We start from the raw sequence: 288,358 nt of genomic DNA on the forward strand, positions 1-288,358 counted from the left end.
AAAAAAAAAAAAAAAAAACCCCCACTGCCAGTGCAGCCAGAAGCAGCGACGTTTTGGCAGAACAAAAAAAAACAAAAAAAAAAAAACTGCTCAACATCTGTAAATGTGTCTGAACGCTAGGCGTGTTTAGCCCTTCGGTGTGAATTCATTTCAGTGGCTAGAATAAATTATTATTCTGGCCAATTAAATAACTTAACATCCAAGCACTTGATGCGCCTAAATGCGTAACACTTTTACAAACGTCAAGTTTTTTTTTTTTTCTGTAAAAAACACTGCTTCCAGGAAGAAAGGCTTCTAGGAGAGGTGGAAAAACCTTCTGTGTACACGAGGCCTAGGAAGTAGTACTAGCTTCCCCACCCACCCCCTCCCAAAAGAGTCACTTAAAGGTTGTAAGCTGATCCGGGTGGGTTACATCATCCAGTGGTTTACTATATTTAATCAGCAACACTCAATTGTAAAATCTCCCTGCAAGTACATTCTTCATGAAAATTCCAAGAGAGTGAGATTCGCTCATAACTGTAGCAGCTGGGCGGAGTTTGGAACAAATATGCAGTCTTCCCCACTGGTGTCCCCAAGCTTTGAGTAAGACCATTTTGAAATCAAATCTAAATGGGAAAAAAACGCTTTTAAAGTGCTTGTCTGACCTATCAAGAAAAAGACCCCTCCCCTTTCCTCCTCTAAATAAACCATCCGTATTGGACTAATTTTTATCTCATTACATATCATGTTGTGTCATGGTTTATTTTCTTTGCCCTGCATGCCTGAATTTTGTTGAATGATATTTAGAAAAAATAATATACTAAATCTAGGTTCCAAAACAGACAATTTCAAACACTTAAAGAACAAAACAAAAAGCACACAACAACAAAATGTTTTTCATCATTAAAACCATTTAAGACCATGAAAGATCTAGCGTGACTCTTCTATGGCTTAGAAAACGTATAATGAACTTTGATGACATGTGAAGCCAAACAAACATTTAATCATAGGTGATGGATATTCCAGCATTATCCATTGGTGTTTAGTAATAACACGAAGAAAGGAGAATTCAGTGGTTTAACCCAAAGCAATCCACTTTCATTACTCAGACTTCAAAAGCTCATTTCCTATCAGCTGTAAAAGGTTACAACACTACATTACCCTTCACACAATGTTATTAAATCAAAACCAAATATTTTTAAAGTGCTTAGATTAACATAATGGTAGATGAGTTTTTTTGGTCACTAAATTATAGTCCAAGATGCGACACACCAGATACTAGAGTTTTTATTTCTCACGCCATTTTCTGCAGTTTTCAAAAGCTGGCCATAGGCAGCTCAAATTGTAACCGATTCCTCCTGAATAGCTGTGGGTGGCCCTATCTACACCATCAGGGTTGACAAAAGTAGATTTAAAAATCAAAATGAGCCAGGTGTAAAATTAAAAAAAAAAAAGAAAAATACGGTCCGACAGTGACTGCCTCCTATCAGAAGCAGTCACTGTTCAGGTGTTCAGACAGCTGCAAGTGCCTGAATTACAACAGCCTGCAGTGGAGATTCCTCCATCCATGCCATTTAGACTGAATGTGGGAATCTATGAATTTCTGCTTGTTCAGCCCATGGGCTGAATCCCAAAGATCTAGCCATGTATGGCTAGTATTAGCAGAAGGGCCCAAAACCAAGGAGTAACTGCTACTATGTAAATGCCTGCTAGGGGCTGCAGGGAATATTCCTTCTAGTGCAAACCAAACTTCACCATGTGCTTGTGTGTATTGAGACAGACATTCAGTGTAGTAGGCCTTTTCTGCCTTGGCATTTTGGAAGTGTTTGGGAGGGGGAGATAAGTTATTGGCATCCCATTTCCATGCCTGCATTTTGGGCTTTAAAGGAAAAATAAAAACATTTACTACAATCTGATAGTTTCCAGTGTAAAGACAAAACACCAAAGTACAAACATCTTATGACAGACTACATTCACGTGATTAAAGTTCAATTTGTTTGTGTTCTCATCAGTAGAAAAAGACTTGTTCAAAAAGGGAACCACCAGATCTGTGTAACAGCTAGTTAAACAGAGACCCTCACAGGTCATGGTTACAGCCCGACATACTAAAATGATAGAAGTGCCAGAATTCATAGCAGCCAAACCAACATTTAATTTGAACATCTTGATCTACACAAAATGTGACAAAAGAAAACTTTATATCTTCCAGATGGTAATGCCAGCACATGCAGTACAAATTGCTCGACAAAACAGTACTGACAGTAGAAAGCATCTGAGGATGTTGACCAATACAACCAATCACATTTACCTTCTGATTTTTTACGATTTGTGAATGGTAAGGGTATACTGACTGGTTGTTAGGTGCTAAAAAAGTTTCTCCTGATCTCACATATGCACCTTTCCCCTTCCTGAGATTCTGGTCATTTTTGGGTGAAAGCATCCTGAGTGATACCCAACAGTCCCATGAAATCCCAGATCATCTGCACATGTTTTGTAAAGGTTTCTCATGTTTTTGGCAAGTAACAAGTGAAACATTGAGGTTATAGCCTTACATAAAGGGCTTTATGCAATGGGATACTCCCAAGCTCATATCCAGGGAGAGAAAATATTGGAGGAAGTGCACCATTTAGGTTTTGTCTTTCATCCTTCTCCTGTCTTCGTTCATCCCAACATCGCATGAGACATGGAACATTTTTCTGTATGCATAACGGTTTCGGTCTGTGTTATACAACTGTACCCTACATTTCTGATCCAAATATTTGCCATTTGCCAAAAGTCATCACAGAAGAAAGGTAGGTTGAAAGATGCCTACATGTCCATAGTCTTACCAGGTTTACATATGTCTTGCCTTCAGTTGCTGGTATCCCACAGTAATCCACTTTCAAAACCAATGCTGCGATTTGAAAGTGTAGTGGCGAATATATAGTACATTCATGCAGGCAGACACTGAACTGGAAAAATTACCCATAATGCCCTTTGTACAGAGGCCGTCAGAATTCCAGTGTGAAGTATTATCTAAAAGACTTCTAGTGCCTGGACACCTCATCCCCTGACAGGATTTATGTGTCTGATGAGTATTATAGTGTAACGGAACCAAGTTCAAGGAGCAGACAGTCCCTCTTTACTCCATTGCCAAAATCTAAACAGACAGGAACTTACAATTTAAACCAATCCCAACAAGGACATTCACAACTTCTTCAGATGGCAAGTTTACCCAGCCGAGCTGCCATGACCGTATCAATTCAATGTTTAACAACATTACAGACATGCATTTATCTTTGGTAAGTGCCCATCGAGAAAAAGAAAAAAGTAAATTTTTTTTCAAATAAACAATGCTTTTCCCCAGGTTTTATAGGTCTATCACATATAATATATTAAACAAGGAAAACTGTAGCAGATTTTTAAACATTTAAATATGTGCCTTACTGAGGAGACGTTTCTCCATAGCATTGGCACTGCTGGTATTTTTGTTTACTCTCAGCAGTGGAGTCCCTTATCACGCAGGGAATTCTGTTACACTGTTTTGGCTGGGTAGTTCTTCCAGCTTGCCAAGAGAAAGCCAACACAGCGCTTGCAGCAACAAGGCAAAGACACTGCAGCCTCAGGCATTCTCTGCTGGAACAAGGACACCGCGCATCTTCTAGAAGTGGGGAATCTCAAGGCCAAGATTAAGTCCATCCAAATCTAGAAAGCTGCAAGGGGAAGCACATGTTGGCTGCAGTTACCTCTCCTGGACTCCACAGTTAGGCTGTAAGCCTTTTATAGTTCTAGGACACTCCGATACTGAGGTTTCGTCATAGCAGTGCATGTTCCACAAGTCCAGAATGAAGGTGTGAATCCTTTGAAGGTACAGGAACCATCTATTTATATACTGTACGTTACGTAACATTTTCTCTTTAGTTTTGTAATGTTCAAGGCAGGCAAGTGGAAACAGAAATTTTGATGGTGGAATCTTATTAATTTAGTTCCTGGGAGATAAAAGAAGCCAACATATGATGTAACAAGCCAGCAGCAATTCACAACTAAAATATCAGCTTTGAGTAAAGTTGGCCTTTAACATTAGGTGGAAATGGAGCAGTTGCTGGTTTCTGGGGACTCGCATAGCTTTAGGTGTCCCTGCCCACACACATTCACCCAATAATTATTCACACTATGGATGACATAACTTTACCCCTTAATTGGATACTATGAGACCAAGTATACATCTTAGCCATAAAATCACTTTCAATATGTGGCATACTGCTCTGGGACAGTGACATAAGTGCTTCTCCTTTAGGTCCAAAAATCATGAAACGGTCACTTATAGAAATGCTTTGTCACAAAATGCCTTCTCTTAATAAAAGCTACAGTTTTCCATTATAGGGTCAGTACAATCAAAACCAACATGGATGTCAGCAGGCTGAACCCATTTCTGTCCCTGCCATTCCTTCCTCTGGTTTTTGCCACAGGCAATGTAAATTCAAGCAAGGGGTATCCAGTTTAAGACTTTCCATATGAAGTGAAATAAAAGAAAAATACGGATGACTTGTTGGTCAACACAGAATGCCAGGTCAACGTCAGAGAGTCAGAGTGATTTAACCCATCAACATCCACCCAAAACTGAAACATTAGCTTTGAGTTGCCTGACCCTTTAATTAGCTGCCCTACTAAAAGTCATGGTCCATGTGCAAAATGCTTATTATGCCCATTTGTTCTTTACAGTGGAAAAGAGAAAAATAATCATTTACCCATTTACATGACTACAAATGCTGAGGTGTGGCTTTATGGATTCAAGGCAATATTTGCCAACCATGGTCCTTCTAGAAAGCTCAGGGAATACATTTTCTGGAAAACAGTCGATCAGCATGTACCTGTCATGCTTTGTTGCAAATCAATTCTTGCCTATCAGCTGACTAGAATCTAGTGATTAGTCCCTAGCAGGTTGATAGCCTGCATGTTTATGAACCAGTGCTCAGCTGCCTCTTCCGTATGCAGGTGACCAGTAACATATTAAGGCCAAATCCAGTGTATTACACAGTCCTAAAATGGAATTCTGTTATCTTCCCATTGAAAACAAAATCCTCCATATTTCTGGAAACATGTCTCCATCCTGAGATTGAGTTTAGCGCTTGAGTGCAGGACTTCTGTTCTCCATATCACGATTATCTTTCTGCAGTGCTGACAGAATCTGGAACACAAGACATGGCCAGTTTAATTGCTTAATGAATGTGATTGATGGCAAGATGTAAACTCTGCAGTTACAGAGAACTTGTTTCACACCTAGAAGGTTTTAGGTTACAGGTGTGTATAAGAACATCAGGAGAATGCCATCAGGGAGAGCAGAGACATGAACCACCAGATTCATTTTTGCTTTCTGATGGCATTGCCTGGAATTACAATATGCTTTTCACAGTAGTTTGGTGGCCAACAGCTAATACACAGATAAAACAGATACATTAAATATTTAAAAGGGAGTGGTGTTAACCACCAAAATATTTCTGTCCATTAGACTTCTGTCCATCATTTCAGACACTAACACAAAATGAAGAACTCGTGGAGTGGGGTAGGGGAGGTGCCCAGGGGATGTGTCCTCTAAAGCTTTGCCAGTGTCCAAGCTCATGTATGAATACGCTGCTTGTGTCCTGTACTGTACAAGATATATACATATACACACATACACACACACATATACATACATACATACACACACACACATACATATACACACTTTTTTAAATCTTCTATCCTGAAGCATCCTCTCACCCTCAAGCTCACTCACTGTACACTGAAAGGGCAGCCAGAGACCATTAAGCAGTGCCTGGTGTGATGAATGTGGTGCCCGACCCCTGTCCTTCTCACCAACTCATGACAAATGACCAGCCAATCTCACACCTAGTATGTGGAATTGTTACATTGTGGAACAGACGTTTTATGGCACGCTCTGCATTCCGTCATGTGTGACAGCTTGACTGAGTTATTATTGTTTTACGATAGGGCAGAGGAAAGTGTTTTCCATGTCTGTGGAAACAGACATCCTGCCAAGACTAATTAGCTGTTTATAGCCTGGCCAGCTCTGTGTTTTAATTAAGATAAGAGGTTCTTTTGAAGTTTGCTAAAAGTTACAGCTACAAATTTCATAGCTTTCAAAAGGAGGGAGGGGAGGAAGATCATTGCCCATGAAAAACAAAAATGGCTGTTACGTACAGGTTCCACATCTCTTTTGCGCACAATAGTTACACTGGGATATCGATTTGTCCAGCATCCAGGATATGCATGCTGAACTGCTGCCTCCTTCCCTAATGAGAACACATGGTACAGAATGGATGTACAGCCCTGTTCTCCAACATTTTGCTGCCCATGGTTGGCATGTAATGTGCATTGCCCATGTGTGACTAATCTCTTACTTTATAACAGTTTGATGGTGGTTACACATATGTATTTTGTAGGATTATGGTGCAACAGCAGCAGCTGTCAGATTAGATATTAAGCCGTGGCCAGCCAATGATCTAGAATGCATGTGTGGTGAGGGGAGTGCGACTTGCTGCATGGCCACCCTCTCCTTCACATAACAGTGCTTCCCTGCCTGCACCTCCTTCGCAGTTCTACTCATGAGGTCAAGAGTGAGCTCACTTGGCTTTCTCATTTTATCAGCATACGCCTTGCTATTACATTAGCATGCAGTAAACCTGAAAAGTTCCCAGTACTGCCTCTTCCTCAGCCAATCTGAGTGCACCTGCATAGTTATTTCCACAGACTGATATTTTTATGATCTTTACATTTGCATGAAGTTCAGGTTTAAATGTGATGATCAAGAGAAAGCCCAAAAATACATTTCCTCCATTAAAGTAAACTTTTCCTAATGAAGCTGTCACTGTTGACCTCCTAAAAATGCTAGTTGCCTGGCTGTTAAGTTCTGGGTGCAATAGTCTAAGTCACAGACCTAGAAAACGAATGCAAAAAAGGACTTCTGTTAAGCTGAAAATTCTGAGGTGCTATGCCTTCTAATATGTAAACCAAATAAATAAAGTGCAGAAGAACCCAATGTGCAAACGTATGCATAATAAGAATAATAATGTAAACGTGCAATATTCATAAAGTGAATGTCCATCAAATCCATGTGATAAAACAGTTCCCATACACCACTCCGTGATTCTGTATAATCCTGGTATTCCTCAATGTGTAACAAGCCACCTTCACCAGAAAAATTGGCTGCTCAACTTTAAAAATTGACCCAAGCCAACAGGTAGTCATATGCGCTTTTAAGGCTATATAGAAGCTCCTACTAAGCTACCTACTGAGGAAGTCCTGCCTTTGAATGATACGCATGTAGCAGGGTGGAGCCACGTATATGACATCATCCCGCGGCCATCTTACCTTATTGTGGTAACGCTAATTATTGGGCTTGTAAACCCGCATGGTGGAGTGCTTTTTATCGTAAGTGTATTCCCATTTCTTTTATTAAATTGTTAAAAATTAAATATGGAGAACACTATGGGCTCTCTTTCTTCTATTGTATAATAGATGATTACTAGGAGTGTACTGGAACGTTGAGAAACTAAACCTGGAGCTTCCATATTCCCTTAAAGGAAAAAGCACATGCGACTACCTGTTGGCTCAAAGGTCAATTTTTAGAGGTGAGTGGCCAATTTTTCTGATGAAGGTGGCTTGTTACACACTGAGGAATATCAGGATTATACAGAATCACGGAGTAGTGTATGGGAACTGTTTTTATCACAGATTTGATGGACATTCACTTTACGAACATTGCACGTTTACATTATTATATATACATAAAGATTATATATGCATAAATATTCGCACATTGGGCTGAGCTGCACTTTATTTGGTTTATGTATTGAGTTATGTGAAAAACCTACAGGTGGTGTTCAGCTTTTGCATCCTTTATATACATCAGATTGAGTTTTTGTTTTTGGATGACAGCGGAGATTGACACTTTTATAGTTATTGCCTTTCAATATGTGTCCCTGTCTAATCTTTCCAGCAAATTAGCTTTAATGTTCATGTGTAAATGGAGTCTAAGGTACGTCGTCAACAATGCCTAGGACAGAAAAGGCATACAGAATACACAGACCTGTGCAAGTGTACTAATCTGTTATTTGGTCCAGCAAATGCTCATGAACTCCTACCACATCATGTAAGAGTCTTACCTGTGACCATTTCTTGTTGCGGCTCTGCATCTGAATTGAGGCGATAGAGGAGAACAGGTCATCAGGGGACAAGTCCTCTGGGAGTTTGGTTAGAAACTGGGCAATATGAATGAAGTCCATTTTTGTCAAAATGTCTTCAGATAGTTTCAATATTCCCAATGCAGTCCTGAACAGAAACTCTTCTCCGTCCCGGCAGAAAACATCCCACACTCGGCATGCTAAATCCAGTGGTAGAGACTTGCTGTACAAGGTAAAAATCCTGCAAGACAGAAGAAGATTTTTACAGATTCCATTAATATCAGTAATATTGCCTAGATGTCTAAAAAAACAATACTGATGAAACAAAATTGGTTCTACAATAAAGTAGTAACTTTACAGCCATTTACACTGCATGTGACTCTGCTAGCAGAGAAGATAAGCTTTTTAATATTTCACCACCATTATTGGGGATGAGTGGAGTGATTTCACTATGAAATTACTCATTTGGCCTTTGGGAAACTGAAATTTTGAGGCTAATTTTAAATAAATTTCAGTAAAGTGTGCATTAGAAGCTGCAGAAAATCATATAAAGCCTACCTCATTTACTGACTGGAGGACATCAAGCATCATCTAGCACTTTCATTCCCAGCCTGACAGCCCTAGTCTGCCCATTCAGTCACGGAGGCTCAGAATCACATGAACCCTACCTAAAGCAGTCGATGTACATCCTTCCTAGGAATGGCCATTCCTCCATATAGACTATCACCCATCAAGACATTCTGATATTTATATTCCTCTTCTCATGAGCCAGCCTTCTGCTTGAATCGAGGCTGATGGCTGTTGAGAGGAGTAATGTGGCAGGGTGCTGTGATGTTTTCAGTATGCTACAAACAGCACATTGCTGGCCCCTCACACCAGCCATGATCTGCCTGCATTGCATAGTAAAGCACAAAGGGCCCCCAAAAAGGATGCCACTGGGACTAAAATAAAAGTATATAATGAAAATGGAAAAGTTTTATTTAAAAAATGAATTAAAAAAAAAAGTAGGTTGGTAAGGGAGGAAATGAGGAACAAAAGAAAGCATATTGCTTCACAATGAAACCAAACTGTTAAAAAAAAAAAAAAAAAAAAGCTGTCGGACTTTTTAGCATGCTTCTCTGAGCCTATGTGGACTCTGGAGGAGCAGCCAGAGCTGAAGGGGGAGAGCCAGAGAAGCTAATTGGCACGGCAGGGAGGCTCTTTTCTGGTGGGAAAGCATTGCATTGAGACCTCCTGATTCTCTCTGCCATTCGGCTACTGCCCAAGACAGTTCTTACCGTGTTAGAACCTGTACTTCACTCTGAAGTGTAGTGAATACAGTCTTACTTCCTCCATCTGCGACAGCAGCAATCCTGTACACAGGTATTCACCCAGCTACCCCTGCTTGTAGCTGCATGGTCTTTCTTACCCAGGGTGGCAGTGATTACTCCCAGTCTTCCACAGCAGGTGCCAGTCAGCTACCACATCCTCCTCCCCGACAGCAGCAACTGGGGTTCATTCACACTTGGTGTGCTCGGACTGCGTTTGGGCACCTATTCTAGTGCAGTCCCACAGCACAACAAGGCAAAATGCCTAGTCTCCATTTTTGCCTGGTTCACATCATTATGTTGTGGTTGTGTGCCCTGAAAAAAGTACTTTTTATTTCAGTGCAACATGAGGCAATCTACTAATTGACACATCGCCACTGTGGTGACCCTGCTGAACGGCATTGTAACGCAGTGGCTGGTGTGAATTAGCCATCAGTCTTTTTCCCCCATGGATGGCAGCGATTCATCCCAGCCTGCCACTGTACATACAGAAGTTGGTCAGTTACTATTGGTTTGGCCCTGCACAATAGTCCCAGACTTCTTATGCGGCCCCTTGGGAAAAAAATGCCCGCTCTTTAGAATGTACATTCTGAGCATTCTCCGTGTACATTCTTCAGCACACCTTGGTGCTGGAATGAATAAACTCCTGTGTGCAAGAGTTATGTCATTCCACTCCAGCCAATCAACATGAATGAAGATCCTTAACCTGGAAGAAGACTGGGTAAAGGTGTCAGCAGTGAGGGGCGGTGTGATAAATTCTGCTTAAGTTGTCATCCTCCAACTGCCAGCAGGTGTCAGTCCTGTCCTACTGCAGTACACAGACATGTTAAATTCATACTCTCTCTCTTCTGTATTACAGGGTTTCCCCCGATTTGTAGATCTTGTTAAGGGGACAGCAGCTGAGAAGCAGAATACCAAAATACCTATTATGTGTAGTCAGCGTACACTAATATTATTCTATGCTAGAATTTTGCAAATGTAAAAGGGAGATATAATCATGCAAACAAATTAATTATTTACCTGCAAAGCACAAAAATTTTTTTAGATGATCTAAGGCTTTGTTCACAAGTGCTTTAGCTTGTATAACATTGGGCTTTATTTACTAAAGATGGTTCACACATTATCTTGTGCATGTCTGCATAGAAACCAATCAGCTTACAGGTTTTATTGCTAAAGCCTAATTGAACAAGCTGAGGTTAGAAGCCGATTGGCTACCATGCACAGGTGCACCAGATTCTGGGTGAACCAGGTTTAGCAAATGAACCCTAGTGTGCTGCAAATTCCAAAACTTTGAGCAATCTTCGAGTATCTTTGAGAAGCCTATAAAACAACCTGTAAAGCAACTTCTAGTTTGACAATGGTAAGCACAGATCTTAGGCCAAGTTTAGTTGTGCGGTTGGGGGGCAAGAAAGAAGCTCAACAACCCCACAACCTCCCAACCTCCCTCCCACTTATGCTTCGATAGGCAATGAACCAGGGTGTGTTTACATTGCTTCCTCATCGCCTGTCAGTAGCCTCTGAAGAGTGATCCGAACACGGCGTGGGCTTGAGAGCAAAGGGAGGTTTGCAAGCACATCTAAATCTACCCTAAATGTAAAATGTATCACTTCTAGATTATGTTTTTCCTGAAACAATAGATCAATAAATACACATTCAGCTCCTATATTTAAGAAATGTATCCAAACCAAATGGAATTTAATGTTAATAAGTATAAAATATACCTTTACATGGCTGTTTTTTTAAACAAGCTGCTAGCAGCTTCAATTGAGTTCTCAGTAGCAATGAGCTTACTGATTGATAGCACTTCATGTGTCCAAATCTAGTGCTTCTTTGAAGAGCGATTTAAGCTCGGATCATTTTTCTGAGGCGATAGGGAGGAGACGATATGATGGCTCCTCACCACCTATTTTAACCTCATTGTTGCTGACAAATATGCTGCAACTGTGTATTGCACATGGTTGTGGGGCATTTGTTGCGCTTCCTTATTTGCCCACATTAGTTCAGTGGGCTTTCTGCCCACCAGTCACATCATGTTGAGTAGTTTTTGCTGTGTGCGTGAAGTTAACAGTGAACCATGGCAAACCACCCCCCTCCACTGCGGTTTGAAGCTTAAGGGGGGGGGGGGAAAGAGGAAGGGGGAGGAGGAATTGAGCGCTAAAAATGCAGCTTAACCATGGATTTTCACCACCCTAATTGCACAACTAAATGAGGCCTCAAAATACCATTCAGCTCCAGTTTGTAAATGTTGAACACAGACCCCAACGAGTGCTGATTGTCACTTTACACAAGCTACTAGCAGATTTCAGCAGCCTTTCAACAAGCTATAAGTCGTGCTGAAGGCTGCTAGCAGCTTGCTTAAAAGTGACAAATCAGTAATTACATTAGGGTCTGAGTTCAATATTTACAAATGGAGGCTGAATGGTACTTTAACATCTTTAACAAAACTTGCTGAATGCTTTGTAAAAGCTTGCTGTTCACACTGTTCCTATACAAGCTAAATCCAGTATCAAACAGGCCTTAAATCTTCACAAAGCCTGAAGCGAACCAAAAGCTTTCCAAATGTGTTCTAAAAGCTTTATGGACGCACTGCTCTTGTACAGACTGAAATCAGTGTGAACAAAGTACTGAGGCATCCCATTGCAATCAATTGGTAATAAATCTCCTAATTATTTTATTATTATTATTTATTTCAGGTACTTATATAGCGCTGTCAATTTACGCAGCGCTTTACATATATATTGTACATTCACATCAGTCCCTAACCCTCAAGGGGTGTACAATCTAAGGTCCCTAACTCACATTCATACATACACATACTAGGGCCAATTTAGACAGGAATCAATTCACCTACCAGCATGTCTTTGGAGTGTGGGAGGAAACCGGAGAACCCGGAGGAAACCCACGCAGGCACAGGGAGATCATGCAAACTCCAGGCAGGTGGTGCCGTGGTTGGGATTCGAACCAACGACCCTAGTACTGCCAGGCGGAAGTGCTAACCATTTAGCCCAGCCTTTGTGTATTTCAGCCCATCATAGGTTTTGAGAGGTTACTGGCAGCAGGACTGGAAGCTGAACCTGTGTCTTCCAGTTCATAAAAGTGACAGAATTTGATGGACAGGGGTTAAACATCCAGTGAGCATGAGAGTTTTAATAAGGCAACGTTGAAGCCCAACTCACTGTACTCTTAATGGCTGTTTTGTATTGTCATCCTATAAGCCCTATTCCATAGCAGCCATGGTTTCCATACCAAACAATGAGCTTGTAATAGTAATATTGAATTTGGATAAATGGGTTTACGTTTAGGCCTTGACTGGCTGAACTGCTGGAATGCACACAGCACACATTGGAGGAAAAACCAACATAGATTCTCTTATACAGGATCATCTGTGAAAGCCCCAGGAAATACCACTTCCTGTTCAATTCAGGCCTTTTTTATTCTTAATCTCAGATATGGTATTACTAATACGGTATTTCCAACTATCGTTTGCACAAGGTTTTCTTTATGGATATCTAATGGATATGGTGGCTCACTTCATGGGATTTAACCTACACCCCAGGCACATATAAAAAACACAAAAGAGTGCACATCTGTATTCATTAATACAGGATTAAATGTTTTTTAAATGCAAGCATTTCAAGTACCTGAATATGACTCGGTATCAACTATGCAAATAGAATTCAGACAGGAGAAGCTGCACAAGTGGGGGGAGATCACCTCCCTGCCAAATAAATATATATGCACTTCAGCTGTGTATTTACCTGCATTTCTGCTTTAAGGAATCAATGCTCAACACTATGAATCAGAGGATTCACAAGTAGACATAAGGGGTAAAAAGGAATAATTTGAGTATATGCGTCCATTAACCTAAATTTATGTTTGTATGCTATAAACTCATTGGTGTAAATTAATACTGTTTAAATTAACCCAAAAACATTGATAGACGCTTACCAGTCTATTAGGTAGATATCTGGCGTCAGATTGTTTTTCTTGAAGTGCGCAAATAACCTAGGCAAATTTTCTTCAAAAAATACTTCAAATGCTGCAAAGTAAGTCAACATCTAGAAAAATAAACAGTGAAAGGGCATGTTTAAAAACTGCACTATTACCATAAGCAAAGCATATGTACAGGTAAGAGAAATACTATAAACAAAACTGACTGAATTCCTAAAGTATTAAACCCAAAAGCAAACATTATATTACAGCTTACCAATCATTAGATGTGGTGGCTGCATAGATGTGGTGGCTGCATTGGTTTTCCTTTTTAGGCTCTCCCCCCTTATTTTCACCTGGCGATCTCACCAGTGAGTGTTATTTTTCAAAAGAAAAAGCAGACTTTCAGATGTAGCAGTTAGAGGGCTAGACAAACCATTTACCACTGTCAGGGGTGCTAACAACGGTCAGCTTTTATTTATTTTTTTTTTTTCAGGTAAAACGTTTACCCAAAAGGAAAAAAAAACAAAAACTTTTTTTGTAACTGCTTATGAAGTGTTAGCTAGAGTTCAGCTTCAATTTGTTAGTGTAGGTAAATCTGCGAGTACATCTAACACTCCTCTCCCCCCAGCCAGACAAGCCTGCTTTTCAAAGGTGCCCCCTGTGCTCCTTCATCCAGAGTGAGCACACTCTAATACAGGTGTGTTACTGGCCAGATCACCAGGTGAAAACAGAGGGAAAAAGTCTTAAATGTTTTAGGTTTAATACAGCTTTAATTTTCACAGCACATAGCTTTCTAGACAGTTGGGTCAACTCATAACTTTCCATCTATGTTAATATTTTGTATGTAAAGAACGATTTACAAAGATTATTGCACATCTTTTTACTCCATAAAGCAATCTTCTGCTGGGAATTAACTGTGAGGAAAGCAGACACTAGGCCTTTGTAGCAGAGGATAAAAACCCATTCCTGATATAAAATGTTGATTTATGAGAAATTAAAGTGCTAGTAAACCACCACTTAAAATGTATATGAATAAAAACAAAAAAAACTGGGCCCTGCAGGTTTAAGTCATAATGTACCTGCAGGCACTGCATACTAGCACATTATGACAGACTTACCTAGACAGAGCCCTCCAGCGCAGGGCTCCCAGTTGCATCCACCTTCATCTGGTGTTCCTACCAGGTTATTGGACTCCAGCTGCATGAATGACCGGAGCCGTGATCACTCCCTCACATGCATATGGCAGCCCCAGCACAGAGCTCCAAAGCTCTGTGCGGGTATGCCGTCACATCAGAGTACATGCTTCAGTGATGTCCCCGGCTGCATGGTGTGTAAATATCTCCTAAACAGTGCAAGTTTAGGAAATCTTCACTGTACCTAGAGGTAAGCCATATTATAGACTTACCAGTAGGTACAAGATAATGGTGGACTTTACTTCCACTTTAAGGATTTCAGGAGTTAGAGCGTAACTAAAAACTCAATGTTCTCTAGTTTTAATCCTTCGCTGCTTGGCCTAAATTTTTTTACTATTTATTTTTACACATTTCATTAGTTGCTTCCTGGTTTATAGCACAGACCAAAATTATGTCATACACACCAGGAGTCTTCATGGGCAATTTTGTTTAGTCTGGAAGAGGGCTTTTCTCAGCTAAGCATACTCCTGTCTGCTTTCCTGAGCTTTGGATTCCAAGAAGTAAATGCTACATGAATCATCTATCCTTGCTCAAGATCATTACGGCTAGAAATGCTAGAGGCAAGGAGGATATTGTAATTCAATGTAATTTCTTAAAAAAAATAAAGCATAGAGCCATGGATGGATGGCTGGCTGAGTATGCATTGAATACTAAAAATGAACTAAATAGCTTTTTTTTAAGTTTGTGGTGCTCTGATACACTTTAAATAAAAATAAGTCATGTTAAAAAAAAAAAATCACACTGATATTTTGTATGCATATTGAAGGTTTATGACAACATCATGTAATGAAATAACAAATGCATTTACAACAAAAAAGTCATGCAACTAAATGAAATAACCCAAATGTCAATTAAATAGCAATACTTACAAGGCCATGGTCCACTCTGAAAAATGCCATCTGACAGGGTTTGTTTAGGAGGTTTGCAAAAGCGATAAAGGCATCAGCAGTATCTAGGTTCAGGATCAAAACAGCAGCTATAAAAGACATGCCCTGTACCTGGAACACAAGGGGGCAATGGAAGATATCAGTGAACAGGAAAACAGCATGTTCTGTACACACACTGCAATCTGGGACACGTATTCTGTATTGTGGGGACTGCTGACTGCATCTGTTATCCTCATGCAATACACAAATGGGGTCATCATACCATGGTTTTCTATACATGCATACGTTCATAAGTATTCTTTATACAGCAAACTTACATAACCGACATCGGGTCTGTAACAAGTGTAGGCTCCTAAAATACTGTGCAGCATGTCATGGTAAGGACCACCCTGAAATGAGAAAAAACATAAAACAGAAAACATCAACACAATCTAGTAACTGGGCAATATTCTACAAACAGCCTCTTTAATCCCTTTCAGTTGGCAAGGTGATCTTAGGAGTTTCCTAGACTTCCTGATCGAGTGATCACTGTGATTGGTGGTCAACAGTGGTCAGGTGATTGGTAACCAGGGGCAGACTGACCATTTGGAAACTCGGGCACTGCCCGGGGTCAGTAATGGGCCCCATGAGATGCCCCTGGTACCTTTCATAGGCTTTTTTTGGTGTGGTTTGAGTGTGGGCGAGGACACAGGGGCCCCATGACCCCCTATTGCCCGGGGGCCCCATGAGTTGTTAGTCTGCCCCTGTTGGTAACCCATCCTATTAGTTCCCCATTGTAACAGTGACTGGGAGCGGTGACAGTGCAGTCACAGTGCTGGGGACACACAATTGTGACCACAACAACGCCAGCTGGGCACATATATGTAGCAATTAAATCCCACTGCCATGCTGCCACATATCAGTGTGCAGCTGCCGGGAAGGAGGTTAAAGCAGAATGACGCCTACTTCATAAAAAAAAAAATGCAAGCAGAATTACGTTTTGGGTAGAAGACTGTTTTGTCCTTTATGCAAAATAGACATACAGTTTATTTTTTTTATTTATCCATGACTAAGTAATGTGTGCATGAGTAGGAGTTACTCTCAGCGGCCAAACAATAGCTGAAGAAAGAAGACGTTGAACTCAGACAACATAAATGTGCAAATACATTGTGCATACCTGCACATCATGGCAATTACTCCTGGGCACCATGCTGATTCAGTTCTGTTTTAAAGTGACCCTATGCTATGTGTAAGGCAAAGCTACAGATTCACTTTAAAGCCAGCTAGCCTGTAATTGCCAACTCCAACTTGACCCTAGTCAGAGCCAACTGCCAAACACCACCCCTGTCATGTGTGAGGAGTTTAGCGAGTTAAATGCTGAAAGTACTGGGTATTTCTCCTCACTTCATGTAGAAATGAACAGCAGCAGGGAATAAAAGGAAGGAAGCAATTACCAGTTGTAGAGGCCGCCATTAAAGTGAACAAGTTGGTTTTATTTGCATGGGCACAAATTTTTACTTTAATGCACAACTATTTTTTTTTCAGTTATCTTGCAGGAGTCTTTAAACCCTAGACACAGAGTGTATGAAAATTTGCATACCATTTGAAAATACATATGTGCTGAGAGCGCGCACCCTGCACACTCTCAGCACATATGTCCGTGACTCATGGAAAGGTCCCAATCTCCCCTTGCGATCGGGACCTTTTCCGATCATGTGACCACCGTGACAGCGAATCACTGCGGTCACATGCCTAACACCCAGCCCCGCCTCCCTACTTCTGAAACTCTTAAAGGGCCGGGAGGCGCCGGCATAAAGGGGTTAAAGTGGTTGTAAAGGCTCAAGGTTTTTTACCTTCATGCATTCTATGTATAAAGGTAAAAAACCTGTGTGCGGCAGCCTCCCCAGCCCCCCCCCCCTCCAAAACCTACCTGAGCCCCCTCTCTAACCAGAGACGTGCACAAGAGCCTTAGCCCTCCAGAGAATCTTGCTCCTCATTGCCTGAGACAGCAGCAGGAGCCATTGGCCCCTGATGCTGTCAATCACAGCCAATGAGGAGAGAGAGGGGTGGAGCAGAGCCTCCGGAGCAAGCCTGCTTGGGTGCCCCTATAGCAAGCTGCTTGCTCTGGGGGCACTCAGCATGAGGAGGGGGACACGAGAAGGAGGATTGGTGTTGCTCTGTGCAAAACCACTGCACAGAGCAGGTAAGTATAAGATATTTGTTATTTGAAAAAAAAAAATGCCTTCAATTTCACCTAACATCGTTTTACTGCACAATCAACTTTCTCTAAGCCTATGAATTGACTATTCAGCGGAGAATGATTAGAATAAAGCTGGGAAACAATCTTTCTAGACACAATGCAACCTCTGTTGATACCCGCTGGCTGAACAATCTTAGCAGGAGAATACAACAGTGAAAGATTTTTTACAAAGTATTTAAGTTTATCACGTTGGTTAATGGCTGCTGAACAGGGCGTGTGACAAAGAGGACGTATGTAGATATTACATTCAGTGAGAACCATAAGCCAAAATGACCAGTAGATGAATATAGAAATCTTTACTTTTCCTGATTTTTATATATTCCTGAACATGTGTTTGAACTAGGAAAAATGTTCTTAGATTCAGAATGCAAAAGATAAATGTCCAAGACGATAACATTTAGCAAATATTTTAATATTGACACATACCTTCTGGAAAATACATAGATTTGGGAACGTCCGAGAAATATCCAGTTTTATGAGCTCCAAGCTGGCTTCACGGTCAGCTGCAGACAAACCTGAGTCTATATAAACAAAAATTAACAAAATGAATAAATTCTCACATCACTGGTAAAAGTATTTCAGATAGAAAAATATTCTCTTAACATTAGAAGGCTAAATTAGTTTCTGTATATAGAGAGCAGCAGAAAGCCATGTGAAAGCGGAAGCCTGTTAAACAATCATGGACTGATTAGGTACAGAAAACGTTGGTTACCTTCATTTTCCACTTCAGAGCCGCCCATGCTCAAGAATTTCCATCTGTCTTTGGCCCGGGACAAGCAAATGTCATATAGCTCTGGAAAATGCACATGAATACATCATCATTGCTTTTCACAAGGCTCTGCAATACTTTGCACTATTGTAAAGAATAGGAGCTTTCAACAAAGAACTTTCCATCTAAATGACAATCTTTCATCCTCCATTATTATGTCAAAGGGACATTTTTAAATGCACTTTTAGGACTAATGCACACAGGACGTTAATATAAAAAAAAACAAAACAAAACAAAAACAAAAAAAACACCACACCTCTCCTAAAAGCCTTTCTCCTGGCAACAGCTTTTGCAAAAAAAAAAAAAACCAACAAAAAAAACGGCTGAAGCTTGTGAAAGTATCTAACGCTTTTACAAGCGGTTAGAAGCATCAATCGCTTGGGCATGAGTTCATTTAATTTGCCAGAATAATAATTTATTCTGGCCATTGAAATTAACGCTCATGCACTAAACACCCCCTGGCTTTTTTTTTTTTCCTGCGGGTAAATGCTACTGCTACTAAAAGCTTCTAAAAGTCTATGTGTGCATGGACACATAGGATAATGTGGAGGACCATTTAGAAGCAGTAAAAAAAAAACAAAACAAAACAAAAAACCCCCGGACGCCCCTAAAAGTGGCTGCAAAAACACCGTGTGCATGAGGCCTTAAAGTGGACCCAAGGAAACTTGTACCGAGAAAAAAATTGAGCTTTTTTGGCTAATGATGATTTTCTCGCTTTAATATATTCAAGACAATAACTCCAGACAAATCCGCAGATAAGGTTTAAGTTGATGCATGCTTGATCTCTGAGCATACTGAAGCCAGGGGCAGCCAGGCAACTATTCAGAAGGGCATTACCATTCTGCACACTGCCTACACATCTCTCTCAGTAAGGTTTCCTTTAACTGAAAGCAATGTTATAGGTCTTGCTTAAAGAGTAAGAAAAAAGCTGAAATACGTTTTTCTGGACAAAATGCTGCTTTGCTGGGGAAGAGGGAAAAAAAAAAAAAAAAAAAAAAAAAAGGGTTTCGGGTGTCTTGTTTAAATTTAGGTAAAGTGTTATGAAACCCAAAATGAAAAATGTTATATATTGCAGCTTATCAGTCCATTGATGACATTCCCATTATTTTCACCTGGTAGTCCTGCAAATCACATGCTTCCTGTCCCTGGGTGGTTACATTCATATATATATATATATATATATATATATGATGGAGCCAATCAGAAGATTATATATATGATGGAGCCAATCAGAAGAAGAATACAAGGTTTCTTTGAATTGTTGAGAAACACTCATTAAGACTTGGTTTTGATCGGCAGCAGATGGAGAGTCTCCTCAGATGCTGCCAGAACATACAGCTGCTACAGTATGATACAACGTTGTCCGAGGTCACGTCACTTAGCTTGTCTGGGCCAGCTTGGACCAAATGAACTATTTCAAGGCTTTATTACTACAATTATTTGCAAAACATTATAGTAAAACAATTGTATAACAGCAGTTCAAAAACTATAAAACAAAGAAAATGAACCCCAAATCATTATGGTTTCCCTCCAAGTGATGGAGGATGGATTTGCAGGATTTAGACTTACCATGGGTAATGTTTAACTCATTGCCAATTGCCAGACTCCAGACTTTCCCTCTCACACTGGGTGGTATTCCCTGCCACCACATTTCTCGAACTCTCCGGGAAGAGCACCTAGTGGAATAAACAAGAGTGAAGGATATTTGCCACACACATTTAGGCAATATTTACCTTTCATTGTTATAATAAAGTGTAGAACAAGTTTTCCAACACTGCGATTGCTCTCTATGAGAGATGACTTTAGCTTGCTATGTAGTGCCTCCTGCCTGCTGTCCCTGGATTGAAAAATCGAAGGAGCCAGGTAGAAAATTGTCAGCCAAACAGCATCATTTCAGATGTAGGCACTGTTAAAGTAGTTTGACAGCTGGCGAACAAGCCGTCAAAATACATTAGCTGAAGCAGATTTGTCCATCCAAGCTGTATAGCGGGGATGGAGGAATCTGCTCGATATATCGCCGATTAAGCAAATGCACTTTGGCACTTCTCTAAAATGCCTTTATTAGACTACAGATTCCCTTTAATCACACTAGCCCCCCCCCCTTCCCCTAAGTCTGAAAAAAGCCATATTTCTCACATGGTTTCCCAGTTGGGTAGAATCTCAGTGTTCCATGTTAGAGCTGCATTTCCAATACTCTCTTCCAGCTTGCATCGCTCTTCCAGTTGTTTCTTCCTCCTCTGGGCCTCTTTAAATTCTGAAAACACAAAGGATAATTAAAAATGCAGTACGCATGTAACAGTACTCTGCAGGCCTAGCGTAACCCAGCTTGAAAGGAAACCTAGAAACTGGAAGGATGTTAAATAGCTCAGATGAAAGCGTACTTGTTCGGCTCTATGGGGAAAGCAGAATTCCTCTGTGACTGGCTCATTATAAATCAGAAATCTGGCAGATATAAGGCACATTTTGGAACAGAGACAAATATCTCTTCATACAGAGCAAGAAGTACAACACAATATGAACAAGGACAGCCAGAGATACCGCTAGGCAATATTCTAATCTGGTCAGAAGTCAATGGATTTACAGTATTACCGAGACTGCTATTAAAGGAAACCTGTACTGGCAGAAACCAGGATGCTGCCACTGCTTACCTCTTTCTGAAAATGTCAGTTGCCTAGCTTTATATGGATTCAGTGGCTAAAATACTTTGACCTAAAACTAGTATGCAGCTGAGTTCTTCCTTCATTGGTGGCATGCTTGTTATTGGTTTATATAACTGGCAATCATCTGAATAGACATGCAGCCATGCAACTAGTATTTCAGGCAGATGGTCAGCAATAGCAGCCTTGACTTTTTTTTTTTTCAAGTGGATACACAACACATTAAAGTACATGTTATTCCAATAACTAAACTCTCATATAAGCTTTAACATATTTTAAAAACAAAATGTTTAAATCTGCAATGTTCACTAAAGTAATACTTGATTCTGTCATAAGGCTCCTTGCTCAGATACTCATTGTTATAAGATGACAATGCTCTGTCTCTGTGCTCCTGCGTGGTCACCCTGTCACAGGGGGCTTCAAATGGAGACCACAAGTAGCAATTTCAACACACATTACTCAATCATAGTCTGATGTTGTCACCATCAGGAAACCCTTCCTGAAAAATGCTATCACTAGAGTGGGGAAATGAATACATGTAGATGGGAAGTGGCTGCATAGAGGCTTTAGGAGACTAGCAGCACTGAGATGTACGATAATAGACAGAAAATGTGAAAAGTATTTTAATAAAAGAAATAGCAACTGTTTGTAATACATTGTACTTTAAAATGCTACAGTTCATCCATTTAGGGTTTCATATTTGCTTTAAACAGATTTTCTATTTTACCAGTATATTTGTATAGCTTAATACTTAAAGACAGCTTCTATATCTTACAGAATGCAGGAGGTTACGCTATATCCATACTGCAACTGAGCCCTCCTACAAGTATTAAGCTTTCCCTCTGTTTTGGTGGGCATTTGACTCAAGCAGAGCACTTCTCTCCTGCATTACGAGAGTTAAGCAGCTGAAAATCCTCACTAAATGTTCTTTTCCATGCCCCAGTAATAAATCATTATTTCTGAAGTGAAAATGACATCCATTTTTTTGGAAGACTAATGTCAAGGTATGGAGCGAACGGTTTGAAGGTGAGAAATGGGTCCAGGTGTATAATTCAACATGTCTCCTTAAACATCTGTTTTTCAGAGATTTCTTCCAGTTTCAACAAAACGTTTCTATCATTTCCTATGAAGGAGCAGTTTAGATATCTTAAAGTGACCCCAAAAGGTTTATTTTTTTTTCCTAAAGTACTAGAGATGTTATACTTACCTGCTCTGTGTAATGGTTTTGCACAGAGTGGCCCCAATTCTCCTATTTTGGGGTCCTCTCGCTGGTGCTCTTGACTCCTCCTCCCTTCACAGTGCTCCCATAGCAAACCATTTATTTTTAGGTAGAGCAGTGTTTTTCAACCTTTTTTGTGCAAAGGCACACTTTTTTCATGAAAAAAATCACGAGGCACATCACCATTAGAAAATGTTAAAAAAATTTATTGAAAAACTTTTTGACTTGAGGGCCGCAATGGGTTCATATATTGGACCCGGGGGCCGGACCAAGAGTAGATGAATGATGTGTATGTGTCATCCATAGTAAGTATAGTAATATTCCCCCATAGTAAGCATAGTAATTCATCCCCCATATAGTAATTCATCCCCCATATAGTAATTCATCCCCCCTATAGTAATTCATCCCCCCTATAGTAATTCATCCCCCCTATAGGAATTCATCCCCCCTGTAGTAATTCATCCCCCATGTAGTAATTCATCCCCCACGTAGTAATTCATCCCCCACGTAGTAATTCATCCCCCACGTAGTAATTCATCCCCCATGTAGTAATTCATCCCCCATGTAGTAATTCATCCCCCATGTAGTAATTCATCCCCCATGTAGTAATTCATCCCCCATATTAAGTCCCCAAGCCCCCCTGTGTCAATTCACTTACCTTTGCTCCGCGCGTTCCTCTCGCCGTTCCGGTGTAGCATGAAAATCTGTCTCCTATGAGGATCTGTCCCCTTCGACGTATCTGCGCATGTGCCAGTTTCAGGCATTAGCAGCCGATCGGCGATCTCCGGCACATGCGCAGATACGTCGAGGGGGACAGATCATCCTGACAGTATCACGCTCCGCGGGCCGGATTAAAAGGTCCGCCGGGCCGTATACGGCCCGCGGGCCGTAGTTTGCCCATTGCTGTTCGAATGATTGGTCTATTTGTGAGCCGAGGCCACATGTTACGGATGAAATTGCAATTTTTCCCACGGCACACCAGACAATATCTCACGGCACACTAGTGTGCCGCGGCACAGTGGTTGAAAAACGCTGAGGTAGAGAGTACAAAGGAAGGAGGCAAAGATTAGAAATTACATTTCTGGGATTAAAGCAGGCTGAAATGAATAAACAAAGCATATCCTACTATAGTGTGTAATTGCCTCTACCCAAAGCAGAGTGTGATTTCGGTCTCCTCTCCCATTCCTCTGCTATCTGCATGAGTCACTTCTGAAAGTTTAGGCCAGGGGTAGGCAACCTGTGGCTCTTTAGCTGTTGTGGAACTACATTTCCCATGAGGCATTGCAACATTACAAAACTGACAGTTACAGCTATGATGTGCAATGGTATGATGGAAGTTGTAGTCCTGCAACACCTGGAGAGACACAGGTTGCCTACCCCTGGTTTAGGCGGACACCAAGCAATCCCTGGAGACAATTTAAAGCGGACCTCCATTCTCTATTGAAAACAAAGTCAGCAGCTACAAAAACTGTAGCTGCTGACTTTTAAAAAACAGCCACTCACCTGTCCCTCGATCCAGCACTGTCCTCACCGCAGCCGGGTTCACTGGTCGACCTGTGTCCCTGATGCCAGCATCTTAAACGTGGGCATCTGACTGTAACGGCTTCCAGCTTCACAGCCGGGTGCCCACTGCACATGTATTGTGAATGGTCCCATAGTCCTCTGTGACCTGTCACGTGGTAAAAGTGGGAGCCGGTACCTGTCAAAATTGGTTACACCCCTACGGTCCCCAAAGGTTCCAGGGAATGAAGTCTTAAAAAGCGGAACTTCCTGTTATGGATGGAGCTCCCGCTTTAAACTAATGTGTGCTTGAAAATGCCATAATATACCTTTAGCTTTTAGTGGAAAATGCACTTCCTACTGTCCCGCTCCAGTGCTCTAAACTGACAGAGAAGTAATGGCCACACCCCTTATCACAAGTGTGCTCACACAGATTCGTATTGCTGAGGGAGAGAGAGAGAGAGAGAGAGAGAGAGAGAGAGAGAGGGGGGAGAGAGCGGAGAGGGGGAGAGCGGAGAGAGCGGAGAGGGAGGGAGAGGGGGAGAGCGGAGAGGGAGGGAGAGGGGGAGAGCGGAGAGGGAGGGAGAGGGGGAGAGCGGAGAGGGAGGGAGAGGGGGAGAGCGGAGAGAGCGGAGAGGGAGGGAGAGGGGGAGAGCGGAGAGAGCGGAGAGGGGGGGAGAGCGGAGAGAGCGGAGAGGGAGGGAGAGGGGGAGAGCGGAGAGGGAGGGAGAGGGGGAGAGCGGAGAGGGAGGGAGAGGGGGAGAGCGGAGAGGGAGGGAGAGGGGGAGAGCGGAGAGAGCGGAGAGGGAGGGAGAGGGGGAGAGCGGAGAGGGAGGGAGAGGGGGAGAGGGGGAGAGCGGAGAGGGAGGGAGAGGGGGAGAGCGGAGAGAGCGGAGAGGGAGGGAGAGGGGGAGAGCAGAGAGAGCGGAGAGGGAGGGAGAGGGGGAGAGCGGAGAGAGCGGAGAGGGAGGGAGAGGGGGAGAGCGGAGAGAGGGAGAGGGGGAGAGCGGAGAGAGGGAGAGGGGGAGAGCGGAGAGAGCGGAGAGGGAGGGAGAGGGGGAGAGCGGAGAGAGCGGAGAGGGAGGGAGAGGGGGAGAGCGGAGAGAGCGGAGAGGGAGGGAGAGGGGGAGAGCGGGGAGGGAGAGGGGGAGAGCGGAGAGGGAGAGGGGGAGAGCGGAGAGGGAGAGGGGGAGAGCGGAGAGGGAGAGGGGGAGAGCGGAGAGGGAGAGGGGGAGAGCGGAGAGGGAGAGGGGGAGAGCGGAGAGCGAGAGGGGGAGAGCGGAGAGCGAGAGGGAGAGGGGGAAAGGGCGCGGGGGAAAGGGCGCGGGGGAAAGGGAGAGAGGGAGCGGGGGAAAGAGAGAGGGAGCGGGGGAAAGGGAGAAGAGAGGGAGAGGGGGGAGAGAGGGAGAGGGGGGAGAGAGGGAGAGGGGGGAGAGAGGGAGAGGGGGGAGAGAGGGAGAGGGGGGAGAGAGGGAGAGGGGGGGAGAGAGGGAGAGGGGGGAAGAGAGGGAGAGGGGGGAAGAGAGGGAGAGGGGGGAAGAGAGGGAGAGGGGGGAAGAGAGGGAGAGGGGGGAAGAGAGGGAGAGGGGGGAAGAGAGGGAGAGCGGGGAGAGAGGGAGAGGGGGGAGAGAGGGAGAGGGGGGAGGGGGAGAGAGGGAGAGGGGGGGAGAGGAGAGAGAGGGGAGAGGGAGAGAGAGGGAGCGAGAGAGAGAGAGTGAGAGTGTGCGTCAGTCTGGCAAGGTCTATCAGATTGAAGAATTCACTGGGCAGCATGGTCAAACTATGATGCTTTTTGTACTGTTGTCTTAAGACGCACACTGGGAAACTGCAACAAGAAACAAGATGGCCGATTATGAAAATGGAGGTTGTTAATAAAAGGGCTGTGTGACTCAAAATCTATTTCTGTGAATTAAATTAAGGTTTCAGCTAATTACATTCTCATTGACAAACTGTAAAAAGATATATCAGATTAGCCATTAGGAAAGGTCTTCTTTTAACCAGCATTTGTGTTGGAGTCTTTAATGAAATGAGAGCACTGACCTCTCTCCTCTTTGTGGGTATGAATGATGACAATGTCAGGAAGCATTGATAATTGTGTTGTATATCATTTAGAACAAGGAAGCAGTCAATGACAAGCAGCACTAATAAATATCTACATTACACCAACATTCAATCTGCCGTGTCCACACATTAAAGAAATTAGTGCTTTCACTTATCAGTAGAAGCATATAGCACACAGGAAGTGTCCTCTGCTAGACTTCCTATAGATATGAATAAAACATGTAGCCACAAAAAAAAAATCCACAGGGCTTCATACTGGAACTGGAAGGCTCAGTGAATCCATTGTGTGTGAACAGGAATCGCACATAACTTCCTTTCTCCAGCGGTTGCTAGGAGCTCTGTGAGCAATCCACAGTTTCTGACCCCTACGAGTTGTGCCACAGGATCACGTGGCTTCCTCAGGGGGATATATAGCATATTCCCTTGAGGAAGCCACGTGACCCTGTGGCGCAATGCCTAGGGGAGGGGCTAGATGACATCACAACGCTTACTACGCATACCGATTCACTGTCACAGCAGATGAGTGGAAGAGTTTATATCTATGCATGTGGTTACAATGTTGTTTTTATATGTGCATTATATATGGTACGATTAGCACCTAAAGAATGTGAGTGGCCACTGTTTAAGTTTTTAATAAAATAGTTTTATTTTAAAAGGATAAAGCACTATTGTGTTTCCCATCTTTTATATCATCTATGTAGAGTGGAGGAGGAGAGATTTAGAGAGTGGTGATCTCTGGAGGAAGAACCTGCACTCTGGATACTTATACCCATACATGTCTGCTTCTTGGGACACATGCACTATATATTTATTTAATTTTCATGCACATGTTAGGAGTATGTGGCTGGTGTGAGCTGCTTTCATGAGTTATAGGTGATTGATTTAAATATTGATATTTTTCAGCTTTTAAGTACTCCTCTCCTTCCATATTTGGCATGCAATTTTTTTTTTTTGAGGGGGGAAGAGTGGGTACCTAGTTTTGACTGGTACCCGCTCCCACTTCTAGCTCAGTTTGCCACAGCAAACTGAACCAGAAGTTTGGCCCCTCTCCTTAACCCCCCCCCCCCCCCCGCTGTCTTTTAGGACATTTCACAGGTTCCAGAAGACTGCCAGACCATTCAGGTTTGACCCACACATGCGCAGTGGGCACCCAGCTGTGAAGCTGCACGCTGACCAGTGCCAGTAGAGAAAAGGGATGGCTCGGGTGAGCAGGTTGCTCGATCCTGGGACAGGTGAGTGTGTTTAATAAAAGTTAGCAGCTACAGTTTTTGTAACTGCTGACTTTTGATAAAAAGTTGAGTCCCATGAAATGAACTGCAGCATGTATTCACATCAAAAGGACTGTCCAAATCGTCAAACCACATTAGCCATACAAAGGTCTTTATGCAAAAGTTTAGATGAGCGTAGGGTATACACATTTGCAAAATTATAGCATTGTTAACCCTTAACAAAATGTTAAACAGACCCCATCAGGATTGAAATGCTTACATGCTTTTTAGGGGTAAGTGCTAGTAGGATGGCCATACTTATGTGCGACACCTAATGAGTTGTGCACTCACAACAAGTATGTAGCTAGAGAGATTGGAACATGAGTAAGATGGTACTGCAACCTGCACCTAAAAGGGTCCATGCACACTGTACTTTTATTTTAAAAATAAATAACTCCAGTTACCTTGCCGTAAAACGCTGTAGAAAAAAAAAACATTCATATTTAGCATTTTTTGTGCCAGAGTTTAGCTGCGTTTAGGGTTTTTTTCTGCCAGAAAAATGCTCAAAAACGTAAACCAAAAAGGTTTTTTGTTTTCTGCAGATAACCACGAAGCTTAAAAAAATGTCTCTAGATAGGCCCTACCTAATGTGCATGGACATATAGGATACTGAAAGTCAGATGTTCTAATTCTTACTCACAGGGCCGGAGCTAGACTATTTTGCACCCTAGACAAGACCAGCTACTTTTGCCCCCCCCCCCAAAAAAAAGTTGAAAATACAAAATCAACAAACATGAAGCTGCTAGACTTTTAATTTGCAAAAGTGCCATAAGATGCCACCAGCACCAAATGTTAAAGACAAAATATATATTACCCAAATATAAATTAACTGTATTAACCAACCAGAGAGAAAAAAAGGCAGAGTTACAAAACTCCACAGTGATCAGCAGCCACCAGCTGGATTGCAGTATGTGACAGAGTCTGAGAGGAACACTGGAAGGAGCGGGAACTCAGCTGCTACACTGGCCCCAGACACCCAGCATCTTTAATTCCTCCCCCTCTGCCGCCTCTCACCTCAGCTAAAAGATCATTCATGATGCGGCGGCGTCTCACATTATCAATCAGCATCCGCTCCCCTCACCCCGACCATTGCCCACCCCCTCCTGTCATCTCCATGACCCGCCATCCTCCTAGGCTCGGCTCACCTATGACAGCTCCTGCCAGGGTGCGGAGTCCAGGCTGTGGCTCTCAGTGAGAACAAGTGGACTCCCAGCACTACATCGCTTCCTTCTCATACACATCGGGCCCTGATAATCCTACTCACATAGGGTTGTCTCTGCAACCAGAGCACACCCCTGCCTAATGATTGGCTCCAGCTGTGAAGAAAAAGGCGGCGCCAGCGCTGGACATGCCCCACTTGGTCACTAGCTGGCTCCCTGTTACAGCTGGAGGATTGTGTGTGCCAGCGTATGTACTGCAGATGTACAGACCGGTCCTCTGATCAGAGGCTGCTGACCACCCGGGGTTCTGGGCTAATGTCATCTCTTCCCATCCTGGGGAGAGCCGACACTTCACTGCTACATGGAATACTGTTGTGTGTATATATGTACTAAATGGTCATGTGTGTAGACAGGCTGTGAGACAATTGTGCAGAGATCATTCCCTCATCATTCCCTGTCTATGAGGAGAGGGGGATTAAGAATTCATACAAGAGGTCCATAGGTCACAGTGTGCTGGCCTGTGTTGCACCCAGGCACCCCTAGGTGGCAGCGTACCCTAAGCGGCTGCCTTGTTTGCCTAGTGGAAGCACAGACCCTGCTTCCTCACTTTACTAAAATGTGTTTTCCTCAGTCTCCCATCACTTCCTGTCCTGACTGGAAGTGAGGGAAAATATCCAAAATAGGTACAAATACAGTAATAAAAATGTATCAGATGCTTTAAACCTTTTCCACTTTATCCATGACAAAATGAAGTTTTTGCTCGAGTTGAGCTTTAATAAGAGTGATACCTTCACCAGTGAGTACCCTGGCCGACCATTCTGCAAGCTCCAATTCAAAACCATTTACATCTTACATTTACATGCAACTATGAGGATTTAGCAAACACGGTAGTCAGAAGCACTGAAGATGAATGCCAGGGTAAAATTAGAATCTGAATTCTGAAAAGGCAATAACAGCACCACACCAATGATCATAGAGTATAAGCTGATTTTTAATCATTTGATATCAATATAAAGGCACTCCTACTTCGTGTTAAAACACACAAAGAACACAGGAACTGTACCATGTGGTCTGAAGTAGGATGAGTGCCCAAACCCCCAAAATGCACTGAAATTAATCATAAATTATTATTAATAATAATGCATTAAAATAATTAAGGAAGAACTTCATCCTCGCCCACTATTTTTTTCCTCTTGTTACTTGATGCTGTGTTCTGCACAGTAAAGATATTCACCCATAAAGTGGAACCAGCGTTGTCCAGCTAAGATCCTCTCTTCTGCTGCCACTGCTCAGGTTCCACACCACCATCTTCTCCTGGAATGTCATCAGGAGGCTTCCCAATGATGAACCGCTAGACTTGCGCCCCCCCCCCCTCCTGGAATGACAACTGTAATGCTCCCGATTCCTCCTGGGATATGCATATCACAGGAAGCAACAGGGGCACTGATGTCATTTGCCTTCGAGATTTGGGAGAACAAGGGATGGGACTGAAACTGCTAAATAAATAAGATGTGATATTTGTGTAGGAGGGAGGGGTTGTAGAGGAGCAAACACTTTAAGGGTGAAGATCCGCTTTAAAAAATCAACATCACGACCATTTGTGTGGAGCATGCATTGCCTCTTCAATTCATGGTCTTGGATTCTACCCAGGGTGCCCCCTTATAAATGTCTTGTTTTGGTAAGGCCAAGCTTACCAGAGCCAGTGGGCTCTAAAAAAAGTCACTCTTAACCATGGAGGACGTTACTATCTCAAAGATCCAGTGCCTAACAGGTCTTTGTTTGGCTAGGATTGTATCTTTAGGATTAGCTGTTGTGTGTATACCTGAACAAGGTCCACTGTAAATGAGCTTAGGAGCTCTGCTGCTCATGTTGTTTGTAAAGCATTCTTGACAGATGTGGAATGCAGTGTTTGAATTTCGAATTAATACAGCACTTGTTTTATAGTTGCTTTTATTCCCCCAGACAAGTCAATGTAAATGGATTCCAATTATGTGCTTCACTCATCTCAAATTGATCTCAGACTGACATCAAACACTAGGCCTTTATTTGCATCTGACTTGCATCCATAAGGCATGTGCACTTGGTCTCATGCAGCTCTCCCCTATGAGGGGTACCGTACATTCGGTGCAATTCTAACAGGTAATAAGATCAGCAGAATAGGGCAGACCGGCTTTGTCTTTGCCTGTCATTTTCTTGGCAAATTACCTCGTCTTTTGGCTTGGGCCACCATCTCCTCATACTCTTGTCGATGCTTTTGGGCTTCCTCTGCTGGTTTGGCTGGAAGGTTTCTGTAAAAGTCATAATGATGCTTGGTTAGCCTAGGTATGTCTCAACATACTGACCTGCAATTATGTTCATACCTACCCAATAATGATTCTCAACAGCTAGTATATACAGTAAGTAACCATATTAGAGTGACAGAACTGCCAAATAGTAAATGCTAGGAACCCAAAACCTTTCATACAGGACATAAAACTCAGCTGGCCAAAGACTAACTACTAAAACAAAATACAACAAATAATTATACCATGTTACTGTAATATTTATAGGACGTTGAAGTTAGAAGTAATAAAGGATTAATAGCACTACATTAAGACAAAGGTTAATCAAAACTGCAATTTACAGGGCAAGCCAACATTCTAAACAAAGCTGTCTGCTCAGGTACTGAATTTTTCCTCATCATAAAACCCAGTCACATACACGAATACATCCCAGAAAGCCAATCTATGTCTAGTTCATAAATCCATCAAAAATTCACAACATCATATCCTTCAGCGGTAATGTAAATTCCAGTTTGTAGAGCTGTAGTCAGTGATGGAAGACTAACGCTGTAAAGCAAAGTCCTGTTCAGAGACCAAGGCAGCCATGTACAAATGTACCTCATACAGTATACAATTTTTCTGTGCTGTAGCAATGTGTGCCTCATTTATCCGAATTTTTGAAGAACGCACTTGCAATCTGTGTTGCTGATAGCAACTACATTTCCCCTCCTTCCTCCATACCACAGTGGGAAAATCAAATTGGCTGCAATTGGTAATGTAGAAAGTCAATTCTTATCATACAAATCGTGATAAATGAAGCCAATTGTATCATAACTCCATGCGATGAAAAATATGGTTGACAAATAAATGTAACTATGTGGCACCAAATGTATAACGTATGCAGGGTTATTCAATAACACACACAGCACTATGAAAACTGCAGTGATCCATAGCAACCAGTAAGAACTCTTTTCAGTGTTTTGAATGGATAATATGAGGATCTATGCGATCTGCTGCTGCAATAGTCTTCTGGCCAGACTTTGCTTCTTTTGCACATATGAAGAACAGTCTCTACGCAATCCAATGTTGAGGCCGTTATATCTTGAAATGCCAAAGCGATAGTTTTTCCATAGAAATGAATGGAGATTCACATGTGCAGGAAAGAATAAGCCCAGTAGGGAGACTTCTGAAGTAGTACATAAAAAGTACAGCTATCCTGGCCTCATGTACACTGCACATTCTTACAGCTTCTGTTTTGGGTGTCAGGCGTTTTTTTTCCTACAGCCAGTAAACTCCCCGACACATTATTCTTTGTGTTCATGCACACATAGGCTTTTAGCAGCGTTTTTGCGGGGGCATTTTTAGGCTGGAAAAGAGGAGATTTTCAGTTGTAAAAATGCTCTAACGCTGCAAAAACATGGCTATTTGGTGTTTATGAGCCTCAAGCTTTTGTGGGAGTATAATTTTGCTAAAAAACACAAAAAGCTGAAAAAAACCCTAAAAAAAAAAAAAAAAAAAAAAAGAAGTGACAAAACTCGTGTTTTTAATGTGTCAATCTATAGCGAACGCTACTGGTGTTTTTAGAACGTCTGGTGTGCATGAGGCGTTTCCCCAGGTTTCCTTTAATTAAAAACATTGCTAGTACAGACAATTACCTGCTGATTTGAGCTTTCCCAGCAAAATAGTGCTTTTGCCTTGACCCCTAATACTATCTGTACACAGTGCAGGGAAAAGGCGGTTATGTGAAGCAGTTTTGGGGGCATGCCTATGTTAATAGGAACTGAGCTCCCAGTACATGCCCCTACAAGAATTTTACAAGCCTGGGTATAATGTTGCAGGGAGTAATAAAGTAATTTCTCACTACAGGTAAACAAAAAAAAAAATAATGCTCTAGAAAGGGGGAAGGTGAGAGGGAAGTCTGGGGGAAAATACGGGTAAAATCGGGACAAAAACAAACTATAACTAAAGGCAAAACCTTCTTATTTTTAGGTTTGGATGGAGTGGAGATGGATTACAATGTCTGTTAGTTCTTATTGCTGTCTGTGCCACCGTTAGGGAGATTCACCTTTTCTATTTGTTCTTTTTACCATCATTGAAAGTGAAGAAAATCCCAAATTTTGGGTTGTCCCCAGAAAAGTAATAGAGGGGAAATCTTCCAATGGGGACACTAGTTTTGGTGCTCTGGGGGCCCCAAGGGATTCCCTGAATTTGCAGGGATTTCCTCTCACTTCCTGTTTGGCTATGGGACAGGAAGTGAAGGGAAATCTCCAAAAACGGTACACCGATGACGGGGAAAAAAAAAAAAAAAAAAAAACTGGCAGAGGTTAAAACCCTCCCTTGCTCCCTCCAAAATGGAAAAAAAACCAATTCTGCCTATAGTTCTACTTTAAGTTGTTGGAAGTGATAAGGAAGCAAAAGGTGCATATGATCACACATTTTTTAGAACACGATTAAAAGAGCCAAGAACACAGTCTACCTTCCCCAACTTCCATCTTCAGAGTATAAGATTTACCAACATATTATTGCAGTCAGCTCCCAAACTTACGACTAGAATATTATTTGAAAAGAATACATCTCCAGATCTAAAATTCACCTAACACGCTAAAAAAGGAAAAAAAAAGGCCTAATGCCATACTGGACATATTTTCAAAAAAAGACACCTTAACCACTCACATACCCTCACACCCTTTGAGACCTTATGTTCCTCACTAGATCCAACCGCCCACTTGACAGCAATAGTATGTATGTTGCTATGACCCAAATAACATCTCCCAAAGATCTCTCCTACTCCTGGGAACAGGAAGGTGACCTTGATCAAAACTTTATACCCGAAGAATGGGCAAATCAACAACATATCTTTTAAATGCTCCATTAGTGTCAACATCCAGGAAACCAATGAGCTCAAGTCCCATTGGCACCGAACCACCACAGTGCTAAATCATCTGCGGATATCCCAAATATGTGATGGAGATGTCAAACTGAAGGGCACCGTCATCCACATATTGTTTCTTGCTGATCAAGCCATTTTGGAATGAAGAACACTGCATCATCACCACAATAACTGACATCTCATTGTCCTTTTACCTACAGTGAAGGGAATAAGTATTTGATCCCCTGCTGATTTTGAATGTTTGCCCATTCATAAAGAAATGATCAGTCCAAAAATTTGAATGGTAGGTGTATTGTAACAGACAGAATAGCAACAAAATATTCAAAAGAAATGCATGTCTAACAAATTATGCACGGATTTGCATGTTCATGAGGGAAATAAGTATTTGATCCTCTATCATTCAGCAGGATTTCTGGCTACCAGGTGTCTTTCATACAGGTAACAAGCGGAGATTAGAAGCAGTCTCTTAAAGGGAGTGCTGCTAATTTCATTTTGTTACCTGTATAAAAGACACCTGTCCACAGGAGCAATCAAACAATCAGATTCCACTCTCCACCATGGCAAAGACCAAAGAGCTGTCAAAGGATGTCAGGGACAAGATTGCAGACCTACACAAGGCTGGACTGGGCTACCAAACTATCGCCAAGCAGCTTGGTGAGAAGGTGACAACAGTTGGTGCAATCATTCGCAAATTGAAGAAACACCAAACAACTGTCAGTCTCCCTAGGTCTGGTGCACCATGCAAGATCTCACCTCGTGGAGTGAGGAATCATCCCAGAACTACACGTGAGGATCTTGTCGATCTCCAGGCAGCTGGGACCACAGTCACCAAGAAAACAATTGGTAACACACTACTCCGACAAGGATTGAAATCCTGCAGTGCCCGCAAGGTCCCTCTGCTCAAGAAAGCACATGTCCAGGCCCGTCTGAAGTTTGCCACTGAACATCTGAATGATGCAGAGGAGGACTGGTTGAAAGTGTTGTGGTCAGATCAAATCAAGCTCTTTGGCATCAACTCAACCCGGAGTTGATGCCAAAGGAGGAATGCTGTCTATGACTTCAAAAGCACCATCCCAACTGTCAAACATGGTGGAGGAAACATTCTGCTTTGGGGGTGTTTTTCTGCCAAGGTAACAGGACAACTGCACCGCATCAAAGGGATGATGGACGGGGCAAAATCTTGGGTGAGAACCTTCTTCCCTCACCCAGGGCATTGAAATGAGTCGTGGATGGGTGTTCCAGAATGACAATGACCCAAAACACACAGCCAAGGCAGCAAAGGAGTGGCTCAAGAAGAAGCACCTTAAGGTCCTGGAGTGGCCTAGCCAGTCTCCAGACCTTAATCCAATTAAAAATCTGTGGAGGGAGCTGAAAGTTCGATTTGCCAAACATCAGCCACCAAACCCTAACCACCTCCCGCCCGCCATATAGTAATATGACGGATGCAAGGTGGTTCTCTCGTTCTGGGAGGACGTCCTCCCATTCTCACCACGCATGCGTGGCTCAGGGAGCGCGGCAATTGGCGGTGCGCTGTGTCCCTCGGACACAGCGGATCACTGATCATGGAAAGAGCCGAAGATGTCGGCTCGGTCATGTGATCAGCTGTGTCCAATCACAGCTGATCACATGTAAACAGGGAAATGCCGGTTATCGGCATTTCTCTCCTCTCGAGCTGTCACGCTGACAGCTCGAGAGGAGAGCCGGTAATCGGCTTTCCGCGGAGGGGACATGTACACTGATCATCAGGGCACTGATGATCAGTGTGCCCCGATGATCAGTGTAGCCCCAGCAGTGCCACCTGACAGTGTCCATCAGTGCCTTGTGTCAATGCTCATCAGTGCCTCGTGCCAGTGCCCATCAGTGCCACATATCAGTGCCTACCAGTGCACATCAATGCCACATATCAGTGACCATCTGAGCTGCCCATCAGTGCCATGTATCAGTGCTGCCTTTCAATGCCCATCAGTGATGCCTGTCAATGCCCATCAGTGCCACCTACCATTGCCTCCTTATCAGTGCCCATCAGTGCCACCTATCAGTGCCCATCATCGCAGCCTCTTTAGCGCATATTAGTGAAGGAGAAAAATCACTTATTTACAAAATTTACAGAAACTAAGAAAAAATGTTTTTTTTTTTAAAAACAATTCAGTGGTTTTTGGTTTAAGAAAAAATAAAAAACCCAGAGGTGATTAAATACCACCAAAATAAAGCTCTGTCACAAAAAAATGATAAAAATTTCATATGGGTACAGTGTTGCATGACCGCACAATTGTCAAAGTGCGACAGCGCTGAAAGCTGAAAATTGGCCTGGGCAGGAAGGGGGTATAAGTGTGGTTAATGACTTGGAGAGGATCTGCCAAGAGGAGTGGGCCAAAATCTTTTCTGAGATGTGTGCAAACCTGGTGGCCAACTACAGGAAACGTCTGACCTCCCTTGGCAAGGAATTTGCCACCAAGTACTAAGTCATGTTTTGTGAAGGGGATCAAATACTTATTTCCCTCATGAACATGCAAATCAGTGCATAATTTGTTAGACGTGCATATCTTTTGAATTTGTTGTTGCTATTCTGTCTCTCAGTGTTGCAATACATCTACCATTCGATTTTTAGACTGATCATTTCTTCGTGAGTGGGCAAACATATAAATCAGCAGGGGATCAAATACTTATTTCCTTCACTGTAGCCCCATTCCTATTACACTACACCACCTAGAGACACTATAAACGTTCACCAATACCACACTTACGTAATGCAGCCAAATACCTAATTCACCAGCAGTGTAAGTCACAACACCCACCTACCTCTCGCAAGTGGCTATCCTGGATAAATTCAATCTACACCAAGATAATCACATAAGTCAAGATAACAGTATGCTTCCTCCAGACTTGAACCAGGTGGCATCTTCAGATTTAGAATAGTTTATTAATACCAAAGGGACGTTGTTAAATATACACTTCTACAGATAATGTTCCTGCCTCTAACCTTCGAAACCAGACCTACCACAAGCTTTTGCTTGGCAGAGGCCAATATACTTCTTACCCGACACTTGAGGTAGAATGTCACACAACCTTTGCACAGATTCTTACAGGCGTACTTGATGGGATGCACTGAACTCCACCACCTTCCCTGGAGCCTCTCCCATATACTCTGACCCACTCAATGACTACTCCGCCATCCCTCCCTCTAAAATTACCACAACTACATACCCTGAATTCCCAATACAGCCATCCGCATCATTAGAATTCCCCACCACCCCCTCCTTTTCCCACATACCCCAATATCTATGTCCCCCAGATGTCAAACCCCCTTATCTACATAGATAACCAGATTTTCCCCAGCAGACTGACACTCAACTTAAACTGTAAGCTCCCTTTGTTGGGCCTCAACTAAAGAGCCTGGTGTGGTGGGAGTAAGGGAACTTGTTACGTCTGACTCCATGGAACAGATTTTACCTTTCTTCCAAGTCTTCCTACAATTACCAAATGTAACATCTGGGATAAAAACTGTACTGTTGCAAAAAGAGAGAAAAAAAAAAAGAAAAAAAGAAGACTTACGCTGGCCGGTCTTCCAGTATTAGAGCTGTGGTGGACAGTGGCTCAAACACCAAGCTTTTCCTCACATTCTGCTTTGGAGAAGGAGACTTCGAAGCTCGTCCTACTCTCTCTTCATATTCCTGGTAAGCAGATAAACAAAAGTGATTGCAGTCACTCTTTGATGGGAGTATGTACCTTTTTCACTCAGCAACAGAAATCACACACCCATAGTATGCTGTATGATCATACTTACAACAGTGTGGAACTAAAGGTTTGCTAGAATATTGCAAACATAGCATCTCAGGGCAAAATGAAAACAATCTATATGGTACATCTCTGGAATACATGCATTTCCCTCCATGATTTATTCCTTTAAAAAGACCCTGAAAGTACAGAAAACCATCTATTGGTCTGCCAGCAATGCATTCAGGTACTATTGTGGGTTGACAACACATAGCATTTTTGTGACCTGAAGGGTGTCACCCGTCAACCCCGCCTAGTTCTTTTGTTGCTAAACATGGTGCTAATTAGGTTCCTTGAGGTAACAGTAAGGAAGAGAAGACAGGGCAGTTCTGAATTTCTGATATAACAGATTTGGGTTTTTTTTGCATTTATCAAAGCCATATAACAAAACACTTCCAATTGTATATCTAACAAAAAAAAGGATACATTAAAAAACAGAAAGAATTATACAGTAGCAAATCGAAGTTCATTGATGGGGTCCACATACACTGAGTTATAGCTTAAAAAAAATATAAAATAAAAAAATAAAACAAGGCTTCTTCTGTAATAGAAGCTTCTTACTTTATTGCTCACAAGTTTCTTATAGAATATATAAATTAGCAAGAACAGCTCTGTGTACAGTTGCAAGAAAAAGTATGTGAACCCCTTGGGATTACGTGGAGTTTTGCATGAATTGGGCATAAAATGTGCTCTGAACGTCATCTAAATCACAACAATAGAAGAACACCGTCTGCTGAACATAATACTACACAAACATTAGATGTTGCCATGGTTTAATTGCACATAACATGTAAACATTCACAGTGCAGGGAGGAAAAAGTATGTGAACCTTTGGACTTAACTGGTTGACCCTCCTTTGGCAGCAATAACCTCAACCAAATGTTTCCTGTAGTTGCAGATCAGACCTGCACAACGATCTGGAGTAATTTTAGACCACTCCTCTTCACAAAACTGTTTCAGTGTAGCAATATTCTTGGGATGTCTGGTGTGAATCGCTCTCTGAAGGTCATGCCACAGCATTTCAATCGGGTTGAGGTCCGGACTCTGACTGGGCCACTCCAGAAGGCGTATTCTGTGCTGTTGCAGCCATTGTTTTGTTGAATTACTTGTATGTTTTGGGTCATTGTCCTGTTGCATCACCCATCCTCTGCGGAGCTTCAGTTGGCGGACAGATGGTCGTACGTTTTCCTGCAAAATGTCTTGATAAACTCTGGAATTCATTTTCCCATCAATGACAACAATCCGTCCAGGCCCTGAGGCAGCAAAGCAGCCCCAAACCATGATGCTCCCTCCGCCATGTTTTACAGTGGGGATGAGGTTTTGATGTTGGTGTGCTGTGCCTTTTATTCTCCACACATAGTGTTGTGTGTTCTTCCCAAACAACTCAATCTTGGTTTCATCTGTCCACAGTATATTTTGCCAGTAGTGCTGTGGAACATCCAGGTGCTCTTTTGCAAACTTCAAACATGCTGCAATATTCTTTTTGGACAGCAATGGCTTCCTCCGTGGTGTCCTCCCATGTACTCCATTCTTGTTTCATGTTTTCCTTATTGTAGATGTGTCAACAAAAATGTTAGCATGTGCCAGAGATTTCTGTAGGTCTTTAGCTGACACTCTGGGATTCTTCTTTACCTCATGCAGCATTCTGCGCTGTGCTCTTGCAGTCATTTTTACAGGATGACCACGCCTAGGGAGAGTAGCAGCAGTGCTAAACTTTCTCCATTTGTAGACAGTCTGTCTTACCGTGGACACATGAACATCAAGGCTTTTGGAGATACTTTTGTAACCCTTTCCAGCTTCATGCAAGTCAACAATTCTTGATCGTAGGTCTTCTGAGAGCTCTTTTCTTCGAGGCATGGTTCACATCAGACAGTGCTTCTTGAAACCAGTAAACCCAAAACAGGTGTGTGTTTTTTAATGGCAGGACAGCTGTCAGCAACACATCCAATATCCTCACACTGATTGGAGTCAAGGTTGGCTCACTCCTGGCTCCAATTAGCTCTGGGAGAAGTCATTAAGCTAGGGCCTCACATATTTTTTCCTCCCTGCACTGTGAATGTTTACATGTTATGTGCAATTAAACCATGGCAACATCTAATGTTTGTGTAGTATTATGTTCAGCAGACTGTGTTCTTCTATTGTTGTGACTTAGATGACATTCAGAGCACATTTTATGCCCAATTCATGCAAAACTCCACGTAATCCCAAGGGGTTCACATACTTTTTCTTGCAACTGTACATTCTTGGCATGCTTTTGTGCTGGGATGAATAGACTCTCAAGCGCATGCTCAGGAGTTAAGTCATTTACAGGCTGGTCATTCTAGATGGCTGTTGCCCACCCCAGATGAAGATTGGGTAAAGATAGCATCAGCAAGGGAGCTTCTGGAAGAGTTCTTCTGGTCAGCATGAGGAACATTTTGGGCTTTATCCATAAACCATGTCTGAGGGAAAATCATTTGCAACTTTGGTTGGCATTAATTGATGCAGCTGATTTTAATACACTATTGTTTCTAGATTTAAAATATGTTGGCAAATAAAACAAATTGCCTTTATTTTAAATCAAAAAAGGGAACTACACAGAAGAGGAACCTTTTGTTTACAGCATGGCATGTATATCCTCCATCACAGTGCTACACATTACTCTCTGGGTTTTTCTCACAGGTTTATGGCTTACTACAAGGCTGGATACAGTGAAGGAACTAAGTATTTGATCCCCTCCTGATTTTCAACGTTTGCCCACTGACAAAAAAATTATCAGTCTAAAAATCGAATGGTAGATGTAACAATGAGAGACAGAATAGCAACAACAAATTCGAAAGAAATGCATGTCTAACAAATTATACACAGATTTGCATGTTCATGAGGGAAATAAGTATTTGATCCTCTTCACAAAACAGGACTTGGCAAATCCTGTGTTGGCAATCACAGAGGTCAGACGTTTCCTGTAGTTGGCAACCAGGTTTGCAAACATCTCAGGAGGGATTTTGGCCCACTCCTCTTGGCAGATCCTCACCAAGTCATTAAGGTTTGGTGGCTGACGTTTGGCAACTCAAACTTTGAGCTCCCTTCACAGATTTTCAAATCGGATTAAGGTCTGGAGACTGGCTAGGCCGCTCCAGGACCTTAATGTGCTTCTTCTTGAGCCACTCTGTTTCCTTGTCCGTGTGTTTTGGGTCATTGTCATGCTGGAACACCCATCCACGACCCACTTTCAATGCCCTGGTTAACGGAAAAAGGTGCTCACCAAAGATTTGATGGTACATTGCCCCGTCCATCGTCCCTTTGATGCGGTGCAGTTGTCCTCTCCCCTTAGCATAAAAAAAACCCCAAAGCAGAATGTTTCCACCACCATGTTTGACAGTTGGGATGGTGTTCTTGGGGTCATAGGCAGTATTCCTCCTCCTCCAAACATGGCGAGTTGATGCCAAAGAGCTCGATTTTGGTCTCATCTGACCACAACACTTTCAACCAGACCTCCTCTGCATCATTCAGATGTTCAGTGGCAAACTTCAGACGGGCCTGGACATGTGCTTTCTTGAGCAAAGGGACCTTGCGGGCACTGCAGGATTTCAATCCTTGTCTGCGTAGTGTGTCACCAATTTTCTTGGCGATTGTGATCCCAGCTGCCTGGAGCTCATTGACAAGATCCTCACGTGTAGTTCCGGTATGATTCCTCACTGTTCTCATGATCATGGACACTCCACGAGGTGAGATCTTGCATGGTGCACCAGACCTAGGGAGACTGACAGTTGTTTTGGGTTTCTTCCATTTGCGAATGATTGCACAGACTGTTTTCACCATCTCACCAAGCTGTTTGGCGATAGTTTGGTAGCCCAATCCAGCCTTGTGTAGGTCTACAATCTTGTCCCCGGCATCCTTGGACAGCTCTTTGCCATGGTGTTACAATACACCTACCATTCAATTTTTAGACTGATCATTTCTATGGGAGTGGGTAAACATTCATAATCAGCAGGGGATCAAATACTTAGTTCCTTCACTGTATGCTAGTTTAATATGACAGGGTTAACCTACACCCATCTTCTTACTTTCCTTTTCTTCCACTTTCCTTGAATGCCAGGTCTACAATCAACTGAGCGACCATCTTACTGAGAACAACCTTGTTGACCTCCTTCAAATTGCTCTCCCTAAAAACACACAAACCATCTAACAGCTAAAACCAATGGACATTATTCTGTACTCCTACTCCTGGACCACTCTGCTGCCTTTGACACAGTGGACAACCCCCTTCTCAAACAAAACCCAAAAAAACAAAACAAAAAAAAAAACAAAACCTCTAGTTCTTCACGACTGTACTCTTTGCTGGTTTCCATCCTACATATCCCACCACATCTTCAGTGTCACTTACAGTTCTACTTCCTCTTCCTTTCTCTATTGGGGTTCCCCAAGGTTCTGTTCTTTGGCCTCTTCCATTTTTGATCTACACCACCTACCTGGGTCAGTTGATTGCCTCCCATGGCTTTAAATACCATTTCTATGCTGATGACACCCAAATCATCTCTCTACCCCTCAGCTGGTCTCAAAATACCAATCAAATCGATATCTTTATTCCTCCCAAGATCTCCTGCTCTCTAGCATCTTTGTCACCTCCTCCCATGCTCGCCTCCAGGACTTCTCCTTTCCCATCTTCTGGAACTCCCTAGCCCAATGTGTCCAGCTATCTCTTACACGGTCCACTTTTAAGCGATCCCTGAAAACTCATCTCTTCAGGGAGGCCTATCCTGCCCCGACCTAACAACTGTACATATATTTTTTCCATCAGCCCATCCCCATATCTGGCCCTTGGGGCATTATTCCACCAATGACGTAGCACCAATCCCCCTACTTACACCATCAATGGTCCCTGTTAACGGGGAGCTTTTCCTCCCATTAAAAGCAATGATGGCACTGATGCCGTGGCATATTCTACTCCCACTGGCCACAGCCCGACCCCCCTAAAGCCTGAAGCACAGTAAACTGGCCCTTTGCTTAGAAAGTTTGGAGACCCCTGCCCTAGAAGTTATTGTATCTCTTGTACTGAAGTCAACAGGTTTGAGATGGCTGCATGCAATATGCATGAATGGCTCAATTATTAAAGTAAATGTTAAAACAATGAATCTCTCTCATCAGCCCCCCTTTGGTCTGTTTAACCAATTCACTTCCGGAATGTTTTACCCCCTTCATGACCGGGTCATTTTATTTCAACATTGTGCTACTTTATTTGACAATTACCCAGTCATCCAACGCTGTACCCAAATTAAATTTATATCATTTTTTTCATACAGAGTTCTCCCTTGGTGGTATTTTTTTCATCACATGGGGGACACAAAGTCGCTGTTACTGGGGGGTGTGGAAGCAAACTAGTGGCAGCACAGTCACCCGGCTGCTTCCACCTAACAGAAGTCTGCCTGTCAGTTTTATACACAGTTCCGGTGGTTATGTGATCCTGTGTGGTCGTGTACTGTGTTCAGTCAGCAATCGTTTAGTATACAATTAAAAATATTTTTGTTAAATCTTTAATAAGTGCAAAACATATCTGTTGAGCCTTCCAAAATATCTTCCTATGTTCTTTGCATGTGTTGTACTGTTATCAGTAAGCATTGTTCCCAGTTATCTGTGTACTACAGAACACCTCTCCCTATCTTATGGAGAGGAAAAGGAGGAGGAAAGGGGCGGGAATCATACTATAGGGCGACAACTGTAATACTGTTCTGTAAATACAGTGCAGTGAGCGAGTACTGTCAACTTGGAACAGGAGGTGTGTGCTACTCACAGGATTACCATGTGAAAGTAAAATGAAGCCTTAAGAAAGTCATTACAGGCACCACATTTGAGGATTAGTAAGCTGCAATATATAACAGTTTTGTGCTTACACTTTAATGAGTATTATATGTAGGCACAAATCTATTTTTCACGTTTAAGAAATTCCTGGAAAAACTTTATCCAAAAGGATATATTTAATTGTGTGGTCGCTGGCGCTCAAATTCCAATGCCTTTTACACCAATCAGCAATAACGTTATGACCACTCACCTAATACTGAGTAGGTCCCCATTTTGCCCCACTTTTGATACCAAAACAGCCGTGACCTGTCAAGGTATGAAGTCTACTAGACCTCTGAAGGTATGCTGTGGTATATGGCACCAATCCATCAGTAGCAGATCCTGTAAGTTGCAAGGTGGGGAAAAAACATGTTTGATCCATGAAGAATTTGGAGGTCAAGTCAACACCTTAACCACTTGCCTACCGGGCACTTATACCCCCTTCCTGCTCAGGCCAATTTTCATATTTCAGCGCTGTCGCACTTTGAATGACGATTGCGCGGTCATGCATCACTGTACCCATATGAAAATGTTATCATTTTTCTGAGACAGATAGAGCTTTCTTTTGGTGGCATTTAATCACCTCTGGGTTTTTTATTTTTTGCTAAACAAACCAAAAACTGAAAATTTAGAGAAAAAAAAAAAAAAACTTTCTTCGTTTGTTATAAAAATGTGTAAAATAAGCAAGTTTTCTCCTTCATTGATGTGCGCTAATGAGGCTGCAGTGATGGGCACTGAGGAGGCACTGGTAGGTGGCACTGCTGGGCATTGACAGGCATCACTGCTGGGCACTGAAAGGCAGCACTCCTATGGCACTGATAGGTGGCACCGATAAGCAGCATTGATGCGCACTGACTGTCACTGAACGGCAGCTCAGATGGGCACTGATATGTGGCATTGATGTGCACTGGTAGGCACTGATATATGGCATTGATGTGGCACTGCTGGGCAATGACAGGTGGCACTGCTGGGGCTACACTGATCATCAGGGCACACTGATGATCCATGTACATGTCCCCTCTGGGTAATGCCGATTACAGTCTCTCCTCTCGAGCTTTCAGTGTGACAGCCCGTGAGGAGAGAAATGTAAATAACCGGCATTTCCTTATTTACATGCGATCAGCTGTGATTGGACACAGCTGATCACATGATAGAGCTGACGTCTTCGGATCTTTCCGTTGATCCGCTGTGTCCCAGGGACACAGCTCACCACCAATCGCTGTGTTGCGTGCTCCCAGGGGGCATGCATGCGTGGTTAGAGTCGGAGGATGTCATATGACATCCTCCCAGAAACCAGAGAACCTCCTTGCGCCCGTCATTTCCTTATATGGCGGGCAGGAGGCGGTTAAAAACATTGCTGTGTTCCTCAAAGTATTCTTGAACCATTTTTTGCAGTGTGGCAGGGTGAATTATGCTGATGAAAGAGGCCTTTCCATCAGAAAATACAACCAACCCACTACCACCAAGACCGAACAAATCAAGTATGTGATGCACTGTGTGTTCTAACACCTTTCTATCAGAAACCGCATTAACGTGTTTTCAGCAATTTTAGCTACAGTAGCTCTTCTACCGGATTGGACTACACTGGCCAGCCTTTGCTCCCCATGTGCATCAATGAGCTTCGGCCAGCCAAGACTGTCATCGGTTTACCCGTTTTCCTTCCTTGGATCAGTTTCGGTAGGTTCAGTCCACTGCAGACCCAGAAAATCCCATAAGAGCTGCTGTTATGGAGTTGCTCTGACCCAGTCATCTACCCATTACAATTTCACCCTTATCAAAGTCCATCAAATCCTTATGCTTGCCTATTTTTTTTCTGCTTTAAAACACATCAACTTCAGGAACAACATGTTCACTTGCTGCCCAATATATCCCACTCACTTTCAGACGCCAATGTAGTGAGATACACAATGTTATTCACTTTACCTGGCAGTGGTCATTATGTTATGGCTGATGGGTGTATGTCTCAAAGCCTCCATTGGCAAGGTATCCCCACCACAACTTGCGGCTTCATTCAATTGCTGAGGATATGACACAGCCAAATGATGCAGTTTGCTTCCTTTCATTGCTTCTCCATAATATTATAGAATATAAGGATTCCAGCAATGAGAGGATTCACCAACATCATGACCCTTTGGGAGGGGCAGGAACACAAACTACTGCAGGGACATCTTGCCATTGCAATCTTTTACAGAGGACAAAAGCCATCTCTTTAAGATTACCCACAGGTGCCCACCCAAAACTTTAATGTCATTTCTAAGTGGATTACTTGCAACTCAATTCAAAATCAGCAGAAAAGGCACCACTTTGGGAGGCTAAAAAACCCTAAAAATGTTTTTCAAAACTTTCTCTTGCTTCCGTCTAGAGAACACACGGGGCTGACAGTCAGTCGCAAATACGTGCATAATTGTCAGGTTATATATAGAACATATTTATATAATAAGCATGAAGATTGTATTGGTGTGCCTTTTTTTTTTTTTTTTTTTGTTAGCTTAATTAGCAAGAAACAAGTTTCCAATGATTCAGCTTTGTAAGGCAGCCCATAAAACACCCAGAGAACAAAAATATGCATTATTTTTATGCGTCACTTGGCTAACTACAGAAAACGCAACAAATGAGTAACACACCCAGAAAAAAAAAAATATGCAAGCAACATATTCAAATCTCATGGAAAACACACTAAACCGCATATGAATAATACAACTGTATGTTTAAAAGAAGAGTTCATCAGATCTAAACTAAAGCATTCGCAGAATCAATGTTGAGATTTTTCATAATTAATCTCATCTCATACAGTCTTACATACTGTAAACAAAAAGATAAACAAAAAGATATCCAACATAAAACAAAGTAATTCTTGTAAGTTGAATCCACAGGAAAAATACATGCAATATTTAAATATAGTGAAATATTAGACGATAGTAAAAGTAATGTATGCAATAAACACACCCATGCATAGAGCAAGGATGGGAGATGTATGGGAGAAGTGTATGGAGATCGTATGCATTTACATCCCACAAGGTCACCAGGAATAATGGGATCCTACACTTGGCAAGGCTACTACATGCACTGTCCTATGGCAAGGGTTCTTCCTAGCAAGTATTATGGAAAGCAAGGCATTCCGGTGATGCTGCACATTTGGTACTCACCATGAAAGCTGCAATTCCTCAGAGACACAGAATCTGCTGCCCCATCCTGACTTGCATCACACATCAGGGCCCTGTGGCTGCAGAGTACCAGCCTGCAGCTTCCATACAGCAGGGAAGCCCAGCCTGCTAGCACAACATGCCTGGATGATGCCGGGTTTCCCTCAGAGGGCCATCACGTGCATCTCTGCTGTCAGCTCCTTTCTTCAAGGAGCACCGAGGGCTGGGACATGGCAGGGCTGGCTGCAACAGCCATTTCAATCAGCTGCAGATGGAATACACCCAATCAACACAATCCAGCCTCCGCTCTCATGCCTTGCTACAGCATGTAATGAGAGCAGCATCAATAGCAGCCTGTGTCTCTCTGGGCTCAGGTTTCCTCCTGGATGCTCATTACCCCTCCCAAGTCTCTGCATAACTTTTACCAGCATTGCCTGATAAAGCACTGAAAATGGAAAATACCTTGTGGGAATTTAATAAAAAAAAACTGGAGCAGCTGTGCATGGCAACCAATCAGCTTCTAGCTTATATATTTAAAGCTCAATTGAACAAACTGAAGATAGAAACTGACTGGTTGGCATGCACAGCTGCTCAATAGTCTGTCCCAGTTCTGATAAATGCTCTTCATTGTAGTTTATAATATTCCAGCATGTAACCAACGCTGAGGATACAAGATCCCATATTAAGCCATTCATTTAGAAACAAAGTAAACAATTCTACAATAAGGTTTTTTTCCCCTCTGTGTCCTGTTGATGTTTTCCTTCATCTTTTGAATTGGACATAACAGAGAGGAAATCTCTCCAAAAGCAGACAACCCCCCTCTCTGACAGTTGCCACTGAAACAGCATCCCCATTGGAAGAGTCCCCCCCACTCCCATTCCAGTGACAATTCAAATATTGAATTTTCCATTACTTTCTGTTCTGGTGATAAATAGTGATCTCCCTAGTTGGGTCACTGACAGCAATAAAAAAAAAAAACAAAAAAAAAACTTTTAAAATAATTAGAGACAGTCCATTTTACTGTAACTACTGTTTCTTGAAAATTAAAAAAAAAATGTATGTAAAAAATAATGAAATGGTATCATACTATATGCACTTATTGTATTGGTGATATCTGCCTGATGCGAGATGTAATTTGAAGGATGTGAGCTACTTTCCAGATTAGATGCCTGTGGTTGGATTTATACATGAGACCTCCCTAACATTTGGATGTCCTAAATTCTGGTGAGTTTTATTCCATAGGTGGTAGGCATGGCATTGTGTGACAAAACTGGAAGGATTTTGAAGAGCGGTGTCAACAATTTATTCATTTATATCACAAGGCACTGGGAGTTTGGGCTTTTCAAACCATTTTCGACTTTAATTTTCTCCACATTCTCTGGGCTTTTCAAACCATTTTCGACTTTAATTTTCTCCACATTCTCTCGTCTTGACTACTGCAACTCCCTCCTCACTGGCTTACCTTTGTATAGGCTATCCCCCCTCCAGTCTATCATGAATATTGCTGCCAGACTCATCTACTTTAACAGGCGTTCAGTGTCTGCTACCCCTCTCTGCCCATCCCTCCACTGGCTCCCACTCACCCAACAAATAAAATTCAAGATACTTACAGCAACTTACAAAGCCATCCACAACTCAGTCCCTAGCTACATCGCTAACCTAGTCTCAAAATACCAACCAAATCGTTCTCTTCATTCCTCCCAAGTCCTTCTGCTCTCTAGCTCCCTTGTCACCGCCTCCAGGATTTCTCCAGAGCAGCTCCCATCCTCTGGAACTCCCTTCCCCAATGTGTCAGTCTATCTCCATCTCTGTTCACTTTTAAACGATCCCTGAAAACTCATCTTTTCAGAGAGGCTTATCCTGCCCCCACCTAACAACTGTACATGTATTTTGTCCATCAGCCCATCCCCCCAGTTATCACCTTTTGTATCTCTCGACCCTCCCTCTTAGATTGTAAGCTCTAAAAGGAGCAGGGCCCTCTGAATCCTCCTGTATTCAATTTGTATTGTACCATCTGCACCCTTGCATTGTAAAGCGATGCATAAACTGTTGGCACTATATAAATCCTGTATAACAACATATATACATTTTACATTAAAATGAGTATTATTTAGATTTGTAGATGGTCACTACAAGGCTCCATGCACACTAGTTTTTTTTTACGCTCCTAGAAGCTGTTATTAGCATTTTCTTTTCTGCTCCTAGATGCTAAATGGTGTTAACCTATGTGTCCATGCACACTACTTTAGGCTATTAGCATTTTTGAGCTTCAGTGTCTAGGAGCAGAAAAAAAAAAAAAAAAAAAAAAATTTGTAGAGATTTTTTAAATGCTCCTAAACACTCCTAACTGCTACTAAAACACTCCTAATAGTTTTTTTTTCATCTTTACATGTTCTGTAAAAACGCTGATAAAAAACGGCTAAATGCACCTAAATGCTTCTGAACGCTACTAAAAAAACTGCTACCATCAGCAGTTTTTATACAGCATTTTTTGAGCTTAACATAAAAAAAACAAAAAAAAAAAAGCTAGTGTGCACAGAGCCTTTGGGCTTTTGTTTGAGCTGCTAACTGCACATCTGAGAGATATATAGGGACTGATGAATGCAAGTAAAAGTCCAGATGTGTGGTTATCGTAATATAGCTGCAACTTGCCATTGATTTGTACAGGAGACTGTATTCAACATCTACTGTTTGACTTCCAGGCACAGAAACATTTGTATTTTTTCACAGGATGTATGGTCATCTACACTCAAGTGAATTAACCCTGTATGACGGACCCATTAAGATGAAACATACTTACCTCTAATGCCCGCACCACCAATCCTGAGGAATCCTCCGCTGAAATCTTCTGAGGGAACTAACACTTCTAGAAGTGTCAATCACCTGGTTCTTGCTGTTGATCACAAGGTTATTACCATGACCCATATTGACATGGAGGTCAACGGGAGGTAAGAATGAGCAGTTTACGAGTGTGGGGGCCAGTCTATGAAGGTCTTTTTTAATTTTAATCTTATGTATGTTTATATTCAGGAACAAAATAACATGCTAAGAGTACATGCAACAGTCATCTTTTATCCAGTGTTCTATGTTATCACAACTCCATATGCTGAGGCTTTTGCTGGACTGCTTGGTGAGAAAAATATAAAAGGCATGTAAAAATATAATTTAAAATATGTACTATAATTCTAGTTATTAACCACAATATCATTTTTCCAGTATTGTGTGACATTTACACAGAGCCAAAAATTACATCTGTCTGAAGACTAAAAAGGTGAATAACCTATAAAAGGCCCAGTGACAGCCCTATCTCAGTCAATTTGAGACCCTGTGGTCCCATTTGAAAATGTATCAAAGTTTCATGATCGGGGAAAAAACAAAAACAAAAACAAAAAAAAAACCTTAATTTTGTAAAGCACTACACAAACTGTTGGCGCTATATAAATCCTGTATAATAATAATAATAATAATATTAATAATAAATAATAATGTGAAGAACAGCATCTCAATAAACAATAGTTCAAATACATTTGTTTAGCTCAAGATTAAACAGAAGCCAAAATTCTCTTTATACATAAAAGCTACAAAGTATGAGAGAAGGCTTTCAGATTAATTAAATTGCTTCCAAGCATTAAAAATCAGCATTCTAATGCCATTCAGGGAAACTTCAACTAAAATACAAAAATTGGAAAGTCAGCTCCATTTGTGTTTTTTTTAAATCAACTGTGGTTTTGATGAGCTTCCATGTGTTGGGTGGTGTAGACCCCTTGTTGCCACATGATTCTTTGTTGTGCAACTTCCCTCTAAGACAGCAAAGTACACAGTCTGCACATTCAACTGACTCAGCAGTTTTCGATCCCAGAGTACCACGATATTAGAAACAAAGTCATGTCAAACCAGGGTATGCAAAAATAATTTCAAGGTTTGTGCAACTTACATTGACATAAAGCATCAGCAAGTCACAATAAAGTCGCACTGAACAGTCAGCTTTGAAGTTGCACTGATTTAGTAGCATGATTTCAAAGCTGCACTTTTTTTTTTCCCTCTTTCTTACTTTGATGCATTCCCTGCATTAAAGTAAAAAACATTTTGACACTTTCTGTGCACACTCCCAGCCCACCCAATAAAAAAACAAAAAAACAAAAAACAAACTTCCCTGAACTCTGTATCAATCCAGCGCTGTATGCATCTGTAGAAGTTCTCCCCTGGCTTTGCCCTCTCACAGGAGGATCGGGTAGCAGCGAGAGCAATTGGATCTTGCTGCTGTTAATCAAATCCTGTGAGCAGGGAGCACGGCTTTGGAGCAAGCCTGCAGGTCTTCCCCCATAGAAAAGGGCTTGTTAAGGGAGCAGACACAGAGGAGGAGAAGACAGTGCCAGACGGGGATCCCCAGAAGGAGAAGTTCGGAGCAGCTCTGTGCAATACCATTGCACAGAGCAGGTGAGTATAACAGGTTTGTTTTTTTTAATAAAAAGAAAAAAAAATGTCTGTAGAACTGCTTTAATGTATTCTGCTTGGTGCTGCCACCCTGGATATAATGTCAGCAGCTGCAGTGGATCGGTCACTGACGTAACATTCTTGTATTCCCATTTGCTGCATAAGAGGTTATGTAGGGTATGCGGATTGCACTCTCATATCTCACCCTGTGCAAAGATGTTCCTGCTCTGGGACTACAATCAAAGCACCAGCAGACTAACAGTGTTATTGGATCAAGTTACTTCAACAATTAACCCCTTACATTCAGTTGCACCACTCCAGCATATGCTGTTGCAATGTTTTCAGAGACCAAGGATTTCCTTGGATTAGAGATGAGGGTTAAAAACCCATGAAAATGGCTGTCCAAATTGCATCATTATCGCATGTACATATGATTTATGTACATTTCCATTGAAGTCTATGGGGCCAAAAATCACACCAAAGTAGTACAGGAAACTTTACCAAAATCATTCTCTGCTCCATTGAAAACCATATGATTTCCATTGCCATGCGACTCTTTGTGAATCAAGTCGCATCTGAAATTGCACCAGTGTGAACCAGGTTCAACTAGCGCGGATAGAGAAATCTTTCCTGCCAGCTATAGCAGTTGTCTGAACACCTGAACAACAGTCACTGCATCACATAGGATGCAGTCATGATATGCAAACAAATTTTCAAATCAGCTCTCTAGATTTTTTAACGTTTGCCCCACAGTAGCATTCAGAGCCCAACAGGAATTGGCCAAAATTTGCACTGTGTATTGGCAGCTCTCTGTTACAATAGGGACAGAGCCGACAATAAAAGCTGACTTGGGTTCTTGCCTCTATTTAGGAAATATAAAATATAATATATATAAAAATGTTGTGGGGAATTTTTCCTTACTGGTTATCTGATGAAACATTGTTGCTTAGATAGTAACAGGGGTGGACTAACAACTCATGGGGCCCCCAGGCAATAAGGGATCATGGGGCCCCTGTGTCCTTGCCCACACCCAAAAAAGCCTATGAAAAAGCCAATGAAAGGTACCAGGGGCATCTCATGGGGCCCCCTACTGACCCCAGGCCCTCAGGCATTTCCCGAGGGCTCGAATGGTCAGTCCGCCCCTGTTAAGTAATCTCTCTCACACCCCGATCACATCAAAGCAGATTTTGAAATTGTGCGACTTACAGTGAAATTGCACAAATTTCAAAATTGGATGACCTGCCGATTTCCAAGACATCCGACACAGATGTCTGTGCAAATCGCAACAAAAAGTAGTGCATGTACTACTTCTGAAATCAGTGGTGCTCAGACCACGTTGGAACCGCACTATTAGCAGACAATAGGGTGTGACTTGGCATACGATTTGCAAGTCACCTGGCATGCAAATCGCATGCCGAATCGCACCTGATGTGACTGGGGGCTAATGGAACCCTTGATAGACTTTAAAACCTGACAGGGTCTCTAATTCTTCAAACTCTATTCAATGCTAAAAATAAAACAAATTGCTGGGCATACACTTTAAATTTTCAGTTTGGAGAGCAGTGTGCAAATGATGAACATTTGATGCTTTAAGAATCACCTACTAAAATGAGCAGTACACAATGTATTAACCTCCCTGGTGGTATTCCTGAGTGTAGCTCGGGGTAAAGTTTCAGTACCACAAGCGGTAACCCCGAGCTACACTCGGGCTTATCATGCGGCACTGCTCCGGGATCTGTTCTTCTCTTACCTTGTCCTGCGCTCCCGCGATGTCCCTCCTGCAGTGTCCCCTGTATTGACCTCCGGCCGATGGCGGCATCTGTCTTCTGGGATCTCACTTGATTATTTTGGGTTGGTCCCGTCGGGGGACAGGTATCGTCACGTATGAAGGTCCCAAATCGGACCATCATTTTTTGCACTATTTACCTCCAGATAGATCCCGTCAGATCTAAGATTAATAAGGTATCTTGCTATTGTGTATATATATTTGTTAAGATGGTCATTATCCTATTTTCTGTGTAGGATTATAATATAGCGCTACGCCATTTGTTTGATTACAATGTATTAATAGCCCCATTACCTGGAGAGTACAGAATTATCGAAGGATCGTCATCCGTCTGCAGGCATTGGTTAATACAGAACAGTTAGTTTGGTTTCTTCATATCTTGTTTAACCAGCTCTGCACCTTCTGCCGTTCTATTTTTAAAGCAATCATCAGAGGGCTCTTTCAGCTTACATCTGCTGATGCTGACTCAAATATTGTCCGTGCATTAAATTATTAACCTATATGATGCATTGCACTGTACACAGATTATGGAAAAGCTTTTATTACAGGGATGACAAAGGCCAAATCACAGGCCACTAGCTCATCAAGAAGGGTGGAAAGTTTATAAAACTGATTGGGAGAAAATGTTCAAACAACAAAATCAGTTCCTAGGCTGATATTCCATACGTGCAAAAATAAGCCCATATCAATCAAGTGTTAAACTAGTCTATGGCAATGCAAGACACACACACACACTAAGTGACCCCTCCATCGTTTGCAGTGCCTTGAATCCTGAGCCACTATAGCATGCCAGTTAGGACTCGTTCACACTTGACTAATTTCTAACGCTTGCCAAACGCCCCTATAGCATTTGACAGGCGTTATACAGGCATTTGGGAAGCGGTTTTAACACTCCTCAAACACCCCCAATACGCCCTAGGCGTTTGCCGAGCATTAAAACCGCACCACAAATGCCTATAATGAGGTTTAAATGGTATTAACGCTCCGCAAATGCCCCGCAAACACCTGCCAAGCGTTTGAGGAGCATCACCATAGACTTGAATGGGAGGCTTCAACTCCTCCCGACTCAACATGAGGTGTCAATTTTGACGCGACACGATGCTAACGCTTCAGTGTGAACAGCACTGTATGCTGCTATGTACAGAATTTTCACAGGCGTTGGATGAGCGTTAAAAACGCTTCCCAAACACCTGTCTAATGTCTAATAACAAAGTTAGTGTGAACTTAGCCTTACAGTGGAAGTTTTGACAGCTGCCCCTAGACTTGCCATGTGTTCTTATTAATCCATCACTATGATAAGAAGGCCTACTGGCCAACATAACATACAATCAAATGGAGGGGATAGGCCAGATGTCAAAAGCACAAGAAAAAAAAAAAACATGCATGTTAATATGTTAGAAATCTGGATTTATCTAAATTGTCCCAGGCATCACCAGTTATCTGCACTGAAATTAAACTCACATGAAACTATTATTATTCAGGATTTATATAGTGCCAACGGTTTGCTCAGCGCTTTACATTATAGTGGGAGACAATACAGCAACAATACAGTTCAATACAAGAGGGATTTGAGGGCCCTGCTCCTTGGAGCTTACAATCTAGGAGGGAGGGGTGAATGGTACAATAGGTAGTAACTGTGGGGGATGGAGTGGTTGGAAGAGTAGAGGATTCCAGTGTTAGAGGGCGGGATAGGCTTCCCTGAAGAGATAGGTTTTCAGTGATCGCCTAAAGGTAAGTAGAGTAGGCGATAGTCTGATAGATTGGGGTAGGGAGTTCCAGAGGATGGGGGACGCCCTGGAGAAGTCTTGGAGACGAGCATGGGAGGAGGAGATAAGGGAGCTAGAGAGTAAGAGGTCTTGCGAGGAGCAGAGTGTACAGTTTGGGTGATATTTAGAGATAAGATCGGTTATGTAAATTGGGGCAGTGTTGTGGATGGCTTTATATGTCATTGTTAGCGTTTTGAATTTTATCCGTTGGGCACCTGGGTGCCAGTGGAGGGATTGGCAGAGAGGGGTGGCAGATACAGAACGGTTAGTAAGGTGGATGAGTCTGGCAGCAGCTTTCATGATAGACTGGAGGGGGGATAGCCTGCGATGAGGTAGGCCAATGAGGAGGGAGTTACAGTAGTCGAGTGATATGACAAGGGAGTGAATAAGTGACGATTTACACATGGACACCATGTATCAAGTAATAGAGTAAGCAGAAATCACAAAACAAAATATAAACAAACACAACAGAAGGTAAGAAAGTCACTGCAACACAGAAGCTTACAATCTAACATGAGCTTCGCTGTTAAAGAGCTGACTGTCTGAAACGAGAACAGAGAAGTATTTAATTTGAGGACATTTCCTTAAAATGCCTATGTAGGCTGTGTATAGATACAATAATTATGAAGAATCACGAGGATACCAGAAAGCATCACAGTAACAAAGCCACCATGCATCAGGTCCAACAAACAATAGTAGTTTTCATTAGCAATACAAACTGGTAATAGAAGAGAGTCGGAGAGAATATGACTGACACATAGAATGTCTGTATTTCACACATAGCCTAGCTGTACCCTTTAGGCAGTGATGTTGGGAGGAGCTAACCTTTTTATGTTCAATAGATCCCCAGGTTATGACGCACATTTATGTTCAAAGGAATGCAAGATCCTGGAACATGTACAGCTCATTTATATTTAAAGTGTTACTAAACCCACAACAGTAAAATCCGTCTAGATATGCAGGAAAGCATGCTCCTTATACTCACCGTGGAAACTAAGGGGTTAATCTTCATTGTGTAAAAAAGCTGTTCTGATCCTGTCTTCCCTGATCCTCCTTCTGTCCCCAATCCATCTGCAGATAGTACATAGCCCTAGGAAGAACTCTGCACATGCTCAGTTTGGTGTGTATTGCTAGAGAGGTTTTTTGTTTTGGATCAGCACAGAGCCGATCAGCACTGGCCAGACAGAAGGTCAGGGGTAATGCAGCCTCATAGGTCAGTCAGAGGAGAATGAAAACTCCTACAAGCTTTAACCAGTGCTCGGGCAGACACTGACAGAAGTCACAAGACTGCTATATGCTGCCGATCAGAAAAGGTATTTAGCAGTTTATATTTACTAAAATAATTGCATTTCCATGTTGTGTGTACTGTGGGAGACCAGATTGAGTGAATGCAGGGTCCTGGGTTTAGAAGAAACTCTAAACAGGACTACAAACATATTCAAAGAGATCCAGTTGGCAGAAGTGACGAAATCTAACATCCATTCATCTAAAGCTAAACAAAACTATCACCTAGACGTATGCTGGCCGCACATGGTTAGAAAATTGTTTGATAGATCTTTCATAAATCTGACCATTTTTTTTCAAACGTGCATGCAATAACACCATCATTGTATCGATATCTGTCCCCCAGTTATTGATATATCGATAGATAATAAAAGGGTACATTTTTTGTCAATTACACTTAAGAGGTTACTTCTTAGCATGCGCATGCACTGTAGACTTTTTTTTTTAACTGGTTTTGATAGATTCCACTATTAATGTTTAGAAATCGTTAAGGATCAAAAAAATCCGACAAGACTGTTCACCATTTGTCAAAAAACCTTGCCTTTCGATAATCAAAATTAGCTCACTAACGTTTTGAAAGCCGAACACTTTTTCAAACAATTTTCTACCAGTGTATGGCCGGTATAAAAAGTGATATTAAATATTCAATTTTTCAGCAGCTGATTTAAATCGCTTATTGAATATGCAGCTTTTTTTAATCTTTTAGGCCCCATGCACACTGGATTTAACCCCTTACATGGAGCTCTGGTGTTAAGGCCCCATGCACATGGGACACTTTTGAACAATGGAAACTGACTGCTGGAAAACGTAGGTTAAAAGTCTGTGTAGCTGTGTTTGCATAACGCGTTTACGTTTAGAAGCGTTTAACTATAAAAATACAGTAGAATCTCCCAAATGCTCAGAATGCACTGAAAAGTGGTAAATTATTAACCATTTCAGACTGTTTCAGATAAATACAGAGAGTAGAAGCAGGGACAGCAGTATGTGTTGATATAATTAGGTGTGAGTTGCTCATTAACATTTCTTTTGTTTCCAAGGGTGGGAAAGGTGTCTGGTGGAGGGAGTCATTAAGGCCACCTGGTAGGGGGTCTTCAGGAGGAATTCAAGGTGTGAATGGTCATTAACATATCTTTTGTTTCCAAGGGTGGGAGAGGTCTGAGGTGTGAATTGGTCATTACAATGTGTGACAAGCTTGGTAGTTCCTACCAAGCTTGCTCCATCCTGTGTTCAGGGTTTTGTCCATTTGAGTACCTTGAAAACGCTTTGCTTGCATTTTTCATTATGAAAAAGGGCTCTGAACAGCATTGGGAACTGGAAGAGTTAAAGAAAAAAAAAAATTTCAAATGCAAACGCTTATAAATGCGATTTGCCGCGTTTACAAGCATTTTGCGTTTGAAACGCTGATAAAATTGACTGCTGAACGCAAGATTTCTGCGTTCAAAAACACAACTAAACTCAAATGTCTGTAAACGAAGATGTGTACATGGACACATAGGAAAAAACATTAGGGTGAGTTCAGGGGCTGCCGAAAAAAATGCTGAACAGCTCCTAAACGTGAGTTTATCAGCTGCAATGTACATGAGTCCTAAGCTGCAGGCAGATGCAAAGGTGTCATGTTCAGCAGCTTGTCAAAACACTATGAGAGTCTGAAAGCGGCTATGGCTGGACAGTGCACTTAGCTGTACGAATGTTGAGGGGAAGTATGCACCCAGGGATGAATGGCCAGAAATCAGATTTATCTGCTAAATGCCCGTTGTGGATGGGGCCTTAATCCTTGCCTATGTTCCATTTTAAAACTGATGAAATAACCATTGCCCCACATTTCAGGGTGGCTCATTTCTCTTGTAGTGTTTTATGGAGCCACCCTTTCATGCAAGAACTAAAAGGTATGTCTCCCTGCAATGTGTACATCAATAGAAACACACAGCCCCATAGTCTAGGATGGCAAGAAACTGCCCTGCTCCTCGCGCCTCCAAGCCAACACCGTTAACTCTTTCCTGTGAAGACTGGAAGTTCAGGGATGCAAAACAGACAGCAGGAGCCAGCAGCATTGATAATTGTAAACTGCAAGTGCTGGGGTAAGAAGTACAGTTTGCTGGGACTAGTGCGGAGGGTTCATTACTATTTTAATAGCAGATAGCTAGAAGTCTATTCTATTACGTCCCATGATGCAAATATGCAAGTGTTCTATTATGCAAATACTAATCAGTATGCCACCTCCATGAACTATTGCTTGCTAAATGCGACAAACAGCATTACTGACCTATAGTAAGAATCAGGAGAAGATAGTAGGAAACAAAAAAGCACAAGAGACTCTAGTTGGCGTTTGCGGTTCTGAAGAAAACTAAAATGGTTTGGGGTCATTTTTATTAAGTTTAAACATGTTAAGCTGATGTTACTATACATATAATCTTTGTTTTAAAAATGTACACTTAGGCTACTTTCACACTGATTTGCCGCAAAAACGTATAGGCGTTTTTAGCGCACTTTTTGAGCGTTTTTAAAAGGACACGTGACATAAAAACTGCACCAAAAAGGCACTTTCCATTGATTTTAATGGGAAGAGGCTTTTTTTAACTCACCAAACATGCCGCAAGCAGGATTTTATACCGCACGTGCAACGTCTCAGTGTGAAAACATACATATCTACATTCACATACATAGGAAAGAGTTTTTCTTGAGCTTTTCGGACGTGCTTTTTAAAACGCAAAAAACGCTTCAAAAACTCCTGTGTGAAAGTACCCTTAATATATAATCATGAATATGAATTCCAAAAGCATGATAGCTTAGCTCAAGAGTTTTAAACTAACTTTTAAATCTGAGGACCCAAATTTGAAAAAAAAAAAAAAAAAAAAAAGCTATACAAAAGACAAATAACAATCACCTTATATTAAAGCTGGCCACAGATTGTTCGAATTTCGGATGGTTCACCAGAGACCGGCCAAGATTCAAACCATTTATGGGACGGCTGACTGTACCAAAGTCGTACAACAATCTACTTTGGTACAACCAGCCTGTCGGACTTTTCATGTGATTATTGCCAGTGGCTATAGCCACTAGCAATGATCACTGTGTACAACAGCTCCGCGGGAGGGATTCCCCCATTAACACTGAATATGCTGATGGGGTAAATCAAGCAATTTTCTGGATGGAAGGTGACTATTGAAAAAAAATTAGTTTTGTCATTTTACTTTTAATGGGATATTGCAACTAAACCCTCTGTTTTTAACGTGCATGGTTAGACCGTCACCATCTAGCCTGCTAAAAAAAAAAAAAAAAAAAAAAAAAAAAAGTAAGTGTGAATGAATTAATATAGGTGGTGCCAGAACAATAATAGTGATCATTATTACAGTCAAAATTGTATATCAATAATACCAGCTGCAAAATCTACCCTGTAATAAGGTGCATAGAAGTACAAAAATACATAGACTGCGCTAGTAAAAAAATAAAAAAATATTAAAATAAAAAACCGTGACAAAAATATATTAAAAAATAAATCATGTAAAACTCACAAAAAACAAAAATATCAAAACAAAATCATATCAAACAGAGCAATGATCTGTAAACAGTTGAGACAGAAGCTTGTCTGGGAAAAAATGATCTCCACTACCCCTGGAAAATACTCTGAATGAAGTGGATCTACAGAGTCACAGAATCTCCTGCAGAGTATTGCTCCAGGGGTAGTGGAGATCATTTTTTCCAAGACAAGCTTCTGTCTCAACTGTCTATAGATCATTGCTCCCAGAGCAGAAAAGTGTTTATGCTGGTTTATAATATGATCAGCATATTGCTCTGGTGAGTTTATGCATTTTATTTGGTGGTGGACACACTTGGTGAATTTCGTTTGAATTTTTTCATTACTATTATATATTTTTGGGACTTTATATGTTTGATATGATTTTGTTTTGATATTTTTGTTTTTTGGGAGTTTTACATGATTTATTATATTTTAATATATTTTTGTCACGGTTTTTTATTTTAACATTTTTTTAATATTTTATTACTAGCGCAGTCTATGTATTTTTGTACTTAGATGGTAAGTGTGCTGGGAAATTTTTGACCGTGATTAACCAATATATTCTTCCCGGAGGTTTAAAAGGAAATAAATATTTCATTGAAAATGCAATACATCTTGTAACAAGAAAGTACTGCGCATACTGCCAGCTTGCTCAAAGGCACAAACAGATTAGCAGATCATGTACAGCCAGTGTTCAGAAATACATTCACATATTCAAATCTAATTTATTATTAATAGGTCAATGTAGCATTCAGTTTTGTCACAGTGCTCAACCTGTTCAGCTACATTTAAATGACTCAACAAAGCCCCGCAGTAACTGAAGTAAATAGACTGGAATTTTTTGTTATATTCTTACATTTCTAATGCAATCTGCTTACATTACTTTCACTCAAAAATAAAAATACCACAGGCATTTAGCCAAAATGTAGATACCTTGCATTCTCAGAACCTTAAACTTGCAGTTGATCTGGAGAAATGCAAAAACCCCATAGTTCAATTTTCTGTGTACAGTGCATAGGCAGCCAAATATTCCTACAGGTCTAACAGGATTCAGACATTTTAAACACACAGGAGGGCCAAAGACATCACAAAGATATATTTCAGAAAATTATTAAAGTAGTTTGGGCTTTAGAAAAAAAAAAAAAAAAAAAAAAAAAAAAAAAAAAATGTACACACACACACACACACACACACACACACACACACACACACACACACACACACACACACACACACACACACACACACACACACACACACACACACACACACACACACACACACACACACACCTCGCCTAGGTGGAGCATTGATCCAACACTGAATTTGTTCCCCACCGGCTCTGCGATCAAACACGGCGATCACTCTGAGCAGAGAGCAGTGACTGTGTCACCAACTCTCTTTTCTGCCCCTCTAGCACTCACTGGAGCGCAGGGTTGTGGAGGATCAGGAGGGGCTGGCTTAGATTGTAGTCTTTAAAAAGAGCAATGATATTCAAAATTCAAGAAAAAATATATATACAAAGACCAATTTACTGTGCAGCTATTTATTTATTTCAGGTACTTGTATAGCGCCGTCAATTTACGCAGCACTTTACATATATATTGTACATTCACATCAGTCCCTAACCCTTAAGGGGTGTATAATCTAAGGTCCCTAACTCACCTTCATACATACACATACTAGGGACAATTTAGACAGGAGCCGATTCACCTACCAGCATGTCTTTGGAGGAAGTACCCGGAGAAAACCCATGCAGGCACAGGGAGAACATGCAAACTCCAGGCAGGTGGTGCCGTAGTTAGGATTCGAAACAATGACCCTAGTACTGCCAGTACTAAGTGTGTGATAATCATTTAGCCACTGTGCTGCCATTATTATTAACACAGTATGTCTATCAAACATTTGTAAAAGCAGTTTGCACCAAGAATATTAGTTCTTCAGAGTCTTCCAGCAATTAGGATGCTTAGTCCAGTGTATATGGGCAACATCAGAATATGTACCAATAAATAAATAATTTGCGCTAGTAAATGTGTATAAATATATAAATATATATAAAGAAATCATCAAATCATAAGTCCAGAAAAAAAAATATATATATGCCAATACCACAAAAAAAATTTAAAAAAACTTTTGTGCAAAAAAAGTGTCTAAATATGAAAAATTTCACCAAAAAACCTTGATAATATAATGGCAGATCATCCATAAATATATCTTCAGAAACGGAAACTCTGCAACACACCGATCCTCATCGATCGAAATAACAGGATGAAAAACTTTGTAGTTAATCGAAAATCCACTTCTCCAATAGATAAAGGACCACCTTCAAACGTATCCATGGGGGGAAATGCCAAGCACTCGAGAGAAACAGAAAGACTTCATGGTGCAATATTATAAAAACCAATTCCTTTATTAGGTACTCATTGCACTTACTCAAGAGGTGTCCCAGCCGACACCAGCATCAACAGCATAACAGCAATCACATAAACGAGCCTGGCTACTCAGCACATGCGCAGTAGCTGGCAGCCAAAAACGTAATGACGTCACATCAATCAAGCTCCTCCCTACGCGTTTCGTCATCGACGTCCTCACGGACGCAGGTCATTATAGTTTATTCATAAAACACTGTGAAATGTTTACTAATCATCATCTTAAAAATGTACATGAGCAATCCCCAGAACTACAAATGGCCCAAAGTATTTAGGTCTATGCACTAAGCAGCAAAAAAGGAGAACTTTATTTATAGCAGACAACAGTACTACTATGGGCCCAACTAAAAGCTGGCCCGGCACTGGCTACTACATAAATCAATAATTGTTTTAATAAAATATTTACAGTATATCAGACAAATTATTGCTTGCATGTTTATGTTGATATAACACACTCCCATAGCTTTCCGATCATTGTAAAAATGGGAACCAAGGATTACAAACAAGCTATGCAAGTTTTTCTGTAGGCTGTTCTGGAGTTGCAGGCACCCTACAGACATAAAATGCCATGAACACGGACATGTAGTACCTACTGTATTTTTCGCTCCATAAGACGCACTTTTTTCCCCCAAAAAAAGGGGGGAAAATGTCAGTGCGTCCTATGGAGCGGCTGGTCCGGTATTTCCATCGCTGCCGTGTCAGAATACCGGGCCGGCCGCTCAGCTCTGCAGCGGGACCTTACCTGTTCCTCTATCCAGCGGCGCGCTGTCTTCCCGGCTTCTGTGGTGTGGGCGCTCGGCTTGACGGCCGGGTGCCAAGTGCGCATGCGCAAGAAGCAGTGCGCTTTGTGAATGGTAAGGCGGCACCTGGGACATATGACAGGTCCCAGAAGCCGCCGGACCAATCACAAAGCACAGCGCTTCTCGCTCATGTGCACTGGGCTCCCGGCTGTCAAGTCGAGCGCCCACACTACAGAAGCCGGGAAGACAGCGCGCCGCTGGATAGAGGAACAGGTAAGGTCCCGCTGCAGAGCGGACACTAACCAAAGAACAACTCCGCGGAAGTAAGAGCGGGTACCTGCTCCCCCCCCCCTCCCCAAAGGTTAGCGGTCATCTCCTGTGCTGTGTCCGCAGTCTGTGGTCATCTCCTCTGCTGTGTCCGCAGTCTGTGGTCATCTCCTCTGCTGTGTCCGCAGTCTGTGGTCATCTCCTCTGCTGTGTCCGCAGTCTCTGGTCATCTCCTCTGCTGTGTCCGCAGTCTGTGGTCATCTCCTCTGCTGTGTCCGCAGTCTCTGGTCATCTCCTCTGCTGTGTCCGCAGTCTCTGGTCATCTCCTCTGCTGTGTCCGCAGTCTCTGGTCATCTCCTGTACTGTGTCTGCAGTCCATTGGCTCAGAATATTTTTTTTCCTGTTTTCTGCCTCTAAAACCTAGGTGCGTCTTATGGTCAGGTGCGTCTTATGGAGCGAAAAATATGGTAAGTAGAACCCTTGGTCGTAACATTAATATAAAAAGAGCTCAATTAGATCAGTGCATATGGAGTATAGATAAGCTAGTTTGACATTTAGTAAATAGCAAAGTAAGTGTGCTGGAGAAAGGAATGTCACCTAAAACAGCTCATTATATACCAGCAATGCAGCTTTTAGGCGTGTCCACTATAATAATTAAGCTGCTAATGCTAGCCTCACCTAAGGGGAACTTTCCAGCAACCCCTCCAGGACTGGCCAGGTGTGCCTGCTGAGTTCACATTGTATGCCAACGAAGGGATCATGACCCAAGCCATGATTTATAGTTCGACTAGAATGATCAAACGCCGCTAAACATATCTAAAAAAAAAATAAATTCTAACATTTAAAAAAAAAAAGGCATTTGGAAAATAAAAATGCACCCACATTGAGAAGATTAAAAAAAATGTACTTTTGTTCAGATTTTGCACTGAAGCCTTCAGAGCATTGCAACTGCAATCAGTGCATTACGGGTGCAAAGCAGAGCCTCCTTCAGGCTGTACCCTAGCTCCAGGGTACAGCCACGGCATTAAGGGGCTGGAGGAAATAACCAATGGATTACAAGTTCGATTATATCACTGCACTTGTGCTCTTTTGAGATCTTAGAGTCTCTCTGTCACAGTGGAAGATGGGACTTGTAGTAGTCTTTCATTCACAGAACCCTGTGAATAGACCTGTAAATGGCTGATGTGATCTGCAGACAGGGGCCACGCACAGACTTTCCAAACTCCATAGAAAAAAAAATATGGACATGCGGACTTAAATTTTCACCAAAATCCTGGCCAACAGATTACTCTCATTGTTGCAATTGATTATTCATTTAGACCAAGTGGCCTTCATGCCTGGCAGAAAAGCAAAAGACAATACTATTAAAAAGAATTCTAAATGCCATACAGCTAGTCCATACATATGCAGTCAGCATGAGTCTTCTTTAAACCCATGAGGAAAAAGCACTCAACTGGCATTTCCTGAAAGCTACCTTTCACCATACTGGGTTGGGGAAAGTGTGTCAATGATTTGAAGCCATCTACTAAACACCTACTGCAGCTGTGGGGTCAGTGAGGCTATCTTCCCCTTTTTTTGTTACTGCACCTTCCCAAATTTATTACGAAATTTAACATGCATTATATTGCCAAAAAGTATTGGAACACCCCTCAAAATCATTGGATTCAGGTTCCAATCACCTCCATGGCCACATGTGTATAAAATCAAGCACCTAGGCATGCAGACTGCTTCTACAAACATTTGAGAATGGGTCGCTCTTAGCAGCTCAGTGAATTCAAGCATGGTACCGTGATAGGTTGCCACCTGTGCAATAAGTCCATCCGTGACATTTCCTGGCTACTAAATATTCCACGGTCAACTGTTAGAGGTATTATAACAAAGTGGAAGCAACTGGGAAAACCAGCAACTCAGCCACCAAGTGGTAGGCCACGTAAAATGACAGAAAGGGGTCAGCGCATGCTGAAGCACACAGTGCGCAGAAGTCGCCAACTGTCTGCAGAGTCAATAGATAAAGACCTCCAAACTTCATGTGGCCTTCAGATTAGCATAACCGTACATAGAGAGCTTCAAGGAATGGGTTTCCATGGCCGAGCAGCTGCCTCCAAGCTGTACATCACCAAGTGCAATACAAAGTGTCAGATGTAGTGGTGCAGAGCACGTAGCCACTGGGCTCTAGAACAGTGAAGACGTGTTCTCTGGAGTGACAAATCACACTTCTCTGTCTGGCAATCCAATGGACGTGTCTGGGTTTGGTAGTTGCCAGGAGAAGGGTACTTGCCTGACTGCTTTGTGCCAAGTGAAAAGTTTGGTGGAGGGTGGATTATGGTGTGGGGTTACTCTTCAGGCATTGGGCTTGGCTCCTTAGTTCCAGTGAGGAGAACTCTTAAGGTGTCAGCATACCAAAGACATTTTGGACAATTTCATGTCCTCAACTTTGTGGGAACAGTTTGGTGATGGACCCTTCCTGTTCCAACATGACTGTGCACCAGTGCACAAAGCAGGGTCTATAAAGACATGGATGAGTGAGTTTGGGGTGGAGGAACTTGATTGGCCTGCACAGAGTCCTGACCTCAACCTGATAGAACACCTTCAAGATAAATTAGAGCGGAAACTGTGAGCCAGGCCTTCTCATCCTACATCAGTACCTGACCTCACAAATGCGCTTCTGGAAGAACGGTCAAACCTTCCCATAGACACCCTCCTAAACCTTGTGGACAGCCTTCCAGGAAGAGTTGAAGCTTTTGTAGCTGCAAAGAGTGGGCCAGCTTAATAATGAACCCTACGAACTAAGACGGGGATGCCATTAAAGTTCATGTGCTTGTAAAGGCAGGCCGACCAATACTTTGGCAATATAGTGTATATGGAACCTCCCTGTATAATGTCAACTATCATAAGAGGCCCTCAACATCACACTTCATCCCACTTGCTTAGCAACTATCTCTCTACATTTTGTCAACTGCTCATCTAACTCCACTTTGTATCTAGGGACAAAAATGATTGACAAGATGTTCACAACAAACTTTCCGTCTATCCTATAAGAAAATAAGCAGGATCTCGGATACTTGGGAGTAAATCCTCTTACTTTGGTAGAAATGCGATTTTGAAAATGAATATCAGTTACTCTACACCTTTCATTCCCAAGATATCTTTGTCAGGAATTTTTAAAGTGTTACTAAACCCAGAACAGAAAAATCAACCTGTAAATGCAGTAAAGCATGCTGGTTTTACTCACCGTGGAAACCAGATTAAACTGATCCTCCCCTTCTACTATCCCCAATCCATCTGCTGATAGAACAGAGCCTTGGGGGCAAGCTACACACGCTCAATTTGGTATGCATTGCTAGAGAGTTTTTTTTCTTGGGAGGGTGTATGTGATCTGCCCAGGGCCGATCAGCACTGGCAAGACAGAGGGTCAGAGGTTATGCAGCCTCATATGACAATCAGGAGAGAATGAAAACTCCTACAAGCTTTAACCGGTGCTCTGCTGAATACTGATAGAAGTCACAAGACTGTTATACACTGCTGATGAGAAAAGGTATTTAGCAGCTTATGAAATTACTAAAATTACTGCATTTACATGGTCTGTGTTCTGTGGGAGACCAGATAGAGTGAATGCAGGGTCCTGGGTTTAGTAACACTAAGTTTCCTTTTGTCTAAATCCCCTTTTAATTTTCTTCTTCTCCGTAAAGTACACTGGGCCATGGATTTCCCAATCCATTAAAATATTACCAAGCAACGCATCCAGTCATGATCTTGGAATGGTGCAGGAAATTGACCCACAAACCGTGAATAACATTAGAATAAGTATGTCCCCTTGTCTTGCCTTTGGTGGCTTGGGCTGAAGAAAAATCAATCACCACTCCAAATCCATTATTGGCCTCTCTTTTAAGGGCTTGTTCACACATGACTAAATTTCTAACTCTCACCAAACGTTCCTATAGCTTTATTATAGGCGTTAATGAGCTTTAGTATGGGGTATTAGACAGGAGTTAATGAGCTTTAGTAGGAGCATTAGACTGACTTTTTACAAGCGTGAAAAACTCTCCCCAAAATGCCCTATGTGCAGTTTTGAAGAGTTTTATAAGCACTTAAAAAGTGTTAAAACCAGACCACAAACAAAATAAACTGTAATGTTATTAATGCTCCGCAACTGCACCACAAATGCCTGCCAGTGTGTTTGAGAAGCGTTACCATACACTTGAATGGGAGGTGTTGAAAGGCTTCAAACTCCTCCTGACTCAACATGAGGCTTCAATTTCGAAGTGACGCTAATGCTTCATGTTTTCATAAAGCGAACAGCACTGTTTGGTGCACATAGTATCATCTGCATAGGCGCTTGAGGAGCATTACAAAATGAGCCTCAAATGCCTGCTTTCAAATTATAGAACTATAGCTTGAATATGTTTTGGTAAATACCTGAAAAAATAAAAAATAAAAGTGGAAGCGTGTGTGTGTAAGTGTGTGTGTGTGTGTAAGTGTGTGTAAGTGTGTGTAAGTGTGTGTAAGTGTGTGTAAGTGTGTGTGTGTTGTGGGGGTAGCTCAGGTGGGGGATCTCCTTCCCTGGGAAAAAGGTAGGCCGCACAGCCGGCTTTCTTCAAAATCTGACTGGTTGTCAGTTTTTATTTAAAAGGTTTGCAAAATATCAAAACAAACAAAAACATCAAAATAAACCTTCGCCATCCAGGCACTAAATGAACATAGAACTTTTCCTCTCTCACTGGTGAAGGGCTTCTCCCTGTCACCAACCAAAACAAAACCATAAGCAAACCTTTTCTCTTGTTTGTACAACAATCACTTTCATGCACAGCTCTCTCAGAAATGGCTCTCTGAGTCCCAGGCCATGATGGACTCCTTGCTCCAGCCCTGCCTTATTTATACCACCTGTTGGTGGTCCTAAGTGGAGCATAAAATCATGTCCGGAACCAACTCTGCCCATGTGGCCCTGAAAACCCGAAATGGACTCCACCTTAAATTTCAAAGTATGATCGCCTGCGAGGTGACACATAGCGTCCATCAATCACCTCGCCGTTCATACTGTCAATATATATATATATATATATATATATTTATTTTACACATACATACACACACTGCTTTGAAAAAGTATTCATACCCCTTAAAATTTTTCATATTTTGTCATGTTACATGGCTTTCTTTCTTGCCACTCTTCCATAAAGGCCAGATTTGTGGAGTGCACAACTAATTGTTGTCCTGTGGGCAGATTCTCCCACCTGAGCTGTGGATGTCTGCAGCTCCTTCAGAGTTACCATGGGCCTCTTGGCTGCTTCTCTGATTAATGCTCTCCTTGTTCGGCCTGTCAGTTTAGGTGGACGGCCATGTCTTGGTAGGTTTGCAGTTGTGCCATAATCTTTCCATTTTCAGATAATGGATTGAGCAGTGCTCTATGACATGTTCAAAGGTTGGGATATTTTTTTTTTTTTTTTTTTTATAACCTAACCCTGTTTTAAACTTCTCCAAAAGTTTATCCCTGACCTGTCTGGTGTGTTCCTTGGCCTTCATGATGCTGTTTGTTCTCTAACAAACCTCTGAGGGCTTCACAAAACAGCTGTATTTATACTGAGATTAAATTACACACAGGTGGACTCTATTTACTAATTAGGCGATTTCTGGTCAATTGGTTCCACTAGATTTTAATTTAGGTGTATCAGAGTAAAAGGGCGTTGGATACAAATGCATGTCACACTTCTCAGATATTTATTTGTAAAAAAATGTTGAAAACTATTTATATCATTTTCCTTCCACTTCACAATTATGTGCCACTGTGTTGGTCGATCACATAAAATCCCAATAAAATACAATACATTTACATTTTTGGTTGTAACATGACAAAATGTGGAAAAGTTTTCAAGGCACTGTGTGTGTGTGTGTGTGTATATATATATATATATATATATATATATATATATATATATATATACAGTCATGGCCGAAATTGTTGGCACCCTTGATATTTCTCCAGGAAATCATGTATTTCTCACGAAACGTATTGCATTAACACATGTTTTGCTATACACATGTTTATTCCCTTTGTGTGTATTGGGACAAAACAAAAAAAGGGAGGAAAGAAAGCAAATTCGACATAATGTCACACAAACCTCCAAAAATGGGCTGGACAAAAGTATTGGCACCCTTTCACAACTGCGGATAAATAAGAATGTTACAAGCATGTGATGCTCCTGTAAACTCACCTGGGGCAAGTAACAGGTGTGGGCAATATAGAAATCACACCTGAAAGCAGATAAAAAGGAGAGACGTTCACTTAACCTTTGCATTGTGTGTCTGTCTGTGCCACACTAAGCATGGACAACAGAAAGAGGAGACGAGAACTGTCTGAGGACCTGAGAACCAAAATTGTGGCAAAATATCAACAATCTCAAGGTTACAAGTCCATCTCCAGAGAACTAGATTTGCCTTTGTCCACAGTGCGCAACATTATCAAGAAGTTTGCAACCCATGGCACTGTAGCTAATCTCCCTGGTCGTGGACGGATGAGGAAAATTGATGAAAGATTGCAACGCAGAATAGTCCGGATGGTGGATAAGCAGCCCCAAACATGTTCCAAAGACATTCAAGCTGTCCTGCAGGCTCAGGGAGCATCAGTGTCAGCGCGAACTATCCGTCGACATTTAAATGAAATGAAACGCTATGGCAGAAGACCCAGGAGGACCCCACTGCTGACACAGAGACATAAAAAAGCAAGACTACAGTTTGCCAAAATGTACTTGAGTAAGCCAAAAGCCTTCTGGGAAAACGTCTTGTGGACAGATGAGACCAAGATAGAGCTTTTCGGTAAAGCACATCATTCTACTGTTTACCGAAAACGGAATGAGGCCTACAAAGAACAAAACACAGTACCTACGGTAAAATATGGTGGAGGTTCAATGATGTTTTGGGGTTGTTTTGCTGCCTCTGGCACTGGGTGCCTTGACTGTGTGCAAGGCATCATGAAATCTGAGGATTACCAAAGGATTTTGGGTCGCACTGTAGGGCCCAGTGTCAGAAAGCTGGGTTTGTGTCCAAGATCCTGGGTCTTCCAGCAGGACAATGACCCCAAACATACGTCAAAAAGCACTCAGAAATGGATGGCAAAGAAGCGCTGGAGAGTTCTGAAGTGGCCAGCAATGAGCCCAGATCTAAATCCCATTGAACACCTGTGGAGAGATCTTAAAATTGCTGTTGGGAAAAGGTGTCCTTCCAATAAGAGAGACCTGGAGCTGTTTGCAAAGGAAGAGTGGTCCAAAATTCCGGGTGAGAGGTGTCAGAAGCTTATTGATGGTTATAGGAAGCGACTGATTTCAGTTATGTTTTCCAAAGGGTGTGCAACCAAATATTAAGTTAAGGGTGCCAATACTTTTGTCCAGCCCATTTTTGGGGTTTTGTGTGACATTATGTCATATTTGCTTTTCTGCCTCTGTTTTATATTTGTTCCAATACATACAAAGGGAATAAACATGTGTATAGCAAAACATGTGTTAATGCAATACCTTTTTTGTGTGAAATACTTGATTTTCAGGAAAAATATCAAGGGTGCCAACAATTTCGGCCATGACTGTATATAATAAAAACACAAACACACATCACTATTTTTCTCTGTAAATATATTTTTAAAAGGTGCTATTGACATTACACGTTCACCACATGTTGGTGACAACCCATGCAATCCATACATACAAAGAAACCAAAACAAATAAATTCAGAATATAAGTTATGTGTAATAAAATGGAATGACACAGGGAAAAAGTATTGAACACATGAAAGAAAGGGAAGTGCAAAAAAAGGCATGGAAACCCAAGGCACCAGCTGAAATCTATCAGTAATCAGAAAGCAATCCTGCCTCTTGTCAGTGCAAATTAATATCAGCTGGTTCAGTCTCAACTGTGACCTATAAAAAGGCGTCTCATTACCAGGGTGTCACACGAAATGTTTCATGATGGGTAAAAGCAAAGAGCTCTCTGAAGATCCTGGCAACCTTGTTGTAAAACATACTGATGGCACTGGTTACAGAAGGATTTCTAAACTTCTGAATGTTCCAGTGAGCACTGTTGGGACCATAATCCGAAAGTAGAAAGATCATTTCACCATTATCCGGCCATGACCAGGTGCTCCTCGCAAGATTTCTGACAGAGGAATGAAAAGAATGATCAGAAGAGTTGTCCAAGAGCCAAGGTCCACTTGTGGAGAGCTTCAGAAATACCTGGACTTATCAGGTACAATTGTTTCAAAGAAAAAGTAATGCACTCAACCACCATGGCCTTTATGCATGATCACCACACAAGACTCCATTGCTGAAGAAAAAGCATGTTGAAACTTGTTTAAAGTTTGCTGCACAACATTTAGACAAGCCTGTGAAATACTGGGAGAATATAGTCTGGTCAGAGGAGACCAAAATTGAACTCTTTGTATGCCATAATACACACCATGTTTGGAGGTCAAATAGCACTGCACATCACCCCAAAAACACCATACCAACAGTGAAGGAGGTGGAAACATCATGGTGTGGGGCTGTTTTTCAGCATATGGTTCTGGCAAACGTATAATTGAAGGATGGGTGAATGGAAAAATGTACCAATATATTCTTGATAAAAATCTTCTGCCATCTACCAGGATGCTGAAGATGAAACAAGGGTGGACATTTCAACAATGATCCCAAAACACAAAGCCAAGGAAACTCGCTTTGTTTTCAAAGAAAGAAAATAAGGCTGCTAGAATGGCCCAGCCAATCACCTGACATGAATCCAATAGAAAATCTATGGAAAGAACGTAAGATCAGAGTTCATAGAAGAGGCCCATGGAACCTTGAAGATTTGAAGACTGTGTGGAAGAATGGGCCAAAAATCACATCTGAGCAACGAAAGCAACTAGTTTCTCCATACAGGAGGCGTCTTTACCAACAAAGGATTTTGTATGAAGTATTAAATACATTTCAGTTAGAGTGTTTAATACTTTCTCCCTGTGTCATTCCATTTTATTACACAACTTATTTTCTGAACTTATTTGTTTTGGTTTTGTATGTATTGCATGGGTGGTTACCGACGTGGTGAAAATATCATGTCAATAGCACCTTTAGATATATATTTACAGAGAAAAATGGTGACATGTTCAATACTTTTTTTACCTGCTGTATGTAGATCTATCTCATATATATATATTTATATTTTTTTTTTTTACACAATCTAAGAAGTATTCAGATGCTAAGTGGACAAGCTCATTTTTTTTCTACCTCATGTGGCATTGAATGTCCTGTCAAAGTCGACAGCACTTAAACAAAACAAGCTAGGAGCCAAAATAGAAAAAGTGATTACATGAAAACACAGATTATATCTTCTTAGATTAGACAAAGCACCAAAACTAAAAGTCTGCAGAGTTAAGTCCCACTACTTAATTTTTGCATGGACCTGAGGTTAGAACTTAAGCTGCACATAGACAGACAGATCAAATATGGTTTTGCAGTTCTTCGGAAAAGATTTCCAGCCTATTCACAGGAGAAAGAAAAAAATATTGTATGATGAAGTTAAACATATGCTATAATTTCCTGAACGCGACACCTATGTGTTCTGTAAAATATGTTGCACAGGTAAATGCCGATGCAGATCATATAAAGTAGGAGATGGGAAGCAGCCTGGGAGGGACCCACCACTCTTCATATGGTGCAACAAACATCAGTCCCATTGAGTGGACAAAAAGCGTTATTAGCCTGTTACATGCTACTCTGGAGGTGAGCGCACATCTTATACTCACTAAGGAAGTCACCTGGAATTGATTTGATTCACTGGGAAAAGTCACATATATTTTTTTCATTGAAGACTGATTAATTTTTATATATTTTTTATATTATATATTTTTTGTATGATGAACACGGGATGACATTTTGATTTCACATGATTGTTAATATGGATTTTTTTATATATTTATTGGAAATATGTATTGATTTAATATTCAAAGAAGGAACGCAACATACTGTTTTTATGTTTTTAAAATCCAGAAAATACCTTTTGTACTTTCCGTGGATTGCTCTGCTGGGTGTCAGGAGGAGGGACTTTTCCAAAAATCTTCCAGCCAAGGTCATTTGGTTTTTCTGCTTGGATGCTTTTTTTTCTGGCAAATATATTTCTGGGAGAGAAAAAAACACAAACAAAAACACATTAAAAGTAGCCAAATGAGTAATAAAAAAAAAAAAAAAAAAAAAAAAGCAGTTTTCTGGTTCATGTGTCATATCTTACCAAAAATAAAAATAAAACACACAACACACACCTAAATATTTACACTTCATTTTAAAAAGGGATATTAAAAACTTTTTTTTTTTTAAATATGAAACATGGTATACTTACCTGCTCTCTGGAAGCATTTTCCACAGAGCAGCTCCGATCCTCCTCGTTGGGTCCCCCGCTGGCGCTGTGGACTGCTTTCCTGCCGAGTGCAGCTGCTATGGGGGCACTCCTGCATACACCCTCCTGAGACCCGCTCTCTCTGCGAATAGGACTCACAGAACAAGGCTCGGCCCCGCCCCTGCTCCCTCCTCACTGGCTGTGATGCAGTGAGCCAATGGCTCCCACTGTTGTCTCTGAGCCTATGAGGGGATAGAGAGCCGGGACAGCTGCCACTTTTGTGCACATTGCTGGATCGGACTCTGGTAGATACTGGGGGGGCTACAGGAGGAGTTGCATTCTGAAGGTTTTTTTTATTTACCTTCATGCATAGAATGCATGAAGATAAAAACCTTCAGGCTTTACAACTACTTTAATCTACCAAAGTGAAAGTCACAGAGTAGTCAACACGTTTTGGGGGCTCGAGAAAAGACGGAGGTTAGCCATACATGTGTAAAGTTATCTTGTATGGGCAGCACAGTGGCTAAATGGTTAACACCACCTGGCTGGAGTTTGCATGTTCTCCCTGTGCCTGCGTAGGTTTCCTCCGGGTACTCCGGTTTCCTGCCACACTCCAAAGACATGGTAGGTTAATTGGATCCTGTCTAAATTGGCCCTAGTATGTGTATATATGAATGTAAGTTAGGTACCTTAGATTGTACACCCCTTGAGGGTTAGGGACTGATGTGAATGTACTATATATATGTAAAGTGCTATATAAGTATCTGAAATAAATAAATAAAAATAAATCTTGTTCAGCCTACTTCTATTGTGGATGGAGGATTCTCTCCTGTAGCTGTTGTATTCAGACAGTGGCAGCAGCCAAAATAACCGAACACTGATGGATTCTGATAGGAGCCAGTCACTGTTCTGCCAATCATTTTCCAACTGGCTCAGTTATCTTTTAAATCACCTTTTGTCAAGCTGGGTGGTGCACACAGGAATACCTACAGTTCGAACTTCAGATGCAGTGGGAATCTGACAAAATGTTAGCCGCATACAAGTTTAAGTGGCACAATGAATCTGGGTGAAATTAATAAAATAAAAAAAAAGGGAAGATCTTTGTTAGAACAGGAATATATTCTGAATGTAAATAGAGAGCCCAGGGAAGTACAGACCTACCAAGTAAAAGATGGTATTTTCAGAGCATGGCAACTCTAAATGCTTAAAACAAAAACACAGCCTATTAGCACATATAATTGACATCACTGCTTTTTAAACTACAGCAACATGTTCTCTGCACAGGAAAAAGGAATGAATGCCATCGGCAACAAACGAGTTCTTCCACCAGAGAGGATGATAAAGGTCAGTAATACTGTGAATCCACCACAGGCATTGCACATACTGTACATGACGACAGTTGAGGGTAATACATCTCTAAAGAGGTAGTAATCATTACATAAAAGGGGAAATCATATCTCAGATGAGCATGTAGGAGTTTCCATAATAAATATAGAACACCTATTGCCCGAGGATTTTTGATTACAGCAAGAGAAAAACTGGTCCATCAAGAACTGTAAAAGTCAGTCAAAAACAAAAACTAGCACTGACAAAACTGTGAAATGGATTATAAAGAATGTCAACATTATTATTATTTAGTTTATCTGTATCCAATTCCACACTCTTACATAATAGTACATATAATAGTAGTTATGACATGTTCTGGACAGGGTGCCAGTGTTCTGAAAACAATGAACCTCTGTCTTACAGCAACAAGATATTATGTATGTGATTCCATCCAATGCTGAGTGCAACAAAATATACTCATACCTGCAAAAAGCTCATTATTGCAAAGATATTAAACATTTCAAGTGGACTTCACTATGTACTCCTAGATACAAGAGGAGTCATTTATCTTGATAATAAACCCAGGGCATACTTTCTAACCAGCCAAATCAATGTTCTCTTTCAAAAAGCAGCTGAACAGCCAATTTGTGGTCTGGGTGAAGCCCTCCATGCGAACCAACCAGCTGTTAATAAGGGCCAAGTGGTACTCAGATGAAGTACATTAGAAAATCTGTTCCGTTTGCCTATTTTGACCCTCAGCACCTCTCATTTTCTCCTGCTGTCTTCTATCACATAAATATAGAGCATACAGTTCTTCATCATGGGCCCAACAGCCAATCCCATTACATAAACATGGTCAGATTGTGTTCATCCATTTTTTAGATCTGTGAGCTTCCTAAGGCAAAGACAGAGCTTAAAAAGGAGAGTACAGCCAACGCTCCGTGGTTGTTCTGCATGCCTGTGATCCATTTTCAGCTGAAACCCCAGAGCCTGGAGCAGTACCTGCTCAGCTAGCCACTGGGAGCCTGAGCCAGCCACTTCCTCTCCCTCCACAGCCCAGTGCTCCAGTGAGCGCTGGAAGGGAGGGGGGGCAGACAGAGCAGACAGCAGTGGCTGACAGTCACCGCATTCTGCTCACAGCGGCAGTGAACTCTGGGATCATCGGTCATGTGATCGCTGAGTTCTCACACTTCGAGCTGGCGGGGGACAGATGGAGCATCGGACCAATGCTGCATGCACCCAAGTATGTATAATTTGGGAACCTCCCTTCTCTTTTAAAGCAGAACTTCAGTTCAACATTCAATCCACATGACATGTAAAATAACATTGCTTCCTAAGGTGCCTGTTCACATATGTCTGATGCACTGGATTCAGTGCGGTCTGAGAAAGTCATGTATGATTTCAGAGCAGTGCCTTCACGTTGGGATTACAGGTTATCGACTTCTATGGGAACTGATATGAACCTCTGGAAAATGACTGTCAACTGTGAAACAAGAGCTTCAATCCGCACCGCACGTGTGAATTAGTTCTCACTCTTTCAATGAACATTGACCATTTTCAAACCTTATGCTGCTACCATTGGTAAATGGATAAGAAAGTATATCATGGTTACTGGGGATGCGGCAATACCATTTTTTGGAGAGTATAAGTACCAATACTTTCTGTCAAGTACTTGCCAATACCGAGTACCGATACATAGTGGCACGACTTGTGTCTATACAAACTGCATGGACGCAAAGTGCACCTCAAAGAATAGCATGCAATTTCCAATTCTCTTCCACAGGAAACCTCCGTGCACCACTCTATGTGAACTCAGCCCTGGATTCACGAAGGAACAGTGGGGAAACCACATGCAGTTTGGACAGGAATCGTATTCCTGCTCAAATTGCATGCTATTCTTTGAGGTGCAATTTGCATCCATACAATTTGTATGGGCGCAAATTGCAACACAAAGTATTGGCTTCTGGTACTGGAATCTTTTTCACGAGTACAATTACTCGCAAAAAAATACTCAGAATCGGCACTGATACCAATACCAGTATCGGTGCATCCCTAATATTTAATTGTTTTAAACTTTGTTTTTATTTCTTCATTTCCTTCCTGGTGTCCATGCCTAGGCCAAATAATGTCATACATCCCAGGAGTCTTCAGTAGGGGAGATGGAAACAAGGGGCTCTCTCACCTAAGCACACCCTTTCCTGCTTGCATGCCCTAGCTAAAGGCAGGTGGATTCCAGGAAGTAAATGCTACATGAATCAGCTGCCCTTACTCAAGATGGCCACGGCCAAAAATACTGGGGGGGGGGGCGCCCAATTCAAAGCAATTTCTCAACAAAATAAAGCACGAAGACATAGATGGATGGGAGAGTTTGCTTTGAATATTAAAAATGAATTAAATAGCATTTTTGGTTTGTGGTGCTCAGATGAAGTGTAGTTCTACTTTAACTACACTTTACAAGATGTCTCCAACTTACAAGCCAACCTCAATGCACTGTTTAATTGGGCAACTATGTGGCAAATGAGGTTTAATATTGATAAATGTAAGGTTATGTACTTGGGGGCTAAGAATATGCATGCATCATACATACTAGGGGGGTACAACTGGGGGAATCAATGGTGGAGAAGGATCTGGGGGTTCTGGTAGATCACAAGCTTAATAATGGCATGCAATGCCAAGCTGCGGTTTCTAAAGCGAGCAAAATCCTCTCTTGTATTAAAAGAGGTATAGACTCCAGAGAGAGAGATATCATATTACCCCGGTACAAATCATTAGTAAGACCTCATCTGGAATATGAAGTTCAGTTTTGGGCACCAATTCACAAAAAGAACATTGGGGAACTGGAGAAAGTACAGAGAAGGGAAACCAAACTGATAAGAGGCATGGAGGAGCTCAGCTATGAGGAAAGATTAGAGGAACTAAATGTATTCTCTCTTGAGAAGAGGAGATTAAGGGGGGATATGATCAACATGTATAAATACATCAGTGGTTCATATAGTGAACTCGGTGTAGAGCTATTCACCCTGAGGTCATCACAGAGGACAAGGGGGCACTCTTTACATCTGGAGGAAAAGAAATTTAATCTCCAAACACGGAAAGGTTTCTTCACAGTGAGAGCTGTGAAAATGTGGAATAGATTCCCTCAAGAGTTGGTTCTGGCCAGATCAATGGATTGCTTTAAAAAAGGCCTGGATTCTTTCTTAGATACACAGAATATAACTGAATACTAACATTTATAGGTAAAGTTGATCCAGGGAATATCCGATTGCCTTTCGGGGGATCAGGAAGGAATTTTTTCCCCTGCAGGAGCAAACTGGATCATGCTTTGCTGGGTGTTTTTGTCTTCAACTGTGGGTGTAGGAGTATAACTTTTTTTTTTTTTATGACTGAACTGGATAGACTTTTGTCTTTTTTCAGCCAGACTATGTAACTAAAAACGGTATATAGCCACTATAAATAGCAACTATATATATTATAATTGCAGCACAGAGGAGGAAGAGAAAACAAACAAACAAACAGTACTGTATCCATGAACAAATACCAGCTTTCCATGCTATGCATTAGAAGGCAGTCAGAAAGAAAATGGCATGGACATGCACACAGAACGCTGAACTCAAAGTCCTCAATCAATCTTGCCATCCCGCCTATGCAATATCTTACAGGAAGCATGCAGATTACAGGAAACAAAAAAAAAAAAAAAAAAAAAAAAAAACACACAACAACATCCCAACCTTCAGCCTATATTACCAATGTGTATATATAGGCCCGTTAAAGTAAATGTGGACCTTTAGCTTCTAAAACGACTCAGTTTAAAGTTGAAATGAAAAGGCAAAAGTGTAAATGTATTTTATATATACACACACATATATATATATATATATATATATATATATATATATATATATATATATATATATATACATACATACATACATACATACACACACACACACACACACTATATAAACACTGTAAATACACAGTAAAATGTAGAGACAGAAATGCACTGGGGTTCATTTACTAAAGCTGGTTCATGCAGAATTTGGTGCAGCTGTACATGGCAGCCAATCAGCTTCTAACCCCTGCTTGTTCAACTAGGCTTTAGTAATAAAACCTGGAAGCTGATTGGTTTATATGCAAAGTGCACGAGATTCTGAGTGAACCAGCTTCAGTAGATAAACTCCATTGTGACAAGCTGGGCAGTGGGACGTGAGAGCAGAATGAAGAGAAACAGCAGTACTCTGATCTTCATAGTGAAGAGCTGTGCGGGATGGATGGGTGTCACAAACATCTGGCCACTGGAGTAGGCTGGCAGGCTGTGCTTCCGAGCAAAATGCAAACGAAGAAAACTGACAAAGACACTAGGATGGATGTGCTTCCATTGCCTAGTGTGGTCACTTTGAAATAGAAAAGCAGAGGGACTGGAAGGCTCACCTGGCATTTCACACAAAGGAAGCAATACAAAAAGAGAACAGGATACGTTTTCATATATGCACATAACACAAATGGATATATGAAACATGAACCGTTAGGATAACACACACTTTAAAGGTCTGGTTCCCACGGACGTGATTTCAGATGCAACATGGGTCACCCTGAATGACATGACAATGAAAAACCTTTACTTCCAATGTAATTGACACTGTTCACATGCATGTAGTACAGCTGTGGTGTTATTTGCCAAAAGGCCCTGTGCTGCTTTTAAAGCACAATTTGGCCCCATAGAATATGCAAAACACACCCAAAAAGGCAACCAAAGTCGCTCTACATAAGTGCCCTGCAAATCCTATCTAAATTAGTTCACAATAGTGTAAACTGAGCCTAAAGGGCAAATCTCTTTAGCTAGGATGAGTCAACATGGTATATCTATGACAAGGTTTCCCGTAGACATGATCATAAAACTATTCTCTAAATCCTCTACCTATAAATTCCATCCCTTAGTACACTTTCCCTTGTAGTTAAACAATGGATCCCTCCTAATTCTGATGACATTTTCTGTCCTGAAACATCAGAGTTCAGTCTGTTTACCCTTCCCTTTGTGTCTGAATGAAAAAAGAAAATTCTGTGTAGTTCTACCCAGAGGCTGTCACCATCTGTGGCGGTTAGGTGGAGATCTGACAAAACATAGATGGGAAATGTCTGTTCTAATAATCTGCCAAATAAAAGCATTGCATTTCACTTGTACAGCAGTCCATTCACAATGCGGTAGGGACGTGGATCCTTCACGTAGAACGTGTCAAGAGTGTTTCCTAAACGTGGAAAGGTGTTCTGCCCTACAGAAGGAATTGTAAACAGGGTGAACAGTCACTGAGGCCAAGTCACTTACCCAAGGTGAACAATGACTCTATAATCTCCCGCAGCTAAAGACAAAGTAGTCTAGCAAACAAATGGGGAGTCCAAACAAAATGTGTTTATGGAAACATACGGAATGCTTCACTGCTATTGTTTCCTTGTACATTCCCACATAAGAACAGGGAGCATCAAAAGGCTGACCTGAAATATACACACTCTATAAAAATGACCCCTTCACACTTAATCTAAAATCCTGTGTATTTGCAGTAATTAGTATTTACTTTTTAGAATTTAGCATACCTACTAACAGTGAAGAGCTCCATAATATAAATTACTAAATGTAGACTAAATGTGCACAAAATTACACAATCACCACAAATCATGTGCAGAAGAGTAAAAAAAAAAAAAAAAAAAAAGTACATGAAAACAATCCCATATATCACTGAATTAAGTTGTAAGTAAAAAAAAAAAAAAACATGAGAATGCCCCCATATATCATCCACATAGATCGCAAGTGTCCAGGGAAAAAAAAAAAATGTGAAAAAATCCCATATATCATCCAAATTATGTTGTAAATAAAAAAAGTGGTAACAGTCCCATATGTCATCCAATTAGATTATGTGTCCAAAAAAACAAAAACACCACCACCACAGTTCAATGGCACAAGTAAAAGGCAATTGTTCCACAGTATCACAAATCTTCCATCACAGACTGCTACCAAAGAGTGTCACCCATGTGCCCAATTGGGTATCTCCACACCTGATGTGGTAGACCCCTTAAAATAATCAAGGTGGTCAAAAGCGCTTAAATCGCATAGGGAACAGGTCAGCCGCACCCAGGTCACATCTCCTTAATTTACAACTCTTGCATAAAAACAAAAAAAAAAAAAAAACTCAGATATGAAAAGATCCAATAGTGTACTATTGCTAGTGACTTTTTAGTAAAAGAATAAAACCCACAATGCGCAGAGACAGATACAAGTGTCTATTCACAACATGCATACACACACTCGTCCGACATCAGTGCCTGACCTCACAAATGCCCTTCTGGAAGAATGGTCAAACCTTCCCATAGACACTCCTAAACCTTGTGGACAGCCTTCCCAGAAGAGTTGAAGCTGTTATAGCTGCACAGGGTGGGCCAACTCAATATTGAACCCTACGGACTAAGACTGGGATGTCATTAACGTTCATGTAAAGGCAGGCATCCCAATACTTTACATACACATATACCTCATTTTATAATATCATTGGCCTGGTCTGGTCAGCATGCATACATTTATAAAACCGTACAGCAGTTTAAACCATTTACACTGAACTGTTGTCTGTGTTCCAGACAAGAAATTTTTCTTCACTTTCTATTTACTGACAACCGTGAGCAAGAACAGGTCTCAAGTAAAGAAAATCTTCCCCTAGTTGTCACTGGAACAAGTCTCCCCATTGGAAGATTTTTCTTCCATTCCTGTTCCAGGGACAACTCAAAATTAAAAGTGATTGTAAAGGCTAAAATGTTTTATACTTGCATGCTCTGTGCAATGGTTTTGCCCCAGTCTTCCTCTTCTTGGGTCCCTTGCCACCATTTTTGGCTCCTCCTCTTTTCAGTGCCACCCATCCTAGGAAGTCATTTTTTAGTGTGGTACACCTGCAGACTCGATTCCAAGCCGTGCTGCCTGTGTCCATAGACACTGACAGCAAGGCTTGGCCCTGCCCCTGCCTCTCTGTCCAGTGTGGAAAAAGAGCGAAGACAGCTCTCGTGTACGTCGCTGGATCCAGATAGGGCTCAGGTAAGTATTTGGGGGGGGGGGGGGGGTTAGCAAAACATGAAAAGGTTTTTCACCTTAATGCAGAGGATGCATTAAAGTAAAAATAAAGATTTTCCCTCACTTTCAGCCTTGTTGAATGAGGTCCAATAGAAAAGGTGAATCTCTCCAGCAGAAACAGAGCAATAAGAATTTGACAAGAATTTCTAACCCTTCTATACACTTTTCAAAATGGAAGAAAAAATAATTTGGCTTTAGATACACTTTAATGTGTTCCAGAAAAGTCTGCCAACAATAGTATAAACAGTGTCATGTATTTGTTCTTGTATTTAATAACAAGATGAAAGTTTAATTACTGCTTGGCAGGCAAACGTGGATCACACAAATGTTTCTGGGACAATTGGGTAACAATAGGACAGTGCAAGGAGTAGAACAGCAGATCACATCCACACTACAGAAATATGCCATCCTCTGAACAGTATATATGCAGACTTTTTGTAACAAAAAAAAAATAAAAAATGAACAAACTGATCAATTTGTCTTAAAGTGCATCCTAATTCCACATGCACACTGGACGTTTTTACAGCTGTTGTCTTTGGCTTTTGACATTTTTTTTCAAACAGCCAGTAAACTCCCCAGCATGTTATCCTGTGTGTCCATTCACACATAGGCTTTAATCAGCGTTTTTTGGTAGGGGAGTTTTTGGCTGGAAAAAAACAAAGAACTAGTGGGTTTCTAGGAGGAGTTTTTTAGCCGTAAAAACACTCTAATTCTCAAAAACACTAATAAACATGCGCTAATTACCGCAAACGCAGCAAAACGCTAATGCAAAAACTCTAAAAAACCACTGAAGTAAGTGAGTGGACATACTTCTCTTGTAGGCTCCATGCACACTGGGTGTTTTAGTAACACTGGTAGCGCTAGCTGTATCGTGTTAAAAACGTGACACCGCTAACGCTACCAGCGTTATTAATACACCCAGTGTGCATGGAGCCTAAAAGATGTCCACTCACTTACTTTTGCTGTCCTGTGACCCAGACTCTGGAAGGATCCCAACAATATTGTCAGGATCCACCTGGCTGCCTTATTGACAGTTATCTCTACCTCTCAGTGTGTGGCTGAGAGCGGGGGCCAACTGTGTCCACCCCCTCTACTGCCCTGTGCTCCTTTGCATACTGAAGGAGCAGGGAGTGGTGACTGATGGTCACTGCTCTCCGCTCTGAGCAGACCAGAATCTAAGCAACCATGTGATCACTCTGTTCTCAGTCTTCAAGCCAATGTTAGACAGCAGCAGCATTACAATGATGCAGTATAGATGGGAGTATGAAACTTCTCTTTTGGATAGAGTGGTGGGGGGTTAGAGCCCATCAGGTATTTAATGTGGTCTGTGTACATGCTGGAGAGATTCACACTCTTCTTGATGCTTGATGACCACTCTGATAGGGACTGAAAAAAAAAAAAAAAAAAAAAAGTTGCAAAATTTTGAGTTGTCACCAGAACAGATACAGGAGAAATCTTCCAATAGGGGCACTTATTTGGTGACAACTGTCTAAGAGGATTACCCTTAAAGTGTTACTAAACCCACAACAGTAAAATCTGTCTGTATAGGCAGTAAAGAATGCTTACTATACATACTGTGGAACCTAAGGGGTTAATCTCCCATGCATAGAAAGGCTGTTTGATCCTGTCTTCTCTGATCCTCCCCTTCTTCCAGAGTCTCCAATCCATCTGCTGATAGTACAGAGCTCTCGGAGTCACTCTGCACATGCTCAGTTTAGTGTGTATTGCTAAAGAGGTTTTTTTTTTTCCCCTTTGGAAGAGTGCATGTGATCAGCCCAGGGTCAATCAGCACTGTCCAGACAGAGGGTCAGGGGTTATGCATCCTCATTGCACAGTCAAAGCAGAATGAAAACTCCTCCTACAAGCTATAAAAAAGTGCTCTGCTGAACGCTGATAGAAGTCACAAGACTGTTCTAACTGCTAATGAGAAAAGATATTTAGCAGTTTAGATTTACTAAAATGATTGCATTTGCATGTTCTGTGTACTGTGGGAGACCACATATAGTGAATGCAGGGTCCTGGGTTTAGTAACACTTTAATTTGGAGAGATTTCCTCTTACCACCTGATTTTAACTACAGGAAACGAAGTTAAAAGGAAAATCTCGCCAATAAAAATAACATGCATACTTTTTTTGCTTCACATATACTTAAGATTTGCACAGCTGTTCCATGTCTGCATCCCTTTAAGTGGAATGTAAGCGATAGAAGAAATTCATGTAGTCGGAGATTAGTAAACCCAATTAGAAAACCACTGGGTAGTATAGAAAAGCATCCAGTGTGAATTGTAAATTAAAACCAACAGGACATAGTCCTTTGTCCACGGTCAATACTACATTCAAACATCAGTAGTGCTAGCCACTTAGGCCAGATTCATATCTCTACCGCACTTCAGAAAAAACAAATTATATATCTCATTCATTTGCTCAGTTATAGAAGCTCTCACATGGCGACTTCATACATGAAGTACATGAAGAAACGAAGCCATCATCCCCCTAAATTTACAGTCACAGCCAAATGGAATACTGACCCCAATGTGAATAACTTTTACTCAGTACATGACCAACTATTGCCAAATGTCCATATTTCCTAATGCCGTGTGGCAGAAAAACTGGTGACCCCCATCAAATTGTTGCTTTATACGGTATACCCAAAACCCTCCTTGTGCCTACTAGGCTTCCTGGGACATATACATGGTGTGAGGGTGATCTACTACAGGAATAAAAAGGTGCCCATAACCTCATAGCAAGGCCAGACATGAAGGCACATGGACAAAGATCATCGTAGATCAGATCATCTTTGTCCAATGAATATATAAACACAAACCCTCATTAGTGACCAAGGTACTCCTGTTTAGGACTATGGAAGACACCAACAGTGCTGGCTTATCTACAAGGAACCATAAAAACTAAATAAGATTTTTAGGCATAGTAATGTATCCCACCACAGAAAAGCCATCATGTGGGGTCTGTATGTTCTGTTGACATTACACTGCTGCCTGATCCGGTTTGCAGTAACATCAGATGCATCTGTCAGGGACTTGGCCCACTATTTGATTTATTGGGTGCCCTTCTGATCCAATGCTACAGCTTTTGTGAGCACCTACTGCATGTAAACAGAACTAGGTACAGGTATAACCTCCTCCCCACGTGGCAAAGCAAGGACAAGCCGCAGTTTTCTTAGGCATGGAGCACTGCATTGTGGGAGGACTGGCATGTATGTCAGGGCTGTGGAATTTTTTTAAAAGCCACTTGTTCATAGGGACTAAATTGGGGTCCCAATCTACTTGTTCCTCACGACAATCTATTTGTCCTGAAAAAAAAATAAAATGTAACCAGAACTCTACAGCACCGCACCTGGGGACTAACGAGGGGAGAGACCATGCAGTGTGACGACCACCAATTTGGTGCTCGTCAGGAAAGGGGAGTGTTGGGCTCTCCTAATGCTCAGCAAGTAAATTAAGTGCCGCCCCCCCTTTAGGTTACCTTTCTACACGGAAGCACTTGGGTGCTCAGTACAAGTACATGCTGAGCAGCCAAATCAAGCTCCGGTGTCCACTCTGTGAAGCTCCATTCAGAGCTGGCATCGCTGCGATTCTGCCTCTGATCCTAAAAACGCACTACAATTGCAAAACGCAGTGTGCTTTTGTCACAATTTTGTGGCAAATTTCATCACTTGTTGCCCAAAAGTAGGTTTTGCTTTTTTTTTGGTGACAAGCTTCGTGTGATGCAGTTTGTTGGGCGATACATCTTTCGACAACAAAACCGCACCGCGTTTTAGGTGCAATTGAAAATAATGGCACCTGAACCTGTATTTCGCAACTGTAGTGCGTATTGAGATCGGAGGCAGAATCTCAGTGATTCTGCAGTTATCACAAAACACCCTAGTGTGAAAGGAGATTTAGTCCTGGTTCACGCTGATGTAGATCAGATGCGATCTGAAAGGCATAGATTCGCATTCCATTTGAAATATACATTGTTTTCTACAGTATGAAAGATGTTCACATCTTAAAAAAAAAAAAAAAAAAAGTCCTGTATTTGGAGGGATGCATTCTAAACTCACACAGCATAAAAGTATAGTGGCATAGGAAGGTAACTGAGGATGTGATTCATAGCTGGTTTTGCATAGAAATGGCTGGAAGGCAGATTACATAGAAGTGGTTAAAATTACTGGTGCACAGAAATGAAAATTCTGGTGCCGAAACAGAGAATTCAAAATGCACTTGGCTGAAAACCAAAACCGAAATGCACAGTTTTTAAAAATGAATATATATTTTTTGGAAAAAAATATATACTCCAATTGTTTTGTAAAATATGAAAGAGGATGTTATGACAAGTAAATAGATACCAAACATGTCATGCTTTAAAATTGTGCACGCTCGTGGAATGGCATGAAACTGCGGTACTTAATCTCCATGGCTGATGCTTTAAAAATTTCTGCAGGTTAGCAGTGTAAAGTTACAGAGGTGGTCTAGTGTGAGAATTATTGCTCTTGCTCAGACGTTCATGGCAATACCTCACATTTGTGGTTTGAACACCATTTACATATACGGGCATGGCCTACTTATGCGTTCACCACTATGTACGAGCACGGGGGGACGGGTGCACTTTGAATTTTTTTTTAAAAATGTATTTACTGGGGGGGGGGGGGGGGGGGGGGGGGGTTGTGTTTTTTTTTTGCACTGTTCCTTTTAAAAAAATTGTAATCACTTTTATTCCTATCACAAGGAATGCATGCATCCCTTGTGATAGACATAATCCGTGACAGGTCCTCTTTATGGAGAGATATGTGGTCAATAAGACCCCACATCTCTCCACTGCAATGTAAAGCATTAGATAAAAAAAAAAAAATGAAAAAAAAAAAAATGGCTGGAACCAAAAAGTGACATCGCTCCAGTCCTCCAAGGATATAGAGATGTGTGGCGGCCATCTTTCCTTCACTCCTCTCTATGCCCAGCGCCGGCATCAATGGTTTCACAGATAAGACTGAACTACCGAGCGACAGACGGGCAGCGACGGAGGCGAGGGGCGGTTGAAGGGCGGGGTTTTTTCACCACCTGTATTGGTGCTTTTTTTCACTTCGTCCGACAGTCGAAAGGGGTGTTTAAGGCTGAAACGTTTTGGCCACCAGAATTTCGGTATATCCCTAGTTAGAATACAGATTAGAATCGGTACCAGAACCGCTGAACAACTACCTTTGACAATCACACTGAAAACTGGACATGAAAATCACACCGCATAAAAGTAAACCCTGCAGCAGGGCTAAATGTGAACCCACCCCCCCCCCCCCAAAAAAAAAAAAAAACCTGCCTGACGCCCGGAACAGCATGTCCCAGGCATCAGGCAATATGATTTGCACATTCCTGTATGTCATGTTCCACATGACTGTCATATGCCTTTAAGTGTTTTCTATATCTGGTCTCTGCTCCTCCCTTTCCTGTAGTTTAGTTAATGCTGTATAGATATCCCACCCCTTTTCCCAGTAAGGCATTGCAGCAAGCCTCATGGCATGGAGCAGATCACATTATGATCTTTTGACCTATCGAATGTTCATTGTTGTAAGATTCTCTCAGTTTATGGAATAAACTTCACAAGATCTGCAAAATTTTATTCTGATTGAGTCACTGACTGTGGTATCCAACTAAGGTTGAAGTTATCGCTATCTCATCACAACTGTAAGTTACAGAGATCACACTATCAATGCTTAGATTGGAGAGACAGAACACTATGTGTACAGACTTCAGGACTAGAGTGACAGATTGTGAAACAGTCTATTAAAGAGGCTGTAAACCTCAGACATGAAATATGAACAAAACATATCCCTCTATAGTGTGTATAGAGCTCTCCTCATTGATGTAACTTCAGCTCCCCTCCTGCTTTTCAGAGCCGAGAGGTCCTGTGTAAATTCTGCACTTTGAATGGATGGAGAAAGATGGCTACAGATAAACAGGTACAACTTATGTAGGATTGGTATCACCTGTGGCCAATCACGTCACTGGGTGTATATATAAGGGTTTACAACCCCTTTAAAATCTTTGTTGCAATTGTCTATGTAAATACCATAGTCCACTTTAAAGCGCACCTCTTCTGTGCAATAAAAGCAAACCGAAGTTCACATCACACATTGAGTATTGGACCTATGTCACATTAGGAGATCGATCACCGGAGGCAACATGCAGGAATTGCAAAAACTTGGCCTACCTTCTGCTAAAGCACTGCCCTATCACCGTCCAAAGAAGCAAGGCTTGACTGCACCCTCGCTAGTGATTGATGATCTGTAGTGTTACAGCAAATGAAGGAGCACCTTTCATCAGGGAAAATACCAGCTGCATTTTTAATTCCATCTCCGGTTAACTACTCCTCCCTCAAATGAACCCCTCAACCTCTTGCCTTGAGCAAAGCAGGCACTCCCAAAATCAATTTTCTCCATCATAAATATAGACCAACAATTGGGGTTAGTGACGTTACTAAAACCTTTTATGAACATTAAAATACAGCATACCTACTGGCTAACTAGATTATCTACAAGAAGCAGAAGAATATGGACCTAGGTAAGATGCAGACAAAAAACAAGGTTTAAGTGACATCCAGGAGCACAACTCGCTGACCTTTCCACTGTAGACAACAAAGATGAAGTTTGTCCTCTGCAGGCAACAGCAACACTCGGTATAATGCTGAACAATAACCAGAAGTATTAATGATTTATCTTTTCATCAAAAGTTACAGGTTAATAAGTTAGGTGTCAAAACTAAATTATTTCAGTGAGCTATTATGGGGATTTTTTTTTAGTGTGTACAGGGCTGGTAGATTTTTTTTAGTGTGTACAGGGCTAGTAGATTTTTTTAGTGTGTACAGGGCTGGTAGATTTTTTTTAGTGTGTACAGGGCTAGTTGATTTTTTTAGTGTGTACAGGGCTGGTAGAATTTGACTGGAAATAAACTTTAATCCTTGGGTTTATATCTAATTTCAATTAATAACAAAAAGGTAAATAAGTGAAGACATAATTAAGGAGCCATTCAGCGTAAACAGAAGGTGTTATTACATTTTCAGACCCCACCATTAAAAGACCAAAATGTGATTTATTATACACTATGCCGCACTGTGCAGAGATTTCCCTGCTACAACAATGCAAGTACTAGCAGACTGACTGATCATCACTGAGGCAGCCCAATTATGCAGTTATCCCTTTACACAGACACTGTAGCCTCCACACCAAATCCCCACTACTGGAAACTCACCATTATCACAGCATCTGTTGTTGCAGATCTCAAAAAAAAAAAAAAAAAAAAAAAAAAAAAAAAAAACTGTCTGCATCACTCACTGCCACGCACAAACAGGAATGTACCAGTTTACACTTCAGTTCCTCCCCTACAGTGGCAAGAGTTCTTTGCATTTCTAATTAGAACATTCAGATTCAGCGTGATTTTAAATATTGTTTTAATAAAGAGAAAAATTGGTGCAGGAAATATTTACAGGAAAGATATTACAAGAGAGAAAGTTAACAACAGTAAAGCAAAAGGAATTAAAAGTGAAAAATATTTAGAGTGATTGCAAACCTTTTTTAAATAAACATCTCATATTTACAACCATCTGCACAGAGCAGCCCTGATCCTCCTCTTTTGGGGTCCCCCACCTGCACTCCTAGTTCTATGCATTGATGGACCAAAACGGGCAATAATGCAGTCCGTGTTCAGGGCCAAACACAATTAAATAAGTACATTTGAGATTCCACTGCTCATGAGAGCCCACTGCCAAGCAATATACATTTCTACTGAAAGTAACAGAAAATACACTACTTCTACCATGGAGCATGTCAAATCTATTTTAGAGGAACTAAATTGTATCTGAGCACCACAAACTGAAAATGCCATTTAAAATTTTTAATATTCAAAGCAATCTCACCCATCCATGTTTTCCATGATTTTTGTTGAGAAATCGATTTGAAAAAACAAACCCCCCCCCCCCTCAGCAGAAGTTTAAATCAAGTAAATATACCTTATTTACTAAGGTATTAACCCCTCTCCACAGTCCTCTAACCACTTCGGCATTAAGCCTTTTTTATCATAAAATTATATAATTTTTTCAAAGCAAAGGACCTGTAGAATAAAAAAAAAAAAAAGATATCTGTAATTTTTTATGTTGCAGGTTATTTGCAATTTTTTGTCACGATATTTGCACAACTGTTTATCAAATGCATGTTTTCATATTAAAAAAAATACTAAAATTAATTTTAGTGTACACAAAACACAATAGAATACCCAATTTATTGGTAAAATATAAAAAAAGAGGAGGCTGTGTCAAATAAATAGATACCAAACATGCCAAGTCTTAAAACTGCGATATCGCAAAAAACTACAGTACCCAAAAATCTCCATAGACAACGCTTTAAAAACCTTTACAGGTCATCTGTTTAGAGAGTTAACCATGAGCTCTGGTGTTAAATTTATTACCTTCACTCTGATGTTTGTGGCAGATACCTCACATGTGTGGTAAGATCCCTGTTTACTTACAACTATGCACTTTCGCATTTGTGGGTGTTTGAGGCAAATGTGGTTACATTAAAAAAAAATAAAAAAAATGTATGAATACATGCAGCCATCAAACCGCTTTCACTTTCAAGCCTTGACCTGGCTGAAGAAAACTGGCACAAGCTGATGGAAGCTATTTCAGCCATCAGCTAGTGCTTAACCCTTCACCCTTTGGACGTACATAGCATGTCCAAAAGAGCTAAAGTAGGTAAGTGGGCTTTAGTGCAGGGAGGCGGAGTGGCTTCCCAATCATGTGACTGGCTCACAGTGGTCCCATGATCAGGAATCTGTCCTGCTGGCCCCTGATCAGCAGCCACAACTGAGAGCTGTGAACAAGCACCTTAGAGAATAATGCGATTTCCATTGTCATGCATTGCAGCGACACAGGAGAAAATCCGTGTGAACAGGGCTTTACTGAATATCATTTCATAAAGCACTGTGTTACCTTCTTTCTCTAATATTTTTCTTTACCTTTTTTCATCCTTTTGCTGCATCGGAGTGCAGCTGACTATCTGCAGCCACTTCCTGCTTTCACTCCAGCAATGGCTGCATGACATTTCAAGCATACAAGTTTCCTGATCGCAACAACTGTGGATCACGCTTGTTTTAACAGCCACTTGTAGTCTCCAGTGAACGTGGATAATGAGTGTGACAATGAAGGAGCAAGGTAATATTTTAAGAACGGATTCACATTTAGAAAAACTGAAAATGTAGAAAGTTCTTTAAAAATGTTTAAATCTATGTAGCATAGACCTAGTAATTGGTCCCGCTTCACTTTTTACTTTAAATAAATAAAATCCAGCTCCCTTATGCACCAATATACCATTAATGTACCTCAGTTGAAAAAATATTCAACTCGCTTTGATCTGGAGAGCAAGGCCTTACCTTAGCCTTTGGTAAATTTTCTTAGAAAGCTTTTGCAATTCCTAGAATGTAGACAGAGGAGCCAGTAGGACCCCGGAAGCAGATTACCAGCTGACCTCATTAGCACACACATCCTGCACTGACCGCATTAGTACACACCCTTCACTCATCAGCTATATTTTCACAGCATCCCCTGGGATCTCTCCCCACATGCATTTGCCTGGCTGGCCTAGCATCCCTTCAGACGGACTCAGGCTGCATGCAGCCCATGTGACACCCCTGATGTAATGCAAGGGCCTGCTTTAAATATAGGCTGTGTCCTCCTATTATAAAGTTTTGGAAAAGCTAAAAGGAGATTGTACAGATTGTATAGTGTTTGGCCACATTTATACACCTAATATTAACAAGTTGCGCTTTCAGTGTCATTAATTGTTAATGGCACACCTAACACAGAAACAGACACATTTTGCCACACACACAAAAAAAAAAAAGTGACAAATGCAGCAAAACGTGCAGTAAATCTGTACAACTCACATAATGCCAAAAATATCCCGTGAACTACTTTGCCACGGTAGCGCAGCCCATTGAAATCAACGGGCTGTCATTTGTGTGTCACTGGAAAAACAAGGCAAAAAACATACGCTCCCTCTACTCCTGGTGTGAATGGGACCTGAAACTGAAATTGCACAGAACACAACGGCACAAAGGCTCCATTCACATCTGTGTGTTTCCGAACACATGGTAATCTGCACAGAAAATGCACATTGTGTACGGCGTTTGTATTCAGAATACATGTTAAAGCAGGGTTTCTCAATCAGGGTTCCGTGGAACCCTAGAGTTCCTCTAGGAGGTTTCCAGGGGTTTCCTGAGCAATTTTTGCCTCTCAGGTAAGTTCCCAGTGACACCATTGATCTTTTTAGCAATCTGTAAAGGGGTAATTCTTCCCAATGACCACAAGTGTAAGGAGCATTCTTCCCCCTGGCCATCACACTAAAGTATCATGAATTGTAGATAAAGTCATTTTTAGCAGGGGTTCCCTGAGACCAGAAAGTTATGTCAAGGGTTCCGCTGAAAAGGTTGAGAAATGCTGTGTTAAAAGGCACCCAGGTGCAACAAACACACCAAAAACTTGGAGGAACACACCGTACTTCACTCCAAAAAATGTTCTGGAGCTTTTCTGGGGCGATCATTGCGTGTCTGTTCAAGTGAATGGGCTGCCCTATGCGTGACGAGTGAAAACTCTCCAAAACAAAATGCATGCGGGAATGTGAGTCTTCACTACATGGAGATGGAAATGTGAACAGGGCCTGACAACTGAGTGTCTCCATCCATTCACTATGTACTTGTATAAAAGATGGTCATACACTATGCAATCTGATTGTACAATGTCTGTACATTTTCCAGAACTATAGAATAGAAGGACACACCTGAACAATCTATTCCATTTGTATCAAATCAGACAGGTAGTATTATAAAGAGGGAGGTGTGGTCCAGAGTGGTGAACACACGCCATCACACCTTTTTTGTGATGCAACAAGGAACTGAAGGCTTCTGGGAAGTGCTCTACAGGAGGTGAATGCTGAGAGACTATCTACAGGAAATTATGCAATCCGAAAATCCATTCAAAATCTCACAGAAACCGACAAAAAATGAAATGTCCTGTGGATGAGTTAAGTGAGATAAAAGCACATCGGGATGGCTGGGCCAGAAATGGCATTGGGAATTGCTTCTATTTAGTATGAAAAGTTAAATTCTGCCTGAAAAGGTGAAGTCATCCTTTAAACCCAGATTGTGATCCCTTAATGGAGCAAGCATCCAGGCATAGGCCATTTAAGACTAGGTGTGTTAAATCCCACTCAGTCCTCAGACAGTAATCAAGTAAATAGTGTTCTTTTTTTTGTTGCACCAAGTGGACTGAAAGCTACCCAACTAAGCTACAGTCATCCAATGACAGGATGTCTAAGCCCTGGTGCACGCCGGTTCGACTTGTCATGCGATTGGACAGTTTCAAATCGCATGGCAAGTCGCACCCTATTGTCGACAATGAACCATTCAAATCGGTGCCACTATTTTGAAAGTAGTTCCTGCACTACTTTTTGCAATTTGAGGTGCGACTTGCATAGACAACTGTGCATGAAGTCACACAGATGTCTTCCAAGTTGCACCTAGTCGCACTGCAATGCGACTTTGAAATCGTGCAACTTCACTTGAAGTCGAATGATTTTGAAGTCACATGATTTCAACATCTTATCCAGTGTGAACAAGTGCTTAAATAAGAAATATAAAAATTGTGACCGCACTATTATTATTATACAGTATTTATAAAGCGCCAATGGTTCGCTCAGCGCTGTACATTACAAAGGGATATGTGCACTATGACAGTTATTCTATAATAAATATGTATTCCGTTCACACAGTAACTCTGTATTAAAAATGCATGCAAGAATATAAATGAATACACCAATGTAAAAATTATCAAAATGTTTTGGATATCAAGATGTAGATAAAAAAAAAAAAAAAAAAAAAAAAAAAAAAAGTGTATTCACTGTGTACTGAATGTATGTACCCTAAAATCAATACTTCCATAAATATAGAAATAATTTATATTGATCAAATTTGCCACCTAAATTCATTCACTATAAAACAAATTCATAAACCGTGAACCATTCAAATGTAATAGTGCAACCATTCGGTACAAGTCTAACGTTTACTACAGCTTTAAAATGTACATATAGCCAAACGTTCTGTGTTTTGGAATGAGGAAGGCTTAGAACCTCTGTCAAGTTTTTACTGCATTCTGTATGCCCTCTGGGTAGAGTCACAAGTCATATTTGTCCTGGTGACCATTAACACTTCGGGCTTGTTCACACGACTTCTTCCCAAACGCCCCTATAGTGTTAGGTGTTTTAAAAGCAGGGTGGATAAAAATCAATGATTTTTTTTAAAAATCAAAAACATTTTTTTGATTTAAAATCTATTTTTTTTAAATAAAATGCTTTTTGAGGAAAATATATTACCATCCAAAAGGTTATTCCATCATGAAAAAAAGATTTGTTTTTTAATTATGTAGAATAAGGCTGTATATGTAATTTTTTTGGTAAATAAATTCCATGAATCCATTCACAATGTCATGCTCTTCCAGAGGTTTTTGTAAGATTATTGGGCAGTTTCTCTGCCTACAAGATATTATCACAGATGTTGGTTTACTTTGCAGTTCTCAAAACTGAATTTGACTCAGCGGAGATCACATGCCTCTTCTTCACAGCAAAAATGTTATAACATGAACAGAGTTAAGAAAAAGACCTTCATCCTAACTTCTACAAACCTATGAATACAGAATCAACCCCTTCAGTGCTAAGTTTCAAGAAGTTCAGTGAATAGAATAGAAACAATATTTTTCTGATTGTTTGGAGTGGAATAGATCAGCACAAGAAGAAAGTGAAACTAAGTGTGAGGAGGAAGGGGCTGACAGTCTAAGTTTCCTAAAATATATATATTTTGTTAAGCCAAATTAGTTAACAAACATGGATGTTTAAGCAAATCACATATGCTGGAATGTTATTGTTTCAGTTGAATAAATCTATTTAAATTATTATTAAGGTAATGATTATTTTTCTCCTTCCTAAGTACAACAGAAAAGTTGTCCAAATATGAATGATTAACCTATTAAACTGGGGATAAAAAAACTAATATGAAAAGTTATTCTAAAAATCTTCATCTACTTGCATATTAAAGTTATACCAGCAAGAATTAGTCTTTATGTAGAAAACTAGGATTTAAATCAAGCCTTACTGAATAGTGATTTAAATCAAAATCCACCCTGTTTAAAAGTGTTAAAAACGCTCCCCAAATGCTGTCTGCGCAGTTTTGAGGTATTTTATAAGCAGTTTCCAAGCATTAAAACCACACCACAAACACCTATAATGAACTTAAATGCAGTAACGCCTCCCAGGAGTTTGAGGAGCGTCACCATAGACTTGAATGGGAGGCGTTGAAAGGCTTCAACTCCTGACTCCACACGAGGCATCAATTTTGAAGCAACGCTAATACTTCAGTGTGAACAGCACTGTGTGCTGCCATGTGTATCATTTTCATAGGCGTTTGAGGAGCATTAACAAACACCCCTCAAATGCCTGGTTTCAATGCTAGTTTGAACTGAGCCTTAGACTCAAAAGGATGTTAAATTCCAAACTTTTACAGATATCACCAGCACAAAAAAAGGAGTGTAAGCCCCAGTCCACGATCCCTGTGTGTTTCCCACACCACATTGCAATCACACTTTTTTGTGATCTGCTGTGGGTGTCAATTCAAAAGTTAATGAAACGCAGTTTGTTTGCCTGCACTGACCACAAGGTACAAAATAAATCGTTCCAACCCAGTTCCAGTGCAGCTCAAAAAAAAAGGTGTCTGCACATTTTTTGTGCTATGCGGTGCGATTTGAGCCCACTGAAAATGAATGGCTCAAGTTACACCACACACAATCACATGTGAATTGCACAAGAATGCAGTGCGGTTCCTGTGTGATTCATAGGCGAGCTATAGTCTGAACCCAGATAAATCTTCCAACAATATCTGTTCTGGTGACAATCAAGCAGGGAATTTCCCTTGCTTTGTAGAGATTTCCTCTTGCATCTTTTTTGCATCTCTAGGCAGGAAATAAAGGAAATCTACCCAACAGGACACAGAGCAAAATAGAAACTGATGGGAGTTTTAACTATTCAACAGTCCAAACTAAAAATAAGTTACATGCAGCCCAGCGAGGAGGTCACTGCTACTTTTATATAGTAATATCTGGGTTCACAAAGGCATTTGGTGCACACAAAGTGGATTTATACCACTTGCATCTTTTTAGGAATTAAAAAAAAAAGAAAAAAAAAAAAAAAGTCACACCTTAAACCAAAACTACAATGCCAGTTCCTATATATAGAAATTTTACATGTATTATAAATAGTATATCAAACAACAAAAAAGAAAAAATTCCCAGCTCTAACTTACCAGCCAGCTTGCAAACAAACTGAATTAACCAGAGTTAAAAACAGGGGTTTAGTTAGCACACATTTGCAAACACATGCGTAAGCTACAGAGCCTCGTTACGGCACCCCAGTATTCTGTGGTTCCTAACGCTCCAATTTTCAGAGCCCCCATAGTAGAGGCACATGTATTTAATGGATAGAACAAGGGCAGATGGACCTGAGGGAGCCCACCCCTCCTTTAAAAAAGGTACAGGAGTGCACTGGACACCCAGCATGTAGCACAATGACAGCTAAGGTGTCCAGTGCGCCCCCTCACCAACAATTCAACAGTACAAAAAATGGCCACTGCCCCAGTCTATAACTGGCCTTCACAGCAAGGAGCACATGGAAGGGCGACGCATGTCAAACAACAAAAGAAAAATTCCCAGCTCTAACTCGCCATCCAGCTTGCAAACAAACCAAATTAGTGGCTGGCAAGTTAGAGCTGGGAATTTTTATTTTTTGTTGTTTGACATGCGTCGCCCTTCCATGTGCTCCTTGCTTTGAAGGCCAGTTATAGACTGGGGCAGTGGCCATTTTTTGTACTGTTGAATTGTTGGTTGAGGGGGCCAAACTAATTCGGTTTGTTTGCAAGCTGGATGGCGAGTTAGAGCTGGGAATTGTTTTTTGCTGTTTGACATGCGTTGTCTGTCCATGTGCTCCTTGCTGTGAAGGCCAGTTATAGACTGGGGCAGTGGCCATTTTCTGTACTTGTAAATAGTATGAGCAATGTTTTAAGCAAGTAATAATCTGTGCTCTATCCACCTCTTTAATGAAAAGGCTTCATCTTTACTGTGACCGGGAGTAAACTCTACAACCTGCAATAATGGTTGAAGCTTCACACTTCCTGAAAGGCTAAACTTCACCAGGGAGGATTATGCAAGCCTTGTCAAATCACTGCTGCAAGCAAGGAGGCTAGAAAAAGGTCTTACATCAAAACAAGTATATTAAAACAAAATTAAAATTATAGTGTTAAGGTAAGAAATTTAAAAAACAAAACAAAACAAAAAAAAAACATCAAAAGTGCGCATAATGGTACATTAGGCAATCAACGAAAAAAAAAAAAAAAAAAAAAAAAAAAAAACAAAAAAAAAAACTTGGTGCACAGATCCTGCTATTCACAAACCAGGAGCTGCAAAATAAAGGGACATAAAGCAAACTCAAAGCACAGGATTTCCCCTACGTATGGCTGGCTGCTTTACACTGGTATGACACATTGAATGCACGTAGCATTTTAATTGAAGTTTACCTGCATTACCATTGAACTCTATATCGACACGTAGCTTTTCATGCAATCAGCAAAAAAAATACTGCAAGAAGGATTTTTTACTGCACCTGAATTGCACTGGTGTGAACAGAGCTAAATCGCTGAATTTTAGTTTCAGGGCAGTGACTGAGTAACTAGGTACAGTATGAGTATGCAGCACATGGGCTCAGTCCAGTGTTCTGATTTAGGTCGGTATTTTGTTAATATAGAATTTAGGAAAACATTTAATCTAAAATCTGGTAGTAGAATGACAAGATGTTAGGAACCGGCTGTAGGTGGCCCATGCATGTCAAAGGTGCGCTCAGCTCCAATGTGAACTCCAGTCACTGTGAACTTTGCACTAAGCGTTGTTCGATCAAGCAGCAGATAACTATAGGAAGATAAGATATTAACTTTTTTAGTTAAATCCTGTTTAGTAATGTTCTTTATACGGACATATTATAAGTGGATGGTCAGCCATGTTGGCACAATCCTACTGCCCTCCAGCACTTCTGACAGCAGAGTTCTCCATAAACAAGAACATTTCTGTTCAGGTTAATGGACAGAGGAGAGAAGACTCGGCACATTTTCTGGTGGTAGTCCAAGCTTACAATCACACGATTATATGGTCTACTATTGATCACTTGATCTTACACTGGTTTTCTGCCATTTTGAGCAGAGGAGCATGTGGTGTTCCAAATTAAGTCCGGTCACAGAGCAAAAACAATTGGTAAACTAAATTTCTTTTTCATTCGCATAATAGAAAATCACCCATGTAGCTCCTGCCTCACCAACCAAATGTGGTTAGCCAACAGAACTTCCTCTCCCCATGAGATCAAAAAAACAGCAAAATCGGGTCTTTGTTTTCTCAGCCATTGGCAGCTTATGGGCTCATTTACACCAGATACACTTCCCTGCATGTTAAAATGAAATATTCAGCTATGGCCGGCATTCACGGTAACCCACATACAAAAAAAGAATAAGCTGCATTATTGGTCAGTTTATCCCAAAATGCCAATTGAATTATTTAACCTATGTCTAGGACATACAAATGATATTGCATGTTGTAACCATGGGCTAAGTGGCTTATTAAACTTAACATGCCACATATTTTTGGGGCAAAATTTCTACACTAATCAGCTCTTCCATGAAGACAGTAAAATCATAAAAATCAATTAAAAAGCTCTCGCTGTAATCAGAAACACAGTAAAGCCTTCTAATTACAGTTGTAAAGGCTGAAGGTTTTTTTTACCTTCATGCAGTCTATGCATGATGGTAAAAAACTGTGTGCCACTACCCTCCAGCCCCCCCCCCCTCCCCTTTATACTTATCTGAGCCCATCTCAATCCAGAGATGTGTGGGACAGCAGAGGCTCTCCCGGCTCTCTCCCTCCTCATTGGGGCAGAGACAGCAGTGGGAGCCATTGGCTTCCGCTGCTGTCAATCACTGCCAGTGAGGATTGCTAAGGGGGCACTCAAAAGGTGGGAGGAGCACCAGTAGGGGGACCCAAGAAGAGAAGGAACAGGGCCCTTCTGTGCAATACAATTGCACAGAGCATGTAAGTATGACAAGTGAGTGTGGTGTTTTTTTGTGTTTTTTTTTTTTTTTAAGTCAAATGAATTTTAGGTTACCTTTAGTATCACTTTAAAACATATTCACATCTCTAATTCCCTAAAAACTATTCCTCATTTTAGGACAGTGGACAAAGCTGTGAGAATGAATGCTTTATGCCTCACCAGCCAGATACATATCTGGAAGCAATGGTGTACAGTATAGTGCAGACATAGTATTATAGAACCATTTATTCCAAACTGCACGCAGCTGTTTCAGGCTATTTGGCCATCATTAGGGCAATGTATGGGGGTTAATAAAATGTGCAAAATCTGGCGCAACTCTGCATAGAAACCAAGCCGCTTACAAGGTTTTATTGAACAAGCTGAAGTAAGAAGCCAACTGGCTACCATGCACCAGATTCTGAGTGCTCCAGTTTTAGCACATCTCTCCCAATGACTTTTATAGAGTAGGGCTTGGGACCCAACAACATAGTATAACCATACAGGTTATGGTGAGAAGGAACTAAAACTCAATGAAAGTCAGGAGTAACACAATAACTTTCATAGCATTGCCCACTGTCCTGAAATTATTTAGAGATATGTGAGAGTGATATGTGATAGAACATGACATGACGTGAACACCTCTTAAAAAAGCAGAATTCTAAAACATAAAAATTACTAGAACACAAAACTCCACTCTAGTTTTGTGGAATAAGAAAACACAATTCTGAAAAAATAAATAAATAAAAAAGAAGAAGATTGATATAAACTGTGCAGAGCAAAGTTTCCAGAAAACAATACAGCAGAGAGACAGAGCTGGGAAAAATCAACACAGAAAGTCTTGCTACAGAAAGTACCTTTCCTCACAGTCCGATACATACCTGTCTACTAAAAGGAGTAAGGGAGGAGCAGCCATGGTTTATAGAGTTGTAGAAATCTGTCCTAGAAGATGGTCTCCTCAGAAGTCTGGAGGGTCATATTTTGGGAAAATAATTTGAAGAAGAGTGTTTTACTGGTAAAATAGTAGTTCCATGTTCCCCGACTGTCAGGAAGCTCCAGCAGAGGATGTTGAGTCAGGGAGCTGTGCTTTACACTTGTAGTTGCTGTGTCAACAGGGAAGGGCACATACTGCACAGCAGTACTCAGAGGGCTGACCGGCAGGGTCACTTCTACTCAACACACCCACATAGTCACACTCGGCTCCTACAGAGTCTGCTCAGGTTACAGTCACTCTGTATTTATAGAGTGCAGGTAAAAGGACCTGGAGCACAACTAGGTGACCTGCAGCCCTGGGACCAACATGGACTGACTGTAAAGTTCAGAGCCAGCTGCACCACCATGGCAGAAGGTGCAACAGCCAGCATTTCAAAATACAATAAACCAAATCAATATAATAACCAATGATATTATCCATGTTTAGAATAACCAATGATATTATCCATGTTTAGAATAACCAATGATATTATCCATGTTTAGAATAACCAATGATATTATCCATGTTTAGAATAACCAATGATATTATCCATGTTTACAGGACAACTCTGAAGGGACGCGCACGCACGCACACACACACACACACACACACACACACACACACACACACACACACACACACACACACACACACACACACACACACACACACACACACACACACTTTCCCCGATATTAAACTGCTACCATTAGTACTCTCCACCATGTAAAGCACACCAGCTGAAATTTTATACTAGCCTAAGAAAAACCAGTTTTGTGTATTTAAAGATAATCTACATGATATGGGAAACCCTGACCAATCATAAGCAGAACACCAGTTGACATTAGAGGAAGACAGAAAAATAGTTTTAAAAGGTGACCATAAAGCAGTCCTTTTTTTCCCAGAGGAATAAAAATAAAGTTCCTATAGAATTGCTAAGCAATCCTTTTGATAATTAGGGATCATGCACACAGGCATGTACAATTTATGAAGGATCTTGCTGGCAACATGATCCTCTAAAAAGTTTTGGGTAAAAAGGTGCAAAATCAACAGAAATCCCCTTAATAGGGGCACAGGAATAACCCAGCAGAGGTTCTACCCTTTTCTGCTCTATCCAAAAGATAGTTTTTTTTCCCCTGAAGTTGCATTTAAAAAGAAAGTTCTTTGGGATATGATAACATTTTGTACAAACTATCCATTTTTTGTGTCTTTGCAGCAGGTCTCCATGTAGTGGTTTTCAGGTTAGGTTTTTCAAAACAAGACTCACTTGGGGAGGAAGATGTGCATTATATTGATATCTGCAGATTATTCACGCCCAAACCCTGAAACCAGACCAAGCTGTACTTCTATAATTACGGCTACCCCTGACAGGTAACAGGTTACTGCAGGCTGCTAAAATTTCCATAGCAATAAGATATCACATTTCTGCTTTGCATGCTTCCCTGACAGCTTCCAACTCGCTGCTCTGTGTCTGTTCACTTACAGCCTGAAAACTATTATTCTTTCAGTAAATGGATTTGTTTGCATCGCATCCGATCCTGGGCGATAATGTCATTTATATCCTGTACCAGGACACCGCTGAAAGAAGCAGATACCACCCACAGAGGACAACACAGAAGCAGCACATTTTGTGAAGGCTTCACATTTAAAGCAGGATAATAAAAGCTTCAATGCACAATGCTGCACCAGGTATATCATACCAGACTGGCAGGGTGGATAAAAAGGATTTAAAAAAAAAAAAAAAAATTATTTAAAAATCGGATTTTTTAAAATAAAATGCTTTTTGAGGAAAATATATTACCATCCAAAGGTTATTCCATCATGAAATAAAGATTCGTTTTTTAATTATGTAGAATAAGGCTGTATATGTTTAATTTTTTTGGTAAATAAATTCCATGAATCCATTCACAATGTCATGCTCTTCCAGAGGTTTTTGTAAGATTATTGGGCAGTTTCTCTGCCTACAAGATATTATCACAGATGTTTGGTTTACTTTTGCAGTTCTCAAAACTGAATTTGACTCAGCGGAGATCACATGCCTCTTCTTCACAGCAAAAATGTTATAACATGAACAGAGTTAAGAAAAAGACCTTCATCCTAACTTCTACAAACCTATGAATACAGAATCAACCCCTTCAGTGCTAAGTTTCAAGAAGTTCAGTGAATAGAATAGAAACAATATTTTTCTGATTGTTTGGAGTGGAATAGATCAGCACAAGAAGAAAGTGAAACTAAGTGTGAGGAGGAAGGGGCTGACAGTCTAAGTTTCTTAAAATATATATATTTTGTTTAGCTAAATTAGTTAACAAACATGGATATTTGTTTAACCACTTGCTGTCCGCCTGCTGTTTATAAAAACGGCAGGACGGTGGCACTCCAGGGGCGGGTTGCCGTTCATTAACAGCACCTGCCATTTCTAGCTGGGAGCGCGCAGCACCGCGATCCGGTGCCCGCTGTGTCGGACAGGACCTCTGTACGAGGTCCCGATCATGTGATCACTGATAGGCCAATCAGTGATCACATGCAAAGTAGTAAGCAAGATGTCACTTGTGACATCATTGCTTACTACGTGTGAAATCTGTGAATGATCACAGAGGTCACATGGTACAAGGCTATTCACAACAGCCTTGTACCATGTGACAAGCTGTGACCAATCACAGCTCACTCAGTATTTCTCAATGGCTGCAAGAATGCAGACAGAGAAAGAGAAATGATTGCTTTTACATCCTATGTGGGTGTAAAAGCAATCACTGTAAAAAAGAAAAAAAAAACAAAACTCATCACCACCCACAAGTAGTAGTGTCACCATGGTGACACTGTACTGCTAGGGTGACAGTATGTAAAAAAAATAAAATAAAAATGTAAAAAAAAAAAAAAGAAAAAAGTTTAAAAATTATAATTTTTGGTAAACTAATTTGGCTTATTTTTTTTTTTTTACTAAAAAGATAACGGAATACATTTCAGCCAAGATTTATGATGAAAGATTATTTATTTGCAAAATATAAGAAAAACACTTTTTTTCAAAATTTTTGGACATTTTCATTTACATAGCAAAAAAAATAAAAATCCCAGCGGTGAATAAATACCACCAAAATAAAGCTTTATCTGTCTCAAAAAAAATGGTAAAAAATTCATATGGGTACAGTGTTGCATGACCGTGCAATTGTCAAAGTGTGATAGCGCTGAAAGCTGAAAATTGCCCTGGACAGGAAGGGGATGAAAGTGTCTGGACTGGAAGTGGTTAAGCAAATAACATATGCTGTAATGTTATTGTTTCAGTTGAATAAATCTATTTAAATTGTTATTATTAAGGTAATGATTATTTTTCTCCTTCCTAAGTACAACAGAAAAGTTGTCCAAATATGAATGATTAACCTATTAAACTGGGGATAAAAAAACTAATATGAAAAGTTGTTATTCTAAAAATCTTCATCTACTTGAATATTAAAGTTATACCAGCAAGAATTAGTCTATGTAGAAAACTAGGATTTAAATCAAGCCTTACTGACTAGTGATTTAAATCCACCCTGCAGACTGGTACTTAAAGTCAATTTACAGAGAAAAATGTTCCATTCATAAAAATATTGCACTACATGTGCATGTTACAGAAAACATCTACTTCTCAAAGTGTGAATATTTTATCTCCAGAGTTATTTCATCTCCACCTGGAAAGGTCTCCTCCGTGGTGGATTCCTCACAGACCGTTACTGCTGATGCCAACCAGAACATCTAGAAATCCTGAGCAACAATCTTTCTGATTTGATACAACAAAAAGTAAAAATAATAAATAAAAACATGCATGCAACAAACTGATCACATGATCTTTTTGACCAAATCATCATTTTCTGCATATTGTCCAACTCCAAGCTGTATAAACTTGAATGCTTATTGGATTTTAGCACATCAGGTGATGTGTAGTTGTGTAATGAGGGAGGAAGTGACCCGAGGAGGTCAACACCCTATAGCAAAGTGTGCAAATTATTAGGTAGCTTCTTTTCCTCAAGAAAAAAAAAAAAAAGGATTTAACTGACTCTGAAAAGTCAAAAATTGTAAAACCACCCAACATTTTGTTGCAAATAGGGTAACAAGAAATGTGTTGGGGGGGGGGGGGAAGAAGATGATTTAAATGTGAAGCTACCAGGAATCCATGATCCTCCAGTGCGGTCATATTCCAGAACTGTAACCTACCTGGAGTGCCCAGAAGTACTCAGTGTTCAGTGCTCAGAGACATGAACAAGGTAAGAAAGGCTGAAACCCGACCACCACTGAACAAGACAAGTTGAAACGTCAAGACTGGGCCAACAAATATCTGAAGACAGATTTTTCAAAGGTTTTATGCACGGATGAGATGAGTGTGACTCTTGACAGACCAGATGGATGGGCCCATTGCTGGTTCAGTAATGGGCGGCACAGAGCTCCACATCAACTCAGACGCCAGAAGGTGGAGGTGGGGTACTGGTATAGGCTGGTATTATTAAAGATGAGCTAGTTGGACCTTTCTGGGTTGAAGATGGACTCAAAATCAACTCCCAAATCTACTGCTTTCTTCAAGCAGTGGTACAGGAAAGTCTGAATCTTTCAAGAAGACCATGATAAATATGCAGGACAATGCTCCATCACATGCACTGAAGTACTCCGCTGCGTGGCTAGCCAGTAAAGGCCTGAAAGATGAAATAAGGACACGGCACCCTCTCATTTGACCTATACCTATTGAGAACTTGTGGGCCCTAATTAAAAATGGGAGTTTACGGTGAAGAAAAACAGTACACTTCTTTGAACAGTGTCTGGGAGGCTTTGGTTGCTGCTGAACAAAAAGTTGATAGTCAACAATCAAGAAACTGACAGACTCCATAAATGGAAGGCTTATGACTTATTGAAAAGAAGGGTAGCTATATTGGTCACCGATTTTTATTTTATTTTTTTTTAAATGCCAGAAATGTTTATTTGTAAATTTTGAGTTATTTATTCTTAGTTTAACCACTTTCCTGCCACCCTATGCAGATATACTGCTACAGGTTGGCGGGGTGCACAAAAATCACGTATATATACACACACGTGAATTTGCATTTCCGGGTAGGGGGCGTGCATGCCCTACCCACGCTGCCATTTGCAGCTGTCAATCACCAGATCACAGCCAGTGATTACCGAGCATCTCCAAGAGGGATGACTGTTTTGTTTACTAACAGCTCTCCTCCCTGTCAGCTCGAGCATACTGCTTTGGATGGCTGTGTACTGATCACTGTATTGGTGTCACTGGGGATGTCAGTGACACCAAGTTGGTTCCCCACAATGTCAGAATGTCCACCGCAATCCCACTAAGAACACTGCCATTACTAGTAGAAAAAAAAGAATTCTAGTATCTATACCGCTATTTGTAGATGCTATAACTTTCACGTAAACCAATTAATTTACACGTATTGGGATTTTGTTTTAGCAAAGACATGTAGCAGAATACATTTTGGCCTAAATTTATGATGAAATTAGATTTTCTTAAATTTTTTTTACTGGACATGTTTAACCGCCTCTCGCCCACCATATAAGGAAAGGACAGGTGAAAGGCGGTTCTCTCATTCTGGGTGAACGTCATATGATGTCCTCCCACCCTAACAGCGCGTGTGCGCCCCCAGGGGCGTGCAGCGTGGCGATCGGTGGTGTGCTGTGTCCCTGGGACACAGAGGCTCACCAATCAATGGAAAAAGAGCCAAAAGATGTCGGCTCTGTCATGTGATCAGCTGTGTCCAATCACAGCTGATAGCATGTAAATAAAAGAATTGCCGGTTATCGGCGTTTCTCTCCTCACGAGCTGTCAGAGGAGAGTCGGTAATCGGCATTACTCAGAGGGGACATGTACACTGATCATCAGGGCGCCCTGATGATCAGTGTAGCCCTGTCAGTGCCACCTGCCAGTGCCCATCAGTGCCACCTAGTAGTGCACATCTGAGCTGCCTTTCAGTGCCACCTATCAATGCAAGTCAGTGTCGCCCATCGGTGCTGCCTAACAATGTCATATATGAGTGCTGCCTTTCAGTGCCCATCAGTGATGCCTGTCAATGCCCATCAGTGCCACCTACCAGTGCCTCCTCATCAGTGCAGCCTATCAGTGCCCATCACTCAGCCTCATTAGCGCACATCAGTGAAGGAGAAAAAAAAAAATCACTTATTTACAAAAAACTTTATAACAAACTAAGAAAAAAAAAAAAAAAGGTTTTTTTCTTCAAAACGTGTTTTGGTTTGTTTAGCAAAAAATAAAAACCCAGAGGTGATTAAATACCACTGAAAGAAAGCTCTGTCACAAAAAAATTATAAAAATTTCATATGGGTACAGTGTTGCATGACCGTGCAATTGTCATTTAAAGTGCAACAGCGCTGAAAGCTGAAATTTGGCCGGGGCAGGAAGGGGGTACAAGTGCCCTGTAGGCAAGTGGTTAATAGCAAAAAGTCAAAAATATTGTCAGTCTGTTTTTATAGCGCAATAAAAAAAAACAAAAAAAAAAAAAACAAACTAAAAACACAAACACAAAAACGCACAGGCGATCAAATACCACCGAAAGAAAGCGCAAATTCGTGGGGGAAAAAAACAAAACGTAAATTTCATTTGGGTGCAGCGTTGCATGACCGCACAATCCTCAGTAAAGTAATGCAGCGCCGTAATGCAAAAAATGGCCTGGTCAGGAAGGGGGGGGGGGGGGGGGTAAATCCTCAGGAAGGCAAGTGGTTAGACGAAAAACAAACAAGTGAGATTATAAAATGTTTGTTTTAATTTCGTCGCATAATAATTGTGCACACTAATAGTTTCCCAATAATTGTGCAAACATATATTCTCCTAAGAAAGCCAAAACTTCACTTTTACTTTCTCAAATATTCAGGTTTGGAGGTTTAACAACATTTTGGGATTGACCGAGAGCACTCTAGTTGTTCAATAGTGAAATTAATCCTCAAAAATACAAAAACGAGCCTAATAACTGTGCACACAGTGTATGCTGTATTTTTTTTCTGCCAGAACTTGGCACAAAACAAAATGCCTCCAGTGTCGTGTAAGCAGGGGCGGACTGACCATTTGGAAACTCGGGCACTGCCTGAGGGCCCGGGGTCAGTAGGGGGCCCCATGAGATGCCCCTGGTACCTTTTTCATAGGCTTGAGTTTGGGCAAGGACACAGGGGCCCCATGATCCCCTATTGCCTGGGGGCCCCATGAGTTGTCAGTCCGCCCCTGCATGTAAGTATGCATGTGTATGCGTGTACGGCATTGGCACGGACCATAAATGCATTTTACTAGTTAGAATATTACTTTATCCTGGCTACTGGAATACATTTATGCTCATATGTGCATAAATTATATAATTATAAACTTACCCAACTCAGCTTTGGTGCTTTTTTTTTTCCGTATACCTCTAAAACGCTACTCTTAACATACTAATCTACATGCATGATGAGCATGGCCACATAGGGCCCAGACTTCAGATTTTCATTAAGCGTTTGAATAATTAAATGATTTGCCATGTAAAGTGAGATCTCCAAGACCATAGCACAATGCCCACTGACAAGCAGCATGCCATCAGAATAATCGCTAGTACTTATGGCATGGTTTACGGCCATGTTCCTTATCAGGGACTGGACAAGATTTGATCCATCTATGGGCAGGCTGGTTGTACTCAACCGGGTGCATTTTTGCCATGTTTTCCATCGATTTCAATGGGGAGGTGTGTTTTTTTTTTTCCCCACACCAAAAATGCAGTAAGTAGGATTTTGAAAAATGCACCTCATCCGTAATGGATCAGCGTGAATAGTTCCATAGAAATACAGGGTCACATGTTTTTCTTCTGCTTTTTTTTTTCTTACATAAAAGTGGAAGAAAAAAAACATATCAGTGTGAAAGGAGCCTAAAGGACATTGAACAAGGAAATTGTATATTGTGTAGCCAGGTTTACACTGGTATCATGTGCAGACTTTTCTCTGCACAGAGATATGCAACAAAAAAAATCTCTGCAAGGGTACAAAAAAAAAAAAAAAACAATTGTTCTCTATGTGCCCTGGTCCCACCACAATTTTGATGCCATGTCAGTTTTTTCTTGCACAGAAAACTATATACACATTGCAGATTCCTGTGCAGAAAAAAATCTGCACAGGATACAAGTGCTGTGATCAGGGCAGTAATCAATGCCGTAAGTACTAGCACAACAAATTGATTTTGTTGTGCTCTCCGGTGCAGAAAAAAAACTCAGGTCTCTGCCCATGGTGTGAACGAGGCCTAACATGCTCAAATGAGACAGTCTGTAGATTTTATGCAATCTCTGACAGCTGTTCTGCAGAACTTCGCTACACTAGTGCCCTCTAGTGGAAGCATAAGCGTATGACTGCAATACATTCAAATAACATACCTCCAGCTCAGTGAATTCCTAAAGATAGAAATACAGGACCTGTTATTCCTGATTTTCTTTCGTCTAGGCTACAGGGTTGTTATCCTGTTCCTAACTTTACTATATAGGAGAGTCACAGACCTGATTTATGCAGTAAGATTTTTGGAAAACCCATAGTTAAAAAAAAAAAAAAAAACAGCTGGAGTTCCACTTTTATAGAATATCAAATGTTGCAATATCTAGTATGTTCTGGTACCCATGTTATGGGCAGCACAGTGAATCAGTAATTAGCACTCATGCCTTGCCGAACTGGGATCCTTACTTCACAACCCACTATCTGCATGGAGTTTGCATGTTCTCGGTGTACATGCATAGATTTCCGGTTTCCTCTCAAGGTTCTGCAGTTTTCACCCACACTCCAAAGACCTTCCACATTGGCCGTGTATGTGCACGCGCACACATGTATATGCGAGATAAGGACTTTGGACTGTAAGCTCCTTGAAGGCGGATTAACATTATAATACAGGATTTATAAAAGCACCAACAGTTTGTTCAGCACTTTAGAACATGAGGGCAAACGGTACAATTCAACACAAGAAAAACCAGAAGGCTCTGCTCCTTCAAGCCTACAATCTAAAAAGGGAGGGTCAAGAGATACAGAAAGTTATAACTGAGGGATGAGCCGATGAAGAAAAAAGTACAATTGTTAGGTGGAGGCAGGATAGGCTTCTCTGAAGAGATGGGTTTTCAGGGATTGCCTTAGTTGCCCGTTCACATACAGTCATGGCCGAAATTGTTGGCACCCTTGATATTTTTCCTGAAAATCAAGTATTTCACACAAAAAAGGTATTGCATTAACACATGTTTTGCTATACACATGTTTATTCCCTTTGTATGTATTGGAACAAATATAAAACAGAGGCAGAAAAGCAAATATGACATAATGTCACACAAAACCCCAAAAATGGGCTGGACAAAAGTATTGGCACCCTTAACTTAATATTTGGTTGCACACCCTTTGGAAAACATAACTGAAATCAGTCGCTTCCTATAACCATCAATAAGCTTCTGACACCTCTCACCCGGAATTTTGGACCACTCTTCCTTTGCAAACAGCTCCAGGTCTCTCTTATTGGAAGGACACCTTTTCCCAACAGCAATTTTAAGATCTCTCCACAGGTGTTCAATGGGATTTAGATCTGGGCTCATTGCTGGCCACTTCAGAACTCTCCAGCGCTTCTTTGCCATCCATTTCTGAGTGCTTTTTGACGTATGTTTGGGGTCATTGTCCTGCTGGAAGACCCAGGATCTTGGACGCAAACCCAGCTTTCTGACACTGGGCCCTACAGTGCGACCCAAAATCCTTTGGTAATCCTCAGATTTCATGATGCCTTGCACACAGTCAAGGCACCCAGTGCCAGAGGCAGCAAAACAACCCCAAAACATCATTGAACCTCCACCATATTTTACCGTAGGTACTGTGTTTTGTTCTTTGTAGGCCTCATTCCGTTTTCGGTAAACAGTAGAATGATGTGCTTTACCGAAAAGCTCTATCTTGGTCTCATCTGTCCACAAGACGTTTTCCCAGAAGGCTTTTGGCTTACTCAAGTACATTTTGGCAAACTGTAGTCTTGCTTTTTTATGTCTCTGTGTCAGCAGTGGGGTCCTCCTGGGTCTCCTGCCATAGCGTTTCATTTCATTTAAATGTCGACGGATAGTTCGCGCTGACACTGATGCTCCCTGAGCCTGCAGGACAGCTTGAATGTCTTTGGAACATGTTTGGGGCTGCTTATCCACCATCCGGACTATTCTGCGTTGCAATCTTTCATCAATTTTCCTCATCCGTCCACGACCAGGGAGATTAGCTACAGTGCCATGGGTTGCAAACTTCTTGATAATGTTGCGCACTGTGGACAAAGGCAAATCTAGTTCTCTGGAGATGGACTTGTAACCTTGAGATTGTTGATATTTTGCCACAATTTTGGTTCTCAGGTCCTCAGACAGTTCTCGTCTCCTCTTTCTGTTGTCCATGCTTAGTGTGGCACAGACAGACACACAATGCAAAGGTTAAGTGAACGTCTCTCCTTTTTATCTGCTTTCAGGTGTGATTTCTATATTGCCCACACCTGTTACTTGCCCCAGGTGAGTTTACAGGAGCATCACATGCTTGTAACATTCTTATTTATCCGCAGTTGTGAAAGGGTGCCAATACTTTTGTCCAGCCCATTTTTGGAGGTTTGTGTGACATTATGTCGAATTTGCTTTCTTTCCTCCCTTTTTTTGTTTTGTCCCAATACACACAAAGGGAATAAACATGTGTATAGCAAAACATGTGTTAATGCAATACGTTTCGTGAGAAATACATGATTTCCTGGAGAAATATCAAGGGTGCCAACAATTTCGGCCATGACTGTATATGCATATTCAATGCGTTTTGAAGCGCAACCAACCCGCATGACACGTGAAAGAACATTGCTTCCTATGGTGCTTGTTCAGATGTCCGGTACACTGGCGGTGCGGATTCAGTGTGGTTTTAAAAAAAAGTCATGTCCAATTTCTAAGCCGTGGCTTCAGATTCAGGCGTGGATTGCAGGCTATTGACTTCTATGGGAACCGTTCCTAAACTGCATATGTGTGAACAGGATAAGATCCTCAGCCAATCCTGTCCTGAACCTGATGTAAACCTGACATGAACCTGTGAACAGCTACTGTATCAATTAGCTGTGAAACCTGAGCTTCAATCTGCATTGCACGTGTGAATCAGCTCTAAAGAGGTTTTGAATTTTATTCACTGGAGGGATGGGCAGAGGGGTAAGCAGACGCTGAACAGTTGGTTAGGTGGAGGAGTGACAGCAGCATTCATGATGGAATGAAGAGGGGATAGCCTGTGTAAACGTATTCCAATGAGGAGGGAGTTGCAGTAGTGGAGGCGAGAGATAACCTGGAAGTTTATCAGAACCTTTGTGGTGTCATTGGTTAAAAAGGGGCATATTTTAGACATGTTGCGGAGGATGAGGCGGCAAGATTTGGAAAGTGAATGGATGCGGGAACTAAAAGGATAGTTCAGAGTCCAGAATTACACCTAGCACCCTGGCATGTGGGAATGGACCGATAACCTCTTGACTTCTCTGTCAAGGTTGATGAAGGGGCATATGGGGCAGGAAATATGAGCTTTGTTTTAGATTGAGTTTGAGGAAGTGACTGATATTTCTGTCAGTAAATTAGTGATGAATGTGGAGACAGATGGGGTGAGCAGAGGAGTAGAGAGATAGATTTGGGTGTCATCAGCGTAGAAATGGCATTGAAAACCATGGGAAGCAATCAGCTGAGCCAGGGAGGAGGTATAGATTGAGAATAGAAGTCCAATAACTGAATAGTGGAGGACCCCAAACGCCAAAAAGGAAGAAGAGGTGGCAGAATTGCAAGCACCGCTGCATGTGCGGTGGGATATGTACGATGAGAACCAATGAAGAGCACAGTCACCAAGACCAAAGGAGTGGGTGGTGGGGAAGGCAACTGTATCAAGGGCAACAGAGAGGTCCAAGAGTAAGAGTAATGAATACCATTCATTGGTTTTAGCCAAATTTTTTTTTTTTTTTTTTTTTTATTTTTTATTTTAGGAGAGCAGTTTTTGTGGGTGAAAACTAGACTTAAGGGGATCAAGGTGGTTATTCCCAGTGAGGTAGTAGCTCCGGTGGTTGTAGACCATGCATTCAAGGAGTTCGGAGGTAAAGGGGAGCACGATACAGTGGATATAAAAAGTCTACACACCCCTGTTAAAATGTCCGTTTTTTGTGATGTAAAAAATTGACAAAGAAATAATTTCATAACATTTTCCACTTTTAATGTAACCTATAAACTGTACAGCTCAGTTGAACAACAAACTGAAATCTTTTAGGTGGAGGGAAGTAAAAATAAAAAAACTAAAATATGGTTGCATAAGTGTGCACACCCTTAAATACTTTATTGAAAGCACCTTTTGATTTTTTTTACAGCACTCAATCTTTTTGGGTATGACTATCAGCATGGCACATCTTGTCTTGGCAATATTTGCCCACTCTTCCTTGCAAAAACACTCCAAATCTGTCAGATTGTGAGGGCATCTCCTGTGCACAGCCCTCTTCAGATCACCCCACAGATTTTCCATCGCATTCAGGTCTGGGCTCTGGCTGGGCCATTGCAAAACTTGAATCTTCTTCTGGTGAAGCCATTCCTTTGTTGATTTGGATGTATGCTTTGGGTCGTTGTCATGCTGAAAGATGAAGTCCCTCTTCATGTTCAGCTTTTTAGCAGAAGCCTGAAGGTTTTGTGCCAATATTGACTGGTATTTGGAACGGTTCATAATTCCCTCTACCTTGACTAAGGCCCCAGTTGCAGCTGAAGAAAAACAACCCCAAAGCATAATGCTGCCACCACCATGCTTCACTGTGGGTATGGTGTTCTTTTGGCGATGTGCAGTCTTCTTTTTCCACCAAACAGATATTTTGGAATTATGGCCAAAAAGTTCAACCTTGGTTTCATCAGACCATAACACATTTTCCCACATGCTTTTGGGAGACTATAGATGTGTTTTTAGCAAAATTTAGCCAGGCTTGGATGTTTTTCTTCGTAAGAAAAGGCTTCCATCTTGCCACTCTACCCCATAACCCAGACATATGAAGAATACTGGAGATTGTTGTTCCATATACCACACAGCCAGTGCTTGCCAGATATTCCTGCAGTTCCTTTAATGTTGCTGTAGGCCTCGACAGCCTCCCACACCAGTTTTCTTCTCATCAATTTTGGAGGGACGTCCAGTTCTTGGTAATCTCACTGTTGCGCCATTTTTTTCTCCACTTAAAAGACTGCTTTCACTGTATTCCATGGTATATCTAATGCCTTGGAAATTCTTTTGTACCCTTCTCCTGACTAATACCTTTTAACAATGAGATCCCTCTGATGCATTGGAAGCGCTCTGCAGACCATAGCTTTTGCTGTATGATGCGACTAAGAAAATGTCAGGAAAGACCTACTAGAACAGCTATAACTTATTTGGGGTAAATCATAGCCACTTTAAAATGATGCCAGGTGTGTACCGACTCCTATTTAACATGATTTTGAATTTGATTGCTTAATTCTGAAAACAACTACATCCCCAGTTATTAGAGGGTGTGCAATCTTATGCAACCACAATATTTTAGTTTTTTTAGGTTTACACCCCCCCCCCAACCTTAAAAGATTTCAGTTTGTTTTGCAATTGAGTTGTACAATTTATAGGTCACATTGAAAAGGTGGAAAAAAAGGTCTGAAATGATTTATGTCTCATGTTTTACATCAGAGAAACCCAACATTTTAACAGGGGTGTGTAGAATTTTTATCCACTGTATGTGGGGATAGAAGAAGAAATCTTACTCCGCCTCCCTTCCATCCACTGGGTTTTGGAGAGAGAGTCCAGAGAAGACCACCATGGGAGAGGGAAGCAGGAGAAGAAATGGAGTCCAATTCATGAAGCCAGGTTTCAGTAACAGCACGTAGATTAAAGAAGAGATTAAAATGTCATACACAGAGGTGAGTTTATTACAGATGGGCAATCCAAAGAGTGTATGAGAAGGGGAGGCTGGTCTTGGGAAGAAGAGGGAAAAAAACTAAACTGTGGACTGCATCTGCTGTCAGAGGGCTGGGAGTTCTGAGTGTGTTGGCCAAAGTTGGGGGAGGTCCCAGCATCCTGGAAGTTTATTAGTATGTGGATGTAGATTTAGCAGGAGTTGAGTGCAGTAATAGGTGACAGGATGGGTGAAGGAAAGAATTTATGGAAAGAGAACACAACTGCAAGAAGGAGTGGTAAAGAATGCATGTTATAAAGTGTAGAGATTAAGAAGATAACTTGGTAAGAAAAAAAAAACAAAAAAAAACAAAACAAAGGAGCTGAATGGGGAAACTAGGGTCAGGTAACTTAATCAGCCAACAGCAAGGGGATACAGGTAGGGTGGCAGGGAGAGTAGGTCAAGAGGACAGAGATTGTGGGTCCTCAGGGGGCAATGTGTCCTGACGTAGCTTCAGAATGACCCAGGCAGAGGTTGTGAGGGGGGTAAAGACCCGGCAAGGAGAAACAGTCCATGGCTTAGCAAAGAGTAGCACACAGTCCATGCAGGCAGCAGTCCTAAACATCTTTTATTCCCCATCCAGTAGAGCCTCCGGCCATATGTCCCCGTGTGTCAGTCACTGGAAAGGCTCGGAATAGTATGATCTTCTCCTCTCAGCAAACAGATGTTCTGATGTAAATGATCAGCTCTATATAAAATACCTGTAATAAGTAAATACTGTATGGTGGCTCCCAAAAGAGTAGACGTTTTTGATACTCAAAACGTGGCTCCATTAGAATCCAATAATATGTCCATTTCAAATCCAACTGTAAAAAAGGGACCCCCCCCCCCAGAAAAAAAAAAAACACAAAAAACAAAACAACTGAAGGCCATGACCATTCCACATTTTGTATATACATTTTGTAGCTATCTAGAAGACAATAGAGTACCAAACTGCTCCCTGTCCTGTATTTATATAGCCTGTATAAACATAAATACACAATGAAGAGTAGGTCAAAATAGAAACACACAAAATGACCTTACATATGAAACACATAAGCCATCAGTTCCTAAAACGTCACTTGCATACACATTGTGAATACTACTTAACTAAAAAGGTTGGCTCTATTGTAAGAATGTGACACGTGAACTTTACCCACTATACCGAGGAGAGTTGCACAAAGAAGACCTATTTTTGGATGGCAATAGGCAAACTATGAGAGAAAAAGCAGTGACTTGCTGTGCAGGTGAGAGGAATTCTCCCGTGCTGACATTTCACAATGCTATAGTCTGCCAACACAGTAAAATATTGACTCAGGTCTAGAGAGATAGATCAAAAGATCTAGGAGAGCAAGAAAGATAGAAATATCAATTGCTACAATAATAAAATGATGCTGTTGAAGGTAACCATTTCCCCTTTGACACACACGAGATACAATGTATTTTAGATACTGATTATCATGTGTATATTACAGGCCGATTACATGGTGGAAAAGAGATTTGCAAATTCTGTATAAAATTATATTCTATTTTGTATGCTTTGCCTATGTATTGTACACTGCACTCATTGTGCACATGGCACTAATGTTTTGATTAAGTTTGCATCCCCTCCAGTCCGGATTAGAAATTAGCCTGCCTATGTAATGCCCCAAGTTACTATAAAAGTACAATTGTAATATTAAAATGTGATACCTACATAACCATGTGTATGGCTCGGGCACACTGGCTGTAATATTAAATGCGATACCTACATAACCATGTGTTAAAAAAAACCACACCTTTTATATACACAATTGTGTTTTCCGGGTAGGGGGGCGTGAGCGCCATGCCCAAGCCGCCATTTGCGGCTGCAGCTGTCAATCACCGGGTCCAGGCCAGTGATTACCAATGGTGATTTTGTATTTCCGGGTAGGATGGCGCGAGCCGCATGCACGCCATTCGCAACTGCCAATCACCAGGTCCAGGCCAGTGATTACCAAGGATCGCCAAGGAGGAGGAGGGCTGCTTTGTTTACTAACAGTCCTCCTCGTTGGCTTGGGCACACTGCTCTGGATGGCTGTGCACAGCCATCCAGAGCAGTGTGCTTACAGTGAAGCACCAACACACCGCCCCCCCAGTAACACACACACAGCTCACAGTTAACCCTTTGAACGCCTCATATGTTAACCCCTTCCTGCCCAGTGCAATTCGTACAGTGTCAGTGCTTTTTTTTTAGCACTGATCACTGTATTGGTGTCACTGGGGATGTCAGTGACAACAAGTCAGTTCCCTCCAATGACAGAATGCCCACCGCAGTCCCGCTATAAGTCACTGCTCGCCGCCATTACTAGAAAAACAAAAAAAAACAAAAAACACTCCAGTGTTTTACTGCCATTTGTAAACGCTAGAACTTTCACGTAAAACCAGTTATGTTACACATATTGGGTGTTTATTTTTAGCAAAGACATAGCAGAATACATTTTGGCCTAAATATGATTTTTACTGAACTTGTTTAATAGCCAAAAGTCAAGAATATGGTTTTTCTCAAAACTGTCTTTTTATAGCACGAAAAAAAAAAAATGCACAGGTGATCAAATACCACCAAAAGAAAGCTCAATTTGTGAAAAAACAAACAAAAAAACAAAAAACAAAAAAAACCCCACAAATTTAATGAAGGTGCAGCATTACATAACCGCGCAATTGTCAGTTCCAGTAACGCAACGCCATAATACAAAAAAATGGCCTGGTCAGGAAGGGGGGGGGGGGGGGGGGTAAATACTCAGAAGGGCAAGTAATTAATTAATCTGATAAACAATGTGATCACAGTAATCATGGTAAAATGAAGGTTAAAATGTAAAAGTACATATAGTATGTATAAAATAACAAAATTAAATATCCTTTGATAGTGGAAATGGTGCATTTAAAAAAGGGAATGTATCTATGTAATTGAAATTAGGATGTAATATTGAGATCATCACTCAAATATTCATTTCTGATATGGATGTTAACAAATGACAGATATTTTAATCTAGTTCAACTGGTAATTATGCAGTTTTGCAACGCTGCAGCCAAACAAAATGAATGCCATTTTTCACAAAAATAGAGCTTTCTTTTGGTGGTATTTGATCACCACTGGGTTAATTTTTTTTTTTAGATAAACAAAGACTGAAAATTAAAAAAAAAAAAAAAAAAAAAAAAAAAAAAAGAAGGGGAAGATATATATCTATATATTTAGATTTCTAGTAAAAACTCAAAATTAGCCACAATATTAGGCCAAAATGTATTCTGCCACATGGTATTTGGTAACTAAAAAACCCAATACATGTATATCAAATTTGTTTGCGCAAAAGTTATAGCGTCTACAAACTACGGTATATACCAGTGGATATAAAAAGTCTACACACCCCTGTTAAAATATCAAGTTTCTGTGATGTACAAAGATAAATAATTTCCAACTTATCCCACCTTTAATGTGACAACTCAATTGAAAAACAAAACTAAACAAAAAGAAAAAAGAAAAAAAAAAAAAAAAAGAAGGTGGTTGCATAATTGTGCACACCCTCTAATAACTAGGAATGTAGGTTTGTTCAGAATTAAGCAATCACATTCAAAATCCTGTTAAATAGGAATCAGTACACACCTGCCATCATCTAAAGTGCCTCTGATTAACCCCAAATAAAGTTTGGCTGTTCTAGTAGGTCTTTTGTGAAAATTTTCTTAGTCGCATCCTACAGAAAAAGCCATGGTCTGCAGAGAGCTTCCAAAGCATCAGAGGGATCTCACTGTTAAAAAGTTCTCAGTCAGGAGAAGGGTACAAAAGAATTTCTAAGGCATTAGACATACCATGGAACACAGTGAAGACAGTCATCAAGTGGAGAAAATATGGCGCAACAGTGAGATTACCGAGAACTGGATGTCCCTCCAAAATTGATGAAACGAAAAACTGGTGTGGGAGGCTGCTAAGAGGCCTACAACAACATTAAAAGGAGCTGCAGGAATATCTGGCTGTGTGGTACATGTAACAACAATCTCCCGTATTCTTCACATATCTGGGCTATGGGGTAAATTAGCAAGACTGAAGCCTTCTCTTACGAAGAGAAACATCCAAGCCCGGCTAAATTTTGCTAAAAAACACATCTGAAGTCCCCCAAAAGCATGTGGAAAAATGTGTTATGGTCTGATGAAACCAAGGTTAAACTTTCTGGCCATAATTCCAAAAGATAGGTTTGGCGCAAAAACAACACTGCGCATGGTGGTGGCAGCATCATGCTTTGGGACTGTTTATCTTCAGCTGGAACTGGGGCCTTAGTCAAGGTAGAGGGAACTATGAACAGTTCCAAATACCAGTCAATATTGGCACAAAACCTTCAGGCTTCTGCTAGAAAGCTGAACATGAAGAGGGACTTCATCTTTTAGCATGACGACCCAAAGCATACATCCAAATCAACAAAGGAATGGCTTCACCAGAAGAAGATTCAAGTTTTGGACTGGCCCAGCCAGAGCCCAGACCTGAATGCGATGGAAAATCTGTGGGGTGATCTGAAGAGGGCTGTGCACAGGAGATGCCCTCACAATCTGCCAATTTTGGAGTGTTTTTGCAAGGAAGAGTGGGAAAATACTGCCAAGTCAAAATGTGCCATGCTGATAGACTCATACCCAAAAAGACTGAGTGCTGGAATGAAATCAAAAGGTGCTTCAACAAAGTATTAGTTTAAGGTTGTGCACACTTATGCAACCATAATTTAGTTTTTTATGTTTACTTCACTCCACCTAAAATCATATTAGTACAGAGTCCCAGAAGCTCGAGAGAAAAACAGGGAGGAACTAATTTTATAGGAGAGTTCTTACAAGAAGTTGTAAGTTTTATTTTACATCCCCAGCCATCTACAATGAAGTGGAGAAAGGGAGAAGTCAGAAACTAGAAAACTATGACCTGAATGTCTTTATATTTTTTAATCCCCTAAGGAGATACGTGGACTCTCTCTACAAGATTTTGTTTGGAAATGTGTCACTCACTTGCTTATATTTTTCACAGCAGCTGAAGTCCTCCATTCAGATCTCAGAGAAAGTTGCTGATCTCTTAAGGTTTTTCACAAATTTATGTATTTTCTCCCCAAATTCCAGATCCTAACAGTTTAGAAAGATCTCAAACTAAAGCCAGGTGACTTGCGAATTGCTAAGAGACATTTTTGGTTTATGGTCTGAGACACAATACAGCTTCTATTTCATGTATAGTTTACAAAACGTGAAATTACTAAATTAAAAGTATATCTGTGTTTAACTCGGCTTCCTCTTGGAATCACAGTCTGGGGTACGATTTATTCAAATGCTTGAATGAATATATAGGAGATTATATATATACACACACACACACACACACACACACACACACACACACACACACACACACACACACACAGGTGAAACTCGAAAAATTAGAATATCGTGCAAAAGTTAATTTATTTCAGTAATGCAACTTAAAAGGTGAAACTAATATATGGAAAAGACTCATTACATGCAAAGCAAGATAGTTCAAGCCGTGATTTGTCATAATTGTGATGATTATGGCTTACAGGTCATGAAAACTCCAAATCCACAATCTCAGAAAATTAGAATATTATATGCAATCAATAAAACAAGGATTGTACATAGAACAATATCAGACCTCTGAAAAGTATAAGCATGCATATGTACTCAGTACTTGGTTTGGGCCCCTTTTGCAGCAATTACTGCCTCAATGCGGCGTGGCATGGAAGCTATCAGCCTGTGGCACTGCTGAGGTGTTATGGAAGACCAGGATGCTTCAATAGCGGCCTTCAGCTCTTCTGCATTGTTCGGTCTCATGTCTCATCTTTCTCTTGGCAATGCCCCATAGATTCTCTATGGGGTTCAGGTCAGGCGAGTTTGCTGGCCAATCAAACACAGTAATCCCACGGTCATTGAACCAGGTTTTGGTGCTTTTGGCAGTGTGGGCAGGTGCCAAGTCCTGCTGGAAAATGAAGTCAGCATCCCCATAAAGCTAGTTTGCGGAAGGAAGCATGAAGTGCTCCAAAATCTCCTGGTAGATGGCTGCGTTGACCCTGGACTTAATGAAGCACAGTGGACCAACACCAGCAGATAACATGGCTCCCCAAATCAACACAAACTGTGGAAACTTCACACTGGACTTCAAGCATCTTGCAGTGTGTGCCTCTCCATTCTTCCTCCATACTCTGGGTCCTTGGTTTCCAAATGGGATGCAAACGTTGCTCTCATCAGAAAAGAGGACTTTGGACCACTGAGCAGCAGACCAGGTCTGTTTTTCTTTAGCCCAGGTAAGACGTTTCTGATGCGGTTTGTTGTTCAGGAGTGGCTTGAGAAGAGGAATATGACATTTGAAGCCCATGTTCAGGATCCGTCTGTGTGTGGTGGCTCTTGATGCACTGACTCCAGCCTCAGTCCACTCCTTGTGAAAGTCCCCAACACTTTTGAATGGCCTTTTCCCAACAATCCTCTCCAGGCTGCGGTCATCCCTGCTGGTTGTGCACCTTTTTCTTCCACACAACTTTCTATTAAATTTGCTTTGATACAGCACTTTGGGAACATCCAACCTATTCTGCAATTACCTTTTGAGGCTCCTTATGGAGGGTGTCAATGATGGTTTTCTGCACAACTGTCAGGTCAGCAGTCTTTCCCATGACGGATTCCTACTGAACCAGACAGACAATTTAAGGCTCAGGAACCCTTTGCAGGTGTTATGGCTTAATTAGCTGATTAGAGTGGGACACTTTGAGCCGAGAATATTGCACCTTTTCACAATATTCTAATTTACTGATATAGTGGATTTTCGGTTTTCATGAGCTGTAAGCCATAATCATCACAATTATGACAAATCACGGCTTGAACTATCTTGTTTTGCATGTAATGAGTATCTCATATATTAGTTTCATCTTTTAAAGTTGCATTACTGAAATAAATGAACTTTTGCACGATATTCTAATTTTTTTTTTGAGTTTCAGCTGCGTGTGTGTATATATATATATATAATATATATAATATCTCTATCTATATATCTCTCTCTATCTGCAGAGTCAATAGCTAAAGACCTCCAAAAACTTTGTGTGCCCTTCAGATTAGAACAGTGCATAACGAGCTTCATGGAATAGGTTTCCATGGCCGAGCAGCTGCATCCAAGCCTAACACTACCAAGTGTAATGCAAAGCATTGGATGCAGTGGTGTACAGCACGCTGTCACTAGACTCTAGAGCAGTAGACATGTTCTCTGTAGTGACCAATCATGCTTCTCTGTCTGGCAAACCGATGGGTGTGTCCGGGTTTAGTGGTTACAAGGAGAACGGTACTAGCCTGACTGCATTGTGCAAAGTGTAAAGTTAGATGGAGGGGGATTATGGTGTGGGGTTGTTTTTCAGGAGTTAGGCTTGGCCCCTTAGTTCCAGTGAAGGGAACTCTTAAGGCGTCAGCATACCAAGCCATTTTGGACAATTTCATGCTCCAAACTTTGTGGAAACAGTTTTGGGATGTCCCCTTCCTGTTCCAAATTGACTGCACATCAGTGCACTAAGCAAAGTCCATAAAGACATAAATGAGTGAGTTTGGGGTGTAGAAACTTGACTGGCCTGCACAGAGTCCTCACCTCAACCCCAGAAAACACCTTTGGGATGAATTTGAGCGGAGACTGTGAGCCAGGCCTTCTCATCCGACATCAGTGCTTGACCTCACAAATGTGCTTCTGGAAGAATGGTCAAACATTCCCATAGACACTCCTAAACCTTGTGCACAGCCTTCCCAGAAGAGTTGAAGCTGTTATAGCTGCAAAGGGTGGGCCAACTCAATATTGAACCCTACAGACTAAAACTGGGATGTCATTAACGTTCATGTGCGTGTAAAAGACAGGTGACCTAATACTTTGGCAATATAGTGTATGTATATTTAATGTGATTTGAAAAGTAGTTCAGCCATGCTGAAGTCATATTGTCTTTCTATATGCCTTCCATTTTATATAGAATGGTCTGTATTTAACTATGCTGATAAGTCAGCGTATCCACAATTAAGCTACAAGGCCATTCTGGCCACAGGATCGGAGTGTACAGCCAATTACTCTGTAAAGATTTCTTATCAAGCATTTGTATTTTATGCAAGTTTTAGTCACAATAAAAAGGTCATTTTGTAATGATATAGCGGTTCTCAGCTATTAGAATATCCCAGTGGAGTTTGCCTCCTAGGCCAGGACTAGTTCCACCTAAATGCAAGAAGGTTCCAGGTTAAAGGTGCGGTGTCATAGTAGGTGCGGTCTGTGATCAAAATGTAAAATATTGTTTAAAAAACGGGAGATTGTAAAAGATATTTGTAAGTTCTGTATAAAATTGTATTCTATTTTGTATGCTTTGCCTATATATTGTACACTGCAATCATTGTGCACATGGCACTAATAATGTTTTGACTACGTTTGCATTCCTTCCAGTCCGGATTAGAAATTAGCCTGCCTATGTAACGCGCCTTGTTACCATAAAAGTACAATTATAATATTAATGTGACACCTATGTAACTGTGTATATATATATATATATATATATATATATATATATATATATATATATATATATATATATATATATATATATATATATATATATATATATATATAAAAAAAAAAAAAAAAAAAAAAAAAAAAAAAAAAAAACACACACACACCTCAAAATGTGCTAAATAAACAGAACAGTGGATTTGGAAAGATGCCGAGTATCTTTTTGGGTCTGTTCCCTACTGCAGTAGTTATTAATTTGGAACCACTAATTAATAGGAGGATAAGAGCTGAATATCTACAAATTTCAGTATTAATGTCCAGAACAGTGGTATGATAATTTGTAAGCAAGATACTTTGTTTTTAATTGCTTTCAGCTTGTAATTTCCCATTTGCCCTGTCACTAGATGGTGGTAGATTTGGATCTTTTACAAATGTCGTCCTCTGCTGGTTAGTAGATATAAAGTGTTTGTAAAATTCAACGTCCATAACCCCTGGGGACGTCTGTTGGGGATTAGAAGCATAGGGAGGAGTCCATGGATAAAAACTAAAAAAAGTGTATTACTCGTGCTCAGATAACAAAATATACTACAGCCACTAACACAATTTGTTGACAGCACATCCAAAACGTATAAAGAAAAAGTGCAGCACTAAAACATAACCGATATTTTACAGTCCTAAACACCTCATAAGTGCCTAGAAGTCATGATGTGATAGAAAGCAATTCCTTCCATCAGCAAGCACAGAGCCTCTTACCAACAGCGGTCTAATAGTGCTTCAGATAAAAAAAGCTTTCAATCCACCACATACTTTCAACGTGATCCGCTGAGCTTTGGACACACTGAACAGGGATACACTCCACTTCACCCACATGGGTAATGGATAATCGGCTCTCACAAACTGAACTACAGGTCCCCGATCAATGTGCCACAGCAGTCTTCTGGGCACTTATGAGACATTTGGACGCACACCTGTAGTCTTTTTTTGGACTTTTAATATCCACTGTTAGTTTTTTTTTTTTTTTTTTTATTTGAAGCGCTGCACTCTCTTCATAGGAGTTCGTGGATACTAAAGTCATTACGCTACACTGCAAACAAAGCAAGTGGATGGTACAATTTTAAATATTTCAGACACTACTTATATTAAATTTTAATAAATCATATTAGAATAATCTGCACTATTTGGAACATTCTTTTTGTGTTTTGGGTTCATTGGTGGAGTGATGACTGATATGTAAGGGCATTATGCCATACACAGGCAAATACTGACCTCTATGCTATGGGGTCCATCTCTCTGGTAAACCCCCTTTTCCATATGTGGTGGAGGCAATTTATTTTGATGTTCATAGGAGTTTCATGCTGCTGCAACTCACAAGTTGGATGGATAAAATTACGTTATTCACATGGGAGGTTTTATTTGGTTTTTGACACTGTGGTGAAGGACATCATTTCAAATTTTATAACAGAGGGGTCTCACTACAAGCACTGCCATATACATTTGAATATGCTAGGTGTAACTGTGCCCTCTGGCTCCTAAATTCAGCAATGATCTGAACATTTATGGGCACACGGTTTACTTCGAGTCAACAAAGATTGTGGAAAGACCTGTACCAACACAGTCAAGCTGCAGTGGGCTCCCAAACCAATCTCAAGTCTTCATCTAAATCGGTTTGCACTTGTGGGCTGCATACAAACTGTATCAAATTGGGGGGCATCTGCCTTTGGTCAGTTTAGAACAGGGATAGACAACCTTAAAGAGGTGGAGATATACAATTGTGTTCAAAATAATAGCAGTGTGTTGAAAAAAGTGGATAAAGCTCATAATGCTTCTAATAGCTTTTATTTCCATACACACAAGTGCATTGAGAACACTACACATTCTATTCCAAATCAAAACATGAAGAAAAATATATCAAATTTGTGTTCCTCTAAAAAAATTGAAGAAAAGTGAATATTAGACTGTTCAAAAAAATAGCAATGTTTGTATTCTACTTTACAAACTCAAACATTCACTATATAAACTGAAAAATGTTTGAAGATTTTGCTTTCCTTTGAATCACTTAATGAATATTTAGTTGTATAAGCACTGTTTCTGAGAACTGCTGTACATCTGTGTTGCATGGAGTCAACCAACTTCTGGCACCTGTGAACAGGTATTCCAGCCCAGGATGATTGGACTACATTCCACAACTCTTCTCTATTTCTTGGTTTTGCCTCAGAAACTGCATTTTTGATGTCACCCCAAAAGTTTTCTATTGGATTAAGATCCGGGGATTGGGCTGGCCACTCCATAACATCAATCTTGTTGGTCTGGAACCAAGATGTTGCAGGTTTACTGGTGTGTTTGGGGTCGTTGTCTTGTTGGAACACCCATTTCAAGGGCATTTCCTCTTCAGCATAAGGCAGCATGACCTCCAAAGTATTCTGATGTATTCAAACTGATCCATGATCCCTGGTATGCGATAAATAGGCCCAACACCGTAGTATGAGAAGCATCCCCAACCATGCTTCACTGTCTTCACAGTGTACTGTGGCTTGAATTCAGTGTTTGGGGGTCGTCTGACAAACTGTCTCCGGCCACTAGACCCAAAAAGAACAATCTTACTTTCATCAGTCCACAAAATGTTGCACCATTTCTCTTTAGGCCAGTCAATGTGCTCTTTGGCAACTTGTAACCTCTTCAGCACATGTCTTTTTTTTAACAGTGGGACTTTGCGGGGGCTTCTTGCAGATAGCTTGGCTTCACATAGGCATCTTCTAATTGTAACAGTACTCACAGGAAACTTTAGACCTTCTTTGATCTTCCTGGAGCTGATTGTTGGCTGAGTCCTTGCCATTTTGGCTATTCTATCCATTCGAATGGTAGTTTTTTGCTTTCTTCCACGTCTTTCAGGTTTTGGTTGCCATTTTAAAGCATTTGCGATCATTTTAGATGAGCAGCCTATAATTTTCTGCACTTCTTTATATGTTTTCCCCTCTCCAATCAACTTTTTAATCAAGGTACGCTGTTCTTCTGAACAATGTCTGGAACGACCCATTTTCCTCAGAATTTCAGAGAGAAATGCACTGTAACCAGCATGTACAACATTTGCTGCCTTCCTTCCTTAAATAAGGGCAATAATTGCCACCTGTTTTTCAAAGAATGAATGACCTCACTAATAGAACTCCACACTGCTATTATTTTGAACATGCCCCTTTCAATTAGTGATTCAATTACACAGAATCAGCAGCATGCATGTCATGACTGTTGGGTCTGTTGGATTTCTATTACTCTGCTACACCTGCTAGTAAATTATTTGCCATGTAGAAATATAATTTCTACCAAAAACAGTGATTGATCAGGTTAGTGATGTCTGACTGCTATTATTTTGAACACAACTGTACATGAACAACATGGGGAGAAGTCAAAGATCACAAGGTGCAATGTAACCTCCTCACACCTGATTTAACCCTTTTCGCTGCCAGAGCAGTTTCTGCATTTTTTGCACACAGGTTAAAAAAAAAATTATTTCAGGCCTGAAGATTACACAAAACCCCAAAACATACATTATATATTGTCTGGGTCTACAAAATCCTGCATGTCTCCTCTGGGCTCCACTCAATGTATTGCAATGCAGATCGCATTGAAATACATTGCTTCTCAGCTGTGCTAGCAGTGAAAGTGCCATGGAGACCAGGAAGTGACATCACACACACACGTCTTTCCAGGCAACAGGAAGAAGAGGAGAAGAGAAGAGCACCCAACTGCTTCCACCTGACAGGCAGGTGTCTGCCTGTCAGTTTTAAACACAATCCCAGTGGCTGCGGCCACCGGATTGTGAGTAACCCCCCCCCCCCCCCCCCCGCCCAACGTGCTGTAAGGTCCGTATGACGTATGGACATGGCACCGGAACAGTTAAACCTCCAATTGTCATACTTTCATGGGGCAATAGCATGGAAATCATGGGTTAAAAACAGGGGGTAAGGAGGAAACATTGCCTCATCAACTGTGCAACACTGATTGCTTTTCAGAGGAGCAACAGTGTTGCACTTATGAATGAGCCCTTAGCTGCATTCAGCAGCGGCACCCTTAAGGCTCATTCACACGTTAAGTTAGGGGGTGTAAAAACCCTGCTGTTGAGGCAATAGTCAGTAGCTAACCTCTACCCCCTTTAGCTACTGAGGCAGCAGTCAAAAAGGTGTACACATGCTTCAGAAGAAAATTTAACCCCGTTGCTTTTGGTGGGTGCTACCACCTGCCAATCATGACCCATTCAAGTAAATGGGGCCACTCTGCATGTGCCCCCCAACTGCAAGCTTCTGCGGAGTCCAGGGGGTTAAAGTAGGTGGTGAGAAAACACAATGATGCCTGCTTTAAATACTTGTTTGCTGTACTGCACAAGGTTGCACTTGCAGAGTGGCCTTATTCACTTGAATGGGTCATGCTTGACAGGTGCTATACCCACCAACCATGACATGGCTAACTGCTACTGCAGCTGAGACATGTGTACACCCCTGGTCACTGCAGCTAAAGAGGGTATGGTTGGGGCGGGGGTGGTAGTCTTAACTATGAGGTTTTACTACCCCCAAACAAATGTTAAATAAATCCTTCCTGTTCCGAACCCCCTATATGGCTGATTTTAACCACTTGCCCTCCAGAGGATTTGCCCCCCTTCCTGACCCGGCCATTTTTTGCAATACAGCGATGCGTTACTTTAACTGACAATTGCGCAATCATGCACTCACATGAAATTTATGTCCTTTCCTCCCCCCCCCCCCCCCCCACAAATAGAGCTTTCTTTCGGTGGTATTTGATCACCTCTGCAGTTTTTTTTTTTTGCGCTATTAAAAAAAAAAAAAAAAAAAAAAAGCAAAAAAAAAAAAAATAAAAAGCCAATTTTGAGAAAAAAATAAAAAAAATAAAAAAAACTATTTCTGGCTTTTTGCTATTAATACATGTCCAATAAAAAAAAATGTAAATATTCAAATTTCATCATAAAAATTTAGGCCAAGATGTATTCTGCCACATGTCCCAATACCTGTAAATTAATTGGTTTATGTGAAAGTTATAGCAGCTACAAATGATGGTATAGATACTTGAATTTTTTTTTTTTTTTTTTTTTTTTTTTTTTTTTTTACACACTAGTATTGTAACTGGACAGGAAGAGGTTAACATCTGGGGCAATCAAAGGGTTAACTGTGTGCACTATACACTGTAAGGAGTGTGCAGGAGCTGACAAGGGAGAAATTGTATTGTTTACATAAAAAGGTCTCTCCCCGTCGGTGATACACGGCGATCGCCAGGTACTGGCGGGGAATCACCGGCCGAGACTCGGTGATTGACAGGTGAGGCAGCCAATGGCGGCATGGGTAGGGCGCGCACGCCCCCTACCGGAAATACACATTCAAGTATTAGACGTGATTTTGCGCACCCCTGCAGCAGTATTTCTGCTATAGGGCATCGGGAAAGCGGTTAAACTGATGTGCTGCGGTTTACCTACACCGCAGGTGCAGCCAGTACATCTGCACCTTTCCTGGGTTAGCTGTGCTTTGCCATAGACTTCAAGTATATCCTAGAGGTGTGGTGTACTTTCAGAGTGTGTGCCATACCAGCAGGATACTAAAAGTCTCTGGCTAAGCGCAGAAAACCCCCAGGAAAGCTGCAGGTACACTGCACTGCACCCATGGTGTGGGTAAAAATGCATCAGTGTGAAAGCAGCCTTATACTATTATGCCCAGTGTACTGCTTCACACTGACCTGAAGATCTCTTTCCTGCTGCTGGCACCACTCTGGAGACTGCTAGCCAGGATAAGAGGTGGAGTACAGTTGGTATCGCTCCGCATGGGACAGGAGCCAGCACTACAGAGGAGGCATCGGCTTATGCGGCTCTTGCTCCTTTACTACACCTCCAACTGTACAAGTAGTCACTCTGCATAGTACTGTTTGATGCTCTGGGATGGAGGGTCAGCAAGCCCAGACCATGATCTACCAGTCACCTTGCTGCAGTCTACAGGTTACAGACTCCTGTTTAGAAGTAAAACTCACCAAATGAAAACAAATAAAAACACACAACATTCACCCCAAGGATAATTTCAAGAGAAATGTAAACAAACTTGAGTTTTAGCCAGAATCCTGAGATGAAAAGGTCTGACCTTGAAAACTCAGAAGTCTGACCTCAAAGTCAGAATTGAGTTTAATAAAATTTCCTTTAGGATGGCCCCGGGGATGCCTTTGTAGGATTCAGTGTTTACCATAGCAGTGTGCATTTCACTGGTGTTCACAGAGATTTATCCAGGCAGCCCGAGACCGCTGTCTTCAGCTTTGGGCCCATGCTGCTTTTCCAGAAATTCAGGCCAGAGAAGAAGATCAGGATAGATAGTAGAAATGAAAAGAGGCTTTAAAAGACAAAGAGCAACAGCAGCCAAACGATGAATTGTTTATGTGTTTTACTGTTGCAAAAACAATGCACTGTGCCGGGAGCCAGGATCCATGTCACAGATCAAGTTTTGCCCGTTTATAATTTACATGTGTGTTGGGCTGAGAATAGAAAATCAAACAGGTGTGGAGGAGAACTGGTGGAGAAGGGGCTGGGAAGAGATGACGTTTTGCCAGCACATTAGGACTACAAACTGCAGCTATAGAAGTCAATAGCAGCCAACACACAGACACACTAAAAATGTCTAGAAGTCCATTAACTACAGCCTTTTTACAAGCGGCGGAAGGGGTACCCCCCAAACCCTCCCCCACCCCCTCCGATGCCACCCCAGGCTCTCTCATTGCATCGGGTAGCTCGAGACTGAGGCCAGCACTACTGCCAGCCTCAACCAGAACATCCCCTGTCATCTCTAGGTTATTAGAAACCGAAAGCGACGAGTATTTTGTCACTTCTGGTTTCCCCAGATGTAAACAAAACCATTTTTGGCTGGGAAAAGCTTTTGATCACACAGACCTTTGCGTGATCAGATGCTTTTAAAGGGCAGATAAGAGATCTGGGGTCTAAGAGCAGAGTGAGCTCTGTCAGTGTTCGTTCTGCAGAAACCGAGTGGCCATGGATGTGTCAACCATCCACTCTGCTCCGATCAGCAGGGAATCTGAGCTGATCCCCTGCTAATCTGAATCTGCCCGTGTGAAAGGAGCCATGGCCAATCTAAATTCAAAAATCACTGTGCACAGAATATGGTCTATAACCCCGTACACACAATGAATATCAGACGAATGATTGTCTTTTTTTTTTTGCATGCTAGCCTCATATTGAAAGTGAAGAGGTTACTAACGTTACGAATATTCTTGTATGACAGAATAAAAATTCAGAAGTGATGTAATGTATTTGTATTGTATTTTCAGACAAAAACTGTACTGATTAAAGAAAATCCTACAACCTGGAATCGTAAGAGTCAAAATCCTTGTGCATTAGGGATGCACCGCTATCGAGTATTTTCATAAGTACTCATACTCGTGAAAATGCTTCTAATACCAGAAACCAATACTTTGCAGTGCAATTTTTGTATTGACGCAAATCGCACCACAAAGATTAGCATGCAATTTGAACAGGAATGCGACTTCAGTCCAAATTGCATGTGGTTTCCCCACTGCCCTTGTGCTAACCCCGGCTTGTCATAGCCCGAGTTCACACAGGAGCGATGCGGGAAACCTCCCTGCAATGATCCCAGGCTGAGCGGAGAGTGGCCGTGTGAAGATTTATACTACGGAGGCAGTTCCTCCATGCATGCCATCATGGGCGGCACAGTGGCTTAGTTGTTAGTACGTCTGCCTTGTAGTAAATGGGTCATGGGTTCAATTCCCGACCATGGAGTCTCCTGCATGGAGTTTGCATGTTCTCCCTGTGCTTGCGTGGGTTTCCGCTGGGTGCTCTGGTTTCCTTCCACACTCCAAAGACATGCTGGTAGGTTAATTGGATCCTGTCTAAACTGGCCCTAATATGTGTATGAATGTAGGTTAGGGACCTTAGATTGTACACCCCTTGAGGGCTAGGGACTGATGTGAAATATATATATGTGTAAAGCGCTGCGTAAATTGACAGCGTTATATAAGTACCCGAAATAAATAAATGTATTCAGCGATAGGAGAGGAAAAAAAAAAAAAAACCGGCAGGGATTTGAAATCCCCCGCTGCTTTCTCTCCTCTCCTTGCAGAGGTGACCGCTCGGGCTAGATGGCATCTGATTGGTCAGCACTGTCCATGTGACGGTGCTGACCAATCAAAAGCCCTGTCAATCACTATTTTTGGTATAAATTAGATTTCTGCATGACAAATCATTTACTAGCAGGTGTAGTAGAGTAATAGGAAAACAACAGACATAACAGTTATGACATGCATGCTGCTGATTCTGTGTAACTGAAAGAGGCATGTTCAAAATAAAAGTGTGGAGTTCAATTAGTGAGGTCATTCAGTCTGTGAAAAAACAGGAGTCAAAACAGGTGGTCCTTATTTAAGGACGAAGGCAGCAAATGTTGTACATGCTGGGTATAGTGCATTTCCTGAAAATATGAGAGAAATGGGTCATTCCAGACATCGTTCAGAAGAACAGCGTACCTTGATTAAAACGTTGATTGGAGAGGGGAGAAACATAAAAAAAGTGCAGAAATTGATAGGCTGCACAGCTAAAATGATGCAGGGGGAGTGGGTGGGGGGGGGGAAACAAAAAAAAAACAAAAAAAAAACAAAACTAACAGCCCACATATATATATATATATATATATGAACGCGCTCCGCAGAAAAGTGCTTTCCATTTCACATATCAAGCAAATTGGTAAGGTTCAAAACACATCCGAATTTGCCTTCACTTTTGTTATGTTGCAGCTTGATACTACAGTTTACATTCATTTTTTCTCATATCTACATACTCCATAAATGACAAAAGTGAAAAAACAGAGTTTTAGAGATGTCTGAATTTATGAGAAAAAAAAAAAAAAAAAAAAAAAAAAAAAGACACCCCCCTGAAATATCACATTTACACAAGTAGATACTTTACTCAGTACTTTGTTGAAGCACCTTTGGCAGCAATTACAGCCTTGTGTCTTTTTGGGTATGACAGGACAAGCTTTGCAACACCTGGATTGGGAGATTGTCTACCATTTTTCTTTGCAATTCTTCTTAAGCTCAGTAAGGTGGATGGGGACTGTCGGTGGAAAGCCATTTTCAGGTCTCTCCAGAGATGTTCAATTCAGGGCTCTGGCTGGAAGACTCGAGGATATTCAGAGTTTTTCCTATTAACCACTCCTGTGTTTTCTTAACTGTGTGCTTTGCATCGTCATGTTGGAAGGTGAATCTTTGACCCAGTTTGAGGTCCTGAGTGCTGTGGAACAGGTTTTCATTGAGTACTTAAATTCTGTACTTAATTCAGTTTCCCTTGACCAGTTTCCCAGTCCCCGCTACTGAAAAACACCCCCACAGCACAATGCAGCCACCACCATGTTGGTATCGTATTGGGCTGGTGATTAGCGGTGCCTGGTTTCCTCCAGACCTAAAGTCTGGCATTGAGGCCAACCAGTTCAATCAGACCAGAGAATCTTGCTCCCAGTCTGAGTGCTTCAGGTGCTTTTTTGCAAACTCAAAAGCGGGTTCTCATGTGTTTTGCATGGATCAGAGGCTCCCATCTAGCCACTCAGCCCAGATCGGTGGTTGCAGTGATGGTTGTCCTGGAACTTTGCCCAATCTCCACACAGGATCTCTGGAGCTCAGTCAGAGTGACCAACAGGTTCTTGATCACCTCTCTTACCAAGGCCCGTCTCCCCAATTGCTCAGTTTGGCCTTGCAACCAGCTCTCGGGAATGTCCTGGCTGTGCCAAACTTCTTCCATTTGAAAATTGAGGCCACTGTGCTCTGTGCAGACATTTTTTAGTAGCCTTCCCCAGAGCTGTAGCAAAAATGTTCAAAATCTACAAGTTCATAATTATAAAATAGTCCATATAAAATTATGCACCAAGCTGTCAGCTCCACCGAGACTGGAATAAATCTCTTCTGTAATGTAAAGAAAAAGCACAAGGGGGTGCCTCCAAGTGCAGTATAAAAACACTTTATTAAAACCATCAATATTGCAATCACATGGGTAAGACAAGTCGAGCGCTTGTAGTCCTAAACGGGCCTCAGCATGCGGATCCAGAAGTCCATCAATAGCAGTGTGGAGGATGGAGACCAAGCAGGGGTGAGTGACAGACCACAACCAACCACCGCTGTAGCAGATCTTGAATGGTGTGGTGCCGGAACCACTATGGAATGCACAACCGGACGGGATGTCAGGAGAGGGAGGATCCCGGGCCTTGGTTATGTTGGTGACGCGTTTCAGATCACTAATCAGCTACTTTCTCAAACTTAAATTGGCTGTAGGAGACAGTGTTCCAATTTATTGGGAATAGAACAGGTATGGACATGGCTGGGGGTGGTCCCAATTGCCAAAAAGAAAAAAATCGGAACTACCACCTCCAGACCGAGCCCATACTTAAGTGACACACATGAATGAGGGAGGTCCTAACTGGCAAAAACATCGGAACAGTACCCATCTTCAAACCGGCTCATACGTATTCATAGTAGCGGCACTAAACCAAGCTACAATACGTTAGTACACATAGTGAATGTCCCATGAAAAATGGTAAAAAACATACAAGCTGCTAAAAAGTATATAAAAAAACAGAACAAAAAAAAACAAAAAAAAACAAAAAAAAAAACAAAAAAAAAAAAGGGGGGGGAGGTATCTAACAGGGTATAAAAGAAGAATAGCAAATGTGTTGTAATTGAGAACATTCTTCAAATCAGATTACTAAAATGGAATTGTTCACAGGATCCCTACTGAGAAAACTTAGAAAAAACGGTACTGATTTCGATTTCCTCATTAAGACCCTTTAGGGACCCGTGTATCCAAATTGTAAATCCAGTCTCCTGTCCACATAATTTTTTTTTGTAACCTTTCAGCAGGAAAATAGGATTTTGAAATCCCCTTGATGGCCCATAGCCTTAGACCTTCAGTACTTTTCTCATGCTGCTCTTCAAATTGCCTCAGGACACTATATTGATCAACTCGCTCCTCCACAAATCGGTGATGCCCGCCTAATAGTTTCTTCAATGTCCATTTAGTTCTACCGACATAGAATAACCCGCAGGGACATGTGAGAAAATAAATTACAAACTCTGATGAACAATTGTAACCTGACTTGATGTCACACGGTTTCCCTTTTATGGTAAAGGGTCTGACCATGTGTAACAAAGTTAATTATAAAAACTAAAAAAGGGTGGAGCCATAGGTGATCCAGGACAGAACCAACTATGTCCAGGAGGCTAAGCACCACCTTTCAGACTATAATACCTAGAGAAAACTTCCAGAGGACCCTTTACCAGAATTTACCATTGAGCCAAACAACCTTATAGACCAAGCCAAGAACCAGGGGGTTATTACTAAGGCTGCTTCCCCCCCCCCCCCCGGAAAGAATTTTACAAAAAAGTTCCCTATTTTTACCACCTGTCAAAAAGCCACAAAGATGCCAACAATCCTGCAGGGCGAGCCATTGTGGCCTCAATTGAGAGCATTACCAGTGGATTTTCTATGTAAATTGATCAGTTTCTACAGCCCTTAGCCCAGTCATTGCCGGCCTATACCAGAGATGGCGTACACCTCATCGATATACTAAGCAAATACACTTGGGAGCCCACATACAGGCGGGTTTGCCTTGACGTATGCTCTCTGTACATTTGAATACACCATGATATTGGGATATTGGCTGTACAGCACTTCCTGATGGAAGACCCGTTGCTTAGCCATGCTCATGCCAACTTCATTCTTAAACCTACCATGTTCTAACTCATAATTATTTTTGTTTTGATGAATTTTACCTCCAAAATTACGGGCACAGCTATGGGGGCCAATTTTGCCCCCAGTTACGTGAATTTGACTATGGGGTTCTGGGAGACCCATCACATCTGGCAAAAAAAACCCATTTGACGCCCATATATTTTTTGTTTATGGGCAGTACATAGATAATATCAACTGGGATAGGTCTCAATCTGATTGCCTATCACTGTAACACCAACACCTTTGGTCTTTTACCTCTGTATGTGAAAGCTTGTCTCTAGCTTTTCTGGATCTCACCTTATGTCATGAGGGAAATGCCATCTATGCTACCAATTACACGAAACCAACAGCCGGTAATTCGTTCCTCCATTTTCCAGCTGTAACCATCCTCGCTGGATTAATATTCCCAAGAGCCAGTTTTGTCGACTGCATCACAGTTGATTACATCCATCATAGTCAGTTTATGAAGCAAACGTTCGACAAAGGCTACACAGGAGCCAAAAGGTCGAGGAGGCCTATCTATATTACCTTGACCAGAATAAAACGTTAAAAAAAATATATATATATACAGTCAGGTCCATAAATATTGGGACATCGACACAATTCTAACTTTTTTGGCTCTATACACCATCACAATGGATTTGAAATGAAACAAACAAGATGTGCTTTAACTGCAGACTGACAGCTTTATTTGAGGGTATTTACATCCAAATCAGGTGAACGGTGTAGGAATTACAACAGTTTGCATATGTGCCTCCCTCTTGTTAAGGGACCAAAAGTAATGGGACAATTGGCTTCTCAGCTGTTCCATGGCCAGGTGTGTGTTATTCCCTCATTATCCCAATTACAATGAGCAGATAAAAGGTCCAGAGTTCATTTCAAGTGTGCTATTTGTATTTGGAATCTGTTGCTGTCAACTCTCAAGATGAGATCCAAAGAGCTGTCACTATCAGTGAAGCAAGCCATCATTAGGCTGAAAAAACAAAACAAACCCATCAGATAGATAGCAAAAACATTAGGCGTGGCCAAAACAACTGTTTGGAACATTCTTAAAAAGAAGGAACGCACCGGTGAGCTCAGCAACACCAAAAGACCCGGAAGACCACGGAAAACAACTGTGGTGGACGACCGAAGAATTCTTTCCCTGGTGAAGAAAACACCCTTCACAACAGTTGGCCAGATCAAGAACACTCTCCAGGAGGTAGGTGTATGTGTGTCAAAGTCAACAATCAAGAGAAGACTTCACCAGAGTGAATACAGAGGGTTCACCACAAGATGTAAACCATTGGTGAGCCTCAAAAACAGGAAGGCCAGATTAGAGTTTGCCAAACGACATCTAAAAAAGCCTTCACAGTTCTGGAACAACATCCTATGGACAGATGAGACCAAGATCAACTTGTACCAGAGTGATGGGAAGAGAAGAGTATGGAGAAGGAAAGGAACTGCTCATGATCCTAAGCATACCACCTCATCAGTGAAGCATGGTGGTGGTAGTGTCATGGAGTGGGCATGTATGGCTGCCAATGGAACTGGTTCTCTTGTATTTATTGATGATGTGACTGCTGACAAAAGCAGCCGGATGGATTCTAAAGTGTTTCGGGCAATATTATCTGCTCATATTCAGCCAAATGCTTCACAACTCATTGGACGCCGCTTCACAGTGCAGATGGACAATGACCCAAAGCAGACTGCAAAAGCAACCAAAGAGTTTAAGGGAAAGAAGTGGAATGTTATGCAATGGCCAAGTCAATCACCTGACCTGAATCCGATTGAGCATGCATTTCACTTGCTGAAGACAAAACTGAAGGGAAAATGCCCCAAGAACAAGCAGGAACTGAAGACAGTTGCAGTAGAGGCCTGGTAGAGCATCACCGGGGATGAAACCCAACGTGGTGATGTCTATGCGTTTCAGACTTCAGGCTGTAATTGACTGCAAAGGATTTGCAACCAAGTATTAAAAAGTGAAAGTATGATTTATGATTATTATTCTGTCCCATTACTTTTGGTCCCTTAACAAATGGGAGGCACATATGCAAACTGTTGTAATTCCTACACCGTTCACCTGATTTGGATTTAAATACCCTCAAATTAAAGCTGACAGTCTGCAGTTAAAGCACATCTTGTTTGTTTCATTTCAAATCCATTGTGGTGGTGTATAGAGCCAAAAATGTTAGAATTGTGTCGCTGTCCCAATATTTATGGACCTGACTGTATTATATGCCCTTCTGACACTTCATCAGTCCATTTTGTCACACAATTCCACTGTCGGCAAGAGAGGATGGAAAAAAAAAAAAAAAATCTTTAAAAGATATTGGTCCGTCCTGCTTGAGGATCCACATCCTACCCCTGTTATCACCTGGTACCCAAAAAGGCATATAGGAAAGCCCCCCCAATATTAAAAATAAAATTGCACCTAGCAAATTAAAGAGAACAGAACAGTTGTCACAAACACAAACCATCTTTTCTTCTCTCAAAAGGGATACATCAGTGCAGAAAGCCTCTGTCGAACATGTAACTTTGTTATACATGGTCAGGCACTTTACCATAAAAAGGGAAAACATGACACAGTCATTTTACAAATTGTTCATCAGGGTTTGTCATTTATGGTCTTACGTGTCCCTGTAGGTTATTCTACGCCGGTAGAACTAAAACGGACATTGAGGAACTGATTTGGCAAACTTCGCCGATTCATGGAGGAGGGAGTTGATAAACAGTGTCCTGAGGCACTTCACAGAGCAACATGGAAAAAGTACTGAAGGTCTAAGGGTATCGGTCATTGAGGGGATTTCAAAAACCTATTCCATCGCTGAACGGTTCAAAAATATTATGTGAACAAGAGAGACTTACTGGATTTACATTTTGGATACGCCGCTTCCTAGGGGTTTTAATGAGGAAATCGAAATTAGTACCATCTCATAAGTTTTGCCAGTAGGGATCCTGTGAACAATTCCATTTAGGAATAGGATTTGAAGATTATTATTAATTACAACACATTTGCCATTCTTTATTTATACCATGTTACAGATATCTTTATTCTGCTGTTTTATAGAATTATCAGCTTTATAAATTGTACATTTACCATTTTCCATGGGATATTTGCGATGTGTAGTATTTGTGTTATTGGAGCTTGGTTTACTGCCGCTACTATGTATACGTATGAGCCGGTTTAGATATGGGGGCCGTTCTGATGTTTTTGCCAGTTGGGACTTCCCAACGCATGCATATTGCTCACATATGGGCTCGGTTTGGAGGTGGTAGTTATTTTGATCGTTTTTAGAAATTAGGACCACCCCTGGCCACGCCCATACCAGTTCTATTAGCAATAAATTGGAACATTGTCACTACAGCCAATTAGGTTTGCGAGAGGAGCGGATTGGTGCGCTAAAAGACCTAACCTAGGTAACCCAGGCTCCTCTCTCACCTGTCATCACGTCCCGTCGTGCATTCCATGGTGCTCCCGGCGTCACTTCCAGTACCGCGCCTGTCACGATCTGCTACAGCAGAGGTAGTTTGCGGTCTTTCGCTCACCCCTGCTTGGTCTCCATCCTCCACACTGCTACTGATGGACTTCTGGATTCGCATGCGGAGGCTGGTTTATGACTACAAACGCTCTACTTGTCTACCCACGTTAGTGCAATATTGATGGTTTTAATGAAGTGTTTTTTATACTGCACTTAGAGGTGCCCCCTTATGCTTTTTCTTTCCCCAGATCTGTGCCTTTCAATGATCCTGTGTCAGAGCTCTGCAGGCAGTTCCTTTGACATGATGGTTTTTGTTCTGATACAGTATCCATGGTCAGCTGTGAGGCCTTTTATAGAGAGGTGTGTGCCTTTCCAAATCATGTCCAATCAATTTACTACAAATCAAGGTGTAGAAACATCTCAGCAATGATCAAGAGAAATGGGAGGCACCTGAGCTAAACATCAAGCGTTGTTGCAAAAGGTTTGAATACTTATGCCAATGTGATATCGGTTTTCCTTTTTCATACATTTGCAAACATTTCTAAAATTCTGTTTTCCCTTTGTCATTATGGGATATTGAGTGAAGATTGATAATCAAAATGGGTCTGAATACTTTATGAATGCACTGTAGGTCACTTTAAAATTGCACTTGTGCTTTCAGCTTATCAGAACAGAAAAATCACCAAGGCAAAAGGTTGGGCAAAGAAGTGAAGAATACATTGGGGCTAAAGTGAATGTGTTTCATATCAACCAATCATATTTCAAACTTTCTTTTCTAGTATTGTCAGTTAAGATGCTCACTGCACAGTGTCACAGTTGTGGTTCAGTAGCTATATATACACTAATGACATCAGCTTGACTTCCTGCCTGAAAACCTCTCAGTACATTTATTATGAAGATAAAGGAAGATGACAGAGCAAGAACAAAACCTTCATGACTCAACCTTAGATAGTTGGTCAGCAGTGAGCAGACATACACAGAAGCAGTATATAAAGACACACGAGTCCACCATCCAGCTGAACAGGCCACACGAAAACTAGAACATTCCTTATTTATAGCAATGAAAATCAGGGAGGAATTTTTTTTTTTTTAATTATTAGAACAGCAAATTACTGATACGTTATAGCTTGAAGAGTCGGGCCTTACGGGTCAGAAAGGTAAGGATGGTTACAACCAAGGGTTTCACAACTGGGGTTTCGTGGAAGTCTAGGGTTGCTTGAGAAGTCCCTAGAGGTTCCGCCACTGTTGCAGCAGTATTGTTGGGATTCACTAATCTGACTGATTGACTGAGCCGTATTTCAGCGCACTACTGCGTGATCCAGATCCCTCTCTAGCCTGGTGCTCCGGTGAGCTCTGGGGCAGCAAAACAGAGGTGCAGCGATTTGATGGTCTGTCAGTCAGCTGCAAGTAGACCGGGAGCGGACTGATCAGCAGTCGTGATTGTCAGCTCTTGGTCTTAGGGCCACCGTGGGACAGCTGTAGTGTCACACTATTGCTGCAGCAAGGTGGCAAGTATGCAGGATTTTTTTTTCTTTAACCCAATAATTCTACTTCAGTGTCAGTTCACACTAGAACACCGTGCAGGAAAGTGTGAGATTCCTGAAACCAAGCAAAAATACCAAAAGAACAGAAAACTAATGCAGCCACCACATCTAAAAATGATTGCTAAGCTGCAATAGAAAACATTTTGGGTTTAATACGGCTTTAAAAAAATGATCATTGGATACAACAAAAAGGAAAAGATCAATTAGATTGAGCAGCCTGGAGCAAAGTTTTTCATTTCAATTAAAAGGATTGACAATTGTCTAAACTGCCCTCTTTGTGCAGTCCATATCTGAAAGATAGGATTCTTTCATCAACACAATCAAACATGCATGTGTCGGCTTCTAAAAAAACAGACAAAAAAAAAAAGATAACAGGAAGGTGTTGGAGCTCCAATGGAGGTTTTCAAGAACCAGGTCATCAGCTCAGTAAACCAGCATCTGAACAGCTGAGAAGGGGATTTGTATTTTGATATCCCTCAAGGGGCCATTGCACACAGGTGTATCCAAGAAGACCATCATCCTGCCTGGTTACCGCAGTGACAAGAATGCGCCATGAGACACAGGTATCCCTGTGATTACAGCTTGCCTTAGCTCGGATGGAGTAGCGAGATCGCCTGAGCTATACAATAAAAACTGCCTAGACACCTATTCTGTGTATTAGATCGTATATTAACTGCTTAATTAAATGGAGGCTGTAGGATACACAAAATACACATCTACTGCAGTATCCCATAATAACCCACGTGAAAACAATCCATGTACAAGTTCCTTTGCACTGAACGGATGTAGATACAAAAAACACTTTAATCAAATCAGCATTAAAAAAAAAAAAAAAAAAAAAAAAAACACAAACACCAAACTAAAACCTGTGCAAACCATGAAGCTATGAGTAAAACTCACAATTAATTGTGCAAAAAAACAATATAAATTTTTACAAATACATTGCAACACTGTGCGAAACCAATTAAATAGATTACATATCCCCCAAATAGTACAGTATGTTAAGTGTCCAAACACAATCTCCAAAGTGCAATTTTATGTGTAATGTTATCACTCCCAGAAGCGTCCAGACCGGTGTCTGCTCCTTCACCACACATTTCCCATTGGAAAACTGCCAAAAAAATGATGACCACTTAAAAGAAGAAGAAGACAAAAAATCACGGGTATTAAACCCAATTGTGGGTTTGTGTAACACTTCACCAGTGTGTGTATATGCAGTGGAAACACCCAATCGCATTGTAATTAGGCATTCCTACCTTAGTGCTGGGTGAAGCACTGTATTTGTAATTCTGTTTACACAGATTGTAAATATATGGTTCAAACAGTGCCGCAATATGAAATCCTCTACTTTATTGATCCTCTGCTGGAGTGCGTTATGAAGTCAGGCCACGTGACACTTTTCTAAATATAAAACAGTGCAGCTTTGGTCACAGACCTGCCCCCTCCTGTGAGGTAGCAATGCCTAATTGATGAGGTCATCACTAATCAATCATCTATCAGCAATTTCCAGTGTTAGATTATGTAATGCAGTAGAGACTGTCTGGCTTACAGCACTGGCACGCTCTCCCCTAACACAAGTCCATCAGTCTTTTACATTAATCTACTTTGTAAGCAATTGAACAGCATTGTTTGCACTATTTTAACCCGATTCTAGCAACGGCAAACAGGATCCAACTCTCTACTACTAACAAACATGGCATATAGGAGCAAAAAGACAAGCAGGAGCAGAACTGGGTACAGAGCTGGGAGATTTCACCTTTAGGACCCATTCACACCAGCCTATCTGAAGCAGTGCAACAAAATGCACATTGGCTCACATAGTCCATTCATTATCATGGGCTGCTTAAAATACCACAAATCATGCATGCATCATTTTAAGCAGTGAGAGTTAGCAGCAGGCGCTGCAATCCAAAAGCATTGAGAAGGTGCTCCGGGGTGCCATTCTGAACAAGCGGCACAATATAAAGGTGCAACTTGATGTGGTGAATGGGACCTGAGAGTCCACAGTAATGGAGAAGCCAAAAAGGAACAAACAGCCAACTAGTTCAACACAAAACTACAAATATAAGTTTATTAGAATTCTTTTTAAAGAACATGTGAGAATCATCATGCATTTTATGAAACTCACAAATGTTTACTTCGGATTGAGTAATGGTGCAAAGAAGTTCCTATAATCAATAATTCGAGGCAGAATCAGCAAATATTCACTATATTGACTAATATACTAATAGTGAATAATTAGCAAATATTTACTAATATTATTTACTGAATTATACATTTGTAGACTCATGACTAGTCATATAAAAAATGTTCTATTGAAACTCTGGGTTAATGTTAAAAAAAAAAAAAAAAAAAGTAAAAATTTTCAAATTTTATTTCGGATTTTTCGAGGAATCCAATGACAAGAGTTACATACAGGAAAACTTGTTAGAAGACATAAATATGAAGGCTGCCATGGCTGACTTGTTACTGCTGGTTTCCTGACTGACATGCTAATCTTTTGAGTCCCTGACTTTGGACAAGTATGCACATAAGAATTTCTGAATTTTTTCTGACTTTCCTGATCTGCACTTGTATCAGGTCAGGGATTTAAAGGATAAGTTCACCTCTGTGAACATGTTACACCCATAATTGGGATGTAAAAATGTTCAGAATCTGCTGTTTTCCCTCAATTCCTTCCCCAATCCTGTGACAGTGGACCAAGGAGCATCTCCCCACACCCACTGTAACAATTCAAAAAAGAGAACTGCTGTGCGGGGCTCCACCCACACGGCCACGTCATTCATTCAGAGTTCTGTGAATGAATTAACTAAAAGTGTAGTCATCCTTTGCAACCAACGGTATTGAGTGCTCAATGAAATACCAGGGTGCAGATGAGGTGGTTCACTGATCTGTCAGTCAGTAACTGTCTGCCCATCAGACTGCTACACAGACAGTCTGCAGGAGCAAGACAATGCACCCACAATCAATTCTTTACAGGATCCTTAAAGCACCTGCAAAAAAAGAAAAAAAAAAATATATGTGCATTTATAATAATTTTGGTTTATGGTGAACATCCTTTAAATGCAAGAAGGCCAAAAGGGTCTGCATACCAGCCAGAAAAACTAGCATCCACAAAAGCATTAAATATACCCTAGATTTCATTCATGATGGTACTACATTTGTCTTGGACTCAAAACAAGCAAGCAGTCAGCACTTCTGATCTGCATATTTGTTCTGAGAGACTCAGAGCACTAAACATGAAAGGGTCACATTAACAGCCAAACAAATAGTATTGTCCAGAGGAGGTCAGCACTGTCGCCTTATGGACATTTTTTTCCACCCATTTTGTAAAGCATTCATAAAAAGATAGAAGCTGTCCCCTGGTAGCATGCTGTACAGAAATATTCATGCTCTTTGAGTAAAAAGCAATGGTCTTTCTGCAGAGGTCTAACACATACACATACCCTGCCGAGTCAGAGTTCCCCAAACAGTAGGAAGCATGAGGTTTGAGGAATGCAAACATGAAGGGGTTAGTCAGATCCCTGCAGAGAGACCACGACTTCCACACAGTGTCCTTTGTTGCAGCTTCGGATAGGGAAAAGGCTTTTCTACTCAGGCTGTGACTGCTTTCTACAGAAAACTAACCGCAAGACTGTCTTTTGGTGCATCTGCAATGTATTTATCTGATTTAAAGTGGCTGCAAACCCTTACAAATACCCAGTGAAAATGACTGAGGCTGTCAATCATGGACTGTGTGCTGGAGGTCCATCCCCCGTCACCTTTTTTTCTTGGTGTCAGGAAAAAAAAAAACTTGTCAGAAGTGACTCATGCAGATAGAGAAATAAGGGCAGCAGATAGAAATAACACAATGCTCTGGATTGAGAAAAGTACACACTATAGAGCAGTGGTTCTTAACCTTGTTGGAGGTACTGAACCCCACCAGTTTCATATGCGCATTCACCGAACCCTTCTTAATTGGAAAAATAAAATACGATTTTTAAAATTCAAAACATAGGTATATATTTATACATAGGTGCACAAAATGAACAAAACCGTTAAGAACAAAACCATTAAAACAGGATTTTCACACAAAAACATAATAATGAATATTTACTGCACGAATTATATGAGCCGGGTGTGGTTCTTCACCTCCGCCGAACCCGCGAGACTGACTCACCGAGTCCCTGGGGTTCGATCGAACCCAGGTTAAGAACCACTGCTATAGAGGGATAGAATTTGTTCATATTTTATATCTAAAGCACTAAAAAGTCACACACACACACACACACACTATATTTTTTATTTCATGAAAAAACGCAGTGGCAGTAACTAACCCCAAAAGGATGTCACAAACACCCAAATACATTTGTGGTGTGATTTCCCAAGGAATAAAAAGCCAGACTAACTAACTATGACTGCAATATTACTTTTGGGATAACAAACCTTTTAAATAATAAGAAAGTGAACTTACCGGTTAAAGAAGTTACTAAGTGGTCCCAATAATTTTATCTTGCTGTCAGGTCCTACCTCCTGTGCGAATCCCTTACAATTAGTAGCAGTACTGTCTTTTGTAGAGTTCAAGGTCACATCTGAAAATTGTGTCTCATCATTCTCCAAGTTAACGATTGCACTCGAGTTGCTTGTCACCAAAAAGTCCACAATGTCCTCATTGCTCACAGATAACGTGGTGGAAAAGTCAGTGCTGAGGCTGGAGACGCTACAGTCTGAGATGTCATCGCTCCTGTTAAGAGAGGTCGGACTGTAGAGTTTTGCTGTGTCATATCCCGATCTTGGAAAGGTGGACGACTTCCAGATAACATGGTCACTTTCAGAGTTCCTCAGAGATGGAGTACCGCCACCACCAGGAATGCTCTTAGAGCTCTGAAAGACCCTGTCATCTCCAGCAGCACCATTGAGACAGTTCGATCTGATACCACAATGGACAGTCTCCGGGTTGGCGATCTCAAGAGTTGGAATACCAGAGTCCAAAGACGTCACACTGTTGCGCTCTATGACTGCGGTAAACTGACCGCTGCTTAAATCCGAGAAGGCCAATGGCTGAGAATTCTTGCGGCTCAATTTGCCAAGATTATGACCATCATCATCTGCACTGATGTCATGGACTTCAACAAACCCCAGGTTCCTGATGTTTGCTGGTAACTCCTTATTCATATTAGACCATGAGGTAACTAGGAACAATAAACAGAATAAGGCTGGTTAGCATTTATCAAGCAGAAACAATTTAAAAAGTTGAACTCCAGACACACAAAAAAAAAAAAAGAAAAAAGAAAGCAAGTGTATTTTCAATGGACTACATAGAATATAAATCCACTTTGTGAGCACCACATGCATTTGCAAATCCAAATATTGCCCTGTACAATATAGCAGTGATCTCATCACTGTGCTGTACGTAGTCTGTGAAAAGAGCAGAGCTGTGGAAGGAGCCCAGCAGGCTCACACACTACAAAAAAACTACAGAATAGGGCGAGTAAAAGACTAGTCACCCTGCAGGGAGCTTTGACCGGTCTTTATTACAGGAAGCTACTGAGGCAACATGTCACACTGGATTACTGCATAGAACTGGAAGAAATACACAGGTCTCTAGTATTTGGACAATTACTTACCCTGGAGTTAAAGTTAAAAATATAAAAAAAAAAAATCAATATGTGCCATTGCCAGAAGGTTTGCTGTATCTCCCAGCACAATCTCAAGAGCAAGGAGGAGGAGGAGATTCCAGGAGACCGGCAGTTACTCTAGGAGAGCTGGACAGGGCCGTAGAAGGTCCTTAACCCATCAGCAGGACTGGTATCTGCTCCATTGTGCAAGGAGGAGCAGGATGAGCACTGCCAGAGCCCTACAAAATAACCTCCAGCAGACCACTGGTGTGAATGTCTCTGACCAAACCATCAGAAACAGACTTCATGAGGGTGGCCTGAGGGCCCGACATCCTCTAGCGGGCCCTGTGCTCACTGCCCGGCACCATAGAGCTTGATTGACATTTTCCATTGAACACCAGAATTGGCAGGTCCACCACTGGCTCCCTTTGCTTTTCACAGATGAGAGCAGCTTCACCCTGAGCACATGTGACAGATGTGAAAGGGTCTGGAGAAGTCATGGAGACTGTTATGCTGCCTGTAACATCGTTCACCATGACAGTTTTGGTGGTGGATCAGTGATGGTCTGGGGAGGCATATCCATGGAGGGATGCACAGACCTCTACAGGCTAGTGGATATAAAAAAAGTCTACACACCCCTGTTAAAATGTCAGGTTTTTGTGATGTAAAAAAAAAAATTAGACAAAAGAAATCTCAGAACTTTCTCCACCATTAAAATGTGACCTATAAACTGTACAACTGAATTGAAAAACAACTGAAATCTTTTAGGATTGCGGGGGGGGGGGGGGGGGGGGGCAGTAGAGGGTATTATGAACAGTTTAAAGTACCAGCCAGAACTGACCTAAAACCTTCAGGCTTCTGCTAAAAAACTGAACATGAAGAGGAACGTTATCTTTCAGCATGACAACGACCCACAGCATACAACCAAATCAACAAAGGAATGGCTTCACCAGAAGATTCAAGTTTTAGAATGGCCCCACCAGAGCCCAGACCTGAATTCGATCAAAAATCTGTGGGATGATCTGAAGAGGTATTTCTCAAAAATAGTGCAGCGCTAACCAAAGTAAATATCAAAAGTAATATAATCAACTGTGCCACAATAAAGAAAATATATACAAGTAAAGTGCATGACGTGCCCAAAACAATATGACCTGTAAACAGTGAAATCCAACTAAACAAATGTGAAATCACTCTAATAAAATTAATACTAAAACCTATAATGGTACGACAAAGACCCCTATAAACGGGATATAACAAAAAAGTGATTAGTGCCAATGTGACCACACAACAAATCACAAAGAAAGAAAAAAAAAAAAAAAAAAAAAGAAAAAAAAAAAAACACACGCACACACAACAAAAACGCAGAGTGTCTCTAATAGTCCATAAATATTCAAAAAATGGTGCTTCAAACAACAGTAAATCATGCAATGTGACAAAGGTGGCGATATCCGTGAAGGTGTCAGCACACTTTATCCACAGTGTGCTAAATTGCCTCCTCACCTCCTTTAGGCGACCCAATGGGCCACTTTGCTTTCAGGATCACTCCTGGATCCTACTCCAATCCTGGCTGGTAGTATTTCACCTGTAGTTCCTCTCCCAGGTATTACATAAGATACTCCAGGCCTCTCAGGAAAGGTATATCTGCTAAATATGTTTCTCACCAATATCCATGGTGAGAAAGAGATCCTACATAGTGTAGTAGTTTATATTAATAAAGGAGATTTATTTATCAAACAAATGCCCACTCATGTTTAAAAGGATAAACATCGCCTTACAACCTCATTCTTGGGTGTACTGCATGGGTTAGGGGTTTTCAGGGTGTTCCAAGATGGCGTCCAAAGCCAGATGTGAGTCACCGCGCACCAGAAGCTGCGTCACGGCGTACCTACACGTTACGTCACTAAACCTCGTGACTTCCTCGGGGTATCGCCATTGGCGCGCAGCTATTCTATATATAAAAAGGAGCCTAATTAGCGGTGCTATGGACGGAAGACATCTGCAGCCATGTAACCGGAGATGGCAGCCATGTTTTTGTAGGCCGACTAACGTCGGCCATGTTCAAAGAGCTCAGATTGACATACTATTCATGATGTTATATATGGTGAAATACTGATGGCTATATTACAAAATAAAAATCAATCAACGATCACCCTTAGCCATAGTAAAACCCACTACTACTGGAAAAATGCCCTAATAAAAAAATATAAAATAAAAAGCTTTATTAATACATAAAACGAATTAATGATATGGGCATCAATAAAATCCTAAATTACAAGAAAATAAAAAATGGACTAAAACGGGAGAACCTACTAGAAAAAAAAAAATATATATTAAAGAGGTAATCCAATATAAATATATTGAATAATACCTATAAAATAATGAATAGAGAGGGATATATCCTAATAGGATCTACAATCCCCACTCATGCAGTATACCCTCACATTACAACCGCATGAACTCCTATTCAACAGATCACTAATAAATATAAAAAGCAAATTAATAAATAGCAAATATAAAATTACTTATTAAATAGAGAGTATATGAATGATATATATAATATTATATAAAAAAAAAACAGCCAAATAAAAAGTAGTCCATTAAAAAAATCACTAATAAAACAGTTCAAGTCGAACTCTAAAAAAGGTCTAGATACGTTGCGTTTAGAGAATCCCTTTCTAATGTTTTGAACATGCTCCCTTCATCTTTTCCATAATGGGCTCTTGGTTCTTCCTATGTATTGGAGGCCACATTCACATTCCAGACAATACACCACCCACTCCGTCCTACAGGAGATGAAATCTTTAATCTCATATTCTTGACCAGTGGTATTAGCAACAAACTTCTTCCATTTATTATTCTGTCCTCTTGTGGCTATACATGTGTAGCAATTTTTACATGGAAAAAATCCATTATCATCCAGAAACGTAATAGTGTTTCTTATGGGGGGGGGGGGGGGGGTCTAATACATTTTTTACTACCCTTGATCTTATAGTGGGTGCCCTTCTATAAATAAACCTAGGATTCTCAGATAAAATACTATTTAAAATGGTATCCAATTTTAAAATATTCCAATTTTTTTTAAAAAATACTCTATTTTTTTATAATGGATATTATAATCTAATACAATAGCTATTTGTTCACCAAAATTATCTTCTTTAATTTTATCTTCCAATAGAGCTGCCCTATCCATAGTGCCCATTTCGTAAATTTTCTGATCAATATTATTTTGTAAATATCCTTTATCAGCAAATCTGGTTCCTAGTATTTTTGCCTGTTCAAAGTAATCAATCATTCTTCAAAGTACAATTTCTCCTTACTCTGACAAACTAACCTTTGGGAATATTATAAAGCCAAGGTGGATTATGACAACTCCCCAAGGGAATACAACCATTATGATCAACCGGTTTAAAATAAGTTTTAGTTAAAAATATCCCATTTTTTATCTTATTAAAATCTAGAAAATTCATCTTTGTTATCGTATTCACACGTAAAACAAATTCTTATGTTTTAATTTGTTAAGAAAGGCCAATAAAAAAGGTAGTTAATTCTCCTTCCCAAATACTAACATCATCAATATATTTTATATACTTTCAATTCATCTGGATAATTTTGATAAAACTTCTTTATCCTCCCAATGGGCCATAAATAAGTTTGCAACACTTGGCGCAAACTCAGCTCCCATTGTGACCCCTCTAATTTGTTTGTAGTAAGTATTATGCCAAAAATAATTATGAATCAGACAGAATTCTAAACACTCCAATAGATACTTCCTTTGAGTCCAAGACAGATTGCTATACTGCCTTAGACCCCAACTAACCGATTCAATTGCATCCTCATGCCCTATAATGGTGTATAAAGAAGACACATCTGCACTTGCCAGATAAATATCTAGTCCTCCTTTGAACCCCTCAAGATGTTGTATTAACTGCTTGGTATCTCTTAAAAACTACCTTGTTTGTTTAACCACTGGTTGTAAAAATTAATCTATATACTGTCCCATCCTCGCTAAGACTGAATGCCGTTCACTATAGGCCTCCCTGGTGGATTTGTGGCATTTTTATGAATTTTGGGAACAGTATATATATTACTGGTAACCTACATGTTTCTGGAACTAGGCATTTAGACTCTTATTCAAAATGTTCTTCTCTATTCCCTTTTTAACCATTATTTCCAACTCTCTTATATTTCATGGTCGGTTCTCTTGAAAGTGTCTGATATGTGTTACTGTCCCTTAATTGAGTGGCTAACTCATTTAAATAATAATCTTTGGACAACACCACAATTCCTCCTCCTCGTTTATCAGCTGGCCTTATAACTATATCGTCTCTCTTAGCTAATTTTTTAATACCCATTTCAATTCCTATATTCTTAGAAACTTTGGGGATAATAAGTTTATCAAGATCTTGATTTTCCATTTTTTTAAAAACCATCTACTTGGCTGTTATTCGTGATCTGTGGATTAAAAAGTGATCTGTTTTTTAAATTAGTATGGGTAATTCTACTGCTAGGGGCGTTATTCACAATATTCTTTTAAATGTTCAATCTCCTAATCAATTTCTCTGTATCAATATAAATATTGAATTTATTGGCAGGTATGGGGGGGCATATTTAAGGCCCTTATCTAAATCCATCAATTCTTCTTTGGTTAATACAGAGCTACTTATAGTTAAACACCCCTTCTCCTACTGTTGTCTTTTATACAGTGGGGATCGAAAGTTTGGGCACCCCAGCTAAAAATTTGTATTAATGTGCATAAAGAAGCCAAGGAAAGATGGAAAAATCTCCAAAAGGCATCAAATTAGACATTCTTATAATATGTCAACAAAAGTTAGATTTTATTTCCATCATTTACACTTTCAAAATAACAGAAAGCAAAAAAATGGTGTCTGCAAAAGTTTGGGCACCCTGCAGAGTTAATATCTTGTACTGCCCCCTTTGGCAAGTATCACAGCTTGTAAATGCTTTTTGTAGCCAGCCAAGAGTCTTTCAATTCTTGTTTGAGGTATCTTTGCCCATTCTTCCTTACAAAAGTCTTCCAGTTCTTTAAGATTTCTGGGCTGTCTGTCACGCACTGCTCTTTTAAGGTCTATCCATAGATTTTCAATTATGTTGAGGTCAGGAGATTGTGAAGGCCATGGCAAAACCTTCAGTTTACGCCTCTTGATGTAATCCCCCGTGGATTTTGAAGTGTGTTTAGGATCATTATCCATTTGTAGAAGCCATCCTCTCTTTAACTTCAGCTTTTTCACAGATGGCATCAAGTTACCATCCAAAATTTGCTGAAATTATATTGAATCCATTTTTCCTTCTACTCGTGAGATGTTCCCTGTGCCACTGGCTGCAACACAACCCCAAAGCATGATTGATCCAACCCCATGCTTAACAGTTGGACAGAGGTTCTTTTCATTAAATTCTGTGCCCCTTCTTCTCCAAACGTACCTTTTCTCATTCCGGCCAAAAAGTTCAATTTTAACCTCATCGGTCCACAGAACTGGTTTCCAAAATGCATCAGGCTTGTCTATATGTTCATTTGCAAAGTTCAAACGATGATTTTTGTGGTGAAGACGTAGAAGAGGTTTTCTTCTGATGACTCTTCCATGAAGACCATATTTGTACAAGTATCTCTTTATAGTGGAATAGTGTACCACAACTCCAGTGTCTGCCAGATCTTTCTGGAGGGATCGTGCAGTCAAACGTGGGTTTTTAATTGTTTTTCTCACAATCCTGCGAGCTGTTCTGTCTGATATTTTTCTTGGTCTTCCAGATCTTGCTTTAACTTCCACTGTTCCTGATGACTGCCATTTCTTAATGACATTCCGAACAGAGGATATTGACATCTGAAAACGCTTTGCTATCTTCTTATAGCCTTCTCCAGCTTTGTGAGCGTCAACCATTTTCAGTTTCAGTTTTCTAGACAACTGCTTAGAAGAACCCATGGTGCTGATTGTTGGGGCAAGGTCAGATGAGTCTGGGCATTTAAAACCTTTGAGATTGACATCACCTGGTCTTCCCAGATGATGATTGAGAACAATCCATGACACTGGCAGGTCTCAGCTTGGCAAAGGGGGCAGTGCATGCTATAAATTCTGCAGGGTGCCCAAACTTTTGCAGACGCCATTTTTTTGTTTTCTGTTATTTTGAAAGTGTAAATGATGGAAATAAAATCTAACTTTTGTTGACATATAAGAATGTCTAATCTGTAATTTGATGCCTTTTGGAGATTTTTCCATCTTTCCTTGGCTTCTTTATGCACAATACTACAAATTTTTAGCTGGGGTGCCCAAACTTTCGATCCCCACTGTATATGTGATCTGAAGAGGGCTGTGCACAGGAGATGCCCTCGCAATCTGACAGATTTGGAGTGTTTTTGTAAGGAAAAGTGGGCAAATATTGCCAAGTCAAGATGCACCATGCTGATAGACATATACCCAAAAAGTGCTGTCATGAAATCAAAAAGATGCTTCAACAAAGTATTAGTTTAAGGGTGTGCACACTTATGCAACCATAATATTTTAGTTTTTGAATTTTTACTTCCCTCCAACTAAAAGATTTCAGTTTGTTGTTTAACTGAGCTGTACAGGTCATAGGTTACATTAAAAAAAAAAAAAAAAAAAAAAAAAAGGTGGGAAAAGTCCTGATATTTCTCTTTGTCTCATTTACATCACATAAACCTGACATTTTAACAGGGGTGTGTAGATTTTTTATATCCACTGTAGGTTTTGGGATGAAATCCTTGGACCCATTGTCAGACCCTACACTGGTGGAGCTGGTCCTGTGTTCCTCCTGGTGCACGACAATGCCCAGCCTTATGTGGCGAGAGTATGCAGGCAGCTCCTGGAGAATGAAGGAATTGATACCATGGAATGGCCCCCCATCGCTCGCCTGACCTAAAGCAAATAGAACATCTCTGGGATATCATGTTTCGGTCCATCCGACACCACCAGGTTGCACCTTAGAGACTGTCCAGGAGCTCAGTGATGCCCTGGTCCAGATCTGGGAGGAAATACCCTAGGACACCATCCGTTGTCTCATTAGGAGCATGCCCCGATGTTGTCAGGCATGCATACAAGCGCGTGGGGGCCATACAAATTACTAAAGACCATTTTGAGTTGCTGTATTAAAGTTTCAGCAAAATGGACTAGCCTGCTGCATCATTTTCTCACTTTGATTTTCGGGGGTCTGAATTCAGTCCTCTGTAGGTTGATAAATTTCCAGCAAACCATGGAGCATCCTTACGTTCCTAACATTACCCAGTCCATATCAGTATAGACATCCAGCATGGTATTTTTCCCCATTGAGATCTGTTTACAAAGTGTTCCTTTAATTTTTTTGAGCAATGTGCATGTGTAATTATGTAATATATATACACATCTCTCGCTCTCACACACAAAGTGAGTACACCACTCACATTTTTGTCAATATTTTATTATCTCTTTTCATGTGACAACACTGAAGAAAATACACTTTGCTACAATGTAAAAGTAGTGAGTGTACAGCTTGAATAACAGTGTAAATTTGCTGTCCCCTCAAAATATCGCAACACTCAGCCATTAATGTCTAAACCGCTGGCAACAAAAGCGAGTACACCCCTAAAGTGAAAAAATGTCCAAATTGGGCCCAAAGTGTCAATATTTTGTGTGGCCACCATTATTTTCCAGTACTGCCTTAACCCTCTTGAGCATGGAGTTCACCAGAGCTTCACAGGTTGCCACTGCAGTCCACTTCCACTCCTCCATCACGACATCACGGAGCTGAAGGATGTTAGAGACCTTGTGCTCCTCCACCTTACGTTTGAGGATGCTCCACAGAGGCTCAATAGGGTTTAGGTCTGGAGGCATGCTTGGCCAGTCCATCACCTTTACCCTCAGCTTCTTTAGCAAGGCAGTGGTCATCTTGGAGGTGTGTTTGGGGTCGTTATGTTGGAATACTGCCCTGCGGCCCAGTTTCTGAAGGGAGGGGGATCATGCTCTGCTTCAGTATATCACAGTACATGTTGGCATTCATAGCTCCCTCAATGAACTGTAGCTCCCCTGTGCCAGCAGCACTCATGCAGCCCCAGACCATGACACTCCCACCATCATGCTTGTCTTTGTACTCCTCACCTGGTTGCCACCACACATGCTGGACATCATCTGAACCAAATAAGTTTATCTTGGTGTCATCAGACCACAGGACATGGTTCCAGTAATCCATGTCCTTAGTCTGCTTGTTTTCAAATGGTTTGCGAGCTTTGTGCATCATCTTTAGAAGAGGCTTCCTTCTGGGACGACAGCCATGCAGACCAAATTTGATGCAGTGTGCGGTGTATGGTCTGAGCACTGACAGGCTGACCCCCCCACCCCTTCAACCTCTGCAGCAATGCTGGCAGCACTCATACGTCTATTTCCCAAAGACAACCTCTGGATAGGACGCTGAGCACGTACACTCAACTTCTTTGGTCGACCATGGCGAGGCCTATTCGGAGTGGAACCTGTCCTGTTAAACTGCTATGGTCTTAGCCACCGTGCTGCAGCTCAGTTTCAGCGTCTTGGCAATCTTCTTATAGCCTAGACCATCTTTATGTAGAGCAACAATTCTTTTTTTTCAGATCCTGAGAGAGTTCTTTGCCATGTTGAACTTTCAGTGACCAATATGAATGAGAGCGATAACACAAAATTTAACACACCTTCTCTCCATTCACACCTGAGACCTTGTAACATTAACAAGTCACATGACACCAGGAAGGGAAAATGGCTAATTGGGCCCAATTTGGACATTTTCACTTAGGGGTGTACTCACTTTTGTTGCCAGCGGTTTAGACATTAATGGCTGAGTGTTGAGTTATTTTGAGGGGACAGCAAATTTACACTGTTATACAAGCTGTACACTCACTACTGTACATTGTAGCAAAGTGTCATTTCTTCAGTGTTGTCACATGAAAAGAGATAATAAAATATTTTAAAAAATGTGAGGGGTGCACTCACTTCGGTGAACACACCAAAAAGTATGGGAAGCCTGCCTTTGCACGTACATGAACTTTAATGGCATCCTAGTCTGTAGGGTTCAGTATTGAGTTGGTCCACCCTTTGCAGCTATAACAGCTTCAACTCTTCTGGGAAGGCTGTCCACAAGGTTTAGGAGTGTGTCTATGGGAATGTTTGATCATTCTTCCATAACTGCATTTGTAAGGTCAGGCACTGATGTTGGATGAGAAGGCTTGGATCGCAGTCTCCGCTCCAATTCATCCCAAAAAGGTGTTCTTTTGGGTTGAGGTCAGGACCAGTCAAGTTCCTCCACCCCAAACTCGCTCATCCATGTCTTTATGGACCTTGCTTTGTGCACTGGTGCGCAGTCACGTTGGAACGATTTCCACAAATTGGGGAGCATGAAATTGTCCAAAATGTCTTGGTATGCTGTCGCCTTAAGAGTTCCCTTCACTGGAACTAAGGGGCCAAGCCCAACCCCTTAAAAACAACCCCACACCATAATCTCCCCTCCACCAAAACTTTACACTTGGCACAATGCAGTTAGGCAAGTACCGTTCTGGCAAAAATCGCCAAACCCAAAACACATCCATAGAGAGAGTGAATCTTCCTAAAGGGGGCACAGACAGCAATAAAAACATTTTAGGTGTTAAAAAAAGAAGGGGGAAGAAAAAACAAAAACCAAAAGCATGCTTTCTGCCTTTAGCTATACTTTAATGGATTACAAAAACAAACATTTTCATTTAAATGAAGAAGTTTGAAAATATACTGTATATTTTGTTCTTTGTACTTACCTCCTACTTACTGCACCCCAATTTATTATTTGTGCAAGAGAAAAACCTGGATTCGCAATGTTTTATTTGCACTGCTGCCCTCTCAGCTGCAGCCAATGCATTTAATTCAGCAGAATGAACATTTTGGTTCTGGGAAACAGTCTATTAACTGGGTCAGACTATTTATTAACCGGAAGCTGGACGCAAAAAGCAGCTTTGGCTATTTAACCTGGAGTTGCTGTGCTTCACTTTATGCTAACACATAGAAGCACCCAGCAATAAAAAAACCAAAACAAACTTTAAAATATATGCACAAATTTTTGACTCAATATACAGAGACTGAAAAAAATAAATAAAAAATTCTAAGACACAGGACTGAAGGCAAGGTTGGCATAGCAACATTCATATCATTACATATTAAAGAACTGAATCACGGACTGCTAAAAGCAAAGTGTTCTGAGGTTAGACAGTTCAGGCACAAGGCTACAAAAGGACATTCACACACCAGCATGAAAAGCTTACATACACTTACAATGTGACAATGAGCTTAACATAAAAACATGCACACTGTTCATCTATAGGCTCCTGTATCACAGGGCAAATACTAAATCCAGTTACTATGTTATGCACAAGCCTCATAAAAAGTAAAACACGCAAAGACTTAAATTTTCCTTCCTTGACTGATCCAAATCCTTCATTAGGGTCTCATGTGCTCCCCTTCCCTTACACTGCAGCTCACAGTGGGAGGGTTCAGTAGCAGTGCTGTCAATCCAGAAAGCAGCAGGCAGGGGTACAGTAGGTGTGGCCAGGTACCAACAAGTTACAGGCTTGTGAACCAGCAGTGACAGAGGGACTAAGAAAACGGTAAGTACAGATACATTTACACCAATCAACCATTATGACCACCCACCGAACATTGAGGAGAATCGGACTTGTTTTTACAGCACATCCCACAGATACTCGATTGGATTAAGATCTGGAGAATATGGTGGCCAAGTCAATACCTCGAACTCAATGGGGTTGATTTACTAAAACTGGAGAGCGCAAAATCCAGTGCAGCTCTGCACGGTAACCAATCCATTGCTAACTTCAGCTTGTTCAATTAAGCTTTGACAGAAAACCTGGAAGTCGATTGCATTGACACGAATCAGCTTCCATTTTTTTTTTTTATATTAACTATAGCATAAAGAGGTAGTAAACTGCAACTTTTTTTTTTTTTTTTTTTTTTAAACAGTGGAAGACAAAATGTCATAATGTGCTAGCATGCATCACATTATGTGAAACTTGCCTTAAAACGAAGCCCTCCTCCCTCACCGACAGGTCTTTCATCTTTACCCGGTCCTTCTTCCAAATTTGTGGACTCCAGCAGCTCGAATGGCCAAGCCACGATGAAGTCACTTTTTATAGCACTCAGCTCTGAAGGAACAGCACGGGCATGCCACTTCTTCAGAGCACATCTTTTACAAGTAATGGTGTCTTTTACAAATAAATATGCATTGTTTGGGTGATATTTACAGTACCTACAGGTATAGGCTTACCTGTACGTACAAGTGAAAGACAACAACGACTTTACTACCACTTCAATTGAACAAACTGAAGTTAGAAGCAGACTGTTACCATGCACAGCAGCACTAGATTTTGCATTCTACAGTTTTAGTAAATCAGCCCCATTGTGTTCCTCAAACCATTCTTGGAACCATTTTTTGCAATGAGGCCACTGCCATCAAGGAATCCCATTTGGTCAGCAACAAGTTTAGTGAGGTGGTGCGTGTGAAAGTAACATCCACATAAATGGCAAGACCCAAGGTTCCCCAGTAGAACATTGCCTAGAGCATCAAACTGCCTCCACCGCCTTGCCTTCTTCCCATACAGGCAAGCGACGCACACGCACCTGGCAACCCACGTTATAAAAAGTAAAAAACAAACCAAAAAAACAAAAAATTCATAAGACTAGGCCACCTTCCTTGCTCTAAAGCCCAGTTCTGATGCTCAAGTGCCCATTAGAGTAGTTTTTTGCTGTGGACATGGGTCAGCACAGGCACCATGACCGGTCAGCAGCTACCCAACCCCACACACAAACGATGATGTCCATTTTTTTTTTGCTTTCAACACGGCAACTTCAGGAATAACATACTCGCTTTCAGCCCTATATCCCACCTACTTTCAGGTATGAAATAATCCAAGTTATCCACTTTACCTATCGGTGGCCGTAACATTATTGCCGATTCATGTATAATTAAGCAAGGCAGCACATTTTGTAATGGAAGGACATAGGTTCTGCTTTAATTGAGCTTCTTGAGCCATTACTAGGAAGTTATACGAAAACGTGCCCATCTTCCTCTATCAGACCATAAACAAGAGCATAGCCTCCAGACAGGTGTGGAATCAAACTAATATAATGAAAATTTTGGTGAATGAAAATATGTCTTACTCAGAATGCTAAGGGCAGTTAACCATAAAATCTAAAGTGCCATAAAGCAAACTTTGTCACTAAAATACATTTTGGATACACAGTCCTCCTTTCAAAGAAGGACTGTGTACAACTTGCCTCACCTGTTGCCTGTGCTGCCGATTTCTGCTGGAAGGAAAAAAAAAGGCTGAAGAACCTTCAGAACGTGACCCTTCTGGTGGTGGTGTTCTTCTGGTCCACCTCTCTATTCAGTGGTTTGTCCTGGAGGCTCAAATGTTACTACAGGATACCACAGTAACAAATGGGGTAGCAGATCAAACCACCAAGTTCAGGAATTGGATACTGCTGAAAAAAGCCTATTTCTGAAGATTGCTCAGCTGGTTCAAACAGCAGGAGAGGTATTAAAGATCCTAATTGCAGGAGGACTGATTTCCCAGAACGAATAGTCCATTCAAATATTTATATATATAATTAAAAAAAAGCCTTCACTGTAATATTCAGCTTCAAACCAGAAGTCTCCCCTGCAGCGCTTTATTTCTGCAACTCGTTTTCTTTAGTCTGATGGCCAGCATCATTCATTCTACTTCCTTTGAGACCAGGTCATTCTGAAGCAGCACATGAGCTCATCTTTCCCTTCCGCATGTCCTTGTCAGCGCATAACCTGAAATTAAGAAGCCACACAAGGAGCCCGTCATACTATGAGCTCTGCTGTACCGGTACTGTAAGAGGTGGATACCAGATCAAATTCAGGTACATACACTGCTTGCATTTAAAATGTATTTGTTTATTAAAATTACTATTTGGGCTAGGTTCACACTGTTGTGGATTTGCGGCCCAAATTTGCAGGTGCACATAAATGGGCTACTGTGCCTGCGTTTCCTGCAATTAAAAAGGTGCCTGCAGCATTTTAAAAACACAGCGCCAGGGAAATCAAATGGTGTTTTTGCACCATGCAATTTCCCTGCACCCGCAAAACGAACTGCAGGTTTAGATGTATGGGAGTGCCATTAAGAATGAATGGCTATGGTCTCTGGCTGGAAGGCAGCGATTAATGGGGCTCCAACCCTATATAAAAACTTACATATATAAGCCAAAATTGTCCAGGTAAATTTGACAAAATTTGGGCTGGCTGGGTGGAGGCACAGGGTCTTATGGTTTAAGATGCGGATATCCCACAGTGTACATTTGGGGGCTTGATAGCGCTTGGATACTGTATTTTTATCCACTCTACCTCATCCCCTTTCATGCCTCTCCATCTGCCCAATCCCCCCACCCCATCTTTTTTTCTTCTTCTTCCCCTCAACCACCCCCCTTCTTGTCCCCTCTGTTTTCAAGCTAGGCTCCATATTCATAGCAATAGCAGAACCTTATTTGTACCGTCACCAAAGCATAGACCCTCTCAGACATAACGACTCTGACTCATCGTTACCTACGAATGATGTATGTCTTGTAGTACACCAATCATTTGACCAGGTTCATATGTACAGTACCTCTTTGTATTGATGAACAAATTCAATAAACGCAACTGTTAAAGAATAAATGGCAGCCCTACAGGTCTCTACATAGCAGCATGTTTTGATTCTGTGAACAGTTGCAATTCTTGCACTCGCAACAATGTGAGCCTAACGAGAGAGATTAATGGAGACTGCCAATAAAGCTTCGGGTTTTTTTTAATCAAAACAACAAGCTATACTTACAAGCTCTGTGCAATGGTTTTGTACAGAGCAGCCCCGATCCTCTTTCTGGGGTCCCCCGCTGGTGCTCCTGCCCCTCCTCTCCAGCGGGTGCCCCCAATGGAAAGCTGCTTACCACAGGGGGCACCCATGTGGGCTCGCTCCTGCACTTTTTTGTCTGGATCCATTGACACAAAGCAGGCACCTCGGCCCCGCCCCCAGCTGCAGCATTGAATTAACAGCGGGAGCCAATGGCAATATCAATCTGCTCAAGGAGGAGGGAGACAGAGGCGAAAGCTGCTGCTCTTGTGCACATGGCTGGATCGGACTCAGGTAAGAATAAGGGGGGGCTGGGCGGGATTGTGCAGAACAGACTGCTTTAGAACCACTTTAAGGAACTCTTCTTTGACAATGTTGTCTTAGTAGCTGACCTGCGACAAGTATAGAGACAAGGAGTTGACACTTTTCTGACAATCACGTATAGCACGCTTGTTCCATAACCAACTAAACCATAATCAGTCAGAAACAACCAGACATTAAGGGAGTTTTTAGCAGCAGGGGTAGCCTTCACAATTCCCTCATAACAAAGTCCCTTTAAATATGGATTGTGCAGAAATTGTGTTAAAAAAAAAAACCCACACACCCGACATGTTTATTAAACAGAATCCATTGCAAGTACTATATAGTCACCACTGATCTCCTCTTCTTGTAGTTGCAAAGTGGCCAGTAGAGTTCTTCATGCAAAGCCATTCTATCAGGCCTGATTCACACCTAAGCAGTTTTTAGCGCTTTTTGCATTTTCTACAGTCCATTTAAAATTTTTTCATATGAGACGTTCATATCTATGCATTTTCAGCCACTTCATTTTTGTAAAGGCTCAGGGACTTTTCCTTCAGAAGACTACAAACATCAGTGTGAACCAGGCCTAAATAAAGAATGCATTTCCTTTAAAACGCAGTTCTAGTGTTTGTTTTTAGCTTTTCAACCTGTCTGACTCGCAGTGTTGCAGACACACATCACAAAGACAAAATGTCAAGTGTAGGCTCCAATGTTAATGCCTGGAAGGAAGCAGAGCCTTCACTGTCAGAGCCAGAAGTGCCCGGAGCACAGGCACTGCTCTCATCTGACTTCAATGCATCACTCCAACAACACAGCTCTGACATGTTATCACTTGTAGAGCAACGCAGGTGTTCCATGCCACACACACACACACACACACACACACACACACACACACACACACACACTTAGCTGGATGACGATCAAAATTCCTATTCCAAACCCTAGAGATTCCCCATATGTACGTATACCCTTCTAACATGACCTGAGCAAATGAACAAATGCATTGTTCCAGAAAAAGGATGACAGAATGAATAAAAATGCCTGAAAAGGAAGTTACCGAAAACTACCTGGGATCATCAGGGAGATGTGAACACAATTTAATACAGTTTTGTTTTCAGAAAAAAAAAAAAAAAAAAAAAACACCCCACACACCACAAAAAAACAAAACAAAACAACCACCACACTGTTAGTCCTGGACGTTTTTACAGCGGCTGTTTTTGGCTTTTGACATTTTTTTCTACAGACGGTAAACCCCCCCAGCAGGTTATCCTATGTGTCCATGCACACAGACTGTAGTCAACATTTTTTTGGCAGGGGCATTTTTGGCTGGAAAAAACCCCAGAAGTAGTGTGCTTTTTTAGGTGTCAAAATGCTCTATCACTGAAAAATGCAGCAAAACAGTCTTTCTGGACTTTTTTTTTTCCAACCAAAAATATTTTTTCTTAGCAAACAAAAAAAAAAAAAAAAAGTTGTAATGGGAGAGACTTTTGGGGGTGGGGGAGACCCGTCTCAGCTCCTCCTGTTCCTCTTATGTCTAAGGCACCCTGTGCCTGTTAGGGGTGCAGGGTGAAATGTTCTAATATTGGTGTGGAGATTGTTCATTGTTCTCTGCCATGTGGCTGCATCCCATTGCTCTAGCAAACTATTATGGGATGTAATGTTTGTGTATTGGTTTGGGGGTAGTTCATTATTCACTGCCACGTGGTCCCATTGTTCTATTATGTGTTTGAGTATTGACTTGCTGGGGGGTGTTTCCAGCAGCCCTCCTGATGGGACTGTCTGTTGGGATGGGTCTCTGGTTGCTAAATTTGGTTTGCCCCGCCCTGTGCCCTTATGCAGGGAGGTGGGTTGTTCCCTTGAATGTTTAGATCTTGTGCACACCCCGTGTGCATGGAACCTTGCAAATACTTTAGCAACTAAGACTTTGAAGATCTAAGTGAATATACTTTATCAGCTAAGAACATAAAAAATGATTTCACTCTTACTCACCTGGTCAGAAGGGCAGAGGAGTAAGGCTGCATTCACATTTGAGTGTTTTGTAGCTAGAAGCTCCAAAACGCTCAAACTTAAAAAATCAATTGTTCTCTATGGGGTCTGTTCAGGCAGTGAGGTGTGAACAGGCACCATAGAGAACAATTGATTTTTTTTTTTTTTTTAAGTTTGAGATTTTTTTTGGAGCTTCAAGCTACAAAAAACACTCAAGTTTGAATGCAGCCTAAGAGCGTGAAAGGCCATGTCTGGACAGGAGGGGCAGAGGTACATAGCTTTTTGAAATCGGTTAGAGGAGCTGGTGAAAGTGGGAGTTTTCCCAGGTTGTGCAGAAGTATTGCAACTAGAACGTTTGTTTTATGGCAGAAGAGACATCACAATAAAAACCTGCCTGCTCACAATTTTTAAGTTTAGTTCAGCTTCAAGTTTTAAAGCATTTTGTCATTTGGTAGAGGTCTCAGTTCCACATGTTTCACAATAAACACCAACATCATTGGAGAAGGGGGTTCAGCTAGGGCTTTAAATTTAGAGGTAGATGTCAGTTCCATATATAATTTGTTATATTCTATGCCATAAGAAATGAAAAAAAAGTTATGGGCAAGAGCATTTTCAAATTATTCTGTTTTCTCTAATGCCATTTTTTTGTGCACCCCCAGATATTTATACCAAAATATAAGCCTTCTGACTAACACTTACAATACATATTTTATGTGATGTAGAAAATAGGTAAAAGTTTAACGTAAATGTTTTTTTTTCTTTTTTACCAGCCTCATGCACATTTCAGTTCTAAGAAGCTGCTCCTACAGCCATTTGAGCTGCTTTGAACTTTATATTTTCTCTGCCTCTTAACTCCCCTCCATGGTAGCCTATGTGTCCATGCACACTATAGGAATTTTCAGGCAACAATACATAAATATAGAAAAAACAAAAAAACCCCACATTACTTGTGCATTCAGGAGAGAATCTTTTGAGCATAAAAACGCTCAGAGAAAAAAACAAAAAAAAAAATCACGCACAAGTTAATGCATTCTAATGGCCAGAATTCTGGCTAATAGAATGCATTAATACCAGACGTGGGACGCATGCATGCAAAAACACGTCGTCTTTTTAATGCTTTTTTTAATTCTAAAAACTCCTGTAGCTCACAATGTTTTTTGAGCTTCGCAGTGTGCATGAGGCCTTTAGGTTTGAACTCATTTGCTTTTGCATGCTATAGTTGGGGAGAAAAAAAAACAAAAAAACAAAAACACTACAAAAAGAAATCTGTCTGCATAAATTGCCAATACAATATAGCATTCATTATAAAAAAAAAGTGCTGTGCTTAGTGTTAACTAATTAAATATAACAACGTTAAACAAAGTGTCATTTGCACCATTTGTGCTAGCAGCTGTTTATATATTTTCATTGTAGCAGATGGGGAACTTGCACTAAACTGCAAGGTCTGCACATGTGGCTGCCGCACTCCTGGTAAAAAAAACACTGCATTATGTAAGAGGCAAAAAAAAAAAAAAAACTAATTGAAAGAAAATGCATTAAAATCTTCACCTTTTCTCAGGTTCCCGCTGCTTCCTATCACAGACATCACTGGGCTTCACAGAGGGATCTTTGTAAAGCTTTGGATTCAAATTCCCGCAAAAGGATGCTACAGCACCGTACAGAGGAGTGTGTTCGCATGGAATTTGAGATAATCAGCTTTACCAGGGTCCCACAAAAAGACCAAAATGACATCACCTTCCCTAAACAAGCCCTCTGAACCCCATCAGTAAGGCAAGTATATATTTTTCAAACAGTTGAGGGAGGGGAAGAAGCTACATAAGCGGAGCCTGCATTTAGGGGCACAGATCAAGTCAGATTTGTAGAAAGAAAAAAAAAAAAAACACCAAACACTAGAACAAAATGGTGACATTTTCACAAGTAAAAAATAGAAATGGGCATTAAAGTGATTGTAAAAGGCATATTTTTCTTTTGGAATAACAAACATGTTATATTTACCTGCTCTGTGCAGTGGTTTTGCACAGAGCAGCCCCGATCCTCCTCTCCTGGTTCCTTGCTGGCACTCCTAGCCCCTTCCTCCTGCCAAGTGCCCCCACAGCAAGCAGCTTGCTATGAGGGCTCCCAAACCACTGCTCTTTGTGTCAATTCACACACTGATGCTGCTCGGCCTCGTTCCCGCTCTCTCCTCATTGGTTCATGCCAATGAGGGGGAGACCCGGGACAGCCAAGGCCCTCATGCACATTGCTGGATTAGGAGGGGGACTCAGGTAGGTATTGGGTTGCTGCACACCAGTTTTTTTACTTTCATGCATACAATGCACGAAGGTTAAAAAAAAAAAAAAAAAAAAAAAAAAAAAAAAAAAAAAAAAACCTTGGAGACTTTAACAACCACTTTAACGTTTTGGCTTCTACCAGTAACTGAAATGTTGGTCTTGAGTGGACTAATATTTAAAGAATTCCTGGTATTGTCAGATGCTGAGCAGGAGGCTCCATTCAGGGAATGCTTTGGACAAGGTGGAGAGCGTGACATCACCACCCTGCCCAGTCAGAGAATTTTCTGAATGGCGTCTGTGCTGAGCGGTCAACCTGCTGTGTTCAGAATGCATCAGGTTAGTTGCTTAGAACAGGACCTGGAACAAAGTGAAGATCACTAGATTAGTGAAGTCTACTTCATGGATTCCCAGCTTTCAGGGCCATCAGTATCATGTATAAGTTGGACCAATGTAACTACAGTATGTAAAAAAAATATACCATACCTGCAATTCCTCTTTCACCTCCTTAAAAATTAATTTACACTATAAAATCCACATACCAAAAAGCTGCTATTCTTGTGGGACAAATCAAAAACAAAAGACACAGATACTAGAATTAACAATCCTTCCTCTGCATAGCAGCTATTGGCACCGCCACAAAACAAAAGTACTTGAAGCTAAAAGCCGTTGAGTTACAATGTCACAGCAAAGGACTGAATATGGCAGCAGGAAGTTTTTCTGCAACATGATGTTTAGGATGAACAAAAAGTGCCATGAAAAAAGGGGAAGAAATAAACAGGCAGCCCACGACCTTGCAAAACCAGCCTCCGGGCCCATGTTTTGTACGTTACTACACATGACAAAGCATAATTCCACAAGCTGCCCTTCCATGTATGCACACACCAGCACAATCTAGAAGCAGAAAAGAATACTCCTTGCTTTTGCCTTTCTAGTGAACTGGAAATTCACTAAGCTGGCATTACCTTGGCAGTGGTGACCTCCATTCCTCTGCGGCTCATGCTGTGACATTGCCTGCCAGACTTGAAAAGTTTAAAGGAAAGTGCGGCACAGTTGGGTAGAGACTCGTGCATGTCGGGTTAAGCTATTTCTTTGAGTTGTGAAAGAACCCTGTGACAAAAGGAAAGAAAAAAAAAGTGTTTAACAGATTTAAAAGAAGAAAGCAGTGTGGAATATGTATGCTATTTAAAAGAATGACATTAAATCACTGCTTTTACTTCAAAAACAAACTTTACCGAAACTAGATTGATTCGGGGGGGGGGGGGGGGGGTACGACAAAAAACCACCACACCACAAGCACAATGTGGAGATCAGATATTAAAGCAGAAAAACCCCTGTGTGAGAAGCCTCAGATAAAAGTTGTCACCGCTCAACTACTGTGCTGCAAGCTAGCACCAGAACATTGGTGCCATTCACAGCAAGGCGATCAAATTTCATTAGCTGATCAGAAGTTGGAGAACGTCAGCTTTGAGGGTTCTCACAATGTAGGTTTACATTGGGGGGAGATTTATGAAAATTGGAGAGTGCAAAATCTGGAGCAGCTCAGCTCTGCATAGAAACCAATCAGCTTCCAGGTTTTGTCATAGTTTAAATTGAACAAGCTGAAGTTAGAAGCCGATTGGCTGCTATACACAGCTGCACCAGATTCTGTGTGCTCCAGTTTTAGTAAATCTACCCCATTGTGACAATTCCCCTTTAAAAATAAATAAAAAACTATGCAGTCCACCATTATTAAACTTGATTCACAATATGTCAATGGGTGTGAATTCAATAGATTTTAGTCCACACCCAAAAAAAAAAAAAATTCAAGTGGAGTCAAAAGTACCTGACTGCATACTTTTTTCTGGTCAGGCAGGGCCCCGAGGTATTGAGGCTGGGTTCACACTGATGCAGTATGGAATTTGCACCACGTTCATGCGAACCGATGCGGGTGTGTATGTCAAGTTAACAACCTGAAATCAGTCCGAAAAACACGGTGCGATGTGCAAAAATCAGATTGCATAGGTGTGAATACGATTTCCGTCTAGGGCGGAGCCAAAAAAAGGGTCCTGCACCTCTTTGGTGCGGATGCAATGCAATTTCAGCCATACATAAAATGTATGGCTCCAATCGCACCACACACAAATCACATGTGATTTGCACAGGAATGCGGTGCAGCTCCTGTGCGAATCACATGCGATGTACTGCACTAGTGTGAACCTAGCCTGATGGCCATGGATTTGTACTAGAACAGGCAAGAAAACTAAGATTCTCAGGAGAAAAAAAAAAAAGAAAAGAAACCTGGCAGCAACCTACATAATCCTCTCAAGTGCATGTTTTTTTTTGTCTGGCTAGCTTCATGGCAAAGCTGAATGAGAAAAATCACTTGACTCTCCTATCCACGATAAACAGCACAGAGAAAATCTCCCCTTCCAGCTATTGCATTCAAACTGCAGCAGTCACAGCTTTCTGAATATTTGAATCTGATAAGATGCAGTCACTGTTCAGCTGACAATTTTCCACCTGGCTCCTTCAAAGTTTCCACTGAAGTTTTCCAAGCCGGCAGGGACACCCACAGCTCGAATTCAGCAGGAATCAACAGAAATCTGTTTGGCCAGCTTGAAGTAGAACAGAAAAGGCAAAACTATTTTTTGTCTCTGAGTAAGGTAGCGTTATAACCCATCGGTTTTTTTCTTTTGGGGGGGTGCCATCCTTGTTCCATTTGGAGAGATTTCCCTCCACTTCCTGTCCCATAGCCTCAACAGGAAATCCCAAAAAGTGAGAGTCCCTGCTTTTCCTTTAGTCATACTTTACATAAGAATTTTAGTAGGAATTCTAAGCAAATGAAAAAGGTAAGCATCAATGTTGCTATATGAATGGGAACATGTAACAACAAAAAATAAAAAAACCCCATCAGTGGGAATACGTCATGGCTTTCTTTGCATCACAGTCCTTCTAGGGCTCATTTACATTTTGTGGAGCATTAAGTCACGTGCATTGTATTAAGGCAGCCCATTGCAAGTAATGGGCTGCCAACGTACCAAAACATCCTGAAAAATCAGACAAGTCACAAAATTTATAATGCAACTCACAGCAACGCGCTATGGTTCGATGCAGCGAGCTGCAACACATGTAACGTGTGTTACCACAATGCAGGGATATAAAATGATTCCTTGCAGTATGGTAGGAAAAACAGTATTAACCAAAATAGATAGGGAACCTCACCCACACCAATGCTCCTGGCAGGCCATTCTTGGTGAAGCACCAATTCCAGGGCTCCCCTTTCAGTCCATAATGTGACACTTCAGAAACCTATTAAAAAGTAGATCTAAGGCCCCTTTCACACAAAGGGTCCCAATCAGGTCTGACAGTCAGTTTTTCAGGTGGACCCTGATCAGGCCCACCATTCACCCATATGGGGCATAAACAGACTTCAAATCTGATCCAGTCCACCAACATTAAAAAAAAAAAAAACACAGAAGGGGATCCATCCTCCTCTGTCTAGGCAGCTCAGAGGGCAGTCGAGTGTAAATGGATAGTGGAGTCCGTTTACACCCAGCTGCCCACAGAGGAGAGTGGGCTCTGTGTGTCCACTCTGCAGAAAAGGATGGAACCGTCATCCTTTTGCTCTGAACAACAGAGGGTTGGCGGACAGATCTTCTGCCGATCATAACGGAGTTCGCCCCATGTGAAAGAGGCTTAAATAGATGCCATTTAATTTCCTAAAATACTATATCAAAACAAATGTCATGATTTTTTTTTTTTTTTTTTTTTAAAATACAGTTTCACCTTTTTAATAATACTTTTCATCTGGGTGCTGCTGATCTCCTGCAACCCTTCTAAAGACTTCCTATCTACATACACTTGCTCCAATATCAAATGCCCACTATTGTGCTGGACTGGCAGCCATAATGTGCAATACCTGCTGGCCCCTTGTGGTCTTGACCAGTGGCATCTGTGACTGGGTGACAACATAGGAGCACAACTGGGAGACAGCGGTCACCCCATAACAGAGAGCACATGAACCAGGACCTTCACGGCAGGATCACCAATTATTATTCTAATGAAAGTTCAGACTTCCAAAGAATGAAAACTATTTTTTTAAATTAGACAAAACGTGTTTAGGCTTATGAGATTTTAGTGTCTGGGATCAAATCTGCATCAAAGCACCACAAATCAAAAACGCCATTTACTTCATTTTTAATATTCAAATCAAACTCCTCCATTCATCCATGTCTCTATTCTTTATTTTTCTGAGAAATCACTTTGAAAAACAACCCCCTAGCATTTCTGGCTGTGGCCATCTAAGTAAGGACAGATACAGGATCCCTCATTTACAATTTGTGGCCCTGCCCTAAACTTCATTACTACTGGGTGTCTATATTTGCAACTCTTAGAGGTTGTAAAGGCTCAAAGTTTTTTTACCTTCCTGCATGCTAAGCATAAAAAGGTAAAAAAAAAAAAAACCCTTTGTGCAGCAGCCCCCCCCCTCAATCCAGCAATGTGCACTAGAGCCCCGCCTATTCTGGGACTCCCTCTCATTGGCTGAGACAGAAGCAGAAGCCATTGGCCCCTGCTGCTGTCAATCACAGCCAGTGAGCCAATGAGAAGAGAGGGCTGGAGCTGAGCCACCCAGCTCGGTGTGTTAATGGGGGAAAATGTTCCAATGGGGACCTGGGAGTTCCCAAGGAAATCCCTTAATTTGCAAGGATTTCCGCTCACTCCATTTGCATATGTGACAGGAATTGGAGGGAAATTTCAGCAACGGTACACAGATGGCTTAAAAAAAAAAAAAAAAAAAAAAAAAAAGGGGGGGGGGGGGGATTTGGGATGAAACCTGACATGGGTCCTCTGCTATATCCAAAATGAAACAAAAAAAAAAAAAACACAGTTTTGCCTGTAGTTCTACTCTCAGCTTTTTTCCCCCCCATTCTGAAAATAGGTGCAGGAACTCCCTACCTTTTTAGTAACCCCTTGTCTCCACCCCCCACCCCCAAGCACAGTGCCTTGGTTCCACCCCCTACTCACCACCCAGTACCGCCCCTTTTAGAGAATACAGAACCAAGTAATTTGTTAAAGATAATGAAAAAAGCAGCAAAAACCTGAAGCCAGCAACAATACCCCCCCCAGTAATAATAGATCCCCCTAGCAACAGAATACCTTAGATTGTGAGTTTCAAGGAGCAGGGCCCTCCTAACCCTCTTGTATTGAGCTGTATTGTCTCCAGTTTTAGATTGTAAAGCGCTGAGCAAACTGTTGGCGCTATATAAATCCTGTATAATAATAATACCCCTACAGCAGCAATAGATCCACCCCAGTGACAATAGACCCCCGTCAGAACCAAGTATACATTTTGTGGTGCTAAGTAAATTGTATGTAATGTGTTAAGAAAAATCAGTATAATCTACAGCAGCAATAGATCCCCCACACAATAGACCCCCCAGCAACAATGGACACCCCCACAACAATAGATCCACCCCAGCAGCCAGCATCAATAGACTCCTACCTCAACAGGAGATCCCTCCTAGCATCAACTAACCTTCCCGCAACATAACAACCCCCCCCCCCCCAAAAGAATAGACCCCCCCATGCAAACAGATTCCCACCAATGAAAAAACACACCCTCCAGCACCCCTTTCCATTACATACATCCAGTGCTGAAGGTGCCGGAACTGCGTTCCCCAGAGATCCCACTGAAAAAAAGCCTTGGTTCTACTTTAACCGCCCTATAGCAGAAATACTTCTACAGGGTGGCAAAGGTGTGTAAAATTTTACACACACACACACACACACACACACACACACACACACACACACACACACACACACACACACACACACACACACACACACACACACACACACACTTTTGCATTTCTGGGTAGAGGGAAAATGCCCTACGCGCACCGATATTCGCGGCCACCAATCACCAGTTCCCAGACTGTGACTGTCTGGTTGGCTCCCGATGATTACCGAGGATATCCGACGGGGAGGAGAACCGTTTTGTTTACTAACGGTTCTCCTCCGTCAGCTCGGACACACTGCTTTGGACGGCTGTGCACAGCACTGCCATCCAAAGCAGTGTGCTTACAGTGAAGCACACAGACACCACCCCCTAGTAAAACACACCCAGCACACGTTAACCCTTTGATCGCCCCTCATGTTAACCCCTTCCTTTTTTCCTGCCCAGTGCCATTAGTACAGGGTCAGTGCTTTTTTTTTTTTTTTTTTTTTTTTTTTTTTTAAGCACTGATCACTGTATTTGTTTCACTGGGGATGTCAGTGATACCAAGTTAGTTTCCCCCAGTGTAAGAATGTCTGCCGCAGTCCTGCAGTAGCTGATCGCTGCCATTACTAGTACAAATTTAAAAAAAAAAAAAAAAAACCTCCATTATATATACCAGCATTTGTAAGCGCTATAACTTTCACGTAAAATAATTAATTTAAGCAAATACATGTAATACATGTAGCAGAATACATTTTGGCCTAAATTTGATTTTTAATTTTTTTTACTAGACATGTTTAATAGCAAAAAGTCATAAATATTGTTTTTTTCTTAAAATAACGCAAAAAATAAAAAAAATGCAGATGCGATCAAATACCATCGAAAGAAAGCTCAGTCCGTGGGAAAAAAAAAAAAAGGACGCAATTGAAAGTTGTGCAGCGCCGGAACACAAAACATGGCCTGGTCAGGAAGGGGGGTAAATCTTCAGGAAGGCAAGTGGGCGCAAATTATTTACATATTCCTTTATTGCTTGATTTAACATCAAGTTCTGGGTATGTGCAGTGTCTTGGTTTTTTTGTGATATTAAATGTAACTTTTGTTTCTGCTTTTGAAGATCTGGTTAAAAAAAAAAAAAAAAAAAATTACCTGATTCAAAAGTGCAGATAATTCATGTAGCATTTACTCCCTGGAATCCATCTGCCCTTAGCTCAGGTATTCAGACAGGAGGGTGTGCTTAGCTGAGAAAACCCCTCCTCCTCTCCTGAAGACTCCTGGGATTTATGACATCATTTGCCTAGGCATGGAAACCAGGAAGCAACTTAGGAAATGTTAAAAAAAATAAAAAAAAGTTAAGATAATATACTTTCTCATCTATTTATGAATGCTAAACAGCATAAGGATTAGCCAACCTGTATGAATCCCCCCATCCTCACCAGTACAGCCAGTATGAATCCCCACCTCACCAGTATAAATCCCCCCCTCCCTCATCAGTACAACCAGCATGAATCCCCCCCCACTAGTATAACCAGTATGAATTCCCCCTCCCTCATCAGTACAACCAGCATGAATTCCCCTCCCCCCCCCCCCCCACTAGTATAACCAGCATGAATCCCCCCTCCCTCATCAGTACAACCAGCATGAATCCCCACCTCACGGGTACAAATCTCCCCCCCCCTCCCAAGTACAACCAGTATGAATCCCCACTTCATCAGTACAGCCAGTATGAATCCCCACCCCCCCTCCTCACCAGTACAAACAGTATGAATCCCCACCTCACCAGTATAACTGGTATGAATCCCCACCTCCCGAGTACCGCCAGTGTGAATCCACCCCCCTCACCAGTATGAATCCACCCCCCCTCACCAGTACCGCCAGTGTGAATCCACCCCCCTCACCAGTATGAATCCCCACCTCACCAGTACCGCCAGTGTAAATCCACCCCCTCACCAGTATGAATCCCCACGTCGCCAGTACCACCAGTATGAATCCCCACCTCACCGGTATAACTGGTCTGAATCCCCACCTCTCGAGTACCGCCATTGTGAATCCACTCCCCTCACCAGTATGAATCCCCACCTCGCCAGTGTGAATCCCCCCCCCCTCACCAGTATGAATCCCCACCTCGCCAGTGTGACTCCCCCCCCCCCCCCCCCTCACCAGTATGAATCCCCACCTCGCCAGTACCGCTAGTGTGAATCCCCCCCCTCACCAGTGTGAATCCACCCCCCTCACCAGTGTGAATTCCCACCTCGCCAGTGTGAATCCCCCCCCCCCTCACCAGTATGAATCCCCCACCTCGCCAGTACCGCCAGTGTGAATCCCCCCCCTCACCAGTATGAATCCCCACCTCGCCAGTACCGCCAGTGTGAATCCCCCCCCCCCCCCTCACCAGTATGAATCCCCACCTCGCCAGTACCGCTAGTGTGAATCCACCCCCCTCACCAGTGTGAATCCACCCCCCTCACCAGTGTGAATCCACCCCCCTCACCAGTGTGAATCCACCCCCCCTCACCAGTACCGCCAGTGTGAATCCCCCCCCCCCTCACCAGTATGAATCCCCACCGCCAGTACGAATCCCCCCCTCACCAGTATGAATCCCCACCTCGCCAGTACCGCCAGTGTGAATCCCCCCCCCCCCTCACCAGTATGAATCCCCACCTCGCCAGTACCGCCAGTGTGAATCCCCCCCCCCCTCACCAGTATGAATCCCCACCTCGCCAGTACCGCCAGTGTGAATCCCCCCCCCTCACCAGTATGAATCCCCACCGCCAGTACGAATCCCCCCTCACCAGTATGAATCCCCACCTCGCCAGTACCGCCAGTGTGAATCCCCCCCCCCCTCACCAGTATGAATCCCCACCTCGCCAGTACCGCCAGTGTGAATCCCCCCCCCCCCTCACCAGTATGAATCCCCACCTCGCCAGTACCGCCAGTATGAATCCCCACCTCGCCAGTACCGCTAGTGTGAATCCCCCCCCCTCACCAGTACCGCTAGTGTGAATCCACCCCCCTCACCAGTGTGAATCCACCCCCCTCACCAGTGTGAATCCACCCCCCTCACCAGTGTGAATCCACCCCCCTCACCAGTACCGCCAGTGTGAATCCCCCCCCCCCTCACCAGTATGAATCCCCACCGCCAGTACGAATCCCCCCCTCACCAGTATGAATCCCCACCTCGCCAGTACCGCCAGTGTGAATCCCCCCCCCCCTCACCAGTATGAATCCCCACCTCGCCAGTACCGCCAGTGTGAATCCCCCCCCCTCACCAGTATGAATCCCCACCGCCAGTACGAATCCCCCCCTCACCAGTATGAATCCCCACCTCGCCAGTACCGCCAGTGTGAATCCCCCCCCCCTCACCAGTATGAATCCCCACCTCGCCAGTACCGCCAGTGTGAATCCCCCCCCCCCTCACCAGTATGAATCCCCACCTCGCCAGTACCCGCCAGTGTGAATCCCCCCCCCTCACCAGTATGAATCCCCACCGCCAGTACGAATCCCCCCCTCACCAGTATGAATCCCCACCTCGCCAGTACCGCCAGTGTGAATCCCCCCCCCCCTCACCAGTATGAATCCCCACCTCGCCAGTACCGCCAGTGTGAATCCCCCCCCCCTCACCAGTATGAATCCCCACCTCGCCAGTACCGCCAGTGTGAATCCCCCCCCCTCACCAGTATGAATCCCCACCTCGCCAGTACCACTAGTGTGAATCCCCCCCCTCACCAGTATGAATCCCCCCCTCACCAGTGTGAATCCACCCCCCTCACCAGTGTGAATCCACCCCCCTCACCAGTGTGAATCCACCCCCCTCACCAGTACCGCCAGTGTGAATCCCCCCCCCCCCTCACCAGTATGAATCCTCACCGCCAGTACGAATCCCCCCCTCACCAGTATGAATCCCCACCTCGCCAGTACCGCCAGTGTGAATCCCCCCCCCCCCCCTCACCAGTATGAATCCCCACCTCGCCAGTACCGCCAGTGTGAATCCCCCCCCCCCCTCACCAGTATGAATCCCCACCTCACCAGTACCGCCAGTGTGAATCCCTCACCAGTATGAATCCCCACCTCACCAGTACCGCCAGTGTGAATCCCCCCCCCCTCACCAGTATGAATACCCACCTCACCAGTACCGCCAGTGTAAATCCCCCCCACCTCGCCAGTGTGAATCCCCTCACCAGTACAACCAGTATGCAACCCCTCACCAGTACAACCAGTATGCATCCCCTCACCAGTACAACCAGTATGCATCCCCCCTCCTCACCAGTACATCCAGTATGAATCTCCCCTCCCCCCCAGTACAACCAGTATGCATCCCCCCTCCCCATGTGTCCCCAGACTCATCAGTGAGGAAAGTTTCCAGGCCGGTCAGGACTATTCCATGGCGGTGTGCCCTCACCCCTGGCAGTGACAGAGCAGGGTGATAACTTGTGTCCGTCCTCCCCGGCCCCCTCCTCAGCAGGCTCCCCGCACACACACACACTTCCTGCTGCAGAAGGTAAACAATCCCCGTGTGGCCCGCCCCCACACACACCTGTCCCGGGGTACACGGCGTCCCGCTCCTCCCTGTCCCGGGGGTGTCGGTGCTCGGTGTCCCCCTCCTCCTCCTCCCTGCTGGGGACACGGAGCCCAGCGCTGCAGGTGCCGCTCTTGTTCCTGGAAGGGAGGCGCTTCTCCGGCTTTGTTCCCTCCCCTGCTCCGCCCCCTCCCCCGGTGTCTGTCCTCCTCCCCTCCTGTCTCCTCACAGGTCACACGGAGGTAGTCCCGGCACTGACAGGGAGGCCGTGTCACCGCCTGAGAGCAGTGCAGACCTATACACTCCTATACCCGCCCTGTCCTCCTCTCCATTGCCATGTGCATTGCAGCTTCATAGTCCAGGAAAGCCAGCCCAGCATGTCATAGCCCTCCCCTCTTCTAGGAGTGCTGGCCCAGCTCCTCAACCTCTCCATACATAACCTTTATATAGCTGGGAGGAAGGAAGGGGAATACTATACAATGTAAGCGCCATGAAAGGAGAAAGGTAGAGAAGTTTCCCTCAGAGATGGTCGCCCCTATCAGATGTTTTTATGTACATTTTACTCTCAATAGCGGGCTATGACGACAGGCTGCACCCCCGGGATTGTGACTGACCCCGGGTTCACATCTATGAGGCCGCCTGGGCCACATTTTACACAGGCATGAGAGCACGTTCATTTAAATGGACTCCTGTGCCCTGTGACACGCAGAGAAGTCCCTGCACTCTTTGGAAAACGCAAACCCGCACGGGAACCTCGGTTCTCAGTACTGTTGTGTTTTCCAGTGCGGACGGCGTGCCATTAGAACTTATGGCACCCTCCCGCGGGTCCGCATTTCTCTGTGAGGGTGGAGCGGCTGCACGGATTTTCATGCGGATCCTCAGCGGCACCACCCTCACAGATGTGAAACTAGGGTAACACTGACTCCTGCCTGTCAGGTGGAAGCAGTTGGCTGATTGCTTCCCTAGCCCCTCGGTAATGGTGCCCACCCTGCGCACGCTCCCGCCATGTATTCCGGGCTCTGCTTGCCCATCTGCAGGCCCAGGGCCAACATGGAGAGGAGAGATATACGTCTGCTCTCCTCCCCTTCATGCCATGACCTAGAAAGTGACATGTATGATGTCACTTCTGGGTCATGATGTCACCTCCGGGTCACCCCGTCACTATATTAGCCAGGGGGAAATGCATTGCAATGCGATCTGCATTGGAATACATCCATTGGAGCCCACATCCATTGGAGCAGACATGAGGGGTCGTTTAGACCCGGCATATCTCAATAAAGAGAACCTGTCACCTAAAAATCACATAGAGGACTTTGTGTCTCCTATTTGATAAAAAAGAGGTTAAGTAGAAAAAATATTTCTTTATTGCAGAAAATAAGGTTACACCCAAGTACATAACATCCCCCCCAAAGATGTGGAGCCCCCCAACTTCACATATACACATATACGGACCTAATCCCACACACCATGTCACCTACATGTGAAAACATTCATCGCAATGCACATGTTACATATCGCCGCACACGCCGGAGTGAGAGCGATAATTCCAGCGCCAGACCTCCTCCGTAACACTACACTGATGACCTGTAAGGGCTTCTGAAGCATCACCTATAGAAAATATGGGGTACTGAAGTTTGTCGCCATTTCATAGACGCACACAAATTAAGGTTTGAAGTATTGCGTATATATTTACTCAGCGCAACCTCCTCTTTTATATTTTACCACAAATTTGGGTAATTTACTGTGTTTGTTTGCCCTAAAATTCACTTTAGTGTGTTTTTTACTGAAATTTTGTGTCAACTCATGGGGCCCCTGTGTCCTTGCCCAAACTCAAAAAAGCCTATGAAAAAGGTACCAGGGGCATCTCATGGGGCCCCCTACTGACCCCGGGCCCTCGGGCAGTGCCCAAGTTTCTAAATGGTCAGTCCGCCCCTGATCAAGTGACATAAAAAAATTGGAACTATTTTATTCTATTTTACTGTCTAGGGAAGCCTTTTTCAACCGGGGTGCCACGGCACCCTGGGGTGCCACTTGAGGTCCTCAGGGGTGCCATGGTGTCGTGGATGAGAAAAGCTGTCAGATCTGATTGAGGTCCCGCTCCGCCGATTGTACATCGGCATATCAGGACCTCGGTTGGGACAGTACAGAGAAGAACTGTGGAAGGGGGAGGCGGCTTCCTAAGTCCTGAGCTCTCCAGCTCCCTCTACAGGGCAATACCAGGTATGCAAGCAAGGTAGCATGTAGAGCGGGTACAGGGAGGGGGAGTGCCCTGGGTTCTGACTCAGCAAATGGTCATCAATCCTAAACTACACACTACAGCCAACTGTACGTCACTTGTCATTAGCCTGGCTACACTTGCTGCACCTGGCCAGCACTGCCCTAGGCCTTGTGGTCTGCAAGGGAAGAACGACCCTGCCCTGTGGCTTTGATTAGAGGAAAGCAGGGCACAGAGGGGATCAGGAGGGAGAGTGGGGGTTGGCTTTAGCAAAGGTGTGCCAACAGGGGGGGATTGAGGTGTGGAGGCCAGCAGAGAGGAAGGTTTGGGGGCACAGAGGTGAGCAGAGGAGGGGGTTGAGGGTACAGAGGTTGGGGGTAAAGAGGTGAGCAGAGGGGGGTTGGGGTACAGAGGTGAGTTGACAGAGGGTGTGGGGCACAGAGATGAACATGGGGGGGGTTAGGGGTACAGAGGTGAGCAAAAGGGGGGCTTGGGGTACAGAGGTGAGCAGAGAAGGGGGATTGAGGGTACAGAGGCGAGTGGGGGGGGGGGGCTACAGAGGTAAGGAGGTGAGAATGGGGGGGTTGGGGGTAAGGAGGTGAGCAGAGGGGGGTTGGGGTACAGAGGTGAGTGGACACAAAGTGTGGGGTACAGAGGTGAGCACAGGGAGGTTAGGGGTACAGAGGTGAGTGGACACAGGGTGTGGGGTACAAAGGTGAGTATGGGGGTTAGGGGTACAGAGGTGATCAAAAGGGGGGGTTGGGGTACAGAGGTGAGCAGAGAAGGGGGGTTTAGGGTACAGAGGTGAGCGGGGGGAGGGGGGGTACAGAGGTAAGGCGTTGAGAAGGAGGGGTTGGGGGTAAAGAGGTGAGCAGAGGGGGGTTGGGGTACAGAGGTGAGCAGAGAGAGGGGTTTTGGGCTACAAAGGTGAGTGTACACAGGGTGCAGGGTACAGAGGTGAGCATGGGGGGTTAGGGGTACAGAAGTGAGCTTGGGAGGCTGGGGTACAGAGGTGAGTAAAAGGGGGGATACAGAAGTGAGCAGATAGGGGTCTGTGGAGGTGAGCAGAAAGGGGTTTCAGGGTATGGAGGTGAGCAGAGAGGGGGGTTCAGGGTATGGAGTTGAGCAGGGAGGGGAGATTTGGGGTGTGGAGGTGAGCACCCCAAAGTGGAGGTTCACATCTGTGCTGCTGCGTGTACGGGAGTCTATTCATTTCAATGGCCTGCTATCTCAGTGCCATCATTTTGCCTTTCTACCAGGCAACTATTTCTCCAGGTATCAGTTTGAATTTTCCAAACATTGATGGCAGGTTGCGCCGGTTAGCCCTAACGGTTCCATAGGCATCTGTTTTGTGCTGCAGAAAAACCTCATAAAGTTATGGAGAGGTGTAGAAATTGTCCGTTGTTACACAGTAGCCTTGGTGATGCAAACATATATGAACAAATCTTCCACCGGCTAGTGTGCGCTCACCTTCAAAATTCAACCCACAAGGAGTCACAAAACATAAAAAGCCTCAAACGATGATTTCCAAAAAAAAGATCCTCAATACAATCAGAGAGCCAAAGATCATCTCCAATGGTGCCGACAAACACTCATAGGCATGCTCCAGCAATGGCCGCAAAACTCTGTCATCCACAATGCCTCACATGGAAGATGCAAGCAAGAAGACTCCCATAGTGTAATATGTCACAAACTTTATTTAATACATCATCTAAAATTCACCACTCACATTTAAAACAGGTCCGCAGACCAAAAAAGGCAAAATTCTGGCAATAAAAAGACTTCAGGAAATGTGTAGGGGTTTTGGGAGTACCAAGATGGCGGCTCCCGTCCGTACCGGATATGACATCACCACGCTTCCATCCTATGTGTTATGTCATGGGTCGCGTTACTTCCTCAGGGCTCCCTGCCATCTTGGTTCTCCCAAAACCCCTACACCTTTCCTGCAGTCTTTTTATTGCCAGTATTTTGTCTTTTTTGGACTGTGGACCTATTTTAAATGTGAGTAGTGAATATTAGATGATGTTTTAAATAAAGTTTGTGACATATTACACTATGGGAGTCTTCTTGCTTGCATCTTCCATGTGAGGCATTGTGGATGACAGAGTTTTGCAGCCATTGCTGGAGCATGCCTATGAGTGTTTGTCGGCGCCATTGGACATGATCTTTGGCCCTCTGATTGCATGGAGGATCTTTCTTTTGGAAATCATTGTTTGAGGCTTTCTATGCGTTGTGACTCCTTGTGGGTCGAATTTTGAAGGTGAGCACTGGATTTGTCATGGTATGCACGGAAGATTCACTGCGTTTTCTTCTGATTTTTAGGACTGTCATTTTTCTTTATATATTTTTCACTATTAACCTTCTTTTTTTTTTGGTACTGAGTCACTTTTTGAGTTTTCTGGACTGAATCACTCATCCATTATTATTATTTTTTATTGATTAATTTGGGACTGAGTCATATTTTTTTTTTACATTATCAGCCATTTGATTTATTCACGTGTCACTAGCACTTCACAGCCATTTTTCTTGCAGCTGGAATTGACACTCATGTAGTTTATTTGGTCGTCCATTTTGGGATTGAGTCACTTTTTGCTAAAAGCTATTGTTTTTATTCACCTCATAACCATTTCCTGTGGTTGGCACTGTCACTTGGCATTTTGTTTGCACCACCATACACATTTATGTCATGCTCACACCTGGTTGAGTGGTATTAGATTCATTTTTACTTTGTTTATGCAATTTATTTATTTTGCCACTTATCAGCCACTTAGTAGCGCAGCACCCTGTTACTCATTATCATTTGTCACTATTTGGAATATAGTTAGGTGTCTGCTGCCATTTCTTTTTGTTTTTTGGGGGGGGGACACTTGGGGTAGGTAGGCAGTGCAGGAGGAAAATCTCTATACTAGTGTACAATCTGGCGTCCCGAGGCAGGTGTGGGGGTGCGGTCCGCACCAGGTGACACCGACCGAACGGGGTGACACCGGACCCGCTCCACAAAAAGGTAAGTTGTAAAGCAAGCCGATGATCCCTGCAGGATGGATCGGATCCATCCTGCGGGGTTCGTCGGCTTTCTTTACAACTTACCTTTTCTTGCAGCAGGTCCGGTGTCACCCCGTATAGGTTGCATGCCGGCGATCCTGCAGGGATCGTCGGCATGCAACCTATACGGGGTGACACCGGACCCGCTCCAAGAAAAGGTACATTGTAAAGGAAGCCGATGATCCCCGTAGGATGGATCGGATCTTCGGATTGAGCATAATGGATTGGAGTCTGATCCATTATGCTCAATCCGTAGATCCGATCCACTCTGCGGGGATCGTCAGAGGGGGTGTCACCAAGTGTTACTGCATCGGGTGACACCAACCCCAGGGACTCCTCTGCATCGCACTACCCTACATTGCAGTGAATGAATTGTACACTTTACATAAAGTTTATTCAAAACAAAAAAGGGAGCTGTGTGATACGCTGAATTGTGCACCACACTGCCCCCTACCACAGCTGTCAGCGCTGCGTTTTGTGTAAATTTCCTTTGGACCAGTGGTTCTCAACCTTCCTAATGCCGTGACCCTTTAATACAGTTCCTCATGTTGTGGTGACCCCCAACCACAAAATTATTTTTGTTGCTACTTCATAACTGTAATTTTGCAGTGAGAGGAGTAGTGCCACGTCATTGGTGTCAGTGGGAGGAATAGTGTCCCATCGTTGGTATCAGTGGGAGGAATAGTGTCCCATCATTGGTATCAGTGGGAGGAATAGTGCCACATTGTTGGTGTCAGTGGGAGGAATAGTGCCCCATCATTGGTGTTAGTGTGGGAGGAATAGTGCCCCATTACTGGTGTCAGTGGGGGGGGGAATAGTGCCCCATCATTGATACTAGTGTGGGGGGGAATTGTGCCCCATCATTGGTGTCAGTGAGGAGGAATAGTGCCCCATCGATGGTGTCAGTGGGGGGAGGAATAGTGCCCCATCGTTGGTGTCAGTGTGGGGAGGAATAGTTCCCCATCGTTGTTGTCAGTGGGGGGGGGAGGAAATAGTGGCCCATCATTGGTGTCAGTGGGAGGAATAGTGCCCCATCATTGGTATTAGTGACACCAATGATGGGGCACTATTCCTCCCACTTTCACCAATGATACTTACCTTGCTGACTCCTGCCCAGCCTGGGCTCGATCCCTCCCTCTCCCATCTACAGCCAGCATACCTGGCTGCAGCAGCACCATCTGCACGCTACAGACACTTACCTGTCAGCTGTCTTCCTTCTCCGGCCACTCCCTCGCTCGATCTTCTTTGATCTTCGCGCTGCTGCTCGGCTCCACCTCTCCAAGCTCCACCTCCTCGCCGGTGATTGGCCGCCTGTGTGCCTCTCCTGAGCTACAGTTCCGGCGGCCAATCACTGGCGAGGAGGCGGAGCTGTTGAGTGATCCCGGGGATGTGGCCAGATGACAGGGGCGGCATGTCATCCTGCGCACACATCGCGGTCCAGGGAAATGTGGACGTATCTGCATGTGGGCGGACCCGCCTGGAGACTGATAGCGGAGCAGTGTCTCGGTTCCTAAGACCATCGGAAATATGTGTTTTCCGATGGTCTTAGGAGACCCCTGTGAAAGGGTTGTTCGACCCCCAAAGGGGTCGCGACCCACAGGTTGAGAACCGCTGCTTTAGACTAAGCAGTCCTTGTCTTGTGCTATCGGCCCTGTACACACATGGTGCTCCATCTTCCCAGTCACTCTTCACATTATCAGTCCCCATCTCCCTTCTTGTTCCCCATCCTCTCTCTCGGCCCCTGTCTCAAGTCTGGGACCCCCCATGGCTCTCTCCATGTCTCTCACTTGTCCCAGAAGTCATCCCCATCCCCCAGTGGTACATGCTGAGACTTGCAGTCCACCTTCCAAGCCCCAGGCTCCCCCTTCACACACACTTCTCCTCACCCACCACAAAAATGATGAAGATGGAGCACTCCTCTTTGGCTGAGGCTATGGCCTCTGGGATGGAGCCCTGGAACCACAGGATGCCCCTGGCCTTGCAACCTCCCTCCCCCAGCTCCTGTCACAGGGATCCAGACACACAGCAATGGGGAGGTGGATAGAACTGACGGGATCACATCCTCCTAATCCGCTCTCACAGGATATCCAGTGTAGCAGTAGATTGTGCATCCACTGAAAGTCTGCACCCCCTGTGCCTTCTGAGCATGTGCCAACTCCTGTATATAAAATGGAAATCGAGCGCTGGGAATATAAATGCAAAGCAGCTAGCATAAGAGGTAACCTTTGGGACCCAGTGAAAACATGTAAACAAGAGTATGCAGCGCTAATAAAGTTAATAAAATCAGATACATAAGTTGCACAATGGTATAAGCGAAAAAAACTCAGTCCATATTAAATGGTGAGATAAAGTGGTAAGGTGCAATTGTCCAAGCAAACCATGGTCAGAAATATTCGTGACTCTTGTGTTCTTGTGAACGTACAAATAATACACTAACCAGATAGCGCATGTGGTGCGCGTGGAGCAATTAAGACCCGCTCCCGGTACTCTGGACTTGTGATATCCGGAGGATGTCATCTACAGGTTTAGCCACAAGATGTCATCAATCCAGGTAAGTCATCCACCAGGAAAATCATCAGCGGGGGAGGGGGGAATCACATATCACTCCAAACCAGCAGGAACCTTCAAAAGCGGGCTCCCATGCAAATGGATGAGACCCAGAGAAGCTTCTAATAGTGTAGTATTTCTTTAATTGGTAAAAATTCAGCATGTACAGATAACAGATAAAACTTACATCCAGGATAAGATCTGGCCACCAAGGTGTCAGTCAGGGTAGCCTTGTAGTATAAGTACACAGGTCAGGGGCACCTCTGAGGAAGTGTTATTCACACGAAACGCGTTAGTGAGGTGCCCCTGACCTGTGTACTTATACTACAAGGCTACCCTGACTGACACCTTGGTGGCCAGATCTTATCCTGGATGTAAGTTTTATCTGTTATCTGTACATGCTGAATTTTTACCAATTAAAGAAATACTACACTATTAGAAGCTTCTCTGGGTCTCAACCATTTGCATGGGAGCCCGCTTTTGAAGGTTCCTGCTGGTTTGGAGTGATATGTGATTCCCCCCTCCCCCGCTGATGATTTTCCTGGTGGATGACTTACCTGGATTGATGACATCTTGTGGCTAAACCTGTAGATGACATCCTCCGGATATCACAAGTCCAGAGTACCGGGAGCGGGTCTTAATTGCTCCACGCGCACCACATGCGCTATCTGGTTAGTGCATTATTTGTACGTTCACAAGAACACAAGAGTCACGAATATTTCTGACAATGGTTTGATTGGACAATTGCACCTTACCACTTTATCTCACCATTTAATATGGACTGAGTTTTTTTCGCTTATACCATTGTGCAACTTATGTATCTGATTTTATTCACTTTATTAGTGCTGCATACTCTTGTTTACATGTGCCAACTCCTGATCTTATAAGACTGATGGACCCCCAACCCCCCCAGATTGATGGACCTCTCCCTCCTGACTGGCTGTTGCCCAGGAATGTCTGAAGCCCCTGTGCCTCACACACGGCCTAGCATTTATGGGGTGAACTGGTTTCATCTTCTTCTCAGGCTCCAGCTCGGCGATCGGCTCTCTCCCCTGCTCAGTAAGCAGTTGGCGTATGCTCAGAAGGCACATGCTCAGAGAGAGTGCAGAGGCCTATCAGAAGCACACCTCCTAGCTGTTGCCAGGGATACAAACGAGGTTAGTCGTGACGTCACAGGCTCTATGGAGTGTTTAAAAAGCAACGCACAGAGGACCGCTGTCACTCTTCAGGGTGTGCTGGGAAGGGCTGCTGTTACAAATCACAGGGCTCCATTCAGCCTACCTGACGGGCCCCTTCCCCTTAATATCAAAATAATATTTTTGGTAAAAATACACTAAAATCATGATTACAGACATAAACACAACGTAACATAATTCCTGCTAAATCTAAAAGATAAAACCGTAATGAGTTAATAAATAAACTGTGTGTGAATGAGATCATGGGGCTCATTCATGTGGGTGCTGTGGCCTGTACGGTGTGAATCCATGTCTCTTCATGTGGCTGGAGCTGTGAGTAGTTAGGCTATGTTACGCTATGGGGATGCAGCAGCTGATTGCACAGTGCTTCAAATATGAATGAACACAGTGAGTGAGCGGTACTGATCACTCATTGTATTCATTCAGGAAAGGCGGGAGTCGGTAAATATAAGCAGGCAGAAGGGGAACTCAGAGACAGGGAGGGTAATTGGTGTGGCTTCCAGCTGCGGCAGAGAGGGGGACTGGTTCTGTTACTGCCCCCGCCACACTAATCACACTCCCTGCCCACATCCGATTCCTGCTGCTGCCCGGGCCCAATACTGGAGGAACGGTGGTACTCCCTTATCTGCAGCCCTGATGCTGAGGTGAGAGGATGCAAACCACAGAGCTGGAGCAGCCAGAGTAAGGAGCGGGGAGCACAGAAAACAATTAGCTTCTATCTATCAAAGTGGTTCTAAAAGCTGAACTTTTTTACCTTTATGTATTCTATGCATGAAGGTAAAAACCCTTCTGTGTGCAGCTGCTCCCCCATCCCCCCCCCCAATCCTTACCTGAGCCCCCTCTGATCCAGCAACATTCCCAACAGCCTCTGCTGGCTGGGGAGTCTTCCTCCTCAATGGCTGAGACAGCAGCAGGAGCCCATTGGCTCCCACTGCTGTCAATCACAGCCAGTGAGCCAATGAAGAGACAGTGGGCAGGGAGGTGGTTGGGGCCGCATAGAGCAGCGGCTCAGGGACGAGCATGTTGCAGTGCCCCCAGGGCGAGTGTTTTTTCCTGGGGGTACTACTTGAGGGAGAGGAGCCAGGAGCGCTGGCAGGGACCCCAAAAGAAGTGGATTGGGGCTGCTCTGTGCAAAACCACTGTACAGAGCAGGTAAATATAACATGTCACTTTAAATGTATATCCAGTTACGTTGATACACATAACCTGCACTCACTGGATGTCCATGAATGGGAAAAAGTCACAGCCAGAGAAACCAGCTTAATTGAACAAGCTGAAGTTAGAAGCTGATTGGTTACTTAGCACAGCTGCACCAGATTTTGCACTCTCCAGTTTTTACAAATCAACAACAGAGTATTTCAGATGGGTCTGTCATCTAGGAGATAGGAGACTGGTATCTCCCCTTTCATAAATGTTAGCTTAGTCATGTATGACCTTGATTTGTTTGGTATGATATTCCCCTTTCAAATATATACTTAATATTAATGTGTTTTGGTCCTGTTGGATTTTATGAATTGTGTGTGGATTTTGTTAAGTTGTGAATTGTTCCTAGTGCTCAGATTGGGATGATGACACCAAGCAGCATGCAAACCACGATGAGAAGTCCTGAGGAGTTAGCTCACAAAAGAGCCAGAGAAAATCAGCTAATAGTGTAGTACTTTATTAAAGGTACAGAGTATCCACATGGAGAGTACAAACAAACAGTATAAATCAACTCACTAAGATGGCCGCCGCACCTTCGTGCAGCCCTGGTGGCGTAGCGTCAATGCGCAGGCTCCTTCCCTGATGCATTTCGTGCGCACGAACGTTTTCAAAGGGATATGTCTGCTAATTGACATCTATGCAAACTTATTTATAGTCCAGAGCATGTGCTCGTCAGCGGGTGCCATTTTCCCGGAGCCCTCATGTGTGGACGGGCTCCATTTTCCCGGGGACCAACATACCAGCAACACAAAGCAGAGACTCCTCAGTGTAGGGAGAAGCAATACCAGAAACCTTTTGCATGGAATGGGAAAGGATATGTACTAGATATGCTCTCATAGTATAGCTTCCAATGATTATAAGACAAAAGACTAAACCACGAGCGTGCACATGTCAGCGGGCACCATTTTCCCGGAGGCGTCATGTATGGACGGGCGCCATTTTCCCGAGGACCACCATATCAGCAACACAAAGATTCCTCAGAGCAATACCCGAAACCTTTTGCATGGAGTGCTCTCATAGTGTAGCATACAATAATTTCATGACAAAAGACTGATTGGTGATAGTCCTTACATTGAGATAAAACTCCATGTACTTAAAGCGGGAAAAATTATAAAAATGTGCAAAATTATGGTCATCCGGTAACCGCCATTATAATATGACAATAATGGTACTTATAAGATGAGGAAAAGATTATTATTTAAACTTCACTATTATGGCTAGCATAATGATCTATATGAAATAGATCTACCTCAAAACCAGGTATTCTAGGTAAATGTAAAAAAAGGCATATATCTATTAAGGGAACACCATATATAAAAAATCAAATCATAATGATCAGAATGAGTCTCATTATGTGTGCTGGTCATGTTATAACAATGCAAGAACTAAAATACATCTAAAAACATAAAAATCTAATACAATAAAATTCCTAAAATAGGAGTAAAAAATATGAAATGTAATCCTAAATATAAAACTACTCTGAACATAATAAGAATAAGACCATTATGTAAATGAAATGAGAATGAGGATCAATAAATAAAATAGACTGTAAGCCAATCTCGTGATAAAATATGATACATGGATCGTGATATAGATGTATTCGCTATGATATGAAAAATTGTTCCTATAAATAGAATGGCTAAAAAATGGAATGACCTCAATCCCAGAGGGATAGGACGGTGATAACCACACAGGGGACAGAGGTGTCGAAGGTGAGGGACCAGAACAAACTAATAACAAATGTAAATGAATAGACTAGGATAGAAGGAAATATAGACTAAGATAACTAAAAATACATAAAAAATGAATAAAAAATGAACAAGGAGAATAAAAACAGGTCAACTCTTGTCAATAAAGCAATTGATATAAAAACAGGTCAACTATTGTCAATAAAGCAATATCAATGTTGTGCCCCAAAGGAGCAAGGGTCCGCATCTCAAATATCCATCGTGTTTCTAATCTAGATACAGCCCCATGCTTGTTACTGCCTCTCCAATGAGAATTGAATGAGATTGATTCCCATGAACTTCAAAAGAGATGGATCCCTATGATGGTGATATCCAAAATGTTTTGAAAGAGAGCGCTCCTTGAAGCCTTTTTTGATGTTATAAACATGCTCTCTTAATCTATCCCTTATGCAGGCCATAGTCGGTTTGTTTATCAGCCGATTTTTCGTCCGAAAAACGAAACATTGGTTGTTCTGTTGCCACCATTGATTGCGAAAATCGGCCGTTTTTTGCAAATTTTCCATGACTGATAAAAGCAATGAGAAGGAACTGCGAAAATCGGCCTATGCCATTGCCCCACTAACAGTGCAAAAATCGGCCGATTATTCTTTCAAACGAAAAATCGGCCGATAAATGAACCGTCTATGGCCTGCATAAGTCTCCTCGTAGGTCTGCCAATGTATTGTTTTTTGCAGGGACATTCAAGGAGGTGAATGTTTGCTATTACAGGTAATAAATGAATTGATATTGTAGTTTCTACCTGTGGAATGTAATGTGGAAGGTGTCTTGTATCCTTTTGCGTGTCCCATCACACTTACAGGTAATGCATTTATTACATGGATAAAATCGTTTCATATGTGAGAAGAAGGAGGTAGTATTTGGCGGGTCTATGACATTCGGTGCTATTTTGTTTCTCAGAGGGCTAGCCCTACGAAAAGTAACTTCGGGTTTTTCTGGTAAAACCTTTGCTAGAACGGGGTCAGTTCTTAGCACCCCCCTCCACTTATGATCTTAAAGAGTTCAACTTCCTCAATTTGACCTTAATGATTCAAGGCACTAGGATCATTACTAAATCATATTGTAAAGCGACCGATGTTGTGTACCTCTTTGAATGTCCCTACAAAAAACAATACATTGGCAGAACTACAAGGAGACTAAGGGATAGATTAAGAGAGCATGTTTATAACTTAAAAAAAGGCTTCAAGGAGCACTCTCTTTCAAAACATTTTAGATATCATCATCATAGGGATCCATCTCTTTTGAAGTTCATGGGAATTGATCTCATTCATTCCCATTGGAGAGGCAGTAACAAGCATGGGGCTGCATCTAGATTAGAAACATGATGGATATTTGAGATGCAGACCCTTGCTCCTTTGGGGCACAACATTGATATTGATTTATTGACAATAGTTGACCTGTTTTTATATCAATTGCTTTATTGACAATAGTTGACCTGATTTTATTCTCCTTGTTCATTTTCTATGAATTTTTTATGTATTTGTCCATAGTGCATGTGTCCATAGTGCGCTCCCTGCTCTGCAGTCCGGTCCTATCTGCTGGTGTGGCCTGTCCTCGGAGCTCAGTGCGCCCCCTACCTTCTATAGCCTGCCTTCTGTAAGTTAAAAATGACAGATGCTGGGAGTTGTAGTCCTTTTCCTTGATGTATGGTGTCAGATCATTTGATATTCTGCTTGGAGGGGCCCTGTTGGGACTTTATATGATGTAGTATGTCCGCAGTCTCTGGTCATCCCCTGTACTGTGTCCGCAGTCTCTGGTCATCTCCTGTACTATGTCCGCAGTCTCTGGTCATCCCCTGTACTGTGTCCACAGTCTCTGGTCATCCCCTGTACTGTGTCTGCAGTCTCTGGTCATCTCCTGTACTGTCCGCAGTCTCTGGTCATCTCCTGTACTGTGTTCACAGTCTCTGGTCATCTCCTGTACTGTGTTCGCAGTCTCTGGTCATCTCCTGTACTGTCCGCAGTCTCTGGTCATCTCCTGTACTGTGTCCGCGCCTCTGGTCATCTCCTGTACTGTGTCCGCAGTCTCTTGGTCATCTCCTGTACTGTGTCCACAGTCTCTGGTCATCTCCTGTAGTATGTCCGCAGTCTCTGGTCATCCCCTGTACTGTGTCCAGTCTCTGGTCATCCCCTGTACTGTGTCCAGTCTCTGGTCATCCCCTGTACTATGTCCACAGTCTCTGGTCATCTCCTGTACTGTCAGCAGTCTCTGGTCATCTCCTGTACTGTGTCTGCAGTCTCTGGTCATCTCCTGTACTGTGTCCACAGTCTCTGGTCATCTCCTGTACTGTGTCCGCAGTCTCTGGTCCTCTCCTGTACTATGTACACAGTCTCTGGTCATCTCCTGTACTGTGTCCGCAGTCTCTGGTCCTCTCCTGTACTATGTACACAGTCTCTGGTCATCTCCTGTACTGTGTCCGCAGTCTCTGGTCCTCTCCTGTACTGTGTCCGCAGTCTCTGGTCATCTCCTATACTATGTCCATAGTCTCTGGTCATCTCCTGTACTATGTCTGCAGTCTCTGGTCATTTTCTGTACTATGTCTGCAGTCCGTTGGTTCAGAATATTTTTTTTCTAGTTTTCCGCCTCTAAAACCTAGGTGCGTCTTATGGAGCGAAAAATACGGTAATTCACTATTAGAAATGTGTTTGTTCGAGATAATATTTTACCTTTGCTCCCTTTCATTTTCTCCTCACTGCGTTTTAAAAAAATGTGTCGATTTGGCTCCACAACAATTATAAAATTGACCGAACGAACAATATCAAACAAAATTCCACTAGTACATGAGCAGCTATAACATATCTATTTTTATTTTCCTTTGCTAAGGGGGCAGGCTCTACTACCAGTAACCTCCGCCATTCTCTGTGCAATGGGCTAAAGAGAGCTTGTAGACAGTCCTCCTTTGGGCTAGTTTGAGGGGATTTACTTAAAGTATAACTAAGGTAAACCATACATGATGTGATTTTTTGAAAATGAAAACTCGAAGCTCACTGGTTCCTATGTGCTGCAACTCCATTCTTAGTAAACTCCAGTCAAAATTCTATAGAGCTCTTCACTGGTGTCCCGTTTGTGTGCACACACTCGACTGTAAAATGGGGATGAGGGTGTACCCCTTTACAAAGGACAGTCAGCAGAACCTGTTGTGTGCAGGCAGGCTGTACCGCCAGTAATCTTTCTGTTCTCTGTGCAATGGGCTAAAGAGAGCATGTAGACAGTCTTCCTTTGGGCTACTTTGGAGGAAATTTACTTAAACTAAAGGCAAGACTTTTTGTTTTTGTTTTGGACAGAGTGGAGATGGATTAAAACATATCGGGATGTCTGTGTCTTGGTTAGGGAGATTCACCCTCTGTATTTGTCATGTTTACTGTTATCACTGAACGTGAACACAAAGCCCTAATTTTGGGTTGTCCCCAGAACAGGAATAGAGGGGAAATCTGCCAAAGGTGATACTAGTTCTGGTGGCTCTGGTGACAACAAAGGATTTCCTCCCTTTTTAGGGATTTCCTCTCACTTCCTGTTTTGGCTATGGTACCGGAAGGCAAGGGAAACCTCCCAACGGGACACAGATGGCGAAAAAAACCCCAACAACCCGACAATGGTCATCACCTTCCTCTAATCAACCAAACCAAAATGAATAAAAAAGTTTTGCTGTTAGTTCTACTATAAACTACAGCAGACAGAAATTGAAGTTGTATGTCGTAAACAATCATCTTCTAACTTGAGCTTGTTCTGTTAACCTCTTCCCACCTGGCCTATGGCCGAATGGCGGCCGGCGAAAACACTCACCTTTCCAGGTGGACGCCATATGGCGTCCTTTCGCACATGCGCAGTTTGCGTGCCTGCAGAGCCGCGCAGCAGCGCGATCTGTCACCAGCTGTGTACCTCGGACACGGCCGATGACAGGTCTGAGTACCGTCCCCGTTGCCGGCACCATATGACCTGCTGTGACCAATCACAGCAGGTCAAATTAAAGATGTATACAATGGATGGCTTCATTCATGCCATCCATTGTATACTAGTGTGTCTAGCTGTGAATGGTCACAGCGATCACATGCACAAGCTGGGCCAATCACAGCCCAGCTGTGTCATGTGATTAGCCATAGCCAAATCACAGCTGAGCACAAAAAAAAAACCCTGAATGAATTGATGTCATTCAGGTAAATGCTTGCTTATAGCAAAGTAATTCTTTGCTATAAGCAAATTGTGTAAAACAAAATAAAAATAAATACTGATCACTTCCCCAAAGTAGTACAATCTTACTATGGTAACATTGTACTACTTTGGTCATAGTGAAATATGAAAAAAAAATCTTAAAAAAAAATAAAACAAATGTAATAAAAAATTAAAAATAATAAAAAATTATTTATTTTTTTTCATACTGTCACCAGTCAGTGTCCCTGATCACCGCCATGCCAGTTATATGATGATGCTGTACTTCACTGGTGACAGTATGTAAAAAAAAATAGTGAAAATAATTTTTTTCATTTTTTCATTTTCTGAAAAATTGTGACAAAAAAATACAACTTCAAAAAACTCGCCATGCCTCTTATGAAGCATGTCGGACTGTCTACTCTGCAAAAAGGGGTCATTTGGGGATATCTGTACTGTTCTGACATTCTTGGACCTCAAGAAATTAGATTGGCTGTCAGTACTTCAGGATTGATCAATATTCAGATATATCCCATAGTTTTTGAACTCTATAACTTTCCTACAAACTAAAAAATACATCCTAATTTGGGTTATTTTCACCAAAGAAATGTAGCAGAATACATCTCGGCCTAAATTTATGAAGAACAATTATTTATTTGCAAACTTTTATAACAGAAACAAAGAAAAACGTTTTTTCTTCAAAATTTTCGGTCTTTTTTTGTTAATTTAGCAAAAAATAAAAACCCCGGCGGTGATTAAATACCACCAAAAGAAAGCTCTAGTTGTGTGAAGAAAATGATAACATTTTATTTTGGGTACAATGTTTGTATGACTGCGCAATTGCCATTCAAAGTGTGAGAGCGCTGAAACCTGAAAATTGGCCTGGGCAGGAAGGGGGTAAAAATGGCCGGTATGGAAGAGGTTAAGGTTTGTAAACTAGAAGCTGTCTGGTTGCCATGTGCAACCACTCCAGACTATGACTTCTCCATTTTTAGTAAACTCTCCAAAATTCTACAGAACTCTTCACTGCTTTCTGTGTGTTCACACTAAACTGTTAAATGTGGATGAGGGTATATCCCTACAGAGGACAGACAACAAGACCTGTTCACCCAATGTTCAGTTTTGGGGGATGAAGTGAACGCTGTGTGCCTGCAGTTTGGGTTCTCCCCTGTCAGTCAGTGTATGTGTGTATATATGTGAGATAGGGCCTTTAGCTCTGGTTCACACCAGTGCGACTTATCAAGCAATTTGACAGTTCAAGTCACATTACAAGTCGCACCCTATTGTTGGCAATGGAACCGTTAAAATTGGTGCAACACTTTCACCGATTTCAGGTGAGACTTGACAACTGTGCAGTCAACGGCTGTGATATCGCGCTACTTCAAGTGAAGTAGCACGATTTCAATATCGCATTCAGTTTGAACCAGGGCTTAGATGGTAAGTTTTTTAGGGGCAGAGACTGATGTGAATAAATAGTAAGGCCATAGTGTGCATGTGAGGTTGTAAGCTCTTACGTTTGGGGGTGGGGGGGAATTTACTTAAAGTGGTTGGAAACCTCAGACATGAAATACAAAGCATATCCCTCTATAGTCTGTGCTTATCTCAATCCAGAGTACTAAGTGTCATTTCTGGTCACTGCCTTGTTCTTCTGCTATCTGCATCAATCACTTTTGAGGAGTTTTCCTGACATCAAGAGAAAAATGGTGACAGGGGAGGGCACAGCCTGTGAGTGACAGCCTCAGCTCTTTTCCTGTGTGCTGTGTGAAGGGGGGTGTATCCCTTCCCTTCAATCAGCTCTCAGAGCTCTCCTAACTTTAGCTCCCCGCCTCTGCTTTTCAGAACTGAGAGACTGTGTGTAAATTTTGCACTTTGAATGGAATGGATGTAGGGCACGGACAGCTATATTTAAACAGGTACAACTTATGTAGGAGGATATGTTTCATCTCTGTGTATCACCTGAGGCCAGTCACTTCACTGGGTATATGTAAGAGTTTACAACCACTTTAAAGTATAACTAAATACAAGTGTGTGTGTGTTTAAAACATGTCAGGATTTTATTGCTGTCTGTGTTCTCGCTAAGGAGATCTTCCATTGGTGACATTAGTTATGGTAACAACCAGAGATTCCCTCCCTGTTTTGGCTATGGGCCAGGAAGTGAAGGGAACTCTCCCCAATGGAACACAGATGGCAAAATAAATTCAACAAGGGTCATAACCTTCCTTTATCCAAAATAAAAGGAAAAGTTATGCCTTAAGTTCTGCTTTTAACTGGAGCAGACAGAATCTAGAATAGTATGTGGTAGGGTAGGATACCGCACAGCAATTAAAAAAAAAAATGTTTGAATTCACTAAAAAACACTACTAAAATACTGCATGAGTTAGTTTATCAAGTCATGCAGTAATTTAGTAGTGAAAACCATGTGTTAATGTTTCAGCTGTCAGCAGGGTTCCTCACTGACAGCTGAATGTAAAAGAGAGAATTGCTGGCAATTAAAAAAATTATAAAAAAAAGGCGTGGGGTCCCCCCCTACATGCACACCAAGCCCTTCGGGTCTGGTATGGATTTTGAGGGGAACCCCCACGCCAAAAATAAAAAAAATAAATGGCGTGGGGGCCCCCATCCATACCAGACCCTTATCCGAGCATGCAGCACGGCAGGTCAGGAAAGGGGTGGGGCGACAAGTGAGCCATACCAGGCTACATGCCCTCAACATGGGGGGTGTTTTGGGGGATGCTCAGCAGCAGCGGTGGGCATTGTGATTGACGTTTGGGGGACATTCTGTTATATTCCTTCTTTTAATAAAGGACTTGTCAAAGCCTATCTTTTGTCACACTACAGGGAGCCCCCCTGCCCCAAAGTACCCCCCTCATGTTGAAGGCATGTGGCCTAGTATGGTTCAGGAGGATGGGTGCTCGGTTGCCCCCCATTTCCTGACCTGCCAGGCTGCATGCTCGGATAAGGGTCTGGTATGGATTTTAGGGGGAACCCCACACCATTTTTTTAAAATTTTTGTGTGGGGGTTCCCCTCGGTATCCAAACCAGACCCGAAGAGCTTGGTATGGTTAGGGGGGGGAGGGGGGCACGCCCTTTTTAAATTATTTTTTCATTGCTGGCAATTTTTTTTTAAATTCAGCTGTCAGTGGGGCACCCCGCTGACAGCTAATGACTCATAGGTTGTTAGGGGCTTGGCGGCCACCCATTCCTTAACAACCCATGACAGTACTGACAAGACACCAGTACATACCGCATGCCTGGAACACTACTTAATTATCGAATGCATTTAATTACTGTATTTCCTTTTGTGAATTGACTTTAAGGTCTTTTTATGCTGTATTTACTGAGTGTTTTTGCTGTTTTCGGTAAATACTGCATACTAAGGATAGTGAATTGACATTTTCAGTATCATATGCGATGTGGTCATGTGACTCATGCAATAAGCTTTAGTGAATTGTGCCCATAATCACATTTTTATTGTCTCGATGGGCTAATGTAGGTGCTCGTTTGCTATTGATTTTGGCTTTTTGTATTGGTAAAAGCAAATAGTCTTAGTTTTCCAAAAAAAGGTCACGGAAACAACGTGCCTTCAGATTAAAATAAATAAAACTTCAGCTCACCGTCAGCATTAGCTTCTCCCCCCCACAGGGTATTAAAGTTCCCGCCTGCTTTAGAGGTCCAGAAAAGTTGCAAGAGCCCAGAAGCATCTCCGTAATAAACAGTACACAGCTTTTTCTCACAAATGTGTGCTGCTTCACACAAAAACTCATGGGCATCTGCTGACTCCTTCTTGCCCTTTTCAGTCCTCTCTTGTAGATGGGTTAAACTTTTTAGTACCGGTACTCAGGCTCTTTCCCTATGAAAATCTCTCTGAGCCTCTGAATTCCAGGTCCAATTTCAGGATTTAACAATCCTAGGAAAGCTGAAAGTCAGTTTTCCTCTTTTGCCAGATCACCCTGGTACCCATCACCCTGCATAGTGAGAATCCCTAAGTACTCCATCTGTGTCTTGTCACCCTGCCTTAAAAGGACAATTCAAATAATGGGGACATATCGCCAATCCAGGACCCATCCTTGTACAGGTCATACAAGTTTACTCCAACCAAATGTTTACCTGCCTAATTATTTGTAATTTTGTTCAGCCAGTATTGTGATGTAAACACTTGTCATACTAGATATCAAAAGGGTGACACCATTAAAACTTTGTTACTGGTCTGCTTGTGCAACTATAAATGAGCATCAACATGCTGCTAAGGACTTCCCTGTCCTCTTATAAACAGCCAATACATTTTCCCCTCCAGATTTCAGTTCCTGAAGACATGTGACATTCATAGCAATCTTATTGGCTCACAGAGGATAGCCTCACCCTCTTTATTTGGTTTTATATCAGGACTTTATGGGAAGACAACAAAGTCAGATTGCAGGAAGTTCTTTTGGGAGCATGTTAACATATATTATACAATTTTTGCTGAGTATATATCCAGAGTAATGGGTGTAAATTGTTTATTATGTCTATGATGTTGCACCAATGCCTGTACCGTTTATCAGGTCATTGCTTCTAGCCTCATCCCTAATGAATCATGAAAGCAGGATAAAGAATAAACCGAGATTAGTGCATCATGAAAGGTAGTCATGGTAATTAATCCATAATTACCACCTCAAGTGCTGATTAGTTATTTGTATGATGTGGTAGTTTGAGGAAGAGGCAACAAAGACCTTTGTTTTTAAGGGTTTCTGGCTTCTCTTTGAATTATCATTTGTGGTTACATTTCAGAGGAAGTTTTTCCATATCCTGTTAAATGTTTCATTCAAAGAAACCTGTACCAAAAGGACTATGGAGGTTGCCATAGTTGACCTTCTGAAAATATTTGTCTGATGATCTCTGGTAGGATACACAGGCCACAGGAGAGATGGAAGTTCTTCTTTTGCAGGAAGGCTATATCTTGTAAAGTGAGCAGCTGAAAATTAGAGCCAGAGTAGGTAGGATTTGCCACCTAAGTGAATTGCTTAACCTCTGTGCAAAATGTAACATATACCTATTAACACAGCTCCCCCCAAGTTACAAAGGATGGTTGGTCTGATAGCCAGGTAAAGCTATCAGTTGCCAGATGCATTTCATTTTTGTCTAGGCATTTGTGTCCTTGCCTAAAGGGGTAGGAGATACACAGACATGTGAGAGAAGACTGGCAGGTGATTGGTTTGAGGTCATGGCCTAAATCAAGGTCTCTTAGTAGACTCAGTTTAAGTGTTCTATTAGGAATTAGAGGAAATCCAGATATGGATATTTTAAACATAGTTACAGTGGTCCAACTTGAACTAATATACAGTGCAGGAAATAAGTATTTGATCCCCTGCGGATTTTGAATGTTTGCCAACTCACAAAGAAATGATCAGTCTAAAAATCAAATGGTAGGTGTACTGTAGACAGAATAGCAACAAAAAATTCAAAAGAAGTGCATGTCTAACAAATTATGCACTGATTTGCATGTTCATGAGGGAGATAAGTATTTGATCCCGTATCATTCAGCAGGATTTCTGGGTACCAGGTGTCTTTCATACAGGTAACAAGCTGAGATTAGATGCAGTCTCTTAAAGGGAGTGCTGTTAATCTCATTTTGTTACCTGTATAAAAGACAATGTCCACAGGAGCAATCAGATTCCAAACTCTACACCATGGCAAAGCCCAAAGAGCTGTCCAAGGATGTCAGGGACACGACTGTAGACCTACACAAGGCTGGACTGGGCTACCAAACTATCGCCAAGCAGCTTGGTGAGGTGACAACAGTTGGTACAATCATTCGCAAATGGAAGAAACACAAAACAACTGTCAGTCTCCCTAGGTCTGATGCACCATGCAATATCTCACCTCGTGGAGTGTCAATGATCATGAGACCAGTGAGGAATCATCCCAGAACTACATGTGAGGATCTTGTCAATGAACTCCAGGCAGCTGGGACCATAGTCACCAAGAAAACAATTGGTAACACACTACTCCAACAAGGATTGAAATCCTGCAGTGCCCGCAAGGTCTATCTGCTCAAGAAAGCACATATCCAGGCCCAGCTGAAGTTTGCCACTGAACATCTGAATGATGCAGAGGACCGATTGAAAGTGTTGTGCTCAGATGAGACCAAAATCAAGCTCTTTGGCATCAACTCAACTCGCCATGTTTGAAGGAATACTGCCTATAACCCCAAGAGCACCATCCCAACTGTCAAACATGGTGGTGGAAACATTCTGCATTGGGGGGAGGGGACAGGACAACTGCATCGCATCAAAAGGGACAATGGACGGGACAAAATACCGTCAAATCTTGGGTGAGAACCTTCTTCCTTCAGCCAGGGTATTGAAAATGGGTCGTGGATGGGTGCAATGACCCATAACACACAGCCAAGACAACAAATGAGTGGCTCAAGAAGAAGCACATTAAGGTCCTGGAGCGGCCTAGCCAGTCTTCAGACCTTAATCAGATTGAACATCTGTGGAGGGAGCTGAAAGTTCAGGTTGCCAAACGTCAGCCACCAAACCTTAATGACTTGGAGAGGATCTGCCAAGAGGAGTGGGCCAAAATCCCTCCTGAGATGTGTGCAAACCTGGTGGCCAACTACAGGAAACGTCTGACCTCTGATTGCCAACAAGGGATTTGCCACTAAGTACTAATTCATGTTTTGTGAAGGGGGATGAAATCGGTGCATAATTTGTTAGTCATGCATTTCTTTTTAATGTTTTGTTGCTATTCTGTCTCTCAGTGTTACAATACACCTACCATTCGATTTTTAGACTGATCATTTCTTTGTGAGTGGGCAAACATTCAAAAATCAGCAGGGGATCAAATACTTATTTCCTTCACTGTAACTACACATATACCATACCTAGCTAAAACCCCTGGATGCTGGAAATCACTACTCCAGTGATCACCACTTGCTTCCAAATCCCGTACTGAGCAGCTGCTCTCCTGCATTCTAAACACAGGTGGCCTGCCTGTCAGCACCAGTCAGAGAATGCCTTCCATTTGCTGAAATATGGCAAAGCATTCTCTGATTGGATGAGGTGGAAAGCTGGGGCAGTGACATCATGGTCTCCACCTCGTCCAATCATAGAATGCTTTACATTCCTTTAGCAAATGCAAAGCATTCTCTGATTGGCATCCGTGCCAAGTGGCTTACCTCCTGTGTTCAGAATGCAGCAGGGCAGCCACTCAGCATGGGATCTAAAAGCAAGTTGAGATAAATGGAGTAGCGTTGTTTACAACAGCGATTTCCAACTTCCACAGGCTTCAGCCAGGTAAGGTATATACATACAGTGGAAAAAATATTCTTTGATCCCATATTGTAAGTTTGCCTACTTAAAGAAATGGTGTATAATTTTTATCATAGGTGTATTTTAAATGATAGACAGAACATCAACCAAAAATCCAGAAAAACATGATACACATGTAATAAATTGAGCTGCAGTTCAGTGAGTAAAATTATTTGATTCTCTACCAACCATCAATAATTCTGGCTCCCAGACTGGCTATGTGCTCATGTGGTACACAGATTAGTTTGAACAACTTATGTGTACAAGAGACAGTTGTCCATAGAATCTTTCTTCCATTCAAGCCTTACCGCCATGGGCAAGACCAAAAGAGCTGTCAAAGGTCGTCAGGGACAAAATTGTAGATCTGCACAAGGGTGGAATGGGCTGCAAGACGATCAGCAAGAAGCTTGGTGAAAAGGAGACAACTGTTGGGGCGATTATTCGCAAATGGAATTCGACTGTGTTTGGAGGAAGAAAAATGTTGATTATGACCTGAACACCATCCCTACAGTCAAGTACGGAGGTGGAAACATTATGCTTTGGGGCTGTTTCTCTGCGAAAAGGTACAGGTCAACTTTTCCACATTGAGGGGCCAATGGACAGGGCCATGTATTGTAACATCTTGGATGAGAACCTTCCCTCCCTCCCCCAGGACATTGAAGATGGGTTGTGGATAAGTCTTCCAGCATGACAATGACCCAAAACATACCGCCAAGGCAACAAAGGAGTGGCTCAGGAAGCAGCACTTTAAGGTCATGAAGAGGACTAGCCAGTCTCCAGACGTTAATCCTATAGAAAAATTTATGGAGGGAGCTGAAACTTCAAGTTGCCAAGCAACAGCCAAGAAACTAAGGATTTATAGATCTGTAAGGAAGAGTGGACCAAAATCCCTCCTGAGATGTGTGCAAACCTGGTAACCAACTACAAGAAACGTCTTACCTCTGTGCTTGCCAACAAGTGTTTCTCCAAGTACCAAGTTATGTTTTGCTTGGGGATCAAATATTTTACTTGCTGGACTGCAACTCAATTTATAACATTTGTATCATGTGTTTTTTTCTGGATTTTTGGTTGATATTTTCTCTCATTTAAAATACACAAATGATAAAAATTATAGACTCTTCATTTCTTTGTAAGTGGGCAAACTTACATAATCTGCAAGGGATCAAATAATTATTTTTCCCACTGTAGTTAACCATGTAGAAAATTATCCATACCTGGAATTCCTCTAAATAAAAATGCTAGTTTCCTGGCTGTCTCACTAATCCATCACTTAAAGTGCTTTCTGAGTTATTGACTCAAAACGCATATGTAGACCAGTTCCAAATTCACTCAGATTCTGGTGTGAACCTTCACTTTGCTCATGTCATAGAAAATAACAGGATCACTTTATTCCAGGCACAGTATGCATCCTGAACATGGGGGAAGCTTCTTGGGATGCTCACAGATCTAAAGCTGGTCATAGATGGATAGAATTTCAAATGAAAATTCTTAGGAAAATTCTCAGAGCATTTGAAAGTAGTTTGAACTATTTTGATTGATTTTGGAATGAATTGGCTTTACTGAACAAAAGCCACAGATTAGATATTTGTTCAAGAAAGGTTTTCCATCCTGCCTTTTTAATTCAAATTTTGTCAGTGCGGTGGAAAAACTACAAAACATTTATTTTCCATTTTGGATAAAGAGCTACATCAGTCTTTTTTGCTGTGTCCAATAGGAGAGTTTTCCCTTCACTTCCTGTCCTAAAGCCAAAACAGGAAATCCCTACAAAATGAGGGAGTCCCAGAACTAGTATCCTGATTGGAGGATTTCCCCATCTATTACTGTTCTGGTGTCAACCCTAAATGTGGGCTTTTCTTTTACTTTCAGTAATAGTAAAATAGGACAAATAGAGAGGGATTGCCCTAACAAGGGCAGACCGCTATAAAAACCTGATATGGAAATCTTAACCTCTTGGCGCGGGCGCACGCAAATGTGCAGCCTCCTGGCGTCCGGTACTCCCGAAAGGGTCCCAATCTCCTCTTTCGATCGGGACCTTTCCCGATGATGGGACTGCTGTAAAAGCAAATCACGGCAGTCTCATGCCCCTAAAGCTCTGCCTTCCAGCTTCTGAAAACCTTAAAGTGCTGGGAGGCGCTGGCGCCAAGGGGTTAAAAAATAAAAGTTAACCTTTCGTAACATGTAACACCCACATTCAGGCTGTAAAATGTAACTGGTTACAAATTCACCTACCACCATCATGACCCAATCCCCCATTGTCACAGCAGGCAGGGGATCCTCTTCCTGCACCCACTTGTCACAATTTAAAAACAGTGCAGCCCTGTGGTACTCCATAATTAAACTGCAATTTTGTCTCCCATTGTGGCAGAGGGCTTGCTCTCAATGAACTACGAGGGTGCTGCTTAGTGCTCTCACTGTTCATTGATCTTCCTGGACTTCAGTAACCACCTGTCAATATCAAAAAGGTACAAGCAGACAGCTATACTGACAATCTGCAGGAGCCCAACATTGCACCCATGATCTGCTGATCACAAGTGCAATGCTTTACAAGCTCCTAAGTAGAAAAAAAGTAAATGCACTTTTTTTTACCAGGAAAGTTTTTTTTTTCTTCCTTTCATAAACTTGTATTTCACCTTTAAGGTTATAAAAGCATAAATTATATGTATGCATCTTGTTTAAGTGCTGGATTTGGTGCCCAATCTGCAGCTATTGAACACTTACTGTGTAGCCCTTAGGGCCCAAGCAGAAAGATAGTGATCGTTTTTAGTTCTTACTCAAACCAGTGGAATAATATTCTTTAAAATTGGCTTCCAGTAGGCAAAGATTTGGTTTATTTACGTCACACTTTTTTTTCACAGTTTTGCTGTCCTTTTTCGCTTTGGTTTTTTCCTTTGTTTTCGAATATCAACCATAGCATAAATACATTAAGACTGCTGTGGGGGAGCACAAATTTTGACTTCTACAGGGGCTGTCAGACATGAGATCTCTAGCAGTCTCATGCAACCTGTCTGCAGGCTGACTCTCGTGAAGGATGTCCCCAGTCTCCTCTGTTTGCAGCCTGACAGCTTTCTGTAGCACTGTGTTCACTGAATATCATGTGTATGTCCCCTTGGTGATGTCAGGGGCAACACTAAAGACCTTCTATATCACGCAAGTTAACCATCACTGATCTTAATACTGCTTGTAAAAAAAAAAAAAAAAAAGTACAAGAAAGTCCAAAAGGTTGTTTTTTGCCTCTTTATTTGGTGTTAAATATGTTCACAAGAAAGAAAAAAAAAAAAAAGTTACTCTTGGTGTACATGAAATCAGAACATTACAACCAATTGAGGGAGAAAATGTAAAAACAGAATTTTAGCTCAGGAATGGAAAACATTTTCAGTGCGATGGATATGCAATGCGCTTCATACCACAGTGCGTTCAGCGTTTTGCCAACCTTAAAAAAATATAAAATGCATCTGTCTGGAAGAAAAAAAAAAACTTAAATCCAGCTAGGAGACTACTGCAGGACTAGCTATGAAGAGAAGGAGCAGAAAATAAATGATTATTGCCATGGTCTTCTTAAGTACCATTTCAGTCACTAACATAGGGAGCTGAAATGCTACACTGCTACAAACATGACTGTTAAACGGCAGTCTGCTCCTCTACTGAGGCTCACTATTATGTATGATCACATGAGGAACAGAAAGTGTAATGAGGTAATGTACACTGAATGGCAAACTAATATAGGAAAGCCCTTGGTTGCCGCAGGAGCTTGATAAACTGCATGTTCACCTGGCAAGAAAGGTACTATTATCTTGTCCATATTCTCAGTGCAGGATCTACAAAACCCTTTTAGGAAGCTCCAAGAATTTGTAAAATGTATAACATAAAAAGTGAACACTAGAGGGTGATACGATAAGGCAATGACGATATGACAAGTGCAGTAATCCACAGCAACCAAATATTTTCCCAATCTTACTTCACTTTTCCACATTACTGGTATTTGCACATTACTGCACTGCTTTACCAGATGAATCCATTGATGTTAAAAAGGGACACAACCACTTACATAAAATATTTAGATATTCCAGTTGCTTTCTCGTGTGTATCAGTTTTAATATAAACCTGTATGCAGTGGTATGTGAATCTTGCCGATTTTAAAAAGAGATGGTTACTTAGTCTTCCCATATTTTTACTGTATTTATCTCTTCGTTGGCATATCAATGATCACAATACGGATACCTACAAGATGGTCTTAAAGGAATTCTGTGCCAAGAGAAACTTATGCTGGCCATACACTAAGATTTTTGTACGAGAATATTCGTATGAATTTCCACTCAATGAATGTAGTTTAAAAATTTTACATGCTTTACATTCAATTTTAAAACAAATGTAATTTCTAAACAAAAACCATATACACTTTCCAAAAATTTGTTAAATCCAGAAAAATGTTCTATTCTTCTGCTTCAATTTTCCCATCACTGTGGTCAAAACTGAACGTCGATTTCACCCCACTAATGATTAGATAATCCAACGAATGTTAAAACAAAAATTTTCTAACAAAAATCTATACATGTAGGACCAACATAAGGCTGCCATTGTGGGCCTCCTCCTGAAAAAAAACTGTCTGGCTTCAATGCTTTCACAGTGACCCAATGCAAGTATACCACCGGTGAGCTCAATACATTGAATCTGCATACATGTGTTAGGAACTTGATCACCATTATAAGCTCATTCACACCTATGCAGTACCTATGAAGGTTATTGGAATATAAAAAAAAAAAAATTATGTCCATTATTGTGCTATTCATAATGAATAGGCAGCCTTAACAGACTATATTGATCTGTATAAATGTAAAGGGGCTCTGAAGAAGCCAGGGACAGCATAATATTTCTTTCAGCAGGTCTCCTTAAACAGGCAATAAAATGTTTGCCAAACAAAGATAGTGTATTTTTAGCAAAACAATCCTGGCAATGTCACAGAAGACATCATTCACAATGCAAAGCGTGGGTTATGCATGTGAAGTGGGCACCCAGCTATGCCCAGTTAAGATGCCAACACCAGGGACTGAAGACAGGTGGGGAAACTGCTCAGGTGAGCACAGTGCTGGATCATGGGACAGGCAAGTGTGTGTATTAAAAGTCAGAAGCTACAGTTTTTGTAGCTGCTGACTTAATTTAAAAATAACACTGGAGATCCTCTTTAAGGTGACTGAAGACCTGCAGACAACATAAATTACCTGCACGGGGAGGCATCTTTCCGACATCTGGCAGTATACGTGTATTTTCTATAAATGCACTGCTTATTGAATATTTCATAAAGAAGATTGTTTGACAGAGGAGTCAGCAATAAGGCTGACAAGCAGTCTCACGCCTGTGGGTAGTCTGAGATAGCCCTATTATAGAGGTGAGGAGTAAATCACATGTAAAGAGCTGCTGGAAATGCATACACATCTACAATACCACTGCAAGCTGTGAAATGGTACATTTCTGTATTTGTTTTTTATTTTTAACACACAGCAACTGCCTAATTCTCAGCCCTGTAAGATTTTAAAGTCATCACGAATGCTAGGACAATTTGAGTTATTTCCTTACTTTAGTGGTTTTGAACAATGCAAACTTGTAGCACTGGATATAAAATCTTCCAGAATGCTGAAAATGTTTTGTCATTCAACAACCAGAGATCAATAGAAAGGATCGTCTGTTCTGTAGCAAAGAAAGTGAAAAAAAAAAAAAACACTAGATAGGTAGAAAATGAAGCTATAAAAAAAAAAAAAAAAAAAAAAAGAAGAAGAGCGATCATACAAGAAACATAAAAAGGATATGAAAAGTTTAAGCAATACTTATATAAAAGGGGGAACCCACCACCAAGAAGTTGTGTGATAAAAAACAAACCTGTCAGCCATTTTAAACTTTTCACACATTTTTCTCACTACCTCTCCTATGTGGTCCTTTAAGCCTCAATTTGCATTATAACCAAAGTTTTCACTTCCACAATTTGGGGCCAAGTCACACCTGCCAATTCTCCTCAATGACCCTACTGCTCACAGAGGACGGGTGGGGGAGCTTAGCTCTGGATTTGTGTCCGAAAAGAAAGTGAAACCAGGAACAGTGGTACTCTCTGAAGAGGCTTTTCTGGCTAATGAAGGAGCATGTTCTGAGCAGGTCTTAATTTAAGTCTGCCGCTTTTGGTGTTTTACCAGCATGCTGAAAAATGTTTTCTATAAAGCACAGCAGTAACTAAATTGCTTATCAAGGATGTATGGGTCTGAAATCTTTTGTAAATATGGGTGAACATTCGCCCATCTGCAATATTACTTCAGCTGTACTGTGCTATACAGCAGAGCTTTTTTTCCCGCTTTCCTCTGCTTCTCAGGGGTTGCAATAGAAAGCCCAGTCTACTCAATGCAGCTTCATAGCTCCAGACCTCAACGACTGAGGCACTATGTATAATGCAAATCCAAACAGTAAAGAACAGATCATCAAGACTTGATGCTGGGCAGGCAAAGGCAGGAACTACAGGTGTTCACACATGAAAAGAAAAATTTAACTGAATTCAATAAAAAGGAAAAAAAAAACCCAAAAAAACAAAAAGCAAAAACAAAATACTAAACCAACTTAGCACACAAAAATCAAATTGACAATAGTGTCCCTTTAAGTGTTCAAATGCTAAATTATTCAGCATTGGTATACAAACAAAAATTTGCATGGGAAAACTTTTGCAAGAGAATTAAAAAAAAAAAAAAGTCTAAAAAAGGTGCTGCCCTTAAATAGTTACAGTTCGTGATTTTCTGAAAGTCAAACTCATTTGTGTAAAGAGCATCTATAAGCCAAAATATATTTATTTTGGGTGAAAAACTTAAACGAATCACACCCAAAGTCCTCATTGCTGTCTGGGACTGTCCTGCTACCAAGGTTAAAAGCAATGCTACTTTTCCGCTAGATCGCTACATAAATCTATAAAGAAATCACCAAAAGACTGCAACAGTGTTTATGCGTTCTGTGCCCTCTAGTGGATACAGAACTCCAACTCATGGTCACAGCAGCTCAGTGTGTAGCTGAATTCTTAGCCATGTCAACTTAAGCAGGAAAGGGGGTATGTAGGAGCCAACTGGACAGCAGTGAAGTCACAGTGTGACGTTATGCTATACTCCATGGAAAATGAACAGACTTGTTTAAGACATCTTAATATAAAATTTAAAATAAAAATAAAAATAAAAACTGGATTTGTTGCAAAGAGTAACACGACTAGGTGTTTTTGCTGCGAGCTGAGCAATGAAAAAGCAGGCATTTCAATAATGGTTACAATTGGTATTTCCTTAAAACTCCCTTTTACATTTATGCATTGCAGTAACACAAAGCAAAACAGCTTTTTCATGCAATACTGCAAAGGCACAGCACTCTCTGCATTTGTGTTGCAGTGCCATTTGTTGAGAATGGCACCTCAAAAAACGTAGAGTTTTCAATAACCCTGGGCTGTGTTAAAAAGACAATAAAGGTTAGCAGGCCATTGCTGTATTGTATTGCAACCATGTGAGAGAGCCTTAAACTTGTGCCTTAGCTGGCCAATGCTGCAGCAACGAGATTTGTGTTTGCCCTCACTAGAATATCTCCCTGCTTTTCCATAAAGTGGCATCTAAAGAACAATTTTCTTTTAGGTCTTGTTCACTGGACCTTCAGCTTGTATGACAGCGGAGTGTACAGCAAGCTTTTCTAAAGCATTGGCAGAGTAATTCCTCAATTCCAGTTTGGAAACGTTAAACACAAGATATTAATGGGAATGCTGGCAGCCACTTTAAATAGCTGCTATCAGGCTTTCAACCAGCTTCGAGTAGTACTTGCAGCTGGTTTACAATGACAAGTCAGTACCCCGAATAACACCTGTATTTAATCTTCCCAAACTTGAGCCAAACGGTACGTTTAGGACTTCTTGCACTTTTATCACCCCTGGCCACCAACCTAAAGGCTCAATAACAGTCAGAGGAGGCTGATCCTATGCAACAGGCATGATGTTTTGTGGTGTGGCTGCTGCAAATTTAATGCAGCATGCCAGATTGAAAGGCATTACCACCTGCCAAACTCTTCCATTAAGTCAATGGGGCTGTGCCACAATAGCAAGACAAATGCTTGGCCATGGTTGCAGTGAATTAGCCCCATTATGAACTGCTGCTAAAGGTAAAAAAAAAAAAAAAAAAAAGGCATTTCAGAGGCAGTAAGATTGGATTGCCTCCTTAATACCCGACAGCGGCTCCTTAGCCATGTCCTGAAAATCGATCCACCATAGATCACTTCTTGCAGAGCTTTAAAAAGTGTGAATTTAACCTAAAGGCATCAACGAAGCTTGTCAAAAGCTCTGCAAATGCTTGCTGTACACACAGCTCTATGCGAAAAAGGCCTTACTGAAAAGTTTGCCTAATTGGGTTGGAGGGGGAAAAAATAAGCAGCACTAGACTAACTTATCTACCACTTTGCAGAAAAAAGTCAGTTATTCCCACCGAATTAGTCCAAATTTCAGCATTACAAAAAAATTTTATATACATATATATATATATATATATATATATATATATATATATATGTTAGTTGACATATATAGTTGACAGAACTTTCTCAATGTCACAAACTGAAATACCGCTCAACCACGATTTGTATTGCCTTTATATTTACGCTATTGTTCCAAAGCAATATTTAATTTTTTGCATTTGTTGGTGTTATAAGCATGCTTGTTTTAAGTTTTGGTAATTTGTTTTCAAATATTGCTCTTACTGTGCTTAATCTGCATAAGAGTTAGAAGCACAAAGAGTTTTGATAATTCTGAACAACTACACTTCGACAATGTGCAGATTTCTTTTTTTTTTTTTTTTTTTTTTTATTTATCTTTTATCTTTTTTTTTTTTGTCTAACAAAACTACACGGATCAGTCATTACTTCAGTCACACACTTATGGTGAAAAATGTTAGATACGCTCCACTCACACACTTGCCCATGACGTCCTTTCAAAGCACAAAAATTTAAAAATACTAGTCTACGTAACAGCAACAATACTACAGGGCTGCTAATGGCAGAGGCCAAAAGGGTTAATGGTAAGCTTATCATAGTCTGAAAAGGTAATAGTGAATGCATTACAAAGAACTGGTTACGTACAGTGGCACAATATAGAAAAGATGGCAGTAAAAATTAATGATTAATAATTCAACAAAAAATAGCTGCATGCAGTGTGAAAAAAAAAAAACTGGATCGTCTCTAGGGGCAACATCAATGGAGCCCATATATGAAAACTGGAGCTAAATTTGAATTGTTTACCAAAAGAACCAATTAGGTTCCCTGCCTACGACACAAGATATCCAATTGGATCACATTAACAATCTTTTCTCTTCCTTACTTTCAAAAAACGTTTCTCAACAAAGCTTGGCTATAACACTCCCCAATCATATTCTATAACCATGTACAAAAAAACAACTGCTTACAGCAGTGAACATGGGTGTAAATATTCAAATTTGACACCCACCTACATTGTTGAGTTACGTTACTACTAAAAAAAAAAAAAAGAAAAAAAAAAAGTGTTTGGTGCAGCGAGATAGAGATTATATATCTATCACTTAGTGCCCGATGATGAACTATTCTACCACAGCCAACAAGCAGCTCCAAGGCTAAACCTGTTCAGTGTTACCTAGCTGAGCATCAGAAATCCATTGCTGTTTATTAGGTTTCTGAGACCAGACTGCAATAGCTTCCGAGGGCTCTGGAACCCAAGGTGTTGCCAAGTGCTGAAAACCTGCAATTGTTTGGCAGCACAGGAAAAAACTAGTCAGCAGGTTGGAGGTTTCAAGCACGACATCCCTTCCAAACAGGAGGAAAATCTAGATAATCTCCACTTTCACCTCAAATTCAGTAGCTCAATCGCTCTACTTCTGCTATCTGAACAACAAACCCACTGGCAGTCTTTGTACCACCACCCTTCCAGTAAAATTCTCCATGTTTTGCATTTCCGCAAGAATTTCACTATGCAGAAAAGGGAAGGGGTTTCTAAAAAGAAAACGGTTGCCTAAACTTTAACCCTTGGCTAATGCCATTAGCAGAAAACTATTTTATCCTCCATAAGCGGGCGCAAAGTATCATAGGATAGAAAAAACACAGTATTTAAGTCTCTAAACACTACTACTAGTTAGTCTACTTTAATTAGCTTTTTCTCTTTTTGTATTTTTTATTTTTTTCAAATAAAGAATGGGCAAGTGTCATTCATGCTACTCTCCTGCATTCAGAAAGGCACGGATTGATTACAGTGTTACATATTTATGTCCTCGTTCTTCAAGACTACAGCCAAAGACTCCAGAAGCCTAAGGTGTCTGAATGGCAGAAGTAGCTGTAGGTTCTACTCTGTTCAGATGGCAATTCTGGCTACAGCTAAGAAAAGAAAAATTAAAAACTTATATAAAGAGAGTATGCCAATAAGATGCACAAAGCAGTGATTTTTACAAACACAAGCACATCTATCCATATGACAACAAAATCTATTCTACCTATACTAGGTGAAAGTTTAACAGCTTGCCAGAGGGGAAAAAAAAAAAAAAACCAAAACAAACAAGGAAATGAATGTTTGACAAGATTGCTAATCTCAAATGCAAAAGTAGAGAGAAAAAAGAAAAAAAAAAAAGGAAAATTAAACAAAAACATCGAAGTGGCAACTAAAGATGGTTAAAGACCCCAGGGGAAACAGACAATCGGGATTTTGTCTCAACACACTAATCTTTCACAGCTACAGCTAAAGATGTCAATCACAGCTGAGTGCGAGAGAAAAGTTCCTCTCTGGAAATATCAGCCCACTCATGTCCTCCATCAGAAGCAGTTTCAGAACTGGAGCTGTCACTTGAGTAAATCTTCTTCCTGAAGCTACTGCTTTTCATTCCACCACTAAATCCAATGGCAAGTTTGGCATTGTTACATGCAGACATCTACAAGACACAAAAATACATTAACATTTTACATAAAAATACTTTAAAAATGGAGAGTAAACCGCTTAGCAATAACATGTTGGCAGAAGACAAGTGTGACAGGATGGTACAATATACAAGGGTACTTGTCAAAAAAAAAAAATGGAAAAAGAAATAACTTTTTTCACCTTTAATGTAACCTATAAACTGTACAACTCAGTTGAACAAACGAAATCTTTTAGGTGGAGGTAAGAATAAAAAACTAAAAATGTGCACACCTTTAAACTAATACTTTGTTGAAGCACCTTTTGATTTCATTCCAGCACTCAGTCTTTTTGGGTATAAGTCTATCAGCATGGCACATCTTGACTTGGTAATATTTGCCCACTCTTCCTTGCAAAAACACTCCAAATATGTCAGATTGCGAGGGCATCTCCTGTGCACAGCCCTCTTCAGATCACCCCACAGATTTTTGATTGGATTAAGGTCTGGGCATTGGCTGGGCCATTCCAAAACTTTTGTCTTCTTCTGGTGAAGCCATTCCTTTGTTGATTTGGATGTGTGCTTTGGGTCGTCATGCTGAAAGATGTTCAGCTTTCTAGCAGAAGCCTGAAGGTTTTGGGCCAATATTGACTGGTATTTGGAACTGCTCATAATTCCCTCTACCTTTACGAAGGCCCCAGTTCCAGCTGAAGAAAAACAGCCCCAAAGCGTGATGCTGCCACCACCATGCTTCACTGTTGGTATGGTGTTCTTTTGGCGATGTGCAGTGTTTTTTCACCAAACATATTTTGGAATTTTGGCCAAAAAGTCCAACCTTGGTTTCATCAGACCATAACACGTTTTCCCACATGCTTTTGGGAGACTTCAGATGTGTTTTTGCTAAATTTAGCCAGGCTCGTAAGAAAAGGCTTCCATCTTGTCACTTTACCCTTTACCCGACATATGAAGAGTACAGGAGATTGTTGTCACATGTACCACACAGCCAGTACTTGCCAGATATACCTGCAGCTTCTTTAATGTTGCTGTAGGCCTCTTGGCAGCCTCCCACACCAGTTTTATTGTCTTTTCATCAATTTTAGAGGGATGTCCAGTTCATGGTAATGTCACTGTTGCACCATATTTTCTCCACTTGATGACTGCCTTCACTGTGTTCCATGGTACATCTAATGCCTTGGAAATTCTTTTGTACCCTTCTACTAACGGATACCTTTTAATAACGAGATCCCGCTTTGGATGCTCTCTGCAGACCATGGCTTTTGCTGTAGGATGCGACTAAGAAAATGTCAGGAAAGACCTACTAGAACATCTGAACTTTATTTTGGGTTAATCATAGGCACTCTAAATGATGGCAGGTGTGTACTGACTCCTATTTAACATGATTGCTTAATTCTGGGCACAGCTACATCCCCAGTTATAAGAGGGTGTGCACACTTAAGCAACCACATTATTTTGGGTTTTTTTAGGTTTACTCCTACCCCCCTAAAAGATTTTAGTTTGTTTTTTTAATTGAGTTGTACAGTTTATAGGTCACATTTATAGGTCACATACGTGGAAAAAGGTCTGAAATTCTTTAATCACAGAAATCTGACATTTTAACAGGGGTGTGTAGACTTTATATTCACTCTATAATACAAAGAAATGGTCTATAATTATTAAATGAGCACACTTACAAAATCTGCAGGGGACCAAATAATTATTCTCCCCAATGTACAATTCACATCTACCAGGCTGTATCTGTCTAAATATCAATAAACTATTTGCCATCTTTAACAAAAAAAAAAAAAAAATCAATAACCAGATAGAATATGGTCTTGCAGTGCTCTTCCTAGAGTCTCAGACACAACGGTCTACTAAAACTTGCCTCCAGGAAGGACTGTATAAAAACAGACAGGAGAGGCTACCATTTAGGCCGCTGTGAAGCGCAGCAGTGAAAGGAACTTCTGTTCAGTACACCTGAACCTAGCTATCAAACGGTAGATGATAGTTGTAGTTCTCCCATTCATAGAAGTTTGGGAATAAATAACACGGCCGGGTGGATGGAGCCTCACACAGTCATGTTTTTTAATGGAGCCTCACACAGTCATGTTTTTTAATGGAGCCTCACACAGTCATGTTTTTTAAAAACCAGGTAGAACATGTAACATGCTCCCAAAGGTGACCTTATCCTTTAACATTGCATGACTAAGAACGGAAGCATAGTACAACCAGATGTTTCCAAACTGAAAAAGGTCAAATGTGGACCTAAACCTACACACTACTACACAAGAGATTACAATAGTAGAGAAGAAAAAAAAAAAATGGGAAAAATATAGTACTCTATAGTCTAAAAACCACATTACCTACTTTCTCAAGCTCCAGAGGAAGCCATCCAGCGCTAGGGATATCTTTCCCACTTGTGTGATCTACGTGACCTTCTTGATCAACATTTGCGTAGTAAGCTGTGTCAAAAATCAAACCATAATATTAAACATAGCTGAAGTACCTTTTCAGTATTACTGTTACAAAGACATGCATATTTGTCAGGGTATCAGATAGCTAATAGCAAATAACATCACTTCATTTAAAACATCGAGAGAATCAAAGCAAAGACAAAATGGTATCCTCAGATGCCTGCAAAGTAAACATACTTTGGCCGGTTGTTTAACTTCCCAAAACCACAAAACCCTTGGTATGCAAATACAGACTTATTCACAGAGTCAATGGCCAGCCTGCCCTCTACAATTGGCTACCTGAACCCTGCCAATCATGATCAACCAATAGCTATGGGTGGGAGGCAAAAGGATGAAAGCTTCACTGCCATCGCTAGGTCACTAAAATGTTTGAATGTGAAGGTTTACTATAAGGTGATGGTTTCAAGTAACAATTTTCTTACAGTCACAACAGGGTCCAGAAATCAATGGAGAGTACAGTGCTTTCTGCCACCAGCACTGTTTTTCCTTTGCAGCGTTAACTCCCTGAAGATTGATGCTTAAAGGAGGATACTGAAAAATGAACAAAAAAAAAAACAAAAAACAAAAAAAACACATCACCACCACATAGCATCTATAAAATTACATTTTGTTAAATATTAGAAGATCACTGGGTGCAATAAGAACATGATCTGCAGATATCCAAAGCAAGAAAGCTAAATTCTAAGACTCTTACAAATGTAGCTAAACTCCGTTTCAAACTATTACAAAAAATAAAAGCCCTGGTCACTATTTGCCACTCTGTGCCCCCTTTCTGATTTAGTTTTTGCTTTGTTGATACATTGTTAATGAGGCCCGTCTTTCTTCGAATTCATGGCTAAGCCCCAACAGACATGCTATAGTTAAATGGGAGAGGAGTCAACCATGAGTGTATGCATGTCTAAGTTACTTATAATCTTGACCCATAATCAAGTACAATCACAACTGCTTATTTTAGGGCTCTTTCACAATAATGGCAAGGACTGCCACTCCTCTGCAAAAAGGAGAGGCATTTCACAGGCGAGGAAGAGGCAATATATCACCACATCAACGCCAGTTGTAAACCCCTAAATGTATCACGCAGCTGCATAGTGGTTGCTGTGTGGCCCCCATTTGCTATATTTCCTGCCGTGGCCACAGTATATGTAAGACCATGGCTGCTACATTTGCAGCTAAAGGGGGGCAGCTGGGGGTGGTAAAAGCATGGCTCAAATTAATGTGTGAATGAGCTCTTGGTTCACATCTGTGCAGCTGCAAGTTGGGCAACCCAGTTATTTCAATAGGGTGCCCTACCTGCAGAAACACAGGGAAAGAAGTTCCTGCTCTTTTTCTAAAATCACGCTACCCCGAAAATGAACTGCGCTTGCAAATGCGTGGGGATACCAATAAAAATTAATGGCACCCCTGCAAGTCTGCTAAACAGCAGTATATGAACCAAGCAGACTTTCAAGGGAGTCTTGACTGGAAAAAACTTGAAACTCTACTCTAGTCAACAGGTTAGGTCTGGCACTAGCAAGTTTCAATGAAAGTGGCTTTAAAGTAAATTTTCAGTATAATAATAATAAAAAAAAAAGTTTACAAAATGTTTACAAATAACTCAAAGTTGAGTCCATAGGGTAAATTTTTATATGTAACATTTATGTCAAACTATCTCACATCTGAAAGATTTACCAGAACATACAAATATATGAACACATTTTTAGTACTTAAAATGGTTGTAAAGGCTGAAGGTTTTATACCTTCATGCATTCTCTGCATGAAAGTAAAAAACCTGTGTGCAGCAGTGCCCCCAATACTTACATTAGCCCCATCGTGATCCAGCAATGGTCCTCGGCTCTCCGGGGGACTCTCCCTCCCCATTGGATGAGACAGTAGTGGGAACCATTGGCCAGTGAGGAGAGAGGGTGCAGGGCCAAGCCGTGGGGCTGTGTGTGAATGGACATCCAGAACAGTGGCTTGGGAGAGAGTCTGCTTGGGTGCCCACATAGCAAGCTGCTTGCTCTGAAGGTACTCAGCAAGAGGGAGGGGCCAAGAGTGCCAACAGGGGACCTGGACTGCTCTGTGCAAAACCACTGCACAGAGCAGGTAAGGGTTTATTTTTTTTTTTAAATTGCCTTTAATATCACTTTAAGTGAGAACTCCAGTCTCTTAACTGTGCATACACCCCTTTTACCTCATTGTATATAGTCAAGAAAACAATCTTCTACATACCTCTCCCATCTCTACACAAGCTGTAGAGTCGCATCCCGATTTCAGGTCTCCTATTCCATTCACTTCTTTTTCCAACTCCATTTTGCAATTTGTTTTTGAGTTCTCCATCACGTCACTTTCAAACGACTCTATAACTCTAAAGTCTAAATTGTCATGTTTCTCTAATGGCAAAACTCCAAAGGATTCTTCTTGACCGTCTAAAGAAGTCTGTGCACTTTTCTCCATGCCAGACTTCTGCAATCTAGGCAGAAACTTCCCCGATTCAAGCTCAGACTTTCCATAAAAATGACCTTCGTTTTCAGCATCTTCTTCAAGCGGTTTAAGATCATCCTGTGGATCCTCCAACACTTCTCCCTCAGAAAGAGTAGGCGCAGCTGCCTCATCTTTCTCAGATTCAAAATCAGATTCGCTTCCTACTCCTGGAGAAAGTTCAGATGCAGATATTGGGCGGAAGTGAGTACGTGGGGAGATTCTTATCGATCTATATTGTGTTCTATCCACTCCACAAATCCTTGGTTGATTTGCCTCGCCTTCTGAGTCTGAACACAAGACTTTTGGTTTGTGACTAGGACTACTGTTAATGATGCTTCCAGGTTCAAATGAACATTCAACATGAAGAACCTGTGAAAATCTATTGTTCAACTCATAAGAAGAGAAAGAGTAGCCCATTCCTGGTTGCTCAACCTGGAAATTATCACAGGCTCCAAGCAAATTTTCATGCAAAATGAAAGAAAAACCTTTGTTTGAGCTTCTATCTTCACTATGCTCATCTTCAAATGAAACAAATGGTCTCCACAACTGCCTATGGCCAGGAGCAAAACTGTTTCCTGGAGTCATAAACACATCTGTTCCTGCTATTGTAACAACGTCAGAGGCAGCACATTCCAGTAGGCTTGTTTTTTCAGGACTCTGTGGTGCCAGTGCCCACTCATCCTCACCACTCATGTTTTTGAACTCACCATAAACACCTCCAAGAATGAAGGAGTTTTCTTTCACATGGTTAATATCCCAGGGTTTGGATGGAGTTGTGTAATCGCCAGCATCAACTTTTGATGAATTACTCGAGAGAAAGGTTCGCTTTTCTGCAAGATCTTTTTGACCTTCCCAAAGATGGTACTCGGACCTCTGAACAGCCTTACTGGGCTCCTGAAAAGGATCGCATGTAGCATTAGCTTCATGACAACTAAAAACATTTACATCTAGTGGGAAGAGCTGGTCTTCCGCTCTTTCAGAATGGTGTCCGATGTTTGTCCAAATGTCTTTGATGACCCCTGAGCTGTATCCATGTGTATGATGGCCGTTTTTGCTCTCAGCCTCTATAGTGTCACATATCTCCTCATTTTCCTGTTCAAGCTGAATGCCGCAAAGTGACTCCAGCTTTGATTTTTTCCCCAAAACCAGCCCTGATTCTTCAGTCAAAGTCCTGTTCTGCATAAATGGATTATCCTGTTGAAAGGTTAAGGTAACTCTAGGAATTATGTAATCGGAGTCTTCTGCATTCAACTGACTGTAATCTTCTAAACGACTGTTCAGAGCCTCTGTATCCGATCGTGTTCCATCTGAATGTGACCATGGACTGCATGTTCTAGTTGAAAGGTTTGAACACTGTTCATTTTCATCAAAGGCACTGTTTTTGGTCCATATAAGTAATCGCGACTGAGTTTTTCCAAACCTATTCATGCTGGAACAAGACTCTGATTTGCCTCTCTCTTTTAACATCTGCTCCCTGGGCAGCGAAAGTACAGAGTTACTGCATTGTACTTCAAACACTGAAAAATAAGAGCCGGTTCCATCCAAAAATAAATCTTGATTGCCTGCATGCATGTGAGCACTAAGCATTGTGCTGTCTAAAAAAGGGGAAAAGATACTGGGGGAGTCACCTCCCAAACTCTCCCCATCTGCGTCTACTGAGCTTGAGGGTGAATAGGACTCCCAAAATTGAGCTAATTTACTGTGGTCTTGCAAGAACAAATCTTCAGCACCAATAGAACTGGTTGATTCTGTCCATATTGCACTCCCCCCTTGCAAATCCTCATCTAACACTTTGCAAGATTCAGCCTCAAAATCACTTTGCAGTTTGCTCTTTTGTCGAATCATATTCAAGATTCGACTTTCTCCTTTCACCTTATCTGAGGCACCAGGATCCAACATGGATTTATCAATATCCACTTCATAGAAGTGTGTATATTCTACAGGATGAACGTCATCCAAATAGTTGTCCTCTGGAAGAGAACAGTTAGAGGTCCCTGTGGAATCACTAGCCCCTGTTATGACTGCAGGCATTTCTACAAAGTGACCCTCAATAAAGGTACCTGCTCCGAGGTATGTTTCATGAATTTTGTGGTTATTTAAATGAAGATCTTTTACAATCTCTGACAACTCTTCCATCTCTTCTGATGCGTTATGCCAATTCTGATGTCTTCTGTATGCAGTTTCTAATTTACTTTTACCATTCAAAGGAATCAAGTATTCTGTCATGGGTTCAGTATACCACAAAGGCTCCTCTCTGAATTCTGTGTCTTTTTTTCTCTCTTCAAAGACCTTTCCTTCATTGCCCAAGTCTTTCCATGCATATTCTTTTATCTGACGTTTTACTCTCTTGCAGAGTGCTTTCACAGACCCTGCACTACTACCGCTGCTAGCTGCAACATTTTTTCTCTCAACATGTTTGGACAGAGTTTTGGGGCTGGTTTTCCCCTTCTTGTTCCGGACATCCCTAATTTTTTGCCTTACTTTGACAAAACGTGTTTTTGTTTCTCCCCGATTACCACTTGAGCTTGAGCCTGCTTCGCTCGATCCAGATGACCAAGATCGAGGGCGGATTTTTCCATTTGACTTGCGCCTTACACTTTTTGATATACCAGATTTAGCATCTGTTGCTAGGTTACTAAACTTATTCTCTTTCTCGTTCTTGCCTTTTCTTTGATGGTTTTTTGCCTGTACAGTGTTAGAAGCTCCATTCTTGTTGGTCACTATGGTTTCATTCTCACTGTTGCAATTCTTTGGTGATGGAGTTTCGGTGCTTGTTTGTGGGGCAGTAGAAGATGAGGAGGAGCTAGAATAAGAGCAGATTTTTGATTTGTTCCACACGGTCATTATTTCTTGGAGGCAAACTGGCTTTTCTGACAGAGGTGGAAAAGCTTCATAATACCTGTAATTGACAAAATAAAAGCCACATAAATGGTGCATTATAGACTGTACCATTTCCACCACCACATTCTGAAACTGTGTAATGATTACCTCCAATGAGGTTTGAATTCAATGCAACCTAAAAACTTTTTCTTGAGACAAAGGAAGTGACTTGTGAAATCCTGAGTGATGCAAACTACAGCTTCTGTCCATAGTAACCAAATGAATTTAATTTACCTAAAAGAAAGAATTAAATGTAACTGATTGCTGTGAGAAGTACTGTAGCTCAATTTTGGCTTCCGATACAAGTTTGAATGTGCACCTTTTCAACAGACTGCAGATCTGTGCAAGCATATCCTAATAGATTTGCAGCCCAACACTTAGGCTTTAAACGATAAAAGCATATAAGCTTCCCGTCATCTTAGACTGAGTCAACACCACTCACATTTCGGAAAATGCATTCACAAATAACGTTGCCACCTCCCCTTCACTTCCTCTCTCTGTCGGGGTCCCTCAAGGCTCTGTCCTCGGACCCCTCCTCCATCTACACCTCCTCCCTTGGCCAATTGATAAACTCACATGGCTTCAACTACCATCTCTATGCCGACGACACACAAATCTCTCTACCCCTCACCCCATCAGTCGCAGATCGGATCACCAGCCTACTAAGTGACATATTGGACTGGATGTCACTCCACTTCCTCAAACTCAACCTTTCCAAAACTGAGCTTCTAGTATTCCCCCCAGCCTGTGCCGCCCCCCCCCCCCCAACTTCTCCATCAATATCAACAACACTACCATCAGTCCCATCCCTCACACCAGGGTACTAGGTGTAATCCTAGACTCCAATCTGTCCTTTCAGCCTCAGGTCCAATCACTGACAAACTCATGTAGATTTCACCTCCGCAACATCTCCAAGATACGACTGTTCCTAACCTCGGAAACCACGAAGCAACTCATCCACTCCCTTATTATATCACGACTTGACTATTGTAACTCCCTCCTCACTGGCCTACCTCATCGCAGGCTATCCCCACTCCAGTCCATCATGAACACTGCTGCCAGACTCAGACTCATTCACCTTACTAACCGTTCTGTATCTGCCACCCCTCTCTGCCAATCCCTCCACTGGCTTCCAATTGCCCAGCGGATAAAATTCAAAACACTAACACTGACGTACAAAGCTGTTCATAACACTGCCCCTAACTACATCACCGACCTGGTCTCTAAATACCACCCAAACCGTACTCTCCGCTCCTCGCAAGACCTCCTACTCTCTAGCTCCCTTGTCTCCTCCTCCCATGCTGGTCTCCAGGATTTCTCATGGGCTTCACCCATCCTCTGGAACTCCCTTACTTCAAGCTATCAGGCTATTGCCTACCCTGCTCACTTTTAGGCGCACTCTAAAAACTCATCTCTTTAGGGAAGCCTACCCTGACCCCGGCTAACTACTGGAATCCCCTACTCCCCCAACCACTCCATCCCCCACAGCTAATTACCTTTTGTACCACTATCCCCTCCCTCCTAGATTGTAAGCTCCAAAGAGCAGGGCCCTCTAATCCTTCTTGTATTGAACTGTATTGTTACTGTACTGTCTCCCGCCATAATGTAAAGCGCTGAGCAAACTGTCGGTGGTATAGAAGTCCTGTATTATTATAACAACTGTATCTAGTTTCAAATGCCTGAATTTAACATTGTATCAGCCTCCTGCGATCCCCTATACAGCAGCACCCAGATTTGCAGAGGGAGAGATAGCACTGGAAGCCAAAAATGTGTACTCCATGAAAGTTTTCTGACAAACAGCAAGCTGACAGGAGGAGATAGCAAAAGATCACCTCAGTCTGCTGCAGCTCCTTCACTGTGCAATCAAAAGGCAGGTGAAGGAAGTATCAACAGTTCACGTTTTAAACTGGGATGACCTGTCCTGAATTTTGGTCTGTGCGAGCCCGTTTGTTCAACAGAAGTCAAACGACACCCGTGAAAGAATACAATAGCAGGATAGGAGAGATCCATACGTGCATATCACTTGTGTGGATGTTTGGATCTGAGTTTTTTTGTTCAAAAAATATATAACTGTATACTCTAACTCCAGATTGTTTTCTATTTTAAAGTTTGTTTAGGCCATACTGGACCATCAAGCTATTCCTACACTAAAAAATGTGGCCGCTGACAAGGTGGTATAAACTGTATAGAGTGCCGTGTACTAGCAACGGTACCAGGACTTCCCAGAACAAAATGGAAAGGGGCTGAGCACTGCTAAACCATTCACAGGAAGCTTTATATTTCAGGAATACAAGGCTCTCTAAATTGGCTGAAGTGGAGAGGAAGGTGGAAAACATCATGACCTCCAACTCTAGCCAGTCAGAGAAAGCCTATTCAGTCACAAAATACAAAGCCACCTGTGAATGGCTGAGCAGTGCTCAGTTCAATTTGCTTTAAATTTCGGTAAGGCAAGGAAATCCTTGTACCACTGCTGGAACACAGCACTGTATACTGTGTGCAGCTGGTGCTACAAACAGTTTATTCAATGCAAACAGCAGCCAAATATTAGTAAAGGAACACTTTAAAATGACTTTAAACATGGAATTAGGCTCTGAAATAAAACGTGGTGACATACTCCTTGTTGTGGTGTCTGGAAGGGCTGTGCAAATATCAGAATTAAATTCCTTAGCAGGTAAACAGCTCCCACATGTGTATTTCATTAGCTCTTTAGAGGTTTGCCTAGAGTTCAGCAAATATAACAGTATCAACCATCTCATCACTGTCCACCACATCTCCAAGCTTGTTTTCATCTTTCATCATGACGTGTTTGGGGTTATTTTTTCCTCATGTTTAATCATTTTTGCATATTACCTGCCGTTGATTATAATACAAACCTCACTTAGGATATACATTTTTTTTTCAAAGATCTGTTTTAAGAGGTTTAATGGATATTTACATTTCAGCCTGATCCTTTCTTGCTAGAGATGATGTAGCTTCTGGTGACAGCAATCCATCTACAGTCTTGCTAGTCTTCTCATCTGCAAAATTTTATTATATAGGTCAGTAACATGCATATATATCCACAGGCTACAAAAGCAGATACCTGGAGGACTGTGTAAATGTTGGCTCACACACGGGCGGGATGCCTAGTGTTTTGTAACTTGTGCCATAAACACTGCATGGGAAGTGGGGTGCACTTGTGGAAGAACCTGAAATGAATGCAACAGTGCGGCCTGAACACCAAGTTTAGATTGGAGAGGCCTGCTAGGTAGGTGGAAAGTATTGATTAAGGATCTTCTCTGCAGGGGAATATTAACTTTAGCCACAAAGTCACTTTACGGCACAATTACATTTGTGCATGACAAGATATACAGATTAAATATGAAGGTCACTGTTGCTTTATTTTTTTAATTTTCTTGAAACAAATATTCCTCAAAAACATAAGTAGAAAGTTTCATAGTCACTGACTGTGCTGGTAATCTACGCTGCATGGAGGAGAAAATTCTGGGTGAACAATATTTAAAAGATGAAACTTTCGTGTCAGAATTCAGTTTTCTTGTTGCACTTTGGTTACTCCCTCCAATCCCTGTGTCATTATAGGACTAGAAGTATTGCCATAAAGGCTAGTGGATGGAACCCCTAAGTGTAGCACAACATTAGTAGCAGCACATTAAGTTTAGTGTATTCAGAGAATTTTTCAGTTATTTTTCTTTAATAGTGACATCTTGTACGTCTCTTCAGTATCAAAGTGAAAGGAAAAAAAAACAAACAAAAAAAAAAAAAAAAGCAAAAAAACAGTGCTGCCGAAGGATAATCTTACAATAAAATAGCTTTCTCTATCTGCCAGCAATATTCTTGCAATAGTACATTAAGCGGCGCATGTATACTTGAGTGTACAATCGCAACAAGTCTTGGGTAACAGGAATTACCTCCCTGAAGCATGCATGGTTGATATGAGAGGCTGGCCAATCAAGGGGGCTGAAAAAACTGGACCCAAAAGAAGACTAAAAATGTCTGCGGTGCCAATGGAGTGATAAAAACGGAAAGCAAAGTGATTGTTGCATCACTAGAGGGGGCTTTTGGGAGGCAAGTGTGCCATAGGGTGCTTGACTTACTATGACTGGTCCTGCTTGCACTACTTGTTTCTTATTTAAAAATGCATTCACTTTAAAGCAGATATCCAGATTATATGAAAGGGAATCAGATAGAATATAGTAGAAGCCACTGCTGACTTGTTTTTTTGAAAAACATTCTAAATCTGCATTCACTACCTTAAGAGTAACTGAAACAAGCAAGCAGAGTTCAGATTTTACTGTATGCATGTTCCATTTCACTACACAGTGACACGGATCAGGATGACTTCTCCAAAGACCACATCATTAAAGCATCATTAACCCCTTCCATACCGGGCACTTTTACCCCCTTCCTGCCCAGGCCAAATTTTCAGGTTTCTGCGCTCTCACGCTTTGAATGACAATTGCGCGGTCATACAACATTGTTCCCAAACTAAAATTTTATCATTTTCTTCACACAACTAGAGCTTTCTTTTGGTGGTATTTAATCACCGCTGGGGTTTTTATTTTTTGCTAAATAAAAAGACCAAAAATTTGGGGGAAAAAAGACAAAAAACAAAACAAAAAAAAAAAAAAAAACATGTTTTGTTTCTGTTATAAAAGTGTGCAAATAATTGTTCTTCATAAATTTAGGCCGAGATGTATTCTGCTACATGTCTTTGGTGAAAATAACCCAAATTAGTATTTATTATTTAGTCTGTAGGAAAGTTAGAGTTCACAGACTATGGGATATATCTGAAAATTGATCAATCCCGAAGTACTGACAGCCAATCTAATTTCTTGAGGTCCAAAAATGTCAGAACAGTACAGATATCCCCCAAATTACCACTTTTTGCAAAGTAGACAGTCCAACGTACTTCATAAGAGACATGGCGAGTTTTTTGAAGTTGTAATTTTTGTCAATTTTTCAGAAGAAAAAAATGATTTTCACTATTTATTTTTTTTTTTTTTAACATACTGTCACCAGTGCAGTACAGTTTGATCATATAACTGGAATGGCGGTGATCAGGGACACTGACTGGTGACAGTACGAAAAAAAAAAAATTTATAATTTTTTTTTAATTTTTTACTAAATTTCTCTAAGATTTTTCTTTTCATATTTCACTATGACCAAAGTAGTACAATGTTACCATAGTAACATTGTACTACTTTGGGGAATTTTTTTTTTTTTTTTTTTTTTTTACACAATTTGCTTATAGCAAAGAATTACTTTGCTAAAAGCAAGCATTTACCTGAATGAAATCGATTCATTCAGGATTTTTTTTTTCCTTAACTGTGATTTGGCCACAGCTAATCACGACACAGCTGGGGTGTGATTGGCCCAGCTTGTTAATGTGATCGCTGTGACCATTCACAGCTAGCCACACTTGTATACAATGGATGGCATGATAGGAAGCCATCCATTGTATACAACTGTCATGTGACCTGCTGTGATTGGTCAAAGCAGGTCACATGGTATTCGAGACAGATCGCGCCACTGCGCGGCTCTGCGGGCATGCAAACCATGCATGCCCGAAAGGACGCCGTTTGGCGTCCACCCGGAGCGGTGAGGGTTTTTGCCAGCTGCCATTTGGCCATAGGCCGGGCAGGAACCGGTTAAATTTGCTTTGAATCTAGAAGCCATAATAAAATTAGGAGATGGTTTTTTAAATCGGCTACCCAGCACCCAAAACTGTATGTTCAGGGCATCAGGCAATGAATTGCTCAACGCCTGGTGCTAGGCCCGGACTGGGACAGAAAAAAAGCTAGAGCATTTTAGACTGAGCAGCCCAGGCTCTGCTGCCATTTTCGCCTCATGCCAAAACAAGGCATGAAACAGACCTGGAGCCTGCCCCTCTGTACCCTAGACGGCATAATGAATGAGAACGTGGGGACATAAGCCATGTAGCCAATCCACACTATCGATTCCTTGGAATGCTTGTGTTAGGTGGTCTGCCCCCTTGCTGGTGATTGGACAAGCCCTGAAGCCATACAAGCTGTAGCGGTCAGTGTCTCTTGCACATGCATGGTGATATCTCTAAGACATCTCGTGTTTGTGTACTGTGTCAAGCTTGTGTGCTGTCCGCCATTTCCCTGCATGGGAAACAGAAGGAGATCTCCAAGTACGAGTCGCCATAGACTGTGTATGCCATGAATTTGAGTGTGAGGCTGGACAAGAGGTTCCAGTTGGCTCTGGGCAGTTTTGTGGAGGAATACAATAATGAGAGAGATCAAGGATCTATAAAAAGTGACATTAAAAACTGGACCCCACCCCATCTCCCCATGTCCTGCGATCCCCCGCTGTCGGGCATCGGGACACTGCTTCTCCGGGGATTTAAAGTCCCTGCAGCTCTCTCTCCTCCCAACACTGACAGGATGGCTAGATGGATTCTGATTGGCCAGCGCCGTCCATGTGATGGTGCTAGCTAATTAGAACGCCCTTCGTTTGTACACACAGAGGTATGGACAGGCGATTAAGCCGTGGGGGATTTCAAATCCCTAGATTAGCGAAGCAGTGTCCCTGCGCCTGAAAGTGGACAAAAGCCCAGGTGCCAGGAAGCAATTTCTATTTGCCATGGTGACCTAGTACGTGGGATTTGAGCCCTGCGTTAAAGGGTTGTCAGCAATGGCAACTCCCCATTCAGATCTTCATGCATACATTTTGAAAATCCAGTAATACATAATTTTGCATTTAAGCTCTCCCTGTGGGCAGAGCCTATGCACCAAGTTGAACCTTTTTATTCCAGCATTCAGCCTTTATACATTACTTACAAGTCTACCAGTTGTAGAAATGTTTCAATGGCTATATGTTTGGGAACCTTCTGAGTTGAGGAAGTTGCAGGCAAAAACAAAAAAGTTAAAATGCAGTTTTAAAATGCCCAAACTATACAAAGGCTAGCTAAATATCCATGACCTTTACCTTTATTTGTCATCAGCTGTTCACCTTGGCTACTCTGGAGATCTTTCAGTTTGGAGCAAAGCTCTTCAACTAAGGTTTCAATTCCAGAACTCTGCAAAACATAATGTGAGAATTTATGACTAAAATACCAAAACTACACAATCAATTACAAACCGTGCTGTGTGTGCCGAGATGTAAAATCCTGTTACTGGGATTCACTAGTAGTTATTTATACTAAAAGAAATGATTTCCCTTTAGCATCTGTAGTTGGACAAACAACAGTATTCAGTAGACTAACAGTCAAATACAAGCATTCTTTGTGAGCTTCAAGCTGAAGAAACAGCAAAAAAAAAAATCTGCACAATGAGCAATTGATAGAAATTGATGTTGTGGGTAGATAACTAAAGTCCAATATATAAATATTGGACACATACATAGACATGAGCATGCAAAACCATTTCCAATCTTTCAAGTTGTAAATCAACTAACTAGACTGAAGTGCTTTCAGGTAACACTGTGCAGCATGGCAAGGTGATGTATTATATTGTAGGTGCCAAACATGCATCGTAAGAGCACAAGATTTAACTATGTGAAAGTAGTGTGAATACCAATATATCTACTGCCAACACCACACTGCTGCAATTATAAAATGACTAAGCAAAAAATCACGAACGCCATGACACTTAAGATGAGCTCTGACATTTTACAATATCAGTACCACACAACAGACGTCAGCTCAGGAACTATTAAATCTTTAATTATTCACCCCAAAGCAGACGAGACACCACTGCAACATCCTGTAACAAATGAAGGATCATTACACTAGTAACAGCCAATTCAGTTTGCCACCTTCTTACCATAGCTCAAGGAGTGAAGTTTCGGAAACAGATTATTTGTTCCTGTATCACGCACGTCTTACACCAGCTGACATTCTGCATGCTGTTGTGCTGAGCGGTACATAGTAGGCAATGGCTAGGGGAGGGTTGAAGGGGGGGGAAAGCTCACTGTGTAAAAAACACCAGAGATCACACTGGTATCTTGCTGGAAAAACAGTTGAAAACTGAACGATCAAGCTTTCAAAAGGCAACGCAAGTCCATTGAATAGTTCATTTGGGCACCTGAAAGTACCAAGCACATTAACATTCCAGCCCCTTCTGCAATAATGGTCAACGAGACGAGTACGGAGGGACAGTTTATCCTCAACAAAAGAGTGTGACCAATTATTCCATTCAATCTACACTGTATGAGGAACCTCCAGCTGCCGAAAAAGAATATCCAAAACAGAACAAAGCTTGTTCTAGGATCCTTGAGACTGGTTCAGGATATCCCAGGAAAATGGAGAGTTGTACTATGGACGAAGCAAGAACACTGACAGACACCTCCCACAATTCCAGCTACTGACAAACTCCTCTCTGAAGACCTTCACTGACTAAAAAATATTTGGTATAAGGTTACATACAGAGGGAGGCAACAGCTCTGCAAACACAAATTTGTTATCTGCGACTCTTGGTTCCTAAGCCAGCAGAAATGTTTAGTAACCAGATTCTCAAGAACATTAATACATTTACACTGTCACATTTAAAAAAAAAAAACAAACACAAAAAAAAAAAAAAACCCTCCAGTAGTTACACTTGTGAAGTGCAACGTAGTAAAACAGACCACAGACGAGTTGAAAACCAAGCAACAATTCTGGTCATGATCATTAGATCATTCGTTTTTAGCATAATTTGTGTGCCAGCTGCAACACGTGGATTTTTGTGTCTGATCCAACATACTTTATTTTTTTTTCCCTTGGAAAAGGAAACAAAAAACTGATGGCACAATCGTATGCTTCATTTTTCAATCGACAGGAAGTTCGATTTTTAACTAGTCTATGGATGGACAAGTTTTCAAGAATACAGTATCCATATACAGTTTTTCTATCTATATAGTTAAAATTCCCGTCATCTTTTTAACATTCTCCTACTGGGGGCTGTTTTCCCCCACCCTCAGAGAAGAGGAGCAGGAACCCCCCCATTCCGAGTCACCCTTTGTCTGCCACCTACCCACCTCTGAGCATCACCCCTTGGTTTCACCCCCTACACACCTCCCAGTACTGCCCCTTTTAGAGAAAATAGAACCAAGTATCATTTTGTGGAGGAATTTGTTAATGATCACAAGAAAAGCAGTAAAATAGGTCCCCTGCAGTCAACACCACACTCCCCAGCAGCCAGCAACAAAAGACCCGTGCCCTCAATAGATCCCTCCTCCAATAGATCTCCTACAGCAACAATAGATCCCAAGAAGCTAACATCAGTCTACCCACAAGCACACCTTGCCATTACATACATTCAGTGCTGGAACTGCATTCCCGTGTTCCTGCTAGAGGAAAAAAAAAAAAAACCCCTGTTCCTATTTATATTTTTCCTCTCGTGGTGAATTAAAAGAAAAAAAAAAAAAAAAAAAAAAAAAAGAAGAAGAAGGTTTTCCAAACAATGGTTATTCTCTGTGCTTGGTAAAACCATGTAATGACATTTCCCTTCCTCCTTTTGACATTCTTTGAAATGTGAGAGGTTTCAACTCTTCCCCATATTCTCTTTAAGAGATCTGACACCGCTTCCTGTCCTTGTGTAACAAACAATTCTCCAGTAAAACACAGATTTTGCTTTTAGAGACCGTGAGCGCACATTTGACAGTTACTGAAGAGAGGTACTGTGTGAAATGTGAAGATTTTTAGCAAGGCAGGGGCAAAAAGGTCAAAACACAAAAAAGAGACAGAAGATCTTTCCAAACAGCCAGAATTCAACTATTGATTCTGGTTACAAATTATTTTGCTGTTTGCCATAGTATGTGCACATTGCAGAAACTGAAAATGAATGCATTTATGCTTTCTAGCAATTGGCATCATCATTTTGATTAATGGCAAATTAAAGAAAAGGGAACATGGAGTTTGTGCTGGGGACAGGCAGGCACAGTGCATCAGATTGCTTTTCCTGGAATGTGGGCTGTCGCAGTGAAGGATTAAGCAGCTGTTGTGTGCTTGTCAGCTGCTCAGCCACGTGAGGTAAGGCACAGGGTGATTCACCCAACGCAATCATTGCACCACATATTTACACTTTAAAATGTTAAAATATAAATGAAACCATCAATATACAATCTATATGAAATAAGCGTCAACATTTACTATTTTCTTTTTTTAATTAAAATGCACACGCCAATCAAGGATGAATTTAGAGACAGCAAGGCATGTACTAAAATAAATCTGAAAGAACACTGCTTAGGGAAAAGCAATCGGTTGTAAAAGGGGAGAAAAGATAATGAGGAGAGGCATTCTGCTGGAAGGTGAGCAGCAGGTTCTCCTCCTTCCCACGTTTATATAAAAACTGTACTGGTGGAATTCGCTCTTAGCAAAAATAAACAAAAAATAAAATAAAAAACACATGTTGGGCTTTGTAGCCCGACTGTGAAAAGCATAGCTCTTGAACGCCTTACCCAGAACATGCATCTCAATGTCTGCAAACAACCCACTGACAGAATCACATGACAGCGCTTGGCTAAAGGTTTGAGCTAAAAATAGCCTGAACAGCTTCAAGTTTAAAGCGGAAGAACAGCAATCTGGAGCTGATGTAAAACCACCAAAACAGCAGAAAGATGCTTGTAATGAAGGGGGGGGGGGGGATTTTTAGTCCCCGTTAGCCATGGTGACAAATGTTAAATCACTTTATACTTAGTAACTATTTTTAGCATCAGCTAACGAACCAGATGGTCTGCGTCAGCTAGGAAGGCAGAGCAGAATGGGAATGTTCATTGATCTCTAAAATGCCAGTTACTTGCCATTGTTGAAGAGCCATACACAGAAGACTAGTCCAGTGATGGAATGCAAGTCATTTGCCTATTCTTACCTGCAAACCTCTCGACTAAGCCTGGCCATACATTATACAATTTTCTTGTACAGGTTTCCTTTAGATTTACCAAAACAATATGAAGTCAAACCTAAAACACTTAATTTGGATGCAGTCTGGCAGGCCCTTGCACTACATAGATAAATATAAAGGACATTTGAACAAGAAAATTGTATGCCCAGCTTTAGCCGGTTTGCACAGTCTCTAGGTAGCCTGCTCCCCCTTTAATACAAATGATGATCCAGCATCCACTTGCACCAAGACCATTTACACATCTCCGATGCACTGAGGTAACCCATCATTGTGAATGGCACCCCAAAGCACTAAGGCAACACACACAACACTACCATGCATTGTGGTGCACTGCATTGGAAAAACTGCTGCGTGTACTTATTTGTTCTAGTGTAAGCAGCCCATTCAAAATGAATAGGCAGGCTTAAAGCAAAGTACATTAGCACATGCAGTGACACACAAGTTAGGCAAACCATGAATGAGCCCTAAGTTGGGAGTTTGCATGTTCCCCCTGTGCGGGTTTCCTCCCACACTCCAAAGACAAGCTGGTAGGTTAATTGGATCCTGTCTAAATTGTTCCTAGTATGTATGAATGGGAGTTGGGGACCTCAGACTGTAAGCTCTTTGAGGGTTAGTGAGAGAGAGAGTAGCGGTGTGAATTGACGGCGCTACACAGGTATCTGTAATGAAAATAAACAAAAAACTTTTCTTTATATGAACACAAGCACTTGTCAATTTTAAGCATTACTTATTGCACTGTAGTAAAACCTATTTATCAAAGCAAACAAAGTTGACCATTTCTTAGGGCCCATTCACATCTCTGCATGTGTTATATTTTAGTATAAAATGGCAAAAGCAATGCACATATACTCATGTATAAATTAGAATATTGAGAATATATGGTTTGAATATCTGAACAGGGGGAAAAAAAAAAAATTTACAAAACAAATCCCCCAGGAAAGCACCTTAGTGTGACAATGGGAACTGAATGTACAAAAACAAGAAACAGACATAAGCATGCCTGCTGTCAGGTCTTGCAAAACAAACATCTTTCTCCACAGAGAAGTCACACTCTATGCTTGTCTGGGTGTCCCAAACAATCAGACTAATCTATGGATAGCAGGTAAACAGACAGAATAGCAATATTTTTGGCTCCTCTGCCGTGAGCCCCTACACCTCCCTGAAGTGGCCATATATGTGTCATGAAATGCATTTGTGTATTCTTTATGTCCAAATATATACAAATTTCTATGAATAAAAGCATAACAAGATCACCCTTAATTACAGGTACCTAAGGAGTTTTGACTTCCCTGTAAATTTCATATCTTAGGGTACAGTAAAACACACAGGCATCACGGGGGAGGGGGTGGGGAGGGATGTAAAAGGGACAGAGGATACTGATTTGGATGGGAAGGAGCAGAGGAACAGAAGTCTACTTTGGCTGGTCACTGGTGTTTGAGGGCAAACCCCCTCAGGGCACCTCCATTTTACAAGTCTTCCATTTTGTAGCAATGCAGAGTAAACCAAGGAAAAGAAGGGAGGGTGTCTTGTACTGTACTTTAAAATGTGGAAACTTTCTACCATAAGGAACATATTGAAACATCCTGGGACAGGGGAGTGCCCGGAATATGAACCAGCGTGGATGTGCTCTCATGAGGCTCTGACTATTCTGCTAGTTTATCCTGTCTATGGGGAGCACCTAGCCGTCATCCTGCTCAGCTGACCACTCTGCTCTGCCTAGGGAGCAGAGCCCTCTTTACCCATGCTGTCCCAAAGGACACAAAAGAAATACCCCTGTACTGGAGCTCTGAGCACCCCTCCTACTACACGTGGCGCAGCCATCTTGCATACACGTGTACCGACCGGACACAGAGTGGCGGTGCAGACTGCCTGGAGGGACATGGACAGGGATGCTGAGCCCAGGGATGTCCCCCTATCTCCTGTGGAGGCTCTACCTGGAGATCCCGCTACTTCTACTATTCTGGCAGCCATAGAGACAAGTAAATCATACCTCACGTTCAAGATAGACTCTGTCATTAGAATGTGGGCTTATCAGAAATGACAAGATTAGGGGCATTTCTGAGGTTGAAGAGACAACATCCTCTCAGACCCACACCCCGTCAGACTTCCAGCTCACGGTTACTCTCCTTACGGCCCACTATGATGATGCTGACAACAGATTGTGCCGGAATAATGTATGAGTAGTGGGCCTGCCTGAGGGTGCTGAAGGGGACAATCCTGTTTGTTGAGGGCTATTTTAGGCAAGTGTTAAATTTGCAAATCGGTCTACCCGGCCAACCAGGTGGAACGGGCACACAGAGTCCCAATGGGATCCAGGACTCCTCCACACTCCTTCCTGGTCCGGTTACTGAATTTTCGGGACCTAATTTTGGCAGAGACAAGAAGACAACAATCCCTGTGGTTTGAAAATGCTGATCTTCACTTTTTTCCTGATTTTTCACCTGGGCTGCAAAAACATCAGATACCTTTGTTGATGTCCAGAAGAGACTCATGGAAAGGGGTCTTCAATACAGCATGTTGTAACGCAGCAAGCTTCGGGTTCAATATAAGGGCACGAATCACTATTTTGATACCCCCTGCTTCTGCAATGGACTGGTTGGACTCCCTGTCCTGATTTAAAGTCTAAAAAGTGTGCCTAATGCTTTCCATTCTCCAAGGATGTGGTCGGTGAAATGTTCTTTTTATCCCTTCTCATTTTGCTATTCGACCTCGGTTCACAGACAGAAGCAACGAGGTTGGTCCTACATTCTGCTGCAGAGGGGAAGGTTCCCTTCCTCCCACCATTGCCTGGAATGTCTGGGGGCTTGAACTCAAAATGTAAAAGATCTCATTTTACAATAGTTGAACACACACTCCACACCTGGTCCTCCAAGAAACTCACCTGATGGGCAACAGAATCCTCTCTGAAGCGAAGCTGGATACAGAGAACCTTTCATGCTACGTTTTCTACCTATGCCAGGGGGGTCTCTATACTATTGCATAAAACATTGAGCTGTGTAGTACACAATGTAATCTCAGACCCAGGGGGGCATTATGTGGCAGTTGTCTTGGAGATCGCCTCTCATAAAAGCTAGCGGTGGCTAATGTTTACATCCCCCTCCCTTTCAGGATGCTGTTCTGTATATTCTTTTGGAGAAACTTGCTCCCCTACTGCCTACCAAGCTCATCATGGCCGATTTCAGTAAGATCCTTGACTACATGCTGGATACTTCCAATCCCTCTAGAGCACTAAACTTAGATCTTGCCACATGGGCGGACACAGCAGGGTTTACTGAGCTCTGGCGGTGGAAACATCCTACTGTCAGACAATTCTCTTTTCTGTCAGCGGTATCATTCCTCCTACAGAATTGATCCGGCTTTTGCCAATGCGGCTCTTTTACCCTGGGTTGCTGAGGCCGTTCTCAGTTGCAGAGACATCCAATGCTATTGCCTCCTTTCCTAATTGTAAAAATTGATAGGCCATGATGGGCTTCCAATAGAATGGTACAATCATTACATGTATGATTTATCCCCCAGGCTCCACCACCTCTACGAGGACTATTTGTGCAATAAATCTCTTCCTCAGTCCTTTTGAGGCTCATGTGGTCCTATTGGCCAAACCAGATAAGGATTCCCTGCAATGTGCTTCTTACAGGCCCATAACCCTTTTGAATACGGATTTCAAAAATACTCAAATTCTAGCTACCAGATTATCCAGTGTTACATTTATGAGGAGTTTCTCAGATGGATTGGCTTGCTTTATGGCCAATCTAGTAGCAGCAGCCATGAAGTCGGGAGGTAGAATATCAGCTTCCTTTTCTGTCGGCAGAGGCACGAGACAGGGTTGCCCATGGTCACCCGGTCTTTTTGCCTCGATGATGGAACCTATTGCATTGGCCCCGAGAAGTTCCCCCTTGGTGCAGGGCATTCGGGTGGGCAGTTTGCTTGAAAAGACCGCATTATATGCTGCGGATGTAGTGCTTTTTCTAAAGGATCCTACAGTCTCCTTACTCGCTGGCTTGGACATTTTAGACTATGCAGCCTCCTTTTCTGGCCTGAAGATGAATTGGCACAAGTCTCAAGTGCTGCCATTGAGTAGGGACCTTTGTCAGCCTCCAGCGGCTACTTCGGCCCTCTGGTGGGTGACTCAGGTTAAATACTTGAGGCTACATATTACTAGGTCAGTTTCTGATTTCATTAGGCTGAATGTTGCGGCTATAGTTTCCTTTACTTAAATATAAAATCAGTGCCTGGAGGAATTGCCCTCTTTCCATGATTGGGAAAATTAATCTACTCAAAATGAAATTTCTCCCTGTTTTGCTTTATGTCATACAACTCACCAGTCTGGATCCCGAACTCAATTTTTCAGTCTAAACATAGCCTGATCTCTGGCTTTATTTAGCTAGCAGTATTGCAGCAGCCATGGAAGGAGGGGGGAATGGTGGTCCCAGATTTCCACATATTTCCTAGCTGGGCAGCTTATGTTTGCTCATAGATGGCTCACGAAACCTCTTGATACAGCGGTCACCTTGGAGGCAGCCATAGTGGGTTGTCATGTTTCACATGACCATCATATGCCTTTAAGTGTTCTTTGTATTTTGTCTCTGCTCCTCCCTTTCCTTTGGTTTAGTTCATGCTGTATAGATAGCCCCACCTTTTTGTTAATTTCCCAGTAATGCACTTCAGCTTCTAGCCTCATGTCTTATGGAAGTAGATCACATTATGAACTTTTGACCTATCCGATGTTCATTGTTGATTCTCCTAGTTTATGGAATAAACTTCACAAGATCTACAAGGTGTTGTCTGGATTGAGTCATCGCCTGTGTTATTCAACTAAAATTGGAGTTATCGCTATCACATCATAACTAAGTTACAGAGATCACACTTTCAATGCTTAGATTGGAGACAGAATATGGGTTCCTACAAAGCCTTAACACTTGGTTCATCGAGGTTGCAAAATCCCCTCACCCCCAGACTGTCTATGAGATCTGCAGGCCTGGATGACAGCGCATGGGAGGCAGCCTGGAGGATCCCCCCCACTCTCCTCATGCTCCTCTGGAAAAATCCCCATTTAGCTTATTTTTGTTTTTTACTTATGAGGATCCAAAAGTGTGGGCACGCTATGGGGTCAAGACCATCCGTAGGAGACTGATCATTCGCCTGGCAAAAGTGAACAGAAGACTGGGTGGTGACCTTACACAGTTCAGTTAAGGTGGCTTGGTGCTAGATCTAGCAGAGTGGGTGCGGAGGAGCTGCTTTCTCTTTGCAAGGACCTGAGGAAAGAACAAAGGAAATCCATTTCATAGAAGCAGTGCCTCTAAGAAGAAAAAAAAAAAACAAAAACAAAAAAGGTATACCCTAATGGCTCTATGCCCAGGCAACGTAGACATAAATTTCTTTGGGTGCTTATGAGCAGGGAACAAGAATGGCAGAAAAATATTCTCATCGAGAAGGAGCATTGAAACCACATTTGGAAGAAAGGATGGTCCATGGCATAAAACATTGTCACTGTGGAGTAGGAGGAAAGGCTCGTTACAAAAAAGAGCCATTAGTTCAGAAACACGTCGGACAGATGAGATGGCTACCAAAAACGCAACTTAGCTGGCAAGAATCTCCAGGGGAAGATCCTTGGAGTTCAAAGGGTGGTTTCTGCAAGGCAGAGAAAACCAAATTAAAGTGTACCTAAAACATTATTTTTTTTTTGTTTTGGATAGAATGGAGAGGGATTAAGACACCTGGGCTCAGGAGATCAGCAAAGAATTTAGTAGTGACCCAATCATCAGAAACTGCACATTATGGCCATTCATTAACAGGGAAGGTATTTCAGGTATCTGTGCCCAAAAGGGGCATGGTGAGAGAGGAGAGTGAGGCTGCACAATGCCAACCTTTTGAGGACAGAGGCAATGAGCTTTTCAACATTAGAGGCTTTATGCATTAAACCTGCTTGTTTGTTTACTATACTGACAGTTTGAAGGAGATAAATCTTCCACAGTCCCCTCCAATACTGCCTCAATATCTTCATTCCCTTCCAAGTATGCATCCTCTAGGACAGGCATATCATATCTATCTCTGCTTTTGAAATGGGGCAGGGAGAAGAGGATGGGCATATCTGAGCAAAGGACAAGGAAGGCTGTAGCACAGCCAAAATGTGAGATTCAGATATTCTGCTTTAGTCAAATAGGCCACTTGATGCTTGGTTGAAAGAGCTACAATCAGATGCCAAGATCAGGCTCCAATGCAAGGGATGCATTGTCACCCAGGAGGAGTGTTGTGCATTCCTGCTGTTTAGAATTGACTGCCCTTTGCCCAGTCTCTACCATAGATACAAGTGAGGGTATTTCCTCAGTGGAAAGTGGGAGACAAGGTAAGCATGTCCAGAAAGAAGATGCGGTCACCCAGGTGGGCAGGAAGCAGCCCAATTACCTTATAAGTGGCGTTAAAGTGTGCGACCAATGGTTTGATGTAACACATGGCCTTCTACCAGAGACTGAGCAGTCGAATTTTAGAGCCAAGTTGGAAACGTTTGCACTATAAAAAAGGCTTTTAGATTGTAAGCTGTAACGAGCAAGGCCCTCCAATTCATCTTGTATTGAATCATACTGTAACTGTACTGCCTGAATCAATCTTCTAAAGCAGTGATCTTGAAACTGCAGGCCTTTGCTTGCTTTTATCTGGCCCTTGGGGCACAATTTGGCCCAGTGACACCAACGATGGGTCACTGTCTATTCCCAACGATGTTTGGACAACACCAACGTTGGGGCACATTTCCGCCCAATGACACCAAAGAGTCACTTTCTATTCCCACTGTTTGGACCTTTTCTACTCCCAATAAGCCACAGTCCAGCCCTCCTGAAATCTGATGGACAATAAACTGGCCCTTTGTTTATAAAGTTTGGAGATCCCGGTTCTAAAGCACAAACTGGCACAATATAAAATTCTGTATAACAAAGTGAATACAAGTCAAACTAGCAAGTTTTTTTTAACAGCAACAGTCAAATATAGGATGACCTTGTCCTACCTGTCCACGACTCTAGATTGTACGTAATGTGCAAGCTTTGCCCACCACAGAGGTTATACCCCCAAAGGGGTCTTCAGGGACTGGGTTCCATAGCAATGGTCCACAGCCCTGGAACTGTATAGCACCCTGTGGTTGCTCAACGCATTGCGACAAGTGCCAAGGTTAATGCCCATGCAGAATCCCATGCCAGAAACAACAAACACAGTGTGAAGTCTGGGTACAGATCCCAAGATTTTATTGAGGTTGCACCTATCTGAATACACTGTTCTGTGTAGACATTAGAGTTCCAAAGTAATAAATTAAAATTAAAAAAAAAACAAAAACGCAAAAACAAAACATTGAAGCAGATTTCTCGGCAAAAGAAGAGGTCACCTCACCTTCAAACACTTGCAAAAACTGAACTCAGAGTGGGGTAGGATTATGAGGCGGTGCCCCAGTGTCCAATCACCTGAAGGGACACACCTATAACTAATGATGCATGAATATGTTGCCTGTGTCTTGTACTGTGATCAAGATAAAATCTTAATAAAATTTTCTACAGGCTGTGATGGTTTCATCCTAGTTAGTTTAGGGATAGAGCATCTGCTGGGACCAGAGTCCTAGTGCCAATGTACACCCTGTCCTGTCCCCTATGATCAGCTCAGCGGCTGGGACAAGACCAACTTCATACTGCACATATTTTTTGTAAAGGTGAACTAACCCTTCGAGCTCTTTCAGTACTGCACATATAAGCTCACCTGCACTGCTTACAGCACTCTGGTCTACAGGCTGTCATGTATTTTCTTGCTAATGTTAGGTTTTCTTTTTAAATCCACGACCAGTTTATTTTTTTTGAAGATTTGTTATTTAGAACCAATTTTAAAAGTGTGTTTTCATTATATTTTCCTAAGGCTCCATTCACATGAGGGCGTTTCAAATCGAACGGAATCGCTGAGATTCTGCCTTCGGTTTGACAAGCGTTGTGAAAATGTAAAAACTCACATTTGTGTGTTCAGGTGCCATTCATTTCAAGGTTTCGGTGTTTTTGCTGTGATCGCGGTGCGGTTTTCTATGCGACAAACAAAATCGCAGGATGTGCAACAGCCAAACATGGTTCTGGATGAGTTTGTCAAGCCGAGATCGCAGCGAAAACACCTTGCATTTTCAGGTGCAATTGAAATGAATGGCACCCGAATGCACATTTTCACATTGTGTTTTCAAATTGCAGTTTTTCCGAATGGAGCCTAACAGGTGAACTTATTACTCTTTAAATATATTAACATTCCAATGTTATTTTCTGCATTAGTTTCATTTATATTCTGCCTACTTGTCCATGTACAGTGTATGCTACTTTCAAAATGTCTCTTGTGACACGTTGCAGTTGCCAGTATGTCAGTTCTCAACTGAACTTTCAAGACCTAAATGGCTGGTATCCCGCTGATGTGTGCAGCACCACGGCAACCCAATATCTAAAATAGAGGCTAAGATGGTGCCATCGTCATTCGCAAAAGGAGGGTTTAGCTCTGCTTTAATACACCTAGCGAGTATAGAGAGACACACACACACCCCCCCCCCCCCCCCAAGTTGCTTGCTATGGGAGCATTCATGCAGGCTCACGCCCCAGCCAGCTCTGTGGGTCCATAGACACAAAGTGTGCAGCTCCTCCCCTGGGAAGGGGGGTAAGGCAGGGTCTGCATACTGAAGTTTTTTTAAAGGTTAAAAAAACCATTAAGCTGAGAATGCATTAAGGTAACAGAACCTCAATAACCAATTCACACATGTGTAATGCAAATTGAAGCTCAAGTTTCATAGTTAATTGATAGGGGGGAATTCAGGGAACGGCATTAGGTGAGGAAGATTTGGTCTTTCCCTAACTCAAGGTCTTGATGTATTTTCAATTGTGAAACTTAAAAAAACACATCTAAGGTGAAGAACTACCTAGAAGGCTTAACCTCCTCTGCAGCATTGTTTCTATGCCTGGACAGTAGGAAACGATCTTCATTGAGAGATGGGGGATTAGTTTCCTGTATGGGAATGAACATGTTGCGGTCCTAAAAAATAATTTGGAAACTTTTTTTGGTTTGTTTACCAGGCTGTGAATAGCTAAACATAAAAAACACACCACATAGCCAGTTTGGGCAGAGGATGAGGATTGGGACCCTGGCACGGTTTGAGCAGCTGACCTCCCTTCTCTCCTCCTTTTCTTGGCATTCCTTTCTACTTTTGGGCATTTCCCTAACATAATATTTGGGTATTTCCATGCATATTTGTGCTGTTAATGCCTGGATTGCTTGTCAACATTGTATCCCCTGATCCATAAACTTATAATACATGCGTTTTTGGAGGCTTCAATCCTCTGCCCTTCTCACATGAAACCAACTGTTGGATCACTTCTCATGGTCTCCTTACTTTGCATAAGCACGGTCAATAACCCATTTTTTTCATGCTTGTCCTGCTCTGTTATGTATATTTTGTATTTCTATCAATCAAAATATTAAAGAAAAAAAAAAATAGATGCAATCTAGGCCTTGTGTCAAGCAAATGTAGCATGCTTTAGACATCCATTTCTGACAATTCTGAAATCAATTAGCGTTACTGCTCATACATTTGGTTTGCTTTGAGCTATTTTCTCAGTTTTATTAAAATCCCAGCTGTTCCCAACCAATGAACACAAAATGGTACAAAGCTGAGTGGTACAAAGTTTTAAAAAAAGTTATCCAAAAAAAAAAAAAAATAAATAAATGTAAAATTTTAGTTATACAAATGGGTTAACCATTTATAGCATTTCTGCAGCAGAAGTGAGTTGATGTAAATTTTGTTGATCACTTCCAAACCACCTGTCTGTAAAAAAGCAGCATTGGAATGAACTGTGCTACTATGTTGATGGGCTAAAATTGCAGTGAATGAAAAAGTATAAGTTACTAATATCAATAAAATGCAATTAAAAAAGGAAAACAGACCACTATAATCCTAAAGAAGCACAAGTCTTTTCTTTACTGGAAAGACAGACAAGGGGTCAAAAAGGAGCCAAAGTGGATAAAAATCAATGATTTAAAAAAAAAAAAAAAAAAAAAAAAAAAAAAAAGATTTGATTTAAAAATCAGACTTTTTTAAATAAAATGCTTTTTGAGGAAAATATATTACCATCCAAAGGTTATTCCATCATGAAATAAAGATTCGTTTTTTAATTATGTACAATAAGGCTGTAATGATGTTTAATTTTTTTGGTAAATAAATTCCATGAATCCATTCACAATGTCATGCTCTTCCAGAGGTTTTTGTAAGATTATTGGGCAGTTTCTCTGCCTACAAGATATTATCACAGATGCTTGGTTTACTTTTGCAGTTCTCAAAACTGAATTTGACTCAGCGGAGATCACATGACTCTTCTTCACAGCAAAAATGTTATAACATGAACAGAGTTAAGAAAAAGACCTTAATCCTAACTTCTACAAACCTATGAATACAGAATCAACCCCTTCAGTGCTAAGTTTCAAGAAGTTCAGTGAATAGAATAGAAACAATATTTTTCTGATTGTTTGGAGTGGAATAGATCTGCACAAGAAGAAAGTGAAACTAAGTGTGAGGAGGAAGGGGCTGACAGTCTAAGTTTCTTAAAATATATATATTTTGTTTAGCCAAATTAGTTAACAAACATGGATGTTTGTTTAAGCAAATAACATTTGCTGGAATGTTATTGTTTCAGTTGAATAAATCTATTTAATCTGTTATTAAGGTAATGATTATTTTTCTCCTTCCTAAGTACAACAGAAAAGTTGTCCAAATATGAATGATTAACCTATTAAACTGCGGATAAAAAAACTAATATGAAAAGTTGTTATTCTAAAAAGCTTCATCTACTTGCATATTAAAGTTATACCAGCAAGTCTTTATGTAGAAAACTAGGATTTAAATCAAGCCTTACTGAATAGTGATTTAAATCTGTTTGATTTAAATCAAATCCACCCTGAAAGGAGCACAACTTTCTACACCATCAAGAGGCACTAAACTGAAAACAGGTCTGGCAGAAGCAAAGCCACAACTGAAAAGGAAGACTAGTTTCTGGGAGTCACTCAAGACCATCGTGAAGCTTAAACTAAAATGCAAAACTTCTTTTGTTCTTTGGACAGAGCGGAGGGTATTAAAACCCATCAGGTATTATTCGTGTGTCCGAGTTAGGGAGATTCCCACCTCTTCAATTTGTCTTGTTTACCATTGTCATTAAAAGTGAAAGTAAAAGAAAAACCCAAATTGGGTTGCCCTGGGAAAAGAAATAGGAGGGAACATCTTCCAATGAGGACACTAGTTCTGGTGACCTGGGTGTCCCCAGAGATTCTCTTAATTTGCAGGTATTTCCTCTCACATTCTGTTTTGACTATGTGATAGGAAGTCCAGATAAATCCAAACCTTACTCTATCCAAAATGAAAGAAAAAAAAAAAAAAAAAAAAAAAATAGCCTATTAGTTCTACTTTAATGAAACTTTATTCTTCTGTTTCCAAGGCAAAGGAATTGTAAGTGGCTCTTGTGCTGGAAACAGAATCATTGACTGACAACCAACAAAAAAGCCTTTCCATAATATTTTGCACCACCATGTTATACTCCCTGGCCTACACCTAGTTGGCAAGTTTATCCTACAGAAAAAGAATGAACCAAAGATGAAGCCAATTTACTGAAGAATGGAGCAGCTGCACATGGCAACAAATCAGCATCCAGATTACATTTTTAAAGCCTAACTTAACATGCTAAAATTAGAAGCCAATTGGTTACTAGGCACAGCTGCTACAGATTTGGTTTGCTCCGTTTTAGTAAGTTTTTAAGTGTGGGGAAGGACACAAAAATTGATTGAGTATTCTGGCTATTTTTTTGGCTTTCCATGAATATAAAATTAACCTCACAAACACAGCAAAAGCTCAACATTTCATTTAGGCCCACATAAAATTAGAAATAAATTGGAGGTATTGCCAGTTCTTTCAGGGATAACACAGCCACAATAGACAAAAGGAAACACAGGAAGGTTGAAAGAAAGCACACATACTTCATCAGAAGCTGAAAGTAGGCACTGAACTGCAGCCTGTTTCTTCATTTCTTCCATGGAGAGATCTGAACTCTTTTTCTTGCCTTTTCCCCACTTCTTGCAAGCTCCCTTTTCCCAGCCCAAAAAGATGTCATTTTCCTGTAAAACAAAGACACAATGTATATAGGCTTGCATACAGTATTTATCACCATGTCATTCTCAGTGAATATACTTTGACCGAAAAAGCAATTGGTAGGGGGAATCCACATATGATTACTGTGCCCTGACAAATATATGTATGGGCGACACCACAAACAAAATTGCTACTATATAGAAAATAGACTGGAGAAAGACACCAGCTTGAATCTACTGTACCATTAATTATAAAAAGTGAAAAAAGTAGGTGTCCTCACACTCTCACTGTAGCATCCTCTGACCCCATTAGCAGTTCTCAGTCCCCCTTCACCCCCCCAATAGTGTCCTCTTTCCCCCTCCCACCACAGTAGTGTCCTTCACAGCACCCTATCTCACTACCACTGTAGTGTCCTTGCCCACCTTCACATCACTCCCCCACACTATAGTGCTCTCTGCCCAACACATTAGTATCCTGTTCCCCCAAGCGAGGTGTCCTTTGCCCTCTTCACATCAGCTCACCACCACCCCTACTATCCTGTCCCCCTCCTCCAACAGTGTCCTAGGGTCCTGTACCCCCTTTCATATCATCCCCCCACTATAGTGCCCTCTGCCCCCATAGTAGTTTCCTGTTGCCCACAGTGTTGTGTCCTCTGCCCCCTTCACATCACCCTGCCCCCCGGTTATGAATCACCTGTTGGCTCCCTGCAACCCACGGCTTTTCTGACCCCCGGTGTATACAATTGCAACGCAGGTCATACTGTTACAATTGAATGTTATTGAAAATGACCTAAGTCTGCAGTGCTGTCACTTTTTTGCAATGTAATATGGCAACCCTCAGGCCTTCTGTACAAAATGTAATTTCCTATTTGTGTGATTGGCTCCCTGATTTTTCCAAAAGTCTACACTAAGATACAAGTCAGATTTTTTGAATCCCTTACAACAAAAATACCTTTTTTGGTGAGATACTCCCAAAAGGGAAAAAAAAAAAAAAAATCTAAAAAGGAATGCAGACCCTGCAGATTTCCTCATTGGAGCCCTGCAGGTGCAGCAGCTGATAAATTTATAAAATCACTCCCATACAGACTGACTAAGCACATGAACACAAACATCAATTTCTTCAGATTAACAAAGTTAGGACTCTGCAAAAGTTTTTTTTTAAATCCTTGCAATGTACATAGATCACCCAGAAGTGAATGCTTTCCTCTCAAGAAAAGTGGAGTTGTGCTTTAAATTATATGAATGTTAGACCAGTCATGGTATTAAGACTATTGATTTGCTGCATATCCAATGAAATGCCTGTATGTATAACATCCATGAGATACTTTCATGTGTGCAGCTTCAGAAACATCCCTGAAAGATCCCTTGAAAACTATGGTCCCACTTGAATGCAAAGAAAAAAAATGTGTCATACAACCTTTTCATATCAAGGTGAAAACCGGTAAGTCTAACTGTGGTTTTCCCCCAGTTGTCTTCCAGGACAGCCCCCGAGGGGATAAACAAGAGTTTACCCATATATGGGGTGAGGGAAGACAACAGCTTGGAAGACTTTCCTCCCAAATACGTGATCCTGACTTGCTAGAGCGACCAGGCAATAATGCCAAACAAAAGTGGAGAAACTTAAAGTAGTGGCTCTACAAATGTACTCTGCGATGTCCACCAGCTATTTCTGCCCAGGAATGGACAGCGCTGTGCATCCTTGTGATGGTTGCCGTGAGCCACCTTGCAATAGTGCTTCTGAAGAATTTTTCCTTTCTTCCTGAGGAGAGAATAAACAGATTCTGACAATTTAAAAAAAGGACTTTGTGGCCTCAAAATACAATTAGACAATTTCTGACGTTCAGCCGATGGAGCTCCTCGTTATTGGCTGGCTTAGTGCAAAAGAACGGAAGCACTGTCCTACGGCTGAAGACACTTTTGGGATGAAAGCTGGGTTTGTCCGAAGAAGTCATCTGTCATTTAAAACTTGTAGACAAGGTTTTCATACAGAAAGGGCCTGAATAGGGCAATAGCCACCAGAAAAAGTTTATAATGTGATAAGCTTCAAAAAGGCCTCAGGTTCAAAAGGAGGCCTGATCATTGCCATTTAGAAGATCTTCTTGGAGTGTCCTCTGAAGATACACCCTGAACGCTTCTATTTGTACTTTTATGGTACTTACGGCTAAAGCCTTTATCAACGCCATCCTATAAAAATTCCAAGATTGTTGCAGAGTCCTTGCTGGACATGCTATGGTCCGAGATCCAAAGATTGAATTTCTTCCAAACCTTTAAATATATAGTCCTTGTGACCAGTTTCCGACTCAAGATATTCACCAACTGCTCAGAAAGTCCCTTTGCTCTTAGGATTTTCTCTTCAGAAACCAAGCTGCTAGATTCAGCATAGGTATATTGGGATAGTACCAGACATTGGAAAAGAAGGTCCTGCCTACAAGAGAAAAAAAAACCCACAAATCCACCAGGGAGGGAAAAAACCATGCCCACCTGGGCCAATTGGGTGCAATCAGGATTTCATGAATTTCGATAGTACCCTCAGAAAATTGCAGAGGTGGCAAGGCGTAGCAAAGAATGAGTGACCACAGGTTTCACATAGCATCTACCGCTAAAAGCTGATCTCCAGAATCCAGGGAGAAGGTGGTCTGTAATGTCGCATTTTCCTCCGGGTGAAGAGACCAATCTTCCTGCGATTCCTGTTGTCAGCTTAGTCGGTCAAGCTGTTCTACTTCCCTTTTAAAATGTACAGTTGAGATTGAAATCAGGTTTTGTTTCTGCACAGATAAAGATGTGTGCTATTTGCATTAGACTCTGGCTCTTGGTGCCCTCCTGCTTGTTCAAAGTAGGCCACCGTCGTGGTGTTGTCTGATGTACTTCTTGAAGGTGACCTTTGAGCTGCTCCGGGAATGACCGTAGACCTCTGGCCACCACCATCCAATTGGACAGTTTTGTTCTCCTGCTGGGTCCACACCCCTTGTGCCCACTGACCATCCAGCCGGGCCCCCCACAAGCTGTCGTTAGGATTGTGGAGATGGTAACCATTGGAGACCCCCTTGGAAATTGTTCTGATCTCTCCACCACGAAAGTGAGCATTTCAGACTCCTTGGTAGGATCACTTTCTCCAGTAAATTTTTCCCCTTGAAATTTCGTAACAAGGCCGCCTGAAGTGGTCCTTGGTGACCTCTGGCCCACTGTATCGCTGATATTAAAGAGGTCATGAGATCCAATACGGACAAAATCTCATAGATACAGGATGATTGTCCTGGATCTGGACCACCCTCTGGTTAATAATGGAAACGGTTTCTTCTGGCAGAAAAAAAAAAAAAGTCTTCTGCTCTTTAGAGCGGAACCGAATATCATGATGGAAACTGGTTTGACTTGTCTGTGTTGACAATCCACCCCAGCTTTAAAAGCCAGTTCTGGGATTTGCAAAGATCTTCTTGAAGCTTCTCTTTTGATGCTGCCAAGGAAAGATCGTCCAGATATGGCATTACAATTATGGATTGAAGTCTTCAAACCAAGGCCTCCACTAGGACCTTGGTAAAATATCCTTGGAGCTGAATTCAGGCCAATCCATAAGGCTCTGCTCTGGAAATGATAAATTGTTCCACCTATCTCCACTGCTAACCGGAGAAACCTCTGAGAATCTTTCCTGATGGGCATATGTAAATACGCATCCCTCAGATCCATTGTGGCCAAACAGAAATCCTTTGTAGTAAATTCCTGACCGAATAAATTAATTCAATTTAGAACATAACTGTGTTCAGGGGATGAAGATTCAGTATTAAACAAGGTTCCCCCGAAGGCTTCCTTACGACAAAACACGAGTAAAAACCTACTCCTTGTTCCTCCCTTCGAACAGGAACCAGGAGCTTTTGATCTACCAATTTTATGAGGACTAGTGGGCAGGGACTGTGCTTTTGCCTGGACTCTTGGTAATCTTTTCTCAAGCAATCTTGAGGGGGGTCTCTCTTCAAACTCCACAGTATAGCCTCTTTCTATAGTACCTAAAACAAAATTTGTTGGATGTTACTTGAAGCCACTGTAGAAAGAAACCCTGCTGCTGTCCTCCTAGCATCATTGCGGCTTATTATTCTGGGACGGTTAAACAGAATGTGTCCCTTTGGCCTCCCCTTGTGCCCGTTCCAGTGCTTCTTAAGTTTAACTTTTGTTCTCTTCTCTTGCTTGATCCCTTAATGGGCGAAGAAAAACTTCTTTGGAAAACGTTTTTTTGCCTGGAAAAGTCTTCTTCCTGTCTGAGGTCCGCTCAAGCTTAGCATTGGGCTTGGGCCCAAACAAGAGATTGCCTGAAAATGGAATACTACACAAATCGTAATTTAGAAGCAGTGTCCCTCATCCACATCTTGAGCCAGACTGCTCTTCTAGTGGTTACCAACAAGGCTGCTGTCTTTGCAAAGAGCTGCAATAAAGCCGATCGCTTTGAAGAGGGTAGGGAAAGACTTTAGTAACTCTTACCTGAGGGTGCATACTAGCAGGTGCTCCTGTAGGTGTTAAAGGCAATATTTAAAATTCCTAGCTGCAGAGGTTGTAGCTAATGCTGGTTTTACGTTTGCCATGCAGACATCCCAGGATCTCTTTATGATCATGCCGCCCCTCCTGTCCATTGGGTCACTAAACTCTCCCATATCTTCAAATGCCAAATCTGTGTGTTGTGAGACCTTAGATAGTGGTGCATCCAACTATGGACATTTGTTCCACATGGAATCAGGGTTGTCACCAAACAGGAATCTCCTCTTTAAACTTCCTGGAAAAAAGGTCCTCTTTTCCGGTTCTGCCCATTCTTTTAGAACCATGTCTGTCATAACCTTATGGACAAGGAAGACTTTTGGTTTCCTTTTGTGTAAACTTTGGTACATTAAATCATCGTTAGAGAGTTCAAGGTCTTCATCCTGGATTTCCAGCATGTCATAAATTTCCCCTAATAGGTCATCCATCTATTCCATTAAGACCTTGGATATTTTGCTGCTTTAGAGGCCTCACCCTGCCCCTCCCCTTGTTCCAAATTGGAGTTAAGAGGAATCTGGGTCCCCACCCACGGGGCTACAGAAGCTACTCCCTGCTGACTCTGCCAAGCCTGAGGCCACTGAGAGCAGAGAAGAAGGTACTTGTTCAGGCTGACTAGTTAAAGCTGTAGGGACGTTGACATCTGTAATGAGCTTTCGCACTGCTTGAAAAGGTGGATTGCACCTCTTTTCTGAGAGAACTTAAGAATTTTGCATAGGGTGAATTTGCTTCAGCCTTCAACAGGATTACGCTACACTGGCAGCACAGGGATTTGTTGTAACTAGAAGACAATCTAGTGCCACAATTAGTTTACATCCTCTTTGTGGGCTTGTCCTCAGCTGTCTCTTCCTCCTAGAAAAAAAACACAGGAGGAAAGCCCTATTATAGCCAATACAGCGGAACCACCCCACACCCATCTGCAGCCAGTACATCCCTATATGCTCAAAAGACTTTGCAAAAGGATCTCCACCAATCTGCAGCATTCCTAAGAGCATCTCACCATATGTAAAAAGCTACACAGCTCTCAAGATAGCCCTGCTATCATATCTGTGTGCCACAGGCGCCTGCATCCCCCAGATGTTGGGAGAAGTCCTTCATACTGGCCCCTGCGTTCTCCGGCAACTAGTGTTCTGATGCCCATGCCGTCAGCAGAAATAAGCATCTGATCTAGCCCTCCCCTTCCTATAGCACCATTGGAGTGGAACCGGAAGTGTCTGGCATGCCTGGATGAGATCACATCCCCCGGTCACATGAAGTCTTGCGTCTTCCGGACTAGCCGTCCAGCCTCTCGCTACCGTAAAGTACGAGTGCACACTCTACCAGCCACAAGATGCTGCACTGCCAAGGAGGCCCTCCAGCCTCATTTCCTTGCTGGGCAATGGAAAGAAGCACGAGCAGGTACACTCCGGGACGAAAAAAAAAAAAAAAAAAAAAAAAAAAAAAAAATTGTGATGGAAGCGTAGGCAGGACAGAACACAAAGAAGACGGGGAACACACAAAGCTTTATTGAACTATGAAAGACAATCAGGACAGTTCATGGCACTCCACGACATGCGGCTTGTAGGGACACCCACGGTAAGCGGGCTCATGGGGTCTCGACGGGACCTGGCTGTGGAGTCTGGCCTCAACACAGCATGCTAGGGACAACATCAGGCTCACGGCGACTAGACGGGACTTTGGCTGTGGAGTCTGTACTCAACATAGCATACTAGGGACAGTTCAGGACGCGGGTGGTCTGTGCGCACACTAGGGATGGTTCAGGCAGAACAGGGAAAGCATACACTCACAGATCCGACAGTGTGCAGTCTCCCCCTCGGCAGGGGGCTCAGGCAGAGCTGGCCTGCAGTCTCCCCCTCGGCTGGGGGCTCAGGCAGAGCTGGCCTGCAGTCTCCCCCTCGGCTGGGGGCTCAGGCAGAGCTGGCCTGCAGTCTCCCCCTCGGCTGGGGGCTCAGGCAGAGCTGGCCTGCAGTCTCCCCCTCGGCTGGGGGCTCAGGCAGAGCTGGCCTGCAGTCTCCCCCTCGGCTGGGGGCTCAGGCAGAGCTGGCCTGCAGTCTCCCCCTCGGCTGGGGGCTCAGGCAGAGCTGGCCTGCAGTCTCCCCCTCGGCTGGGGGCTCAGGCAGAGCTGGCCTGCAGTCTCCCCCTCGGCTGGGGGCTCAGGCAGAGCTGGCCTGCAGTCTCCCCCTCGGCTGGGGGCTCAGGCAGAGCTGGCCTGCAGTCTCCCCCTCGGCTGGGGGCTCAGGCAGAGCTGGCCTGCAGTCTCCCCCTCGGCTGGGGGCTCAGGCAGAGCTGGCCTGCAGTCTCCCCCTCGGCTGGGGGCTCAGGCAGAGCTGGCCTGCAGTCTCCCCCTCGGCAGGGGGCTCAGGCAGAGCTGGCCTGCAGTCTCCCCCTCGGCAGGGGGCTCAGGCAGAGCTGGCCTGCAGTCTCCCCCTCGGCAGGGGGCTCAGGCAGAGCTGGCCTGCAGTCTCCCCCTCGGCAGGGGGCTCAGGCAGAGCTGGCGTGCAGTCTCCCCCTCGGCAGGGGGCTCAGGCAGAGCTGGCGTGCAGTCTCCCCCTCGGCAGGGGGCTCAGGCAGAGCTGGCGTGCAGTCTCCCCCTCGGCTGGGGTCTCAGGCAGAGCTGGCGTGCAGTCTCCCCCTCGGCTGGGGTCTCAGGCAGAGCTGGCGTGCAGTCTCCCCCTCGGCTGGGGTCTCAGGCAGAGCTGGCGTGCAGTCTCCCCCTCGGCTGGGGTCTCAGGCAGAGCTGGCGTGCAGTCTCCCCCTCGGCTGGGGTCTCAGGCAGAGCTGGCGTGCAGTCTCCCCCTCGGCTGGGGTCTCAGGCAGAGCTGGCGTGCAGTCTCCCCCTCGGCTGGGGTCTCAGGCAGAGCTGGCGTGCAGTCTCCCCCTCGGCTGGGGTCTCAGGCAGAGCTGGCGTGCAGTCTCCCCCTCGGCTGGGGTCTCAGGCAGAGCTGGCGTGCAGTCTCCCCCTCGGCTGGGGTCTCAGGCAGAGCTGGCGTGCAGTCTCCCCCTCGGCTGGGGTCTCAGGCAGAGCTGGCGTGCAGTCTCCCCCTCGGCTGGGGTCTCAGGCAGAGCTGGCGTGCAGTCTCCCCCTCGGCTGGGGTCTCAGGCAGAGCTGGCGTGCAGTCTCCCCCTCGGCTGGGGTCTCAGGCAGAGCTGGCGTGCAGTCTCCCCCTCGGCTGGGGTCTCAGGCAGAGCTGGCGTGCAGTCTCCCCCTCGGCTGGGGTCTGCAGAGTGCGCAGCGGGGATGGCTGCGGAGGCTCCCACCCTGGGGTAATTAGCGGGTAATAGTCCTGACCTTTGTGGGTCTGCAGACCCACAAAAGGTCAGGACTATTACCCCCCAGAAATTCTGAGGACCCTCTGCACACTGGTATGACTATTAGCCCCCCCACGCCTCCTAGCGAGGTGATTCCAGCAGCGTGCACAGGGACAGAGACTGGCCTGGTCCCGCACCGGCCTTTTTAAAGCTGTGCGGGACACTTCCGGGTTGTCCCGGCAACGGCCAGCCCAGCACCATGTTGGGGCAAGGAGGCACGCCCCTTCCGGAGTGCAGCCTTTGTCTCCAGCAGCTTTGCCTGAGGAGAGGTGCTAACCACACCACAGGGGGCGTTTCCTCCCATCCTGCACAGCCCTTTGATATCGGCTGGCAGGACGGAGGAATCTGCAAGGGGGGAGGGAGAGGTGGAGGGATACGGCAGAGGGACAGCAGGCAAAAGGGGTGTGGGGAAGGCACGGGCACTCCGTGACAAAGATAAATTTTTCAAGTAAGGAATCTACCCCAGGCAGCCCGAGACATGGCATCCCTCCTGCTAGGGAAAAAAAAAAAAAGTTCCTACAAGCAACGTGCCTCCTCCGTCCAGAGGAAACACACAACTGGCCACGTTCCTGTAGAACCGCTTAAGAGCTGAGGGCGATGTGTTCCTTTGGCTACATCTCTCAGGGGCTGTCCTGGAAGATGACTGTGGGAAATAAAAGTCCAAGCCGTAAGTATGGACAACAGTTGCACCAATCACTACCCAGATGACACTGAATGTAGCTGGAGGTGGTGCGATGGATGTACCGAAAATGAGTTGTCAGCTGAACAAGTGCCCTGCATATTTGGGCATGATTGTATTGTTCACCACCTCTATATAATAAGTGCCTCAGCATTGATCTATTGATTTAAGTTCCCATAGTTGTATAAAGCGACAGAACTAGTAAAGGGTGAGCTGTTGTAGGAATCTGAATCTTTAATTTTAGGCTATTTTAACCTTTACCCTATTCTCTTGTGTTGTGTTCTCCACCTGTCAGAGAAGAAATGTCAACGCAGTCTCAGGATGTATGCGGACCTTCTAGGTCGATAAGTATCTCATTTAAAGTGATTCCTACTGCAAAAAACATTGTGATCCCCAACTCGATCTGAATATTTTTTTCTGGTATCTATCCATAGGTATTGATGTTTGTTGTACATTTAACTTGGCTCTCCTTCCTGTTCTAATGAAAACGTATAAGATGCTTGTAACAGTATGATTTTGTCTAGATAGAGGAACTGTGCGGAGATCTTGTGCCTGTACTACTGTCATGCCTTTATATGATGCTTTCATTCAAAAAGGTTGGACTGGCACCGTGGTGGACTGTGAGTCAGGCGGCATTGCATAAAGATTGCAAAAAAAAAAAAAAAAGCAACCTGCCCGATGCCTGGAACTACACGTCCCAGGCATTGGGCGATACAAATTCAACATCACTGCCATATTTTCTTCCCAAGCAAGTCACTGACCCAAAACTGGCAAGCAGCCAGTAAAGTGAGAATTTCTAAAATTCTGTAACCAACCAAATAAAATCTTATTCTTTATGACAAGCTTATATGGCATTTGATAGTAGGCATTCTTAAAAGTTGCATCAGAACCCCCCCCCCCCCAAAAAAAACCCCACATATATATGTATCATACCTGTTCCTGAAGGTCGTAGTCATAGCTGTCATGCAGCAGAAGACTTAAAACATATCTTGTGTAAATCATGGCATCAATACCACATTTCTCCAGCTCTTGTCCCAGCCAGGTCTGGACTGGGTCTAAAGCACGAAGCATCGACATTTCAAAGACAGAAACAGGGCCAGGAAACGAGCTTAAGGTGCCTTCAGATGGTAAACCATCCACAACTGTACAGATAGGGCGCATGAATCTAGGTGGTTGGCATTCCTAGTACATGAAGCATTTTTGGTAGGATGTTGTTTTAGAAGGTGGAAGGGATCTTCATTCTATGAATCTGGTGAAATGCTTCAATTCCAGGAAGATTAATAATCATTGCTGACATTTAGTCTTTTTATTCCTCAGGCATTACTGAAAAAAATACATCTTATTGGGGCACACATTGAGATGCGTTTTCCATATAATTTCACATTGACACAAGGATTACCTCTATGGCAGAACCTAAGGGGGAAAAAAAAAATTGCAAAGTTAGCAATTTCTCTAACAAATACATACAAAGACACATACAAATACCAAGACCCTTTAATTGGCAAAAAAAAATATTACAGGACCATTCTGTCACTATGTGAAATTACAGATTATAGCCTGTGTATATTACATTAGCACCCACAAGCCTCAATCATTCATCATGTCACATATAAAGTACAGCAACCACCTTCTAAATCCGACCCAAGCTGAAGTTGTGCACCACTGCTGCAAATCTCGCAACAGTGTCTGAAGGCGCTTATCTCACAAGATCTGACCTGCCATTCCATAATAAACCTGGCCATACACCTATAGATTTCTCCATCCATGCTAAAAAGCACAGAAGGACAAATTTACTACTGTGGCTATGCATCTGACTGGAAGCAGGCAATGTTCAGCAAACAACTTATCAATCAAAGGACGTCAGATGGAGTAGTGGCAACAGGGACATCCACTGATAGAATTTCAGGAACCAGCTAAAATCTGCACAATGTATGGCCAGCTGAAGTTCTCAGAGCATACAGCCTGCTTGTCTCTGCATCTGTTCACACAGCTTTTCACACCACACTCTGACAATCTGCCAGGTACACACACTCTGATCCCAATATGAAACCTTATAACGTTTCTAAACTCAAGAACAAATATGTGGTATAGTGCAGCTTACCAGTCAGACATGGTAGTGAACTTCATGCTCCCTTTTTCACCCAATGATCTTGCCACTAACACTTCCTAACCTGGGGGTGACGATACTCGTTTATTACACTTTATCTATGGTGGAGCAGCCCTGCAATCCTAGGACAGTACTATAGAACACAAATCCATTTTCTTCTCCTCCATAAAATGCAAGTAAAAGATTAAGGTTTACATATACTTTAAAGTGGGTATAAAGGCTCAAAGCTTTTTACCTTCATGCACATGAAAGTTAAAAAAAACAAAAAACAACTGCGCAGCAGCCCCTCTGACCCGCTTAATACTTACCTTACCCTCCTCCCATTCCAGCGACGTGCTCAAGAGCAGCAGCTCCGCTGGGTCCCTCTCTCCTCATTGGCTATGTCAACAGAGAGCCATTGGCTTCCACTGCTGTCAATCACAGCCAGTGAGCTAATGAAGACAGAGCAGGGGTGGGGGTCGAACTGCAAACTGTGTGAATGGACAGAGCAAGGCTTGGGAGCAAGCACATACCAGTACCCCCATAGCAAGCAGCTTGGAGGGGCCAGAAGCAACAGAGGGACCAAAGAGGAGGAGGATTGGGGCTGCTCTATGCAAAACCATTGCACAAACCAGGTAAGTATAACATGTTTATTTTAAAAGGGAAAAAAAAAAAAAAAATTGTGCTTGCAGGTTCTGCAGTCCTTTCTGCATTATTTTGTTTCCAAGCACTGTACCCTTGATACTGTAGGAAAAAAAAACCTCACAAAATGCATATAAAAAGGTAAGCTAACATTCCTGAACCACCCAGATAAACTCAATATCCAGTCAACCCCTGCTGTGCCTTTTTCCCCAATGGCCCATGATCAGCAAACCCCCCATCCCAAGCAGCTTTATAGCATGAAGCACAGTGTGAGCTGCAAAAGTACAAGCAATGATCTAACAGGCTGCTCCCTAGACGTAGGGGCAAGATCCCAAATTAATAATTAGTGTTACAATTACATTTTTGGGGTTCTAAAAGAGATGCAACACATTTTCTATAAGAACATATTGACACTTGGATAAAAAAAAAAAAAGGGTCTTGGGTACATAGTACAGCATTATTAATAAGGGATGGGAATAGAATTGTAGCTTTGACTCACTTTCACAAGCTCACTCACAAAAAGACAACCTAAGGCGAGATTACAAGTCATTATGCTTGTAAAAATAGCTAGCAGAGATAAGCTGCATATAGATCCCTTTGAAGTCCATTAAAATGTCTATATACAGAGGCAATAATGTTTACATCCCATTTAATAAGCACACCTTTAACACTATTTTTTAAACATGCAACCTACAAGAATGAATTAGACAACAACATTCACTGCTGCTCATGAGTGACCTCTAATCTGTGCCGCAGGACAAATCCATTTATAATCTAATTAAAAATTACAGAGCTAAAGAAAAGGACAGCTACTGAAGGTCTGACATGGCATGGCTCTGGAAAAAAAAAAAAAAAAAAAGAAAGTTAATAAAATACTAGAATTGAAATTTCCAGTGTGTGTTCTGCCTTACAAAATATGCCAATTATACCATTGGGGAAATGAATGAATGAATTGAAAGAAAAACAGTAGAATTGTTCTAATCTATTTTCAAAGAATGTTAATTAAATAATTTAAAAAGACATTAATTTCGGTGAAACCCCAGGTGCTTCAATTATTGGCTAACGCATCATTCAAATTCTGATTTGTTGCGGTTTGCAATCAGTGCTGCATGCTACCGCCGTCTTCTGGATAAGTATCATGGCAACCACTGAAACAAGGAAACAGCAGCTGGCAAATGAAGTCCTACAGCATCCAATGTACAAGGACCCTTGAAACAAATCTTGATCACATCTAATGACCTTTCCACAATTACAGACTTTATAAGTCGAATCTGAAATTTAAAAAAAAAAAAAGCTTGGGGTATTGCAAAGTACTGATTCCAATGACTTCCAGACAAAGAAAACGCTTACTACTGCACTAATGGTGCAATCACTGAAAGGCAAACAGTTTATAGCAGTCATTCAGAAAAAAATAAAATAAAAAAAGAAGATAGTCTCTTTGTGCACTATTGTTAAAGTACATTTTTTGGGGGGTTTTTCCCCCACAAAAAAAAAAGAAAAACAAAAACACACAACTAGAAACATTTTCCAGTCTTCGGCTCTAGATGTCTCACTGCTGACTGAGCATATTAATTCTTATCACAAAGTTTAAATCCACATAAAACACAAACACAAAATGAACTGACTACACTAGTCATACTGTTTATCCTGTTCAAAACAGAAGCTTTATCCTCCAAATCCCCAATGAGCTCATAAACAAGCTTATACAAGGCCAGTCCAGTGCGGTGACAATTCTACAACAGCCAGGTTACAGATCTGGGTGATCAGCCTTTAACTTATCAAAACAACATGGACTACAATAGCAGAACATTAAAAGGCTTCATTCCTAATAGGTCTATTGCTTCAGGTGACAGGGATATCACATCTAACCAGAAATATAAAGCAGAGTGCTGAAGGTACCTTACTTGAGCATCCCTTCTTCATTAGGCATAACATGAGGAGCACCAGAGGGTGATTCCTGAGCAGGCAGCCCCTTTCCTGCACCTCCTTCCCCACTCTACAGAAGCTCATCTCACCTCACATGAACTCAGCATGGCAGAAGAGAGAGAGAAAAAAAAACACAAGATGTCTGATCGCAATGCGGCCCCTCCTCCTATACACCAAGGAGGGGCGGGGGAGCAGATTTCAAGCTAATGATGACCTGCAGTTGGGGGAGGGGAGATGCTCACAGATGACACTGGGAGAGGGAGGAGTGTCTTTCTATGATGTGATCAGGTCCTCGTTCACACTGTCAGATTGCATCAGCCCCTCGTACTCATGGGGGGAGGTGACATGATTATTGCATGTTACTGTACAGCAGTGCCTCCATCAGCCCCCTTCCTGCTAACTGGTCACAAAAAACATATTTACATGAAAAGTGAGGGCGGCTCCTTACTCCATTAACCTTCATACCAGCAGGTTCCCAGTCAAGAGGAGGGTCGGAGAGGGCAGTCATCAGGAGGGTTGGAGAGGGCAGTCATCAGTTCAAACGGTGTATAACAAGGGGGGGGGGGGGAGCAATGATGAGGGTACGGCCAGGTTGAGTCCATAAAGGTTTCATTTAATGCACAAAACAAAATGCTGTAATATAAAATCAGTGCACCAGTTTGTTTGTTTTTTTTATTTACCAGCCAAACCCATGAAAGCCAATTCCCAATTCCACCTCTCCTTGTCCCTTTAAATAAAACAATGAAGCTAGATAGGTGAGGACTAGTACAAAGGACTACAATGGAGTTAATGGGCAGATGACCTTGATTAGAAGTGACTGAAAATCTCACCCATTGTATTCAAATTGTATTTACTTATTTATCAAGAGAAAGCCGGTTCACATGCAGTATTCAAGGTCTAATGAGCACTCCTGTGAAGTCCCAGAAGGTGCTGACAATGGTGAGTAACCTCTGACCACAGGGACATAAAAGCAATGTGTACACACAAAGGATTACAAGACTAATAAATCAGCTAGTGTGCACATTATTAAATCTGGGCTTGTGTTAGTAGCAGTTGTTGATAAAGGCAGTGGAGGCTGATCCTATACAGCACAGTCTTCTCAGCAAGATGTCTGACAATCACATAGTGGTGCTACTAGTGTGTATGTAGGGCAGGGGGTGTGCAGATGGAAACATTAACATGCCAGAAAATCACATAATTCAAGAATTCTCTTAACAGAAACATGAACAATCATCATTGCACACATCCATTACAACTTGGATGCTCCACTGCCGCTTCATGGACAGGTAGATCAGCCATTCCAGAAGTCCATGGGGGTGTCTTTTGTGTTCAGGAATCCCTTAGGTTCCCTTTTTCATCAGAATACAGGACACAATTCGTCCCCTTTCACATGGGGCAAAGCCATCAGTGGGGGAACTGAGAAGAGGAGGATCAGAGCTGCTCTGTGCAAAACCATTACACAGAGCAGGTAAGTACAACATGTTTTTCTTTTTTTTATTCTACCTTTAACATGACTTGAAGATGGTCAGGCACTAAATGATAGATACTACCAGTCTAACCACCAATCTGTTCTACCAAAGATTTATAAACAAACATTTCCCAAGTGCCCATGACAACTCACTAAGCATACATTCCTGATTCTGACAAGCCAGATAGCCCAGTGCCCATGTCTACAGACCAAGCAAACATTCTTAACACCGATTAAGTGCCCAGGTCTGTACAGCAAGCATAGATTCTTAATGATAAACTCTGAGAGAAGCAAATATTGTCTAAATACAAAAATCTTGGTGTGATTTGTGTATTTGTTCAGTGATCCAGTACATCCATAAGTCTCCTCTGTGCAGGAACTTCCTGTAATAAAGACCGGTCACTGCTGCTCTCTCTCCTTGTGCAGGGTGACTAGTCTTGTATCCACCCCCTCATACAGCTCTCTGCAGACAGCTTGAAGTAGGTGGAGCCCAAAAGGTCCCTCCCCCTGCTTTCTGAACAGGTCATGTACAGTACAGTGATAAGCCCCCATGCCTACGCAACAAACATATTTCTTATGTCCAAAACCAAGTCTAATAACTTTGACTGCACTTTTCCCCAATTCCTCATAGGGGATCCTATAGAATTACATCTGCTCTTGTTGAACCATCCTCCATACTCAGTAATAATTTAGGGACCACAATCTGAAAGGTCCCTCGATTCCCATCTGATGTGGACCAACAGGCAATAAAGGAGTTTTGTTTTTAATTTTTCTCCTCTGAGCTCCCATCTCAAACTCTTCCCAGGCCAAAGCTACCAGACTCCCATTATGATAGTGCCTCTTGTGCCTGCAGAGAGCCATGGAGCCCCATAGAACTCTCATGCATGTCCATGCTCCCTTTTGGAACTACAGTGTTACATGAAGCTGTTCACATTATGGCACACAGCTCAGGAACCGCTGTCATCACTGTTGTGGACAAGGAGAGGCATGGCTTTGGCGCGGTGTCCCACCCACACTGCCAGTGTTCTGAAAAGCTGCATGAATCCCTGTAGTTACATATAGGAGCAAGAGAGGAGAGTCCTGTGGGACCCCATAGGTCCTGGCATGTACAAGGGGCACCAACATAACAATTCTGCCACCGTAGCCAGTGAAGAGTTTAAGGAAGCTCAGAAAAAGGAAAAAAAAAAAAAGAACCAGTGCATACAAGTTCTGTTATTGGTATCTCTAATAAAAAAAATGACCAATATCACTACCACCACATACCAGGCCAAACAACTAATGCATGCTCACAAGTAAAATCCAGTTATTTCCATGGAAAGATAAGCAATACAAGTTACATTTCACCATTCCAGTAATAATGACCCAACCTATCTGCTGTGTATATCACCCAAATGTGCCATAGTGCCCATGTTAATGAGCCCCAAGTGTGCCGCAGGAGAGGAGCGCTGACAGGGTCTTGTTCACTAACCATTACTAGTGAAATGCTGATGTTTGGGGACCATCACCACAGCTAATAACCACTAATCATGACATGAAAGCACCCCCTGCACATTGGGGAGAGCAGTGTGCAAGGGACCCAAGGATACCATGTCAGGGTTCCAAGGACCAAAGAGGATGTGGGGTCGGGGTGCTGGAGACACAGAAATATGAGGGATGGCAGAGGAGAAGCTGTGACCCTGGGGGAAGGGGAAACAGGGTGCTGTGAATGGGGGGGGGGGAGATAAAGAGCAGGGTGCTGGGAACTCAGGAGAAATGTTGTGTCAGGGTTCCAAGAAGGAAAGCAATATGCAGGGAATAAGGTGGGAGGGAGAAGAGCTATGACCTACGGTATGGGCAGCAGGGTGCTGGGAACCCAGGGAAATGGTCCGGTGAGGTTTGAGGAATGCGGGTGTTGTGGGGGGGGGGTCAATAGTCCGGGGAGGTTTGAGGAATGCGGGTGTTGTGGGGGGGGGGCGGGGTCAATAGTCCGGGGAGGTTTGAGGAATGCGGGTGTTGTGGAAGGGGGTGGTGGTGTCAATAGTCCAGCGAGGTAAAGGGATGTGGGGTGTTGTGGGGGGGGGGGGCAATAGTCCAGGGAGGTAGAGGAATGCTGGGTGTTGTGGGGGGGGTGTCAATAGTCCGGGGAGGTAGGGGAATGCGGGGTGTTGTGGAGGGGGGGGTCAATAGTCCAGGGAGGTAGAGGAATGCGGGGTGTTGGGGGGGGGGGTGTGTCAGTCCGGGGAGGTAGAGGAATGCGGGGTGTTGTGGAGGGGGGGGGGTCAATAGTCCAGGCAGGTAGAGGAATGCGGGGTGTTGTGGAGGGGGGTGTCAATAGTCCGGGGAGGTAGAGGAATGCGGGGTGTTGTGGAGGGGGGGGTCAATAGTCCGGGGAGGTAGAAGAATGCGGGGTGTTGTGGAGAGGGGGAGTAGAGGAATGCGGGGTGTTGGGGGGGTGTCAGTCCAGGGAGGTAGAGGAATGCGGGGTGTTGGGGGGGGGGTCAATAGTCCGGGGAGGTAGAGGAATGCTGGGTGTTGTGGAGGGGGGGTGTCAATAGACCGGGGAGGTAGAAGAATGCGGGGTGTTGGGAAGGGGGGTCAATAGTCCGGGGAGGTAGAGGAATGCTGGGTGTTGTGGAGGGGGGGTGTCAATAGACCGGGGAGGTAGAGGAATGCGGGGTGTTGTGGAGGGGGGGGGTCAATAGTCCGGGGAGGTAGAGGAATGCGGGGTGTTGGGAAGGGGGGGGTCAATAGTCCGGGGAGGTAGAGGAATGCGGGGTGTTGGGGGGGGGGTCAATAGTCCGGGGAGGTAGAGGAATGCGGGGTGTTGGGGGGGGGTCAATAGTCCGGGGAGGTAGAGGAATGCGGGGTGTTGGGGGGGGGGGGTCAATAGTCCGGGGAGGTAGAGGAATGCTGGGTGTTGTGGAGGGGGGGTGTCAATAGTCCGGGGAGGTAGAGGAATGCTGGGTGTTGTGGAGGGGGGGTGTCAATAGTCCGGGGAGGTAGAGGAATGCGGGGTGTTGGGAAGGGGGGGTCAATAGTCCGGGGAGGTAGAGGAATGCGGGGTGTTGGGCCAGAGGCGAGGTGTACTGGTCCCTGGGGGGAGGGGTGAATGTGCTGGGAGAGGTGGGGGGAGGCAGGGTGCTGGGGCCGGTCACTGAGGGGGTATGGAATCGAACAGCGAGGGGTGTTGGGGGATGGTAGTCGGATGCCGGGTTTAGTGTCTCCGCTCGGATCCCCAGCCCGCGCTCCCTCCCCCCACACAGTGGATGACGCCACCAGGGGGCCCGGCCGGATGAGGAGAGGGCCATAGGAGAAGGTCACACACATCCCCGGGCCGCCCAATGAGGACAATGGGATGGCAGGACGCGGTGTGGCGGTCGGCCGGTGGAGGGGAAGCCATGTTGGAAAGGCCACGAACAGGGAACCGGCTAGCACACAGCGGAACCACCTTACCTGCCAGCGAAGGGCGGTGGAGTGTCTGCGGCAGCGGTAACACCGAATGACCGGGCCGGGAAGAGGAGGGAAGAAGCTCTGCCCCGGCCTCCCCCGTACGGTTCCCTCCAGTCTACAGCAGCCCGCTCCGGGAGTGACGGAGAACAGCTCCTCCACGGACACGCCCACCTTCGGCCCCTGACGTCACGCGATAGCAACGTCTATGGCCCGGCTCACGGTTAGCGCGCAGGCGCGGGCTGTGGGAGGGATGATGGAGGAGGAGGCGGGAACTGGCGGCAAAGGCGGTTGGAGGACGAGGGAGGGCGGGCTTTGCTCGCACTGCCTGATTGTCCGCCCGAAGGAGCCGCCATGGCGGGAAGAGAGGCAGCTCGGACTCTTCATTGTATTCCACATAGAAGACAAGATGGAGAGTTAGGAATCTGTTGTCAGTGGCAACCATTGTTTATATCCCGGAGGTGTGGTCACGTGTTCTAGGCTTGAAGTCATCCTTCAGAGCGGATGTATAGGAGACATTGTTCTGAATGGAGGAGGCGAGGAGATACAGTAGAAATAGAGGCATTTGTTGTTGTGGGTAGAGCAAGGGACAATTATAATCCCAGTCAGGTGTTTTTGCCATCTGTCCCATTGGGGAGATTTCCCTTCACTTCCTGTCCCATAGTCAAACAGGAAGTGAGGAAATCCCTGGTTGTTGCCAGAACTAGTGTCACCATTGGAAGATTTCCCACAATTCCTGTTTTGGTAACCACCTAAAATTTGGGGATTTGTTTTACTTTCACTTACGATAACGGTAAACAGGACATAGGGCACAGACAGCAATAAAAACCTGACAGGTGTTCCAAGCCATCCAAAACTAAAGAAATAATTTGTACCCCCTTGTTGCATTCAAGTGTATGGGGTCACACTGAAACTGATTGTGGTGCAGTCTTTTCAGGGTTAAAACAGGATATATATCGCTTCCTATATATCGTCCTGTCTATTGCCTTTGAAAATTAATCCACCACAGATCGTTTGTCAGAGGCTTGGCAAGTGTGAATGGGCCCTAACAGTCAATATGCAGCTGCTGTGCACAGATCTATGCACATCCAAGCAGTACTTGCATACAGGGATATACACTATATTGCCAAAAGTATAGGGACACCCCTCCAAATCATTGGATTCAGGTGCTCCAATCACCTCCATGGCCACGTGTATAAAATCAAGCACCTAGGCATGCAGACTGCTTTTACAAACATTGGTGAAAGAATGGGTCGCTCTCAGGAGCTCAGTGAATTCAAGCGTGGTACCGAGATAGGTTGTCACCTGTGCAATAAGTCAATCCCTGAAATTTCCTTGCTACTAAATATTCCACACTCAACTGTTAGTGGTATTATAACAAAGTGGAAGCAACTGGGAACAACAGCAACACAGCCATGAAGTGGTAGACCACGTAAAATGACAGAGCGGGGTCAGCACATGCTGAAGTCCGCAGAAGTCGCCAACTGTCTGCAGAGTCAATAGGTAAAGACCTCCAAACTTCATGTGGCCTTCAGATTAGCACAACAGTGCATAGAGAGCTTCATGGAATAGGTTTCCATGGCTGAGCAGCTGCATCCAAGCCTTACATCACCAAGTGCAGTGCAAAGTGTTGGATGTAGAGGTGTAAAGCATGCCACCACTGGACTAGAGCAGTGGAGACGTGTTCTCTGGAATGATGAATCACGTTACTCTGTCTGGCAATCTGATGGACATGTCTGGGTTTGGTGGTTGCCAGGAGAATGGTACTTGCCTGACTGCACGGTGCCAAGTGTAAAGTTTGGTAGAGGAGGGATTATGGTGTGGAGTTGTTTTTCAGGGGTTGGGCTTGGACCCCTAGTTCCACTGAAGGGAACTCTTGAGGAGTCAGCTTACCAGACATTTTGGACAATTTCATGCTCCCTACTTTGTGGGAACAGTTTGGAGTTGGCCCCTTCCTCTTCCAACATGACTGAGCACCAATGCACAAAGCCGTTCATAAAGACATGGATGAGTGAGTTTGGGGTGAAGGAATTGACTGGCCTGCACAGAGTCCTGACCTCAACACAATAGAACACCTTTGGGATGAATTAGAGTGGAGACTGCGACCCAGGCCTTCTCGTCTGACATTAGTGCCTGACCTCACAAATGCGCTTCTGGAAGAATGGTCAAACCTTCCCATAGACACACTCCTAAACCTTGTGGACAGCCTTCCCAGAAGAGTTGAAGCTGTTATAGCTGTAAAGGGTGGGCCAACTCAGTATTGAACCCTACGGACGAAGACTGGGATGCCATTAAAGTTCATGTGCGTGTAAAGGCAAGCGTCCTAATATAGTGTTTGTGCTGTCTCCCTCCCCAATGCAGTTAGTTGGTGCCAAAATTTTGGTGAATCACTAAAAAAAAATGGCAAAAAGGTAAAGTGCTTGAAGTGCAATAAGAAATGAAGTTCAAATGTTGCCCCTTGGGAATGGACGGACGGGGGGGGGGGGGGGGGGGCGACATTGGACAAATGCAAAAAAGATGCAGAAAGCACAAGCCTGCTCTTTCATAAAGTGGCGTGAAAAAGGCTCAACCAGATGCAGACAAATGTGGTTGTAGGTGTGTTATGAATGCAAATAAAAGAAAAAGGAATATATTTTTATGAGCACAGTTTTCATGTGCATATTTATACATGTATAGTGCTCAGCATCAATATGTACACCGCAACAGATTTGTTAGAAAACCTGTCCTTTCAGTATTAACCTTTTCTATTGGACACTATACTGCAAAAAACTCCCATAAATGCAGGCCATTTATTTGTTCGTTTGCACACACGAAAAAAACATTTTTCCTTGCAAGTTAATTCAAGACCATGTCGCAAAAATGAATCTACCCCAGTAAAAGTCTTAGGAGCAAAACTAAATTTTAGACAACAAAATCCTAATTAACAAGAATTTAACCACAGCTGAGTCTAATTATTCAATAAACAGGTTTCCAGCAGATGGTTGAGTATAAACGGGTGTTACTTAACAAAACTCTTTCCCATTTTATGCTGTCAGCAATGGCACCACAGGGAAGAGAAATGTCACAAGGCCTGAGAAAGAAAATAGTTTCTTAACACAAGAAAGGTGAACACTACAGGAAGAATAGTACAGCTTTATTAGAATACTGTAGTAGAAGTGATACAAAAATGTAACATGGAACTGCAACCATCTCACAGAGATGTCCAGGCCATCCACGGAAGTTAACACCTTGACAGGAGCGTCTTCTGATGAGAAGGGTTAAAGAAAATTACCGTGCAAGTTCACTGCAGCTAGCTAAAGAAATAGCCAAACTGGGGTGATTGTTTCACATGACACAATATGGCTTACACTGCAGAGGAGTGGCATGCATGGGTGTTGTCAACGAAGGAAGCCTCTCCTAAAGCGCATGTACAAAAAAACCTGCCTAGAATTTGCCAGGGCCCATGCTGAAAAAGAAGACTACTGGGACTCTGTACTCTGGAGTGATGAGAACAAGAGAAATGTTTTTGGAACTGATGGCTTCAAAATGATGGCGTTGCAGATGAGGAGTACAAAGAAAAATGCATGGTGCCTACAGTGATACATGGTGGTATCAGTGCCCTTCTGTGGGGTTGCATGAGTGCTGCTGGTGTCAGGGAGCTGCATTTCATTGATGGTATTATGAATTCACAGATGTACTGCTCTATATTGAAAAAGATGATGCTACCATCACTCCGTGCCCTTGGTTGATGTTCACCTTTCCAACATGACAATGATCCAAAACACACATCTAAGGTCATTGTTTAATTTCTGAAGAACAGGGTGCAAGTGATTTAGTAGCCAAGTATGTCTCCTGATCTGAACCCAATTGAACACCTATGGGGAATTCTGAAGAGACAGGTTGAGAATCACTCTCCATCCAGCATTCAGGCTCTAAAGAGGTCGTTCTTGAAGAATGGAAAAAGATAAATTTTGCAATATGTCGCCAACTTGTTCATTTCATGCCTAGAAGACTTGGTGCTGTTCTTACAAATCATGGAGGTCATACAAAATACTATATGGAATAGTTTTTGTTGTGGGTTGTATTCATTTTTGCATCTACTAATTTGAGTCAAACTGAACATTTTGTAATCTATTAACCTTACTTTCATGTAATGAGCTAAACAAATGTTCTATAAAACTGTTTTGTCACAGTTTTGGAAATTGTTCTTGTGTTCATTGAGATATTGATTAAAATCTTACTTTTCAAAAGGGGTGTACTCAGTTATGCTGAGCACTGTAAATCTACCATAACGAAACGTAAGTGCTCTGCAAACACATTACAAATACATGTAAACATGCACCTTTTGAAATGATACTAAAAAAACAGCAATGATTATTTCAGCAGCTTCTTCCGTTGCTGGCAGCAGCATTTTTTTTCCAGCTTCTACTGGTGGCAGTCTTTGGCTGTCTTGATTGGCACGTGCAGGATGATGTCACTCCCGTGCATGCACAGGATTTATTCATCCCGGCACATTGGCATTGTGCTGGAATGTAAACAGGGTTGCGCAGCTCTTTTCCGCATTCTTCAAATAGGCAGGTAGGTGTATTTTATTGCGAAAGAGACATTGCCTGTCTCTTTTGCAAAGGACAAGCCTTCCTGTTTGCAGAAAATTTTTTGTTCCACTTTAAGGCCCTGCAAATTCTGCTTCTGTTGCGTTGCAATGCGTGACAATGGGGGGAAAAAAAAAACATTTCTTCCTGTGGTGCTTGGTACATGGTGCAATGCAGTTTTTTAAAAGGAGCAGGAACTTCTTTAAGAGCTGGTTCACACCATGCCTGCAAGTGAATCGCACAGGAATGCGAAGCGGTGCGATTTCAGTCCATTCATTTTAAATTGACTGAAATTACACTGCACCAAAAGTAGTGTATGCACTATTTTTTTAAAACACACTTCAAACGAATCACAAACACGTGCAAACACGTGTGGGCAAACACACTGCATTTGGTGTGCATTTGGTTTGAATTGCACAGGAATGCGCAGAGAGTTTCTGTGTGATTCAGATGCAGGCATGTGTGAACTGACCCTTAGGGCTTGTTTACACTGGAAAGCGGTGTGGAAAACCCAAGTTCCGTGCACGTTTCTAATGAGTGGGCTAAAGATTGTAGTGCACTGAGTCACACAGGAACACTGATTTCATTCCTGTGTGACTTAGGTATGAACTGTCCCTTAGTGCAGCACTGTGCATTTTTTGGGCCCATAGACTTCAATGAGAGCACATTTAAAATCGCATGTACATGCATTTTTGCCATTTTATTTTGTTTACCATCCAGTCTCTTCCTTAAAAAAAACTATGATGCATAAAAACACAAGATTGCGCAGCGGCATTATTGTGAACCTAAACTAAAGGGTTAGTTCACCTTTTCACAAAGAATGAAAAGGTGAACTAACTCCCAACACCCCATCCTATTCCCCACTACGCGTAGCTCCTATGATTATCTTTGACTGGCCATGCTATCCAGTGCTGCACAGAACTAGTTGAGTCTAGGGAAATAGCTTTATATTCAACAGTGCCTGTCCAGATCAATGTGACTTAGCACTCTGTGATTTTGGAAAAGGTTCCTTTACTACTTTGGTGTGATTTACAGAGCAATTTGGCCTAATAGAATATGCAAAATTGCAGCCAAGTTTCATCAAAGTCACACTACATATTCACACTGAAAATTGCACTGCAGTAGTGTGAACTGTGCCTCAGTAACGTCATTCTGAAAGGTCTACGCGCGTCATCTCCAGCTTCTAGTTAAACCATCTCTCAATGGATCCGCCTGACCATTTTTGTAGGCTTATTCCATTAAACGTGGATGCAACTTTGATAAGATTTGTATATTCTATGGGGCCACAATTGCACTGGAATCGCACCAAAGTAGTACAGAGACCTTTTTCAAAATTTCTCTGTGCTGAGTTGCATTGATGTGAACAGGCAACATGGAAAACAATGTGATTTCCCTTGCCACGACTCAAGTCACATATGAAAATCACACTAGTGTGAACCAGGCTTAACAAATGCAAGCCCCTGTTCCTGTTCACAGCCTGATCTACCAGAAGAGTGAGGGCAGCCATAACGTGTCCCTGGTATGCAAGTGAGCTGCATGATTGTCTCATAATTTCCACTCAGGATAGAAATGATGAAAAAAACGACTCCAACGGGACAAAAAGCACATTTGTAGTACAGTTGGGAAGGGTTACAACTTCTGACAATGTTTTTATTGCTGTCAATGCCTACCTGGACCAGAGACTACTGCATCCTTCACTAAAGCATAGGCATCATATGGACAGGAGGGGAAAAGTAACCAATATGGCTGTAACAGAAATAAATGAAAAAAAAAAAATCCAGCAGCTACAAAAACTGTCACATAAGCCAGCTTGCGGCTTCACAGCCAGGTCCCCACTTCACATGCACACTGTAAATGGTCCCACAGTCTTCTGGGACCTGTCATGTATCCCAGAAGACTGGGAGAGGAAAACTTCCACTTCTGATCGCCTAAGTGGTTGGAGCGGAAGTGGGAGCAGGTACCTGTTGAAATTGGGTACCTGCTCTCCCTGGCTCTCCAAAAGTGTTAATTCTTCACAGGAAGCAGGGGACCAGTGCTTGAAGCGGAACTTCCTCTTTTGGGTGGAGGTCTGTTTTAAACAACCCATTCAGTTTAACCGGTTGCCAACCAGCCACAGTACATATACTGTGGCAGGGCGGCACCGCTGTGCAAAATCACAAATATATACGTGATTTTGCATTTCGAGTAGGGGGAGCGCACGACCGCCCTACCCGCGCAGCCGATCGCAGCTGCAGGTGTCAATCACCAGGTCCCGGACGATAATTACCCGCTGGAGACCAGCGATTACCGACAAATGGCTGCAGTACGCTACAGCTCTCCTCCCTGTCAGTTTGAGCACACTGGTCCGGATAGCAGAGCTCAGCTTTCCGGATCAGTGTGTTACTGTGAAGAATACACCCCCTCCCTGCCCCATAGTGAAACACTCCCCTCACACAGTTAACCCTTTGATTGCCTCTCATTGTTAACCCCTTCCTCCCTAGTGCCATTTGTACAGTGTCAGTGTTTTTTTTTTTTGCAGTGATCACTGTATTGATGTCAGTGACCCCAAGTCAGTTCCCCCCCAGTGTCAGAATGTCCACCACAGTTCCGCAGTCTCGCCGACATTAGTAAAAAAAAAAAAAAATAAATTCCAGTATCTATACTGCCATTTGTAAACGCCATAACTTTCACGTAAACCAATTAATTTACACATACTGGGATTTATTTTAGCAAAGATATGTAGCAGAATACATTTTGGCCTAAATTTATGACAAAATTAGATTTTTACATTTTTTTTTCACTGGACATGTTTAACCGCTTCCGCGCCACCTTGTAGCAAAAATACTGCTTCAGGGCGGCACAAGTGTGCAAAATCGCGTATATATACGTGATTCACGCTCCCATGATTTTTGCACTCCTCCCAGATAGCGTTAGATTGCCTGTCAGTACACCAGTAATCACATTTAACTCCTTGATTGCCAGGAACACACTCATACACAATAAACCTCCATTGTTGGTATACTGTCTGAACGAATCAATATCTTTGATCAGATCAGCACTATATCAGCGTTCACATTAGTATAGTGTCCTCAAAAACACAGCGTTAGCGGGATCAGCTCCGCACCTGCGTTTAGCCCCTACGCTTACCCCTCCCCTTCTCCCCCAGCTAGTGCAGTGTCAGTAGGTCACTGTCACTTGATACATTGTACGCAAAACCGCAGTGTTTGCAGAATCAGGCCTGATCTGTGTTAGCACTTGCCGGTAAATTTTGATGACTCTCATATGCAGCAGAGTGCCAGTACTAGTGCCGCGCTACCTTATGGTGAACTGGCGAGCACCAGTGGCCTATTACATCTTGGTCTTTCACATAGCAGCACACAGGCCTGTAGAGCCCCTAGTGTCCTTCCGGATGTGTTTGCAAATCCCGATTGGCAGCCCACAAATTCTGTAGCACCCGTACTTCCCCCATTCACTGCCCAACCCGGAATTCAGGTGGAAACAGCAAATTTAACTACGCCCCTTAATTTTTTTTTAGCTGTTTTCACGGAAGATCTGTGTGCATTGATTGTGGATCAAATCAGTTTATATACACATCAGTTTATCGCCGCCAACCCAAATTCAAACCTTGCCAGGCCATTCGCATGGAAACCTATTATGGTTTCCAAATTTACATTTTTTTTGGGCCTAACCCCCAACTGGGGTTTACTAAAAATGAATGAATTGCAGTTGTATTGGTCTACAGACCCTGTGCCAGTATTTAAACAGTGGTTGCACCATGCATGTGTGGTATCGCCGTAAACGTCAGATCAAGGGCAGTATTTCTAGCACTAGTCCTCCTCTGTAAATCTAAAATTGTAGGTTGTAAAGGCTTTTAAAGCGTTGCCTATGGATAGTAAAAATGTATGCACTTTGTTGCCATTGCACAGGGCATGTGCAGTTTTAAAGCATATCGTGTTTGGTATCTATTTACTCAACATACCATCATCTTTTATACCTTACCAAATAATTGGCCAATATATTGTGTTTTTGTGCATTAGAAAGTAAAAAAAATTATTTTTTTTTAAATTTGAGTGCTATGTGACATAAAAAATTGCAGCACTCATCATTTTATTCACTAGGGTCTGTGCTTTAAAAAATATATATAATGTTTGGGGGTTCAAAGTAATTTCCTAGCAAAAAATTCAGATTTTTTTCATGTGAACAAATAGTGTCAGAAAAGGCTTTGTCTTCAGGTGGTTAGAAGAGTGAATGATGTGTGCATAACTTCTAATGCTTTACATAAAATGCCCCTACCCCCCAAAACGACCCCTTTTTGGAAAGTAGACACTCCAAACTATTTGCTGAGAGGCATGTTTAGTCAATAGAAGAATTTATTTTTTTACCACAAGTTTTTTGGGGGGAAAAAACGCAGCTATTTACCTGTTAACTGTATTTCCAGGAATCTTCTAGGACAGCTCACTTGAGAGATAGGGCTCCTCCCAGGAAACACCCGCTCCACCTTTTTTTCCCTTTATAGGCATCCTCTCTCCCATTGGCCCCCAGTATAAGAATATGACCGAAGGCCTAGGAGAAAACAAAGAAGAAAACCGGTAATAAAGATATCCCCTCATAGGTTCGCAACATACCTGCACATAATTGTGTGATCAAACAGTAATCGGGGGGGAGTTACGCTGTCCTAGAAGATTCCTGGAAATACAGTTAACAGGTAAATAACTGCGTTTTCCCTAGTCATCTTCTAGGACAGCTCACTTGAGAGGAGTAGAATAGAAATACGTACATTAGGGCGGGCACCCTGCTTGTAGGACCTTCCTGCCAAATGCCTGGTCCTTGCTGCTGATCAGATCCAGCCTGTAATGCTTAGTAAAGGTGGCGAAACTGGACCACGTTGCGGCTCTGCAGATCTGTCCGGGGGAGGCCCCCCCTTTTTCCGCCCAGGAGGCCGCGGTGGCCCTCGTGGAGTGGGCTTTTAGGCCGGGCGGTGGTGACAGGCCTGCCGTCTTGTAACCTTCCGAAACTGCCTCCCTGATCCATCTGGCGATGGTGCCCTTGGAGGCACCGTCCCCCTTCCTTGGCCCCTGGAATAGGACGAAAAGCCGGGACGAGTGTCTCCATGTCTTTGTGCGTTCGATGTATGTAATCAAACATCTTCTAACGTCTAACCTGCTATAGTCCTCCGTGCTGCCCGGATCGGCCTCCAGGGAAGGTATTACTATTTCCTGAGATCTATGGAAGTGTGACGCGACCTTAGGTAGAAAGGCCGCGTCCGTGCGGAGGATGATTCTATCCAATAAGATGGTGCAGTACGGCTCAATCACTGAAAGGGCATGCAACTCGCTGACTCTGCGGGCAGAAACTAGTGCTGTGAGGAGGATGGTTTTAAGAGTCAAAGATCTGAGCGAACACTCATCCAGTGGTTCGAAAGGCCCTTGCAGAAAGCTCTTCAGGACTGTGCCCAGGTCCCATGTGGGGTATTTTGGCATGGACGGGGCACGGCGCCTGGAGATAGCCTTCAGGAATCTGATTACTAATGGGTCTGCCGCCAACCTCAGCTCGAGAAAGTTTGACAGAGCCGCTACCTGTACTTTGAGGGTATTGGCGGCCAGATTCTTATCCGCCCCGGCTTGAAGGAATTCAAGAACTGTATGCAAAATGGGCGCGCCCGGTGCCTCGTTTCTGACCTTCCAGGCGGAAAACTTCTTCCAGACCTTGTCGTACAAGGCGTTCGTCGACCTCTTCCGGCCATCCAAGAGGGTGGCGACCACTCTTGCCGACAGCCCCTTTTCTGCTAGCCTGTCCCGCTCAGAAGCCACGTCGCTAAGGACAGCCTTTCTGGATGAGGATGCAACACTCTCCCTTGGGTGAGTAAATCGCGTGTGGGTGGTATCATCCATGGGTCTGCTAAACTTAGCTCCTTCAACCGGGAGAACCAAGATCTCTTGGGCCAGAATGGCGCGATCAGAATAACTTTGGCTTGAGACAACTGGATCTTCTGTATCACCTTCGGCAGTAGTCTGAATGGAGGGAAAGCATAAAGGAGGTCTCCTTCCCACTGCTGGGCTAGCGCATCTATCCCCGCGCTTTTGGGGTCCTTCTGCAGGCAGAAGTACCTCTCCCGCTTTGTGTTCTGGCCGTTGGCAAAGAGATCCATAGAGGGGGAGCCCCACCTGGCGCATATCTGATCGAACGCTGACTGGCTGAGGCACCATTCTGTCTGGATGACCTCTCTTCGGCTCAGCTGATCCGCCAACTGGTTCAGGTCCCCTTTCAGATGTACTGCTGTGATGAACTCTAGGTTTTCCTCCGCCCAGCTCAGGAGGGATCCGGCCAACTCCATCAGCCTTGGGGACCTTGTGCCTCCCTGCCTGTTCAAATATGCCACTGCTGTGGTATTGTCGGAGAGAATCTGGACACCTCTCCCCCTTATCTTTTCCTGAAAGGTCGTAAGTGCCTTGAAAACTGCCAACAGCTCCCTGTAATTTGACGACCTGCTGGAGTCTACTGCACCCCATGTGCCCTGGGCCAGGCCGTCTTCCATATGGGCGCCCCAACCAGTCATGCTTGCATCCGTGGTGATCCGCACTGGGCTGGCCAGCCTCCAACTTCTTCCTTGTTCCAAGGTGAGGATGCTTCCCCACCACCTTAGCGATTCCCTCACTTCGTGCGTGATGCGGATCCTGGAACTCAGACCTTCTCGGCTGCCGTCCCAGTGGGAAAGGGTGTGATTTTGCAGAACCCTGGAGTGAAGTTGCGCCCATTGCACCCCTGGTATTGCCGCTGTCATCCTCCCGATTATCCTCATCGCGGTCCTGACCGTGCAGGTCGACATCCTCCGGAGGGCCCTTGTGTCCTTCCGCAGGTTGAGGGCTTTTTCTGATGTCAGGTACGAGCGGGCATGTGCGGAGTCCAGGACGTACCCCAAGTACGTAATCCTCCTGGAGGGGGTTAGCTGTGACTTCTCTTTGTTGATAAGCCACCCCAAACTTTCCAGAAAAGATATCGTACGTTCGATGTGAGATCTCAGGCCTCCTTCTGTGTCCGCAAATAAAAGCAGGTCGTCCAAATAGGGGATGATGTTTATCCCTTCCAGTCTCAAGACTCTTAAAGGCTCCGCTAGAATCTTGGTGAATATCCTCGGGGCCGACGACAGGCCGAAGGGGAGTGTGTTGAACTGAAATAGCACCGGACCCTTTTTGCCTTCCAGCGCAAACCTCAGGAATCTCCTGGATTCTTCTCGGGACATGCAGGTATGCGTCTTGCAGATCTATCGAGGCCATAAACACCCCAGGTGATAGGAGTTCCTTCACCGTGTATATGGATTCCATACGGAACTTGCTGGGCCTCACGAACTCGTTCACCTTCCGCAGATTCAATATCATCCTGTAAGTACCTGACGGTTTTTTCCTTAGAAAGAAATGGGAGAAGAATCCACTTCCCCTTTCCTCTTCTCTCAACTGGCAGATTACGTTCTGACTGAGCATATCTTGTAGGAGGTCCACCAATGCATCCGCCATGGGCCTGTCCTTTGGCAGGGGTGTTGCAAAGAATCTCTGAGGGGGGGCCCTTGTGAACTCTATTCTGTACCACCTGTGAATGGCCTCCAGAATGTAGGTGTTCTGGGTTATCCTTAGCCATTGTGCGTGGAAGCGCCCCAGCCTCGCTCCCACCTGGCCTCTCCAGTCACTTCGGCTGGGTTTTGGGTCTATTCTGGCTTGGGTTGAAAAGGAACCCTCCCCTGCCTCTCGGCTCGTTCCTGCCTCTTCTCGCGCCCCAGCCTGGTCGCTGGGTTTGGAACCTAGCTTCCCTCGATGTGTATCGCCTGGATGGGCGAAACCCCTTCCGTCCAACCTGCCTGCTGGGGACCGGGAAGCTCTTTTTCCTGTCGGCCGACCTTTCCAGGACTGAATTCAGCTCCGGGCCAAAAAGGAGTTTTCCTTCAAATGGCAGGCCACAGAGTTTAGACTTGGAGGCCAGGTCCCCCTGCCAAGATTTCAGCCAGATAGCCCTCCTCGCCGTGTTTATGAGCGCTGTAGATCTAGCAGAGAGTCTGATGGTCTCTGCTGATGCGTCCGCGATGAAGGCTACCGCTTTCTCCAGCACCGGAAGCGATTTCAGAATCTCTTCCCCCGGGGTGCCTTGTTCCAGATGCGAACGGAGCTGCCCCAACCACACATCCAGGGTTCTGGACACGCAGGTCGTCGCCACTGCAGGTTTGAAATTCACTGCGGACGCTTCCCATGCCCTCTTCAGGAAGGCATCCGCTTTCCGATCCATCGGGTCCTTTAGGGACCCACCGTCTTCAAAGGACAGGTCCGTTTCCTTCGAGATCCTCGAGAGAGGGGCGTCTGGCTTCGGGCAAGTCTCCCAAACCGAGGCATCTTCCTCCTTAAAGGGGAAACGTCTCTTGAGGTTCTTGGGAAGGAAAGCCTTCTTCTCCGGCTCTTCCCATTCTCTCCTGATCGTGGACCATAGGGCAGGGTGCACTGGGAATGTACGGCTGCTTTTTGCCTGTAGCCCTGCGTACAGTTGGTCATGGAGAGAGAGGTCCTGCTGTTCCTCCTCCAGATCCAGGGTCTCGTAGATCACCTTTAACAGGTCCTCCGTGTCTTCCACCTGAAAAAGGAACCTGTCTGCCTTTGGGCCCTGAGCCTCAATCTCACCCTCCTCCGAGTCTGAGGTGTCCGACTGTTCGGCCTCTTCCCAGTCCCTTACAGTGGCTACCTTGTCCAGCTTCCTCTTTTTCCCCCCTTGGGTGCTACCTGAAGTGCCCGGTTGGGGCTCATCCTGGGCCGGCCCCGGCTTCTGTTCCCTGAAGCTTTGAAATGTCTTGGACATCTCCTGCGACATATTCTGTAGGAAGTCTTTAAAAAGAGATCCAGACTCCTTCTTGATGAGCTTGTCTATACACCCCTGGCAGAGCTGCTTTCTCCAGGAGCTCGCCAGTTTCTTCCTACAAGTGGCACACTTCTTTTTCTGCTCACAAGGAGCTTCTTTCTCCCCTCTATCCTCCTCCTGTGGGCCCATCTGGGGACAAGGAGATACACGCATTCATGCGTTTGTGAAAGTAACGCCTCCCCCCCTGTGCCACTGTGAAAGCTCCAGCCGTGGGCCTGGGGGGGGAGAGGGGAGCTGTGTGTGCGTGGGGGGTACCCAATTATCCCGGGAGGGGGGGGGGAGGGGGGGAAAACAAAGAAGAGTGGCCAAACAAAGGCCCTTACCTTGCTGCAGGCCTCCCCCGCTCCTGACAGATCTGCCTCCATGCTGCCGCAGACTCTGCCTCGGTGCGGCGGTTTTTCAGGGGCTGGTGGGCTCCGCCCCCCCCCTGCGATCCCCCCTCGCCGACCCCCCTCTCACGGCCGCCGGTGGAGAAGCGGCCGTGGCACGGGTTCCTTCCACGGTCCACCGCCCATTTCCAAGATGGCGGCGGCCGTTCCATGCTCCTGCGCCGGAAGTGACGACACCCGGCGCCCGGAAGTGACGCGATCGCAGCGTCCAGACCTTCCGCAGCCGCGCCTCCTGGCCATGCTGCCGGGATCCAGGAGCAGGTAAGACTTACCTGAAACCCCCGCAGGGAAAGGCACCAATGCCTCGGTCGGCGGAGCGGGCTCTACCCCCCTGGAGAGCCCCGCTGGGACCATCTGGGGCCGACGCCCCCACCCTACAACGGGCACTCCAGTATGAATCTGGCTGAAAGGTCCCCCCCTCACAAGGCCCCTGCCTCGCTTGGAGGAAGGGGGGGGCCTCAGCCAGGGACCCTCTGTACTCCGCCAGAGAGCCCAGACAAAAAATAAAAAACGGGCGTAGCTCCTTCCTGGCCGGAGGAAACACTAAAACTGGGGGCCAATGGGAGAGAGGACGCCTATAAAGGGAAAAAAAAAGGTGGAGCGGGTGTTTCCTGGGAGGAGCCCTATCTCTCAAGTGAGCTGTCCTAGAAGATGACTAGGGAAAAAAAAAATATATTTTTAATAATTAATATACATATAAATAATCTATGGTATAGATAATGGAATTTACACAGCTTTTACTCTCCGACTGCCTACCACATTTCTTGAGGTGCTAACATACCAGGACAGTACAAACTTTTTGGAAAGTAGACACCCTAAGCTATCTGCTGAGAGGCACATTGAGTCATTTGGGGGGGTTCGGTGCTATCCTGGCATTTCAGGGCCTTCAAAACTGATAGGTAGTCATGAAGTGTAATGAGGAAATAAAGCCCTTTAAAAGCCTGAAGGTGCTTTTTGGATTTTAGGGTTCTGTATGTGGCTAGACTGCCAAAAAGTCTCTCACATATGGTATCCCCATACTCGGGAGAAGTAGCAGAATTTATTTTGGGGTGCAATTCCACATATGCCCATGGCTTGTGTGAGCAATATATAATTTAAGTGACAACTTTGTGTAAAGAAAAAGAAAAATGTTTTTGTAATTTTCCAAAAACTTGTGGAACTAAAATAAATCTTCCATGGACTCAATATGCCTCTCAGCGGATAGCTTAGGGTGTCTACTTTCCAAAAAGGGGAAATTTGGGGGTGTTTTGTACTGTCCTGGTATTTTAGCACCTCAAGAAATGTGATAGGCAGTCAAAGTAAACGTTTTGTGTAAATTCCATTATCTATACCATAGTTTGTAGACACTATAACTTTCACACAAAGCTATCAATATACACTTATTGGGGATTTTCGTTACCAAAATCATGTAGCAGAATACATTTTGGCCTTAATTTACGATGAAATTTGAGTTTTTTGGATATTTTTTAATGACAGAAATGAGAAAATACTGGGTTTTTTTTCAAAATTTTCGGGCTTTTTCTTGTTATAGCGCGATAAATAAAAAGCGCCCAGGTGATCAAATACCACCAAAAGAAAGCTCTATTTGTGTGAAAAAAAGGACATAAATTTTATTCATGTAAGTATTGCATGACCATACAATTGTCAGTAAAACTATTGCAGCGCTGTATTGCAAACAATGGCGTAAATTACAGCTATACCATAGTTTGTAGACGCTATAACTTTCACAAAAAGCAATCAATATACACTTATTGGGATTTTTGTTACCAAAGACATGTAACAGAATACATTTTCGCCTAAATTTACGACTAACTGAGTTTACTATAAATTTTTTATAGACAAAAGGAAAAAATATTGTTTTTCTTAAAAATTGTCGGTCTTTTTTTGTTTATAGCGCGAAAAATAAAAAGCACATAGGCGATCAAATACCACCAAAAGAAAGCTCTATTTGTGTGAAAAAAAGGCGTTAATTTTGTTTGGGTACAGCATTGCATGACCGCTTAATTACCAGTTGAAATAATGCAGCTCCGAACAGCAAAAAGAGGCCTGGTCATGAAGGGGGGTAAATCCTCTGGAGGGCAAGTGGTTAAATACAGTAACAAACTGAAGCCAAACTCCAGCCCACACTTTATAATCAGTTACAGCTAACAGTTTTTTTGCCAGTACCTACCAGTGTTTTCATCAGATGAAAATAGAAGAAAGAAAGCCTTAAAAAGAAAATGAATGCAGGCATTGCATCTAATGATTGTAAGCTGCAATATAATACATTTTTGGTTTTGGGTTTAATATCGCTTTAAAATTAATATAGTTTGCTGAATAAATATGTTAGTATGTCACAAAAGACAGTGCATGCTTGGTGAATGCTTATCATAAATAGCTGCATACTGTATACATAGCACACTTTATTGTGGCATGACATTACAAATTGTTTTACGATTGTTAGTGCCCCAAAATATTAAACATACTTTACAGCCATTTATGTATCCACGACAGCATTCCTAAAATAGTGATACATACCAACTAACTAAGCTCTTAATCATGGAGAAAATAAAACTAGCTTGCATCTGGAATGCTACTTGACTTGTCATAACAATGCTATCCCATAATTATGTTTGACATTATAAATACATTCATTTATAGCACATCATTTGACATTATTCTTCATAGTGTCTTTAGTAGGGTTGTGGGTTCACCAGTCCACCTAATTTAGCCGAATGTCTTGCCATAGACCTAGTATTCTGTTATACAAGGGACAAAATAACAATGTCACACCATTACCCAAGGCACAGACAAATGCACTTATACAATAACAATTAATTATCTATGGTTGTGACATCACAACAAATGCAGGTAACCAGGTGCATGTGGTGGAGGGTAAAAAAAAGGTCCCCAAGGACTTCCATGGCCAAGAAACAGGTGTCTCATTAGGAACAGCAGGTGATGAAAGGTCTGCCTATGTTCTGCAGTATTGTTGCATTATGCATACATGAAAGGATTGGCCACTGCTCTTTGAAGAAGAAATAATGCTGAGCACAAATGTTCCCATATGTTGATGAATATCTCTGTGTGTTAAGAAACATGTATAATGCCCACAAGTTCTCCTTGTTGCTCACTTGTTTACCCCTAAAGTGGTTGTAAATCCTTACTTATACCCAGAGTAGTGACTGGACTCAGGTAATACAGAGAGATGAAACAAATCCTCCTACATACATTGTACCTGTTTATCTACAGCTGTCTGGCCCCTACATCCATTCACAGTGCAGAAAAGCAGGGGGGCAGGAAGCTGAAGCTCATAGTGAAGCAGAGCCCTCACTGACATGAGCTCTGAGAGCTGATTGGAGGGAAGGTGCACTCCCCCTTCACACAGGCGCAGAGCTGAGGCTGTCAATCACAGGCTGTGCTGTCCCCTGTTACCATTTTTCTCTTGGCTTCAGGAAAACTTGCCAGAAGTGACATGCTGATAATAGAGGAATGAGGCAGCAGACAGAAATGACACTTTGTGCTCTGGATTAAGTCAAGTACACACTATAGAGGGATATGCTTTGTTCAGACTTCCTGTTTGAAGTTTACAACAACCTAAGACCATACATTATACAATCTGAATGTATAAATCTTTAGATCTACCATCAACTATGTAGTGCAAGGGCCTACTGAATACAAATGGAGTGCTGTTTTTTTAAGGTTTGTCCTCATGTTACATAAATTTGATAACTCTAAATGAGATTGTACAGAAATTGTAGAATCAGTTTGTTTAGTGTAGGGTCAGTATAAGGGTTGTTGCAAGGATGCCTAAACTTATTAGATTGCTTGAAAAAATTAAGCCATGTTTCCTGACCTTATAATATTTAGGGGAATCTATAATCAATTTTATATGTCCTGGCATAAGAGCAAGCGCCTTTAGGTATCTGTAATTACCTGAGTTATCCAAACTCCTTTCCTTGTGTGTCTCCTTGATCCAGTATTATGTTGGGGGGTATTTACTAAATCCTAAACGTGTAAAATCTGGTGCAGCTGTGCATGGTAGCCAATCAGCTTCTACTTTCAGCTTGTTTAATTAAGCTTTTACATTAAAACCTGAAAGCTGATTGGTTTATATGCAGAGCTGCACCAGATTTTACACTCTTCAGTTTTAGAAAATAACTCCCTTTGTTTTATAGAGACCTAAATGCAGGGCTCAGCCCCACCAGATGTTATCCCCATGCTCACTAAGGGCTCCATTCACACCAGGTGTGTTGAGCTGCATTTGCAGCATACGTGTACAGTAGTATGCATTGAGTAAGTATGTAGCATGTCTGAATAACACATGTGGGCTGGTGTGAGTGGGCCCTGAGACTTCCTCTATTGACATTAAAGTGGTAGTAAAGTCATTTTTCCTCTTATACCTATAGGTAAGCCTATAATAAGACTTACCTGTAGGTACAGTAAATATCTCCTAAACGTGCATCGTATCGGAGATATTTAGCAATGCCAGAGATGTCACCAGCACATGCAGACTGCGCTCTCAATGGACAGTGTGCCGCCTATTGAGAGAGCCGTGTCGCAGCAGAGGCTTCGGTGTGCATGCGTGGGAATGACATCATTGTGGCTTGGCCAGTCAGATGCCGCAGCCCACAAACCCAGAAGGATGACTGGGTGATGATGGAAGAGCCATGACCGTGATCCACTGGAGATAAGTCTTTCATAATGTGCTAGTATGCAATGCATACTACAACACTATGCTCTTAACTTGCAGGGAGAAGATTTTTTTGTTGTATATTTTTTGCAGTTTTCGGCCTGGCCAGTCAAATGGCTGAAGGCCGCGAACCCAGGAGGAAGACTGGGTGATGATGGAAGCCCTGGAGAGCCATGACAGTGATCCACTGGAGGTAAGTCTTTCATAATGTACTAGTATGCAATGCATACTAGCACACTATGCTCTTAACTTACAGGGAGAAGATTTTTTTGTTGTATATTTTTTGCAGTTTACTACCACTTTAAAGGCTTTCTCACACAATAGATAGTCTAACATTTGAGGTGATACTAAATCAGCAAGGAGAATAAAGAGTATTTTTCTGGTCCAAAACACAAAAATTCCCAGCTCACTTACTAGCCAGCCTGCAACAAACCGAATTGTCCCTAACAGTTCACGTTAAAACGAGCAGTTTAGTTTGCACACATTTGCAAGTATATGCATAAGCTGCAGCAGCCAGGGCACAGCATCCAGTGTACTGGAGTCACTGCACTGCAATCCACTGGGGTGCCTTGCTGTACACCTCCACCCATTTATTTTACCAGTTTTGAGTGGTGATGATAGGCGATCAGGAAGCTGTAAAAACAAACCCTAACTGCCCGTTTTCAATGCCTCTGTGAAAGAACTTGCCCTTTTTAGGTACCAATATCAGTCACATCTGATATCCACTATTAAAATGAATTAATTTTTTATTTACAAGCAACCCGTTAGGATCTGTTACACAATCATTTTAATATAGTTTTTTTGTAAATAAAAAATGTTTGAAATAATTTTAAAAGCTGATATCAGATGTGACTTAAAATGCTTTATTATGACACATAAAGAATTGCAGCTCATTGTGTTGCATTCAAATGCAGCAGGATTTTGATTTTCGCCCAGTGCACAACAAACACAGGATGTTGTTGTGAATTGGGCCCATTGAAAACAAAGACTTTTTACAACCCCAATTCTAAAAAAATTGGGACACTGTGTAAACTCTATATACAAACAAAATGCAATGATCTGCAAATCTCATAAACCCATGTTTTATTCACAATAGAAAAGAGAAAACATATCTGATGTTTAACTGAAACAAATAAAGTAATTGTAAAATGGATAACAGCAACACGTCTCCACTGACCATGGCCCAGGTTCGGCCCAGAGAAGACGGTGGCGCTTCTGGATCATGTTCAGATATGACTTCTTCTTTGCATGATAGAGTTTTACTTTGCAGTATTGGATGGCACAGCGAACTGTCTTCACAGACCCTGTGCACAGAGCAGAATCTTATGATGATATTATGATATTGATGATATTACAGTATGTACTGTAGATGATATATTTAAAATCTTTTTACTTTGAGGAACATTACTCTGAAATTGTTCACAATGGTGAACCTCTGCCCATCTTTACCTTTGAGACACTATGACTGTCTAAGATGCTCTGTTTAGGCTAGGTTCACAATAGCCCTCACACTACGGGGTGGATTCAGGAATCTATGTGATTCCTGCACCCACCTGCAACCACATCACATTTCTCTTGCGAGGCGCATCTCATCCCGTGGCACAATTGTGGCACGATCACGGGTACAGGAGATGTACAGAAACCACATGGCCTTTTCGACCGTGCAGATGTTTCTTGAAAAAGGTGCATGCACCTTTTCCCTGCATGAAACGCAAGCACAGCAGCTCTTTAAATGAGTAGACTGCCGTGCCTGGGCAATCGCAGACCGCACAGCCCAGACTAATGTGAACCTGTATCCACTTTGTGCAACATTGTCAAGAAGTTTAGCTATAATGGCACTGTAGCTAATCTCCCTGTTGTGGATACATTTGTAATTGCATTTATTTTGCCTGTATTTGTAGTCAAAATAATTGTGCCTTATAAGTTTGAGTTAAGTTTACATTTCATGACAGGTCCACTTTAGAGTGGATCTCTAGCCCAAACTTTTGATTTATCTCTGAATATAGAGGAGAATAGTTGGAACCTGTGTCACCTTTTTATTGCTGCACCTGTGCCTGCCAAAGCTGATCTGCAGGATTTATGATTTATGAATACTTACATTTGGCTAGCTGTAAGTATGCATATCTGATATCTGGAGGGCCACTGGGGATGCTGTAAATAACTGTAGTAGCTGGCTACATACAGTGAGAGCCCCGATCTTCTAGGTACTTTGTGCACTCGCCAGAGGGGGTTGCTTGCTCTGCACTGTCCCCATCCATAGAATGCCTTGTAATGTTTTCAATGGATATAAGACAGTCTCTGATTGAATGAGGTGGAGAGACATGGTGGTGGCATCATAATCCCCACATCGTCCAGTTAGAGGATTCCTTGAACTCATTTAAAAAGTACAAGGCATTCTAGGAAGGTAATCACACAGCTTGCAAAAATACATTTAATGATGTATTAATAGTTACAGAGGTACATTAATGTGTGTCTTATTTATTATTTATTACAGGTACTTATATAGCACTGTCAATTTACGCAGTACTTTACATCTATATTGTATATTCACATCAGTCCCTAATCCACAAGGGGCGTACAATCTAAGGTCCCTAACTTACATTCATACATACACATACAAGGGTCAATTTGGACAGGATCCAATTCACCTACCAGCATGTCTTTGGAGTGTGGGAGGAAACCGGAGTAAACCCACTCAGGCACAGGGAGAACATGCAAACTCCAGGCAGGTGGTGCCATGGTTGGGATTCGAACCAATGACCCTAGTACTGGCGGAAGTGCTAACCATTTAGCCACTGTGCTGCCCAGTTCTATGACTTCCTCGAGTTCAGCCTTATAGCTGAAATTAAATCAAATTTATTTTACCTGAGATAAAGGTTCAGTAGATTTACTTACCTGTAACGCAGTGTGCCTCACTACTTGATGATTGTTCTTTAGTGTAGAAATACAGTAATCCCTGCAGTGATGACAGGTCCTGTTTGCTGAACTTCGGGTGCAGCAGAGGTTAACTTCCTCATCTCTAACACTACAGTACATTGAGGAAATCCCAACAGCTGCCCATCCATTTCTATACTGTCTTCTATTCAGAAAAGTCTTTGTATTGTTATAACAGAATGCAAAACTTGCTGTGAATGGGGGAGGGGGATCCATTCATTCATGCACTTCATTCCCATTCAAAGCACCTGTTACATTCTGTAAAAACAATACAAGGACTTTGCTAAATGGAGGAGAAGACAGAAAGGGTGCCTGTTGGAAGAGTTGGTTATGTGACTGGCAGATCACGTGCATTGTGTTATGGCAGTCCTTTTATTTGATTGGCTTGTCAGTGCATCAGAACAGACTATAAAACAGACATGCTGCATTTTCAGCAACACAGTGCACTAGCGTTGCAACCTCATGAGCGCCTTTGCAGTTCAACGGCTGATGGCATTTGTAGTTCTCTTATTTGCAGATTGCTGGGGATGAATGACACGGCTGTGTGGGCAGGGCCCTGCACAGTGGAGCTATTTTCAAAATGTGACAGCGGGTGCAGGGAGAAGATCCTCTGCTGGCTGTCAGAGGGAGGCGGAGGATCGGGTGTGTGGGGGGGCAGGTCTGAAGCATGTTAGATGTTACACCCGAATTATGGGTGTAACATGCTCTCAAAAGTGAACTTATCCTTTGAGGATGTTTGACACTGCTTGCCTATATGTATTAATAAATGTCTTATAATTATTCTGGTTAAACCTGCTTCACTCGGTAATTGCTAAATAAATTATGTATGAGCATTTGGTATGCTTGCTCTTGAAATTCTACATTCATGCGTAACAGGAACTGGCTGTTATTGCCATCTTGGGTGTATCTAAGAAATGGAAGCTGTTCTGTACATGAAGGTTAACCTCACCCAAGACCTACATTACAGTTTTCAGGTTTGCACTATTGCCTTGATTTTTCCTTACAAATTCAAAATCGTCTTTCTATGGCAAATAGACCATACAGCCATTTAAAGGTGTCACATTCTTGTAGCTGGATTCAGATTTGATTCTACAGTACTAAAAATCATCTGTGAGATCCTGACACCAATAATTGATTATGTAATAACTGCAACCAAAATAGAAAAGTTGAAGGGCCTATTCTTACCTATCTTTTTTGACACACACATTTTACCATGTGATAACACATGTGCATAGATTTGGCATTGTTATTGATGAGGCTAGTTAACATACGAGGTGTGTCCAGAAAGTAATGAGAATGACATTTTAAAAATTCTTTTATTGAAAAATTTTACAATTGAACATTGTCTCCTTCAAAGCATGCAGCATGTTGACATGCACTGGCCAAAAAAAAAGTAATGCCCATTTTTGTTATCCAGTGACACACATTTTTTATGATGGCTTTGAATGGGAATGGCAGCTTATATCAACACATCATAAAAAGCATCAAATGCCCATCAAAAACAAGCTACAACACAAGGGTATGATCTGAATCCATCTGGAATGTATGGATGGCCCGTGAAGCTATAAGAAGCGATGCTGGCTGATTCAGTACAAGGATTGCTTCTTAAACTGGCAAACTAACTTTAGAAATATTGAATATATTATTCATTTTTTATTCAGTGAATAAAATAAATGCGAAAAATTGTGTATTGAGAGATATTATAAAATGTAATATTGCTTAAGGTGTTACTAAACCCACAACAGTACAATCAGTCTGTATATGCAGTAAAGAATGCATGTTATACTCACTGTGAAACCTAAGGGGTTAATCCTCTGCACTGTGTAAAAAGGAGGTTTTATCCTGTCTTCTCTGATCCTCTTCTTTTTCTACTGTCCCCAATCCATCTGCTGATAGAACAGAGCCTTGGGGGGAACTGCACATGCTCAGTTTGGTGTGTATTGCTAGAGTCATTTTTCTTGGCAGGATGCATGTGATCAGCACAGGGCCAATCAGCACCGTCCAGACAGAAGGACAGGGGTAATGCAGCCTCAGGACAATCAGGGGAGAATGAAAGCTCCTCCTACAAGCTTTAACCAGTGCTCAGCCGGACACTGATAGAATTCACAAGACTGCTCTAACCGCTGATGAGAAAAGGTATTGAGCAGTTTATATTTACTAAAATAATTACATTTCCATGTTCTGTGTACTGCAGGGTCCTGGATTTAGCAACACTTTAATTCATCAAATCACTAACAAGACATCTAGTGCCCAACCTGCGGCCCTTTGGTATGTTTTGTGAGGCCCACCGACCTCAGCAGTTTGTAGTGAGAACATTGATTAGGATAATAGAATTGATCTAACCTCAGGTAACATGTTCCTAGTTTTTTCCTAAGCCGAAAATGTCCATACTCCCTGGCTCTCATTATTTCTATTAGGTCTGCAGTTTCTGTTAGTCCACCAAAAAAGAGGATGGTAGGAATGTAGGAATCTGACACCAACTTGAAGCTACCACAAAGAGATTATTTATTACATTTGGGATGGGCTAACAGTTTCTATCAGTCCTCTCAAGCATTACATACATTGAACAATATATGCAGCCCTTTGGTGATGTAAGGGGCCACATTTGAGCCCCCTTTAGCTCATAAATTGACAACCACAGAACTAGACCATAAATTTAAGACCAATCTCCATAACAATGTATTTTATTTGTCTTCGGTCTGATTAATCTCTACTGGATTGTTACTTTTTTTTTTTTTAGAACCCCTCTGCCCTGCTCTTTTTGGGTGCATGACCCCCCAATTGATGGTAACCTTCTTTGATTCATTTCATTGCCCCACTTTGTTCTCTGACAAGTCCTTCAACCCCCCACCCCCCCCCAAGGGGTATTTTCTGGCATCCCCCCACCCCAAGACCTTTGTTAATATTCACATGTGATTTGGTTTAAAATAAATTATTCATTGGTATATGCAAATTAATAAATGGGTATACGCAATACACCTAAAAGCATTTATACTGTGTGATCAAGTAATACCATGACAGTAATTCTCTTTACAGGATTTTTATGAAATTCATTTCTAAACATAAATGGGATAGCACCAAATATAAACATGTATTGTGTTTAAAAGAGTGTACAGAACTGTTTGAAAGCAGTACAAAAAAATAGGAACACATGGTGCTGCCTTGGAACATAAACTCCAATATACGCCAAGGGAATGTGTGTACTGATCCAGCATTCAAAGGCCTCCCTGGAGTGATCGCTAGAAGATTATTAGGAGGCAGCCCCTTCATCAAAGGTCCAGCAACACACCAGTAGCCCAGACATTACCTTTACAAGGCAGCTGAAGATTTCTAGTGTGTCTGCACCTCATCCAATAAAAGGAAAGGTAGCAGCCAGCTTAATCTGTTTGAAATTAGCAAACAAAGAAATATACACATGGACAGGGCAATAAACAAAAGAATGTGGTATATTATCCTTGCCTGATCTTAGAAAACAATCCTGGAATCAGGAGTATAGTTTGATTGGATTAGGTTGTGCATGAGCAGTCAGTGGCCATATACAGGAGGACTGATTGCTCACCCCCCACCTATAAACTCAGCAACCTGCTGTTGTCTTCATCCTGACTCAGCATGAATGGGACAATGTTCAGAATGTGCAGTGAAATATCCTTTCCCTTTTACATTCAGTTATAGTCATGCAAAAAGGGTCCAACACGCCTGCAAATACTTATGCTCACTAACTAGCACTTGCCTGGTCAATGGTTACATCACTTGTTTTTTATCAGACTGCAGAAGTTCTGTAATAGTCGACTTTGAACCCTTCATCTGAAACTCATTTGATCAGAGAAGCTGAACACTACATTTTTGAATCAGCAGAGACTTGGGACATAGGCTGGGTGCTCATGGATTAAAATTCATCCAATTTAGTAAGGACTGCCCGTATTTCATTGTTTTTGTCCCCCCTGTGCGACAGAAATCAATTGGTAGATTGAATGGGACTGCTGGAAAACTTTAATTCGATCAATGCCTGAGCCAAGCTGCTACAGCACAGATCAGTGTAGTCTGAAAGTGGAGACCCCACTATCAGATTACAATAGCATAGCAGGAGGATTTCTGCATCCACCTGACTTGTGTGGATGCAGGAATCTGTTTTTTTTTGTTCAGCCAGCAGAAAAAAAGAAAAATATGCATATGTACCCAGCGTAAAGTATAACTAAAGACAAAACTCTTGTTTTTGTTTTGGATAGTGTAGAAAGGTATTAGAACACCTTCAGGTTGTTATTGCTGTCTGTGCCCCCGTTAGGGAGATTTACCCTCTCTTTTTGTTCTGTTTGCCATTGTCATTGACAGTGAAAGTAAAAGAAAAACCCAAATTTTGGGTTGTCGCCAGAATAGTAATAGAGGGTAAATCTTCCAATGGGAACACTAGTTCTCGTAACCTGGGGAGACCCAAGGGATCCCATTCATTTGCAGGGATTTTTACTCACATTTCAGCCATGGGATAGGAAGTGAAGGGAAATCTCCCCAACTGGACACAGATGGCAAAAAAAAATGAAAGGGATTATAACCCCCCCCCCCCCCTTACTCTATGAAACTATATCTATAGTTGTACTTTAAGTTTTACATAAAGAGTTGTGATTTGTGCATAACTTCAGCCATAGTTCCCAATCTCTTTGGGAATTAAATCCCTCTATCACTCTTTCCTCCTGAAATATTGTCAGAAGTATTGGTCGGCCTGCCTTTACACGCACATGATCTTTAATGGCATCCCAGTCTTAGTCCGTAGAGTTCAATATTGAGTTGGCCCTTTGCAGCTATAACAGCTTCAACTCTTCTGGGAAGGCTGTCCACAAGGTTTAGGAGGGTGTCTATGGGAATGTTTGACCATTCTTCCAGAAGTGCATTTGTGAGGTCAGGCACTGATGTCGGACGAGAAGGCCTGGCTCGCAGTCTCTGCTCTAATTCATTCCAGAGGTGTTCTGTCGGGTTGAGGACAGGACTCTGTGCAGGCCAGTCAAGTTCCTCCACCCCAAACTCGCTCATCCATATCTTTATGGACCTTGCTTTGTACACTGGTGCACAGTCATGTTGGAACAGGAAGGGGCCATCCCCAAACTGTTCCCAGAAAGTTGGGAGCATGAAATTATCCAAAATGTCTTGGTATGCTGAAGCCTTAAGAGTTCCCTTCACTGGAACTAAGGGGCCAAGCCCAACCCCTGAAAAACAACCCCACACCATAATCCCCCCTCCACCAAACTTTACATTTGACACAATGCAGTCAGGCAAGTACCCTTCTCCTGGCAACCGCCAAACCCAGACATGTCCATCGGATTGCCAGTTAGAGAAGCGTGATTCATCACTCCAGAGAACACGTCTCCACTGCTCTAGAGTCCAGTGGCAGCATGCTTTACACCACTGTATCCACTTACGCTTTGCATTGCACTTCTTGATGTAAGGCTTGGATGCAGTTGCTCGGCCATGGAAACCCATTCCATGAAGCTCTCTACACACTGTTGTTGTGCTAATCTAAAGGGCAGGAGGTCTTTAGCTATTGACTCTGCAGACAGTTGGTGACTTCTGCGCACTGTGCGCTTCAGCATGCTCTGAACCCGCTCTGTCTTTTTACGTGGCCTACCACTTCATGGCTGAGTTGCTGTTGTTCCCAGTTGCTTCCACTTTGTTATAATACCACTAACAGCTGACCATGGAATATTTAGTAGTAAGGAAATTCCACAAGTGACTTTCTGCACAGGGGGCAACCTATCACGGTTCCACGCTTGAATTCATTGAGCTCCTGAGCAGGGGTGGACTGACCATTTGGAAACTCAGGCACTGCCCGAGGGCCCGGGGTCAGTAGGGGGCCCCATGAGATGCCCCTGGTACCTTTTTCATAGGCTTTTTTGAGTTTGGGCAAGGATACAGGGGCCCCATGATCCCCTGTTGCCTGGGGCCCCCATGAGTTGTCAGTCCGCCCCTGTTCCTGAGTGTGACCCATTCTTTCTCAAATGTTTGTAGAAGCAGTCTGCAGGTGCTTGATTATATATACAGACAAATAATAAATATTTAAAGTGTATCTAAACCAATGAACAAAAATGTAATATATTGATATACTGCAGCTTACCAGTTCTCAGATACAGTGGCTAGAATATAGTGGTAGAAAACACCTGTTCATCTTATAAATGATAGTTTCCTTGTCACTTTTTGTGAGTTGATCTGTCTTCCAAGCTATCTTCTTTAATCACCTGAGCTCTGGAAGGTTTTACCCCTTTCATGACCAGGCCATTTTATGCTATTCAACACTGTGCTACTTTAACTGGTAATTGCTTGGTCATACAACACTTTACCCAAATGATATTTATATATTTTTTTCAGACAAATACAGCTTTCTTTTGGTGGTATATAATCATCACTGGGGTTTTTATTTTTTATTTAGAAAAATACTGAAAATTGTCAAAACAAACTATGTTTTCTACTTTTTTTTATAAAACATATCCAATAAAAAAAAATATAGTGGGACTGTAAAAGTGTGGCAGGCAATCTGGTGCTAACAGACCCATACTGGGAGGTACACTAGCTAACTGATACTGACATCAATAGTGACACTAATATTGTGATTCATATATATAATACTATACATTGTCACTGTACATCAAGGGGAAATCAAGGGGTTAACTGTGTGCCTGTGTGTTTGTAAACACAGAACTCTGTGCTGTGATTGGACACAGCCGATCAGCAAGTCTTAGCCATAAATCATTGGCTGGTACCTGCTGACATAATTGTACTGTGTCCAATCACAGGGTGAGTCTACAGGGAGTGGGTGTGTTCATTTTTATTATTCAAAACAAACTCACCCATTCATCCATATCTCCATGCTATATTTTATTGAGAAATCACTTTCAGAAACACTCCCATAGCATTTCTAGCTGCAGCCATCTTTAGCAGAGGCAGATTATTCATGCAGCAGTTACTTTCTGAAATTCACTTTTCTTTAGCTCAGGCATGCTCAGGTGGGTATGATTAGCCGAGAAAGCCCCGCCCTTCTCCAGATAAAAGAAAAAAAAATGTCCATGAAGACTCCTGGGATATATGACCAGAAAATAACTGAAGAAACATTAAAAAAAAAGTTTAAAACAAATAAACATCATATACCTTCCAATCTATTTACTAATGCTGGCAGTATTTGGATTAAAAATAGTTAAAGTGGAGCTACACTGCATCTGAGCACCACCAACCAAAGATGCTGTGTAATTTATTGATAATATTCAAAGCAAACTCCCCCATCCATCCATGTCTCCATGCTTTATTTTGCTGAGAAATCATTTTCTAAAACACCTTATAAGAATCCTGGCAGTGGCCATCTTCAGTAAGTACAGAGGCTAGCATTTACTTCCTGGAATTTATCTGCCCTTAGCTAAGGCATTGGCTGAGCTGAGAAACCTCCCTCCCCTCCTGAAGGGATGTATGACATCATTTGCCTAGGCAGCATAAGGATTAAAAATATAAATGTTGGTTGAGAGAGTAAAGTTCCACTTTAATGTTGACTGAGAGAGTGTAGTTCTGCTTTAAACTAGAAATTCCCTTGACCCCCATGTAATGGAGAAGAAGAGAGAGATGTGTTTATAGTCCAAATAAGGAGAGCAGCCTAGTGTGACAACCATGGCTCTCTCCATAGATGAAGAGAAATGAGTGAGTCTTGTCATCTGAAACAGGAATGTATTACTGGCAGGATCACCAGGTGAAAATAAAGGGGAAAAGCCTACAAAAAAACTAACAAAGCCATCACATCTCCAGATGGGTAAGCTGCAATATGTCAAATTTATATTTTTGGGTTTAGATATACTTTAGGACCCAGAACATAAGAAGTAGTTTCAATTAACCTACAAACATACTGCTGCAGTTATTTTCTGTCTTGCCCCAATAATATGCTGGTGCGTAACTAAGGTAGAAGAATTGTGCCTTCTATGCATATGATCTGCACTTATTTTGGAATCATCACCGGTGAATGGACCTGACACATGAGGTCAGCAGAACAGAAGATAATATACTTTATAGTAAGCAAAGTAGTCCCTGTCAGAAGTCCGGTTATGCTAGTTGAACCAGAAATTCTGGTTTGAGAAATTGCACAGCCTAAACCTTCCTACCTAATTACTTATAGTTACTTAAAATGTGCTTCCCTTCTGTGTGTAGTCATAGCAAACAAAAGTAAGCAATACATCATGTCATTTATGTCATTTTCCTGGGGCCTTAACGGCCAGCTTTCCTCTATAGCCGGTGCGACTACCACCGACCCTCCCCTGGACTTCAGGAGTGGTCTTCAGTAGAGATGAGCGAATCGAACCAGGCGAAGTGGAATTCGTTTCGAATTTCAGGAAAAATTCGATTCGCGTCGAATCCGAATATTTGCATACTTCGGGTGCGCGAATCGGATTTTTCCCGATCAGCCGGCAAAAGTGTCCCTGCAGAGAGCTCCGCTATTTCTGACAGTTCTCTGACAGTTCCTTCACATGTACAGCGGTTGAAACATTGTATCTATTTGTTTCCATTTAGGATACAGATGTTTTTATTCGGAAATAAATAGATACAATGTTTCAACCGCTGTAAATGTGAAGGAACTGTCAGAGAACTGTCAGAAATAGCGGAGCTCTCTGCAGATACACTTTTTGCTGTACTGGAATACTGCTTCTTTTCATTCTTCTTTTCATTCTTCTCATTCTTCTTTTCATTCTTCTTTTCATTCTTCTTCTCATTCTTCTTTTCATTCTTCTTCTTCTTTTCATTCTTCTTTTCTTCTTCATGAAAAGAAGAATGAGAAGAAGAATGAAAAGAAGAATGAGAAGAATGAAAAGAAGAATGAAAAGAAGAAGAAGAATGAAAAGAAGAATGAGAAGTAGAATGAAAAGAAGAATGAGAAGAAGAATGAGAAGAATGAAAAGAAGAATGAAAAGAAGAGAAAGAAGAATGAAAAGAAGAAGAAGAATGAAAAGAAGAATGAAAAGAAGAAGAAGAAGAATCTTTTCATTCTTCTCATTCTTCTTTTCATTCTTCTTTTCATTCTTCTTCTTCTTTTCATTCTTCTTTTCATTCTTCTTCTTCTTCTTTTCATTCTTCTTCTTCTTTTCATTCTTCTCATTCTTCTTTTCATTCTTCTTCTTCTTCTTTTCATTCTTCTTCTTCTTTCCATTCTTCTTTTCATTCTTCTTCTTCTTCTTTTCATTCTTCTTCTTCTTCTTTTCATTCTTCTTTTCATTCTTCTTCTTCTTTTCATTCTTCTTCTTCTTCTTTTCATTCTTCTTTTCATTCTTCTCATTCTTCTTTTCATTCTTCTCATTCTTCTTTTCATTCTTCTTTTCATTCTTCTTCTCATTCTTCTTCTTTTCATTCTTCTTCTTTTCATTCTTCTTTTCATTCTTCTCATTCTTCTTTTCTTCTTCATGAAAAGAAGAATGAGAAGAAGAATGAAAAGAAGAATGAAAAAAAGAAGAAGAATGAAAAGAAGAAGAAGAATGAGAAGAAGAATGAAAAGAAGAATGAAAAGAAGAATGAGAAGAATGAAAAGAAGAATGAGAAGAATGAAAAGAAGAATGAAAAGAAGAAGAAGAAGAATGAAAAGAAGAAGAAGAATGAAAAGAAGAATGAAAAGAAGAAGAAGAAGAATCTTTTCATTCTTCTCATTCTTCTTTTCATTCTTCTTCTTCTTCGTTTCATTCTTCTTCTTCTTCGTTTCATTCTTCTTCTTCTTTTCATTCTTCTTTTCATTCTTCTTCTTCTTCTTTTCATTCTTCTCATTCTTCTTTTCATTCTTCTTCTTCTTCTTTTCATTCTTCTTCTTCTTTCCATTCTTCTTTTCATTCTTCTTCTTCTTCTTCTTTTCATTCTTCTTCTTTTCATTCTTCTTTTCATTCTTCTTCTTCTTTTCATTCTTCTTCTTCTTCTTTTCATTCTTCTTCTTCTTCTTTTCATTCTTCTTCTTCTTTTCATTCTTCTTTTCATTCTTCTTCTTCTTTTCATTCTTCTTCTTCTTCTTCTCATTCCTCTTTTCATTCTTCTCATTCCTCTTTTCATTCTTCTCATTCTTCTTTTCATTCTTCTTCTCATTCTTCTTTTCATTCTTCTTCTTCTTTTCATTCTTCTTTTCATTCTTCTCATTCTTCTTTTCTTCTTCATGAAAAGAAGAATGAGAAGAAGAATGAAAAGAAGAATGAGAAGAAGAATGAAAAGAAGAATGAAAAGAAGAATGAGAAAAATGAAAAGAAGAATGAGAAAAATGAAAAGAAGAATGAGAAGAATGAAAAGAAGAATGAGAAGAAGAATGAAAAGAAGAATGAGAAGAAGAATGAAAAGAAGAATGAGAAGAAGAATGAAAAGAAGAATGAAAAGAAGAAGAATGAAAAGAAGAAGAAGTAGAATGAAAAGAAGAATGAAAAGAAGAAGAATGAGAAGAAGAATGAAAAGAAGAATGAAAAGAAGAATGAAAAGAAGAAGAAGAATGAAAAGAAGAATGAGAAGAAGAATGAAAAGAAGAATGAGAAGAAGAATGAGAAGAATGAAAAGAAGAATGAAAAGAAGAATGAAAAGAAGAAGAAGAAGAATGAAAAGAAGAATGAAAAGAAGAAGAAGAAGAATCTTTTCATTCTTCTCATTCTTCTTTTCATTCTTCTCATTCTTCTTTTCATTCTTCTTCTTCTTCTTTTCATTCTTCTTCTTCTTTTCATTCTTCTTTTCATTCTTCTTCTTCTTCTTTTCATTCTTCTTCTTCTTCTGAGGATGAGGATGAAGAAGAAGAAGAAGAAGTAGGATGAAAATAAGAAGAATTCCAAGCCGGCAAAAAGTGTATCTGCAGAGCTCCGCTAAGTGTATCTGCAGAGCTCCGCTAAGTGTATCTGCAGAGCTCAGCGGTTGAAACATTGTATCTATTTGTTTCCATTTATGGAAACAAATAGATGCAATGTTTCAACCGCTGTAAATGTGAATGTCAGAGAACTGTCAGAAATAGAGGAGCTCTGCAGAT

The 288,358-nt window shown here is 42.2% G+C and overlaps 2 protein-coding genes across 4 annotated transcripts; both read right to left on the minus strand.

Annotated features, from left to right (window-relative positions):
* Positions 1-2,111: 2,111 nt before the first annotated feature.
* TBC1D14 (TBC1 domain family member 14) lies at positions 2,112-172,971 on the minus strand. Of its 3 annotated transcripts, XM_089691593.1 has the most exons (15): positions 172,849-172,971; positions 163,579-163,723; positions 143,056-143,773; positions 72,456-72,576; positions 37,041-37,159; positions 30,543-30,625; positions 20,609-20,726; positions 20,042-20,148; positions 18,416-18,496; positions 18,130-18,224; positions 15,782-15,853; positions 15,447-15,575; positions 13,400-13,509; positions 8,127-8,385; positions 2,112-5,146 (listed from the first exon to the last, which is right to left on the minus strand). In XM_089691593.1, the coding sequence occupies exons 2-15, from the start codon at positions 163,622-163,624 to the stop codon at positions 5,081-5,083; spliced, it is 2,124 nt and encodes a 707-aa protein (XP_089547719.1). In that variant the 5' UTR covers positions 163,625-163,723; positions 172,849-172,971; the 3' UTR covers positions 2,112-5,080. The 3 variants fall into 3 exon arrangements, with proteins under 3 accessions (XP_089547719.1, XP_089547720.1, XP_089547721.1); XM_089691594.1 differs by lacking the exons at positions 143,056-143,773; positions 163,579-163,723; positions 172,849-172,971 and adding an exon at positions 99,306-99,544; XM_089691595.1 differs by lacking the exons at positions 72,456-72,576; positions 143,056-143,773; positions 163,579-163,723; positions 172,849-172,971 and adding an exon at positions 46,226-46,483.
* A 26,465-nt stretch (positions 172,972-199,436) lies between these two features.
* KIAA0232 (KIAA0232 ortholog) lies at positions 199,437-256,113 on the minus strand. Its single transcript, XM_089691596.1, has 9 exons — positions 255,941-256,113; positions 247,320-247,799; positions 237,773-237,910; positions 221,868-221,958; positions 217,852-217,933; positions 211,785-214,935; positions 209,999-210,107; positions 209,470-209,564; positions 199,437-207,144 (listed from the first exon to the last, which is right to left on the minus strand). Exons 2-9 carry the CDS (start codon positions 247,545-247,547, stop codon positions 206,968-206,970), a joined length of 4,071 nt encoding a protein of 1,356 aa, XP_089547722.1. The 5' UTR covers positions 247,548-247,799; positions 255,941-256,113; the 3' UTR covers positions 199,437-206,967.
* Positions 256,114-288,358: the final 32,245 nt, after the last annotated feature.

Source organism: Staurois parvus, unplaced genomic scaffold, assembly GCF_062004578.1.
Source record: "Staurois parvus isolate SC_StPar_1 unplaced genomic scaffold, SC_StPar_1.0 ptg000564l, whole genome shotgun sequence".
Classification (NCBI taxonomy): Eukaryota; Metazoa; Chordata; class Amphibia; order Anura; family Ranidae; genus Staurois; species Staurois parvus.

Coding starts and splice junctions, on each gene's coding strand:
- TBC1D14 (XM_089691593.1), bottom strand. CDS start 163,624: ATGTCACAGCATGAGCCGCAGAGGAATGGAGGTCACCACTGCCAAG. Junction 37,160..72,455: donor ATCCACGGAAAGTACAAAAG/GTATTTTCTGGA, acceptor TCTGCTTACCAG/GAATATGAAGAGAGAGTAGG. Junction 15,576..15,781: donor ACAGACCCGATGTCGGTTAT/GTAAGTTTGCTG, acceptor CTTGTGTTCCAG/GTACAGGGCATGTCTTTTAT.
- KIAA0232 (XM_089691596.1), bottom strand. CDS start 247,547: ATGCGCCCTATCTGTACAGTTGTGGATGGTTTACCATCTGAAGGCACC. Junction 210,108..211,784: donor CTTGTGTAGAGATGGGAGAG/GTATGTAGAAGA, acceptor TTCATTTTTCAG/TATCCTCCTTTAAGCATCAA. Junction 209,565..209,998: donor TTCTGGACCCTGTTGTGACT/GTAAGAAAATTG, acceptor TTTTTGACACAG/CTTACTACGCAAATGTTGAT.